The sequence below is a fragment of the Myotis myotis genome, unplaced genomic scaffold, assembly GCF_014108235.1.
Source record: "Myotis myotis isolate mMyoMyo1 unplaced genomic scaffold, mMyoMyo1.p scaffold_m19_p_22, whole genome shotgun sequence".
Taxonomy (NCBI): Eukaryota; Metazoa; Chordata; class Mammalia; order Chiroptera; family Vespertilionidae; genus Myotis; species Myotis myotis.
Genome location: NW_023416327.1, coordinates 1,196,145 through 1,406,378, shown reverse-complemented (window position 1 = coordinate 1,406,378; position 210,234 = coordinate 1,196,145). Strand labels below are relative to the sequence as shown.

The following is a 210,234-nucleotide window of genomic DNA, read 5'->3' as shown; positions in this document are numbered from 1 at the left end:
GCTCGCCCCTCGCCCCGCCCCTCTCCCCGCCCCCAACGCAAGGCCTCGTCCCGCCCCCCGACGCAAGCCCGGCTCCGCCCACACCTCAAGCCCCGCCCACGCCACCAGCAGAGGCCGCTCACCGCGCGCCCCGCCCGTCGCTCCGCCCCCACCGCAAACCCGCCACCGCCCACGTCTCGAGCCCCGCCCACGCCGCCACCAGCAGAGGCCGCTCGCCCCGCCCCCGACGCAAGGCCTCGTCCCGTCCCCGGACGCAAACCTGGCTCCGCCCCCGCATCAAGACCCGCCCCCACGCGTGCACGCGGCCCTCGCGCCCCGCCCCCTCGCCGCCGGGTTCTGTCGCTCCCTCTACTGGGTCACGCTCCCCGCATCGGCGGCCCAGCTCGCTCGGCGTCCATCCTCCCTCCTGTGCAGCCTTTGCCCCGGTTCCCACGCTGGCCGTGGCGCAATCACCCCCGTGGGGCCGGCTCCGAGGTCATCCCAGGTCAAAGTGCCACCACCGCACCGACACCCTGCCTCCCGCCCGCACCTGCCACCGCGCGACCTCTCCCCCGTCCCTTTGTTCACTGTCTTCTTCCAAAGCCCATGGAGGCCCATCCCCACGACCCAGGACAAGGCCTTGGCCATGTCGACGCCCAATGTGACTCAGTGGATGCTCCTGGATCTGGCAGCCGCAGCTCGGACACAGCCCCGGACACATCCTGGGGGCCCCACAAATGGCCCCGGTCGGGTGGCTCCGGGCGTCGACCTGTGAACCAGGAGATCACGGTTCGATTCCCGGGCAGGCCACATGCCCGGGTTGCAGGCTCGGTCCCCATGGGGGGGCGTGCAGGAGGCAGCTGATCTATGATTCTCTCTCATCATTGATGTTTCTGTCTCTCTCTCCCTCTCCCTTCCTCTCTGCAAATCAATAAAAAATATATTAAAATAAAAAAGGCCACCCTAACCAGTTTGCTCAGTGGATAGAGCCTCGGCCTGCGGACTGAAGGGTCCCAGGTTCGATTCCGGTCAAGGGCACGTACCTGGGTTGCGGGCACATCCCCAGTGGGAGGTGTGCGGGAGGCAGCTGATCGGTGTTTCTCTCTCATCGATGTTTCTAACTCTCTATCCCTCTCCCTTCCTCTCTGTAAAGAATCAATAAAATATATATATATTTTTTTAAATATATTTTATTGATTTTTTTAGAGAGGAAGGGAAAGAGACAGAGAGTTAGAAACATCGATGAGAGAGAAACATCGATCAGCTGCCTCCCGCACACCTCCCACTGGGGATGTGCCCGCAACCCAGGTACGTGCCCTTGACCGGAATCGAACCTGGAACCTTTCAGTCCGCAGGCTGAGGCTCTATCCACTGAGCCAAACCGGTTTCGGCATCAATAAAATATATTTTTAAAAAATAAATAAAAATAAATTTAAAAGGCCCCACAAATGGATGAAGGGGTGAATGGAAGTGCAAAGCAACACAGCACACCTGGGATGCACCCCTGGTGTGTCCAGGAAGACATGCTGGAGGCGGGGCCTCGCTCAGAGAGGGCCTTGTGCTTGGTTCAGTGTTCTGCTGTACCATTCTGAAATTCTCCGTGATTTTCCAACCAGGGGCCCTGCGTTTTCCTCTTACCCTGGTCCTGACTGGAGCTCCCCAGCCCTCCCCAGCCCCTAAACGTCTCCCGCTGCAGTTACTGGTCCCTTAGCTGACAAAATGCAGCACAGCACAGGTGATATTAATTAATCCAGGGAGCGAGGGACATTTTAAACGCTCTCACTTGGCCGGGCCAGTGTGGCTCAGTGGATTGAACGTCGTCCCGTGCACCAAGAGGTTGCTGTTTCGATTCCTCCCTCAGGGCACAAGCCGGGGTTTGGGGCTCAATCCCCAGTGGGGGACGTGCAGGAGGCAGCCGATCCATGATTCTCTCTCATCATTGATGTTTTTCTCTCTCTCCCTCCCTCTTCCTTCCTCTCTGAAATCAATAAGAATATATTTTAAGAAAAGATCAGATCATTTTTTACAATGTATTTTTTAAAGCTTTTATTTGTATTTACTTCTTAGATATCCTGCTCTACAGCTTCTTAGAGCAGGGGCCACAGACCTTTGAGAATCTAATAAGAGCTATGACCTTTCTTCCCAGGAAAATACTTCTGCACACAAAGTTGTATTTACTGGGAGGAAGGGGGGTCACTAAAGACACCACTATGAACTGGGAGTGGGAAGGAAGGGAGGGGGTTCCAGGAACTTGATTGTGGAATAATTCCCAGGGATAGCACACTCCATGCTCAGCTGTTCCAGCATCTCAAAGGCCATCTCTTTCATCAAGCCTTCCCTGTACCCTAAGTTGAAATTTTTTAAAAATATATTTTTATTGATGTCAGAGAGGAAGGGAGAGGGAGAGAAACATCAATGATGAGAGAGAATCATGGACCGGCCGCCTCCTGCACGCCCCCCACTGGGGACCGAGCCCCCAACCTGGGCACGTGCCCTGACAGGGAATCAAACCCTGATCTCCTGGTTCATAGGTCGACGCCCAACCACTGAGCCACGCCGGCCTGGTGAGGGCCATTGGTTCTTTTCTGGCTCTTGCTCTCTCCTCCTGTTGGTAGCCTGGTGGTGATCGCTGGTCCAGGCGCGGCAATTCCGTTTGCAAGTACAGACACTCTCAGACCCACTTCCCGGGTCGTCCTCAGCGATCACAGGGCCCTTGCGCTTTGGTGCCTTCGAGACCAGGCTCTGAGATTCATTCCCTCAGTTCCGGGGTGCAGGGGGGACCGCTGTCTGTGCCGACTGCACGCCCCAATCTCGCCACCCAGTCAACACCCTGTCATCACCTCCAAACCAGCCCTGGACACGGATCTGCCTGGGAGATTAAGAAATAAGAAGCCCGGCCCAGCTGGTGTGAGCGTCGACCCGTGAACCAGGAGGTCAGGGTTCGATTCCTGGTCAGGGCACAGGTCCGGGTGGTGGGCTCCATCCCCAGTGTGGGGCGTGCAGGAGGCGGCCGGTCCATGATTCCTCCTCATTATTGGTGTTTCTCTCTCTCTCTCTCTCTCTCTCTCCCTCTCCCTTCCTCTCTGAAATCAGTAAAAATATAAAAATAAAATAAAAAGAAAAGAAATGAGAGGTCAAGATGGGTCGAGCGTCTAGCAAAGACAGGAAACGGGTCCTCCCAAAACTGCTTCCCTCCCAGGGCGCGAGAACCATGGAGTCCATTCAGTCAGTGTAAGTCTGACCTCTTCCCGTCCCCGAAGCTCTCAGCACCCCCGAGTGGCGCTGGGCGTACAAGTGGGCACAGTCCCCCCCCACCCCTTCCTTCACCACAGGCTGCGGGCGGGGCTGGGGCCTGCCCGAAAGTGGGCGTGTCAGCCATTCTGGGAATTCCTGTCGAACAAAATCCTTTACAACAGGAAGGTCTGAATCACGCGCAGGGACAAGCCATCTGGTCTCCCCACCCTGCTCCTCGCACGATGCCCTCCCCGCTCCCCAACGCACCCCGGGGACCGGTGCGCCCTCCCTGTGAGTGGCGCCCAGCTGCCCACGGGCGCCCTGGGTCCCAGGCCCCGCGGCTTGGGGTCTGACGGGCTTGTGGGGGAGAGCACAAGTATGCCCAGAACTGCAAGAAGGATCTGCGATCCCGTGGCCAGAATACGACCTGTGGTTGTGTCGTCTCTGCCGCATCCCCTCCGCGTGGGTGTTGCGATGACGGGTGGCAACTGGCCTATGATGTTGCTGGTCTCTGAGGCCGTTTGCTTTCTCGGTTGATCTGCGTCACCTACGGACCCAGGGTGGTTTCTGGGTTCCTGGGGGTGGCACGGGCCAGCACCTTGGGGGTATATGTGTGTGTATATGTGTGTGTGTGTGTCTAGGGAACAGGGCACTGCTGAATTCAGGCTGATGATTAGCGGATGGTCTGTTAGCAAAATAGGTTAACACACACACGCGCGCGCGCGCACACACACACACATGCACGCACACACATGCACACACGCACGCACACACACGCGCACACACACGCACACACGCACACGCGCACACGCACACACGCACGCACGCACAAAGCAACACGCTCTGATGGCTCCTGTTTTCCAAAGTTCATTAGCTTTCATGTGTCCTCAGTTAATATCTAACTCAATGGCTTTTGTATGTGGGATGTCGTCGTCCCCTCACACACACACAAAGGCACCCTCTTCAAATGCAATTGCACGTGTGTGCGCGTGAATTCTGTGCTGCTGACACGGGGTATGATGGTGGCTGGGGGCCAGGACCCTGGAGCGAGGTGGCCTGGACTCATTGGGGTTCTGACTTGGGCCACGCTGCGCCTGTGGAATAATTAACCGTGCTGAGCCTCAGCTTCTTGATCTGAAAAAAAATAAAAATTCCTAGAGGAGGCCGTCGGTGAGAAACCTTTACCGACTCAGGGTACGCACATCCCCAGACATAACGAAGACGGTGGGAGAGCCCCAACCGGCGTGGCTCCGCGGTTGAGCGTCGACTTATGAACCAGGAAGTCAGGGTTCGAATCCTGGTCAGGACACATGCCCGTGTTGCGGGCTCGGGGTCATGCAGGAGGCAGCTGACCCATGATTCTCTCTCACCATGGATGCTTCTATCCCTTCCTCTCTGAAATCAATAAAAATGTATTTTTTTAAAAGAAAAAATATTAGATTTCCATGGGGTGCTTTGCATTTTGCAAACATTTCCCAAGTCAGACACCCCGAAACAGCGCCACATTTGGAATCAAAGACCCTCGGGTTCGAGCCCCAGCAAGACTAGCCCCCACTCTGCTCCTACATCCCTACCTCTCACCCTATTCAGGAGGCTGGAGATAAGGTATGGGAAGTGCCTACTGTGCGCCCCTGCGCATAGTAGGAGCTTAGTAACTTTACGCTCCCTGCCTTCTCCACTATCCAAATGCATGTGTTCCAGACGGGGGAAGACAGGCATGGGGGTGAGGGTCCCAGGGAGGTTGCAGCCCTGTGCTTCCCAATCCCACCCGTTCAGGTCCAAATGGGGCCTCGGTTTCCCATTTACCCCATTAGGCAGGACGGGATGCGGGGAGGGGAGGAGCTTGGCTCTGTCGGTCCCAGCTGGGCCCATGTGGTTCTGTAACCATAACCCCAGCTTCACTACCGGTTCCAGTCTGCACCATCACCCCAGGGCGTCCAGCTTCAGGGCCCTGGACGTCTTTGGCCAAGTTCAAGGCCATAGGCAGCGATTCTCAACCTTCCTAATGCCGCGACCCTTTCATACAGTTCCTCATGCTGTGGTGACCCCCAATTTCATTGTGACAAATTGCACACAATTAAAGCATAGTGATTCAATCACAAAAACAATCTGTAATTATAGAGGTGTTTTCCGATGGTCTTAGGCGACCCCTGTGAAAGGGTCGTTCGACTCCCAAAGGGGTCGCGACCCACAGGTTGAGAACCGATGGGGAGAAGGGTGGAGGGAGCGGAAGGGAGAGGCATTTCCCCAGACGGCCTGTAGGTGGCACCAGAGACCCGTGGAGCTGAGCCTGCGGGTGCAGCCTTCCTCCCGCAGGGGCAGGCGGCCCATCCACACCTGTGGGGGTCGGGGTGCCCCTGGGTCATCTCCTCTTTGGAAGGATGGTCATGGGGTTTATCACTCACATTCAGACCCTTCCAGACACTTTCCTGAGCGTGAAGGGGCCACTGGTAACACTCGTGCAGGGCAGCCCGGCCGGCGTGGCTCAGTGGTTGAGCATCGACCTAGGAACCAGGGGTCATGGGTTCGATTCCCGGTCAGGACACAGGCCCGGGTTGTGGGCTTGATCCCCAGCGTGGGGCGTGCAGGAGGCAGCCGGTCCGTGATTCTCGCTCATCATGGATGTTTCTCTCTCTCTTCCTCTCTGAAGGGTCCCGGGTTCAATTCCGGTCAAGGGCATGTCCCTTGGTTGCGGGCACATCCCCAGTGGGGGGCGTGCAGGAGGCAGCTGATCGATGTTTCTCTCTCATCGATGTTTCTAACTCTCTATCCCTCTCCGTTCCTCTCTGTAAAAAAATCAATAAAATATATTTTAAAATAAATAAATAAATAAATAAAATAAAATACTGTGTGTGTCTCTGCCACACCAGAGCCTGCTGTCACCTTACCCCCAGGTCACTTTTCCCTCCTTCTTTCCACTCTTTCTTTTCATTTTTTTTTTTTAATATATTTTATTGATTTTTTACAGAAAGGAAGGGAGAGAGATAGAGAGTTAGAAACATCGATGAGAGAGAAACATCGATCAGCTGCCTCCTGCACATCTCCCACTGGGGATGTGCCCGCAACCCAGGTACATGCCCTTGACCGGAATCGAACCTGGGACCTTTCAGTCCGCAGGCCGACGCTCTATCCACTGAGCCAAACCGGTTTCGGCTCTTTTCATTTTTTTAAAATACTTTTTTATTGATGTCAGAGAGGAAGGGTGAGGGAGAGAGAGAAAAGCATCCGTGATGAGAGAGAATCACAGATCGGCTGCCTCCTGCACGCCCCCCACTGGGAATCGAGCCCACAACCCGGGCCTGTGCCCTGACCGGGAATCGAACCCTGACCTCCTGGTTCCTAGGTCGATGCTCAACCCCTGAGCCACGCCGGCCGGGCTGCCCTCTATCTCTTTGAATTTAAATATTCTGGTTTATGGAACCGCAAACAGAAAAGTCCCATGAAGCAGATTCTTCTATTTCCAAGAGCACCCATTACTCCATTCATCCCCCACACAGCCTGACCCTGGCCCCTTGCTTCCCTGAACCACCGCGTAAACGTCCATCCATCGCGAGAAGGACTCAGACCTTCTCGCTTTTGTTTCGCTGCCTGATGGACACGCAAGTAGCGAATGCATCCGGGGAGTCGTTACCGGAGAGCCGGGCTCTTAAGTGTGTTTTTACAGCCATTAGCGCGTCTCTCCGTCTTCCCGTGGCTGCGGAGCTCCGTCTCTGCCGAAAACCCACGCTGGAACCTGGCTCTACCTGAATGAAGCAGATGAGGTGGCAAAGAAAAACACTTCTTTTGACGGAAAACTTTCTCGGAGACACTTGTGTGTAAGCAAAGAGGAAAAGAGGGCTCTCCGTAGATAGAACCTTACACTGTCGTTTTCAGAGCCAAGACGGGCTGTTGATTGTTTTTTCTGTACTAGTGAAGGATATATATATATATATATTTATTATATTTTTTATTGATTTCGGAGAGGAAGGGAGAGGGATAGAGAGATAGAAACATCCATGATGAGAGAAAATCATGGGTCGGCTGCCTCCTGCACGCCCCCTGCTGGGGATCGAACCCACAACCCGGGCATGTGCCCCTGACCGGAAATCGAACCCGGGACCCTTCAGTCCGCAGGCCGACGCTCTATCCACTGAGCCACACCGGGCAGGGCAGGATATGTATTTTTTAAAATATATTTTTATTGATTCCAGAGGAGAAGGGAGAGGGAGAGGGAGAACAACATCAATGATGAGAGGGAATCATGGACTGGCTGCCTCCTGAACGCCAGGGGCAGGGGAGCTTGTATTTCTACCTCCTCCCCTGCCCGTGGGGTGCTCCACACTGGAATTTGGGGGGAAATGGCCTCTTTGCTCAGCCTGCAGCCTGCACTCTGGGCCCTATGTCCCCTCCCCACCCATCACTGACACCAGACCCCCCCATGCCCCTCCCTCCCCGCACAGGAAATGTCTCCAACTCCAGTACTTGCGGTTAGAGCCGGAAAACTGCGCTGAGGTTTCCGTGAGAAGGGTTGGGGGCGGGGGGAGGCCTGGCCTAGGAGAGGCAGTAAGCACCCCCTGGATGCTTTAATGGACAGACGGACGGATGGACGGGAGGATGAAGCAGGGCCTTGCTAGGGAGTGGCCCAGAGAAGCGTCTCCTGGCTGGTGAGGACCAGAAGGGTGTGGGGCAAACCCTCCCCATTGCTCAGAAGGCCGGGGCTTGGCCCCCCGGGTGAGGGTGCAGGAGACAGAGACGGAGGGGGGGGACCCCTCCCAGCGGACGAGGGAGGGGTCCGGGGCCCGTCCCGGCACCAGGCGGGCGGGAGAAGAGGGATCAGGGCGGGAGGAGCCCATCCCTGATCCGAATGAGTCATCACCAATTGAATTCCAGGCGCCCTGTTGTCAGGGTACGTTGGAAAGAGTGGGCACAACGTTGGTTTTTAAGACGCCATTTAGCCCGGAGCTGGGAGACAGAGATAGATGTGAATGCCTGGTCTAGATTCGTTCCCCCCCAAAAAGGGTCCCAACCCCCCAGAAGTAGATGTGTTTTTTTGTTTGTTTTTTAATATATTTTTATTGGTTTCAGAGCGGGAGAGGGAGAGAGAGATGGAAACATCCGCGATGAGAGAGAATCACGGACCGGCTGCCTCCTGCACGCCCGACACTGGGGATCGAGCCCACAACCCGGGCCTGTGCCCTTGACCGGGAATCGAACCCTGACCTCCTGGTTCCTAGGTCAACGCTCAACCATTGAGCCACGCTGGCTGAGCATCTCTTCCAAAGGGGCCATCGGGTAGCACCAAGGAACCCTTGGCCATCGTCACCAAAACCCGAGTCCACCGTCCTCGGCGGCGAGAAATGAGCCGAAGATGCCCTGGCCGGTGTGGCTCGGTGGATAGAGCGTCGGCCTGCGGACGGAAGGGTCCCGGGTTCGATTGATGCTTCTCTCGGTCTCTCCCTCTCCCTTCCTCTCTCTCTGGAAATCAATGGAAAGATATCCTCGGGGGAGGATTCACAAGAAGAAAAAGAAAAAAGGTAAATGAGCCAGGGAAAGAGGGGCCGCCGCTCCCGGAGCCACGGCGGCCTCCACGCCCCACGCCAGCCAGATGTGGGGGCCGAGCGGGGGCCGGGCAGCCTCCTGGGGTCGCCGGCCGGTCAGGCCCTACGCGCTCATCTTCCCCTGGGAGGAAGATTGGGGCAGGCGGGAGTGTTAATAGTTCCCTCGCGCAGAATGTCAGGTCGGACTTAATCTGTATAAATGGCAACTGCGCTGATGGCGAAGGGCGATGCGCGTCCCTGGGGGAAGGCGGTCTGCAGGGGGAGGCGCAGGCGTGCCTCTGATTTATGGCTCGACCCAGAGCCCCGCCCGGCCTGCCTCTGCCGACGGAGCCAACGCACAGCTTCCGGAGCCTTCTCCCCGCTGCCCGCCGGCGCCCGGCTGCAGCTCACGGCCTCGCCTCCTTTTTTAATTTTATTTTCAAAACAATCTTCTTAAGTATTTCTTTTTAATTCACTTTTAGAGAGAGAGGAAGGGCGAGGGAGAGAGAGAAACAGCCATGATGAGCGAGAATCACGGATCGGCTGCCTCCTGCAGGCCCCACACTGGGGATGGAGCCCGCCACCCCGGCCTGTGCCCTGACCGGGAATCGAACCCTGACCTCCTGGTTCCTAGGTCGACGCTCCACCACTGAGCCACCTGGTCAGGTTGCCGGCCTCTCCCCCTGATGCCTTTGGCTTTTGTCAACGCAGCCAAGCACGTGACCCGCTCTCGGGCGCAAGTCAAGTTCTTGTCTTTGAGAACCACCTGGGGCTTCTTTCTCTGGCTGTTTTGTTTTGGGGTTTTTGTGTGTGTTTTTTGGAACCAGAGACGGGGAAAAAGGGTTTTACCCCCATCTCACAGCCAGGAACCTGCAGCTCTGAAGGGAGTGGCCGGTTCCGTTCTGCGTCTCCCAGCTCCGAGCCCAGGGCACCCTCTCCATAAGATGCACGGGGACCCCCTCAGGAAACACATTTCTGCTCCACATAAGGGCCCATGGTGTCGGGGGCCAGCGGACCGGACTCTCCCAGGTGATGGCTGATGCGCACCTGCCCTCCCGGCCACCCCTGCCCTCCCCACGCCCTGGAACCAGGACCCCCAGGCCCAGCATCCAGCGAGCCAGCAAGAGCCGGAGTTCATTTCCTGAATGTCAACAGGCACATCTGTCCTCCCCGAGCTCCCGCACGCCTCTCTGGGTGCACCCCGAGGCCCGAGCCATATGGCCGGGGAGCCCCACGGGGACACCCCCCCGGCTCCCAGCTGACTGGCTGCAGAGATGAAAGGTCATGGGAGAAGGGCCCCGGGCCTGTCCCCGGGGGCCTCTGAGCCTCTGAGCGCTTCCTGGTTTCCCACCCACCGGGCTCATCGCCTCCTCCCTCCACGGCCCAGCCCCCCCTGGGGCAGTAGCACAGAGCAGGGACACGTTTACCTCCGGACACAGGTCATGGGAACGGGAGCCAGTTCTGGCTCATTGGGTCCTGTGTTCCTCTCCTCCCTGCCCTTCCCCTCCGCCCAGCGGGCGGCCGGCTCTGGCCCCCCCACCACACACAGCCTCGAACGCATCATTGCCTGCAACCGCCACCATCTTCCCTCAAACGGTGGGGGCCTCAGCTTCTCCGACTCTGCGTCTCAACCCCTCTCCCTTCAAGGCGCTATGATTTCCAGGAGCCCATGGATGACGGCCCCTCCCTTTTTAAAAATATGTATATTTTTTATTGATTTCAGAGAGGAAAGGGGGGCGAGAGAGAGAGAGAGAGAAACATCCATGATGAGAGAGAATCATGGATCGGCCGCCTCCTGCACGCCCCACACTGGGGATGGTGTCCACAACCCGGGCATGTGCCCTTGGCCGGAATCGAACCTGGGACCTTCAGTCCTCAGGCCGACGCTCTATCCACTGAGCCAAGCCGGCTAGGGGTGCCCGGCTGTGGCACCAAACTGCCACCCACCACAGAGCCAGGGGCCAGGCCCAGGATTGGGGGGGAGGGGGAGGCGCGGTGGGAGGCTTAGCTGCCCCCCTCCTCGACCCCCGCGCCCCCCCATCCATACACACACACACACACACACACACACACACACGCACACACACAGGGCCGGCCCCTCCCGGCCCACAGGCCCTCCACACCTTGTTTCTGGGCAGCCAGATTGAATTAGCTGCTGGGCCCATCTGGCCAGGCCTTGGCCTAATACCATCTGGCAGCTCCTGGCCTCGTGGCCAGAAATCCGATTTGCCGCGGAGTAATTGAGGCCCGGGCTCCCCGGGGCCTTGGCCCGGGGCCCTCCTGCCCGGCCGGCAGCTGATTTTCCGGTGATTAGGACGAGGCAGGGATGACGGGAGCCGAGTTAATTTCAATTACCCTCGTTCTCTCCCCGAGCTGGGCGCGCCCGGGCGTTGATCCGCGGCGGGGGACACGGAGAGGTAAGAGGCCCGCAGAGCACTTGGGGTGCCCCCGACACCTCGCACTTACCTGCTGACTCTGCGCTCCCACCTGTTGGGCCTCAGCGTCCCATCCTGTTTCACAGAAAGGCCGGGGACGCCGGCCGTGCCCACGCAGCTCGAACCCGGGTCTGCCCCCTGGACTCAGAGCCTGGGCTGCAGGAAGGTTTTTGTTTGTTTTTAAAAATTTTTTTAAATATATTTTTAGCCCGGCCCTGGCCGGTGTGGCTCAGTGGGTAGAGCGTCGGCCTGCAGACTGAAGGGTCCCGGGTTCGATTCTGGTCAAGGGCACATGCCCAGGTTGCGGGCTTGGTCCCCAGTTGGGACGTGCAGGAGGCAGCTGATCCATGATTCTCTGTCATCATGGATGTTTCTCTCTCTCTCGTCCTCTCTGAAATCAATAAAAATGTTTTCAATAAATATATATATATTTTAGCCCAGCTGGTGCGACTCAGTGGTTGAGCGAAAACCTATGAACCAGGAGGTCATGGTTCAATTCCCAATCAGGGCACGTGCCAGGGTGGCAGGCTCCATCCCCAGTGTGGGGCGTGCCAATCAATGATTCTCATCATTGATGTTTCTCTCTCTCTCTCTCTCTCTCTCTCCCTCCCTCCCTCCCTCCCTCCCTCCCTTCTTCTTTCTCTAAAAATCAATAGAAGGGCATATCCTCAGGTGATGATTTACAAAGAAAAAAGTGCCCGGCCAGTGTGGCTCAGTGGTTGAGCATCGACCCATGAACCAGGAGGTCAGGGTTCGATTCCCGGTCAGGGCACAGGCCCGGGTGGCGGGCTCCATCCCCAGTGGGGGGCGTGCAGGAGGCGGTCGATCCATGATTCTCTCTCATCATGGACGTTCCTCTCTCCCTCCCCCTTCCTCTCTGAAATCAACAAAAATAAAGAGAAAGCAAGAAACCCCGGGGGATGTGGGACTTGCCAGCTGCCTCCGTGGAGTGTGCGGGGATGAGCAGCTCAGCTGGGAGGAAGCTGGGGTGCAGGGGATGGTGGAGGACGGCGGGGCGGGCACGTCAGCCTGGCGGTCACCAGAGGCTTTCTGGGCGAGGTGACCCCGGACACGGGATGAGTCGTGAGGAGACGGAGCCCGGGACTCACATGGGGGCCCCTCGCGTGGGAGGAAGCCCCCAGTGGGGGCACAGCTGTCCCTCCCAGACAGGTGCCTTCGCACCCTCCAGGGAGCGAGGGCCCAGCAGGGCCCCGGGTGGCTCGGCGAGAACCACAGAGGCCGGGGGAGACGCAGGCCGAGCCCATCTTTCAAAGGCCCCGAGCGTCATGCAGATCCGATCCCGCTGACTCCAAAGGCCCCTGGAGGAGCTCACGCAGGGAAGCGCTCGGATCTGAGCTCTGGAAGGTCACGGGCTGTGGCCAGAGCTGGGGGTTGGGGGGCGGGGCAGGGCCATGCGGAACGGGGGCAGGAGACACCCTGTAAAGAGCCCTGGAGAAGCTGCCAGCCAGCCGGCTGGGGCATGCGTGTGGGCCCGTGTGGGTGCGTGTGTGCGTGTGTGTGTGTGTGTGCACGGGTGTGGAGGGTGAGGGCGGGGACAGACCACCAGGCTTGGAGGCCCAACAGCAATGAGAGGCTGGTCTGAGAAATGAGAGGGGGGTCCCCTCAGGAGACAGGAAATGCTTTGTTTTTCAAAAAAACTTATTAGTTATTGATTTTAAAGAGAGGAAGGGAGGGACGGAGGGAGGGAGGAAGAGAGAGAGAGAGAGAGAGAAGCATCAATGTGTTGTTCCACTCATTCATGCATTCATTGGTTGTTTTTTCTTTTCTTTTTCTTTAAAATATGTTTTATTGATTTTTTACAGAAAGGAAGGGAGAGGGATAGAGGGTTAGAAACATCGACGGGAGAGAAACATCGATCAGCTGCCTCCTGCACGCCCCCCACTGGGGATGTGCCCGCAACCAAGGTACATGCCCCCGACCGGCATCGAACCCGGGACCCTTCAGTCCGCAGGCCGGGGCTCTATCCACTGAGCCACACCGGTCAGGGCTGTTTTTTCTTTTTTTAAATTTTTTGGGCCAAGCATCGGACCAGCCCAGAGCCGTGTTAGCGGAGGGATCCCGGGGCCTCGCCTCCAGACGAACGGTGTGAATGCCCAGGGGGACCCTGGAATCTTTACGTGGGGGCCAAGCTCTGGCTCAGGTCAGGACCGAAGGAAAAAGGACTTTTTTTTTTTTCCCCCCCAGAATCTTGTGGCTGATTGCGTGTGTTCTCAAGAGAGCATTTTAATAGCTTGATCCGATCTTGATTCATCCGGCTATCAAGGCCTGGCACGCAGGGAGCACTCAGGGACCAGGAGTTGGTTATCCTGTGCCCAGAGAGATAAGTCAGACGGAGACAAGTGCGGCATAAGATGACTGATATGTGGGACCTAAAGAAGCTAAACCGGGCCCGGCTGGCGCGGCTCGGTGGCTGAGCGTCGCCCTAGGAACCAGGAGGTCAGGGTTCGATTCCCGGTCAAGGGCACAGGCCCGGGTTGTGGGCTCGGTCCCCAGTGTGGGGCGTGCAGGAGGCAGCCGATCCGTGATTCTCTCTCATCATGGATGTTTCTCTCTCCCTCTCCTTTCCTCTCTGAAATCAATAAAAGTATTTTTAAGCCCTGGCTGGTTTGGCTCAGTGGACAGAGCGCCGGCCTGCGGGCCAAGGGGTCCCGGGTTCGATTCCGGTCAGGGGCATGTGCCTTGGTTGCAGGCTCGGCCCTGGTCGGGGCTTGTGCAGGGAGGCGGGGGGCGGGGGGGACCGACCGCAGCAGAGGGGCCGGGCTGCTCTTTGTTCAGACCCCTCGGGTCTGCACTCACAGGGTCTCTGGTCCAAGCCAGCCCTGACCCAGGTCCCCGAGCCCCAGCTGCAGAGCCACAACGCTGCTGCTGCTGCCGGCTCTGGGGCCTCAGCTGCTGCGGCCCACACTCTGATGAGCACTTAGCAAGCGAGCTGTGCCCGCAGCAGAGGGAGCAGGTGGGGGAGAAGGAGCAGGGAGCCAGCAGGTCAGGGAGCAAGGACCCACTGGGACCCACCAGGGGCCAGACCCAGCCGGGGATGGAAACAGCAGCGCCACCTCCTGCCCCAGCTGCCCGCTGCCTGGTGGTCCAGGGTTCAAACCCCAGCTCCACCTTCCTCCCTCCCCATCGGTTTTCTGTACTAAAAAGTAGGGGCGTGGCTCAGGGGTTCAGCGTTGACCTAAGAACCAGGAGGTCAGAGTTCGATTCCTGGTCAGGGCACAGGCCCGGGTTGAGGGCTCCATCCCAGGGTGGAGGCGTGCAGGAGGCAGCTGATCCATGATTCTCTCTCGTCATGGATGTTTCTCTCTCTCTCCCTTCCTCTCTGAAATCAATACAAATATATATTTTTTTAAAGTGGGGGCAATAAATTCTTTTGAGGACAAAAAAGAGAATTAATTGTGAAGTAGCTAGCACACAGTAGGGGGCCGGACACACTGTGGCTTCCTCCCCACCTGCCTTGAGATAGGGGAATCAGGCCCTGAAGTGTCGGAGAGCCCTTTCAGGCTGGTACAGGGACAGACCTAACCCTCTCATTTTATTTATTTCATCTATTTAGCTATTATTTATTTACCAATCTATCTCAACCGGATCGAGAGGGCCTCAGAGCCAGGAACCACTTGTTTAAGATAATGGGTCTGGTCCTGACCGGTGTGGCTCAGTGGATAGAGCGTCGGCCTGTGAACTCAAGGGTCCCGGGTTTGATTCTGATCAGGGGCATGTACCTTGGTTGCGGGCACATCCCCAGTGGGGGGTGTGCAGGAGGCAGCTGATCGATGTTTCTCACTCTCTCTCCCTCTCCCTTCCTCTCTGTAAAAAAAAAAAAAAACACAATAAAAATATACTTTTTAAAAAAAGATAATAGATTTGTTGTTGTTTTGCTGGAGGTGACATTCACCTGACATGGAATGAACCGAGGTCAGCCCGATCCATCGGATCCAGGCAGAGCTGCGTGGCCACCAGCTCCGCTTGCAGACCCTGTCCTCCCTCCAGGAGGAGCCGCGGGCCCATTAAGCGCCCCGCCCGTCATAAAGCATCTCAGAGGAGAGAGGCGATGCCGATGCCGCGGGCGTCCAGTGTGTTTATATCTTTATTTCTCAACCAGGGCCTCTTTCCCCAACCTCTACGCCTCTGTGTTGTTTCCCGAGGAACTGCCACACGGCATTCTTAAAAGGACTGATTTTAAAAAGGAAAAAGGAAAAAAGAGCTGATTGACAAGCTTGGCCTGAGGTCTCCAAACCCCCCACCCCAGAGGCCACAGCTTCCTTAAGCGCCCCCGCCCCTGACGTCTGCAGACGGCTGCGCGCAGTCCGCCGGGCTCACGACCCCACCCCTGCCCGGCTGCTGGCTCCCCCCAAACCCCAGGGATCCCGACTTCAGATCTTTCCTCTCCGGGATGGAATGCAGCCACTTCCCCGACATCAGAGGGTTCTGCGCAGGCACCTGCCTCAGTCTTCCCGTCTGCACAATGGGCACAGGCGCTGTCCCCCGGGTTAGGACCCCAGAGTCCGTCCCGCGGCCCCGCCCCCTCCCCGAGCCGGCCACGCCCCGAGAGAGTTGGCCCCTCCCCTCCCCTGAGTCGGCCTCGCCCAGAGCGAGTTGGCCCCGCCCCCTCCCCTGAGCCGGCCTCGCCCAGAGCGAGTTGGCCCCGCCCCCTCCCCTGAGCCGGTCGCGCCCCGAGCGAGTTGGCCCCTCCCCTCCCCTGAGCCGGTCGCGCCCCGAGAGAGTTGGCCCCGCCCCCTCCCCTGAGCCGGCCTCGCCCAGAGCTTGTTGGCCCCTCCCCTCCCTGAGCCGGCCTCGCCCAGAGCGAGTTGGCCCCGCCCCCTCCCTGAGCCGGTCGTGCCCCGAGCGAGTTGGCCCCGCCCCCTCCCCTGAGTCGGCCACGCCCTGAGAGAGTCGGCCCCGCCCCCGGACCTGGGCGGCTGGGCGGGTCCTGGCGGGGCCCCAGCGCCCACGCGCGCTCTTTCTCCGCGGACACCCCTGCCCGGTCCCCCACTCGCGGCCGCCGCTGGCTAGTGGTCCCGCCCGTGGTCCGACAGGAGCCCGCGGTGCCGCCTCCCGGCCCCGCCCGCCATGAGGAGCGCGCACCCCCTGGTCCTCTTCTTGGCGGCCCTTTGCGCGCGCGGTGAGTCCCCGGGGGAAGGTGGGGTGGGGGGCGGGAGGTGGGGGCGCGGGGCGCCGAGCCCGCGGGACCGGCCGCAGGTGGGCGAGTGTGGCCGAGGCTGTCCTGGTCGCGCAGGAGGGGCGGGTCTGCGAGGTTGGGGTGCAGACCGACCCTCCCCGCGGGGCCGGGGCCCTGGGGATGGATGCCCGCCCGGGGGAGGCAGGTCGGGGCGCGCGCTCCAAGTCCGTCCGTCCGTCCATCCGTCCGCGGGAGGGTCCCTCGGCCCCGCGCGAGGGGAGGCTGCGGGCGCCGGACACCGGCTCCGGCTCCCACGGGTGCCTCCCCGCGACTTGTGGACCCCGCACCCCGGGAGCAAGCCCCCCGCACCCCGGGAGCTCAGCGCTGATGGGAGGAACCCCGCCCAACCGGTCAGTCCTGGACCCGGGACGGGTGCAGTTTGGGGTGAATCTCCTAGAAACATCCCCTCCTCCGGGCACACCCCCCCCGGGGGCGGGTCTGGGCAGCGGCGGGGCTGAGGGCCACCCCGGAGGGCACCCCCAATCAGCCCCAACTTGCAGGCAGAGTCCGGGTGTGGCGAGGGCTGCCTCGCCGGGCCTCAGTTTCCCCGCTGGAGCGCAAAGGACCCCGTGGGCTCCCCCTCGGGCCCCAGCTGGTCCTCTGTGCCCGGTCAGCCTGGAGGACCACGGTTTTATCTCCGGGGGCGAGGACACCCCGCAGGGCGCTGGAGGCAGGACAGGGTGGGGCTCTCCCGGGGACCGTGGCTGCACCGCCACCTGCTGGCGACCCCCCGGTGCCATTCCCTTCCCCTCCCCGGGCCTCAGTTTCCCCCTTTGTTCCATGGGGAGGTCCCCCCCCTACCCCGTGGGACTCACCCAGCAGATTCCCGCCCCGCCCCGGGGCCTACAGGTGGGAATCCCTGGCCATGCAGCCTGGATCTGCGTTTATTTATTTTTTATTTTTTAAAAATATATTTTATTGATTTTTCACAGAAAGGAAGGGAGAGGGATAGAGTTAGAAACATCGATGAGAGAGAAACATCGATCGGCTGCCTCCTGCACACCCCCCACTGGGGATGGAGCCCACAACCCAGGTACATGCCCTTGACCGGAATCGAACCCGGGACCCTTCAGTCCGCAGGCCGAGGCTCTATCCACTGGGCCACACCGGTCAGGGCTGGATCTGCGTTTAGGTAGCTTCCCCCCGGAGTCATGGTTGGAGGAGTGACTGGTCCTAAAGGTGAGCTTTTTGCAACAGGTGAAAACGCCCGACTTTTTAAAAAAACCCATCGCTGCCGTTTCATAGATACAGGCGCCCGTTATGGGCCTCGGAGAAGGACACGCACGCACACACGCACGCACACACACGCGCACACACACACACACACGCACACACTCGCGCACACGCACGCACACACGCACACACACGCACGCACACACATGCGCACACACACGCGCACACACACGTACACACACCCCAGCTGAGAACCGCGGCCTCGGGGGCCCACGTGCGGACAACACCCGTGACCTTTCCCTTCTGCGGTTTCATTCAAGACGGGGATTATCTTCCCGTGTTTCCGACACAGATTTCCCCACGGGCCCTGCTTTTCCGAGCCGCGTGCTCGCTCACCCGGGTTAGAATTCTGGGATATGAACCCTGGTTCTGGTTCTGTTGGGGGGCCCGGTTTCCTGGACAGAGAGGCAGGTGGCCCGCATCCCCAGCACCCCTGGCTCGTGACTGGCCCCCGGTGGGGGGCTCTCTGACTCAGTGTCAGCCCCCGGGGCTGGGGTGTGAGACTGCGCCCTGTTCTGGGCACCCCCCACCCTGGCATCTGGGGTGAGGGGCCCGTCCCCTCTCTTTGGGACCCACGGATTAGAAAGCCCAAGTATGCATTGTTGGGGGCTCCGTTCTGGGGCGTGGGTGTGGGTTCCAGCCCACGGCAGCCCTGCGGGCACCCCACCCCAGCCCCCAGGCTCACAGGCAAGTGCGGACACAGACGCTGAGCACAGGCTGGGCGCGGGGGCGGCGTCCTTACCCGGAGTCAGCAACTCAGGGAAGAGGCCCTAGGGCTATGGGGGGGACAGGAGGGGGGCAGCTGGGTCTGAGAGAGGCCCTGGGGCTATGGGGGGGACAGGAGGGAGCAGCTGGGTCTGGGAGAGGCCCTGGGGCTATGGGGGGGGACGGAGGGGGAAGCTGGGTCTGAGAGAGGCCCTGGGGCTGTGGGGGGGACGGAGGGGGAAGCTGGTTCTGAGAGAGGCCCTGGGGCTATGGGGGGTCAGGGGGGCGCTGGGTCTGAGAGAGGCCCGGGGGCTATGGGGGGGACAGGAGGGGGGCAGCTGGGTCTGAGAGAGGCCCTGGGGCTATGGGGGGGACAGGGGGGCAGCTGGGTCTGAGAGAGGCCCTGGGGCTATGGGGGGGACGGGAGGGAGCAGCTGGGTCTGAGAGAGGCCCTGGGGCTATGGGGGGGACAGGAGGGGGGCAGCTGGGCCTGGGAGAGGCCCCGCTTTGGCTCTGCCTTTGTTCGCCAGGGGACTGGAGGACGTGCCTCCCCTTTGGGCTGAGAAGCAGAGAGTGGGGCTGAATGGGGTTTGGAGCATCTGACCCAGGAGCCCAGAGCTGGTCCTCAGGGTGGGGTGGGTCCCTGGGGGCCGGCCGAATGCCTGAGGCAGGACAGGCCCGAAGGCGCCCCACCTGAGCCTCCCAGTTGGGCTGGGCGGGAGTCCCCAGGGCAGCCACGGCCCCTCGGAACCCGGGTGGACCAGCCCCTGGGAGATGGGGGACCCGCCTTCCCCGGAACCTCGGGACTCGGGGTCCAGGAGCTGCAGGTCCTGACCCAGAGCCGCCCCAGACATGGCAGACGGGCGTGGGCAAGTTATACCCCTCTTTATAAAATGACCGGTCAGGCCCTGGCCAGGGTGGCTCAGTGGATAGAGCGCCGGCCTGCAGACTGAAGGGTCCCAGGTTCGATTCCGGTCAAGGGCACGTTCCTTGGTCGCAGGTTCTCTCTGTCTCTCCCTCTCCCTGCCACTCTCTCTAAAAACCAGTGGACAAATATCCTCGGGTGAGGATTTAAAAAAACAAAATAAAATGACCGGTCAGCCCAAATGTATATACTCGAGAGGGCCCGTGGGAGGGACCCGCTGGGGCTGGGGCTCCCCGGCCTCCGGCAGGGGTTCGGGCGTGAGAGGCGGGGCTCAGAATCTAGGCCAAGCACCCAGGCCGGCTGGACAGCCCCAGGCGGAGTGGGGGAGGGGAGCGAAGGTGCTGGGAGCCTCTTTCACGGGCACTAAACGTAGCATCTGCTCCAGATGGGCAGCAGGTCGGAAACGGCCGGCGGGGGTGTCGGGGGTGTCGGCAGCTCCTGTGGCCGGGAGTCACCCCCCGGGGAGTCGGCCTCACACTCGCTCACTTGGAACAATGCACACTGACCCCCCCCACACCCCCCGCACCCCGTCCCCACCCAGAGAGAGAGTCTGGTAAGACAGGTGAGCTGGCGGCCCCACGGGCACCCCCGCCTCCTCAGCCCCCCTTACTCCCCATCCTCTCCCGCCTGCTCTCCGACGCCCATGCTATCCCCCCTGCCCCCCCCCACACTCTCACCTCTCTCCCCCCGTCTCCTGGGCTGCCCTGCTCAGCTCTGTCCCAGATTTTTAAAAATATTTTTATTGACTTCAGCGAGGAAGGGAGAGGGAAACAGAGAGAGGAACATCCGTGATGAGAGAGCATCATGGACCGGCCGCCTCCTGCACGCCCCACGCTGGGGATGGAGCCCGCGACCCGGGCCTGTGCCCTGACCGGGACTCGAACCCTGACCTCCTGGTGCAGAGGCCGACGCCCAACCGCCGAGCCTCGCGGGCCGGGCTGTTCTGCATATTTAATTGAACATATCAGTGGCTATCTTCTTAGCTCGGCGGCGGGCTCCCCGGCCCGCGAGGCACCCCCCTCACGCCCCCTTTTCCCCAGGGGACTGCCGCGTGGCCAACGCCGAAGAGCGGCTCATGGACGACCTCCTGAACAGGACGCGCTACAACAACCTGATCCGCCCGGCCACCAGCTCCTCCCAGCTCATCTCCATCCGGCTGCAGCTCTCGCTGGCCCAGCTCATCAGCGTGGTGGGTGCAGGGCCGGGGCCGGGGCGCAGGGCGGGAGCGGGTGACCCGGCTCTCCCTCGGGCACGGCCGGGACTCGGGGACAAGGCCCTGCCTGGCCTCTTCATCGGATCACCTCTCTGTGCATCCATGAAGGGGGAAGGGGGTGAGGGAGAGGACTGAGGCATGGGACCCCGTTCTCATAGGGGTGTCCTACCTCTCGAAGGGAGGTGGGTTCCGTGGGTCACACCTTTGTTAAACGGGTCGAACGGTGCCCAGGAGACCTGTGCGTCCCACTGTGTAGAAGTTACGCCTCAACTTTAAAAGATCATGTTTTTTTAAATATAGTTTTAATGACTTCAGAGAGGAAGGGAGAAGGAGAGAGAGAGAAACATCAATGATGAGAGAGGATCAAGGATCGGCTGCCTCCTGCACGCCCCCCAGTGGGGATCGAGCCCGCAACCCCGGCCTGTGCCCCGACCGGGAATCGAACCCTGACCTCCTGGTTTGTATACACCCCGACTTTAAAAGATCTTTTAAAGACACATGAAGTTCCCCCCCTTTCAGTGTGGGCAGAGTAACCTGCTCCAGGTCACCCAACTTTCCACAAGAACAATTAGAAAAGCTGCCGCCCCCCCCCCAAAAAAAATGGCCCAGCTGAGTGCGTGCACGCCCACGGCCTGGGGCAGGGGGCGCATGTTGGAGTCTGAGCTTCAGTAAGGAGGTGGGGCCTTGCTGGAGACATTCAAAGGGCACTCCTGAGGGTCGGCCTATGAACCAGGAGGTCCCGGTTCGATCCCCGGCCAGGGCACATGCCCCGGTTGTGGGCTCCATCCCCAGCAGGGGGCGTGCAGGAGGCGGCCGATCCATGGTTCTCTCTCATCAGTGATGTTTCCATCTCTCTCTCTCTCTCTTCCTTGAAATCAATAAGATCCATAAAAATATTTTTTTTTAAAGAGAAAGAAAATAGCCACTAGTGTGTTCAAGAAAATGATAGTGACGGAGAATGTAAAGCCGCCAGGGGAGGGATTAACGGCGGACGGGTCAGCGGAAGGGGAGGTTAAGGGACTGGGAGACAGGTCAGTGGAAACCATCCTATAGAATAAAAGCTTAATATGCTAAGTGTGTGGTTGTCTGGTCGGCTGTTCAACCAATCAAAGCGTAATATGCTAATGATATGCTAAGGCTGCTCAACCACTCGCTATGACGTGCACTGACCACCAGGGGGCAGACAGTCGACCGGTAGGTTAGCTTGCTGCTGGGGTCCAGCCAATCGGGGACTGAGTGAGATGGACAGGACATGCCCTGGAGCCCTCCCGCGTCCCTCCCCGGCTGGCCAACCTCCCGCGTCCCTCCCCGGCCTGATCATGCACCAGTGGGGTCCCTCGGCCTGGCCTGCGCCCTCTCGCAATCCGGGACCCCTCGGGGGATGTCAGAGAGCCCGTTTCAGCCCAATCCTACAGGCCAGGCAGAGGGACACCTCCCCACTGGTGTACGAATTCGTGCACCGGGCCACTAGCCGAAGAGGATGAAAAATAGAGAAGATAGTAGGGGGCCTGTCTGGGGTGCGAGTCCCTGAGAAGGCACTGCCATGGAGGACGGGGGCACCCCGGGGAGGGGGGAGAGCAGGAGTCCGTCTCTGACTCCCTGGGTCTGGACGGCCCTGGAGGCCTCCGAGGGCTGCCGGGTGGGGGGCGGGGTGGGCTCAGAGCCTCTGTGTGGGGGCTCCTCCCACCCATGGCCTGACCGCCCCCCTCTCTCCCCAGAACGAGCGCGAGCAGATCATGACCACCAACGTCTGGCTGAAACAGGTAAGTGCCCCAAGGGTGCCTACCCGGGGGGCCTCGCTCCAGGGCTGCCGTGGGTGGCAGGGGCCTGGGGGTGACCGGGCCCCGCCCGCCCGCCCGCCCAGGAATGGACAGACTACCGCCTGGCCTGGAACAGCTCCCGCTACGAGGGCGTGAAGGTCCTGCGCATCCCCGCCAAGCGCCTCTGGCTGCCGGACATTGTGCTCTACAACAAGTGAGTGGTGGGGGCGGGGGTGGGGGCAGGGGCGGGGGCGGGAGCCTGAACCCCGTCTGGGCTCCACCCCAACTCCCTCACTGTCACGCTGGAGGAGGAGTCAGACAGGAGCAGAGCCAGTGCCCTCAGCTACAGACGGGGAACTGGAGGCCCAGCTGGGAAAGCCCGGCCTCGGTTTTCCCATCTGTACAATGGGTATAACAACAAGTCTTCCCGCCGCCGTTCCAAATGACGGTGACGGAGAATGTAAAAGCCGCCAGGGGAGGGATTAACGGCTGACGGGTCATAGCAGAAGGGAAGGTTAAGGGACTGGGAGAGAGGTCAGTGGAAACCATCCTATAGAATAAAAGCCTAATATGCTAAGTGCCCAGTTGTCCAGTCAGCCGCTCAACCAATCAAAGCGTAATATGCTAATGATATGCTAAGGCCGCCATGGGAGGGACTTAAGGGCAGAAGGGTTAAGTCAAGGAGGCCCAGCTGTGACCAGGCCTATAGCCCTGTGACCCCCAGGCCAGGGCTCTTTCTTTTTTTGATCCTCACCCAAAGGATATGCTCCCACTGATTTTTAGGGCGAGTGGGAGAGAGAGGGCGAGACAGAGAGAAACATCGATGTGAGAGAGACACATCGATGGGTTGCCTCCCGCACGCGCCCTGACCAGGGCCCGGGCCGGGGAGGAGCCTGCCACCGAGGTCCGTGCCCTTGACCAGGAATCGAACCCGGGACCCTTCCGTCCTCAGGCCGATGCTCTATCCCCTGAGCCACACTGGCCGGGGCCACGGCTCTTTCTGACCCTCCGCTGCTTGGCCGGTGTTGGGTGTCGGTGGTAGCGCTGACTTCCTGTGTGTGTCAGTGTCTCCGGCAGGCGGAGGGATGGGAGGGACACCGGTAGAAGCATGAAACGGTTAGGAGTGCATGGTCTAGGGCAGTGGTCAGCAAACCGCGGCTCGCGAGCCACATGCGGCTCTTTGGCCCCTTGAGTGTGGCTCTTCCACAAAATACCGACTTCTGCGCATGGGCCACGAAGTTTCCATTGTGCTGTACGTGCGCGCCCGCCCGCACGTGGTATTTTGTGGCAGAGCCGCACTCAAGGGGCCAAAGAGCCGCATGTGGCTCGCGAGCCGCGGTTTGCCGACCGCGGGTCAGGGACGGCTGACCTCAGCTGTTCTGCATGCCTGGTTCCCGACCTTGAAGCAGTCACTTAAGGTCCCCGGGGCCTCGGTTTTCCCACCTGTACAATGGGTACAACAAGTCTTCCCGCCGTTCCAAGTACCAGTGAAGCAGGCTTCCCAGGGAGGGTATGGGGGTGAGGGGGGGCGAGGTGCCCCGTGAGAATCATCCCGCCGGGTTTGGGGTGCGCTCTAACGGCTGCTCCCCTCCCTCCGGGCCCTGCGCCCGCCGCAGCGCGGACGGGACCTACGAGGTGTCCCTCTACACCAACGCGGTGGTGCAGGCCAACGGCAGCATCATGTGGCTGCCGCCCGCCATCTGCAAGAGCGCCTGCAAGATCGAGGTGAAGCACTTCCCCTTCGACCAGCAGAACTGCAGCCTCAAGTTCCGCTCCTGGACCTACGACCACACGGAGATCGACATGGTCCTCATGACGCCCACCGCCAACAAGGACGACTTCACCCCCAGCGGCGAGTGGGACATCCTGGCGCTGCCGGGGCGCCGGACGGTGAACCCGCGGGACCCCCGCTACGTGGACGTGACCTACGACTTCATCCTCCGCCGCAAGCCCCTCTTCTACACCATCAACATCATCATCCCCTGCGTCCTCATCACCTCGCTGGCCATCCTGGTCTTCTACCTGCCGTCCGACTGCGGCGAGAAGATGACGCTGTGCATCTCGGTGCTGCTGGCGCTCACCGTCTTCCTGCTGCTCATCTCCAAGATCGTGCCGCCCACCTCCCTGGACGTGCCGCTCATCGGCAAGTACCTCATGTTCACCATGGTGCTCGTCACCTTCTCCATCGTCACCAGCGTCTGCGTGCTCAACGTGCACCACCGCGCGCCCGGCACCCACACCATGGCGCCCTGGGTGCAGCGCTGCTTCCTGCACCAGCTGCCCGCCTTCCTCTTCATGAAGCGCCCGGGGGGCGGCCCCGCCAGGGTCTCCCAGCCCGGCAGGCGTCGCCCGGCCCGGCCGGAGGCCTCGGCCGCGGGTCCCGCCGGCTCCCCCGGCGTCTACGGGAGCTCCTCCGCGTACTTTGTGAACCCTGAAGCCGTGGCCCCCAAGGCCCCGGCCGCTTCGGGGAGGTTCCCGCGGGACGTGCAGGAGGCGCTGGAGGGCGTCAGCTTCATCGCCCGGCACATGAGGAGCGACGACAAGGACCAGAGCGTAAGTTGCTGGCCCGGCCGGCCGTCCGCCCGCCGTCCGCCCGGTGGATGGAGCTCGGATCATTCTCCCGGGGGGTCCCCGGTCCGCACAGGAGAGACCAGGGCCCCCAAACGCTTGGCTGGAATAAGGAATCCAAAGTGGGGATGAGTTCCAGGATAGCTTCACGCATCTGGGGGGAGGCAGGGGCGGCCCGCGGTCCCTTTTGTCTGTTCTGGGCTCCCCGAGAGCAGACGCTGAGATGAGGACCTGGGCCGCCCTGGCCGGTGGTGCTCAGTGGATGGAGCCTCGGCCCGCGGACTGAAGGGTCCCGGGTTCGATTCTGGTCAAGGGCACGGACCTCAGTGGCAGGCTCGATCCCTGGCCCTGGTCAGGCAACCAATCGATGTGTCTCGCTCACATCAATGCCTCTCTCTCTCTCTCTCTCTCTCTGTCTTTCCATTTGAGGGGCCGGCACTCTAACCACTGAGCAAACTGGCTAGGGCTCCAGTTGCAGGGTTTTCAGGGTGTGTGGTGTTTTTTTTAGTTTTTGTGTTTGTTTTTTAATATATATATATATTTTTAGTTTTGCCTTTTTATTTTTTTAAATTGATTTCAGAGAGGAAGGGAGAGAGACAGAGAGACAGAAACATCAACGATGAGAGAGATTCATTGATTGGCTGCCTCCTGCCCGTCCCTCCCTGGGGCTGGGGGGGAATCAAGCCCGCAACCCAGGCATGTGCCCTTGGCTGGAATCGAACCCGGGACCCTTTAGTCCACAGGCCGACGCTCTATCCACTGAGCCACACCAGCGAGGGCTGATATACTTTTGTTGGCTCCAGAGAGGAAGGGAGAGGGAGAGAGAGATAGAAACATCATGATGAGAGAGAATCATCGATTGGCTGCCGCAACCCGGGCATGTGCCCCGACCGGGAATCGAACCGGCCGGGCCCCAGTTACAGATTTTTAAAAGGAGGTTACGGAAACTCTCAGCCGTAAGCACTAGCGTGTAGCTGTCCCCACCGACTCCTCTGAACTGGGGGCCCCGCGAAGGAGGGGTCAGCGACCGCACACGGAATACCATGGTCGCTAGACACGTCCACACACATGTCCAAGTTCTCACCGTCCCGGGCACGGCGTGTCCGTCCTGGGAAAGTTCCCACCGTCCCGGGCACGGCGTGTCCGTCCCGGGAAAGGTCTCGCCGTCCCGGGCACGGCGTGTCCATCCCGGGAAAGGTCTCGCCGTCCCGGGCACAGCGTGTCCGTCCCGGGGAACGTTCTCACCGTCCCGGGCACGGCGTGTCCGTCCCGGGAAAGGTCTCACCGTCCCGGGCACGGCGTGTCCGTCCCGGGAAAGGTCTCGCCGTCCCGGGCACGGCGTGTCCGTCCAGGGAACGTTCTCACGTGGACAGCGTGTCAGAGCAGGTGTCGACCTGACAGCCCGCAGCTGCAGGGGGCGGGGGAGAGGGGTGAGGAGAGCGCATCGCCTCCTTCCTACCTTCCTCCGGGGAGAGCAGGGAGAGCGCTGGGCGTCCATGAGTCAGCTCGCAGGGGAGGAGCCGGCGGGCAGGGCTCCGGGATGACACTGAGGAGAGGGAAGGGGAGCGTCCATCTCAGACGGAGTGGGACCGAGCTCTCCCCCGGGGGTTCCCTCCCGCGCCTGGGAGCCGTGGGAAAGCAGCGGCCTCGGCCCCTCTCACCCGCTGGCTCCAGGGGGTTCCTGGGCGCCGCCCGCAGTGAGAAACACGGCTTCCACACGGCTTCCAGGCCTCGCTTTTTATTTTTAATTTTAATTTTTTGTATTTTTATTGAAGGGAAAGGAGAGAGAGAAACATCCATGATGAGAGAGAACCATGGATCGGCTGCCTCCTGCACGCCCCCCACTGGGGATGGAGCCCGCAACCCGGGCCGGTGCCCTTGGCCGGAATCGAACCCGGGACCCTTCAGTCCGCAGGCCGACGCTCTATCCACTGAGCCACACCAGCCAGGGCTTCCATTGATTGGTTTTTTAGAGGTAGTGGAAGGGAGGGGGGGAGAGAGAGATCGATGGGAGAGACAACACATTGATTGGTTGCCTCCTGCACATGCCCTCACTGAGGCTGGGGAACCTGCAGCCAAGGTACGTGCCCAGGACCAGGAATCAAACCCGCCAGCCTTTGGTCTACGTGCCGACGCTCTAACCATTGAGCTAAGCTGCCAGAGCTCTTTTTTTTTTTTACAAAATATGTTCTTATTGGTTTTAAAGAGAGCAGGAGGGAGAGACCGAAACATCGATGAGAGAGAACATCGACAGGCTGCCTCCTGCACGCCCCCACTGGGGATCCGGCCCGCAACCCGGGCCTGTGCCCTGACCGGAATCGAACCTGGCGACCTCTGGGTTCATGAGTCGACGCTCAACCGCTGAGCCAGGCCGGCCGGGCAGGGAGCCACGTTTCTAGCTGGATCCCGGGGGTTCCTGGGCGCGCGCGGGCCGAGAACCTCTGTCTCCCATCGCCCTGCCCGAGCTGGCACCCTCCTGAGCTCTCCGCTAACGGGCTCCCCGCCCGCTTGGCACTCCCCGGCCTCCTGCTGTTCCTCAGCCCCTTCCCTGAGAGCCTCTCCAGGGAGGAAGCCAGGCGGACCCCCGGCTGTCATACCCACCCGTGCTCCCCGGGCTCCGGCCACACGCGTGGGGGGGACTCCGCGGGGCCCTGGCTACGTCACCGCCGACCCTCCCAGGAGCCTGTGCCAGGCATTTCCTCAAAGCCTCCTTTTCCGACGGGAAGGCTGGGCCCAGAGAGGGCCGGCGACCGGCTCAGGGCCACACGGCCGGCCCAGAGCAGAGCCAGCTCCGTCCCCAGAGCGTTCGGACGTCCCTCGACCCGCTTGCCCTGCGCTGAGCACGGGATGGGTTTGGTTGGTCCCCTGTCCCGCGTCCAGCTGCCTGCCCTTCGGCCCCTGAGCAGCCGGCTGTTTGCCATCCTCAGCTCTCACCCTCCTGTGACTAACCGGTCGCTATAAATAGTGCAACGTTTTTTATTTTTAAAAGAGGGAAAGGCGCGGACACGCACACACCACATAAAAGCCGTCTGAGATTAGGGCTGCCCAAAAGCAACCCCAGAAAGCCAGGAGGGTGCGCGTGCCTGGAGAGCCGCGGGGTGCCTGCTGGTCTCGGGGGGGGCTGGGGGGCGGGGCTGGCTGCCGTGGACGGGGCCCTGAAAACTGGGGCACTGACTCCAGCTGGCCCATCGCTGCCCGCACGTCCAGCTCGAGCCTCGCTCCCCCTCCTCCCGGGGAAAGGATGCAGAGGGACGCAGAGGGACCAGGGTGTGAGCACAGGTGTGCGGGAGGGAGGCCAGGAGGCCGGAGCTTTCTGGGGGCATCTACCCCCCTCACCCCATTCCCGGCAAAGGAGGCACATTTGTGGGGGCCAGCCAGATGCCTGCCGACTCCACACCTGGCTGAGAGAGAGCGAGAGAGAGAGAGAGAGGCCCAGATGATGCACTAGAGGAGGCTGGGTCTTGGTTACAGGAACTTACAGACGTTGCTATTTTTTATCTTTTTTTAAAATATATATTTTTATTGATTTCAGAGAGGAAGGGAGAGGGAGAGAGAGAAACATCCATGATGACAGAGAATCATGGACCGGCTGCCTCCTGCACGCCCCCACTGGGGATGGAGCCCGCAACCCGGGCCTGTGGCCCTAGACAGGAATCGAACCCGGGACCTTTCAGTCCGCAGGCCGGCGCTCTATCCACTGAGCCAGACCAGCCAGGGCACAGACACTGCTGTTCCCAGAACCGAGCGAATCAAACACCAGTATTTCCAAGTGTCCCGCATGCCCCCGTGCGCACCCCACTCAGCAAGGGGGCCCCAAATCTAGCTGGGGTGGCGCCAGCTCGGGAGGCTTGGGGTGGCAATAAGGGAGAGGCCGTGTCCCCCTGTTTACAGTCAGGTTTGGTCTCCGACCACATTCCTAATCTCCTATCGGTGACGGCAATGCCGCAGGGCAGGTGGGATGGACAGCCTCCTGCTCAGAGCGGCGCCCCCCCCACGTCCTCAGCGGCCTGTGGGGTCCTGACGGGATAGTGCGGGCCCAGCGTGGGCGGGGGCGGGGGAGGGCAGGGGGGACGCCGCGCCCGCCCGCCCCCGTGACCCGCCTCTCGTCTGCCCGCAGGTGGTGGAGGACTGGAAGTACGTGGCCATGGTGGTCGACCGGCTGTTCCTGTGGGTGTTCGTGGTCGTGTGCGTGCTGGGCACTGTGGGGCTCTTCCTGCCCCCCCTCTTCCAGAACCACACGCCCTCGGGGGGGCCCTAGGCTGCCCTGCATGTCCCAGGCCCCCCGCCCCCGCCCCCAATTTGTAGGGTGAGATGATGGGAGCGGCCCAGTGGGCAGTCTGCTGTATCTTCAGGGTGAGCCCCGCGGGGCCCCCAAAAGGAACATGACACCATCACCCGTCAACCAGCCACAGCGTGGGAGGGGCCAGGACTGAGGCCTGCGCTGGCCTCTCTGAAGGCCGAGCTGGGACCCAGGAAAGCCCAGCTGGAGGGGCTTGGGGAGGTTTGGTTCTGGCCGGTCTTCCCTGCATCGGGACCAGGACGGGCACCATAGCAGCACCCACTGTGTGCCAGTCCCCGTACCTCGCACCCTCCCTGCCCCGGTCTCCCTCCGGGTCCCCCAGGCCCACTGGCCCTCTCTGTCCCTCACACACTTCAGGATCCTTCCCAGCTCTGAGCCTGTGCCTTTATAGGACCTTCGACCCAAACCCTCCCGCCCCCAGGGCCTCCCAGGCTCTGCCCCGGCTGCATCCTCCCCGAGAGGTCTTGCCCGGTCCCCCACTTCGCAGCCTTCTCCCCCGGGGCCACAGTACCCACCACCTTCCTCAAGTGCCCCTCAGCTCCCGGGGTTCTTGTCTGCAGGCGTGTGTATGGGCCACGTCCGCCCGCTAGAGGGGCAGCTCCGTGAGAGCAGAGACCCGTTCCTTTGTGTTCGCGGCGGTATCCCCGGGGCCCGGGACAGAGCTGGGCACAATAAACGCGTGTTGAATGAATGAACGAAAGGCTCCTGTTCCTCCTTCAGGCCGCCCCTGGTTCCCCACATGAAAGCCTGGCCCTCTCCTCCCTCGCCCTCCACAGCCCAGTCCCTCCGCCCTGTACCGTCTCCGGGTTCAGCTGTCTCCCTCAGATGCTCACGGCCCGCCTTATCTTTTCCCAGTACCTGATGCACAGTAGGCGCTCAGAATATTTGTAGAAGGAAAGATACCTTTTTGTAAATTCTATTTTTTTGAATGATACAGTTCTAGCCCAGCCGGTGTGGCTCAGTGGTCGACCTCTGAACCAGGAGGTCACGGTTCGATTCCCAGGCAGGGCACATGCCCGGGTTATGGGCTCCATCCCCAGTGTGGGGTGTGCAGGAGGCAGCTGATCCATGATTCTCTCACATCATTGATGTTTCTGTCTCTCTCTCACTCTCTGAATTAAAAAATGGAAATGACAGTTTTAGACACACACAAAAATCTCCTCTTGGCCAGGAAAAGTACATTTTTGACATGTGTCTAGGTTCGTGTAATCAGAATATATGAGACCCATTATAAAAACTAGAGGCCTGGTGCACAAATTCGTGCACCAGTGGGGTCCCTCAGCCTGGCCTGTGGGATTGGGCCAAAACCAGCTCTTTGACATCCCCCGAAGGGTCCCAGATTGCAAGAGGGTGCAAGCCAGGCTGAGGGACCCCCCTGGTGCACAATTGGGGCCGGAAGGGACTGTGGGAGGGCTCCAGGGCGAGTTCGGCCCATCTCGCTCAGTCCCGATCAGCCAGACCCCAGCAGCAAGCTCACCTATGGGTCGGAACGTCTGCCCCCTGGTGGTCAGTGCATGTCATAGCAACTGGTTGAGCGGCCTTAGCATATCATTAGCATATTACGCTTTGATTGGTTGACAGACGACCGGACACTTAGCATATTAGGCTTTTATTATATAGGACTAGAGGCCCAGTGCACAAAATTCGTGCACTGGGAGGGAAGTGTCCCCAGCCCAGGCTGCACCCTCTCCAATCCTGGACCCCTTAGGGGATGTCCGACTGCTGGTTTAGGCCCGATCGGTATCGGGCCTAAACCTGCAGTCGGACATCCCTCTCACAATCCGGGACCACTGGCTCCTAACTGCCCACCTGCCTGCCTGCCTGATCTCCCCTAACTGCCCCTCCCGCTGGCCTGGTCACCCCCACGCAGCCTGCTGCTCAGTCCTTTGGTCGCCCCTCAGGGGCACTCCTGTGGGGCTGGTCGCCCTTCACTGACCCCCCTGCAGGCCTGGTTGCCCCATACAGCCTGTCCAGCCGTCCGTTCGGTGGCGATGGTCACTTAGGCTTTTATATATAGAGATAACTCCTTTGTGCTACCGCGGTGGTCCTGCCTCCCTCCACCCCCAGCCCCAGCAGCCACCCATCTTTCCCGATCCCTCGGTCTAGTCTAGCCGGGAACACCGTTCACACGCATCGCACGGCATGGGGCCTCCGCTCGCTCACGTGATGCCTTTGAGACTTGGATCCAAGTCGCTGAGGCCACCGACCGATTGCTCCTCGGTCACGTGGGTGTCGGACACGTTTAGGCTGGGACCCGTTTGGGGCAATTGTGCACAGAGCTGCTCCGTGAACAGCAGTTTTCGTGTCTCCGGATGGAGACTCGGGAGCCGGGTTCGCGGGGAGTGTACGTGTAACTGAGGTGAGACCGTCAGCCTGCTCGCAGGAGGGGCTGTGCCGTCTCGCCCTCCCACCGGCCAGGTAGGAGGGCCCCGGTGCTCTGTGTCCTCGCCGGCACTTGGGACTGGCTGTGCTTTCTGCTTTAGCCAGCACCGTGCCTGTGAAGGCGAACCTTTGCCTGGTTCCAGTTTGCTTTTCTCTAGTCTCGTGGCTACTGACGTGGAACATCTTTTTCCTGTGATTTTTTTTATTTTTTATTTTTTTCCCTTCTGAATATCCTCTTTGGTGGAGTATCTATTTGACTGTTTTGCTCATTTAATAATTATTTTTTAAAATATATTTTTATTGATTTTAGAGAGGAAGAGAGATAGACAGAAACATCCATGATGAGAGAGAATCACTGATCAGCTGCCTCCGGCAGGCCCCACACTGGGGATCGAGCCCGCAACCCAGGCATGTGCCCTTGGCCAGAATCGAAGCCGGGACCCTTCAGTCCGCTAGGCAACGCTCTATGCACTGAGCCACACCAGCCAGGGCTTAATTATTGTTTTAAAATACATTTTTGTTGATTTCAGAGAGGAAGGGAGAAGGAGAGACATTGATCAGCTGCCTCCTGCACGCCCCCTACTGGAAATTGAGCGCGCAACCCGGGCATGTGCATGGGTCCGTGCTCAACCAGTGAGCAACGCCGGTATTTTTCCTTCTTTCGTCTCACTTCCTAAGAGCAGGCATTTCAAACATCCTCAACCGCATAGCAAACCTCCAGGGACCCCTGGCGGAGCCGCAACCATTCCGCTCCCCACGAACCCGAGCTCGGCTGCCTCGGATCCCCCGCCTCCCGCGCGCGAAGGGATCCCCAAAACCAAGTAGCCCATCAGCGGTTCTCAACCTTCCTGATGCCGTGACCCTTTCATACAGTCCCTCATGTTGTGGTGACCCCCAACTATAAAATTATTTTCGTGGCTACTTCTTCGCTGTCATGTTGCTACTGTTATGAATCGTCATGGAAATACCTGAAATGCAGGATAGATTTAAAGGGGTCGCGACCCACAGGTTGAGAACCGCTGAGCGGGATCGCACCTCCAATGCCCAACAGTGGCTTTATCGCGCCAAGACCCCGCGGCCTCCTTCCGAGGCGCGTGAGGGGCCCTGGGGGGCGGGGGAGGACGGGGGGCAGCCACCCGAGGCGGGGACGCGCGCGGCGCGCCGGGGCACAGGATCCCACGTGGCGCGCCCTCCCAGGCCGGCTGCCCAGCTCCCCGCGGGCGGGGCGGGGCGGGGCGGGGCGGGGCGGTCGGGTCCGCGCTCTGATTGGCTGGCGCGGCCGCCTCCCGCACCAGCCCCAGCGCATCCCCCCCCCCCCACCCAGCGCCCGACCCGACTCCCCGGCGCGCGGCGGGCGGGGCGGGCGGGAGGCTGGGAACCACCCGAGCCCCGCGCTCCCCGCCCCCTTTGTCTCCGAGCGGCCGGCGCGCGGGGAGCCCACGGACCTCGGCTGCCTCCTCCCCCCGAATCCGCTCCCGGTCGCTCGCTCGGGGCCTCCGGGCAGCCGGACGCACGGCCATGGGCGCACCCTCGCGCGGGGCGCACCCACTTGTGCTGCTGCTGCTGCTGCTGCTCCCGGGTGAGCGCGGGGGAGGCCGCGGGACGGGCGCCCCGAGAGGCGACGCGGAGTCCGAGTGGGGGAGCGGGGCGAGGAGGGGGTCGGGGACGCGCGGGGTGGGGACGCGCCTTCCCCGTGGGCGCTGCCTCCTCGGCCTCCGCCGGGAGCGCTGGGTCGGCAGTGGCGTCGGCTCCACCGTCTGCATCGCGGCCCCTAAACATGGAGAAACCGAGGCAGAGAGGGGACGACTGGAGGGCTCCGTGGGGAGGGGGCAGGCGGTTCGGGCCGGGGGTAGGGAGGGGGTGCTGGGGGGAAAGCTTGCGCGCCGGCCCCCCCTCCTGCCTTCTCCCCGCTGCGCCCGAGCGCGCGCCCCGCCTCTGCCGGGTCGCGGGGAAACGGCCCCGACCCGTCGCCAGGAGTCTCTGGCCTGCGGGGGGCGGTGGTAGGAGGGGGCGAGGGTTTGGCAGGGTCGCGGGGTGGGGGGTGGGGGTGGATGGGGAAGAGGGGGGACGCGAGGTGGCCGTGCGCTCAGAGCCGCCGCTCCTGCCACCTCCATGCTGAGGCCCCCGCCGCTCAGAGCGCCTGGCACCCCCCCCCCCAGCTCCTGGAGCCCCTCCTTCATGGGGGGGACAGGGGGGACGGGACGGGGGCAGGCACGATCGCATTTCTAGACCCGGAGAAACTGGGACTTCACCAGGGCTTCCCCTCCCCGCTCCCCAAATTCTAAGTGGGAAGCGGCAGGCAGCGGACTCGAGGTGCCTGGGGTGGTCCTGGCCGGTTTGGTTCGGTGGACAGAGCATCAGGCCGTGGACCAAAGGGTCCCGGGTTCAACTCCGGTCAAGGGCGCGCGTACCTCAGTTGCAGGCTTGATCCTCCCCACCCTCCCCCCCCAGTCTGGGTCCATGCCGGAGGCAACCAATCCATCTCTCTCTCTTCTCTCTCTCTCTCTCTCTCTCTCTCTCTCTCTCTCTCTCTCTCTCTCTCCCCTCTCCCTTCCTCTCTCTCTAAAAGTCAATGGGAAAATACCCTGGGATGCGAAGGGGTCCCCGAGGGTTTCAGAGAGTTTAGGGGGGTCTCCGACCAGGGTGTGAAGGCGGCATCCGCAGGAACCCTGGCTCACAGTCTAAGACCCACGGGGCCATGTAGGCGCCCAACTTCTACATAAGAGGGTTGGGGGCCAGACCCTGACAGGGTCCCGCGTGGGACAGAGGGGAGCCCCGGGCCTGGGCTGCAGCGCCCCCACCCCCCGGGAGGCTGGGAGGCGGCACACCTGGCGGGGGGTGGGGGTGGTGGCCCGGGGGCCCCTGGGTTATCTCCGTCCGGAAGCAGCCAGCGGCTGTACCTGTGTGGACCCTGCACCTGCCCCATCACAGCAGGGAGGACGAGGAGCGCACCTGGGTCCCACGGAACGCTGGCCCGAGCTGAGCCCCTCCCTGTAACAACCCTACTGCGCGGACACATTCACAGCCTTTGTTTTCACAGAGAAAGCAGCTGGGGTTCAGAGAGGTGGAGCCACCTGCCTAAGGTCACACAGCCCACAGGGAGTTTGTCAGCACACGCACCAGAGCTCTCCACACCCAGAACCCCGGCTCGGCCAAACGTTCCGGAGCCACCCCCCCCCCACCCCGGGGTGCAAAGGGGGCTGTTTTTTTTGGGGGGGGAGGGTCCCGGCGAGGGGACACGGGTCTGACGGGCGCCTCCCTCAGGGGCCCGCGGCTCGGAGGCCGAGCACCGCCTGTTCGAGCGGCTGTTCCAGGACTACAACGAGATCATCCGGCCCGTGGCCAACGTGTCCGACGCCGTCATCATCCAGTTCGAGGTGTCCATGTCCCAGCTGGTGAAGGTGGTGAGTGCTGGCCGTGGCCGTGGCCGTGGGGCGCGGGGCCGCGGGGGAGGCCTCCCCAGGGCCCGCTGTGGCCCTGCACCCACCCCCGCTCGTCTACCTTTCCAGGATGAAGTCAACCAGATCATGGAGACCAACCTGTGGCTCAAGCAAGTAAGTGGCCGGGCCCTGCGCGTGCTGCCCCCTGGTGGCGACTGCCCTGCTCGCTTCCTTTCTGCAGACCGGCCTGGGGCCCATTGAGTGTTGGGCCTGGGGCCCAAGGTGTACCCCCCGCTCCCCGCCCCAAGCACTGCAGGGCCTGGTCCCGCAAGCCCAGATGGGACAGACCGGGGCCTGCAGGCCTGGCCCCCAACTCTAGGGTGGGCTAAGACCACCTCCTTCCCTTCCTCTTGCCAAAAACTCCTCCTGAAGTCGGAATCAGACGCTGGGGTCCTTGTTGGCTGGGAGGTGGGGGCCCCCAGCTCCGATGGAGGACAAAGACCTCGTCTCCCCTGTGCCCTCCCCAGGGAGGCCCGGCCGAGACCTGGGCCGATAACGCTCTGGCCTGGCCGCGACCTTCCACCCGCCGGCTGGCGAGCCTCTTCCAGGCGCCTGGGACGCCGGGAGGGCCCAGTGCCCACGCGGGGCCCCCACGGCACACGCTCTCCCCTCAGGGGCTCAGGACCAGGTCTCCCAGCCTCTGCACCCGGCACTTCTTGGGCCGCGAGGGGGTCGTGGGTGCTCTCCCCAAACCCTTCAGACACCAGCCCTGCTCAACCTGGGTGCTGTGTGTGTCTGGCACCCTGTTTGGGGACCTGGTGGGGAAGGTCGTCAACTTACGAGCTCAGCCCGGCTGGTGTGGCTCAGTGGTTGAGCCTTGACCTAGGAACCAGGAGGTCAGGGTTCGATTCCCGGTCAGGGCACAGGCGGGGGTTGTGGACTCGATCCCCAGTGTGGGGCGTGCCGGAGGCGGCGGATCCATGACCCTCTCTCATCACGGATGTTTCTATCTCTCTCTCCCTCTCCCTTCCTGTCTGAAAGCAATAATTTTTTAAAAATATATTTTATTGATTTTTTACAGAGGGGAAGGGAGAGGGATAGAGAGTTAGAAACATCGATGAGAGAGAAACATCGATCGGCTGCCTCCTGCACGCCCCCCACTGGGGATGTGCCTGCAACCAAGGTCCATGCCCTTGACCGGAATCGAACCCGGGACCCTTCAGTCCACAGGCCGACGCTCTATCCACTGAGCCACACTGGTCAGGGCTAAAAATATATTTTTTAAAAACAGCACACGGACCAGACCTGGTGAGAGTCAGCGCTGGAGGTCCTCACACGATTGGCAGGGGGCGGCCCGCGCCCGCAGCCCAGGGCTCTCCCCGGTGTCACGGGGCTGGGTGGGGAGTCGCCAGGGAGGGGGGCACCAGAGAAATAAACCACACGGTCCCCCCCCCCCCCAGATCTGGAACGACTACAAGCTGAAGTGGGACCCCGCGGACTACGACGGGGCGGAGTTCCTGCGCGTCCCCGCCCAGAAGATCTGGAAGCCGGACATCGTGCTCTACAACAAGTAAGGGGGCGCCCGCCTTCCCGGCCCTTCCCTTCCCTCTCCGATGGGCACCATCCCCTGGCTCCCCCACAGGCGTTCGCTGAGCACCCACTGCGCCTGCCTCGGGAGATGGCTGTGCCTCCGGGCAGACAGGCCTGGGCTGTAATATCCAATCCTGCAACTGCAGGTCAGAGCGAGGGCAGGGAGGGGACAGAGAGAGGAGGGCAGGGAGGGGGCAGAGCGAGGAGAGCAAAGGCGGGGAGGGGGCAGAGCGAGGGCTGGGAGGGGGCAGAGCGAGGGCCGGGAGGGGGACTCCATGGGGGGTGGCACCTGCCACCACCGCCCTCCCCGGGACAGACCGTTCCTGCAGGTCAGGAAGGAGGAGATCTGCTCGCCTGATGACCAGTCCTGCCCCCTGACCCTCCCTCCCCACGCACCTCCCCACCCGCTTCAGGGAGCCTCTGAGGTCCCTCCCCTGCCGTTCTTTGTTCGTTTGTTTTAAATATATTTTTATTGATGTCAGAGAGGAAGGGAGAGGGGGAGAGAGAGAGAGAAACATCCATGATGAGAGAGAATCATGGATCAGCTGCCTCCCGCATGCCCCCCACTGGGGATCGAGCCCACAACCCAGGCCTGTGCCCTTGACCAGAATCGAACCCGGGACCCTTCAGTCCGCAGGCCGGCGCTCTATCCACTGAGCCACACAGGCTAGGGCCCGCCTCTGCCGTTCTGAACCTGCCAGTGGTGGCGCCTGTCTTTCCTAAAAAGCGGACAGTCCCCACACGTAGGCCCCACGAGGCAGACATAGGTGCTCACTGATCACTGACAGTATGTGCTGGTCCGTTCCTGGGTGTGGGAAACATCACTTTTCCACCTGTACCTTATCTCTAGTCGTACTGTTCAGCGTTTTTCCTATAGATATGGTCCAATCTGATCTTAATGAGTAAAAAAAAAAAGCATTTTGTGTTTACGTCGTATTCGTACACACGGATATATTTCACTGTTCCTATCAGGGCTGGGGAAGCTATGTTTTTGGCTGCATCCCACTTTCTGGTCAATGGCTAAAAGGAGGGGGATCTTTACCCACTTCAAGAACTGGTCCGTGTTTTATTTCCTGTTTTCTCAAGAAAAAAACAAACACACCATTCAAAATTGCATGATTCTGCCCGGTTGGTGTGGGTGGCTCAGTGGTTGAGCGTTGACCTATGAACCAGGAGGTCTGGGTTCGATTCCCGCTCAGGGCACAGGCCTGGGTTGCGGGCTCGATCCCCAGTGGGGGGCATGCAGGAGGCAGCCGATCCCTGATTCTCTCTCATCATGGATGTTTCTCTCTCTCTCTCCCTCTCCCTCCCCTTCCTCTCTGAAATCAATTTTTAAAAAATTAAAAAACAAATAAAGAACACAGGCAGAATTTTTAATCTCACGATTTAAATGTCACAGCGGTTTTCTTCCCGGAAATCTCGGGCGAATGGGGACCTTCAGGATGTGTGCTCACAGCGGCACCGAGAGAGTGGTGGGCGCTTCAGACTGGGTTTGGGAGAAGCAAAGAGCAGAAGCCATTTCCTTAGACTCTGAGGCCGGAAGTAACATTTAGAGAAAAGCATCCAGCTCGTCTCTTCCCGTCAGAACTCGGGCTTCTCGGGGCTGGGCCTCCCTGGAGGGTTTCTCTGTGTTTACCTTCTTTTTTAAAAAAAATATTTTTTTAATTGATTTTTTACAGAGAGGAAAGGAGAGGGATAGAGAGTTAGAAACATCGATGAGAGAGAAACACTGATCAGCCGCCTCCTGCACGCCCCCCACTGGGGATGTGCCCGCAACCCAGGTACATGCCCTTGACCGGAATCGAACCCGGGACCCTTCAGTCCGCAGGCCGGCGCTCTATCCACTGAGCCACACCGGTCAGGGCAGCATTTACCTTCTTATGCCAACGTTTCTCGATCACCTTTGTTTTCTGAAATCCACTCTCTGACGCAATCCTCAGGGGGTGCCCAGAACGCGCCCTGAGTTCTCACCCGTTCGTCACTCGGGGCGGCCTTTTTAGATAACGCTTTGTGGCCATTCACCTGACACGACACCCTTGGTTCCTCTTCTTCCCTCCGGTGGACGCCTTTCAGACGCTGACTCAGGTCCTGGTGCAAAGTGCGGACGTCAAAGCCTGAGGCCCGTCCGATTCTCTTGTTCTTGTAACACCGGGCGACTCTGGGGCGAGAAAGTGGCCACTGTTCGTCGGTGTCCCAGGACCAAGAGGCAGCCAGGGCTGCCCTAGACGCGCTGGGATGTGTCGTCAGCTTACGTGTCAGGGGGCTGTTCTTTTCGCTTGGGTCACCAAGAGATATTTTTCCTTTGTCTTTTTTTTTTTTTTTTTTTAAGATATATCTTGCCCTGACTGGTGTGGCTCAGTGGATAGAGCGTCAGCCTGCGGACTGAAGGGTCCCAGGTTCGATTCCGGTCAAGGGCATGTACCTTGGTTGCGGGCACATCCCCAGTGGGGAGTTTGCAGGAGGCAGCTGATCGATGTTTCTAACTCTCTATTCCTCTCCCTTCCTCTCTGTAAAAAACCAATAAAATATATTTAAAAAAAAAAGATATATCTTATACTAGAGGCCCAGTGCATGAAATTCATGCACAGGTAGGGTCCCTAGGCCTGGCCAGTGATCAGGGCCGATTAGGGCCTTTTGGCTGCCAGCAGGGGCCTTCCTTTGTTCCGCACCACCTCCTGGTGGTCAGTGCACATCATAGCAAGCGATCGAACTCCCAGTCTCCTGGTCAAACTCCCAAGGGACACTTTGCATATTAGCCTTTTATATATATAGATATAATTTTTAAAAATATACCTTTTAAAAATATATATCTTTTTTAAAAATATCTATTTCAGAGAGGAAGGGAGAGAGAAACATCCATGATGAGAATCGTGGATCGGCTGCCTCCTGCACGCCCCCCGCTGGGGATCGAGCCTGCAACCCGGGCCTGTGCCCTTGACTGGGAATTGAACCCTGACCTCCTGGTTCATAAGTTGATGCTGGACCACTGAGCCACACCCCGCCAGGCCCCACCGCCTCTGTTCCCTCCCACAAACTGCCCTCTTTGTTTCATGTGCTGAAGATTCATTGCAGAGTAGGGTCCACTTTTTGAGGGGCAGAAACTTCTCGGTGATTTCCACCTGGGGCCCCCAGGACAGGAGAACCCCCTTTTCTCTGCCCCCTGCGACCTCCACCCGCAGCTAACCCCACATGTTCCAATGCAGGTCCTGATGGCGGTGGGGGTTCAGCCCCACACACTCATCATAGTCTGAGGTTCAGGGGGTTCCGTGTCACCTTCGTGGACGATGCGGGCGGGAGGTTTTGCCTGTTGCTATCCCAGTTGCCCTGCATTGCTGAGGGAATCTGGAGGGAGTGAAACACGAATGCTGCCCTGGCTGGTGTTTCCCAGTAGTTAGAGCACCGGACCTCGGACTAGAGGGTCCTGGGTTCGATTCCTGGTCAAGGGGACGTACCTTGGTTGCAGGTTCAATCCCTGGCCCCAGTTGGGGCTCCAGCAGGAGGCAACAATCGATGTATTTCTCTCGTGTCCATGTTTCTTTCTCTCTCTCTCTCCTCCCTCCCTTCCACTCTGTTTAAACAAAATCAATGGATCCCTGGCTGGTGTGGCTCAGTGGATAGAGCGTCAGCCTGCGGACTCAAAGGTCCCAGGTTCGATTCCAGTCAAGGGCACAGGCCCAGGTTGAGGACTCCATCCCCAGTGGGGGGCGTGCAGGAGGCAGCCGATCAATAATTCCCTCTCATCATGGATGTTTCTCTCTCGCTCTCCCTCTCCCTTCATCTCTGAAATCAATAAAAAAATATATTTTTTAAAAATCAATGGAGCCCGGCCAGCATGGCTCAGGGGTTGAAGGTCGACCTATGAACCAGGAGGTCACGGTTTGATTCCAGCTCAGGACACAGGCCTGGGTTGCGGGCTCCATCCCCAGTGTGGGGCCTGCAGGAGGCAGCTGGTCCATGATTCTCTCTCCTCATGGATGTTTCTCTCTCTCTCTCTCTCTCTCCCTTCCTCTCTGACATCAATAATAAATATACTTTTAAAAAATCAATAGGAAACATCCTCCGCTGAGGATTACAAGAACACGAATGCCGCCACGCTCTCCCCGTTGGCGCCCTCAGCTCCTACAGCTGCTCACTTGCAGCCTGTCTGCCCTTCCTTCCTCTAATCGACCCCCCTGCTCAGAGCCCAGTGGCTCAGAGGCACCCCCACCCCCGTCCCCGCCCGCTGTCCTCGCCGTCAGCCAGCTCCTGGTCGCCCTGTGACCGGAGATCGGAGATCGTCCTTTATTTCCTGGTCATTCGCTCAGTCAGCGGATGCTTACCCAGTGCCCCTCTGTGGCTGGCGCTGAGCCCGATCCCAGGCCCAGGCCGGGTCCTCTCTGCCCCCTGGTGGCAGAGACGGGCTGCTGACCCTGCCGGTCGGCACACAGGCCTCCGGTGACCGGGATCCCTGGAAAACAGCGGGGACGTGCATCAGCCACCGAGACCGGCTTCTCGCCAACACCTGGCCTCGGAGCCCACGGGGTTAGGCGCCTCCTCACCTGGGGACCCGAGTCCTGGGTGGTCACGGCTCTGCCACCAGCTCTGCAGCTCGATCCTGTTCCCTGGGCTTCCATTTCCTCTTCAGTAAAACGAGGGGGTCAGCCCGGCCGGCGTGGCTCCGTGGTTGAGCGTTGGTTGACCCATGAACCGGGAGGTCACGGTTCGATTCCCGGTCAGGGCAGAGGCCCGGGTTGCAGGCTCCATCCCCAGTGTAGGGCCTGCAGGAGGCAGTCAGTAAATGATTCTCATCATTGGTGTTTCTCTCTCTCTGTCTGTCTCTCTCTCTCTCCCTTCCTCTCTGAAATCAGTAAAAACATATATTTTTTAACAGTAGCCATAGACAGCCCTAGCCGGTTTGGCTCAGTGGACAGAGCGTCGGCCCCCGGACTAAAGGGTCCGGGTTCGATTCCAGTCCAGGGCACGTACCTTGGTTGCAGGCTCCATCCCCGGCCGTGGTCGGGGGCGTGTGGGGGAGGCAACCCATCGATGTGTCTCTCTCTGTGTCTCTCCCCCTCCCTTCCACTCTCTCTAAAAATCAATGGGAGAATATCCTCGGGTGAGGATTAACAAACAAACAAACAAGTAGCCATAGGCCGTAGGCGCGTGGGGATGGCTGTGTGCTCCGGTAAGAATTTACTTACAGGCCGGCTGGTGTGGCTCAGGGGTTGAGCGTCCACTTAGGAACCTGCCTCCGGGCCGACAACGTTCATCCTGTTTCTCTCCTTCAAGAGAAGGGGCACTTGGGGTGTCTCGATGCAACAGGCGTTGTGTGTGGTGGGATGAGCCAGCGACCTCCTCGAGGCGCGGTGAGGGTGTCAGACGGTGTGTGAGGCCGGGGCGGGGGGCCAGGGGGGGTGTCCTGGGCTCCAGGGTCCCCCTCGGTGTGTGGGTGGACATCCCGGCGCTCTGAGCTCGACCGTCCCGTGAGCTGGCCGGCCCGCGTGTGCCGTGACCGGGCCCCGCCTCTCTCCCCGCAGCGCCATGGGGGACTTCCAGGTGGACGACAAGACCAAAGCCCTGGTCAAGCACACGGGCGAGGTGACCTGGATCCCCCCGGCCATCTTCAAGAGCTCCTGCAAGATCGACGTCACCTACTTCCCCTTCGACTACCAGAACTGCACCATGAAGTTCGGCTCCTGGTCCTACGACAAGGCCAAGATCGAGCTGGTCCTGGTCGGCTCCTCCATGAACCTCAAGGACTACTGGGAGAGCGGCGAGTGGGCCATCATCCACGCCCCCGGCTACAAGCACGACATCAAGTACAACTGCTGCGAGGAGATCTACCAGGACGTCACCTACTCGCTGTACATCCGGCGCCTGCCCCTCTTCTACACCATCAACCTCATCATCCCCTGCCTGCTCATCTCCTTCCTCACGGTGCTCGTCTTCTACCTGCCCTCCGACTGCGGCGAGAAGGTGACGCTGTGCATCTCCGTGCTGCTCTCCCTCACCGTCTTCCTGCTGGTCATCACCGAGACCATCCCGTCCACCTCGCTGGTCATCCCGCTCATCGGCGAGTACCTGCTGTTCACCATGATCTTCGTCACCCTGTCCATCGTCATCACGGTCTTCGTGCTCAACGTGCACTACCGGACGCCCGCCACGCACACCATGCCCGCCTGGGTGAAGGCCGTGTTCCTGCAGGCGCTGCCCCGGGTCATGTTCATGGCCAGGCCGGCGGGCGGCGAGGGCGGCGGCGGCGGCGGCGGTGCCCCAGGGCCGAGGCCCGCCGCCAGCGCCAGCGCCGAGTTCGCCAACCTCAACTGCTTCCGCCGTCGCCCGGGGTCCAAGGACGGCAAGGAGGGCGGCCCCTGCCAGGAGGGGCTGTGCGGTGCCAGCCGCCACCGCCGCTCGGTGAAGATCTCCAACTTCACCGCCAACCTCACGCGGAGCTCCAGCACCGACTCCGTGGACGCCGTGCTCTCGCTGTCGGCCCTGTCGCCGGAAATCAAGGAGGCCATCCAGAGCGTCAGGTACATCGCGGAGAATATGAAGGCGCAGAATGAGGCCAAAGAGGTAAGGGCGTGTTAGGGCATCTGTCATTACGGCGGTCGGTCATCCGCTCAGCAGACGTGTATGGGCTCCTGTGGGGCAAGGCGTAGGGCTGGGTTAAGAAATTAGACTCTGGCCCGGCCGGTGTGGCTCAGTGGTTGAGCATCAACTTAGGAACCAGGAGGTCCCGGTTCGATTCCCGGTCAGGGCCCGGGCCCGGGTTTCGGGCTCCATCCCCAATGTGGGGCGTGCAGGAGGCCGCCGATCCAGGATTCTCTCTCATCATGGATGTTTCTCTCTCTCACTCCCTTTCCCTTCTTCTCCGAAATCAATAAAAATATATATTTAAAAAAAAAAAGAAAAGAAATTGGGCCCTAGCTGGTTTGGCTCAGTGGATAGAGCATCGGCCTGCGGACTGAAAGGTCCCAGGTTCGATTCCAGTCAAGGTCATGTACCTTGGTTTCGGGCACATCCCCAGTAGGAGGTGTGCTGGAGGCAGCTGATGGATGTTTCTCATCAATGTTTCTGACTCTCTGTCCCTCTCCCTTCCTCTCTGTGAAAAATCAATAAAATATATTAGAAAAAGAAAAGAAAAGAAATTAGACTTTGGCCTGGCTGGTGTGGCTCAGTGGTCGAGCCTCAACCTCAAAACCAGGAGGTCACGGTTCAATTCCCGGTCAGGGCACATGCCTGGGGTTTCAGGCCTGAATCCCAGTAGGGGGCGTGCAGGAGGCAGCTAACCAATGATTCTCTCTCATCATCGATGTTTCTCTCTCTCTCTCCCTCTCCCTTCTTCTCTGAAATCAATAGAAACATATATTTTTTTTAAATGAAAGAAAGTCACGTAACTTACCCAGACTCTCCGGACTAGAAAGGAGCGGAACTGGGACTGTACCCAAAGCTGCCTCCAGGCCTCTGCCTCCCGCCCCCGTCTCCCAGGCCTGAGGGGTCTCAGCCAGCAGAACAGGAGGGAGCCCCTGTACAGGGTCCATTTGGTACTGGAAGCACATACAAACCCCGCTCTTCGGACCGCAAATAAAGCACCTGGTGGCAAATGCAGCCTAATCCCGGCCTTGCCCAGGACTCCTCAGTGTCACCAGCAGGACACGTTCATGGCCGCTCATGAATCCCGTCTCCCAGCCCCATTTCGGCCCCTTAACGAGATTACCGCGTCCATGCTGCCTCATTGTTATGCGATTATTTCTTCCAAATCAGTTGATTCATGGATTCTCTCTTCTTCCAATTCAATTACGGTTTCCTTGCGTTCTGCGCCGTCTGGGCGCTTAATGGACGGACGTACCACCCCCCTTTCTCGTTCCAGCCTCCGTGGAAGCCATAGCGTAGACAAGGAGCCTTGCTCTGTCTTCCATCTTTTCACTTGATTATCAGGCAGTTGTTTCGGAACGCCAGCCTGTTCTGTTGACCGTACAGAATGTCATGATACCCTGGACTTAGGACTGAAGATGGTATCTGATTATTTGGGTATTGCTGGGGGGCGGGGGGTGGGGGGGAGTGGTGGGCGAGGGAGAGAGAGAGTGATGAGGGACTTGCCCTGATATGGATGTTAAGAGGAAATTACATCTAAAACTGGGCAAGAACTGTGAGCCAAAGGTGATGTTGGATTGTATCTGCGATTCTAACAGGGGCCCGGAATCCTCCACGGAGGCGGAAGTCAGTTAACTGTCTTTACAAACTGTAAGCTGGGATCCAACTTAGAAGAAATCGGTCACGGCCTGGCCCGTGTGCTCAGTGGTTAGCATCAACCTATGAACCAGGAGGTCACGGTTCGATTGCCCGTCAGGGCACAGGCCCGGGTTGCGGGCTCGACCCCCCAGTGCGGGGCGTGCAGGAGGCAGCCGGTCCATGATTCTCTCTCATCATGGATGTTTCTCCCTCTCCGTCTTCCTTTCTCTCTGAAATCAATAAAAAATATTTTTTTAAAAAAGAAGGAAGACAAAATAGGTGATGTACACATGGAGAAAGTTCTCACTTAAAGGAGATTTAACATGACAGATGCTTTGTACGGCTTCTCTGGTGCCTAAAGGGACACCTGAGAACGGTACGCCTCCTCGGACTGCCGACCAACGATTCTCTCTCCTTGTTGATGTTCCTCTCTCTCTCCCGCTCTCCCTTGCTCTGGGGGGGGAGAGGGGGAGGGTCCTGCGTTTCGGTGGGAACAGCGGCTTCTGCTGCTGCAATGTATCTATCACGTGCTCAGGATTGAAAATGTATTCACGCCGCCTTCTCCTGCGGGCTGTTTTTCCCCTCTTTCGATTATTGATTATTGATTATTGGTGTTGTTTTTTTCCAGATTCAAGACGACTGGAAGTATGTGGCCATGGTGATCGACCGCATTTTCCTGTGGGTTTTCATCCTGGTGTGCATCCTGGGGACAGCCGGGCTGTTCCTGCAGCCGCTGATGGCCAGGGATGACCCCTGATGGCCAGGGACGACCCCTGATGGCCCGGGATGACCCCTGATGGCCCGGGATGACCCCTGATGGCCCGGGACGACCCCTGATGGCCAGGGACGACCCCTGGGCGCCGACCTGTGCACCTGCATGAGGGGTACTGGGTGTTGGGGGGGGGAGGCGGGGAGCTGGGGAGAAGCCCTTTTTTTTATTGTGATAAAACACACTTAGCATACAATTTACCATCGTAACCTTTTCACATGCACAGCTCAGTGGTATCCAATGGTCACACTGCTATGCAATGGTCATCACCATCGATCCCCATAACCCTTTCCATCCTGTGAAACTGAAACCACATATATGTCCCATTACACAGTGACTGCCTTCCCCCTCCCCCGGCCCCTGCCAACCACCATTCTACTTCCTTTCTTTCTTTTTGACCCAAAATGTTAAGATTTAATTTACAAAGCCTTCCTTGCTGCACAGAAAGGAACAATGCTATTCCAGTCTTGGTGCAGCTGGTAGCCACAGCCGGCGGACTCACCCGTCACAGCGATCCACGCGACAGCAGGAGTCTTACAGGGAAACCTAACAACGCTGACGATTTTGTCGGGGTGCACTCCCGAGCTCGGGAGTGAGTTTCCAAAAGGGACTAAATGGGCAGAGGTGGGATGTCACAGGAGCTATTCTCTGGCTCTTGGGTGGGTGGGTGGGTGCGTGTCCTGGGGTTTGTATGACAGCTACCTTAAAAAAAAAAGAAAGAAAGAAAGAAAGAAACAGCTACGAAATCCATACGAGCAGTCCAGCCAATCCTGAAGTTTTTTTCTTTTCTTTCTTTTAAATATATTTTTATTGAATTCAGAGAGGAAGAGAGAGGGATAGAGAGAGAGAAACATCAGTGATGACTAGGTTACCTCCCAGAGTCCTTGCAACTCCCAGATTCTAACTGGAATGAAAGAGATAAAACTGAAACAGTACGTGGATGTAAAATGTGGGATGTGCTCACACAGAATCAGACCGCCGCCTTCTGTTTCAGAAGATGATTTTCTCACAGAACAATTCAGGAGTACCCACCGACATGTTTTTTAAAATGGGATTCGCTTAATCATCATGGACGCATCTAAGGTCAAGGGTAAAGAGATGAGGCCCAGGGGTTGAGCGTCGACCTATGAACCAGGAGGTCAGGGTTCGATTCCCCGTCAGGGCACATGCCCGGGTTGCAGGCTCGATCCCCAGTGTGGGGCGTGCGGGAGGCAGCCGGTCCATGATTCTCTCTCATCATGGATGTTTCTATCTCTCCCTCTCCTGTCCTCTCTCTGAAATCAATAAAAACATAATTAAAAAAAGATAAAGAGATGTTACTACAATTTATATAGAAGATGGTTCTACTGGTGGTGGAACACGTGGCCAAGGGGACTGAAATGAATAGGAGTTGTCTTGTATGATTTCACAGCGGAAGGTAAAATCCTATAAAATAAAGAGCTAATATGCTAGTGGTCGTGACGCCCTCTGCCCAAAAGGGACTAAATGGGCAGAGGTGGGATGTCACAGGAGGCTGCGTGCGTGGTGGGACGGAGCCGCCTCGTTGCTACGGAGATGGGGCGGAAGTGGGGAGGCGCCCGGAGGAGGCGGGACCAGCCCAGGGTGACTCGGGGGGGGGGGGGGACCGAGGGCGGGGCTTGAAGCGGCCAGAGACGGCCGAAGGGGGCGGGGACGGGGCCAGGCGCGCTGGAGCTCTGGGTGGAGAGGGTAGGGTGTCAAGGTGGGGCGGCGGGTGGGCAGGTGGGCGGGACGAGTGCGGGTGGGCAGGGCTGCACTATTTCACACGCCGGGTCACTAGTCCTATATAATTAAAGCCTAATATGCTAAGTGTCTGGTTGTCTGTTCAACCAATCAAAGTATAATATGCTAATGAGATGCTAAGGCCACTCAACCACTCACTATGACGTGCACTGACCACCAGGGGGCAGACAGTCGACCGGTCGTCAAGTCGCTATGACATGCACTGAACACCAGGGGGCAGACTCTCCAACTGGTAGGTTAGCTTGTTGCCAGGGTCTGGCCAATCGGGACTGAGCGAGACGGGCCGGACATGCCCTGGAGCCCTCTCTTGGTCCCTCCCTGGCTGGCCAACCTCCTGTGTCTCTCCCCGGCCCCGATCGTGCACCGGTGAGGTCCCTCAGCCTGGCCTGCACCCTCTCACAATCCAGGCTGAGGGACGCCCCCCTCCCTGAGTGCGCGAATTTCATGCACCGAGCCTCTAGTAACATAACAATTGTTCAGTTTAAGCATCTAAAGAATAAAGAAGGCCTTAAAGGAGGGCCCAACTCCCATTTTTCATTTTTTTAAAACTGTTGGGTATAGAAACTCTGCATCGTATTCCATCGTCATCGTCCCCAGTAGCCAGCTCACTGAGTGTAGTCCTGTGATACGGCGCTGACGGCTAGCTGCTGGCGCAGTAGACACGGCGCAGAGAGAGTTAAAAGCGTGTGCCGTCACCAAGCGCAGACCCAGTTCTGAAGTCCGTCTTTCGAATACCACAGGAATTTTCCGGCGCATCACAATAGGGACCTCACTGTGGATTACAGACTACAGTGGGGCCTTGACTGACGAGTTTCATTCGTTCCGTGACGGAGCTCGTAACTCAAATCACTCGCATGTCAAATCAAAATGTGAACGAGTGAGACACGTGATGCTGGGCTGATGTGGCGTTCACTGTGACGTTCGCTGCGCCAACTAGCGGTGGGGTATCTGAAGCTGGCTCGTAACCCGAATTTTAGCTCACAACTCAAAGCAAATAACCGGCCGAGACGGCTCGTATCTCGAAAAACTCGTTAGTCAGGACACTCGTGAGTCAAGGCCCCACTGTATTACGAATTTCAAAACTGTTATCAACCAGGATACAAACGTCACATGTTTGCTAGGACAGGCCAGATACTGCCGTGCTGCTATTTTAAGGAGATCAGGTGTGATTCAATCAGTTACCGTGTTAGTCGTGCAGATAGATTTTTCTAGTGGGCAAGTCTGTTACGATAAATGGACGCTAGCAACTGTTCATCTGTTTGGGCTTGCGGGACATTTAAACACAGCTGGCTTTTTCATCATTCTATGGGTGCCCTAAGGTACATACGTACAGTGGAACCTCGTTTCCCGAACGCCTCCCATCTCGACAACTCGCTTCTCACCCTGACAACCCTTTCAGGCTGGTACCTGTAGGGTCAGTCACAATCCCTCAGGTGACAGAGGCGAGGATGTACGAATATGAGTCCGTTTCCCACCGTTACAATCTCAGGATACTGTGCTGTGAGTACTTTCGCGTTGTTTTTTGTTGTTTTGCTTTTGTGGCTGCTTATACTTATTGTTACATTTTCATTTTTGAAAAATATATTTTATTGATTTTTTACAGAGGGGACGGGGGAGGGCTAGAGAGTTAGAAACATCGATGAGAGAGAAACATCCATCAGCCGCCTCCTGCACACCCCCCACTGGGGATGTGCCCGCAACCAAGGTAAAGGCCCTTGACCGGAATCGAACCCGGGACCCTTGAGTCCACAGGCTGACGCTCTATCCACTGAGCCACACCAGTCAGGGCTACATTTTCATTTTTAACTGTACATTTCCTTTCCTTTTCGTTAAACTTCCATTTATATTTCATGTCCTTTTTGCTGTTAAAGTGTTTATTTCTAGATGAAACAGTACAAGAGACATGTACTGTGTATAAGAAAGGTTAAGCCCTGGCCGGTGTTGCTCAGTGGATAGAGCGTCGGCCTGTGGACTGAAGGGTCCTGGGTTCGATTCTTGTCAAGGGCACATGCCCGGGTTGTGGGCTCGATCCCCAGTGGGGGGCGTGCAGGAGGCGGCCGATCCATGATTCTCTCTCATCACTGATGTCTCTCTTTTTCGCCCCCTCCCTTCCTCTCTGAAATCAATAAAAGTAATTTTTAAAAAATTTAAAACAGGGGCCAAAACCAGTTTGGCTCAGTGGATAGAGCGTCGGCCTGTGGACTGAAGGGTCCCAGGTTCGATTCCGGTCAGGGGCATGTGCCTGGGTTGCGGGCACATCCCCAGGGGGTGTGCAGGAGGCAGCTGATCGATGTTTCTCTCTCATCGATGTTTCTAACTATCTCTCTCCCTTCCTCTCTGTAAAAAATCAATAAAATATATTTTTTAAAAAAATTTAAAACGGAATCATTTGGGGGTGTGGAACGGATTAATTCAACTTGCATGATTTCTAATGGGGGAAATGATTCGGTTTTCAGACAGCCTCGCGGAAGGCATCAAGCTCGAGAAGCGAGGTTCCGCTCACTGTGCGTGCCTTTTGGTGACTGGAACCCCTGCTCCCGCCCTAGGGAGGCGTCACGTGTTGGCGGTTCCGACGGGAGCTGGAGCCAGGACCGCGGCCCATTTATAAATCACAGGAATGAAGAGCCCCAGGGAGCCGACCACCGAGACCACAAGGAACGTCCACAGGAAGAGCCGGTCGAGGACCCGGGCTATGAACTTCCAGTCTTCAACCACCTGTGGCCAAAAAAAAAAAAGAGGCCCACATTCAATACAGAATTCAACACTGTGTACTTATTTTCAGATATGATCTGCTGCCCTGGCCGGTGTGGCTCAGTGGATAGAGCGTCAGCCTGCAAACTGAAGGGTCCCGGGATCGATTCCGGTCAAGGGCACATGCCCGGGTTGCAGGCTCGATCCCCAGTGGGGGGCGTGCAGGAGGCAGCCGATCCATGATTCTCTCTCATCATGGATGTTTCTCTCTCTCTCCTTCTCCCTTCCTCTCTGAAATCAGTAAAAATATATTTTTTAAAAAGATATAATCTGCTGAATTAAGGCCAAAGTAGTTTCTTCCACCTCAACACTGTAAGTGTGTTGTCGTCGTCCCCTCCCCACCCCACCCCCCGCCCCCCATGCTCAGTGCTCAGGGACAGATGCTGTGGTAACAGAGCCTCAAGGACATGGCACAATGTCATTCACACATCGACTGGTAATATTTTACAGCTGGCTTATTTTGACGATTTATAATAAAAGTTAGAATATTTATACTATTTGGATATTTGGTAATAAACCCCCAAATATCTCTTTCATTCGCTTTTTCCCCCATCAAATATATCTGTACTGATTTCAGAGAGGAGGGGAGAGGGAGAGAGAGAGAAACACCCATGAGGAGAGAGAATCATGGATCTGCTGCCTCCTGCACGCCCCCCACTGGGGATCGATCCCGTAACCCAGGCCTGTGCCTCTGACCTGAATCAAACCTGGCACTCTATCCACTGAGCCACGCCGGCCGGGGCCAGAACCGGATTTAACAAAGATCTTTTCGAGGACGTGCGTCCACGTTTCTGGCCCTGGCCGGCGCTTGGCCGCGGAGGGCCCTGACCCGCCTCTGCGACGCCCGGGGCACAGACCTCTCCGACGGCGTTCTCCTTCGCCACGTGCCTCGCGATGTAGCGGATGGAGTCCAGTGCGGCTCCCAGCGCGTCCCGGGAGGGGCTCGGTCCCCCGCGGGCCCCGGCCTCCTCTCTCGGGGCGGAGTACCGGTCGGCGTGGCCCCGCATGCACAGCAGCCGGGGGAGCCGGTGCAGGAACACCTGGCGGACCCAGGGCGCCATGGCGTGGTGCGTGGAGGGCGCGCGGTGGTGGATGTTGATGGCGAAGACGGTCACGGTGATGGACAGCGTCACGAAGATCATGGTGAGCACCAGGTACTCCCCGATGAGGGGGATGACCTTGGAGGACGAGGGGATGATCTCCTCGATGACCAGCAGGAAGACCGTCAGCGAGACCAGCACCGAGGTGCAGAGGCAGATCTTCTCGCCCTCGTGCGATGGCAGGTAGAAGACCAGCGCCGTGAGCAGCGAGAGCCCGATGCAGGGGACGATGAGGAACAGGGTGTAGAAGAGGGGCAGGCGCTTGATGACGAAGGAGTAGGTGACGTGGGGGTACCAGCGGCGGCCGTCCGTCCGGTTCCCCCGGCTGCCCGTGGCGCTCACGATCTCCCACTCCCCGTTGTCGAAGAAGTCCCTCTTGTCCACGTCTCGGTCCTCCAGCAGGAGGTCCACCTGGGAGCCGTCGTAGGTCCAGGAGCCGAACTTCATGGAGCAGTTCTGGAGGTCGAAGGGGAAGAAGGTGACGTCGATGGTGCAGGAGCTCTTGTAGTTGGCCGGGGGCGTCCAGGTGACGGTGCCGTCGAACCTGACCACGGTCTTCGTGCGGGCCCCTTCGAAACGCCCGTCGGCACTGAAACACACACGCAGACACACACGCACAGTAACACTGCAGGCGGGGCTCAGGGGTTGGGCGTCGGCCTATGAACCAGGAGGTCAGGGTTCGATTCCCGGTCAGGGCACAGGCCCGGGCTGCGGGCTCCATCCCCAGTGGGGGGCGTGCAGGAGGCAGCCGATCCATGATTCTCTCTCATCATGGATGTTTCTCTCTCTCCCTCCCTCCCTCTTCCTCTCTGAGATAAAAAAATATATATTTTAAAGAATAAGTCCCAAGCCCTACAACTGGCTTATATTGAACTTTCACATTATAATTAAAGATTGTTAAACATGAGTAATATATATGTACATATATACACATACATATATATATACATATATGTGTATATATATACATATGTATATGTATATATATATATGAAATATTAGCCTGCTCTATTTGGTCAAACATTTTTCTTTAAATATGTTTTTATTCATTTCAGAGAGGAAGGGAGAGATAGAAACATCAATGATGAGAGGGAATCATGGATTGGCTGCCTCCTGCACGTTGGACCAAGCCTGTAACCCAGGCATGTGCCCTTGACCAGAATCAAACCCAGGACCCTGAGGTCCACAGGCTGACGCTCCATCCACTGAGCCGAACCGGCCAGGGCTGGTCGAACATTTAATTAACTCACCCACTGCCCTGGCCGGGCCAGCCGCCCCCCACCCCTGCTCCACGTGCTGGACGGTGGGACTGACCACTGGTGACCCCCCTACCTCCTCACACCTTCCTGAGGTTCCCAAATGTGTCACAAACGTCAGAAACCAAAGAACACTTTTATGATCAGAAAACAACACGCACACGCACACGCACACACACGCACAAAAGGAGGGCATCCACAGGACCGACTTGAACCCAAAGAATGTGAAATCGGGCCCTGACCAGTGTGGCTCACTGGATAGAGCGCCGGCCTGTGGACTGAAGGGTCCCAGGTTCGATTCCCGTCAAGGGCATGTACCTGGGTTGCGGGCACATCCCCAGTGGGAGGCGTGCAGGAGGCAGCAGATCGATGTTTCTCTCCCATCGATGTTTCTAACTCTCTATCCCTCTCCTTTCCTCTCTGTAAAAATCAATAAAATATATTTTAAAAAAAGAATGTGAAGTCGGGTCATTCGACCGGACAGCCACCCACTTCTCAGAAGGAAGGCGACGTCACCAGTGCCCAATCGCCACGCAAGGGTGCCCTTCGGAAACACAGCGGAAGGTGGACTGTAACTTACTTGTCGAACAGGACGATGTCTGGGGTCCAGAGAGAGTCTGATGGGACCCGGATCGCTCTGATCCCCCCGTAGTCCTCGGGGTTCCACCGGAGTTTTACGTCTCTCCACTCCTTTGAAACAAAGACAACGGCGTCGATTTCAATGGACTCAACCCTCAAAGGGACTGGAAACCGTCAGACAGGAAAGCGTGGCCACTCCGGACGGAGAGAGCGCCGGGCGCGCCTTCCCCGTGGGCGCTGGTCAGCCTCGTCCCTGCGGCCGCGGCTCTGAGCTTGGTCCCTGCGGGACAGGGAGTGCCAGGCTGCGTGTGCTCACGGTTCTGCCTGTCACCCCTTTGTCAACCACCAGCCAGGCCCAGGAGGTGCAGCCTTGGGCATCTAGGGTCTGGGTTCGAGGGAAACATTCCTTTTCCAACTGTGTCGACACGGACTGGCCAGACTGCTTCATGCAAAGACCATCTGGACGCATTCCACATTCCGCACACGCAATCAATCACCTTGTCCAGCCTCCACGCAGGAACGACGCTGGGATCATGTCAAGACTCGCACCCCAAGGAAAGCACGCGTGCCTTTTAGGAGTTCAGGGTTGGGGAAGTGGTGGTCGGTACTAAAAAGTAGGGACAGCCCGGCCAGTGTTGCTCAGTTGTTGGGCGTCGACCTATGAGCCAGGAGGTCAGGGTTCGATTCCCGGTCAGGGCACAGGCCCGGGTTGCGGGCTCGATCCCCAGTGTGGGGCGTGCAGGAGGCACCGATCCATGATTCCCTCTCATCATGGATGTTTCTCTCTCTCTCCCTCTCCCTTCTTCTCTGAAATCAATAAAAATATATATTTTTTTAAAAATAGGGACAATGAAGAAAGAACGAAGGGGAGCACTCAGCAGCAGGTGAGGACATATGTCTGATGGCCCAGAGAGAGTAAGAAGTCCTTCATATGAAGGGATTTTTGCCCATAAAAGAAATGCCTCAGCCCTGGCCGGTGTGGCTCAGTGGATAGAGGGTCGGCCTACGGACTGAAGGGTCCCGGGTTCGATTCCGGTCAAGGGCATGTACCTTGGTTGTGGGCGCATCCCCAGTAGGGGGTGTGCAGGAGGCAGCTGATGGATGTTTCTCTCTCATCGATGTTTCTAACTCTCTATCCCTCTCCCTTCCTCTCTGTAAAAAATCAATTAAATATATTAAAAAAATAAAATGAAGTAACGCCTCATTGCCTGTTCCCGTCCCACTGAGAGTACTGCAAAGCCAGCATCTCAATGAGCTGCCACACCACCAGCCTCCCATGGCTCTGACCTCATCTGCTCCCCTCCTCCCGGGGCTCCCTCCCCTCCAGCCACACTGGCCGCCTTGCTGCTCCTTAAACACCCCAGGCAAACCCCAGGCTCGGGGCCGTTGCACTTGTGAGTCCCCCTGCCCCAGATGTTGGCCTGGCTTGCTTCTCCTCCTCCTTCGAGACCTTGTTCAAACATGATCTTCTCAGCGAGGCTTTCCTATTTAAAATACCATCCTACTAAAAAATACAGGCCCCACCCACCCGGCCGGCGTGGCTCAGCAGTTCAGCATCATCAACCTGGGAACCGAGAGGTCTCCGGTTCGATTCCCGGTCAGGGCACAGGCCCGGGTTGCGGGCTCGATCCCCAGTGTGGGGCGTGCAGGAGGCAGCTGATCCGTGATTCTCTCTCATTGATGCTTCTATCCCTCTATCCCTCTAGCTTCCTCTCTCTTTCTCTAAAAATCAATAAAAACATATTTTTAAAAAATAAATAAAAAATAAAGCCCTGGCTGGTTTTGCTCAGTGGGTAGAGCGTCGGCCTGCGGACTAAAGGGTCCCGGGTTCAATTCCAGTCAAGGGCATGTACCTAGGTTGCAGGCTCCCCGGCCCTGGTCAGTGTGCATGCAGGAGGCAACCAATTGACATGTCTCTCTCATCGATGTTTCTCTCTGTCTCTCCCTCTTCCTTCCATTCTCTTTAAAATTCAATGAAAAAATATCCTCGGGGAGGATTAACAAAAACAAACAAACAAACAAAATATAGGTCCTAACCAGTGTGGCTCAGTGGATAGAGCATTGGCCTGCAGACTGAAGGGTCCCAGGTTCGATTCCGGCCAAGGGCATGTACCTTGGTTGCGGGCACATCCCCAGTAGGAGGCGTGCAGGAGGCAGCTGATGGATGTTTCTCTCTCATCGATGTTTCAAACTCTCTATCCCTCTCCCTTTTTCTCTATAATAATCAATAAAATATATTTAAAATATATATATATACAGATCCCAACACAGCCTTTCCTATTTCCCAGCGTATTTTCCCCGAGCTGATCAGTGTTGTTCACTGCTGCTCCCCAGCACCTGGCACTCAGATAACACCAACCGGGTAAACACGAGAGCTCCACCTACCTGGTCCGCCCGCCTCCCGCCAACCCACCCAGCCCAGCCCCCCCTCACGCCCTCCGTGCCGCACAGCCTGTAGTAACAGGGTCGCCGGTCGCCAGGGCGGCGGCCTTTTGCGTTTGATACATACCTGCTTCAACCAGACATTCGTGGTCATTAGCTGGTTTTTCTCATCCTAAAAAACAAAGGTTTACATGAGGCCGATGGTTCCAATTCCGGACACCATGATTCCTTAAGTACGAGTTCTCTCATTTTATGCCAACGCTCCTCCCGGGTAGGACCTGCGTTCTGTTCGTCCGTCCAGAAAGGCAGGGCCCTTTTTCCAGCCTCGTGTCACATGATTCCTCCCAACGCACGCTGCATTTCAGACAAACTGCCCTCACGCTCACCATCGGCATTTTTATTTATTTTTATTTTTATTTTAAATATATTTTATTGATTTTTTACAGAGAGGAAGGGAGAGAGATAGAGAGTTAGAAACATCGATGCGAGAGAAACATCAATCAGCTGCCTCCTGCACGCCCCCTACTGGGGATGTGCCCGCAACCCAGGTACATGCCCTTGACCGGAATCGAACCCGGGGCCTTTCAGTCCGCAGGCCAACACTCTATCCACTGAGCCAAACCAGTTTCGGCAATCGGCATTTTTAGATTTAACACTCGTCGTCTCAACCACCGTATTTCCTCAGATCTGACTAAGATACAACCTAAGAGATGAGCACAGTGGAACTTCATGCACTCAGCGCTAAGAAAGAGCATGGGCCCTGGCTGGTGTGGCTCAGTGGACAGAGTGTCGGCCTGCGGACTGAAAGGTCCCGTGTTCAATTCTGGTCAAGGGCACAGGCCCGGGTTGTGAGCTCAATCCCCAGTGGGGGGCGTGCAGGAGGCAGCCGATCAATGATTCTCTCATCATGGATGTTTCCATCTCTCTCCCCCTCTCTCTTCCTCTCCAAGATCAATAAAATAGATATTAAAAGAAAAAAAAGATCACCCTCACTGGTTTGGCCCAGTGGATAGAGCGTCAGCCTGCGGACTGAAGGGTCCCGGGTTCGATTCCAGTCAAGAGCATGTACCTGGGTTGCGGGCACATCCCCAGTAGGGGGCGTGCAGGAGGCAGCTGATTGATGTTTCTCTCTCATCAATGTTTCTAACTCTCTATCTCTCTCCCTTCCTCTCTGTAAAAAATCAATAAAATATATATTTAAAAAAGAAAAAAAGAAAAGTTCATAGTCACCAACCATAGCACACTGTGTAAGTTACAACACTCAGCACAGAGCCCTGGCTGGTGTTGCTCAGTGGCTAGAGCGTCGACCTGAGGACTGAAGGATCCCGGGTTTGATTCTGGCCGAGGGCACATGCCCGGGTTGCAGGCTGGGGTTGCGTGCAGGAGGCAGCAGGTCCATGACTCTCTTTCATCATTGATGTTTCTATCTCTCTCTCCCCCTCTCCCTTCCTCTCTGAAATCAATAAAAAAATATTTTTTTAAAAAATAAAATGAAAAACAACCCCCCCCCAAAAAAGAAACCCCAAAAAACAGCAGTAAGTGCAGAGACCACGGAAGTACAAGTGGTCCTGACAGGAGGGGAGAGGACAGAAGGTAAATAGCTTAGCGGACGGGAGGGCACTCCATGCCCTGGCCCGTCCCTAAGACAGGAGAACGACCCGGAAGGGAGGAGGAGGCCCCAAGGAAGCGCGTCCCAGAGGCGAAGGCGGCTGTGGGGTCCTCGCCTGGGAAGCAGGGGCCCTGGGGGGCACCGCCTGGCCACCCCTCTTAGGCCGAGGCTCCGAAGAGCAATTTCAACCACACAGAGCGTGACGCCGGATCGGGAAGGACACGCACACCTACCACATCCACCAGCTGAGATATGGCGAGGCCAAACTTTATTCTGATCTTGTCGTTCAGGTGCTCCACGGGGCGGACCCACCTCTCGTAGTCTTGAAATAGATCCTTAAACAAACTGTCTTCGTGTTTGGCCACAAAGAACGGTTCAGCCAGTCCTGTGTAACAGATTTTCAAAAGTTAGTATGCTGGCTTCTCTCCTACCAAATACTTCGACTTAAAACACACACACACACACACACACACACACACACACACACACACACAAGTTTGTCATTGTCCTGGCCGGTGTGGCTCAGTGGATAGAGCGCCGGCCTGTGGACTGAAAGGTCCTGGGTTCGATTCTGGTCAAGGGCACGTGCCCGGGTTGTGGGCTCGATCCCCAGTAGAAGACTTGCAGGAGGCAGCTGATCAATGATTCTCTCTCATCATGGATGTTTCTAGCTCTTCCTTCCTCTCTGAAATCAATAAAAATGTATTTTCAAAAAAAGTTTGTCATCATTCATAACCCAAAACTATCACTTAGGCTATGACTAATAGTCCTTTTCAAGTGCAATATTAATCCAAACGCCTGCGATCAATGAGGACCACTCTGTTCAGATACATTTCTTAGTTAATCCGATTGCTCACGTGGGAACAGGCTGAGTTCCTTGAGAAGCACTCAACTCAATACAGAGGCACTTAGCCTCTAAGGAACCGCCCGGCCGGCGTGGCTCAGTGATTGAGTGGCACCCCGGGAAGTCACGGCTCGTTTCCCAGTCGGGACACATGCCCAGGTCACGGGCTCGATCCCTGGTAGGGGGCGTGCGTGAAGGCAGCTGATCCATGATACTCTCTCATCATTGATGCTTCTGTGTCTTTCTCCCTCTCCCTTCCTCTCTGAAATCAATCCTATATAACAAAAGGCTAATATGCAAATCGACCAAACGGCGGAACGACCGGTCGCTATGACGCACACTGGCCACCAGGGGGCAGACGCTCAACACAGGCGCTGCCCCCTGGTGGTCAGTGTGCTCCCACAGGGGTGCGTCGCTTAGCTGGCTCACGGCTGGCGAGCGCAGCAGTAGTGGCGGGAGCCTCTCCTGTCTCCACTGCAGGCAGGTGGTAAGGAGCGAGGGGTCCCGGACTGCGAGAGCCCCGGACTGTGAGAGGGATGTCTGACTGCTGGCTTAGGATCGGGCCTAAGCTGGCAGGTGGACATCCCCTGAGGGGGTCCCAGACTGCGAGAGGGCACAGGCCGGGCTGAGGGATGCCCCACCCCCCAGTGCACAAATATCGTTCACCGGGCCTCTAGTAAAGATACTTTTAAAAACAAACAGACACAGTTCTGATGTTATGCCCCCCATCTCCCTTCCGCTAGGGCCGTGGTCGGCAAACCGCGGCTCACAAGCCACATGCGGCTCTTTGGTCCCTTGGGTGTGGCTCTTCCTAAGCCTTAGGAGTACCCTAATGAAGTTAATAACAATGTACCTACCTATATAGTTTAAGTTTAAAAAATTTGGCTCTCAAAAGAAATTTCAATCGTTGTACTGTTGACATTTGGCTCTGTTGACTAATGAGTTTGCCGACCACTGCCCTAGGGTAACTACCGCTTAGTTTGATGTACAGACATTTTAAAAAACGCAGGCACAGAGGAATAACAAAAGTCTTCTCTTTACGTTCTGAGACTTGCTCTTTTTTTTTTTTCGTTCAGTGCTCGATGTCGGTACACGTCTATCCATCTCCAGTCTTTCTTCACAGGTGGCAAGGGGGTCCGGGCTACGGGTGTGCTGTCATTTACCTAAGCTTTCCCCACCGATGGGCGTGTCTATTATAGTCCCCGGTTTGGGGTTATTTCTGGCAACGCCACAGTGGGGAAATGCTGTCCTTACCATCCCTGTACGTCTTTTCTTTCCACACTTACACAAGAATTTATGGCACTGACTCTAGAACTGCTGAGTCAAGGATACACACATTTCAAATCTTGCTAGTTGCTGCCAATGGCGTGCCCGTTCGTCTTCACCAGCCGTCATAAGAATAAAATAAGATAATATATCTGAAAAGCTTTGTGAGAGGGTAAAAGCTATGTGTCCCCAACTCATAAGCCAGGCATTCCCCTCTAAGTCTCCTTGGATCTTTTTTTTTTTAAGTTAACAAAAAGTGACTTATATCCTTCTCTTTTTTTAATCCTTTTGTAACAGTCCCAGGAGGGCTATTTTAAGCAATGGCGAGATAATACAGCAGGGAACATAATCAGCCATTTTGTCAGTGAGGAGAAAGGTGTGCAATAGCCAACACTTTCAAAGTGACAGATAAGTGCTTACCAGTCACTATTTTAAGTATTACAGGTGAAATGCAGAGGGTGTGTGGTCCCCCCCCGCCCCCCCATTCTAGGATTTTCATTAATTTTCTACTAGAGGCTCGGTGCATGGAAATTCATGCACTGTAGGGGTGGCCCCTCAGCCCGGCCTGCCCCCTCTCACAGTTGGGGAGCCCTCAGGGGCAGGAGGCAACCTGGCGATCAGGGGAAGGCGACACAGCCATCACACCTCTGCTGCTGCCACTGCTGGCAGCGCAAGCCTCGGCCGGCCCTGGTTACCTGTGCCTCGGGTGGCCCTGGGCGGCTGGGGGGCTGAGTGAACTGGGCACCGCCATCTTTGAGGGCGTGATAGTCAATTAGCATATTCCCTCCTTATTGACTGTGGGTGCCCTGGTGGTCAGTGCATGTCATAGTGAGCGGTTGAGCGGCCTTAGCATATCAGTAGCGTACTGCACTTTGATTGGTTGAACAGACGACCAGAAGACCGGATACTTCGAATATCAGGCTTTTATTATATAGGATGTGGTTATAACCCATGGACACAGACAATAGGGTGGTGAAGGCCTGGGGCAAGGACAGGATGGGCTAGAAGCAACCAATGGTGGAAAAAGGGGATATTTGTAATACTTTCAACAATAAAGATTTTTTAAAAATGTATATTTCTTTATTGATTTCAGAGAGGGAGAGATAGAAACATCAATGTTGAGAGAGAATCATTGATTGGCTGCCTCCTACACGCCCCACACTGGGGATCGAGCCGCAATCCGGGCATGTGCCCTTGGCCAGAATCGAACCCAGGACCCCTCAGTCCGCAGGCTGACACTCTATCCACTGAGCCAAACCAGCCAGGGCTAAAGTTTTTTTTTTTAAATCAAGGTGCCTGGGTTGGTGGTGACAGAGAGGGGTGGGGGAGATGAGGGGAATAATTTTGTTCCCTAAGGCACATTTGATAACATCTGGAGACGTTTTTGGGCGGACGCTACTGGCATCTTGTGAACAGAGGCCAGGGATGCCGCCACACAACCTACAAAGCCCAGGACAGTCTTCAAAACAAACACCCACCCAGCCCCAGAGGAGAAACCCTGAGCTAGAGGGAAAACAGGTTTCCCCAATTCCACATATACCCCGTGGACCGTAAAATAAAAAGAAACAAAAATAATATCAAAAGTTCAGCCCGGCCTGTGTGGCTCAGTGGTTGGGCGTCAACCCACAGGAACCAGGAGGTCACAGGTTTGATTCCCAGCCGGTCGGGGCACAAGCCAGGTTGTGGACTCGATCCCCAGGCGGGGGCGTGCAGGAGGCAGATGACAATGTTTCTATCTCTATCCCTCTCCCTCTCCCTCTAAAAATCAATAAAAACACATATATACTTTATAAAATTCACGTTGTCTTTTTTGTCAGAATTCAAATATTTATACTTAATTCCTACTTTTTACCGATAAAAGGTTATATTTTACAATTCTACGTTAGAAGAAAGAGTATAAGGTCACTGAATTAAACACAGGAGAGACAATATCATGCTCCCCAAAATAGAAGCAGAACATTTAAATTACAATTTTAGTCACCGAGCAGAAAAGGACCATTAAAAATAATGGGCTGGCCCTGGCCGGTTTGGCTCAGTGGATAGAGCGTCCGCCTGCAGACTGAAAGGTCCCAGGTTCGATTCCAGTCAAGGGCATGTACCTTGGCTGCGGGCACATCCCCAATAGGGGGCGTGCAGGAGGCAGCCGATCGATGTTTCTCTCTCATTGATGTTTCTAACTCTCTACCCCTCTCTATTCCTCTCTGTAAAAAAATCAATAAAGTATATTTAAAAAATAATGATAATAATGGCTGGGTGGAGGTGGGCAAAGCAGGTGGGAGGGTGGTAACGGAGACATCTGTAATAGTGTCAACAATAAAAATAAAGAGAAAAAACCTCTCTGTCCTAGTTAGTGTCATTAAAAAACTATACCTATGCTTTTCTGGAGGGCAAATTCCTTAAAAAAAAAAAAAAAGTAAACTTTTTCAAAAAACCATCCAATATTTACTAACTCTCATTGCCAAGACATGCTTATTTCATATTAAATTTAAAAATTTCATCTTGCCGAACCGGTTTGGCTCAGTGGATAGAGCGTCGGCCTGCGGACTCAAGGGTCCCAGGTTCGATTCAGGTCAAGGGCATGTATGTTGATTGCGGGCACATCCCCAGTGGGGGGTGTGCAGGAGGCAGCTGATCGATCTCTCTCATCGATGTTTCTGACTTTCTATCCCTCTCCCTTCTTCTCTGTAAAAAATCAATAAAAAAATAAAAATAAATAAAAAAATTTCATCTGAAAGAATTTAATTCCAATTTTTAGGGGAAAAGAATAATGCTATTAGAAGAAAAAAAATGTCCTGTACTGAAATCACAGTACTAAACACTCATATACTAATTATAAAAATGACTTACTAGATCTAATTTATAGATTATAGTTTGAAAAAAAAAACCTTTTCTGAAAATGACTGTAAACTTCCATTAACTGGCTATATTCATAAACTCTGGTCTAAAATGTATCCAGAGATACACAGATCAATAAAACCCTTCAAGCCCTAGCGGTGTGGCTCAGTGGATAGAGCGTCGGCCTGCAGACTGAAGGGTCCCGGGTTTGATTTCCAGTCAAGGGCACAGGCCCGGGCTGCGGGCTTGATCCCCAGTGCGGGGCGTTCAGGAGGCAGCCAATCAATGCTTATCTATCATCACGGATATTTCTATCTCTCTCTCCCTTCCCTTTCCTCTCTGAAATCAATTAAAAATATATTTTAAAAAATAATTTTAAAAAATAAAACCCTTCAGATGCTCGGTCTAGCTCTAGCTCATACAGCAGACTTAGTATCTGCCAGGAAGCCAAAATAATTGTTCGTTGCAGATTAAATTGCGTGAAAAAGTTATTTCCTTACACGAGGCACTTAGATAGGTACCCTTTTGGATGTAATCCTAACGAAAGTAGAGGTGACAGCCCTGACCGGGTAGGTAGCTAGTTGGTTGAGCGTGGTCCCATGAACCAAGAAGTCAAAGGTTCCATTCCTGGTCAGGACCCGTACAAGAATCAACCAGTGAACGCATAAATAAATGGAACAGCAAACTGATGCTACGCTCTCTCTCTTTCTACCTCTCTATCTCTCTCTCTCTCTACCTCTCTCTCTCTCTCTCAAATCAATCAATAAATTTTAAAAAAAAATTTAAGTAGAGGTGACAGCTACTTTGTGTGAGTCTGTTAACTTCTGAAAATGACTAAAGGTGAGAAGGAAAAAACCTTCCATAGTTTTCATTTTTTAAAAAATATATATATTTTATTGATTTTTTTATAGAGAGGAAGGGAGAGGGATAGAGAGCCAGAAACATCAATCAGCTGCCTCCTGCAAATCCCCCACTGGGGATGTACCCGCAACCAAGGTACATGCCCTTGACTGGAATCGAACCCGGGACCCTTCAGTCCACAGGCCGACGCTCTATCCACTGAGCCACACAGGCTAGGGCCTCATTTCCTACTAATTATTTTATTTTCCTTTCAATGAAACGGAACGCAGCCGACTCCATGCACTAAAAATAAAGCTTCGACCATTTAACATGTCACACAACTGCACTGCGGAGAAATATAACTGACTAGTAACCATCTCTTCTCCACAAATCACTCTCCCAGTCACAGCCACGTCGGTTTAAAAGACCCGTCTTATCTTTTTTTTTAAAATATATATATATATATTTTAATTGATTTCAGAGAGGAAGGGCAAGGGAGAGAGAAATAGAAACATCCATGTGAGAGAGACACATTGATAGGTTGCCTCCTGCACGTGCCCCGACCAGGGCCGGGGATCGAGCCTGCAACCAAGTTCCGTGCCCTTAACGGAAATCGAACCCAGGACACTTCAGTCTGTGGGTCGATGCTCTACCCATTGGCATATTGCTTTTCTGGAGGGCAAATTCCTTTAAAAAAAAAATGGTAAACTCTTTTCAAAAACCATTCCAGTGTTTACCAACTCTCATTGCCAAGACATGCTTATTTCATATTAAATTTAAAGATTTCATCGGAAAGAATTTAATTCCAATTTTTAGGGGAGAATAATGCTATCAGAAGATAAATAATGTTCTGTACTGAAATCACAGTACTAAACACTCATGTACTAATTATCAAAAATGACTTCCTAGATCTAATTTATAGATTATGGAAAAAAAAAAACAAAACCTTTTCTGAAAATGACTATAAAACGAGAGGGGCAGTCCTAGCTGATTTGAGCCAAATCAGGGCTACCCCTCTCATTTCGTTTAATTAATTTTTAAAATATATTTTTATTGATTTCAGAGAGGAAGGGAGAGGGAGGGAGAGACAGAAACATCCATGATGAGAGAGGATCATGGATCGGCCGCCTCCTGCACGTCCCACACGGGGGATGGAGCCCACAACCGGGCATGTGCCCTGACCGGGAATCGAATCTGGGACCTCCTGGCTCCTAGGTTGACCCTCAACCCCTGAGCCCCGCCGGCCGGGCTGCCCTCTCCTTTTAAAGAGGGAGAAAGAAAGGATCAGCGAGGCCGAGCAACACGCCAAAGGAAACGCAATGACAGGCCCCCTCCCGCCGACAGCGCCGTCCAGCCCCCCTACTTCCAAGGGAACTGTACCCCAAAGCACGCCGACACGTAGAAGCCCCTGTGCCCTTCCTCCCCCCACTCACTGTGCGCGTGTGTGTGCGGTCACTTCCCACGAGCTCGGATCTGGGCGGGTGAGCGCCGGGGTGGGAGCAGGACAGGCTGTGCCATGTGTTCCCCCACCAACACCGGCCGGACTCCCACCGCCCGCAAGGCCTTCTGGGCCCGGAGCCAGCAGGGTCAGGGCGCCGGCCCCGGGGCTCGTGTGGGACGGAGGAAGGGCACACAGAACAGCACCGCAGCGTGACGGTCAGCGAGAGGGAAGCGAGCGGCTCTCCTGGTTCGGATGTAACACCGAACACACACGCACGCACGCACACACACACATGCACACACACACGCACGCATGAGCACACATACGCACACAGAGACACACAGGCACGCTCACAGACACGCACACATACGTACATGCACGCGCACGTATGTACCTGTGCACACACGCATGCGCACATGTGCGAATATGTACACACATGTGTGCGCGTGCACAGAGACGCACATGCGTGTGCGCGTGCACACGTGCGTGCATGCACACCCGCACACACATGCATATGCACACACCCGTGTGCACGTGCACATACATGCACACACCCGAGTCCACGCACATGCACATGCACGTGCACATGCGAACATGCACGTCCGCGCGCGCACACACGGGTGCACACATGCGCAAACGCGCACATATGTACATGCACATCCGCACGCATGCGCGCACAAACATGCACATGCACATGCACACAACCGTGTGCGTGCACACGTACATGCACACACACACGCTCGTGCACACGCACATGCACGCACGCTTCCACACACACGCGCGCGCGCACACACACGCACACACAGGATCGCTATTGACACCGTGGAACACTCAGCTGTGACGTGTTATATTAACACGGAGGGAAAAAGAACGTCAGCCACGGCGCCTGGCAGTTCATCCGCATTATTTCACCCTGCAAACAACTCGGAGGAGAGGAGTATGAATCCAGTTTGGTTTTGTTTGTTTTGTGTGTGTGTTTTAAAGAAAGAAGCCAGCGGAGACGAGCCACATTATGAGTCATGACGTGAGCCCAAGGTTTGTCCGGCTCCGAAACCCCATTCCTACCCCCATTTCCCCCCTGTCACCCCCACCCCCCGTTAAACCAGGACTCTCTCCCTGAGCAGGACTTTTTTCTTTTTTTAATTGATTTTTTAGAGAGGAAAGGAGAGGGAGAAAGAGATGAAAACATCAATGGTGAGAGAGAATCATGGATCGGCTGCCTCCTGCACGCCCCCCACTGGGGATGGAGCCTGCAACCCGGGCATGTGCCCTGACCGGAATCGAACCCAGGACCTTTCAGTCCACAGGGCGACGCTCTATCCATTGAGCCAAACCAGCCAGGGCCAGGACTTTCTTTTTAAAAATATATTTTTATTGGTTTCAGAGAGGAAGGGAAAAGGGGAGAGAGAAACATCCATGATGAGAGAGAACCATGGATCGGCTGCCCCCTGCACGCCCCTCACTGGGGATCGAATCTGCAACCCTGGGCATGTGCCCTGACCGGCAATCGAACCCGGACCCTTTGGTCCGCAGGCCGGCGCTCTATTCACGGAGCCCCACCGGCCGGGGCAGGACTCTCTTTCTTTGTTTAAAACGGCCTCCACGTCGCCCCTCTCCCGTCCCCATTAAGCAGCACGTTCTGCAGCGCGTCCTTCTGTTCCGGACCGGACTGCTTCCTGCCATCGGAAACCACCGTTTAAAAGCCGGAGGGCCGGAACCGGTTTGGCTCAGTGGATAGAGCGGCGGCCTGCGGACTGAAAGGTCCCAGGTTCGATCCCGGTCAAGGGCACATCCCCAGTGGGAGATGTGCAGGAGGCAGCTGATCGATGTTTCTCTCTCATCGATGTTTCTAACTCTCTATCTCTCTCCCTTCCTCTCTGTAAAAAATCAATAAAATATTAAAAAAAAAAAAAAAAAAAAAAGCCGGAGGGAGGGAGAGGCAGGAAGAGGTTCTCCTTATGCCCAAGTGCGGCCTCCCCTTTCTAAGAACCAGGCTCACAGCCCTGGCCCGGCTCCTGAGCCGCACCGAAAGGTCAAAACGTCACGGGTTCAACTCCAGGTCAAGGGCAGGTACCTGGGTTGCAAGGGCAACCAATCGATGGATGTTTCTCTCTCTCTTTTCTCCCTCCCTTCCGATCTCTCTTTTAAAAAAACAATGGAAAAAATACCCTCAGGTGAGAATTAACAACCAAAAAAAAAAAATCAATTAAAAAAAAAAATTCTCGGGTGAGGATTAAAAAAAACTTTTTTTAAAAAAAGAACAACGCTTAGAAAAACAGAGCCAGAGCCCTGGCCGGTGTGGCTCAATGGATAGAGCGTGGGCCTGCGGACTGAGGGGTCCTGGGTTCGGTTCCGGTCAAGGGCATGTACCTTGGTTGTGGGCGATGTTTCTAACTCTCTATGCCTTTCCTTTCCTCTCTGCAAAAAATCAATAAAATATATATTTTTTTAAAAAAAGAACAACGCTTAGAAAAACAGAGCTAGAGCCCTGGCCGGTGTTGCTCAGTGGATAGAGCCTCGGCCTGCGGACTAAAGGGTCCCGGGTTGGGTTCCCACTCAGGGCACAGGCCCGGGTTGTGGGCTCGATCCCCAGTGGGAGGCGTGCAGGAGGCGGCCGGTCCATGATTCTCTGTCATGGATGTTTCCACCTCTCACTCCCTCTCCCTTCCTCTCTGAAATCAATAAGAATACATTTTTTTAAAAAGAACAAAACGATTCTCTAAGAAAATAAAATCAATGGGAAAATATCCTCGGGTGAGGATTAAAAAAAAAGTGAAATAAAATAAAATCAGAAAATAAAGTAAAGTAACACGAATAAAATAAAATAAATAGAATAAAATAAAATCATAAATAAAACAAATAGAATAAAATAAAATCAGAAAGTAAAATAACATGAATAAAATAAAATAAATATAGAATAAAATCACAAATAAAATAAATAAAGTAAAATCAGAAAATAAAATAAAGTAACATGAATAAAATAAAACAAATAGAATAGAATAAAGTCATAAATAAAATAATAAAATAAAATAAAGCTATTGACGGAACCCGGCGCGTCTCCCGCTGAGCGGACCGTCGGGGTGCGGGTCCCCCCGCCGGACTCCCCGCGATCGGCGTCGGAAACTTCCGGGGGAACCGAAGCCTTTTCCATCCCCGTCGGGTCGCCTGACCTGCGGGGGGCGGACGGGCTCCGCGCCGGGGGCCCGGGGGACTCGGGGTGCCTCCGGCCGCACCCCGCGACGGATACAGGCTCCTGGGGCACCAGGGCGGGCTCCCCAACGCCACGGAGCCCGGCGGCCCCCGCGAGGCCGTCAGGGGACCCGCGGGGCGGCCTCTCCCCGAGCTCAGTGCCCACACGCGCATCTCCACGGCCCGCCCGCTCCCGGCCCCGCGCCCCCCGCCGCCCACAGGCTCACCTCCGGCCCCGCGCCCCCCACCCCCCGCCGCCCACAGGCTCACCTCCGGCCCCGCGCCCCCCGCCGCCCACAGGCTCACCTCCGGGCGCGTCGCCCCCCGCGCCGGCCGGACCCCGGCGCCCGGCGACCAGCGGGATGAGGAGCAGGAGGCGGAGGACCGCGGGCCGGGACCCCCGCGCCGCCATCGCCCCGGGAGTCGCCTCAGGACGGCCGCGCGGGGCCGCGGACTCGGGGCGAAGCCGCCAGTGGGTCCGGGCGAAGCGGAGCGACGCGGCCCTCAGTTCCCGCCGGGCTCGCGGCGCCTGAGGAGCCACCGCGCCCGCCACAGCCAAGCCCCGCCCCCCGCGCTGGCCCCGCCCCTCCCCGCCCCGTCTGGTTGTAGTGAATGCTTTTTCGGCTCCGCCTCATTTGCATCTAGCCCGCCCCGCCCGCCACAGCCAAGCCCCGCCCCCCGCGCTGGCCCCGCCCCTCCCCGCCCCGTCTGGTTGTAGTGAATGCTTTTTCGGCTCCGCCTCATTTGCATCTAGCCCGCCCCGCCCGCCACAGGCAAGCCCCGCCCCCAGCGCTGGCCCCTCCCCTCCCCGTCCCGTCTGGTTGTAGTGAATGCTTTTTCGGCTCCGCCTCATTTGCATCTAGCCCGCCCCGTCCGCTATAGCCCCGCCCTGTCCCTTTTAGCCCCGCCCTCAGGCCGCGCTCAGTCTCAGTTCAGCCCGCCTCATCTACTAGTAGTTAATGCTTTTTCAGCTCTGCTCATTTGCATCTAACCCGCCCCACCCGCTAAAACCCCGCCCTGCCTTCTATAGCCCCGCCCTCCTTCGACTTAGTCTACCTACAGCCCCGCCCCCGTCCCGCCCAGCTAGATCCCGGCCCCGCCTTTGGTCCCAGCCTGTCTGCTTCCAGCCCTGGCCCCGCCTCCAGACCAGGCAGGCGGCAAATGCGACCCTGGCGTTAGGGGAGGTCCAGAGGCCAGCGTGGCAACGGGTGCCAGTGTGCCCTCAGCTAACCCTGGGCAAGGCCTTGCACACCCCTAGGGATACCTGCCATTCATTAACGCGCGCACCCAGAGGCAGGCGACAGACGGACAGAGAGAAAACTGTGACATGAAGCCTGGCAGGTGTGGCTCAGTGGTTGAGCCTGGACCTATGACCCAGGAAAATAAAAATATCTTTTTTAAAAAAAGAAAGAAAACTGTGACATGACCACATAGTCACTAGGGGTGGGATGTGCCCCTGGCTCAGCCCCCGCCAAGGATACCTCCCAGCAGCCTGCAGCCTCCTGGGGTGATGGGGTGAAGTGACCCCACAGGAGGCCTGGTCCCAGGTCAGCCAGGCCACTGGGCAAGTACCCTCCCTCTGGGCCAGTTTCCTCATTCATCTATCTATCTATCTATCTACACTAATAAAAGAGAAACATGGTAATTGGCGTACGACCGCTACCCTTTTCATTGGCTATTCAGCGAGATATGCAAATTAGCTGTCAGCCAAGATGGCCTCCGGCAGCCAGGCAGCTTGAAACTAACATGAGGCTTGCTTGCCTCAGTGAGGGAGGAAACCAACGTTCCCCGCCTGCGGCTGCAGGCCTCTGAGCCTGCAGTTTGAAACATTTTAACAAATACCGCTGGACTTCAGCCAGCAGATTCGCAACATTGTATGCAAAGGCCAGAAACCTACTTTCAGGAGCGGAGCCTAAGAGCTGGAGCCAAGCCTCAGAGCTAAAGCTGGCCCAGAATAAAAAAAAAAAAAAAAACAAAGGAAAAAAGGAGCGTTTGGGAGTTCAGTCACCCCCAGCCTGAAAACAGCCCTCAGCCCCTCACCCAGACTGGCCAGGCACCCCAGTGGGGACCCCCACCCAGATCCAGGACACCCTTCAGGGCAAACCAGCCGGCACCCACCCATGCACCAGGCCTCTACCCTATATAGTAAAAGGGTAATATGCCCCCCAGCACCGGGATCAGCGTGACAGGGGGCAGCGCCCCAACCCCCTGATCAGCCCTGCTCTGTGCGTGACAGGGGGTCGCGCCGCAACCTCCCCATCGACCCTGCCTTGAGTGTGACAGGGGGTGGTGCCCCAATCCCCCAATCGGCCCTGCTCTGAGCCCGACCAGGTGCTGCACCTAGGGATTGGGCCTGCCCTCTGCCACCCGGGAGCAGGCCTAAGCCAGCAGGTCGTTATCTCCCGAGGGGTCCCAGACTGAGAGAGGGCACAGGATGGGCTGAGGGACCCCCCCTTCCCCCTGAGTGCACAAATTTTTGTGCACCGGGCCTCTAGTCTATATATAAGGGTAATATGCAAAGTGTCCCCTCGGGAGTTTGACCAGGAGTTTGATCACTTGCTATGACGTGTGCTGACCACCAGGGGGCAGTGCGGAATGAAGGAAGGCCCAGGCCGGCAGCCAGCAGCCAGGGAAGGAAGGCCCCAGCCGGCAGCTGGAAGGCCCACATTGGCCCTGATCACTGGCCAGGCCTAATGACTCTACCCATGCACGAATTTCATGCACCGGGCCTCTAGTTTATATATAATTGATTTCAGAGAGGAAGGGAGAGGGAGAGAGAGAGACAGAAACATCCATGATGAGAGAGAATCAGGGATCGGCTGCCTCCTGCACGCCCCACACTGGGGATGGAGCCCACAACCTGGGCCTGTGCCCTGACCAGGAATCGAACCGTGGCCTCCTGGTTCAGAGGTCGACGCTCAATCACTGAGCCGCACCGGCCGGGCCAGTTTCCTCCTTCTTAAACCAAGCAGGTCACCGGGAGGACTCACCCTCATCCCGGCCGTCCACTGAGATGACATGAATGGCCTCAGATGCCACCAGTTAACACCTGGAAACACCAGTGACTCCATCTGCCACAGACGCTGTGACTCCCACGCTGACCGACTCGGCCAGCGGCAGGCCCACGGCACAGTCTGCCTGGCCCTCCCTTCCATCCCTTCCGTCCATAATCGACTAGGAAGCTTCGTTTGGCTGCAGAGGTTCTGCGGCATCACCCTTAAGCCGCGGTGACAGAGCATGTCGCGATCTTTCACAGAGAGCTTCATGGAGGTGATCCCCTCAGACTCCCCGTGCGCAGAAATGTCACGCCAAGTGCCACATTGCAAATCGGTTTAGAATCTAAACCTGGTTGCAAAGAATCTAAACGGAAAATTTTGACTTTCTTTCCTAGGTCTAAGTACCACCAGGAAAATGGGAGCAAAAACCCACTGAAGTGAGTCTTCTTAACTGGATTTAAAGAAAAGGGACACAAGATGACTTATGAACCAGGAGGTCACGGTCGATTCCGGTCAAGGGCACATGCCTGGGTTGTGGGCTCGATCCCCAGTGTGGGGTGTGCAGGAGGCAGCTGATCAGTGATTCTCTTTCATCGTGGGTGCTTCTACCTCTCTGTCCCCCTCTCCCGTCCTCTCTGAAATCAATAAAAATATATATATTTTTAAAAGGGACAAGTTGATGACTGGGTGAGTCATTCATGACACCTCTGCACAGGGAGGCAAGAGCATTTATCGCCCCTGCCCTGCAAGTTTCTATTTTGCCCTAAAGAATTGATGGGGCACACAGACACTTATGCAATCCCCCCTTAACAGTGTTGGCAGAACAGCGTGGAGTGTTAATGCATTTCTACGGAGAGGAGCCTTGGTACCGGGTGGCTGAAGGTCACGGTACCTCTCAGTGGGAACACCGGAATTAAATGGTTGTCAGCTCTGCCACAGCGAGAGCCACTGTAGTCTCAGACCTCCCAGAGTTTACATCACTAACCACAGAGGCTGGCTTCCGCGGCACATCTCCTAAAATTGGACTGATACAGGGATTGGCACAGCCCCTGGGCAAGGATGACACGCAAATTCATGAGGCATTAAAAAAAATAACTAAGATGCCCGGCCGGCGTGGCTCAGTGGTCAGGCATCAACCTATGAACCAAGAGGTCACAGTTTGATTCCCGGTCAGGGCACAGGCCCGGGTTGTGGGCTCGATTCCCAGTAGGGAGTGTGCAGGAGGCAGCCGATGCCTGATTCTCTCTCATCATGGATGTTTCTATCTCTCTCTCCCTCTCCCTTCCTCTCTGAAATCGATGAAGATGTATTACAATCCTAGAGGCCCGGTGCATGGATTTGTGCACTGGTGGGGTCCCTCAGCCTGGCCGGCACCTCTCACCATCTGGGGGATGTCAGAGAGCCGGTTTCAGCCTGATCCCCCAGGCCAGGGAGGGACCCCACCCATGCACAAATCCGTGCACCGTGCCTCTAGTTTGCATATAAGATCTTTGGTTAATCTCTTCCCGCCCTCCCCATCCCCTTTTTCCTCTGAGATTCATCAGTCTGTTCCATGTTTTCATGACTATGCATTGAGCGTCTGCCCCCTGGTGGTCAGTGCGCATCATAGGTAACGGTCAAATGGTGGGATGGTGGCTTAGGCTTTTATATATATAGATATACTAGAGGCCCAGTGCACAACATTCGTGCACTATAGGGGAGGGGGTCCCTCAGCCCGGCCTGCACCCTCCTGCAGGCTGGGAGCCCTTGGGGGATGTCCACCTGCCAGCTTAGGCCCACTCCCCTTGGAGATCGGGCCTAAGCCTCCTTAGTGCTGCTGAGGAGGCAGGAGAGGCTCCCACCACCGCCACTGCACTCGCAGCCATCAGCTGGACATGAGGCTGAGCAGCGCTCCCCCTGTAGGAGCGCACTGACCACCAGGGGGAAGCTCCTGTGTTGAGCGCCAGCCCCCTGGTGGTCAGTGCATGTCATAGCAACTGGTCATTCTGCCATTAGGGTCAATTTGCTTATTACCCTTTTATTATATAGGATATATTTTATAGGATATATATATATAGCTCTAAAATAAATAAGAGAACCATGATTATGTACATATCCTGTGAGAAACACTAAGTTGTTACTGTTTTTAAGTGAAAGGCCAGGTGTGTAATTTGTTGGGCTCATTAAAATCCAAGCTAATAAGTATAGAATATAACAGGTACATCGTGGACAGCTCTTTCTGCGATTCACCAACTCCTCTCCTTTCCAATGGCACTAGCCCACCCGCTGCAGCCTTCTCTGAACTCCCAGGACACTTCAGTTTTGTTGTGATCACAGCACCAAGTTGGGTCGAGGTTGGGTGCTCCACTCCCTCTGCCTGGCTCTGTCCTGGCTTCTTCCCCTCCGTTCCCCTCCCCTCCCCTCCCTTCCCCACCCCACGCTTGTCACGATTTGTAATTGCCTACCCTGCAGTGTGTCTAATTCCCCCCATAAAAATTAGCTCCAGCAGCTGTGTCTGTTATTCCCGGGTGTGCGCCCAGTACACTGAGCACGCAGGAGATGTGCAAAATGACTGTTGGATGAATAAATGAATGTTAAATAGCTCACCCGGGATCTCTAGCGAGCTGGGAAATAAATGGTGAGCAGGGGTGCGAACCCAAGTGTCCTGCCTTCACAAACTAAGTCTCACCCGGCCGGCGTGGCTCCGTGGTTGAGCGTGGACCTATGAACCAGGAGGCCACGGTTCGATTCCCGGTCAAGGGCACAGGCCCGGGTTGCGGGCTCCATCCCCAGTGTGGGGCGTGCAGGAGGCAGCTGATCCATGATTCTCTCTCATCATGGATGTCTCTCTCTCTCTCTCCCTTCCTCTCTGAAATCAATAAAAACATATTTAAAGAAATAAAAAATAGTTGTTGGTGGTGATTACTTGTGTGGCAATTACTCGTGGATGTGCTTTTGCAGATACAAAACCCTTCACCAAAGCGCTGTTGATGCTTCTATATTAAAAGTAAGGGGGGCCCTGAGCAGGTGGTGCAGTGGGTTGGAGCGTCATTCTTGTACACCAAAAGGTTGTGGGTTCGAGTCCCCGTAGGGGCCTGTATGGGGGACAACTGATTGATGTCTCTCTCACATAGATGTTTCTCTCTCTCTTTCTAAAAAGAGATATATCCTCGGGTGAGGATTAAAAAAAAGAGAGAGAGCCCTGACCTGTTTGGCTCAGTGGATAGAGCATCGGCCTGTGGACTGAAGGGTCCCGGGTTCAATTCCGGTCAAGGGCATGTGCCTTGGTTGCGGGCACATCCCCGGTGGGGGGTGTGCAGGAGGCAGCTGATCGATGTTCCTCTCTCATCGATGTTTCTAACTCTATCCCTCTCCCTTCCTCGCTGTACAAAAATCAATAAAATATATTTAAAAAGAGAGAGAGAGTGGGAAGGGGATTCGGAGGCCAAATAAACAGCAGAAATAAAAAATGAACATTGTCATCTGCGAGTGGAGTGACCGAATGAGTTGTCTTTCACATCGATGTAGTTGTTGCCTCCTCTTTTTTTATAACGGGGTCAACTGAGCTAAATTCAGGGCTGGGCAGAGCCTGCAAATCTCCCCTTCAGCGCTTCCATTACGGCTCGGTGATAAATTCCGCGGTGAGCCTTTAGGATGCGAGCAAAGTGACAAGTTCATTAACGATAAAAACGGACGTTGTCCACTTTACTGCTGACATCAGATGCATCTTCCGAGATGAAAGGACAAAAGCGAGTATTGATAGGATATTAAATTCCATCCTTCAGAAGGAAGAAGAGCAGAAGGTCTCCTGCAGGAGCTATTTCTTGAGCTGCTGTCACATGTAGAAGTGCAGACATTCTCATGTAGAGCTTTAAGAAAGCTGGGGCTGCAAGGGAAGCGGGGTCCCGGGTGCCAGAGGGAAGCCGGTACCGGCAGCTGGTGGGGAGGGAGGAAGGCCTACTCTTGCACGAATTTCATGCACCGGGCCTCTAGTCAATGATAAGAGAGAATCATTGATTGGCTGCCTCCTGCACGGCCCCCATCAGGGATCAAGCCCGCAACTCGGGCATGTGCCCTTGACCGGAATCAAACCCTGGACTTAATGTGCACTATTTATTTATTTATCTATTTTTAATCCTCACCCCAGGATATTTTTCCACTGATTTTCAGGGAGAGAGAGGGAAAGACAGAGAGAAACATCGATGTCAGGGAAACACATCGATTGCTTGCCTCCTGCATGTGTCTGGGCCAGGGAGGAGCCTGCAACCCAGGTACATGCCCTTGACCAGAATCGAACCCGGGACCCTTTGGTCCGCAGGCAGGCACTTCTCCACTGACCCAAACCAGCTAGGGCTAGAGCATTGTGCTATCTTTGTGGTTATTAAATTCTATTGGGACAGCTCAGTGTTATAAATGGTTGATATTTTCGTGATATGATTTTTATGCACTACTATTTCCTTATTACAATCTAATAAAAGATGGCCCATTAATTTCCTTTCTCTCTCATCACTGATGTTTCTCTCTCTCTCTCTCCCTCTCCCTCCCTCTCTGAGATCAATAAAAAAATATTTAAAAAAAAGAAACATATCGTTATTTTAACATCTGCAAGGCACAATAGCAAATGTTTGATTCTGTGGAAAGGTAGAATTTATTCACTTCCTAGTCCAGAAATGAGAGGTATTTATAGTCACTGCTACATAGGCCAAAAATAAGTTAAAAGCAAAACAAAACACAAATTATAGACTAAAACGCTCCCGAAATTTGTGGCTATGCACCAAGAGAATGGCTATCTTAGAATTTAATCAATCAATCACCCGTTTAATTGTTCCCAGCTCGTTCCCACTTCAATCAAGGGATATTTTGACATTCTTGGGTCCTCAAAAGCACACAAGAAAATTCAAAATTAAACAGATTTCGAGCCCTAGCTGGTTTGGCTCAGTAGATAGAGTGTCGGCCTACAGACTGAAGGGTCCCAGGTTCGATTCCAGCCAAGGGCACAGGCCTGGGTTGTGGGCTCGATCTCCAGTAGGGGGCGTGCAGGAGGCAGCCGATCCATGATTCTCTCTCATCATGGATGTTTCTCTCTCTCTCTCTCTCTCTCTCTCTCTCTCTCTCTCTCTCTCTCTCCTTCTGAACCCTTCTGCTCTGAAATCAATAAAAATATATTTTAAAAAATTAAACAGATTTCGCTTTCACTTGTCATTTGTAAACGGCCATATAACACTTTTTGGGAAGTAAGGATCCTAGGAAAGTAAGGATCAAATAAAATCCAGATGGGGCTGCTTGGGAGACGGCTCTGAATCCACCCCTTTCATTGATCCGGCCAGGGCCCACCCCACGGGCCCACCCCGCCCCGTGGAAGGCGAAGTCATGCCCAGTTTCCCGTGGGGTCAGAGGGAAGACCAGGCCCACAGCCCCCGCTGAAGTTAGAGTGATGGGCGGCATTGACTCTCTTGCACTCTAAGCTGCCGGAGCCAAGCCCCTCAGGATCAGAAATCGTTTGCTAATTCCCTGCCCCACGGCTGCCCCACGTCTATGACGTGCCCGACTCATTCTGGGTCTTTTCCGTGTTGTTGTTTTTGAAAACGCAACAACATGTGAGGTCACCGGAGGGAGAGGGTATGTGGCTTCTCGGTGGCCTGTGATCCGCTCAGTGGCGGTGAGCCGGAGAACTCTCTCCAGTGCTCGGCGGGGAAGACAGAAGGTTCTGGAATCCCAGGAAGCGCCCAGCCTTGAATTGTCCCGTGTCGGTTCCTAGCCATTCATTCAGCAAGTATTTCAGCATCAACTCTGCCACAAGTCCTCCAGCGGTGCGGCCAACAGGGTAATGTGATTCCTGATTCCGTGGAACTTACTTAGAGAGGAAGGCAGAAAATGAACAGGGAGCTTTCAGAATCCGATCAACATTCTCGAGGAAATGAATAGAAAACGGAGAGTTGGGGGGACAGTGAGCCCGGGAGGGGCAGGACCCCAGGAGAAGGGCTCGGTGGGGACTGAGCCAGGCCAGGCTGCTGGGGCTCAGTAAGAAGTCAGAGAAGCGGGGTCCTCAAGGAAAGGTCCCGGGGTTGGTCCTGTGCTGCCGGTTGGGGTTGCTGGCTGGGACCTGGGTTCTTCTCGTCAATTAGAACAGATTTTAAGGCCAATGGGAATGAAATCCAAGTCAAGTGGGGTTTATTGAAGATTCACTCCGAGCCAGGAGCGGGCCAGGCGAGAGAGACCGTGGCCCCGAACTCCTGAATTATGTTTTTTTCGGGGATTCTATTTTTTTTTTTTTTTTTTTTATTTTATTGATTTTCTACAGAGAGGAAGGGAGAGAGATAGAGAGTTAGAAACATCGATGAGAGAGAAACATCGATCAGCTGCCTCCTGCACACCCCCCACTGGGGATGTGCCCGCAACCCAGGCACATGCCCTTGACCGGAATTGAACCTGGGACCTTTCAGTCCGCAGGCCGACGCTCTATCCACTGAGCCAAACCGGTTTCGGCGGGGATTCTATTTTTTAAAAAATTTCCTTTATTGATTTGAGAGAGAAACATTTATTTGTTTTTTCACTTACTGATGCAGCCATTGGGTGATTCTTATATGTGCCCTGACCGGGATCGAGCCCGAAACCTTGGCGTATGGGGACAGTGCCCCTAACGACCGAGCTACCTGGCTAGGATGGCGGGGGGCGGGAGGGGGGGCGGGGCGGCTTCTACTTTAGGAGGGGGGGGGGCAGAAAATGCCTGTCTTTTTCATTGTTAGTTCTCACCTAAGGATATTTCCCCATTGATATTTAGGGTGGAAGGGAGAGAGAAACATCGATGTGAGACGTGCCCACTGGGCCCTCCCGCACACACCCCAATTAGAGCCGGGATCAAGCCTGTAACTGAGGCACGTGCCCTGGACCGGAACCAAACCCGAGACCCTCAGTCCACAGGCCGAGGCTCTATCCACTGAGCAAACCGGCCAGGGCAGGAAAGGCCAAAGGGGCTTGGAAATACCGTGGCCTGAGTGAGCCCCACGGAAAACTGCAGGAACCCCTGCTCCTCTGAGCGCCTGAGGGTCAGCTGGGAGGGCTCCGCTGTGGCTCAGGGCTGCGTCCTGTCCCTGCCCGCCCGCCCGCAGGTCACCCGGGGAGGCCTGAAGGGATGCTGCTGCCAGGGCACCGCCCCAGAGGCTGACTGAGCTGTTGGGGAGCACAGCCTGAGGGCAGAGGTAAAAGCTCTCGCCTGGACGTGTGGCTCCGTGGTTGTGTCGACCTGTGAACCGGAGGTCATGGTTCACTTCCTGGTCGGGGCACAGGCCCGGGTTGCGGGCTCGATCCCCAGTAGATGTTTCTCTCTCCTTCTCCCTCTCCCTTCCTCTCTCCCAAAACATGTTTACAATAAGTAAAGCCCTTGGGTGACTCTAACACGCAGCAAATCTCCAATGTCAGAGCCTGTGAGCACGGACGGCTGGGCTCCACGCCACGTCTACTCTTATCCGGTGGGTGGGGGATGGGACCCCAGAATCTGCAGGGCCAGCCAGTCCCTGGGGGGAGCTGGAGGTGGACCTGCCATCCCAACAGCAGCAACTCCGAGAACTCTGGGGCAGAACTCCAGGGCGGGGGTGAGCTTGGCAGGGGGCTCCCTGTGGCGGGGCTGGTCCCCTTTCCGCTGCAGCCCCCACCCCCTGCACCTGCCACCTGCCTGCGGGGGGCCTGTCCTGGCTGCGGGATCCTCACGCGCACACAGCCCTGGCCTGGCTCAGCCCGGGTTCACTCCCCAGCCCGTCCCTGGAGACAGACAGGTCAGCGGGCCAGCCTGAGGCTGTGCCCACCTGGGGTCGAGGGACAGAAAAGCAGGCTGCAGGAGCCGTAGCTAAGAGGAGGGGTAACCGAGGGAGAATCCCCCCCCCCCCCCTCTCTCTCTCTCTCTCTCTCTCTCTCTCTCTCTCTCTCGGGCGGAGGGGAGGAGAGAATGAGGCCTGAAAGGGACACAGGGGGCTTGAAGCACTGGCTGTTGGTGCTGAGGGAGGGAGGGGGCACCGGGCTTTCGCCGTCATTGGGCCTGTCATGCTGTACGTGTGATCCGTGTGCACATGTATGTGTATGTGTTGTGTGCACGTCGAGTCCAGGAGGAAGAGCCATCAGCACCCAAGGCTGGCGACCCCGAGGAGTGACTCTGACCCACTGGACGGGCCCCCGACATTCCCGCCAGGGGCCTGGGCAGGGTCCTACCCGACGGCAGGGGACGCGGCAGACACCTCCAGGGCACAGCCCGGTCTCTCCCTCCTCGTGACGCTCATCCTGTCCGTTCTGACGCCGTGCGTGCCAGTACACAGCGCACGAACGCACGGAGACCACAGACCTCCTCACCCTGTGCCCACAATCACTGCCAGACAGTGTGTCCTGCAGCATTTCCATTCTTTCCAAGTTTTATTCCCAAAAAAGGGGGAGGGAGGTTAAAAGGTCCATGAAGAGCGATTATCATTCGACTGGACGAGTTCCGCGGGCCCATCGACGGCTCCCCCTCTTCCCTCCGTCTGGGAGGCCAGCGCTTCCGACGGGAAGGGGAACGGGAAGGGGCCGCTCCCGCTGCGGGCCCGGAGTCGGCGACGCCCGCCCCGTCTCACTTGTCCTTCTCCTTCTGCTCCTTCTCCTTCTTCTCACGTTCCGCCCTGGCTTCCTCCTCCTCGTGCTTCTTGATCAGCTGCTCCACCTCCTTCTGCTTGAGGACCCTGATGACCGTCTTCCCATTCTCTCTGGTCAGCGTGGCAATCTCCACTGCAGCAAACACAGCGTTACAGCCGCACACGCGCGGCAGCCCAGCTGGGCGTCTCCGCCAGCTCCCTCCGCACAGCCTCACGCCTTCGCCCACCACCTTCCAGGATTGACGCTGATACGACTCACGGGCACTTTTATGGGGACAAAACACCTCCCATCTCAGCACTTTCGTGATCATTTTTACTTAAATGCCTTCCTCCTACCCATTCCAACCTGAGCTGCTGCGCTGTCACCCTGGACACAGGACAACCAGCCAGTTGCTGGCGCTAACCAGCCTCAGCTGGTGGCCGAGGGAGCCCCGTTTCCTGCTGGGACCTCTGCAGGCTCAGCTGGAACCTTTGACCAGTAATTACCCTGATTCTCACGGCCTTTACAAAACAAAGGCATGAAGCGCAGGTTCCCCGACTGTGGACAAAAAAGCAGACTGACATCTAAAAGGAGAAGGAATTTCTGAGCCGGGAGGATGGAGTGGAAAGTGGGAATGGGCAGAAGCATGCATCCTCTGAGGGCAGGAGAGACGTTCTCCTAAACTAACTCATCTGCTGACTTACCATTCCTGAAAAACATTACTGTGAAATACTGCTTTATACAGCGACATAACAAGCTAGATAAAGCATTTAAAATTGCAGACGGGGCCCTGACCGGTTTGGCTCAGTGGATAGAGCATCGGCCTGCAGACTGAAGGGTCCCAGGTTCCATTCCGGTCAAGGGCACAAAAAAAAAAAAAAAAAAAAAAAAAAAAAAAAAAAAAAAAGGCAGGCGGGGACTTCACATACGAGATCAGTAGACTCAGGACAGATACCACAACACACACGTTACGCCTCCGGTAAAGTCCACCACCCACACGTACATATAAACACGTAACTACACACATGCTCATAGGGACACACGAACACAGACACCACGGTCACGAAGTCGGTAAGACAATCACCGACGGGAAGCAGCACTGCCCAGATCTCCAGCTCTGGCCATGAGGACAGCAGGCTCGAGTCCTCACGCCTGGACGTCCTGTGGCTGGTGGCCCCACAGCGTATGGCCGCTGACCTGGTCACGCCACTCCCCCTCCCAGGCCTCGAGGCTCCATTGAGGAAATGGGTGTGAGGCCACCTGACCCACAGGTCAGGCCCACACGCGACAGGCCGAGTGCAGCGGCCGCTCAATCCCTCCCTCGCGGAAGCACGTCAGGGGCCCCAGCTACCTTTCTCCGCTGAGAGCTTGCTGACGTCCATGGTCTTATTGAGGACTTTGACGGCCAACGCAAGTGCCGACTTCAGCGTCATCTCCCCTTCTTTGTAGTCTTGTTTCAGCATGGACACCGCTGCCTGGGAAACAGGACATCGACAGAGAGGGTTCCCTTTAAGCGTTTGGGTAGGGGTGGGGGTGCTGACGCTCTGTGAATGGAGTCTTTAACCTGGGGCCTCAGACCTGCAAGGTTCCATGAAAAATTCAGGGAGGGGTCTGTGAACCAGGAGGTAAAAAAAGCTGCATCTTATTTTCACCACTTCTCATTGAAATTAGCATTTTGCCCTGGCTGGTGTGGCTCAGTGGACAGAGCATCGGCCTGCGGATTGAAGGGTCCCGGGTTCAATTCCGGCCAAGGGCACAGGCCCGGGCTGCGGGCTCCATCCTCAGCAGGGGGCGTGCTGGAGGCAGCTCATCCATGATTCTCTCTCGTCATGGATGTTTCTCTCTCTCCCTCTCGCTTCCTCTCTGAAATCAATAAAGATTTATTTTGTAAAAGTTAGCATCTCCTTTCATTACACACGCAGGCGATGGACCCAGTGGGACTGGCAGGGCCTGTGGCTTCACTGCCAACAGCAACTACAGGTACCAGGGGCGCTGCAGCTCTGCACACACTGTTCACATTCACCACGATTTCAAACGACGGCCGCTCCCAGGCCCCGGCCGCTCCCAGGCCCCGGCCGCGGACACTCACGGCCGCAGACACTCACGGCCGCTCCCGGACCCCCGGCCGCGGACACTCACGGCCACTCCCGGACCCCCGGCCGCGGACACTCACGGCGCTGTTGTTGCCGATGCAGGTGGCCTTCCAGCCGCCGTAGTTCCCGCTCGGGTCGCTCTGGTAGAGCTGGAAGCCGTAGTGCTTGTCCCAGCCGATGTACAGCAGCGACACCCCGAAGGGACGCTTCCCTGCCACACAGAAAACGCCGTCAGGGATCGACAACCAGACGCAGCGTCACCATGTGACTGAGCTCCCGGCGGCAGCTGAGGCCCTGTGCCGTGGGGCCACGTGTTCGTCGCTGCTTTGGGTTCCGGCCACCAGGCCAGCTCCATCCAAACGTCCACTTTTGTTCCCAGGATTGGGACGCAGCCCGGAGTCGGCCTGGACGCAGGCCCCGCGCCGAATCCATTATTATGCAAAAAGCAATGTTTCCAGATCGGAAACCGTTATTTTGGTCTCTCACTGGCCTATTAATAAAACATGATCATCTACACCGTGGAAGCCGGCTATCTCATGAAGCAGAAAGCATGGAACGTATTTACTCGTTTAGTTTTCAATGTCTTTCACCATCTCAAAGCTACCGTTCCCCAGAAAACGCTTCCCTTTCTGGAATAAAACCTGCCCCAGACGTCCTACCTCCGAACTGCGTGTAGGCCTGTTTGATGTCGCACAGCGCCGTCACCAGCTGCTCACAGGGGATCGGCTCCTGGTACTGCAGTAAGTACCTGGGACGAGAAAAGGCAGGTTACTTTTTCCTAAAACACATTACGTTCTAAGCCAAGTGCCCTCTGAGAGGAAGTCTGTGCCACGGGAACACGGCAACAGCCACTTGTCACGTGAAAGGGGAGGGGCGGGGGGATGCCAACACCCCGACGTTCCCGCGGAAGTAACTTTACGAGTAGATGTTTTTGAAATCACACGATCATTTTCAGTGAGTAGATCTGCAGTGACCCCGTCTCTGCGTTCACGATCGTGACCGTGCCCCTCAGGCCGTACCTCTGTGCAATGAGCCTCAGCTCGTTCGTCAGCACGTTGGCGTCGGAGGTGATGCCCGCCACGCTGCACGCCATGTCCCTGGGGGAGAAGGAACACGTCGGTGTGTGAGCGGGCGACGTCCGAGAGCGTCCCTGACCACGCTTGCTTCCAGCCACAGAAGCTTCTGTCTGAACAGTTACCATCGTAGGATAAACCGGATGTCACGTGACAGGAGACCCCGCCCCCTTCAGCTCTTTAACAGACGGACCTGTCACCCCCACACCGTGAACCGCGGCAGAGAATGAACACCAGGAAGCAGCGGAAATCCCGAGGAGATTCGGAAAAGGCTCTGCTAGACAGGAGGAGGCCCCCTGCTTCCACTGCCAAGGCCTGGTCAGGGTGCAGGGAGGGGACCAGGGCTCGGCTCCAAGGGTGCACTTCCTGTCCCTGCCCCGTTCCCTGAGGGCTGCCCGGCTCCCGGCAGCCCACACCCGCTGTCACTGCGCCTGTGCGAGCCTGCGAGCCTCCCAGGGGGCCCAGCAGTGACTTCGGAGGGTGACGCCTCCCTGGGCGAGTTATCACCAGGCCCTAGAACCGGCTCTCAGCCGGCCCGCCACTCGGGAAGTCTCTCCTGGGCAGATCCAGCCCCGCCAGCCAGGCAGTCCTGCTCGCCCATCATCCGAAACTAACGGGCTCATCTGACCTGCTCCCAGACCTCCAGGAGGTGGGACTCTGCGGGCCTGCTTCTTGTCCGACACTGGGCTAGCGTTTCATTCACTTTATTCCATTTCATTAAACTGCCACCACCACTAGGAGGCGCTGAGGCCCAGAGAAGTTAAACAGCTGCTGCAAAGCCACACCGCCTGCATCAGCAGAGCATGGACTGAACCCAAACCTGTCACCACCACACGGTAATCTTTCAACACCAAGCACGTTCCTCCACCAAGTGCTAGTCCCTGCACTCAGAAAGAATTGCACGCCTGGACCGCGCGGCTCAGGGGCTGAGCGTCCACCTCGGAACCAGGAGGACACGGTTCGATTCCCGGTCAGGGCACAGGCCCCGGTTGTGGGCTCCATCCCGTGTGGGGCCTGCAGGAGGCAGCCAATCCATGATTCTCTCTCATCGTGGATGTTTCTATCTCCCTCTCCCTTCCTCTCTGAAATCAATAAAAATATATATTAAAAAAAATTACACGTGGTCCTAAGCCTCAAAGAGGTTTCAAATTAAATAAAACTCAAACATTTCCGCCAGTAAAAACGCCACAACCTGTTCACTTCCGTTTTCCTGTCGCCGGGAACGCCCCTCCCCAAGCGGTGAGGCCCTGCTATGTGGGCACGGGAGCTACGGGACGCCCCCCCCCCCCCCCCCCCCCGCCCGGCACCCACGCACTCGTTGAGCTTGTAAATCTTCTCGGAGAAGAAGACTTCGTCCAGAAGCTTGTGGATGTTGCGCCGCTCGGCTGCCAGCAACACACCGTCGTTCGCCAAGATCCCCAGACAGGTGCCGGCGTGGCCGATCGCCTCCATGGCGTACTCCACCTGGTACAGGCGGCCTGCAGGACACGACGGTGAGATGCCAAGACGCCAGCTCTGGTGCCCACAGCACTGGCCCCAGAGAGTCCGCGGGACACGCAGCCACACACACACGCGTCCCGCCTCCACGCTCCCGTGGGCAGGGAATCACCCTGGTGACCAGTGACTTCAGGCAGAGACTGAGCCACGACAAAAAAGTGCCTAGGCCCCGCGCCCGCCCCCTCCAAAAAAGTCAAACACTGAGAACATTGTGAGCCGATCAGACAAGACGACTTTTACCTTCTGGGGAGAAGATGGTGGTCCGGGAGTCATATCTGCGAGACTGCAAAGGAAGCACACGGTGAGTCCGGCCACGGGAGCAGCTCGGACAAGCCCGCAGGACGCCGCCTCCACGTCCTGGCACACAGCCCGGTGTGTCCGTGTGTCCGCGGGAACCGGTGGGCGAGGCCCCTCCGCCTTCTTCCCCTCCCCCCCGCCCCGAGTCCCCATCCACCATCCACGCCTGAGCTGCTACCAGCAGGACGTCCTGCCAGGCGACAGCTTAGGGTAGGTGTACAACTTACCATGTTTCCTGAACTTCACGGCTCCTGCGAAGGGAAAACAGGATCCTTATTAAAATGAAACTCACAATTTAAGAAGCATTCCCACTGACTCTAAAAAATGTTTTGTCGCTGTAGCCGGCTCAATGGATAGAACGTCGGTCTGCGGGCTGAAGGGTCCCGGGTTCGATTCCCGCTCAGGGCACAGGCCCGGGTTTCGGGCTCCATCCCCAGTGCGGGGCGTGTAGGAGGCGGCCGATCCACGATTCTCTCTCTGGATTCTCTCCCTCTCCCTTCCTCTCTCTGACGTCAATAAAGAAACATATTTAAGAAAAATGTTTTGTCCACTCCCCTCATTTGGTTTTTTTTTTTAAATCACGGTCAAGTCCAATCTCTTATTTTGCTGTTGGTCCTCACCCGAGGATATTTTCCATTGATTTTTCTTTTCTTTTTTTAATTTTTAGAGAGAGTAGAAGCGACAGAGAGAGAAAAACAGCGATGTGAGAGAGACACATCGACGGGTTGCCTCCGGCAGGCGCCCTGACCCGGACCGGGGACCAAGCCCGCAGCCGAGGCCCATGCCCCTGACCCGAATAGAAACGGGGACCTGTAGCCCCGGGGCTGGCACTCTGCCCACTGAGCCACACTGGCCAGGGCTCATCTGGCTGGCTGCCCGGGGCAGCGGCTGCCCAGTGCGGCAGGTGGTGCCGGGCGCTGGAGCCCCGGGAGGGGTCAGACCGTCCCTGTCCACAGGCGGGAGGTCGGGGGACACAGCAACATGGCGATGGAGGCACCAGGGTGGGGAGTGGGGAAGAGGGATGGAGGAAGCCAACAAAGTGCTTTTCTGAAAAAAAGAAAGAAAACCAGCACAACACAGACAACGAGCCCACGTGAGTCCTGGCAGAGGCGGCGCGAACCCCCGGGTCTAAGAGGAAGAAGGGGTGTGCGTGGGGGGGGAAGGGGGGGAGTCAGGCCCCGGCCGGTGTTGCTCAATGGTTGGCGCGCCGTCCCGCACACCGAGAGGCGGCGGCGGGTGCCACCCCGGGTCCGGGCAGCGGCCGGCGCGAGACATCGAGCCATCGGACCGACGCTTCTCTCTGGCGTCCACGCTTTTCTCTTTCCCTTTCTGTTTCCCTCTCTCCGCCCCGTCCTCTCTCCAAAAATCAGTTTAAAAAAGGAAAAAGAGGGTCAGGCTGGCGTCAGCCCGGGGACCATGATTCCTTCGGAGCACAAAGCGGATGAACAACGATTTAAAAAGCAAAATAAGCGTCTGAACTTTTTACCTGGCCCCGCGGGAGGGCGGGCGGCGGGCGGCGAGCTCGGCGTCACCGGTAACGGGCCCGGCCAGCGCCGCCCCGGGGCTCAGACCTCGGACCCCGACGCCCCTCGCCCCAAGCGGGGCACGCGGCGTGGTCTCTGCGGGGCCCGCGCCCCGGGAGACGCGGGGACTTTCTCTCCCAAGAAACGGGGCTCCGCGGGGCGGCGGCCTCCGGGCCCGGCTGGCACGTTAGGGCGACCTCCCCCGCGGGCCCCGACGGACCGGGTCGCTTCCCCGTGCGCGGCTCTTCCCGGGACGGAAGCCACGCTCCCCGGGGCCGCCCACCTCGGCCTCAGCTCCGCGAGCCCGCTCCGCGCCGGGCCGGGCCGACGGCGGCCGCCAGGGGCCAGCCAGCCCGTCGCCCAGGAGCGCCGCACAGTCATCGCGCGGCGGCTCCAGGCCGGACCCGCTCTGCCGCGGCGCCCACGACCCTCGCCCGCCCGCCCGCGGGGACGGCGGCCACGCTGCAGCGGTGCCGGGAGACGCGGACTCACCGGAGAGAAGGCACTGAGTTAAGGTCTCCACGGAGAGCTTCACCCGCGGGAGAAAACCACCGGTGTTAGCGAGTGGCCGCCAATATGGCCCCCGCGCGTGCGCAGAACCGCCGGGGGCGGGACCGAGGACGCGGAAGTCCTTCAGGGGCGGGGCGAGAACGCGGAAGTCCTCCAGGGGCGGGGCTGAGGAAACGAAAGTCCTTCTGGGGCGGGGCGAGGGCACGGAAGTCCTCCAGGGGCGGGGCGAGGAGAGGGAAGTCCTTCTGGGGCGGGGCCGAGGGTGCGGAAGTCCTCCAGGGGCGGGGCCGAGGGTGCGGAAGGCCTCCGGGGGCGGGGCCGAGGGTGCGAAAGGCCTCCGGGGGCGGGGACAAGGACAAGAAAGACCCTCGGGGGCGGGGCCTAGAACGCGGAAGTCCTCCGGAGCAGGGGCTGCTTGCTACCTTATGGGACCAGGGAGGTGGGGTCCGGCGGCCCGGCGGGGTCCTCAGCTGAGGGGGCGACACAGGGTGGGGGGAGCACCCGAAAACCCCCGCGGAGGAGAACGTGGGGTCAATGGCTAATCGTGCTCTGCACCTTCTCGCTGTGCCCGCTTCCCCTTCAGCACTGCCGGCTCGGACAGCGCCTGCGGGACCCCCAAACCTCGCTCCCTGCTTCTCCGCCTCGCCCTCTGCCTTCCACCTTGCGGGTCCCGACGGGCTGGACTCCCCGCGCCGACCATCACACTCAAGCACCATTTCTGTACTGAAACTCGGCTTTCAAATGTGTTCACCATCCACCGCTCCTTTCTGGGTTCCACCCCTATGCGAACTATTTACTATTCATGTTTTAAGGTTTGGGGGTTTTGTTTTTTGTTGGGGGGGGGTGAGGCTAGAAGGCTGACCAGGTCTGGAAGAGATGGTGAGAGACTATCTGATTCGAAATATCATTGTGTGTTTCATGGACAGGGCACGCGAGACCGACAGGAAAACATGACTGTTCACGTGTTTCTTAGTTTAAAATATCATCATGAGATTGAAGACCTCGGTGGCTTCACACGCACGGATCCGTTCCATCGATTCACTTTTTTTTTTTTTAAATATATCTTCATTGATTTCAGAGAGGAAGGGAGAGAAACATCAATGATGAGAGAGAATCATAGATCGGCTGCCTCCTGCACGCCCCCCACTGGGAATCGAGCCCACAGCCCAGGCATGTGCCCTTGACCGGAATCGAACCCGGGACCCTTCAGTCCCCAGGCCAATGCTCTATCCACTGACCCAAACTGGTTAGGGCTCCATCGATTCCCTTTTAACTGCGCAGGAAAATCCCTCGTCGACTGCGATTGGGTCCCATTGGGTTAACCACCCAGGTTCGTGTGAACGTTTACGCAGGTCACACGGGGACCCCGGACCCGTAGGACCTGGCCGTGTCGAACCAGAGGTCTTCGACGGCTCTCCGGCCCATGGCAAACATCTGCTGCAGGTGCTTCCACCCCGTCTTCGCCGTGATCATGAGGTACTCGGCGTTCTCCGGGTGCAGCCGGCAGGAGTGCGCGGCCATGACCAGCGACTGGCAGAAACGCCCGCACACCAGCAGGAACAGGGCGCCCCGCTCCGCCGGCGTCAGCGGGATGACGCTCTCGAACCCCGCGAGGACGTGGCCGCCGACCCCCATGGGGTCCCGGCTCTCAATCATCATGTACATGATGGCGATCGCCACCTCAAACACGTAGTAGCCACAGCTCATGTCGTCAAAGTCCAAGATCCCGGACACGCGAAAGGCGGCCTCCCCGGAGGCGGGCTCGCTGGGCTCCACTAAAATGTTGTGGTCGTTGAGGTCGCCGTGATTGACACCTGCGAGGAGAGAAAAGCCAGCCGTGCGACAGCCATCCTTCAGAACCCAGTTCATTCTCTTTCCATTTCTCCGTCTCAGGCACGGCCATTCCGGTCATTTGATGAGCAGTCAGAGATTTAAAAAAAAAAAAAAAAAAAAAAAAAAGCCAAACCCTGCCCTGGCTGGTGTTGCTCAGTGGTTAGAGCGACAGTCCCCATACCAAAGGGTCATGGGTTCGATTCCCAGTCATGGGCATGTACCTGGGTTTCAGATTTGCTCCCCACCCCGTGGGGGCGAGTGCAGGAGGCAACCAGTTGACGTGTGTCTCTCACATGCCTGTCTGTCTGCCTGTCCGTCTCTCTCTCTCTCCCCCTGCCTCCTTCCCTTCCACTCTCTCTGAAAAGCAATGGAGAAAATATCCTCAGGTGAGGGTTAAAAAATAATAAGTAAATAAGCCAAACCAAACTCTATTTTTCTTAAAGCAAAATAACTTCCTCTGCAAAAGGACAAAAGCAGTTAATTTTGGTGGTGTTTTTGCTTCTCATCAATACAAAGCCAGCAGATGGAGAATGTAGCTGCTGCAAACACTTAATTTTCACAAACCAGAGGAGTAAAGGGAAACGGAGAATGGCTCCAGTCAGAAATGTTAAAAATATACATGCCTTCAGATTATAAGCAGCAAAGGGTCCTAGGATGGGCCAGTTGTGTTCTTTATATTTAACCTCAGATTTCCAAAAAAATTTGTTCTGATGACAATTCGGTAAAGCTACGTTGTAACTCCACACTTTTCCTGATGATTTAAAATCTGACAATTTAAAATGTATTTTTATTGATTTCACAGAGGAAGGGAGAGGGAGAGAGAGACAGAACACCAATGATGAGAACCATGGATCGGCTGCCTCCTGCACGCCCCACACTGGGAGTGGAGCCCATAACCCGGGCCTGTGCCCTCACCGGGAATCGAACCGTGACCTCCTGGTTCACAGGTCGATGCTCAGCCACTGAGCCACACCGGCCGGCGGGCTGAAATTTGACAATTTAAATATCGAGATGAATACTCACACTCTCGGAAATGACTTAACTTGGGCAAGACTTCGTCCTTGAAGAGCCGGAGGACCTCTTCCACCATCTCCCGGTTCCGATTCTGGCCCAAGGCGCTCAGGTATTTTTCCAGAAGAGGGACGTTTCTCAGGTTCCAGATGAAGTCCTCCCGGCGAAGACATCTTAACTTTGGGTGATGGAACTCCTAAACCGAAAGCAAGAAACGCTCAGACTCTTGGCGGCCAGAGCAACCACGACGGAGGGGTCTGTGATAGGAGGCCGCACCCGCCCGCGGCAGGCCTGGGGACAGGGCTGGCGTTCTCTCCTGGACGCTGACTCGCCCAGGGACACACATCCACGAATGGTGCCCCTTCATGTGGCTCAGGCTCACAGTCCTCAGAGCAAGCACATTCCCGTCTCGCACATCCTAAGAGGATGAAGACAGGTGTGATTCCCTTTGAAAGTGTGCATCTGGCCCTGGCCGGTGTGGGTCAGTGGATAGAGCCTGTGGAATGAAGGATCCCGGGTTCAATTCCAGACAAGGGCACAGGCCTGGGTTGTAAGGGCTCCATCCCCAGTGGGAGGCGTGCAGGAGGCAGTTGATCCATGATTCTCTCTCATCATGGATGTTTCTATCTCTCTCCCCCCACATCTCCCTTCCTCTCTGAAATCAATAAAAATATATTTTAAAAAAATAAAGTGTGCATCTGTCCCCTTGGGACACGCTCCTCTCGGACAGGGGACTCCTTCCCTTTCCCCCGGTGCCCAGCATGTAACAGGCACTCGGTGGGTACGCGTCGTACGTGATAGCGTTTCTATAGGACAGACATTCTTTTTTCTTTTTTTTGTTTATAATATATTTTATTGATTTTTTACAGAGAGGAAGGGAGAGGGATGGAGAGTTAGAAACATCGATGAGAGAGAATCATGGACCAGCTGCCTCCCGCACACCCCCCACTGGGGACGTGCCCGAAACCCAGGCACATGCCCTTGGCCGGAATCGAACCCGGGACCCCTGAGTCCGCAGGCCGACGCTCTATCCCCTGAGCCACACCGGCCAGGGCGAGGACAGACAGTCTTAACGCAAGTCATTCCCACCCACTCGTCACACAGAGGTTGCGTCACACAGCGCTCGGCTGGCCGCGCCTCCTCCGGATGGGAACTGTGGGTTTGGTCTGCGGACGCAGGCCGTGCTCAGCGAGCAGCGTAGAGACCACCGTGAATTTCCGACCACGCCGGGATCTTGCGAGGAAACCAGGGAAGCACAGACGGGCGGGAAAGAAGCCTTCCAGTCATAAAGTCACACATCCAGGGTCCCGCTGCCTTTGTAAGACGTCAGGGGGCACCACCCGTAAGGCGAGAGCCTGACTCGGGCTTATGTTAAAAATAATATAGCCCGGCCGGCGTGGCTCAGTGGTTGAGTTGACCAGGAGGTCAGGGTTCGATTCCCAGTCAGGGCACATGTCCGTGTTTTGGGCTCGATCCCCATTGTGGGGCGTGCAGGAGGCAGCCGATTCATGATTCTCTCTCATCATTGATGTTCCTCCCTCCCTCCCTCCTCCCTCTCTCCCTCCCTCCCTTCCTCTCTCCCTCTCTCTCCCCCCCCCCCCCACCTCTCTCCCTCTCTCTCTCTCTCCCCGCCCCCCCCCTTCCTCTCTGAAACCAATAAAAATAGCCCTGGCCTGTTTGGCTCAGTGGATAAAGCGTCGGCCTGGGGACTGAAGGGTCCCGGGTTCGATTCCGGTCAAGGGCATGGACCTTGGTTGCGGGCACTTCCCCAGTGGGGGGCGTGCAGGAGGCAGCTGATCGATGTTTCTCTCTCATCAATGTTTCTAACTCTCTATCCCTCTCCCTTCTTCTCTGTAAAAAATCAATAAAATATATTTTAAAAAACTTTAAAAAATAATATAAAATCACACCCAGACAAATAACAAATGCTCACACGTGAAACAAAACCCCAAGTCTTACCTCCAGCGTCTTATCCAAGGTGGCGGCCAGCCTCCCGATCTCATACAGCAGCTGGGGGCCGACGGGCACCTCCGCGATGGGCCGCCCTGGGAGGTACGTCAGCAGCCTCACCAAGTGGCTCTTGGTTTGGGAACCACTGTCTAGATGGACAGAAGGATATGTCCTGTCAAGTCGTCTCAGGAAAATCAGAGGCCATTCCGCCTTTGTGATTATTATTGCCAATAAGACAGAACTCACAGAACAAGAGAGAGAAAAAAAGTGCTAACCTAAAACCATCAGCAGGGTTCTCTGAGGCAGGGCTGAGAGGACGAAGCAAGAAGGTAGAACAGCCCGGCCAGCGTGGCTGAGTGGTTGAGGTCGACGTGTAAACCAGGAGGTGAGGGTTCGATTCCCAGTCAGGGCACAGGCCCGGGTTGCGGGCTCAATCCCCAGTGGGGGGCGTGCAGGAGGCAGCTGGTCCATGATTCTCTCTCATCATGGATGTTTCTCTCTCTCCCCCTCTCCCTTCCTGTCTGAAATCAATGAAAAATATATTGGGAAAAAAAAAAAAAAAGGAGAACAAATGAACCTTAGAACATGGGAATCAGCCATTTACATCCCAGCAAAAGGACAGCCCAACTCTGCCGGTCCCCGCCCGCACACCCATGAGCTACTCTGGTAAATGGATGCCGGGATCACCTTCTCCTGGGGCTACAACTAAGGGAGGTGTGACATGAAGAAATGACTGTTCTGCCCTAACCGGTGTGGCTCAGTGGATAGAGCGTCGGCCTGCGGACTGAAGGGTCCCGGGTTCGATTCCAGTCAAGGGCATGTACCTTGGCTGCAGGCACATCCCCAGTGGGGGGTGTGCAGGAGGCAGCTGATCGATGTTTCTCTCTCATAGATGTTTCTAACTCTTTATTCCTCTCCCTTCCTCTCTGCAAAAAATCAATAACAATATATTTAAAAAAAGAAATCACAGGTTCTGCCGGAGCCAACCAAGGAACAGGCTGCTAGCCACCCAGGACGAACACTAACCCTCAGGGACCGGAAAGGCTCACGGGTTCGGAGGAAAGCATGGTAAGACGGAATGGGAGCACAGTCAGGAGAGAAACAGGCAACATTTCCAACCGAAAAAAATTCCTGGGGCCCGGCCGGCGTGGCTCAGTGGTTGAGCGTCGACCTGTGAACCAGGAGGTCACGGTTCGATTCCCGGTCGAGGCACAGGCCTGGGTTGCAGGCTCCATCCCCAGTGGGGGGCGTGCAGGAGGCAGTTGGTCCATGATTCTCTCTCATCACGGATGTTTCTTTCTCTCCCTCTCCCTTCCTCTCTGAAATCAATAAAAATATATTTAAAATAAATTCCTGGGAACTGATTTCCAGGTGCACCCGAAGCATGTTGGCATCGAGGGGGTGAAAGGCCCCGATTCCCACAGACGAGGGTGTGTGGGACATGACAGTGCTGGGACCTGAAGTTCCTGATTCTGGTTCTGCCTTCTTTTCTGTGACACCACAGCACCGACATATACAGCTGGTCTGAGGAATGAAAGTATTTTTTTTAAATATGTTTTTATTGACTTTCAGAGAGAGAGAGGAAGGGAGAGGGAGAGAGAGAGGAACTTCAATGAGAGAGAATCACGGACCGGCTGCCTCCTGCACGCCCCCCACTGGGGATGGAGCCTGCCACCCGGGCACATGCCCTGACCGGGAATCGAACCCTGACCTCCTGGTTCACAGGACGACACTCAACCACTGGGCCACGCTGGCCGGCCGGGCTGACGAGCCTGTTGTTGATATTTCTACTTGGAACCAAAACCCACTCCTGTACACGGACCGGCGGTGACCGGCCCGTCGGGGGCCTCTTACCCACGGACACGAGCGAGGTGACGCCGCCGTCTCGGGTGCGACACACAGAGGCCGTAGGGAACCCCGCCTCGTACAGGAACACGGCGACGTGGCTCTGCACCTCGATCAGGTCGGGGTTCTTGCTGGACTCGGTGTTGCTGATTTTGAGGACGTACTCCGTCGGGCCACCCGCAGCGTCCCCGGGCCTTGAGACGCGCACGCGGAAGTTCTGGTCGTCGTAGCTCGGGAGTGGCTGGATCTCGGACACCTGGAACCCGAACTCGGACTCCACCACGGCACAGGCCTGCGCCTCGCTGAGCGCGGGTTTGGCCAGAGCCTGCGACCGCCGGTCATCTCCACTTGACATTATGTCGGGGGGACACAAGCTAGAGAGGGGAGTGAGAAATGTAACGGACATACTTACTTATTTATTTTACAACATGTATTTTTATTGATTTCAGAGGGGAAGGGAGAAGGAGAGAGAAACATCAGTGATGAGAGAGAATCATGGACCGGCTGCCCCCTGCACGCCCCGCACTGGGGATCGAGCCCACAACCTGGTCCTGTGCCCTGAGCGGGAATCAAACCCTGACCTCCTGGTTCCTAGGTCGACGCTCAACCACGGAGCCACGCCGGCCGGGCTGAACATATTTATTAAAATGATTTTCCTTAAGACAGGCCCATGCTTCTCAGCACTGATTCTGTACTTCTGATGATCAGTTTTCACACGTAAAGTTAAGAAATGACATCATTGAGGTAAAGTAGTAGATGTTTTGCAGGTGAATAAATATCCTTGTGCCATAAGTTATTTTTTTTAATTTATTTTTATTGATTCCGGAGAGGAAGGGAGAGGGAGAGAGAGAAGCATCCACAATGAGAATCATGGATTGGCTGCCTCCTGCACGCCCCGCACTGGGGATCGAGCCCGCAACCCGGGCCTGTGCCCTGACCGAGAATCGAACCCTGACCTCCTGGTTCCTAGGTCGATGCACAACCACCAGCCACACTGACCAGGCCCATAGATTATTTTAAACCCACTTCCCATACTGAAGGGATGTTTCCAGGGATAGAACGCAGACCGAGAAAGCACCTTGGTATCAGCTAGTCTAACTCCTCCCCTGACCCACCCCCATCAACTTCACTGACAGGGAAATTTAGGTCCTGAGAGGTTATGGGCTTTGCCCGAAAGTACAGACCAACTTAGAGCAAGAACTCAGCTCCCAAGATCCCTAATCCATGATGTCCTTTGGACTATGTTACCATTCATTTGAGTTAAAATATAAATTCATTTGAGTTAAAATATAATTTCAAGCTTGGCCAGCAGGGCTCAGTGGTTGAGCTTTGACCTATGAACCAGGAGGTCAGGGTTCGATTCCCGGTCAAGGGCACATGCCCAGGTTGCGGGCTCCATCCCCAGTGTGGGGCGTGCAGGAGGCAGCCGATCCATGATTCTCTCTCATCATGGATGCTTCTATTTCTTTCTCCCACTTCCTTCCTCTCTGAAATCAATAAAAACATATTTTTAAAAAGAAAAGTATAACCCTCACTGCCACTCCCCCCATAGCCACCTTCGCTGACGTTCCCATCCAAAGTGATTCCTCTGGCTCCAAACTGGCATACCCCTGGCCCTGGCCTGTCCCCACCACCTGTTATAGCCATCGCATTCTTTTTGGTTTTTTAAAAATATGTCTTTATTTCAGAGAGGAAGGGAGAGGGATAGAGAGATAGAAACATCAATGATGAGAGAGAATCATGGATTGGCTGCTTCCCGCACGTCCCCCACTGGGGATTAAGCCCGCCACCCAGGCCCGTGCCCTTGGCTGGAATCGAACCTGGGACCCTTCAGTCCGCAGGCCAACGCTCTATCCACTGAGCCACACCGGCTAGGGCAGCCGTCGCATTCCTGCCAACCACTCCTCATGTTGACTCTCTGACCAGGCCATTTGCTTTCAGGAGCAAATTAAGTCGATCGGATCTTGTGACAAAGCCCAAATGGGGTTTCAAAACCATTCTTGCGCCTGAAACCTCTGGGAACCAAATTTGGGCTTAAGACTTGACATGGGATTTTAACATTATTCCTTCTGGGGGTTTATACACTGGTGTAAGCCAATATTCAGAATGTGGTGTGTAACACGTTACAAAGTCCAGGGTTTTACTTTTAACTCTTTAACTAAAGAGGTAAAGCTTTAACTAAAGCTTTAAAGTTTTAAGGGACAAAAAATTCTTTTAAGTGTTAAGGGTTTCAGGAGAATTCTGAATGTGTTATGAATTATAAATCCCTAGCGTTGGAAAGAACCTTAGCGGAAATTGGTGAAGGCCAATCTCCCTCCCTCTACAAAATCCTATGTAATAAAAGCCTAATATGCTAAGTGTCCAGTCCATTCAACCAAAGTGTAATATGCTATTGATATGCTAAGGCGCTATGACCTGTACTGACCACCACGGGGCAGACAGTTGATCGGTTGACCAGTCGCTATGACGTGCATTGACCACCAGGGGGCAGGTGCTTCTTCTGGTGGGTTAGCTTGCTGCTGGGGTCCGACGGATTGGGACTGAGTGAGACGGGCCGGACACGCCCTGGAGCCCTCCCACAGTCCCTCCCCGGCTGGCCAACCTCCTGTGTCCCTTCCCGGCCCCTATCGTGCACCGGTGGGTTCCCTTGGCCTGGCCTGTGCCCTCTAGCAATCCGGGACCCCTCGGGGGATGTCTGAGAGCCAGTTTCGGCCCCATCCCGCAGGCCAGGCCAAGGGACCCCACTGGTGCACGAATTCGTGCACCGGGCCTCCAGTGTTCCTATAACACCCTTGAATGGGGCTTGTTAAATAAGCCTCCGCTTGAACAGTCCTGTTTTCTAAATGAGTGTAAAGCAATGCAATGTTTCTCTCTCATCGATGTTTCTAACTCTCTATCCCTCTGCCTTCCTCTCTGTAAAAAATCAATAAAATATAAAAAAGTAAAAAATAAATAAAAATAAAGAGAAACTAAAAAAAAAAGAATCATTAGAGCATTCAAAATAAAGACAGACTAGTGTCATAAAAGTTGTCGCGCTGGTTAAGTGTATTTTATCACAATGGAAAAAAATGGCCCTGGCTGGTTTGGCTCAGTGGATAGAGTGACGGCCTATGGACTGAAGGGTCCTGGGTTCGATTCTGGTCAAGGGCATATGCCTGAGTTGTGGGCTGGATCCCCAGTGGGGGGTGTGCAGGAGGCAACCCATCCATGATCCTCTCTCATCATTGTTGTTTCTCTCTCTCTTCCCCCGCCTCTCCCTTCCTCTCTGAAATCAATAAAAATAGATTTTAAAAAATGGAACCAAAAAAAAAAAGTTGTTACACTGTGAGAAATAAAACATAATTTAGTCCCTGCTTTGCTACCTCATCTCTTCGGGGAGTTGGACTCGATCACCCCTTGTAGCTCTACCATTCATTCTATGCTTCTAAAATTCTTTCTTTTTTAACTTAAATTTGCATTTAAAAATATATTTTATTGATTTTTCACAGAGGAAAGGAGAGGGATAGAGAGTTAGAAACATCAATCAGCTGCCTCCTGCACGCCCCCTATTGGGGATGTGTCTGCAACCAAGGTACATGCCCTTGACCGGAATGGAACCCGGGACCCTTCAGTCCGCAGGCCGAGGCTCTATCCACTGAGCGACACCGGCCAGGGCAAATTTGCTTTATTATTTATTTATTTATTTATTTATTTATTTATTTATTATTTATTTATTTATTTATTTATTTATTATTTATTTATTTATTTATTTATTTATTTATTTATTTATTTATTTATTTATTTTTGCTCTGTATAGAAGGACCCCAAACTATGGAACTAACCGCCCAGATCAAGCCAGTTCCGGAAAGTAAATAAATACAAAGACAGGCGTTTAACCAAATGTCTCCTGAGTGTGTGGAGGAGGCGGAGAAGGGACTCCGAATCCCACAGGCAGCTGGTCTGCGCCCCCCGCCAACCGGGTCTTACCCAGCCCCCCGAGAAGGTGCCAGCGCCAGGCCTCCTGCCAGAACCTCACCACCTTTGCCCTGCAACCCGGGGGCCGGCCCTTACACTCCACACTCTGCGCGGGGGACGCCGGACTCACCCTTCCCTCCCCTTCGCTCCCCGCGCGTCACAAAGTCCAGGAAGCTCTACCCCGGCACCTGCCATTTCTCCCAGGTGGAACCCGGGAAAGAAGGGGCTGCCTTCTCGCCAGGGGCGCCCCGAGCCCGGCCAGGCGGGGCTCAGGGGTTGAGCGTCGACCTAGGAACCAGGAGGTCAGGGTTCGATTCCCGGTCGGGGCACAGGCCCGGGTGGTGGGCTCCATCCCCAGTGCGGGGCGTGCAGGAGGCGGCCGGTCCGTGATTCTCTCTCATCGAGGATGTCTCTCTCTCTCTCCCTCTCTCTTCCCGTCTGAAATCAATAAAAATTTATTAAAAAATATAAATAAATTAAAAAACCCAGAGGCTCCCCGGCCTTTACCCCAAAGGGGGTCGGGGCACAGAAAGGCAGGGCAAGTCCAGTCTGGTTTTCCAGGACAGCGATGCACTCACTGCTGGGCGCTCCGAGGGGCTCCCGCTGGGCTGAGTGGGGCGTCGGGGCGCAGCGGGTTGCAGGGGGCACCCGGGTCCAGCGGACCGCACCCCCGTGGGGTGTCCGCGCTCCAGCTCTGGGGTCAGGGAGGAGGGGGCAGCGCTCACGCACCGGCGGCCTCTGAGTCCGAAGCACCGACCCCCCGGCCCGCGGGGAGCCTCTCTGCGCTCGGGGCGGCCCCCCTACCCCGGCCGCTCCCCCGCCCGCCCGCTCACCGTGCACGACCCGCGGTCCGAGGCGGCGTCCGCTGCCCAGCAGCCCGGGATGGGGGCGGACGGTCGCGCCGTGAGGTCTCGCGCGGTCAGGTCTCGCGCGGCGTGGCAGCGACTGACCTGCAGCACCTCGGCCCGCCCCAGCTCCGAGCCCGCGACCCTTGACTTCTGATTGGTTGCTTGAGAGAACGCCACCGCCAATCAGCGCGGGCGAAGGGAAGGCAAGGCCCCGCCCCGCGCTATCTAGAATATTCAGGATGAGATTAGGCTTCTGATTAGCTCTCTGCAATCTGACCCCGCCTCCTCTCGGGGCTCACGTCAGTCAAAATCTGGATGCCTCGCCGCGTAACGGGGCTCCTTGTTTCTGATTGGCTCGTCGGTACCCTGCCCCGCCCCCCGGCGAGCAGCTCTAAGCTGGCTGCTTCCGGCTATTGAGTTGCACTGCGCGGTGTGCACAGTCCCGGTAGGAGGTTTCCAAGGGCCGTTTTTTCTAGGGATCGTCGGTGTCTGGGCGCGACTCGCACCCTTTCTGCTCCTCCCCTTCCTGCGGGCAGCACGCACCCCGGAGGCCGCCTTCGGACCCACGTCCCCGGAGCTGCAGGTCCGATGGGAGGTCCCGGCGGACGGGCTGGCTGCGTTCTGCACAGACCCAGCTCCCAGGATCGCGGGTGGAGCAATCCTGGTAGGTGTGCACACTCCGAGTGCCGATGGGGAGCTGCAGGGGCCAGACACACAGCACCCCGTTTCCTGCTCTCTTCCCAAGCCACTGACTTCAGTATAACGAATGGAAAGGAGGCGGATCAGTAGTTGGGTCAGAAGCTGTAGGACTTCCGAGGGGGGATCTCGCCACCCGCCCACGCAGGCAGCTGGGGCCTTGTTTTTTGTGAATGCACAGCCCCATCTCATGTTTTTATTCTTTTTTTCCATCAGCGTGTAGCGCCCTCGGTTATCTGCAGCCCCGTGATTGCCTCGGATGTGTCCCAAACCTCTGCTGAGGGCTGGCCTTTCCCGTTAGATTTGGTTCTTATCTCCAAGTAGCAGCTTCCTACAGCCCCAGTCTCGACACATCTCATCCCTTTAGGCTGTGAAACACCAGCTCTGATTCGGTTTTCTGTGGCCAGAATCTGACTCCTGTTGGCCCATTAGGGCACCTGCATACCTGTCCCTCAGGCAGCTCATGAATTCTCCCCCCTCACTATGTTCATTTTGTCCTATTCTTTTTAAAAATATATTTTATTGAATTTTTACAGAGAGGAAGGGAGAGGGATAGAGAGTTAGAAACATCCATCAGCTGCCACCTGCATGCCCCCTACTGGGGATGTGCCCGCAACCAAGGTACATGCCCTTGACCGGAATCAAACCTGGGACCCTTCAGTCCACAGGCCGAGGCTCTATCCACTGAGCCAAACTGGTCAGGGCCCTATTCTTTTTTTAAGTATATTTTTATTGATTTCAAAGAGGAAGGGAGAGAGAAACATCAATGATGAGAATCATCGATCAGCTGCCTCCTGCACGCCCCACTGTTTGAAAATTCTAGATGCCACCCTATTTCTCTTTGTTAGGTGTTTTGTTTGCAATCACCACAAAATATTTTATTAGAAGAGTCAAACAGGTGATAATACAATTTTCTTTATTAAAAATAATTTACAGCATCAATAACATATACACAATTGTCATCAACTGAACTTTGCCTCCAATATATTTCTATACAATACTTAACATCATTGAACTTAAAACTGCTACACTGTGTTGTTGGCTTAAGTGATTGACAATCGGTAGTTGCTGAAGGAGATAAGGTGTTCATGGTCGGGTGCTGTGTGAATGGATGGGACACGGGCACTGTCACACTCCAGGAGAAGGCCCCGAGGAAGCCCAAGTCCATCTCCTCCCCTCCCTCTTCATTCCCCAGCACCCAGCACCTTAGTACCGTCTCCTCAACCCAAAGGCGGGAGAAAGGTGTCTCTTAATTCAGCCGCGGAGACATGCCAGTCGGCTCATCTCTCCCCGCCCGCCTCTCCTCCCCGCGCGGGCGACGCACACGGTGCGCGCGGAGGCAGAGGCCACGGCCCTGCCAGCCCGAGCTGTACTTTCCCTTCAGAGCCACTGCAGTGTGACCACCAGTGAGACACTAAGCACCTGGCTGCAGGGTCCCGACACTGCTCTCAGGTGCCACCCGGACATCGGAGACAAAACAAGAAATGCGACAGCTGCCGGCCTGGGAACCTTCAGCGTAACCATGGCAGCACGGTGCTGGATGCGTTCTCACCGATTCACTTTGCAGGAGTCACACAACCCAAGGCATGGAACAGGCAACGCTGTGCAGCGTCATGTGCTTTAACTCTCCAACACCGACTTCCGTCTCTTATGTAACCACGTGTCCTCTCCACGGTATTCTTTAACACGTCACTGCCCAGACAGCGCTAACAAAGGAGGGAAGTCAAACAAAAACCAGCCGAGGCCGCGTTTCTGCAAACAGCGTTTGGCTGGAGGCAGCTGTAAGGGACACACTGGGACATACAGCAGTTTCCTCCCCGACCGATAACCATGCTCATCCAGCTTTTTGGTTCATTGTATATAAGCAAGAGATGAAGAGGCCCTCGATTCTGTTCCTGAAATGCGAGGTTTGCTTGTACTATTGCTCGGCGAGGCCGATGGGAATTTCAGTGCTTCATTCATAGCTTGCTTTATGGTCTGCATCTCCTGGGCCAGCTGTTTATGCCGACACCCAGGCCTCTGCCACGGGCGATACATTATAACATCCTTAAACCCGACACTGATGCCTGCCCCAGCCCAATCCGGAATGACCATTTCTTCAAATCCTATCACAGGCATTTCAACATTCAACTGGGAATTTCTCCATCCCTAACTCATAGCTTCATGTAAATTAGGAACACACATGCATGGACAAAGACAGAGAATAAAATAATCAAGAACACCATTGGATCTGTAAGTACCACGTAACATTTTTAAATAAAGGGAATTGTCAAGCTCCAGCCCGGCTAACTGTCTGAGCACGTATCTGCAGGACGGTGAAGAGACGGCAGGACTGTGTGCAAAGGCCTCAGTGGTCTTCACCCACTGGGTGAGCTCCAGCATTTGAGCCAGGAACCCTCTTCCTGTGCCGTGTGAACTGATGCTCAAATGCAGCAACTGAATCGGGTCACACTCAAGACCTTCTGTGAGAAAATTTGCCATGTAAGTTACTTTCTTGATTTAAAAAGGGGCGTAGGACTTTCTGAAATTCATTATCCAAACTTTTTCTTAAAAGCTGCCCCGCTTCTTGGAGACAGCACTCGAGGTGGGAGCAGACGCGTCCGGAGAGAACTCAGTGTTCTAGCCTGAGGGTCAGCTTTGGTTACAACAAAAACAGTGACAGCACCCACAGATCATCCAAACCAAGTAAAACACGGATTCAAAATGACAGGACATCAACCAAAGTCATTAAGAAACAGCCAACACTGACAATGCCTCGGACTGAGCACCCACATTCTGGTCGGCGGTCCCTAGCCATCAGGTGCCGGGGGGTGACAGCACCACGTCAGGTGAGCAAACCCCTCACCCCCCTCAGATGGGCCAGCCCCGTCCTCCCAGAGGCTCGGCCGCGAGTGCCTGACGTTAGGGCTGCACACGACGCCTTGTCGCTGGCACGTGGCGGGGCCTCGCTCAGGGTGTCCCGTCCAGCCTCACGGGGGAGGGACGAGCGGAGCTGGACAGGGCCGTGCGGGCAGGTCCTCCCCTTGCAGGTGGCGCTGAGGCTGAGGGTACCTGGCCCATGTCTCCACGAAGCAAGCCGCTGCCCCCAGCACCGTCTGAAGAGGAACTCGTCCACCTGGAGTCCATCAGATCCCACCTCCCACACGAGTCTCATCTGGCTTCTGACGTGTCCCTCTCCTGCCTTCACACCAACAACAGCGCACGCAGTTCTCAGGATGCAAACTGAACAGACCACTCAGGAAGCTCCGCACGGGGCCAGCTCCAGCACAAGCCAAGTCCCGCCTTTATTTACAATCGGTGGCGGGCCTCATACTCACCTCTCGTCCACCACACACTCCACGCTGACGAGCAATGTGAATAGCACCATTCGTGTAGGATTAAAATCGGGAAGAGTTCGTTCTGCCGCTGCGTGATTCGGAGCCGACCACCCCCGCGGTGAGACAGGGAGGGCGGGTCTGCAGCGCCACGGCGGGTCCCGGTCCGGCACCGGGGGCATGGCTCGCAGTGACCAGTCTGGAAAGGGGTCCGTGGGGAGTGGGTACTATGAGAATTTCCGTGCCACAAAGTTCAACAATCCTCCGTGTTGGTACAAGGTTATCTCCACGTCGTTCTCAAACAAAGCGATCACGCGGAACGCTTTCCCAGTGCTTGTCTGCAAACAAACAGAAACATCGCGTGAGTGTCCCTGAGTGGCCACAACCGCTGACCTACACAAGGACTGCTCCCCCACACTTTCGTCCACCCCGGGCCTCGCAGCTAAGGAGACCTCGTCATCCCTGACTCTGAAGGGTCACATGATCTCACCTAGAACGTGAACCCCGTCCTGTGGATTCTGACTTGCTGACCAGGAAAGCTGCACCCGCTACTCACGTCCATTTACATCAAACATCATCGCACAGAACACCTGTCCCCCCTTTTCTTTTCCTTAAAGCCTGTGGCCCTAACTTGACGTTCAGCTCTGCCTTCCTGTGGAGAGGCCCCTCAGCCGATGAACGTGAGGTCGGGACAGAGCCGCGAGCAGGAAAGGCGGCCGGCACGTGCGCACGCCCCTCCTCCGGGGTCGCGTGCCCTGCTGCCCGCCTTCCCTCGGAGATCTCACCCCTGCAAGGCCACCCGGCCACCTGCCCGGCTCACGCTCCCACCTGACGTCAGAGCAAGCCCCCGGGACGGCGGGGCCTCACGCGCAGCGTCTCCCCACACACGGCGCAGGCCCTACGTCCGAGCTGAGGGGTACCTTCATGGTCAGCGTGATGCCGGGAGACAGCTCTTCAGGAAAGGCCAGGGAGAAGGTCTCTCTGCCCGTCAGGCCCAGGGTCTCGGCGTTCTCCCCGGGGAGGAACTGCAGGGGGGCGATGCCAATGCCGACCAGGTGGTCCTTGTGGATTTTCTCGTAACTTTCTGCCAGCACAGCCCGCACGCCCTGCAACACACGCACACTTACTTCCTTCCCTCCTCTGGAAGCCCCTTCACTGCACATCTTAAAGGAGAAAGAAACATCCCGCTTTTGGCCTTTCTGTAAAACCGTCCAGCGCCCAGTCCACACTAAGGGCGAGGCATCCGAGCATCAGAGCCTTTCACAGGCGGGTCTGTGCCCCTGCCCCTCCCGGGCGCGGGCCTGCACACAGCACGAGCTCTGACGGGCGCGGGGGCCTGGGCCCGGGGGCTTCTGTCGGGCTGTCCCTGAGGCTCTCACATGTGTGTGCACTCCCTCCGGAGATGCCACTGCGACCAGGGAACAGAAGGGAGCAGCTGAGTGAACTCTGTGCCACGCAGGGGAGGACACGGGGACAGCCGAGCAGACAACGCTGAGAACAGTATAAACCACGACGGGGGGCCAGCAAGGCCCGGTCCACCCACAGACAACAAGGCACGGGCACAGGCGGGGCTAGGGCCGAGACTGGTGCTGTCCGAGTCGGAGCAGCAGGAAGCTGTGCGACCAGTCCTGCTCCCGAAGAGGAGGGGTTCTCTCTGGATAAAACAGGCAGAGCAGCTCCAGACCCGGCTCCTCCACTTTTACAATCACTTCCCCTCAGGGGCCTTTTTACACATCCCCCCGTCACGCCTTCCTCACCGTCACCCCCAGGAATTTACCACAGACACACGTGCATCTGTGTGTGTGCAGACCTGGGCCTGCACCGGTTTAACCTGAGAATGGGTCTGCGCCCCCTGGAGGGCACCACCCTGTCGGTGGGTCTGAGACGAGGACCCGGCCCAGGGCAGGCGGGGGACCCCCTCTGGAGCAAGGGCGATGCTGAGCCGTGTCCCCAAGGGTCTCCATCCCTGAAGACACTGAACGGCTCAGAGACATGTAGCTTCTGCCATCCCCATCGTCACCCGAGCAAGGCCCACGCTGCCGGAGCCCAGCCCAGCCGTGCCGTCTGCGTGTTAGTGTCCAACTGAACCGACAGTCAGGACCACCTGAGGCCCAGAACGTGAACCAAAGACTAAGGAGATTTCAGAAGAAAGGCTGCACCGATCATTAGTGTTCACAGTCCTTGTAGAACCTCAGAAAGAGAAGCTTCATGCGCCCACAGCCCCAGGCTGTGTCCACTCAGGGCGTCAGGACTGAGAAGACCGGAGCCTCACGCACACGAGGGCGAGAGGGGCGTGACCAGCCTCCCACCACACCTGCAGGGACCCACTCGCGCCTGACGTCTGAGCTGGCGGGGGACACGCATCACGCAAGCCACGGGACTGTGCTCGCCCGCCGTCTAGCTGCTTCCCCCCCACACCCCCCCGAGGAGCAGCCACAGGAGACGGAGCCCCGTCAGCGCCTCATGGGGAAACAGAGTAAAACTGGGCCCACACCTCTGAGTGTTCACCTCCCGGGAGCCTGGCACATAGCGCCACCAGTGGGGACACATGATTACTGATTTCCTCAAGTAAGAAAAGGTGATGCAGGCTCAGACTCAGGATATCAACGCAACTAGCTCCCAGAAGAGCCCTTCAAAAACCCCACACATAAAGATCAGGACAAGCCAGAAAGTCCAAATGAGTACGATAAACCTTGACAGGACGTTGCGGGTAAACAGTTAAACCTGAGGCTTAAGGGGTGAAACGTAAGACTCGGTACCAGCAGATACGGCCCCTTGGCCGCCCAGTCCCTGGAGCTCCCGGAGCCGTACTTCTTTCCCGCCAAGATGATCAGTGGGATGCCTTCCTTCTGGTACAGCTCTGCAGCCTCAAACACATCCAGCTGCGGAAGAAAACAAACAACGACCCTTCACACGAGGCCTGCCTCCGTCAGCACAGGTCTCAACGCTTCGCACGCATCCTCACCGTCTGTCCCGACGGGAAGTGAATGGTTTTGGGAGCCGGTTTTCCAATAAACTTATTCAAAAGCTTGATGTTTGCGAAAGTGCCTCTTGTCATCACAGCGTCGTTGCCTCTCCGGGCTCCGTAGGAGTTGAATTCTCGAGGGGTAAGGCTGCAAGAAAGCCACGCATCGGAAAAGTTACTCGAAAGCACTTTATTACAGAAAATTTCCAGCATCTAGGAAAGCAGGGAAAAGGGAACAGCGAATGCCCACAGAACTCGGCGTATCTGAACTGTACACATTCCAGGTCCTTTCTCTAGGAGATATGGACCCTTAAAAAGATCAATAACAAAATAGAAAGAAAAAAGACAACAAAAGCAGCTATGATTTCTTACTGTCGCGTAGCCAGTTAACACTCGATGGCCCGTCTCCAGGCCTTTCTGATGGTTTGTTCAAATCAGGGTGCACATATGGCTCATAAATTCATCCCGTCATTGCGCTCCCTTAACGTCTCTGTCCCCTTGTACTTCAGGGCAGGTTTTCTGCACCCAGGCTGTGCCGACCGCCTCTCTATGCTGTCATCGCACACGTCTCCGCCCCCGTATCCTCATACCCGACGTGGGGTCCCGTGGCGGGGTAAGACCTGTCTTGCCCCGGTTGGTGTGGCTCAGGTGGTGGGAGTGGTGCCCCACACGCAGAAAGGTGGCGGGTTCGATTCTCGGTCAGGGCACAGACCCAGGCCGCGGGTTCGAGCTCCGGCCGGGCGTATACGCGTGGCAACCAACCAATGTTTCTCTCTCCCATCAACGTTTCTCCCTTCCTCTCTCTAGAATCAATGAAAAACTTACCCGTGAGTGAGGATTAAAAACACACCTGGCTTTTGATTTGATACAAGCCCAGCTCAGCCTCAGGAATGGGCACTCGCTCTCCAGCTCACCAAGCACATGGACAGTCTGCGCTCCCACGCAGGAGCGTGGCCAGAGCCAACCACCAGCCTTTATGTGGAAGGGCAGGCCAAGCTCCACCCACTGAGCCACACCGGCCAGGGCCACACTGACCTTCCAACAAAGTAGCACCAGGAAAAAATCTCATTTCCGATTGGTTTCTCGTGTAGACCACAGGGGCTCTATTGAAATCAATTTCCACCTCCAAAGCTCTCAGCAAAGGCAGGTGCGAGAGGCCCGTTACGGCGTGCCCATGCCCCGCACCGGCCGCCAGGCAGCGTGTGCTCCCTGCAGACACGCCGAGGAAGGAGTGACCGCGGCGGCACCCACCCTCTGTTCGTCAGGTACTTGGCGGCGGCACTGCTGCGGGAGATGCTTCCCGCGGGGGAGATGTGGTCGGTGGTGACGGCGTCCCCCAGGTGCAGCAGGACGTGCGCGTTCTCGATGGGCTGCGGGGCGGCCGGCTCTTTGGTCTAAAGGTGAAGGAAGGGGAAGGCGCTGAACTCCATGGGGTGTTCCTTCACAACCACCCCTCAGAGAGGAAAACTACAACCGTGCTTACCAGCTTGTCGAAAAACGAGGGACACCTGATGTACGTGGACTTGGAGTCCCACGGAAACAAGATGGAATCTGGTGCGTCCAGGGAATTCCAGCGCTTGTCGCCCGTCTGTGGAAGGAGACGCGGAGTCAGGACGAGGCTTATGGAAATGGTTGCGGGGATAAAGTAGCACTTAGGTTAGGATAATAAGAAAGGTCTTATCCATTTCCTAAGAAAGGCGACACAGCGCATTCTAAACCATCATGGCGCCCTGGCCAGTGTGGCACAGTGGACAGAGCATCGGCCTGTGGACTGAAGGGTCCCGAGTTTGATTCCAGTCAGGGCACAAGCCCAGGTTGCGGGCTCCATCCCCAGTGCGGGGTGTGTGCGAGGCAGCCGATCCATGATTCTCTCTTATCATTGATGTTTCTATCTCCCTCTCCCTTCCTCTCTGAAATCAATAAAAATATATTAAAAAATAAATAAACCATCATGGTATTCCTCGGAGGAATAATCTCAGCACGCCGAATTCTCAGGAACACCTCCAGAGTTAATTTTTATTATAAACTGAATATAAAAGGCTATAGAATCCACCCTGACCAGGTGGCTCAGTTGGTTGGAGCGTCAGCCCGTGCACCAACAGGTTGCAGGTTCAATCCCCAGTCAAGGCACCTACCTAGGTTTCGGTCCCATGCCCAGTTGGGGTGAGAAAGGGAGACAACTGATTGCGTCGCTCTCTCCCCCCCCCTAAAAATCAATGAACATATCCTCAGGTGATTATAAAAAGCCCACCAAAAACCAAAAACCTTAATGAATCCAGAGGAAGCTGGAGAATTTAGAAAGGTCCGCACACGCTGCTGAAGAGTGAGTGTGCTGTGTATGCTATTTGTGTGTGTGTGTGTGTGAGAGTGTGCTGTGTTGTGTGCTATATGTGTGTGTGTGTGTGAGTGTGCATGCTGTTTGTGTGCTGTGTGTGGTGTGTGTGCTGTGTGTATGCTGTTTGTGTGCTGTGTGTGTCTGAGTGTGTGTGTGTGAGTGTGCTGTGTGTTGTGTGTGTGCTCTGTGTGTATGCTGTTTGTGTGCTGTGTTTCTGAGTGTGCTGTGTGCTGTGTGTGTCTGAGTGTGCTGTGTTTCTGAGTATGCTGTGTGCTGTGTGTGTGTGGGGGGTGCTGCTGCTCACCTTGAAGAACAGGACAGAAAAGCCTCTGCTTTGCGACCCGTCCCACCCCCGCCCCGTGTATCGTCCTCCCCAACCACATGCCCGTGTCCACTGCTCAGCACCGAGGGCCCTGCATCGCCCGGGCTGGGCCACGACTGTCCCTGCTCCGGCCTCAGCGCCCCCAGCACGGCTCATAGACACAGGGCCGGCCTCTGATGGTGACGCCTCCCTTCACTCCACTCAGAGCAAAGACCACAGTTACAGCAGCTCCAACCAACTCCCCACAGGCCGGCCCCTCCCCCGGCTGCATCACTTCCTCCCGCCACCCTCACGTCCTGTGGAGCCAGCAGGCCTCCTCCAGGTCCCCTCCTGAGGCCGGGAAAGCCTCGCTCTCGGCCCAGGTATGTGACTGACCTGTTCGCCTCTTTAACCTTAGCTCAAGGCCATGTTCTCAACCCTCCCACATAAAACTGCAGCTTACTCCCACATTTTGCCCAACTGGTCCTCTTTGTCCTATATTTTGTATCTGTATTTTTCCATAGCATGCATCCCTTTTTAATATACTGTATAACTTCCCTAATCATTCTGAGCACTACTCACTGTCTGTTCTCCCCATGAGAATTCTGTTTTATTCACAGACACAGGCTAACCAGAGCAGGTGCTCAGTAAACATTTAAGTGAATAAATGCCTTTCTGACTTGTATTTATGTGTTTTGTGCTTGTATGTGCAAAAAACCCTCTGGAAGATGCTTAGGAATCTGACACCTCTCAGGAGAGTGAGTGGGAGATTTCACTGTTTGCACTCAATTCTTGCCCCTCCACGCTGGGGAGCGAGCAACCCGGCATGCGCCCTGACCAGGAACCACCCAGTGACCTCCTGGCTCCTGGGCCGACGCTCAACGGCTGAGCCCCGCCAGCCGCTACACTTCTGTGAGCAATGACACAAACTCCAGTCCTCCCAGCTGTTCTCCTAGATATCAGAGCCCAGACTTAAAGCGACCCTCACGCATTCACACTGCGCATGCAAATCACGTCACTTCAACGTCTCTCCCTTCAGAGAGCACGCGGAGTGCCGCCCACACGGCCACGCGGTGAGCCACCAGGAAGCCCGGAGCTCTGACCTCCATCTTCTCCGTCAGCGCCTTGAACACGGAGCACAGGACCCGCTCCTCCTCCACCCGCTGGACTTCCTCTCGGCTCGGCCAGATGTCCTGCAGGTAGACGTCCTTGCCCGCGGGGTCCGTGCCTGGTAAAAAATGAATACAAACTGTCACTCCCTCAAGACAGTTCCAAAGTCACACCAGAGAACCAAGTGCATTATCAACAACCAGTGGTAATGGTTCACCGGCTTAAGCCGCTGGAAGAACTGATGACTCGCACATTCTGTGCTCTTCCTTCAAATGCAGAAGTTCATCACTACGCCTATGGGACAAGTCCCCGGAATAATCCACAGAACGAACGGTGTGAGCACACGTACGCGGACGTACCGAGAGGCTCTGTCTGGAAGTCTATGTTCACGGTGCCGGCGATGGCGTACGCGACCACCAGGGGCGGAGAGGCAAGGTAAGTGGCACGGACACAGTCACAAAGACGGCCCTCAAAATTTTTGTTTCCAGATAAAACTCCACAGGTAACCAGGTCACCCTGAAACACACACACAGATCTAGTCAGTTCAAGAGATGGTACGAATTTGGAGAATCATAAAGCAACCTCAAATGTGACATTTCTTAGGGCAAGATAACCAAAAAGCACATTTCCAATTATGAAGCACAAATAAGCTCAAATAACTCCTTACATTTTAAAGAAATTATTTCGAGAATCAAAACATGATTCTAATTATTTTAAGACGGACGGTGTGAGGACTAGAGAAACATAAGCACATCAGCGTACACTTTCTGTAACTGAATGACAAAGCCCAGTGCAGGGGCAGCGTGGAGCCGCCTCGCCGAGCCGTTACCTGTTTCACTGCACTCAGAACGGCTTCTGACAGGGGCCCTGTGTTCCCCACGCACGTCGAGCAGCCATAGCCGACGACTTCAAATCTGCGGCAGAAAAGCACCAGGTTGGCCAGAGCAGCACACGTGTGCGCGTGAGAAAGGGCAGGCGGCTTCCTCTCCTCGCTGGACCAGCTACCTGAGGAGTCGTGGAGCACAGACCGGCCATGCCCGTCCGTTCACCTCCCAGCCCTGGGCCCAGGCTGCCCTCGGGCTGGCTGCCCACCGCGCCCACACGCACCCTCGGAGGAGGAGGGGCACACCCGGGGGAGGAGGGGCACACCCGGAGGGGCCGGGGCGGAGGCTGCCCAGGGGGATGTGATGAACTGTCCCTGACACTGCACAAGCAAGCCCTCAGACTCCTGCTGGGAACACAACGACTCAAAACCGTCCTGTACTTCCTTCCAAAGGGTTTACACTGTGAAGTATCAGAGGGCCTGGCTGTCACCTGACGAAGGCCCGAGAGGCTCTGTGGCTGGGACTGACAGCAGTCAGTCCTTCCCCTCTCGACCAATTAAGCCCAGAAGAAAGAGTCCCTGACAAAGATATCCAGATGATATAACTAAAAACTTATACATAAAATCCACAAAGTTATTTTCAGATGCTCTTATAAAAAAAAAAACAAACACCATCCCACAAAAACATAAAATTATCCGGCCTGCAAGGAATTGACGATTTAGGTAAGATAGTATGATTGAGCCCGGCTGTCGTGGCTCAGGGGCTGAGCATCGACCCAGGAACTGGGAGGCCATGGTTCCATTCCCGTCAGGGCACACACCTGAGTGTGGGCTTCATCCCCAATGGGGGCGTGCAGGAGGCAGCTGATCAATAATCCCCCTCATCACTGATATTCCTTTCTATCCCTCTCCCTTCCTCTCTGAAATCAATAAAAATACTTTTAAAAAAAGCAGCTTACTCAGTTCATAGTGCAACCTGCAGAACTGCATTCCTTTCTGAGAACTGACCTCCGGGCGCGGGAGAGCAGCACTGGCTGGCACCATCCCTGCCTGTCACTGTCACCCGGTCTGACCTGCTCGTCTTCCCGTCACATCTCCTCTCGCCAGCGCCCTGCCTGACGCGGCTGCCCCCGTGCTGCTCGGTGAGGCCTCGGGCGGCGCGTGGCCGTGGCCTGGGGACTGCGGGGACTAAGCCTTTCTCCTCTCCTCGCACAGGACAGGCCCGGACGCGCAGCCCCGGCTCTGCTGAGCCCACGTCGACGCGGCCGAGAGGACGACGCGGCCGGGAGGACGACGCGGCCGAGGACGTGGCTTACCCGAGCGTGCGCAGGTAGGGCAGCACGCCGCTGGAGCTGAGGTAATGCGTGACCATCCCGCTGCCGGGCGCCAGGCTGGTCCGGATGTACGGCTGCACCCGCAGACCCGCCTCCACCGCCTTCTTCGCCAGGAGACCTGCCCGGGGACAAACCAGGTGACCATGGCGCTGGCTGCCGACACGAAAGTGGACAAGACAGGCCCATTCACCGGCTGGGTCTCCAGTTCACAGGTGGGTGAAGGTCCACATTCATACGTTTATTTTATCATTTTTTCCACTGATTTGGTTCATTTGACACCAACGCTGCCGTCGGCACAGCACCTCTGCACTGAGTGTGGTGCAGCCCGAGGGCACAGCCTCACACACGACACAGACTGAGCTGTTTCAGTCGCCACCATCACAACAAACTAAGCCACTTAGTAACGTGACAGGAGCTCCCACAGGAACCAGGTGTCCCGTACACACACTGATGGCGTGGCAGCCTGGCCAGTGTCGCCTCTCACACGCTCAGTGGACCCCGCACAGCCATGGCCACGCCCACAGACACCAGATCTGCTAGTCACAGTCCTCCTGGGTTAGCAGAGGCAGACACGACCTAAACTAATAGATAAATAAGTTATAAGAAAAATGTACCTCCTGCGTCATAAAAAGAACACTGATGACGTAAGTCAACCTTAGGCCCGTAAAGACCTACCTAAAACCTCAGAGCGCCCTCACCGTCCGACCTGTTCGACACAACCCCTACCCCCACCTGCGGGACAGACTGACAGACAGAAAGGCACAGTGACTGAGGAAAAGACGACGATGGCCTTGAACCGCCACCTACCGGCCGCGAGCATGACGGACGGGTTGCAGTTGTTGGTGCAGCTGGTGACAGCGGCTACGACCACGGCCCCGTGCGACAGGCGGTAGTCGCTTCCTTCATAGTGAAGGGAGATGGTGTCGCTCTGCTTCTCGGCCGCAACCTGGAAGCCTCTGAATCCAACCTGGAGAGAGTCCCACACAAACGTGAACTGCATGCTCTGGACACGCAGAGAAAACACGGCCCTGGCCAGGGTGGCTCAGTGGATAGAGCATTGGCCGGTGGACGGAAGGGTCCCGGGTTCGATTCCCGATCCAGGGCACATGCCCGGGTTGCGGGCTTGATCCCCAGTGGGGCCGTGCAGGAGGCAGCCAATCAGTGATTCTCTCTCATCACTGATGTTTGTTATCTCTCCCTCTACCTTCCTCTCTGACATCAATAAAAACAAAGAGAAAAAAAGGAAAAAGAAAACACACGCGGGGGTTGAACACGTGACGTCAGACACACGTGAGAGGTGCCAACGGCCAGACGGGCAGCAGCCGTGACTCAGCTGGACCCTGCATGTGCCGCCAGGAGGCGTCCACTGTCCAGTTCTCTCTGCTGCGAGCCCAGCCTCGCCGGGGCCGGCTCACCCTCGGCTCTGGTCCTCAACCGTCCCTGCTCACAGCAGAGCTCAGGAGGCGGGACCAGCTTTTGTTAAAATGGCCCCGAGGATTTGCTCCCAATGACTGTGCGTGTGCGTGTGTGCGCGTGCGTGAGTGCGTGTGCAGAATCTGCAAGGCCCATGGGATTCACAACAGTTTTACTCCTGTACAAGCCTGACATCTCCCACAAGAAAATCAACAAGTGATAAAGATGTAAGTTAGGAAGGAAGCGCAGGACCAGCCTTCAGAACCGAGGAGGAAAGCCACGGGGCTCAGACAGGCGGCGTCTCCCTTGGTGTCTGGGAGTCACAGAGTCTAGAGATCGCACAGAAACGGCTGTGACCGTGGGAACACGCCCGTGCTCTGCACGTGAAATAGGGTGTTGTGACCAGGAAACCAACATTTTAACTGAGAACTGAAGGACCCCCGTGTGGACGACCGCCCGAGACCCGCCCGCTCTCCCCTGCGCCCACATACACAGCGAGGCCCACCTTCTCACTCAGGCAAGCGCGGAAGTCACTCTTCATCTCCGTCACAGCGACTCTGTCCTGCGGCCTCTTGGGACCACTGACAGTTGCCACTATGGAGTTCAGGTTGATCCGGATCACCTGGGACAGGCGAGAAGGGAAGGGGGGGAATGAGGGTTCATAGGGACGGATTCCAACTCAAGCACTACTTTCTGGGAAAGAATAAGTATATTTATGTTGTTGTTTTTTTAAAATATATTTTATTGATTTTTTACAGAAAGGAAGGGAGAATAGAGAGTTAGAAACATCGATGAGAGAGAAACATCGATCAGCTGCCTCCTGCACACCCGCCACTGGGGATGTGCCTGCAACCAAGGTACATGCCCTTGACTGGAATTGAACCTGGGATCTTTCAGTCCGCAGGCCGACGCTCTATCCACTGAGCCACACCGGTCAGGGCATATTTATGTTTTTTTAACGCAACTTGTTATCATGGGGAAACACACCCACCAAAGATATTTAAAAACCCCATTTAACTTATGAAAATTTGCTAAAAGACTAGCAGATGCGTATGCAAACTATCGCACCAACACTGGACACTCTACATGAACTTTTATTCCCACGGTCCTCCCGCCCACAGGAACGCTGTCTCTACAGGCGCCTGGGCCAGCTGTGCACTCCCTGCCTCTGGGCTCGGACCCCTCTCTGCCTGTGGGTGAGGGAGAGGCGGCCGAGTGAACCTTCCTTCCTCCTCAGCCTCACTGCAGTAAAACTGTGTAACTGTGAGTGAGGTCCGAGCAGGGTCACAGAGCACATCTGTCAGTAGCAATGATGATGACAACAGCTGTCAGCACTGAGCACTCACTAGGCATCTGAGACTGTCCTGACGAATGTGTATGCATCTCTCAAGAACCCTGTTGGTAGACAGCACCTTCGCACTGAGAGATGAGGACACTGAGGCAGGAAGGCTACCTGGCTGTCCAGGCCGCGCAGCGAACAAATCTGAGCTGGGACGAAGCCCGGTGGCCAGGCTCCGCGCTGACCGGCCCAGGGTGACCGCACGCACCTGGGAGTACTCCGGCTCCCCCGAATCACTCTGGTCACTCCGGAACAGCCTCACAGCCTTCAGGTAGGTCTCCATTGATTCGAGTTTGGCTTTGTCAAAACCTGAAAGATAAACAACAGAAATCCAGTGAGGAACTCTGAAACCCTCTGGGGCGTGCTGAATTCCAACGATGAGCAAGAAACAAATACTGCAGATTACTAGGCTCTCAGAACCGAGGTCTTTGCGAATTAGCACTTGACAGCATTGAAGAGCCTTTCTGATCAGCTGTCGGCTCCACAGCAGCCCTCTCAGGGTGATCGGTCACAGCAGGACCAGGAGCGCTGAACAGGGCGGGCACCTCACCGCGGGGACGGGGGACGGGGGACGGGGGGTGCCGACCTGTGCTCTGCTTCTTTCTTTAAGCTGCGTGTCGATGGGTCAGAGGAGACTAGGGTTTGAGGCCCAACACTACAGTCACCTGATGGTTTATGTGGAAGCCACTGTCCCAAAGTAACGTAACGCCACGAGCATTAAAAACACACCAGACACACACACGGGAAGGCGGCGTGTTTATCCGCAGGACCTCTGTCTTCTTACCTGTATGTTCTAAGTGTTTCAACGTCACATTGTCAACAGGGAAGAAGCTGAGGGTAGCACCATATTCTGGACACATGTTTGCTATTGTCGTCCGATCCACTATTGATAACTGTGAGACTCCGCTTCCAAAGAACTCGACGAACTTGCCGGCCACTCCTGCCTGCCGGAGGTGCTGGATGGAGGGACACAGACGCAGTTAGCAACGAGACGGGCACGGACTCTCCGAGAACCCTGCCCTCCAATCGCCACCCGGCGCCAGGGACAGGGAGCAGAGGACTTCGCTGTTCCCAGGACGCGCGCTCGCTGGGGCGCAGCAGGCACTTAGAGATGAACAGTCCGTCAGGAGGGAGAGGTCGGCGTCGCTGTCAGTCGGGGTGGGAAAGGGCGTGATGCTCATGGCTGGGATCCCATGTTCCCGTTCTGAGACTGGGGTCAGCGTGGACTCCTGTGCGCGTGTCTTTTCCTTGCTGAGCAGGACATAAAATAACCGCGCTTCTAGCCATCAAGGGCATCTGGGACTTAGACTGAAACACTGATCGAACTGCGTATATGAACACAGTTATATACTCTTCAAATTCCACCTCCCGTCCAAACATTTACAGCGATATTTGTTATAGGTGAGTTCCATTTTGATAGGGTTTAGCAGGTGGCTTCAAGCTTAGTTCCTTCTACCAGCCTTTTTTAGTTACTCCCAACCGAAACGGCTGCTCACCCTTCCTCACTGCACAAGGGGCTCAGCTGGTGCAGGGAGAGAGCCTGGGGACCAGAGCGAGACCACCTCCGACCGATGGAGACTGTTAGTCCCACCGGGTGGAGGGCTGGGGGTCAGTTCATAGATGTACAAACTCAAGCCTAAGAGAAGACGTCTCCTTCGATTCATGGGGTTTTTTTTGCAAACGAGGGGAAGACAGATGAAATACACCCAGCTGCTGCTTCCGCCAAAAGAATGAGGCGCCACGCTGAGCGCTGAAGAACACGGGATTAATCCTGCAAAGACCATGAACAGAACAGGACCTCCACCAAATGCCATCTTCCACAATAAACTTCTGTATCCATGAGTCACAATGCCAAACCAGGCTCAGGACGCTATTAGGATGCAGCCAGAGGGTCCGAGAGGCCCCGTTAATTTCAGGATGTCCGCAGGGAAGCATCGATTTCTACAGACACATAATGGGATGCTCCTGTTCCTCTAGGAATAGGCTGTAATTCTCAATTTAGCTTCTGGGTCTGTGGTCCACACACCAAATCAATCCTTTCTGTAAGATGTCAAACGCTTTCCAAATTAGGGAAGATCAATACTGCATGCCGGGAGGGAGGCAGCACCGCCTCTCCCCCCGCGGAGTGTCCTGAAGGCCTCCCCCCTACAACCGACCGGCCGAAGTGCTGGGGCCTGGCCCCCGGGGAGCACAGCGAGCCCCAGGTGCACGCGCCTTAATCACGTAAACGAGTCAGCAGATGATCACAACTGTCTGACGCAGTCCGAGCTTGTGCAGCAACAAAGCCTAACCTGCTGCAGGGCTCTCCTCCGTGACGCAGCCGTCCTATGGACTCAGTGTCAAAATAATAACACAACAAAACCCAGTCAGAGAGCACGGGACTCCGAGGGGGAGCGAGACAGCGGCTCACTGGAAACCCTAGAGCACTTGTACGAACGCACGCGCAGTGCTGAGAAGCAACGCTAGAACGGCCCACAGGAAAGCCTGGCGCGCCCTGGCCGGTGTGGCTCAGTGGATAGAGCGTCAGCCTGTGGACTGAGGGGTCCTGGGTTCGATTCCGGTCAAGGGCACGTTCCCGGGTTGCGGGCTTGATCCCCGGTAGGGGGCGTGCGGGAGGCAGCCGACCCATGATTCTCTCTCCTCATGGCTGTTTCTCTCTCCCCCTCTGACATCAATAGACACACACACAGAAAGAGAAAGGCTGCCGCCACCACAGTCCCAGGCGCTGTTTCGGAAAGGATCTCCTAGGCAGCGGTTCTCAACCTGTGGGTCACGACCCCTTTGGCGGTCGAACGACCCTTTCACAGGGGTCGCCTAAGACCATCTTGCATATCAGGTATTTACATGACGATTCATAACAGTAGCAACATGACAGTGATGAAGTAGCAACGAAAATAACTTTATGGTTGGGTCCCAACATGAGGAACTGTATTTAAAGGGCCAGAAGGTTGAGAACCACTGTGAGAGCAACGGTTCCTGAAGGGCAGGTGACTCAGTGACGTGTTAAGGAGACCAGACTTTCTCCAACACCACGGAGCCCCCAGCTGCTGCCGAGGCCGGAAGGCAGGGCAGGAGGCCCCAGGACCCGTGCTGGGAGGGAGTGCGGGCCCACGTCCTGGTCAGCCGGCCTCACGGTGCCGCTCTCTCAGAGTGAAGGTGGGAAATGGCCCAGTGACAGCACCATCCTCCCCGCTCGTAAGGAGGACGAGTGGACAGGTCAGTGAGCAGCGACACACGTCTGGACGTCCGGGACGAAGGAGTTCCGCCAGCAGCACCTGCACGTACCTTTGTGATGCCAAGAACAACGTCTATGGACGTGACGAAAGGGTTGGAGGAGCCAGTCAGCTCACACCCCACCACCTCGGGCAACGTGAGGGACACGGGCAGCCCCAGCATCACGGCTTCGGTCTCGATGCCTCCGACCCCTGCAGCGAGACGCACGTCTGAGCACAGGACGCGGGGGACATAGGGCGTTTCCTGAGCTCCTCAGCTGCTTCCCTGGGACCATGTGGGTTCGGAACCCGTGTCCTCTCGCTCACACGCTGCAAACCCGATTTTACCTTCATGCTAAGCTCAGTAAACACTGAGTCCCTGTTAGGCTACGTAGGGCGCTACGCTCAAGATACGGTACCAACAGAACCCAGCCCAGGTCAGGCTCAAGCAGCTTGGCCTAACGGCGCAGACAAAAAAAAAAAAAAGGAAGTTGGTAGTCATCCCAGGCTGAGAGAGGAAGTGCGCTCAGCCGGAGGGAGCAGCGCATGTGAAGCTCGGGGAGTACCGACCGTCTCTAAGGCATGGGGGGGGACGGGGACGGCCCGAGCACCAGGCTGTGCAGGGCCTGGTGTAGCTGCAAAGGAGCCTGGGAGTATAAAGAGGCAGGGGAGCCACGGAAGCTCTTTACACAAGAATGACCACATCATCTTCACAGATGTGGTCGTGGCCACGCTAACCACTCACTGGGCACTGTGCGAGTTTCATAAATCCCCTCTGACCACACACTGACCCGCACACCTCATCAAGCCTTCCTTTCCTGCTGCCAGGATAGAGAACGGTCTCCAGGCCACAGCGACCTGCTGCTGGTGCCCTTTCATGCCCGACGTCCCCCGCCCAAGAGAACAGGGTGCAGGCTGTGTACTCACCCCAGCCCAGGATCCCCAGGCCGTTCACCATGGTAATGTGGGAGTCTGTGCCCACCACGCTGTCGGGGAAGAGGAGGGCCTCCTCCTCGAAGACCACCCGGGACAAGTACTCCAGGCTCACTTGGTGGGCCATGCCCGTGCCGGGGGGGATCAGAGCCACGTTCCGGAACACTCTCGAACACCACTGGGTCGTGTGTAAAGAAACGCAGTGTTAGTGCATCGTACGAATGTGTGCTCGCCACTGACACTAAAACATCTTACCAATGGCCCCTAGGGCCCAAGTCTACAGACTAAACCTAAACACACCCATTCGGCAGACGATTAAAGCACAATGAAGTCAAAGAAAAACATTCCAGAGCCCAGGTACATGGTCGCTTCCCACTGTGTCCCCAGGACTCGGGTGGGAGAGGGAGCCCACCCAGCTCACTGCTAGAAGTTCAAAAACTATTGGTCTCAAGACATAAGATCCATTACCTGCCAATATTTCATAAATTGCAATTAGAAAAGTTCCCCCAAACATTTATACCTTGAAAAATTGAAGCCTCTCTCGATTTCTGCCGAATTCCACTTCTTGATTTTTTAACACTGTTTCAGGTCTGAAAGGAGGAAGAGCCACATTAGAGCGTGTGTTATAGGACGAGCTGCCTTGTTTCCGGGTCTTCATTCTTAGACACACTTTCAACAGCATTCTGGGAACGGCCACGCCCTGACTCCTGACCGCCCGTCAGGTGCGGCCCCTGCAGCACACAGGAAGGACTGCGGGATCAGGGCTGTACCGGCACAGTAAGGCCACGCCCACGTGTCCCAACCGCACTTCATGGCATCGCTGTGAGACGCGGCTAAAGCGTATTAACCATCAGGGTAAGTTCTGCTGGATTCCTCATGACAAGAAAGGAGCAGCAGGCAGCTTACACACGGTTAGCGTGAGCATGCCACCACCGGCCTCGTGCCAGGGCGCTGTCACCGCGGAGCAGTGGCCGGCGGTCAGCACCATCTTCTACTTTACAAAGAGCTTTTGGCCCAAACCCTGCACTCCTCTCATCCGGAGCAGAAGGGCTAGTTTGCCTGCAGGTAGCAGCTTGCCTGCAGGGGCTGGAGGTTTGCTCAGGAATCATGTGACTCAGAGAGAAAACATTTCCCTCCTAGCAGGACAGAGCCCGCCCTCAGGGACCTCACTGCATCTAATGACGTTTTAAAGACCGTGACAGCGTGACAGCCAGTCCTACCTGCTCATTTCCCTGCCAGCCAGCTGGTGATTAAGGTCTGATTGAACATCAATACAACGTAAATTACACACGCCCTCCAGGGTCCGGATAATTACAGCTGTTCAATCGGAAGGTTTTCAGTACAAAGGCCACGTGAATAATTCACTGCTGAGTGGTCTCGGGAGACTTCCAGGCCTGGGAGCAGCTTCTGCAGCCTCCACGACCCAGCACCTGTGGCCATCAGTGCTGTCCACCCTCTATCAGCCAGGCAGGGACTTCCGCTCCTGCCCTCAGCCCTCGCCTGAGCCTGCAGTGAACACGTCACTGACACACCACGGCACACACACAGTTATTACACAGCCCGGGACTGCATATAACCCACCTGACTGCTTTATAACTCAGACTCAAAACGGAAGGGAAATGTTACACCACATTGGATTTTTAGAAATAAAAATACAGCATCTTAGCACTTCACACTCTGCCAGTTATAGAAAGACACCCAAAAAAATCAGTGATGTTTGAATCAATAAACCCTCCTTTTCAAGAATTTGTGTGTGAGGAGATGCTGACCAGCCAGCACACCAGGCAGCAGGAGCGAGGGCGAGGACGTAAGATGCCGTAACTGAGGGGAAGGACCCACAGAGCATCCTGAGCTCTCGGGAAGGAGGAACATGAGGTCCCTTTAACCCCCATGGACCCAATACCGCCGGAATTAAAAGAAAACTTAATGTTAACAAACTACCTACTAGGAAACGAACCGACTCCTATGAATAGTCTTTTCCCTGCTATCATTCAGGCCCTCAGGTCTCTGGAACGGCTCAGTCAGGTTATAACACACATAACGACAACAGTATTACGGAACAAGGAAAATAAAACTCTCCTGGTAGGGAAAAAAGCTAGAAATATAAATAGGGAATTCACAGAAGGAAGATGAGTGAATGATGAGCATGTGAGTGGCACACATTCACTAGAATAAAAGCTCTCCGTTTAAGACGCAGCAAACTTCTCTGCCTGCACGAGTCAGGAGATTAAACATATTTACAGGGAAACCTTAGGGTCGCTTCCTGAGGAACAGAAGCAGACCTAACGGCTTTGCTCTGCTGGGACAGAGGACGCACACGGCAGCATCTCCCGCACAGGCAGTACGAGGCCGGGGAGCAGGCAGGGGTGTGGGGGGCAGAGGGGGGATGCTACATGGGTTCCCTGAGAAACAAGCGGCAGTGATAAGGAGGAAGAAGACGCCGTACTCAGGCACCGGCTGCAGATGGAAAGGGCACAGCAGGGGGGTGTTCTCGATCTGCGTGGACGGCCTCCCGGCGCCGCGGCCCAGGCCCGGCTCCCCCGGATCGCAGGGCCCCCGGCAGGCGGCTGGGCCTCGGCACGGCAGCCTCCTGGGCGGCGCTTTGAGTGGCGAGAGCTTGGCGGCTTTCGGCAGGTCCCCGCCTCCAGGGTTGGGCGCGTTCTGTATCGCACTGTCATTCCAAACAAGGGAACAAAAGCCAGTTAGAAGTGACAGACACTTAGCTCTTCAAAACACACACCAGCAACGCCAATGTCAGGTCCCAGAAGCACACAGGAGGGAACCGGGTAACTTCAACGTATGGAGGAAACGGAACCTAAGTGCCCGGTAAAGCCATGCTCACAGCTCCTGTCACAGGGGGCGACTGGGCAAGCACGGAGGTGCTGTCACCCCCCACAGAGCCGCTGCCGAGGACGCCCGAGAGTGTGAGAACCACATCTTCTCTCGTCTGACTATGGTCAAGGGCCCTCTGAATATAATGTTTTCAGTGGAGGAAACCAGAGCTGTAGGGAGTGAGCCCGGTGTTTCCAATCACCAGCTAATGAACGACATTCATGGCTCACGTCTTACTATTCTCTCTGGAAGGAGTGGAGATGAAGCCTGCAGTCGTAGCCAGAAAATCAGGCTCTAGGCTCCCTACATATTTCCACCAAAAGTGGCAGCAGAAACAAGCAAACAGGATAATAATTCAGACCCAGCAAAAAAAAAAATCACAACTGAACTTGTCACCAGCTTCTCTCGCTACATGTCAGTCAACACTACACGTAGGACACCGGCGTGAATTCCCCCCCTTCCCGCTACACCACACGCCAGCAGGTGGGGCGCCCGCCTGCAGCTGCCGTCACAGCCTCTGCATCACGGTACCATTTACTGAAGTCGATCTGTAGAGAGTGGTCGACCGTGAGGTCTGTGGGGCAGGCGGGGTGGACTTTCTTAGGGTCCCCTCCCAGCGTCTTCACCGCCTCCCGCATCGCAGCGAGGTCCACCATGGCCGGGATGCCCCTGAAAGCAGAAGGAGCACATGAGCTCTAACGGTTCCTTCACACAGGCTCCCGCTAGGAGGATGCACTCACTCATTTCTGTATTTAAGAAGTACCCCTGCCCTGGCCGCTTTGGCTCAGTGGATAGAGCGTTGGCCTGTGGACTGAGGGTCCCGGGTTTGATCCCGGTCAAGGGCATATGCCCAGGTTGCGGGCTTGTCCCCAGTGTGGGGCGTGCAGGAAGCAGCCAATCAATGATTCTCTCTCCTCACTGATGTTTCTCTCTCTCTCTCTCTCCCTTTCTCTTCCTCTACAAAATCAATAAAAAGTATTTTAAAACGATAAAAAAATAAGAAGTACCCCTTTTTCATCTGCATTCGTGCTTGACAATGGACTTGTAACCCAAAGCTGGAAGCACCCTGGGTTAATGAGAGTTCACATAAGATATTATCTGAGACCTTCAGTGCTCAGAGGTGGATGTGCCGAAAGCAACACACGAGGTGAGCTTCAGACAGAAGAGAACTTCGGGGACGGCCTGCGATGTTAGGCGGCCCCCGCCTTCTCCCTGGCCCCAGGCCCTTCCCAGCCCAGTGCCCTCCTGCTGGTCCTCATTTATCCACGACAGACACAGGCACCTCCCGAGCCACCCGGCAACAGCATCTACCAAAGGCCTTCGGGGTGCGAGGCCCTACAAGACGGTTGCTGCTCTCGAGGACTTCGCAGGGAAGATAAAGCAGTGGCTGCCGTGACAGCAGCAACGACAGAGCCCAGAGCAGCGCAGGAGACCCGTCCCCGTGGGGCTGAGGGCGTGCTCTCCGCCTGCTAACTCCTGCACCTCCACTGACACCATCGAAAGGGCACCTCTTCTAGCGACGGATCCCTGACACCAGGGCAGGCAGGCCGTTCAAGAGGACATGGGACTTTAGTGTGATGGAGGCAGTGGGTCTACAAGGACTGGATCACATACGAAGGAAGCAGGAAGCAGGGGCAGGCCTCGATTCTGCCTGGACAGTCGGAGACCACCCTGCAGTCACTACGATGGGCAAGGCCTGGAAGGAAGGGAAGGGCCGGCCATCACGTGGGATGTGAAGTCTGAAAAGCCTGAGCTGGTGGAGACGACAAGTGCGCAGCTGAACAGAAGCAGTTTTGAAATAAGTAACAGGAAACAAGCGCCTAATTTTTAAAGAGTTGCTTCAGTTTAGAAAGGGCAATTTTTAAAAAAATAACGCTCTGTCCACTGAGCCAAACCAGCTAGGGCTAGAAAGGGCAATCTTTAAAAATTTACAAACTAATATTCAAAATTAAAGTCAGGGAGCTTTATAAAGGAAACACTGGAAACGCGCATGAGGAGGGCTGCCGCTCACGTGAAGTCCTGGAGGAGAACGCGGGCGGGGAAGAAGGGCACTTCAACATGGCTCTGCTTGGCTCTCCAGTCCAGGATGTTCAAGACGTCTTCCTTTTTCAGCAAAAAGCCATCACAGTTCCTCACAGCAGCTTCCAGCAGGACCCGTATGGAGTAAGGCAGGACATCTGATTCAGGAGAAAATATTAAGAAAAGTCATAACTAGGTATTATATTAGTAAAAGAGCTAATATGCTAATTAGGCCAGATGGCAGACCGACCTTCCAGACGAAGCCGGGGCTGTGAGGGCAGAGCCCCTTGCATGAATTTCACGCATAGGGCCTCTAGTGTATTATAAAGATTTAAATAACAAAAAGGTAAAGATACAGATGCACTGCCAGCCAGTGCCCAGTGGCTGAGCACCGTCCCATGCACCAGGAGGTCACGGTTCGATTCCCGGTCAGGGCACAGGCCCGGGTTGCAGGAGGCAGCCCGTTGATATTTCTCTCATCGATGTTTCCATCTTCCTCTCCCCTCCTCTTTCTAACATCAATAAAAACATCCATATTTTTTAAAAAGACACAGATGCAATATTTTCTCAACTTAAAAATAGTTTAGTGAACACAGAACAAAGCACCATCCGTGTGAGCACCAGGACGTCTATCAATCAGAGGCTCCCACGGGTCGGCCAGGCCCTGAAAAAGCAGACAAGACCTTCCCACAAGCAGGCTGACCTGGGCACGTGAGACTGATGAGTGTGAACGCACATTCAGGGAAGACAAAGAAACACTGAAAACCACAGAAAATGTGAATTAAGCACAATAACAAAGACATTCGTTTAAGACAAATACAGGTTAAACCGCGTAAAAGTGTGTAATAGATTTAAAAGGTTCCCATCAAAAATGGCTAAAGTTTAAAAGTGAATTGGGGTGCTTAGATGAGTAAATTCTCTTCATGAAAACCATCTTTCATTCTTGATGACGGGGGTTGGGCACCACAGAATCAGTCAGTACTCAACGTCTTCAGCCGTGTTACACTCTCACAGGGGAAAGGCTGACCCAGAGCGGGCTGGTGGGTAGATGTCACCACTCGATGGGCGACGTGCAGCTGTTTAAAGGCACGAGGCCTGTGCCCCATGAGGCCAGGACAGATGCTTCCCAGGAAAGCAGCGTCATCAACGCTCCCAGGAGAGTATAACACACAGCTACCTAGCAAGTACGTAATGTGAAATGTATTATTACTTAACATCCGAAAGAACAATGGGAGGACAGACGGAAAATCTTAGCATCTATTCCGCACTGTGTGGCCGTACCTCCCCAGCAGGACACGCACTAAGGACGATACGGGCATTGACACGGACACTGTAATTTTCAAACTGTCACATATACAGGGTGAGGCAAAAGTAGGTTTACAGTTGCGAGTAGGCAAAAGACAGCCTCTTCCTGTGACTCTGGACCAATCACTGTGCTGTTTCCATGTGGACAACGGCGGCCCCACCTGCACAACGAGGAGAAAGCAGAAGGCCCTTCTGCTCCTGAGGCCTGGGTCCAAGGCTCCCGTGTCAGGGCGGTCAGGGCACCATCCGAGGGGCCAAGTTAGAGAAACATAACAGTGACATTTCAGTTGGAATCCTGGCTACAAACTTAGGATTTATTTATCTCTTTCTTAAAAATGTGCTTCCTAGCCGCTCAGTGAAAGCGCCTAAAACAAGGACCGTCCACTCCTCGTAACCCCTAAGGGCCCAGCGGCTGTTTCTGCAGCCTCCCCTTTGGGGGCGTGTAGGAGAGGGCGCCCAGGACGAGCCCGGCCACCTCGTCAGAGAGCAAACAGGTCACGGAGACGAATGGGGACACTGCGGGTCAGGGTGAGCATCGGGAGGAGTAATGACCGTCACTCACTGAGCGATGTCGCGTCTGTGACGGCCCTGAGCTCAGAATGACCGAACGCCCTGCACCCACCACCACGGCGGCGGCCAGAGCAGCTCAGGACCCTGAAACTGACAAGGGGGAGTCGGTCCTTAATCCTGTCTTCCTGACTTCAGTCATGCAATAGTCATCGAAGAACCACAGCTACTAAATGCAGAGAAAGGATAGTTAGAAACCTCACCAGGCACCGGACCAAGTCCTGGAGGGGAACCGATGGTCAGCGGGGCTGAATCAGCAGGTGACATGTGGACGCCTCGGAAGGCGGGGCCAGGTGATGACTGACACCCACACCCACGTGGCGTCACGGCTAGGGGGACTCTGGGGACATCACCTGCCTGTGGACGGAGCGGGAAGCACAGCACCCACTGCAAAGCATTCGTGTAACAACAAGCAAACCTGAACGAATCACACACCAGCTCTAACGGCCTGTCCGCAGGAAACACGGGGACAGGGCGACAGTGAAGGGAAGCCACGGATCAGCAACCCCACAAACTCAGGACGAGGAGCCCAGTGCCCCCCACGGATCAGCAACCCCACAAACCCAGGAGGAGGCGCCGGTGCCCCCCACGGAGCAGCAACCCCACAAACCCAGGAGGAGGCGCCGGTGCCCCCCACGGAGCAGCAACCCCACAAACCCAGGACAAGGAGCCGGTGCCCCCCACGGAGCAGCAACCCCACAACCCAGGACAAGGAGCCAGTGCCCCCCACGGAGCAGCAACCCCACAAACTCAGGAGGAGGAGCCAGTGCCCCCCACGGATCAGCAACCCCACAAACTCAGGACAAGGAGCCGGTGCCCCCCACGGAGCAGCAACCCCACAAACTCAGGACGAGGAGCCCAGTGCCCCCCACGGATCAGCAACCCCACAAACCCAGGAGGAGGCGCCGGTGCCCCCCACGGAGCAGCAACCCCACAAACCCAGGACAAGGAGCCAGTGCCCCCCACGGAGCAGCAACCCCACAAACTCAGGACAAGGAGCCAGTGCCCCCCACGGAGCAGCAACCCCACAAACCCAGGAGGAGGCGCCGGTGCCCCCCCACAGGTGGCAGGGGAAGGGGAGGAGGGACCGTGCCGACGTGAGCCTTGCAAGACGTAGCAGCCAAACGCTATGCACTCATGTTTGGATATGTCAACACCCCCCTGTAGAAATAGGAATACGGACGGACTGGGTTTTATGCCATGGTAAGGAGTCATTTTTAATTTTACTAATACAGTCAAGGCACTAAGATTACGCGTGTTTTTTAAGCCCTTTCAAACACCAGAAATGCAGTCTGGCCGATGTGGCTCAGTGGCTGAGCGGCGACCTATGAGCCAGGAGGTCACGGTTTGATTCCCGGTCAGGGCACGTGCCTGGGTTTCGGGTTCGATCCCCAGTGGGGGGCGTGCAGGAGGCAGCCGATCCATGATTCTCTCTCATCGTGGATGTTTCTCTTTCCCTCTCTCTTCCTCTCTGAAAACAATAAAAATGTTTTGAAAAATGTATACTAAGGCATATTTACAGGTTTAAGAATGGAATATGTGGAACAAAAGACTGGCACAACGTTGGTAACCGATAAGTACATGGTGGGTTACTGTACTACTGCCTCCCCACTTTTATGCGTGGAAATTCTCACGCCCGTTACCCATGAACGGAGCTGCGAGCGAAGAGAGTGCGGAGCCTCAGCGGAGCCCGCACCGAGGCCTGCGCTGCTGCTCACTGTGGGGGGCCTTCCCCTTGGAGACGGGACCCCAGCACCCACGGAGGGAAGCGTCTACCCCCTCACTCACGGGCGCATTAAAGCCCCCCCATCCTCTGACAAAGAGCAGGCGCCTAAACATTAGCTTCCACCCTGACCTCCATCCGAAACAGAACGAAGTCCCCAAACCAAGAGGAATTATACAGGTAAATTTTTTTAAATAAATAGACCATTTGGAAACAATGAGAAGAAAAATAACACAGAAGCAAATACACAAGGTTAACTCTGTATCTGATTAATTATTCTGGAAACAACATTCAGGAATGCTTTTGTTAAGAATATCTTCATAAAAAGCATTTCATCAGATTTCTAGTAAAATATGCAACGTAAACACCAGCAATGATCTCTACTCCCTCCTGAAACCCACTAAAGTAATAGGAAAGGAATAAAAAAGTTATAAACCCACAGGGACAGGGAGAAGCGAAACAAGCCTGCTGGGTGAGCGCGGGGCTGACAGGACAAAAAGGCGACGGGAACCAAGCCGAGGCCAGGACGCGGAGAGACGCAGGGGTGCAGACGGAGGGGTGCAGACGGAGGGGGTGCAGACGGAGGGGGTGCAGACGGAGGGGGTGCAGACGGAGGGCTGCAGATGGAGGGGGTGCAGATGGAGGGGTGCAGAGGGGGTGCAGACAGAGGGGGTGCAGACGGAGGGGGTGCAGATGGAGGGCTGCAGATAGAGGGGGTGCAGATGGAGGGGTGCAGAGGGGGTGCAGACGGAGGGGTGCAGACGGAGGGGGTGCAGACGGAGGGGTGCAGATGGAGGGGCTGGAAATGGGGGAGCTGGAGACGGAGGAGCTGGGCGGGAAGGGGACAACCCCTCGAGTTCTAAGCGACAACAGGTCCAACCTAAAGTGGTGGCCAGGACGACAACCCGTCAGCCACAGGGGCTACTGGAGGACCTGTCCTATGAGGCAGGTGACCGAGCCCAGGAGAGCGCGGAGCCCCGGAGAGCGCGGAGCCCAGGCTCACCTCGCCCAGGACAACAGGCCCAGGGCCCAGGCCCGTCCAGATGGGGCGGCGCCAGGAGGGAAACGCTGATTGACAGGTCACCTGACTACACCCGAGGGGTTCGTTCTTTCAGGGATGAATTATTGATAAGGACACAGCAAACTAAGCAAATGAAAAAAGACAATTAATCCCAGGAAAAAACACAAAGCTGTAAGAGAAACGAGGTGTAGCCACCTGCTCCACGGATTAGCTGAGAACACTTACTCATAACAGCCTAAGCACCGAATCCTGGTTTAACCAAAATCACGGGAACTGTACCAGAAAGAGGTTCACAGGGTCTAGGTGAGAGAGAAGAAAAACACCAAATTCCCACTTTCCACAGAAGAAAGTATTGTCAGAAACTGAAGACTCTAGACACATCCCTGGCTGGTGTGGCTCAGTGGATAGAGCGTCGGCCTGCAGACTGAAGGGTCCCGGGTTCGATTCTGGTCCAGGGCACTTGCCCGGGTTGTGGGCTCCATGCCCAGTGGGGGCCGTGCAGGAGGCGGCCGATCCACGATTCACTCTCATCATGGATGTTCCTCTCTCCCCCCCCTCTGAAATAAAAAATATACATATTTATAAAAACCCTCAAGAAACAGCTGTATAAGTGAGGCTCTCTCCTAATAGAGAGGAGATTACCACAAGAAACAGCCGGCAGACTGGAAACAGCGCTCCCCGCAGAGCCTGTGCGGCGTGGTTCTAACTCTATCTGTGAAAAGTACACGCTAAGTTAGGAAGCAATCCCGAGGAACGGAGTCGCAGACGGGAACAGGGCCGTGTTTGACGCACTCACTCACCAGGCCTCACGGCCGCGGGAGAGGCAAATCCTAAGACCCTCTCCTCCCCTCCAACAGGAGGAAGGAGGGAGCTGTCCCTTCTCTGTGCCGCCTCCAGGGCACAGGCAACCCCGCTCCCCGCAGTCGTGCCCGGGGCATCCACCTGCACATGCGCTGCGTGGCCGATGGCGGTGGCAGGCCGTGTGTGATGCTCAGAGGGTGTGAGCGTCCTCAGCAGGAGCCTGTCCGCCAGCGAGCACCATGCCAGCCCGGGAGGGGCAGAGCCCGCAGCCCGGCCCTCGGTGCCCCCCCCCCACCCTGCGCCCCAGCCCAGCTCGTCGGGCCACACAGCCCACGTCTCCGCGATCTAGAGGCTGAGCCGCACCTTCTCCGGAGGCCGGAGCTCGGAGAGCGTGCCGTCAGCCCCCGCACGGCACCCCTCACCTCACCAGGAGGCCCTTCCCCCGCAGGGTCACGGCCAGGACGGCACCAGCCCTCGGATGGACTGTTTGTCCAGTGGGCACCAGTACACACCGGTGGTAAAGGTCAACTAATAAACCGGGCAGTTTCACAGAGGAGTCATTCAGCCCCCAGCTCAGCAGCCTCAACGTACGACGGCTTTAACCCTTTGCAGTCATTTGTCTACTCTCAGCCACCAAAGCTTTTGTACCGTTCCGGTCGTATGTCTGCTCTCAGCCACCACAGCAAGGAACCGTACGAATCTTAACTCTATTCATTCATGGATCAGTTCATAATTTCTCTGAAAGCTCTTAAGTGTCTAAGCGACCTTGTCACGAACCAAAACACTGCCCCGACAAATCAGAGATATCGAAACAATATCAACAAACGCGGTCGTTCCACACTCGCCATGCGAAACACCGTGGCGAGCCAGTCGCCTTTTGAGAGTGAAGAAATCGACAAGCATCGGAGATACTTCGCAAAATTTCAAATAAAGCTTTACAAATTACGTTTAACTGTAATTAGGCATTCTCGCTTGTTAAGATATTTCAAAATAATACTCCAAAATGGCAAAAAGAAGTTACCGAAAGAAGTGGACTGCGAATCTGAAAGTAACGGTGAAGAGTTTTATTTTGGCCCCTTGAATGCTGACTCTGACGTAGAAAGTGATAACGTCTGTAGTGATTCTACTAGTAGTGACGTAGTTACAGAAAAGAATTAATAAATCTTGTTTATCCTTCATAATCTTGCATGTTATGTATCACTGCTTTCAATGGAAATTAATTCTGACCAGTGCGACACCCATGTCCAAATTTAATACGACCGCAAAGGGTTAAGTTGAACACGTTCCCTTTCCACAGAAAGGAAGCGCCTTAAGGTTCTCTCTGGCCTGTCCGCATCGCCAGCACCACCAGCAGGTGACACGCCATCGGTGGCCGGACGGCTGCTCAGCGGCGAACAGTGGGAGCATGTACAGCGTGGAGACAGGGAACATTCATGTTCCGGGAGGAACGGAGCGGGAGGGCCCAAAATCTCCCCGCTCCTCCCAGCGCACAGCCTAAGGCTTAGGGACTGTCTATTTCTGGAACCGCGTTCACACGGGGCGCGGTGGGGGGACGGCTGTCCTTGCACCGTCAGGAACCATTTACACGGAACGTCCCGCTGCAGCCGGTGATGGAACCGCGCCTGCTACACGGGGCACTGTCCTGTACTGCCCGCTCGTGCCCCATTGCCACCTGCTTCTTCAGCACAAGGACGCAGCCGGAGCCGTCGTGCATTTGCCGCCCACGGAGCACCCACCAATGTGACGGGCTGAATCCCACAGTGCTGGGGGGGGACCCAGGGCCCAGCAGAAACTGACGGGGTTAACCCCGCCCTCCCACCCAGGAATCTCCAGGATCCCGAGTCCGGCAAGCTAAGCCTGTAACCACGGCTCAGACAGACCCGGGGGGACAGGACAAGCTGGGGGCTGAGGCTGGAGCAGTGACGTTTGTGCTGTCACTTCTGAAATGAGCGGACAACAGGCTCGCTTTGGTCAGGCGCTGGGGGGAGGGGGGGCGTGGGGCAGGCCCAGCGGCCCCTAGGGGGCAGACCTGGCTCATCAGGACTGACGGCCGCTCAGGGCAGAGGTCACAGCTGCCGCCTGGTGACATTTAACGTGTAAAATCCAGGAATCCCTCACGAGAACATTCTTCACCACCGACATCACCTGCTGGAACGAGTCTGCCAGTTCGAACAGGGCCGGCTCCCGCGTGCGCTCCCGTGTGCGGTGCCGCGTGCACTGCTGCGTGCGCTCCCGTGTGCGGTGCCGCGTGCACTGCTGCGTGCGCTCCCGTGTGCGGTGCCGTGTGCGGTGCCGTGTGCACTGCTGCGTGTGGTGCCGTGTGCACCACCGTGTGTGCTGTCGCGTGCGGTGCCGTGTGCGCTCCCGTGTCCCTGTGGGCACGGCCTGCAGCCCGGACGGCAGGTCTTCCGAGCAGAGGCTCCCCCAGTCCTGTTCACGGGCCCCTCCACCACCGAGGAGGAACGGAGCCCATGACCCATAACAGCAGCTGTTGCTGCCGGACCAACCGGGAACATGGTGCGGAGGGGACAGCACACCTGGAAGTAGAAGACGGCCTAAGGCCAGCTCTTCACTGGAAGGTGTGCGACTGCAGGCCAATCACTCAGTTCCCAGACGCCATTCCTCATCGCCGTGAAGTGGAGACAGGCCGTCGTCCCTGCCCATCCCCCAGGAGGGAGTGAGACGGGCAGGTGATGCCCACGGCCTGTGAGATCCCTGTGGACGGAGGAACCACCCACGGCAACATCAGCACTAACAGGGGCTGGTCAGCAGACGGAAGGGCAGGCGCGCTCACTGAGGCCTCGGCCGGGAGCAGCAGCACCAGAGTAGCTCCAGGCAAACCTCAGAAGCGGCTCAAGGCCAGGAGCCTGGAGAAATGGTCCTGGGGGAGCCCTGGCAGATGTGCTCAGTGGTTAGGCGTCAAGTCCAATTCCTGGTCAAGGTTCAATTCCTGGGCTGCAGGTTCGATCCCCAGCCCAAGGTCTCTCACATCCATGTCTCTCTCTCTCTTCCCTGCCCTTCCACTATCTCTAAAGAACATAATCAATGGGAAAAAGATCCTGGGATGAGGCTTAACAAAACAAAACAAGACGCTGGGTGAGCGCATACCGCGCCTGAGTGCTTGTCTCCAGCCCGCTCCCGGCTGGACGGCACCAATTCCCAGTTAAGAACCAGCCTTTGTTCATGGACTGCCAGAGAGAGAGAGAGTCTAAGAAGGCAGAAGAGCACACAGATTCCTGCTTAAGATTATCCTGTCACTCACTGACAAACAGAAGAAACAAGAAAAACTCTCTATTACAGACGAAGGTGCAGACACTCTCCTCATCCACCTGGCAGCAGGCAGCGGCCTGTGCTCCCAGGGGCCGCCCCCACTACTCCAGGCACGCGGTCCCGAGTCCCCTCCTCCCTGGCCACGGCCCTGAAGCAAGACCAGCCCTTGGAGGCCAACGACCACCAGCCTGTGAGGAAAAACACTGCAGCACTGGGTCCCTCACTCAGGGACCTGCCGTCAGCACAGACCAGAGAAGGGTCAGAGCTAAGCCAGGGCTGAGCTGCCGTCAGGGCTGAGCTGCCACAGGGGCCGAGCTGCCGCAGGGGCCGAGCTGCCACAGGAGCCGAGCTGCCACAGGAGCCGAGCCGCCACAGGGGCTGAGCTGCCACAGGAGCCGAGCTGCCGTCAGGGGCCGAGCTGCCACAGGAGCCGAGCTGCCACAGGAGCCGAGCTGCCGTCAGGGGCCGAGCTGCCACAGGAGCCGAGCTGCCACAGGGGCCGAGCTGCCACAGGGGCCGAGCTGCCACAGGGGCCGAGCTGCCACAGGGGCCGAGCTGCCACAGGGGCCGAGCTGCCGTCAGGAGCCGAGCTGCCGTCAGGGGCCGAGCTGCCGTCAGGGGCCGAGCTGCCACAGGGGCCGAGCTGCCACAGGGGCCGAGCTGCCACAGGGGCCGAGCTGCCACAGGGGCCGAGCTGCCACAGGGGTTGAGCTGCCACAGGGGCCGAGCTGCCACAGGGGCCGAGCTGCCACAGGGGCCGAGCTGCCGTCAGGGGCCGAGCTGCCGTCAGGGGCTGAGCTGCCTCAGGGGCTGAGCTGCCACAGGGGCTGAGCTGCCACAGGGGCTGAGGTGCCGTCAGGGGCTGAGCTGCCACAGGGGCCGAGCTGCCACAGGGGCCGAGCTGCCACAGGGGCCGAGCTGCCACAGGGGCTGAGCTGCCGTCAGGGGCTGAGCTGCCGCAGGGGCCGCCAGGGCCATGTGCAAAGCTCACAGGCAGAGGCTTGTCTGCAGTGGAGCAGAGGAGCGGGAATCTGAAACCCGAGAGAATAAACAAGGAGCGTCCTGGCCCTCGGCCACCTTCTGAAGAGGCAGCCACGTGTCGGCCTGGGAGCTTTGTCCCCACAGTGAGTCTTCCTTCACCTGACCCAGTGGTGTCTGCTCTTTACCACCAAAGGCCTAACCCACAACAGAGACTGTCAGCAGAAGCAGTTACCACCAACAGACCTTGGACACAAGGCAGAGGGTTGGCGAGGGGAATCGGGCGGGTAAAGGCCATCCTTGCCAAGGGATGGGCTGTGTGAACAGCCCCAGCAAACGGCTTCACGGCCTACCCGGCTCACAGGCCTCTCCAGAGCCCACGGAGACAAGACAGAAAACTCGGACCCGGACCCCTGTCCCAGCCACAGGCACCTGGCAAGCCCAGCCTAAGCAGGCGAGCACGGTGGGTGGAAAAGTCCTCAGAGGTACTGTCTTCACTGGCGGGTGAGCCGGTCGCCACATACACAGAGTGGCCGCAGTGGCTGTGGAGGGCGCTACCCAGAGTCAGGGGCTGTAGAGAAGCCTGGAGAGATCTTCGCGGACTCAGGGACAAAGGGCCCAGCAGCGACAGCGACGAGCAGAACAGACTCTGGCTGAGAAGCGCGGGTTCCCACGAGGCTGGGCTTGCTGGGCTTGCTGTCCTGCTGTCCTTGGACGTCAGCAAACGGCAACTTCTGCCTTGAGCGCTGAGCTAAGGGAGTTTTTGTTCCTTATATGCAGGAGTGAAGACTGGAACAGAGGATGTGCAGTGAAAGCGCGAGAGGAAGAGCATTTGCTGAGGGCGGAGAGAACACCGCCTTTCGACCCAACCGTCTATATAACAAGCATCAAACTCACATCACACCTGCACAGCAGCTTCACTTGTGAACAGGAAGAAGCTGGCACCGACCTCCCCACGCAAGGGCCTGCGAACTGAGGGATGCGATCCCACAGGCACCCCCCCGCAGCCCCGGCTCCCTGGCCCCGGGGATCCCGACACCGAGGACAGAACGGCGTTTCGGGGACAGAAGAGGCCCACGATACGATGTGTTACGGAAACAAGGTCACAAACAGCATTTCCTGCCTCTTTGTAAAAAGCAGCACATTTGCATCAAAACAAGCCAGTCTCTGCCGTCTGGAATGGTCCTGTCTTTGTGTGATTCTCAGCCCCAATCTAATTTCTTCTAAACCACAGAAACTCTCCCAAAAAATTAAAGATTTTCTTTCAGTTTGGGAACGCCAAGTCCTGCCTCTACTGCAGGACTAGCCAGTCCTGTGGTTAAAAAAACCGGCAGAAAAGGAAAAAAGAAAGGGTGAGCGAGACAACGGAAAGGAAGGGGGGCTGTCGGGCCGGCTGAAGGCCTCCTGCGCAGCTGCTCCAGGGTCCCGACCGCAGGCCAGCCTCCCGTGTCTGCCCGTGTTCCCACCATGCTGTGCAGTCTCACCGCGGCGCTGACGGTCCTGTGACCCGTTCCACATCGACTCGAGTCCCAGTTCCTTCGGAAAAGGCCAGGCCCTCTTACAGCGGAAAGAGAGATCGTCCCAAACTCAAAGATCTCCTTCAGAGAATCACGCAGACTCCCCGAGGTGCAGCCACCGCACTGGAATGCCAGGCAGCCCGTCACTAAAAAGGCAATCGCGGCGGAGCTGTCTGCTGCTGAATGGCAACAGCATTCTAAGACAGGCTCTTCCAAGATACTCCAGGACATCTAAGTCTTCTCATAACGTGCGCGATAACACTGCTAGTGGCAATCTAGAACATTCAAGTCCATCAATGTCCACAGATAAAGCTCTGGCCCGTGTGCTCAATGGTTAGAGCACCGAAGGGTCACAGGTTGGATTCCTGGTCAAGGGCACGTACCTGGGCTGTGGGTTTGCTCCCCACCCCTGGTCGGGGCGCGTGCGGGAGGCGACCAACCACTGGGTCTCCTCTCTCACATCGATGCTTCCCTCTCTCTCTCTCACACACACAAAAGCAATCTTCTTAATTAAATGACGCAAGGGAAAAAAAAAAGACAAGGTAAAGAAAAGCTCTCTCCAAAACTGATGTCAATATATTTGACATTTATCTTTCCAAGGAGTTTTTACTAAAAAGTGTGACAACAACAATCCCTCCTCCAAACAGGTCTTCTCGTCATTGACCTGGTTGAGAAAGTCCCTCAACTGTCACGAAAGCCAAGACTTCCATCCAGTGCCCTGGGGCTCAGCCAAGTTCACGCTCCGGGAACCTCAGTGAAAGGTTGGACCGCGATCAAGTGCCTGCAAAGGTCTGGCAAAGTGTCGGTGCACAGGCACAAAGGACAGGCGACAAAGAATTATGGGCATTATTCACTTGAAAAATTAAAATATACAATAAATAGCTATAGAATATCACCAGTCAGGTTTTTTTAAATTGTATTAGTAGTTTACACGGGTTAAAAAAAAAATAAATCACTGCTTAATTAACGTAGATTTTTAAATGAGAAGTTAAAGCAGGGGCTTACATCTTTCTCAAACAAAAGTGGTCCCAAAAGTTTTAAAAATGTTAGAGCTACGTGTAGTTGTACTTTTGACAACACGGTGGGCATAGATTTATTTTTTTTCCCCAGCTCAACTTGACAAACGCATTTTTATTAGAAACAAAAGAAGCCCAGGAAAACTGAAGCAACATTACCATACTTGGCGCCTCCAAGTTTAGGTACATTGAAGAACTTCTTGCGTGAACTGTCATTTAACGTTTCAATAAGGTACTCAAAGGTGTATCCTGAAAAAAAAACAAAAAAAAACAATAAAATATACGTTAATTAAACAGTTACAAAGGACCGTCCTCAAAGGGAAAATACCTGGAAATCAACTTGATCCAACAGAACCTCCTGCAATGATAAGAATGTTATATTTACTCCCTGTGCAACGAGCCACATGTGGCTACTGACCTACTCGAAATGCGGCTACAGCCACCGATGAACTCACATTTTTTATTTTGAATTCATCTATACTAATAAAAGGGTAATATGCCAATTAGACTGGGAGACCTTCCGGATGTCCTTCCGGACAAAGCCATGGTGGCAGGGCCGAGGCAGTTGGGGGCAATCAGGCCAGCTGGAGGGGGGCGACGGGGGGACAGTTGTGAGGGCGAGCAGGCAGGCAGGCAGGCAGGCGAGCGGTTAGGAGCTAGCGGGCCCGGATTGCCAGAGGTATCGGGCCTAAACCGGCAGTCAGACATCCCCCGAGGGGTCCCAGATTGGAGAGGGTGCGGGCCGGGCTGAGGGACCCCCCCCCCCACGAATTTCGTGCACCGGGCCTCTCATTTAAACATAAAAAGTCACATGCAGCTGCCGTCCACTGCATTGCACAGTCCACCTCTCAACCCCGATTCTTATCAAGTAAAAACCGTAACAGAATTAAGTGTTGAAATGTGGTAACAAAGAACCCAGAAAGGGACAATGAGAGTGACTTAAAGGATGGACGGGCATGTTTGGGGAAGGCATATCCCGAATGTTTCATAAACAGGCGGCAATTTGAGAACGCCCCAATTAGGATACAAGGATTGACTTTTCTTAGAAAATAAAAAAGCGCCCTAGCTGGTGTGGCTCAGTGGATGGAGCGTCGGCCTGCAGACTGAAAAGTCCCAGGTTCGATTCTGGTCAAGGGCATGTACCTGGGTTGCGGGCACATCCCCAGTTGGGGGTGTGCAGGAGGCGGCTGATCGCTGTTTCTCTCTCATCGATGTTTCTAACTCTCCCTCTCCCTTCCTCTCTGTAAAAAACCAATAAAATATATTTTAAAAAATAAAAAAAAATAAAATAAATAAATAAGCATCAGAGGACAAGATGATAACAATGTGCCCTAGCTGGCTGGGCTCAGTGGACAGAGCAGTGGTTCTCAACCTTCCTAAGGCCGCGGCCCTTTAATACGGCTCCTCATGCTGTGGTGACCCCCAACCATAACATTATTTCCGTGGCGACTTCATCACTGTCATGTTGCTGCTGTGATGAATCGTCATGTAAATACCTGATATGCAGGATGCATTTTCATTGTGACAAATTGAACATAATTAAAGCATCGTGATGAATCACAAAAACAAATGTCATTATAGATGTGTTTCTCGATGGTCTTAGGCCACCCCTGTGAAAGGGTCGTTCGACCCCCACCCAACGGGATCGCGACCCACAGGTTGAGAACCGCTGGGATAGAGCATCAGCCTGCGGACTGAAGGGTCCCGGGTTCGATTCCCGGTCAAGGGCACATGCCGGGTTGTCGGCTCCATGCCCAGCAGGGGGGCGTGCAGGAGGCAGCCGGTCCAGGATTCTCTCTCATCACTGATGTTTCTAACTCTCTCTCCTTCTCCCTTCCTCTCTGACATCAATGAAAATATATTTTAAAATAAAAGATGATGAGAATGCATTCGACAACATGGACAAAATCAAAACCCAACACGTAACGGGTAAGAGAGACCCCCAACAGGCCTGGAGAGTGAAAGCAAAAGTGCAACAACTCCTTCGGGTGAATGGGCCGCTTCTCCCTAAAGGAGGACGCGCTCTTCCCGGTTTTGCACGAACGGAGACTGAACCACGAAGGCTGGGGCCTCGGGGGTCCGGACGTCCCGGGGGGTGTGGGGGCGGCGGGGGACGGCCTCGCGGCAGGCACGATGCGCTCCCGGCGGTGGGTGCGCAGCCCCCGAGGCCTGGCCGGGCGCCCTCGGCCCGAGGAGGAGACCAGCCCGGGGGACCCGCCTGCAGCGCCGTCCGAGCCTCACGGACCCGACGAAGCGGGGACCGCGAGGAGCAGGCCCAGCGCCGCCGTGCGTGGCCCGCCCGGGGGCCTGGCCCACCGACGCCCGGCCTGGGCCGCCTCCCACTCCGCTTCGAGGGGCGAGGACGCGGGGAGGAGCCTGGAGATCCTGCCCCCGCCCTTCCCCGACCCTAACGGGACGAGGACCGGCGGGACCTGGGCGCGAGTGGGCCCGGGGCGGACCGGGCCCCGCAGGGAGGCCTCGGGGAGCGACCCGAGCCCGAGGCCCGCGCGCTGGCCGGGCGACTCCGGACGGAAAAACCACACCGGGACCCGGCGGCGGACCCCAGGCGGCGGACGGCACTGACCTGCACTTGGGGCGTCCATCGCCGGAGACCATATTAGCCCGCGGGGACGGGCCACGGGGAAGGAAGGAGGGGACGCCGGGAGGGGAAGGGGAGAAGGCGGCCGAGCGGCCAGGAGGAAGGAAGGGCGCAGTCTCGCCCTAAACACCGCGAGAGCAGCAGCCCAGCCGGCCCGAGTCCGCGCTCGCGAGATTTGCTGCGCCGTTCTCGCGATATCTCCAGTTGGAGGAAACAAAGGAAGAGGCGGGGCGGGGCTAGAGGGAGGCGTGTCCTCGCGCGATCTCCAGCCGGGAGGGTAGGCAGCGGGCGTCGCCGGTTTGGCGGCCCGTTACTTAGTGCGGCCCCACGTGTCCCGCTAGGGCTGGGCGCTCCGCTGGGTGGGCGGGGCGGAGCGGGGCGGAAGTCCGCGTTTCCCTAGGGATGGATAGCCCGGGTTCGCCTGTGCGTTGTGGCATCCACGTGCGCGCCCGGGACGCGGTGGCCGGCGCCGCCTGCTCCTTCCCTCCCGGCGGCGGGTCCCCGGGCTCCGGCTCCGTCCCTCCGCTGGCTCCCCGCACCCGCCGCCTTATCTACCGCTGGCAGCTGCCCGTGCGGTGCTCGCCATGCCGCGGCCACCCTCCCCTCCGCGCACACGCCCGCCTCCCCTCACCTGCGCGTCCTTACTCTCGCTCTGTCCCCTCGTTTGTTTATTTTTTTAAATATTTTGTATTGATTTCGGAGAGGAAGGGAGAAGGGGAGATAGAGATAGTGATTGAGCGTTGACCTATGAACCAGGAGGTCAGGGCACCTGCCCGGGTTGCAGGCTCGATCCCCAGGGTGGGGCGTGCAGAAGGCAGGCGATGCATGATTCTCTCTCATCATGGATGTTTCTATCTCTCTCTCCCTTCTTATCTGAAGTCAATAAATATACATTTAAAAAATAATAGTAAGCCCTAACTGGTGTGGCTCAGTGGATAGTGCGTTGGCCTGCGGACTGAGAGGTCCCGGGTTCGATTCCTGTCAAGGGCATGTACCTTGGTTGCGGGCACATCCCAGTAGGGAGTGTGCAGGAGGCAGATGATCAATGTTTCTCTCTCATCGATGTTTCTAACTCTCTATCCCTCACCCTTCTTCTCTGTAAAAAATCAATAAAATCTATTTTTTTAAATAAAAAATAATAATAGCAACCACGGCCATCCAGCTCCCAGGTGGATGAGAAACCAATGAATGGGAAACCCGTTTTGCACAGTTTGCAGAATCGTTCACCAGAGGGCGTTCAGCTATAACGGGATCTGAAACCGGCTTGTGTTTGCAGAACTTCTCCTCCTCCTCACATGCCAAGTGCCTGAGGCACCTTGCACCCCCGGAACAGGCAGGTGGCCGCTCCCCTGATCCCACTTTTATTTAAAATACATATTTTATTTTATTGTTTAAAGCAGTTCTCAACCTGTGGGTCACAACCCCTTTGGGGGTCGAACCACCCTTTCACAGGGGTCGACTAAGACCATCGGAAAACACATATATAATTACGTATTGTTTTTGTGATTCATCACTATGCTTTTATTATGTTCAATTTGTAACCATGAAAATACATCCTGCATATCAGATATTTACATGACGATTCATAACAGTAGCAACATTACAGTGATGAAGCAGCAACGAAAATAATGTTATAGTTAGGGGGTCACCACAACATGAGGAACTGTATTAAAGGGTCTAAAGGTCGCAGCATTAGGAAGGTTGAGAACCACTGGTTTAAAGTATTACAAATAATAGTACATATGTCTCGTTTTTTTTCCCATTAACCTTTCCCTGCCCCCCCCCCATATGCCCTCACCCCCCTCCCAGTGCCTTGCGTCCATTGGTTATGCTTATATGCATGCATACAAGTCCTTCGGTTGATCTCTTACCTCCCCCCAACCCTCCCCAGCCTTCCCGCTGTAATTTGACAGTCTGTTCCATGCTTCTGTGCCTCTGTATCTATCTTTTTGTTCATCAGGTTTCTATCGATTTCAGAGAGGAAGGGAGAGGAACATCAAAGAGGAGAATCATGGGTCAGCTGCCTCCTTGCACACCCCCTTACTGGGGATCCAGCCCACAACCCAGGCACATGTGCCCCTGGCTCGGAATCGAACCCAGGATCCTTCCCTCCGCAGGCCGAGGCTCTATCCACTGAGCCACACCGGGTAGGGCCTGATTCCATGTTTTCAAGAAGGGCACCTCTAGGTCAAGTGCCTTTTTAATTTTTTTGCTTCATGCTGATGACAACCTTCTGTAGCTGTTACTTGCAAGTTCATAGGCTCCATAAAAGTGCGGTCGAGTGATTGTAAAAAGCCCAACTCACTCCCTGGCTGCTCTGACACGCCCACTCAGCAGAGGAGCTGAAAATGTTTAAAATAAGTGGTTTTCCCCCCTCATGTGGGTGATGCAAAACATCAAAGAACTGGGCAAAATAAATGAACCGCCGCTGGCACCAGAATTGACTTGTTCATAACCCTGCTTGGTTTCCTATGTTGAGTCACTATTATGGACGATACAGACCTGAGAATTTGACACACACACACACCCAGGAAACAAACTCCATCTGGGAAGTGCTGTCCCTTGGGGCCAGAGGAAGAGAAAGCCATTCTAGCTGTGAGATGTGGAAAAGCTTCACGGAGGGATGACAAAGGACAGGAAAACGAAACGACACAAAAAGCACCGGGGCCCCGGCCGGTGTGGCTCAGCTGGTGGAGCATCGTCCCATGCACCCGTAGGTCCCCGGTTCGATTCCCGGTCAGGGCACATGCCCCGGGGGTGCAGGCTCCATCCCCAGTAGGGGGGCATCCATGAGGCAGCCGGTCCATGATTCTTGCTCATCATTGATGTTTCTCTCACCAATGTTTCTCTCCCTCTCCCTCTCTCAAATCAATAAAAAACATTTAAAAGAAAAAAAAAAAGAACAATGGGTTCCTAACCAGGGCAGCACCCTTCCCTCGGGGCTGGCCAAGGATTCTAATTGTCCTGATCCTTGTCCTGGCTCTCCCTCTGTTCCCCAGCCTTCCCTCGGATGTGGGTGCAGCCCAGTCCCCCCGCCCCCCGCCTCCCCAGTAAATCGCATGTGGCTAGGCTAGGGCCAGCCCGAGTCCCTGGCTGAGGAAGACTGCTTGCTGGAGCGATGCGTGAGCCAAGTCCCAGGAAAAGGAGAGACCAGACGTCTCAAGGAGCCGCGGCAGAAGTTTCCGTGCGATGACAGGGTTGGAGCTCCAACTCCCTTTACGCTAGATCCCGGCCCACGTGTCCACAAGGACCGGACACGCATTTGGGAAGTGCGCTGCTGTTACGTAAAAGGTCCCCACAGGAGGAAGCTGGGCACAAAGAACCTCTCTGTATTGTTTTTGCAAGTTTCCGTGAGTCTATAATTATTTTAAAATAAAAGGTTTTTGAGCCCGGCCGGCGTGGCTCAGTGGTTGCGTTTCAACCTAGGAACCAGGAGGTCACGGTTCGATTCCTGGTCAGGGCACAGGCCCGGGGTTGTGGGCTGGATCCCCAGTGGGGGGCGTGCAGGAGGCAGGCGATCCATGATTCTCCCTCATCATTGATGTTTCTCTCTCCCTCTCCTTCTCTGAAATATATATATATATATAATATATATATAATTTTTTTTAAAGACTGGGCTTTTTTAAAAATATATTTTATTGATTTTTTACAGAGAGGAAGGGTGAGGGATAGAGAGTTAGAAACATCGATGAGAGAGAAACATCGATCAGCTGCCTCCTGCACACCCCCCTTCGGGGTTGTGCCCGCAACCAAGGTACATGCCCTTGACCGGAATCGAACCCGGGACCCTTCAGTCCGCAGGCCGACGCTCTATCCACTGAGCCACACCGGTTAGGGCTAAAAGAAATATATACATTTTTTAAAAAAATGGTTTTTGAGGAAAAAAGCACATTGCTGTTGAAAGGACTAGTGGGACGCTGTCTGAATTTCCCCCTCCCCTCTGCTAAGGTGTGTGGTCAGGGCGGCTGCAAGGCCAGACCTAGAGGTGTGAGCTAAACCAAAACCACACTGAGAGGCGGCTGGGCCGCTGGGGCAGGAAGTGGGGGGAATCCAGGGGGCTGAGGCGGGATCAAGTCCACCTGGATCTGGGCATTGAGACCAGGTCTGGCTGGGGGGGGGGAGACGGGGGGGGGGGGGGGGGAAGGCCTGGCTGTCAGACAGGTCGGGGCCTCAAGGGAAGATGTGAGCGATTCCCTCCCAGGTCCCCGTCGCTCTGAATTTCGCTCCTACAAGCTGCTGGGGTGGGATGGGGGTGTCGGCGCCCCCCACAAAGGGCCAGGCGGGCGATGAAGGGGACCCAGACAGGAAGAGCAATCACAGTGAATAAAGGGGAGACGCAAGCCCTCGCTGGCCTGGCTCAGTGGATAGAGCGTCGGCCGGTGGACTGACAGGTCCCGGGTTCGATTCCAGTCCAGGGCACGGGAAGAAGGCAACCGACGGATGTGTCTCTCCCACATCGACGTTGATCTCTCTGTCTCTCCCCCTCCTTTCCACTCTCTCTTAAAAACCAATGGGAAGCCCTGGCCGGTGTGGCACAGTGGATAGAGCATCAGCCTGCGGACCGAAGGGTCCCAGGTTCGATTCCGGTCAGGGGCGCGTACCTTGGTTGTGAGCTCCTGCCCTGATTGGGGGCATGCGGGGGGGGGGGGGCGGGGAGGAGTCGGGGGGGGGGACTGATCAATCGATGTCTCCCTCTCACATTGGTGTCTCTCTCTGTCTCTCCCTTCCACTCTCTCTAAAAATCAATGGAAAAAATATCCTTGGGTGAGGATTTAAAAAAAATTGATAAACTTTTTTTTTTTAATATATTTTATTGCTTTTTTACAGAGAGGAAGGGAGAGAGACAGAGAGTCAGAAACATCGATGAGAGAGAAACATGGATCAGCCGCCTCCTGCACATCTCCCACCGGGGATGTGCCCGCAACCCAGGTACATGCCCTTGACCGGAATCGAACCCGGGACCTTTCAGTCCGCAGGCCGACGCTCTATCCACTGAGCCACACCGGTTCGGGCAAACTTTTCTTTTTTTAAAATAGATTTTTATTGATTGCAGAGGAAGGGAGAGGGAGAGAGAGACATCATTGACAGCAGTACAGTTCACCACAGCTAAGATCCGGAAACAGCCTCAGAGCCCATCAGTAGATGAATGGACTAGAAAACTGTGGTCCATCTACACGGTGGAATACTATGCTGCTGTGAAAAAGAAGGAACTCTTTTTTAAAAAATATTTTTTATTGATTTTTTACAGAGAGGAGGGGAGAGGAATAGAGAGTTGGAAACATCAATGAGACAGAAACATCGATCAGCTGCCTCCTGCACATCCCCTACTGGGGATGTGCTCACAACCCAGGTACATGCCCTTGACGGGAATCGAACCCGGGACCCTTCAGTCCGCAGGCCAACGCTCTATCCACTGAGCCACACCGGTTATGGCAAAAGAAGGAACTCTTACCATTTGCAACGGCATGGATGGAACTGGAGAGCATTATGCTAAGTGAAATAAGCCAGTCAATGAAGGAAAAATACCACATGATCTCACTCACTCATGGATAATAAAGACCATTATAAACTTATGAACAAAAATAGATACAGAGGCAGAGCTGCCTCGAACAGACTGTCCAACTACAGCAGGAAGGCCAGGGAGGGTTGGGGGGCAGAAGGGGGGCGGGTAAGAGATCAACCAAAGGATTTGTATGCATGCATATAAGCATAACCAATGGACACAAGACACTGGGGGGTAGGGGAGGCCGGGGGATTGTCAAGGGCGGGGAAAAAGGAGACATATATAGTACCCTTTGTAATACTTTAAGCAATAAAACAATTAAAAAAATAAAGTTAAAAAAAAAAAAGAAACATCAGTGATGAGAGAGAATCATGGACCGGCTGCCTCCTGCACGCCCCCCACTAGGGATCCAGCCCCCAACCCGGGCCTGTGCCCTGACCGGGAATCGAACCGTGACCTCCTGGTTCCTAGGTGGATGCTCAGCCCCTGAGCCACGCTGGCCCCGGGTCCTAGAGGTGGGATTCCAGGCCTCAAGCCCAGGCCCGCATGAGCCTTGCGTGCATTGTCCTGCCTGATGCTGTGAGGTGCCTCTGGTCTCCGCCCAGAGGGTGGGGACGCAGAGCACAGGACTGAGCCTGGTCGGCCGGAGCCCACAGCCGCCCTCCTGGGCCTGCCTTCATCAGACTTGCTGGGCGAGGTCTCAGACCTTCGGGACTCTCGCCCCAGCCCTGCCCCTGCCCGCCAGCCGCTCTGGGACTCGGATGAACTCTCCCACCTCAGGGCCCTGTGCAAAGAGCCGGTGCTGGCTTCGTGGCCTGAGTCGGAGCCGGGGCAGGAAATAGCCCAATGGGGTCTGGACCCCGGTCCACTGCTCATCAGAGGCAGCGAGCTGCACCATGGGGAGGGCACCCCCTGGCCACGTGGCACTGGGAGCATCCAGCCCTGAGCCTGGGGAGGTGGTGGGGTGGGGGAGCAGGGGGAGGAGGAGGAGGACCAGGCGGAGGTGAGGGAGGAGAGAGAGGGTGGTGAGGAGGGAAGAGGCCCACATTGCAAGCTATTCCCCAGCATGTGCTAGGCGGCCAGGCCCTGCAGGGGGGAGGGGAACGGGACTGGGGGGGCGGGGGGAGGCTTGCCCCGTCCCATGTCCCGGGAACGCATAGCTGAGGCAGGTGGAAGTACTTATCCCTGTTGAGCGGGCGCCGGAACTCACTCGGAGGCCCCGAAAGATGACGGCAATGAGAACCAGATTCCGCAGAGTGAGTGGCGGGAGGGCCGGGGCCAGCCGCCGCCTGTTCCTCCCAGACACTGGGAGGGGAGGGGGCACGCCTATCAGGGCCGGAGAAGGAGGCAGCCAGTCCAGCATCTTGCTCAAGGTCACACAAGGTCACATACGCATTAAGGCTCCAACATGGTCCGGCCGGCGTGGCTCAGGGGTTGAGCACCAAACTATGAACCAGGAGGTCAGGGTTCGATCCCCGGTCGGGGCACAGGCCCGGGTGGCGGGCTCCATCCCAAGTCGGGGGCGTGCAGGAGGCAGCCAATCCATGATTCTCTCTCATCATGGATGTTTCTATCTCCCTCCCTCTCCCTTTCTCTCTGGAATCAATAAAAATAGATATTTTTTAAAAGGCACCAGCAAGAAGCCCTCCCTCCCCACCTCTCTGTCTTGATGTGTGAGCTTCTATCAGACCAGCCTCTCCATCCCTTTGGTGAGAGCTGCTGATTCATATTTAGTGAAGGTTTATGTGTGACGGACTCTGGGCTATGTACCTTGTAGGTACTTTTTAAAAATATATATATTTTTATTGATTTCAGAGAGGAAGGGAGAGTGGGAAAGAGAGAGAGAAACATCCATGATGAGAGAGCATCACGGATCGGCTGCCTCCTGCACGCCCCGAACTGGGGATCGAGCCCCCAACCCGGGCCTGTGCCCCGACCGGGAATCGAACCGTGACCTCCTGGCTCAAGGTCGACGCTCAACCACTGAGCCATGCCGGTGTGTTCTTAACGTCCTGAAAGCTGGGACTCAGGCGGGAGCAGGTGCAAGACTGGGACAGAGCAGGTGAGCACGGGGCCTCCCTCTGAGAGGCTGGGGAGCAGGAGGTGGTCCCAGCACAGATGGCTCCCCCAGACATGCTGATCTCATCACCTGCCGTGACCTTGCTGGGCCGAGCCTGGCTCCTCCCCAGGTGGACAGAGACGCAGACCATCTCGCCTGGGCCCTGCCCACCTGGACAAGCGGGGGGCGGGGGCGAGGTTGGGGGGGACTGGGAGGTGGGAGGGGGGCACGGGGGAGGTCCCAGAGCTGCTGCTCCGGCCCCTGCTTCACACCTGCCCACACGCACGGAGCCTTCTGGAAGGAGGGCGACCTCCGGGCTCAGCGTGATTCCTTTGCCAAGACACCTCCACGGGGACCCGGGGGCCGCTTCAGGCCACACGTGCACGGCCTCCCCTCCCCTTCCCTCCCCTCCCCTCCCCTCCCCTCCCCGGTGGCTCCTTCTTCGTGGCCGTGACTGTGATGACGGCTTGGTTTTAAGAGTGGCTGGTGTTTCTTTATTTTTTTAATATATTTCATTGATTTTTTACAGAGAGGAAGGGAGAGGGATAGAGAGTCAGAAACATCGATGAGAGAGAAACATGCATCAGCTGCCTCCTGCACGCCCCCCACTGGGGATGTGCCCGCAACCGAGGTACATGCCCTTGACCGAAATCGAACCCGGGACCCTTGAGTCCACAGGCCGACGCTCTATCCACTGAGCCACACCGGTCAGGGCCGTCTCGTTGCCTTTAAATCTGCTTTATGCACCGCGTCCAGGTCGGCCCTGCGTGTGTGCAGGCTCCTCCTCTGGGTGACGTTTTCTGAGAAGAGCCTGGATTCCTCAAAAGGACAGCCCTCGCCGGCGTCGGGAAACCGGAACCACGGGGCCCACATGTCAATGGGCATCTGCGTCTGTGTGTCCTGCAGACCCGCCCCCACTCAGGCCAGGGCGGGGGCTCAGGTGCGTGTGAGCCAACCACCCCTGGGATCTTGCTGAACTGCAGAGTCTGTGACGAAGGGTCTTTGGCCTCGAAGACGCAATGTTCTCTCTCTTCCGGGCCCTCGTTTCCAAAGTTCCCCCAAACCGGGAGAGACAGCTCCTCCTGCCTCCACTGTCTCCCCAAGCCCCCACGCTGTCAGTTCGCGGCTGTGTGACCTCGGGCATGTGGCTCAACCTCTCTGAGCCATAGTTGCCTCCACTGTCGGTGAAAAACACGGGTCCCCCAGACGGCGCGGCTCAGGGTGGCTGAGCGTCAACCTATGAACCAGGAGGTCACGGTTTCACTCCCGGTCAAGGGCACGTGCCTGGGTTGCAGGCTCCTCCTCAGCCCGGGCCCTGGTCAGGGCAGGTGCAGGAGGCAACCCATCGAGGTGTTTTTCTCACATCGATGTTTCTCTCTGTCTCTCCCTCTCTCTAAAAAATTCAATGGAAAAATACCCTTGGGGGATGACTAACAAAATCCTATATAATAAAAGCCTAATATGCTAAGCGTCTGGTCGACTGGTTGGGCCATTCAACCAATCAAAGCGTAATATGCTAATGATATGCAAAGTTCACTCAACCGCTCGCTATGACGTGCACTGACCCCCAGGGGGAAGATGCTCCCACCGGAAAGGTAGCTTGCTGCTGGGGTCCGGCCGATCGCAACTGAGGGAGACGGCCGGACACGCCCTGGAGCCCTCCGGAGCGTGCACCGGTGGGGTCCCTCGGCCTGGCCTGCGCCCTCTCGCAATCCGGGACCCCTCGGGGGATGTCGGAGAGCTGGTTTCAGCCCGATCCCCGCAGGCCAGGCCGAGGGACCCCCCTGGTGCACGGATTCGTGCACCGGGCCTCTAGTCAATAAATAAATAATTTAGAAAATAAAATAAAAACCAGCCTGCTACACGCGCTGAAACATCTCATCAACTCACCCCTCACGCCGTGGCAGGGCCAGGCCCAACCATGTCTCGGGTTCTGTGCGGCCCGCGGGCCGGAGGTTCCCCACCCCTGCCCTAGGGTCACCCTCCACTGTGCCCACCTCCATCCCAGAATTCTCCAGCCCTGCCCTTGCGAATGGTGCCGCGGGGGACCCCGTGTGTCTCCTCTTTCCTCATCTCAGCGCGGCTGCCTGGTGGGCCCGACATCCACGGAGCAGCCACGAAAGCTTCCAGAACCGGTAGGTGGTCCCCCACCCCCACCCCCGTGGGCTCATAACCACAGTCCCGGATTCCAGAGGCTCATTATGCAAGAATCAGGCTGTGAGGCTCAGCCGGGTGCCGCCCTTCCCAGCTGTCAGCCAGCAGGCGGGCGTGGGGGGGCGGCGGGCAGGCGGGAGGCAGGAGCCTGAACTGCTCTCTGCTGCTCTGGGGGAGGTGACTCAGCCCAGGAAGGTCTGTGGCAGCCCCTCCCATCCTCTCCTGCGGATGTGGGCCCTGCCCTCTGGGGGCACCTGCTCTGGGTCCCCCAGGCTTAGGGGTGGAGGCTGGGGGTGCAGCGGGGGATTGGGCAGGAACGAGCGAGGTGACAGCTTTGAGCTGGACATGGAGCTGGTCAGCTCTTACAAACCAGAGGCAGGTACTAGGGGGCGGAGGGCGGTGGTCACGCTGCAAGGAATTAGCGCGTACGGATGCTGCCTGTGAGGAATGTGTAACCAGAGAGAGGCCGGGGAGGCTCACCCTCCGTTCACGCTTTTGTTGTTGTTGTTTTAAATATATAGTTTATTGATTTCAGAGAGGAAGGGAGGGGGATAGAGAGCTAGAAACATCGATGAGAGAGGAACATCGATCAGCTGCCTCCTGCACACTCCCCACCGGGGATGTGCCCACAACCAAGGCACGTGCCCCTGACTGGAACCGAACCTGGGACCCTTCAGTCCGCAGGCTGACGCTCTATCCACTGAGCACACCGGCCAGGGCTGTTTGTTTGTTTTTAATCCTCACCCGAGGATATCTTTCCATTGATTTTTAGAGAGAGTGGAAGAGAGAGGGAAAGACAGAGGAACATCGATGTGAGAGAAACACATTTTAAAAAATATATTTTTATTGACTTCAGAGAGGAAGAGAGAGAGAGAGAGAGAGACATCAATCATGAGAGAATCATGGATCGGCTGCTCCTCCTGCTGACCCCCACTGGGGGTCAAGCCCACAACCAGGGCATGTGCCCTTGACTGTAATCGAACCCGGGACCCTTCAATCCGCAGGCTGACGCTCTGTCCACTGAGCCACACCCGGAAGGGTGAGGGTTAGCAATTTAAAACATGGTGGTGATCAGGGGAGGCCTCCCTGGTAAGATCCCAAGTGATCAAAGACCTGACGGAGGTGAGGAGCCGGCCATTGGGGATCTGGGGAAAAGCTGTCTGGACACAGCGGGGACAGCACGTGCAAAGGCCCTGGGGTGGCTGCGAGCTTGGTGTGGACAGGGTCCAGCGAGAGGACAGTGAGGCTGGAAGAGCAGTGGGTCTCCATGGAAACTGGCTGCAGAGGGTGTCGAAAGCCGGTCCCCTTCCTGCCGTGTAATCAGAAACAGCTGGAGTGGCTGCGGCAGGAAGTACTCGCACCAGCAGCTGGCAGGAGGCCAGGGGTGCCTCGTGCACCCGGGGGCACGCTTGGCGGCGCCCACTGAGTGAGCCAAGGAACCCTTCCTCGCCCATGGACAGACGGACGGCGGGATTCTCAGGCTCCCGCCTCTGAGCTGAGGGCTTGGCCGGCCCCGTGGCTGCGGGTCAGGGTCCAGCACCCCTGGTCGCCACCACTGCGGCCGTTCCCGCGGCCAGACGCTGGCCCGGAGCCGCGTCCCCTCCCCCCCATCCCCCGAAGGTGGTGGCTCAGCGTGGGGAGAACACACTGCATCTTCACGGGGCTCTGGTTCCCCCATCTCCGTCCGACCTTTCCTTCTGCCCCAGACCCGTCCCCCCAGCCACCAGTCAAAGATCCCCCCTCTGCCACTTGGTGGAAGAAATGACACAGCAGTGCCCTGAGGACAAAAGAGTCCTTTGAGCTTTTGAGCCACAGATGCCAAGGCCCTGGAGGTAGGAATGGAACGGAGGCTGGGAGCCAGGCGTGAGAATGACGGGGTGCAAGGAGGGGGGTGTCTCTGCTCCCAAAGGAGGGCAGAGGGACATGAAGACTGGGGGCTGGGCCGGGCCAGCGTGGCTCAGGGGCTGAGCGTCGACCTATGAGAGTCGACCTGTGAGCCAGGAGGTCACGGTTCGATTCCTGGTCAGGGGCACATGCCCAGGTTGTGGGCTCAATCCCCAGTGGGGGGCGTGCAGGAGGCAGCCGATCCGTGATTCTCTCTCATCATTGACTAGAGGCCTGGTGCATGAACTCATGCACGGGTGGGGTCCCTCGGGGTGGCCTTCGGGAATCGGGCCCCAGCTCCTGCCCCCACCTTGTAGCCCCGCCCGGCACCCCGCTGTGGCCTGGCACTGCCCCCACACCTGCTCCACCATCCTGCCGGGGTCCCACTCTCATCAAAGCCCATCGGGGCCCACAGCACCTCCACTGCCGCCCGCTGCCAGTGCCTCGTCACCGACGCCCGCCATGGTCCCCGCCGCCCCCTGGTGGTCAGCACACGTCATAGCGAGCGGTCGAACTCCTGGTCCAACTCCCAGTCGAACAATTTGCATTGAGGCTATTATTATATAGGATGTCTCTCTCTCTCTCTCTCTGCCTCTCCCTTCCTCTCTGAGATGAATACAAATTAAAAATAAAAAGGGTTCGTGCACGAAGATTCATTCCTGAAGATTCCACACCTGGGGTGAGGACGAAGGCACCCCCACAGCTGGGCGCTGGGCGCTGGGCTTCCCCCTCCCCATCGGGGGCTTTCCGGGCCCCGGGGGGGCGGAGGGGGGTCAGTCTCTCCCAGTGGGAAGCTCCGTGGGGCTGACAGGAGGCCCCTGATCGCCACACTCACTCATCCAATTAGGCCCGGCCTTCCTCCCTCATCTGGAAAGAATGAAGGCAGCCGAACGCCCTGGTCACTAATGCAAACCATTTGTGCAGTCGGAGGGACCGGATGTGACTCACGGGGACATTCCAGCTCCCCGTGCGAGAGAGAGAGAGAGAGAGAGAGAGAGAGAGAGAGAGAGAGAGAGAGAGGCCGGCGGGTGGCACCGGGAGAGCGGGCGGGCGCTTGCAGAGCAAGGGACATCTCGGGTCAGGCTGGATTCCGCCTCCCATAGCCGGGCCGGGGGCCGGGTCCCAGGCAGTCTCGGTTCCCCGCACACGTGGGGCTACGTGCACGCGAGGGAGGCCGTGGTTGCAGGAGTCCCAGCTGGACCGGTTGGACGCCATCTCACTTTCTTTTTATTTATTTATTTTTTAATATTTTTATTGATTTCAGAGAGGAAGGGAGAGAGATAGACAGAAACATCCATGATGAGAGAGAATCATGGACCGGCTGCCTCCTGCACGCCCCACACTGGGGATCGAGCCTCAACCCGGGCCTGTGCCCTGAGCGGGAATCGCACCCTGACCTCCTGGTTCATGGGTCGACGCTCAACCCCTGAGCCACTCCGGCCGGGGCACCATCTCACTTCTGACAGGGCCTGGCCCAAGATGCCGTAACAGATTCGATGCAGCGAAGATATTGAAATAAAAACGTCAGGCCCGGCCGGCGTGGCTCAGGGATTGAGCGTCCACCCATGAACCAGGAGGTCAGGGTGCGATTCCCGGTCAGGGCACAGGCCTGGGTTGCAGGCTCGATCCCCAGTGCGGGGCGTGCAGGAGGCAGCCGGTCCATGATTCTCTCTCATCATGGATGTTTCTGTCTCTCCCCCCCTCTCCCTTTCTCTCAATAAAAATATATTTTAAAAGAGCAAAACTCCTCTCCAGTGCAGCCCTCCCACCAGCCCCACCGGCGCTATCAGCCTCCGCCGAGGTCGGACAGTGAGCCAAACCCACACCCCCGGCAGGTTTATGAATCCTTGGCCCCCTGCTCCCCGCCCCTCGGCTGCCTGGCTCCCCGGGAAGCCATGGGGGAGCGGCGAGGGCTCCCGCACTGAGCTATCTCCCCGCGGGGAGATGTAAAAACCTGCCCATAAATAAACCCTTTTACGATGCAGCCTGAACATTACATTTCATCGGCATCGAGCATGTGTTTCATTATCCCAGACGCTAGCGGGGGCTTAACGAGGAAATGCTGGAATGCTGCCCCGGTCGGCCGGCCGGGGGGGGGTTCGGACAGCCCCGGGGAGGGGTCCACCGACCGCACCCTCCATCACGGGCCATGCGGCCTGGGCGCCCATGGAACGGGTGCGTCCGAGGGGGGCAGAGGGTCTGGGGTGCCTCTGGTCGCTTCGATCTCTGCCGCTGGAGGGTCAAGTCCCGCAGACAAAGCTGGTATATGCCCTGACTGGTGTGGCTCAATGGGTAGCATGTCCACCTGTGGACTGAAGGGTCCCGGGTTCGATTCCGGTCAAGGGCATGTACCTGGTTGCGGGCACATCCCCAGTGGGGGGCGTGCAGGAGGCAGCTGATCGATGTTTCTCTCTCATCGATGTTTCTAACTCTCTATCCCTCTCCCTTCTTCTCTGTAAAAATCAATGAAAAAAAAATTTTTTTTTCTAAAATGCTGCCCCAAGGGACCCCTCGTGGGTGCTGAGCGAATTCTGTGCCGAAGAGGCAGAGATGGGTGGTGGTAGTTTTTTTTTGTTTGTTTTTGTTGTTGTTTTTCATATAGGTTTATTTTTATTTTATTGATTTTTATTTTATTTTATTTTTAAATATATTTGTATTGATTTCAGAGAAGAAGGGAGAGGGAGAGAGAGATAGAAACATCCATGATGAGAGAGAACCGTGGATCGGCTGCCTCCTGCACGTCCCCGACCGGGGATTGAGCCCGAAACCCGGGTATGTGCCCTTGACCGGGAATCGAACCCAGGACCCTTCAGTCCACAGGCTGATGCTCTATCCACTGAGCCAAACCAGCCAGGGCTATAGGTTTATTTTTTATTTTATTGATTTTTAGAGAGGAAGGGAGAGGGAGAGAGAGAGAAACATTGATGAGAGAGGAACATCATTGGTGGGCTGCCTCCTGCACACCCCCTACTGGGGACGGAGCCCAAAATCTGTGCACGTGCCCTGACCGGGAATCTAACCGTGACCTCCTGGTTCCTAGGTCGACGCTCAGCCCCTGAGCCACGCCGGCCGGCAGTGACGGCTGTTCTTTAGGTCCAGGAGCCTTTTCCTCCCCTTCTTCCTGGTTCGTTCTTCCCCCTGTGTTCTTGGCTGCGCTCCAGAGAAACACCTCTCAAATCTTCCTGTGCAGGGAGCCACCTGGGACCTTGTTAAAATGCGAGTCTGAGTCCATTGGCCGGGAGGGGGGCTTCGGGCTCATGAGCGCGGGCATGGTGCTGACGCTGCCCAGGGAGAGCCCACACTTCGCGCGGCCGAACTGCAGCGCTGCACTCGCGGACACGGGAGCCACTGGCCACACGCGGTGGTTTAAATTCATTAAAATGTGCCGGCCCGGCCGGCGTGGCTCAGTGGTTGAGCGTCGACCTAGGAACCAGGAGGTCTCGGTTTGATTCACGGTCAGGGGCACAGCCCGGGTTGCGGGCTCGATCTCCAGTGTGGGGCGTGCAGGAGGCAGCCGATCCGTGATTCTCTCTCATCATGGATGTCTCTCTCTTTCACTCTTTCTCCCTTCCTCTCTGATATTAATAAAAACAAACAATATTTTAGCCCTAGCGGGTTTGGCTCAGTGGATAGATCATCGGCCTGTGGACTGAAAGGTCCCGGGTTCGATTCCAGTCAAGGGCACAGGCCCGGGTTGTGAGCTCAATTCCCAGTGTGGGGCGTGCAGGAGGCAGCCGATCCATGATTCTCTCTCATCATGGATGTCTCTCTCTCTCACTCTTTCTTCCTTCCTCTCTGAAATCAATAAAAACAAACAATATTTTAAAAATAAAGTAATTGATTAAAATGAAATGACATCAAGAACTTAGTTCTTCAGTGGGCGAAGCCATGGTTCAAGTGCTCAGGTACGACCAGGGGCGACCCTCCCAGATCGCATAGACAGAGAACATTTCCTAGTCACGGGGAGTTCCCTAGGGCAGAGCTGCTTTCTTCAGAGCTGAAGGTAACAGTGAAGCCCCCACTGATCCCTGCACCCTGCCCCCCCACCTCCCGCAAGTGGCCAAGGGCAGACAGAAATCTCCCTGGGACCAAACGTGTAAGCACGAGGTATCGGTTCAGTCCAGAGGAGACCCTCAAGTCACCCTGCACTTTTCCTCTCCACTGGAACCGAGAAGGGCTGTAAAGAAGATAAAAACGAATCGATGGGTGTGGAGGTAGTCAGGGAGGGCCTCCTGGAGGAAGTGGCATTCGCATTGAGTCCTTCCTGGTAGTGACAAGGCGGTAGCCCCTGAGGATTGAGGGATGGGCATTCCACCGTGGGTTCATCTTGGTCCGCAATGACCATGCCTGTCCTTTCTGGGAAGTTTCTGAGAAGAAGGGGAGACGTGAAACAATGATTCGGTGCAGGGGGGTGGGGTACCATGTGGATCCCTCAGCCCCCTCCCCTCCCCTTCCTGTCTGGACTTGTTAGAGGTTCTGGAGGGTGCAGGCAGCTTTCTAGAGAACCCAAGGCCCTGTGTCTGCTTCTCCGAGCGTCTTCTTTCCATGAGGAGGTGGAGGGAAGAGAAATTGCCAGAGAGCTGAGTTGATGTGCACACATTTGGGGGCAATAAAGCAATGAGACCTGTGTGTGTGGGGGGGGGGGGGGCGGGGGGGTGGCTCTCAGACGGATCCTGACAGGCAAGAGCTGCCATGATTCTCAGCACACACTCCTCCAGCAGGCGAGGGAGAGGAGGGGGACGGGGAGGGAGGGAAGGAGGGGGGAGACATTCCCCAGGAATGCCTTTCATGTGGACCCAGAGCAATTCCGAGAGCCAGGAGGCATTTTCCCAGAGCCCAGTTGGGGAACAAGTCGCCCAACGGAGCGTCTCCCTGAGAGGCACAGAGCCGGAGGCCCAGAAAGGCCCTGCTTCTCTCCAAGTTCACGACCCAGCGGGGCTGGAAGTGGCCGGAGAGGACTGGCCACCTTGCTGTCCGGCTGGGGACGATGGCCCCCAGCTAAGCCATGAGGGGCTGGCCTGGTCCGTCCTTCCTTCCTTCCTTCCTTCCTTCCTTCCTTCCTTCCTTCCTTCCTTTTTTTTTTTTTCATTGAATTCAGAGAGGAAGGGAGAGGGAGAGAGAGATGGAAACATCAATGATGAAAGGGCATCATTGATGGGCTGCCTCCTGCACACCCCACACTGGGAGTCGAGCCCGCAACCTGGGCGTGTGCCTTGACCAGGAATCGAACCGTGACCTCCTGGTTCCTAGGTCGACGCTTAACCACTGAGCCACGCTGGCCGGGCCTCGGCTGCCTCTTCATTGAGGTCACAGGGTAATTTTCAAGGAGCAGGGGGGCCCTGGATTTGCTCATCAGCTCATCTTTCTAAAAAATATTTACTTTATTATGATAATTTTTATTTTTTGTTCATCCTCATCTGAGGATATTGTTCAATTGAATCAGGGGGTGGGGGGGCATCGGAGAGAAACATCTGATGTGAGGGAGACACATGGATTTATTGCCTCCCACATGACCCCCGACCTGGGCCCGGGATAGAGCTCAACCCAGATCCTTGGCCTTGTCTGGAATCGAACCCGGGGCCCTTCAGCCACATGCCGACACTCAGCCGCGGAGCCAAATCAGCCAGGGGCCTGTGCTCCTATTGATGGAGCCTTGACTCCAGGGCGGGGCCAAGAGGAGCCCTGGGGCGGGGCCAAGAGGAACCCAGGGCGGGACCAAGAGGTGCCTGGGGCGGAGCCAAGAGGATCCAGGGCGGAGCCAAGAGGATCCAGGGCGTGGCCAAGAGGTGCCTAGGGCGGGGCTAATAGGAGCGAGGGCGTGGCCAAGAGGAGCCAGGGTGAGGCCAATAGTAACTGGGGCGTGGCTAAGAGGGCCAGGGCGTGGCCAAGAGGAGCCTGGGGCGGGGCCAAGAGGAGCCAGGGTCTGGACCGATAGTAGTCGGGGCGGGGCTAAGAAGGGCCCGGGGCGGGGCCAATAGGATTCTGGGGCGGGGCCAAGTGGGGCACGGGGCGGGGCTAAGAGGAACCAGGGGAGTGGCCAAGAGGGGCCTGGGGCGGGGCCTAGAGGGGCCCAGGAGCCAGGTCCCTCCCTGCAAGCACCAGGGCCCCTGACGGGTGGCCGCCTGCGTGTCCTGTTCCCCGGGGGTGAGGCGGGGGTAAGCGCCCCGGTGAGGGCAGCACCCCTGCAGGGAGGCGGCGAGCCAGCGCCTGGCGGGCGGGCGGGCGGCTCCGGCTGCGAGGGCGGCCTCCCCCGCCGACCGCTCCGGGCCTCTAAGTGGTTGCAGATGTGCGGTGAGCCGCCCCGCAGGCCAGCTGCTGCCGCGAGGAGCGCCCCCGCCCCCCTCGCTCGCCCCCCGCCGCCCCGATCAGGGGAGGGCTGTGCGCGGAGGCGGGAGCAGAGGACACTTGCACGGGGAAAGCGCTGAGCTGTCTGGGGGGGGTGGGGGGGGAGGGCTGTAATTACGGGCAGTTTGGGAGGAGATTTCGCTGGCATTTTTTCCCCCCAGGAGGATGTTTTGCAATGAAAAGATGGAACAGCTTGGCCCTCTCCGATGTGCCCAACAGGCATGCCAGGCGGGCGTCTAGCTCCAAGGAGGCAAGACAGGCTCACGGGGCGACATTTAAAAGGACGAAGGAAGGGGCACCTCCTACAGACAGGTCTCCCTCCCCGTCCCCGACTCCTGGAGGCAAACACCGTGACTCTTTTAAAAAATATATATATGTATTTTGCCCCGGCCGGTGTGGGTCAGTGGATAGAGCCGTCAGCCTGCAGACTGAAGGGTCCCAGGTTCGATTCTGGTCAAGGGCACAGGCCTGGGTTGTGGGCTCCATCCCAGTCGGAGGCGTGCAGGAGGCAGCCGATCCATGATTCTCTCGCATCGTTGCTGTTTCTATCTCTCTCTCCCCTCTCCTTTCCTCTCTAAAATCAATAAAAAAATATTTTAAAAAATATGTATTTTATTGCTTTCAGAGAGGAAGGGAGAGGGAAAGAGAGACAGAAACATCCATGATGACTGCCCGCCTCCTGCACACCCCACACTGGGGACGGAGCCTACACCCTGAGCATGCGTCCGGTGGGCTGTGTCCCCCACCAAGCAGGAATCTAACCGCTGACCTCCTCCTTCATAGGTGGACACTCAACCACTGAGCCACACGGCCGACGCGACCATCACAGGCTACTGCTTCCCCAGGTCCTGGGGCAGCTGGCTCGGGCGGGGTCAGCCCAGGGCAGGTACCTGGCCGCCTTGGGGGACAGCCCCCTCTCCAGGGCCCGCAGCCAGTGCGCTGGCCTGTCACAGGAAGGGCAAGCTCCATGGAGGGCCGATGAACTCCCTCACTTTCTGAATTAAATGATTGTGATTGATGTGCCCCGAAGCCTTTACTGTGGCAGCTGATGAAATTATGCTTCGGGGACGGGGTGGTACTGGCTGCGTGTCTCAGAGGTAGCGTTAGAGGAAAAGAAGAAAGTGCGGCCTGGCCAGCGTGGCTCAGTGGTTGAGTGTCGACCTATGAACCAGGAGGTCAGGGTTCGATTCCTCATCAGGACACAGGCCCGGGGTGTGGGCTCGATCCCCAGTGTGAGGCGTGCAGGAGGCAGCCGATCCATCATCCTCTCTCATCATGGATGTTTTTCTTTCTTTTTTATAGGTTTTTTTAAAATAAATATTTTTATGATTGAAACAAAGTTTCATGTATCAAGGTTTACGCACACTATATCTGGCACACTCTGGTATTTTGCATTGTATTCAGTTTGTTTTTATTTTAAATATTTTTTTATTGATGTCAGAGAGGAAGGGAGAGGGTGAGGAGGGTGAGAGAGATAGAAACATCAATGATGAGAGAGAATCATGGATTGGCTGCCTCCTGCATGACCCTAATAGGGATTGAGTCTGCAACCCGGGCATGTGCCCTTGACTGGAATCAAACCTGGGACCCTTCAGCCTGCAGGCTGACGCTCTATCCACTGAGCCAAACTGGCCAGGGCAGGGATTTTTAAAAATATATATATTTTATTGATTTTTTACACAGAGGAAGGGAGAGGGATAGAGAGTTAGAAACATCGATGAGAGAGAAACATCGGACAGCTGCCTCCTGCACACCCCCCACTGGGGATGTGCCCACAACTGAGGTACATGCCCTTTACTGGAATTGAACCCAGGACCCTCCAGTCCGCAGGCCGACGCTCTATCCACTGAGCCAAACCGGTTCGGGCTCATCATTGATGTTTCTATCTCTCTTTCCCTCTCCCTTCCTCTCTGAAATCATTAAAAAATATTTTTAAACAACAAAAAAATTTTCCCTGACTGGTTTGGCTCAGTGGATAGAGCATCGGCCTGTGGACTGAAGGGTCCCGGGTTCGATTCCAGTCAAGGGCATGTACCTTGGTTGTGGGCACATCCCCAGTAGGGAGTGTGCAGGGGGCAGCTGATCGATGTTTCTCTCTCATTGATGTTTCTAACTCTCTATCCCTCTCCCTTCCTCTCCGTAAAAAATCAATAAAATATATTTTAAAAAAATTAAAAAAAATAAATCAGCGACCAGGCCCACGACCGAACGGGGCAGCTGTCTCTCTGTTCCCAAGACTCCCTGGCACAGGGCTCCGGCCTGGCTCCTGACCTCAGCGCTCTCCTCTCTGGAGACCACGTCCCCCTCGCTGTGGCCTCAGCCCCTCTCCTGCCTCCGATGGATGGCGGTGCGGACGGAGGAGCCCGAGGCTGTCACTCACCTCCATGGCCCAGCTGCAGGTCACCCTTGCTGGGGGCCCCGCTGGGACTCCAGCCTGGAGGGTCACCTGCCTTGTGTCAGCTGCCCTTGGAGCAGCAGGCGGCTGCTCACCTGACCGGACTTCTCTCCGTGCCTGAGACAGCCCTTCTCCTGCTGGGCTTCTCATCAGCGAAGATCCCCTAGGGCAGCTCCTGGGCTTGGAAACGCGTAGGTGAAGGAGACACAGCCTGGTCCCCGGTCTCCATAGGGCTTCTATTTTATTTTATTTTATTAATTTAATTTTATTTTATTTATTTATTTTATTTATTTTACTAGAAGCCCGTTGCACGAAGATTCGCACAATAGGCCTTCCTTCCCCTGGCTGCCGGCATCGGTTTTCCTCCGGCACCCAGGACCCAGGCCTTTGGTCCGGCCGCAGCGGGGAAGCCAAGCCTCTTCAGTCTTCAGTCTTCACTCTGCACCTGTGTATGCAAATTAACTGCCATCTTTGTTGGGTTAATTTGCATAGTGCCTCTGATTGGCCGGTGGGCATAACGTAGTGACACCAATTTGCATGCTGCTCTTTTATTAGTGTAGATTTTATTTTATTATTTTGTTTTATTTTATTTTTTTTAAATATATATTTTTATTGATTTCAGAGAGGAAAGGAGAGGGAGAAAGAGATAGAAACATCCATGGTGAGAGATCATGGATCGGCTGCCTCCTGCACGCCCCCCACTGGGGATCAAGCCCACAACCCGGGCTTGTGCCCTTGACCAGAATCGAACCCAGGACCCTTCCATCTGCAGGCCAACACTCTATCCACGGAGCCAAACCAGCCAGGGCTATTTTACTTTATTAATTAATTAATTAAATTGATTTCAGAGAGGCAGGGAGAGGGAGAGAGAGAGAAACATCCATGAGGAGAGAGAATCATGGATCGGCCGCCTCCGGCAGGTCCCACACTGAGGGGGTGAGTCCACAACCCGGGCCTGTGCCCTTGACCAGGAATCGAACCGTGACCTCCTTTCGCCGCTCAACCATGGAGCCACGCCGGCTGGGCCTTGTGGGACGTTTTCCAGGGTGTCTCGGGGGTTCCACAGGGAGTGGCCCAGGGAACCAGGCGGAAACAGTGTGACCTTTTATGACTCAGCGCGACCTTTTATGACTCAGCCTCTGAAGATTTCCAACACACTCTGAGGCCAAAGCAGACAAGGCACAGAATCTACCTCTTTTCATTTATTTATTTTTTAATTTCATTTTAGTGCGGAGGGGAAGGAGAGAGACAGCAAGAGAAACATCGATGTGAGGAGAGACACATTGACCGGTCGCCTCCTGCTCATGCCCCAGACTGGGGCTGGGAATCGAGTCTGCCACCAAGGTACATGCCCTTGATCGGATTCGAACCCAGGGCCCCATCAAACCAAGGGCTGACGCTCTATCCACTGCGCCAAACCGGCCAGGGCAGAACCCACCTCTTGATGGGCAAAGAAGCAAAAAAAAAAAAAAAAAAAAAAAAAGGCAGCCATGCCTTAAAGCGACCACAGAAGGTTTTCTGGAAGGCGGAGGCACCCCTTGAGCTGAATTTGGAAGGCAGAGTAGACGTTTGCCAGATGGACCAAGCCGGGAGGCCTCCCGGGCTGAGGGACCAGCATATGCAAAGGCCCTGGGGCACCAGCGGAGATTGCATCGCATGAAATAAATCCCATCAGATGTGCTAGGATCCCGCCCAAGACATCCTTCCTGCCAGCTCGCCTGGCAGCCACCCCCTGCTGGTCCAGGCCAGACTGCCAAGGCCCTGCTGTGCCCCGAAGCTGACCCAGTCCCTCCCCGGAGGGCTCCCCCTGGTCAGGGCCCCAGTGGCCAGTCCGTACCCCAGCGGCCTGGCCCCACCTGGTCCCCGGGCTGCAGCGAGCTCACGGGAGATGCCACCGGGGGAGGGTTGCAGGGCGTTGAGCAGTGGAGATGAGGCCCACGTTCTCAGCTCCAGCTCTTGCTGTAGAACCCCCGGGGCCCGGCCAAAACTCTCTCGGTTTTGGTTTTTCAAAGAACTGACGGCTCTGTGTGTCCATTGGCTCCAACCGCAACAATTCTTTCCATAGTGGTTCGTTCCTTTGACTGTAGGCATAAAAGCTCAGACGAGGTCCAACCAATCATAAAAGGGAAATTGGTGGTTCCTGTAACGAGGCTGTTATAGGAGGGAATCCTGGAGTTTCACCAGGACCCGGACTCTCTCTCTTTCTCACCATTTCTCAGCTGTGCATTGTTCTGTGCTGGCTCCTTTTTCTTTGTAAAAAAAATTAAAAATATATATTTGTATTGATTTCATTTTTTTATTATTTTTTTAAAATATATTTTATTGACTTTTCACAGAGAGGAAGGGAGAGGGATAGAGAGTTAGATACATCGATGAGAGAGAAACATCGATCGGCTGCCTCCTGCACGCCCCCCACTGGGCATGTGCCCGCAACCAAGGTGCATGCCCTTGACCGGAATCGAACCCGGGACCCTTCAGTCCGCAGGCCGACACTCTACCCACTGAGCCAAACCGGCCAGGGCTATTTGTATTGATTTTAGAGAAAAAGGGAGAGGGACAGAGAGATAGCAACAGCAATGATGAGAAAGAATCATGGATCGGCTGCCTCCTGCACGCCCCCCCTCACACCCCCACTGGGGACCGAGCCCACAACCCAGGCATGTGCCCTGACTGGGAATGGAATGAACTCTGACCTCCTGATTCATAGGTCGATGCTCAACCACTGAGCCACCCTTTTTAAAAACAATCATCTTTTTTGTTGTTGTTGTGAATCCTGACCTGAGGCTATTTTTGAGTTGATTTTATTTAAAAAAAATATATTTTTATTTATTGATTTCAGAGAGGAAGGGAGAGGGAGAGATAGAAACATCCATGATGAGAGAGAATCACGGATCGGCTGCCTCCTGCACGTCCCCCACTGGGGATCAAGCCTGCAACCCGGGCCTGTGCCCTGACCGGAATCAAACCTGGGACCCTTCAGTCTGCAGGCTGACGCTCTAACCACTGAGCCAAACCAGCTCGGGCTGCGTTGATTTTTAGAGTGGAAGGGAGGGGGAGAGACAGGTGGGAATCTTTGTTTGCCTCCTCACCTGGCCTGCGACAGGCTCTGTGAGGTGACTGTGGGGGGCAGGGTGTCTGAGAGGCCCTCCCCGGCTGGGAGGCAGAGGGGCGCAGGTAGGATCTGCCCCGTGGACGGGAGGAGACAAGCTCAGAGGGAATGAGACTCTGCTGGCCTGATCCAAGCATCTGCCTCGCCTCGCCCAGCCTCTGCAGACTTTGCCCGTGGGAAGGGGCCTTGAATGGTGCACCCACAGGGCCACCAATCACCCCGGCGCCCCGGACGGACGGACGGACGGATGGAGAAGGTACTGGGCTCCCGGGGCCCTCCCCGAGGAAGGATTGCCAAGCCTGGGCTCCTGGGCTCAGGGCTTCATTCCTGATTAAAACCAGACCCAGGCGCCTGGAGCCCTCGGTGAAACTAGATACCTATCGACATGGGCAAGGGAAATAGAGTGCGAGAGGGAGGCAGGCTGGCCGGCAGCCCGCAGGCCGGGCAGGGAGGCGAGCTCTCCGTCCCAAAGGCCCCCAGGAGCCCTCGCTGCAGGGAGCGATGACAGCCCCAGACCCAGGGGCCCCGAGGAACCACCCCCTTCCCCTTGGCCTTCTTCCCGTAGCAGACTTGCCTCTAATCCCATTACCAACTGTTATTAATTGGGGGGCGGGATGATTTCGCCTCTCTGAGCCTCCGTTTTTGTTTTTTTGTTTGTGTGTTTTTTTTTAAATATACATTTTTACTGATCTCAGAGAGGAAGGGAGAGGGAGAGAGAGAGAGAGAAACATCCATGATGAGAGAGAATCACGGATCGGCCGCCTCCTGCACGCCCCACACTGGGGATGGAGCCCAAAACCCTGGCCTGTGCCCTGACCGGGAATCGAACCCTGACCTCCTGGTTCCTGGGTCGATGAAACCCAACCGCTGGGCCACACGGGCTGGGCTGAGCCTCAGTTTTGTCATCTGTACAATGGGGGTGAGACCAGCACCTGCTCGCTTGGCGTGTGGTCGGATTCCCAGGGGTGCGGTGTGAAAAGCGCTCCGTGCAGGGCCTGGAGCATAGTCAGCCCTCATTAACGGTCCCTCCCTCCCTCCTTTCCATGAAAAGCCATTTGATGCCATTAAACCACAAGCAGAACCCCCCATGGTCACGGTCAGGAAACTATGTCACGTCCGACAGCCGGGGGTGCGGTCCCAGCTCTGCCATTCGCACATTCACTCCGACTTCCCTCTCTGAGCCTCAGTGTCCTGTTTTTTGTTTTTTTAAATATATTTTTTTATTGATCTCAGAGAGGAAAGGAGAGGGAGCGAGAGAGAGGAACATCCATGAGGAGGGAGAATCACGGATCGGCTGCCTCCTGCACGCCCCGCACTGGGGGTGGAGCCCACAACCCGGGCCTGTGCCCTGACCGGGAATCGAACCCTGACCTCCTGGTTCACAGGTCGATGCTCAACCACGGAGCCACGCCGGCCGGGCCTCAGTGTGCTGTTTGGACAACGGGGACACGGATGGTACCTGCCCCGCCTGTGCCCAGCCCCGGGGCACGAGGGAACTGCACGGAGCATGCACCTTGGCGGTTAGGATTCTCGCTTCCTCCCGCTGCCTTCTTTCTCCTGTTTGATCCTCTTTTTCCAAAGTCATGAGTCAGACTCCCCGGGGTCACAGAGGGTGGGGGCGGGAAGAGACCCCTGGGACACTTGGCTCAGCTGTGCTCGTAGAAATCCCTCGGGGACACAGAAAGTGAGACTTCCAGGCTCTGGCCCAAACCCAGAGACGCAGAAGCTCTGACTTTTTAAAACGAAACGATGTTTTAGCCCTGGCCGGTGTGGCTCAGTGGATAGAGCGTCGGCCCGCGGACTGACGGGTCCGGGTTCGATTCCGGTCAAGGGCACGTGCGTCGGTTGCGGGCTCGATGATCCCGGCCTCGGTGGGTTGGAGCCTGTGCGGGAGGCAGCCCATCGATGGGTCTCTCTCACGTCGATGTTTCTCTCTCTGCGTCTCTCCCCCTCCCTTCCACTCTCCCTAAAAATGAATGGGAAAAATATCCTCGGGTGAGGATCAACAACAGCAACCACAACAAATAGAAATTTTGTCTTAAATGACTAAAGGAATAGGTGCTCATTCTAAAGGAATCCCAACGACGCAGAAATGAGGGCGGGCAACACCAGCCAACCCTCAGAGGTCAGAGGTCACTGCTGCAAACAGCTTGGTGCTTGTTGGCTAGGGCAGTGGTTCTCAACCTTCCTGATGCCGCGGCCCTTTAATGCAGCTCCTCATGCTGTGGGGACCCCCGACCATAACATTATTTCCGCTGCTGCTTCATCGCTGTCATGTGGCTGCTGTGATGAATCGTCATGTAAATACCTGATGTGCAGGATGGATTTTCATGGTGACACATTGAACATAATGAAAGCATAGTGATCAATCACAAAATCAATATGTAATTATAGATGTGTTTTCCGATGGTCTTAGGCGACCCCTGTGAAAGGGTCGTTCGACCCCCAAAGGGGTCGCGACCCACAGGTTGAGAACCGCTGGGCTAGGTTTTGTGTTTTTCCTGGGAAAACTTAACTGTATCGTTTTTCTTTTTCCCTATTAAACTCGATCATCACTCATTAAAAAAATATAACATAGCTTAGACATCTTTCTTTTTAAAAAATATATATTTTTATTGATTTTAGAGAGGAAGGGAGGAGAAAGAGAGATAGAAACATCAATGATGAGAGAGAATCATGGATACGGATGGACTGCCTCCTCCTGCACGCCCCCCACTGGGGATCGACCCCGAAACCCCGGGCATGTGCCCTCGACCAAGGGAATCGAACCCTGACCTCCTGGGTCGATGCTCAACCGCTGGGCCACACCGGCTGGGCTCAATGTTCCATTCTTTGGGAGGAATACATTCGGCATAATTCCTGGGCCAAGAGGATTCTGCAAACATGATGTGCGATATTCGCTGCAAGTGGATAATTTGTCTTTCTGGGAAAGTTTCCTACAGACTTGGAGACGTGTACTTAATAAGCCAAAAAATAGATGACAGTCACCGTTTTTATAATTCCATTTGTTTCCTCGAGGGAGGAAAGCTCATCAGTTATGGTGAGTGAGGGGAGGGGTTCGGGGTCCCTCGGGGGGGATTCGATCAAGATCTCCCTGAATAGCCCCGCTCAGGGCGAGTGGGATTTCGGGAATTCCAGCGTAAGAAAGCGTTGGCTTCGGAAACAACGTGTAGGGAAAACATATTGAGTCATAAACTCTCACAAGGAACATAATGAATAGTGAAAACTGTGAGAAACTTTGGGAAAAAATCCAATTCCCAGGAACACACGGAATCAAATGAGCCTTAGTGGTTTTTCCCCCTCTTCCCTATCAGAAGTAGGTTCAGAGAAGGAGCAGTAAGTTCTCTTTGACCACCTTTTACAAAAAATAAAATAAAAAGGTGAGAGACACATCTCTCATCGTTGATGTGTCTATCTCTCTCTTCCTCTCCCTTCCTCTCTCTGAAATAAAATTTAAAAAAACATCTATACTAATAAAAGCGTAATATGCTAATTGGGCCGGACGTCCTTCCGGACGTCCTTCCAGATGACCTTCCGGACGAAGCCGGGGCTTCGAGGAAATCCTGGGTCCCGGGTGCCAGAGGGAAGCCGGTGCCGGCAGCCAGCCGGGGGAAGGAAGGCCTACTCTTGCACGAATTTCATGCATCCGGCCTCTCGTTTTAAATAAAACCAAACCCCGAGTGGGAAACTTGACGGGACAGACAACCAGTTTTTCCAACAAATATGCAATAAAAATTAAAACGAGCCCTGGCCGGTGTGGCCCAGTGGGTAGAGCATCAGCCCTGGGGACCGAAGGGTCCCGGGTTCGATCCCGGCCAAGGGCACGTACCTGGTCGGGGTGCGTGTGAGAGGCAGCCAATCGATGTCTCTCTCTCTCTCTCTCTCTCTCCCTCCCTCCCCTTCCACTCTCTCTGAAACAGGAAAACACAAAAAAATAAAATAAATGAGCCGGAGGGGAACTTGTAGATCAGCGGGCTCTGTGCCGGGGCCAGGACAGGTCACATGACTCGGGCCGCCAATCACCGTGCCCTAACCGTGTGCCCTAACCCAGCTGTGATTGGTCCAGAAGGGTCACCTGACCCAGAGCAGTTGCCTAAGGAAAGCAGAATGGGCGGTCCGGCCCCTTGTCCGGGGGCCCCGATCGCTTCCCCGGCATTCCTCCCCATCACGGGAGATCAGCACATTCCTTAAAAAAAAAAAAAAAGGCTTTGTTTTTCTTTTGAATTTTTTACGAGTTTATTGGAGCCAAACGGACGACATACAGCCGGGCGGGCAGCATCTCAAATGCTCTTAAAAACCAGCTTCGTGAGGAAGGTATAATTTCGGGGGCTCCTTGCCCCTCCCCACGTGGGAGTCTGTCCTTGTTCCGCAGTAAATTTCCACCTTTGCCATCCAAAGCGAAATAAAATAAAAAATAATAGGTAAAATTCACACGGCACGCAATCCGCCCGTTTTAAACGCCCGGCTCTGTGGTTTTCTGCGTGTTTATTTGCCCAGCTCTTCAGCCAGCACCCCATCAATTGCGGAGGCTTTTCATCACCCCGAGAGGAACCCCCGTCACGGTCCCTCCCGCCCCCTGCTCCCCTCCCACCACCTCCGGCCGCGGGCAGCCAGCGCGGTGCTCTCTGCCGCTGGATCCGTCTGTTAGGGCGTTTCCTGTCAAAAGAAGCGTACAGAGTCCGTGGTCCGCGTGGAGCAGGGGGGTGGGGAACGTCCGGCCCGCGGGCCGAGGGAGGCCCTGGAAACCATTTGGTCTGGCCCTGCCAGGCGTGAGGGGTGAGTTGATTTAAGTATTTGACCAAAGATAGCAGGCTAATTTTTTTTTTAATATACTTTTTATTGATCTTTTACAGAGAGGAAGGAAGAGGGATAGAGAGTTAGAAACATCGATGAGAGAGAAACATCGATCAGCTGCCTCCTGCGCAACCCCCACTGGGGACCACCAAGGTCCATGCCCTTGACCGGAATCGAACCCGGGACCCTTCAGTCGGCAGGTGGAAGTGCTACCCATTGAGCCACACCGGTCAGGGCTCCCTACGTCATACGCCATGTGTGACGTGTGCACACACACCTGTGTTAAGGCTGAAGATGACAGCAGCGATTCCCGGACTGGGTTCCCTGGGACACTCACGTGCCCTGAGAGGTGTAGCTTTTTGGAAAATGACGAAGAAACGGGATTCAAGGGAACCCCTGACGCTAGGGTCCCCTGCTCCTGAGAGCACCCCCTCCAGCCTCCTTCCTCCAAGAAGCCATCTGGCAGCCCGGCTGGCATGGCTCAGTGGTTGGGGGTCGACCTACGAACCAGGAGAGGAGGTCAGGGTTCGATTCCGGTCAAGGGCACAGGCCCAGGTTGCGGGCTCGACCCCAATAGGGGGCGTGCAGGAGGCAGCCGGTCCGTGATTCTCTCTCATCGTGGATGCTTCTCCCTCTCTCTCTCTTCCTCTCTGAAATCAATAAAAACGTATTGATTAAAAGTAAAAGAAATCCAGATCGTTATGTCGCATCTCCTATCTTTCAAAAATGAACGCTGGCAACTGCTCGGTCTACGTGCATGTGGGGACCCGTTCTCTGCCTGGCTGTGTCCTAGGGGGTGACTCCTGTGGCCGGCACCTCCCCCCTCTCCTCTTCCCCCCCTGCCCCCCCCTTCTTCCCTCCCCCCCTCCCCCCACCTCTCCTGCCTCTAGACTCCAGGTGGGCTTGGCCAGTGAGCACAACAGATAGACAGACTGAAAGGTGGGAGGTCAGAGGTCAGGACCCTTAACACCCCAGTTCCAAGCAACATCAGAGACCCCCCTGCTGTCCCCTCACCCCCGCGCCTCCTCCCACCAGCATACACGGGGGCGTGGGGTCAGTGGCTGTTTCTCCGTGAGCGACCACGGCTCCTACTCGTTGCCCTCTTTCAGGCTATAGCGCCAGGCACGGCCCTGGGCAGCCGGCTGAGGCTGAGCGCAAGGCCCAGGCCAGCGGAGGGCTGGGGGCAGACACCAGGCACAGTACAAAGAAGGCAGACACCTTGTGCGGCCGGCGTGGCTCCGTGGCTGAGCGTGGACCTAGGAACCAGGAGGTCACGGTTCGATTCCCGGTCGGGGCACAGGCCCAGGTGGCGGGCTCCATCCCCAGTGGGAGGCGTGCAGGAGGCGGCCGATCCGTGATTCTCTCTCATCATTGGTGTTTCTTTCTCCCTTCCTCTCTGAAATCAATTAAAAAAAATGTTTTTTATCTTCACCTGAGGATATTTTCCCATTGGTTTTTAGAGAGAGCGGAAGAGAGAGGGAAAGACAGAGAGAAACATCGATGAGAGAGACACATCGATGGGTTGCCTCCTGCACTCGCCCTGACCCAGGCCGGGGCCAGGGAGGATCCTGCCACTGAGGTACATGCCCTTAACGGGAATCAAACCCAGGACCCTTCAGTCCGCAGGCTGATGCTCTATCCACTCAGCCACACAGGCCAACGCTGAAATCAATCCTGTATCATAAAAGGCTAATATGCAAATTGTTCGATCCACCAGGAGTTTGACCAGCCCCGCCCCCAACTGACCCCTCCCACCCTGATCAGGCGGGTTGGCCGAACCCCACCCGTGCACGAATTTGTGCACCAGGCCTCTAGTAAAAATATTTTTTAAAAATTAGGAGGAGACGCCTGGAGATGTGTGCAACCAGTTTAATGATGATGAAACCGTGCAGATGCCAAACTATGGAGCGCCAGGGACAGGCCCGGCGGAGGCCTGGGGGGACCACTACAGCTCGGGCAGGGGGAGAGGGGGCCGCCGAACGCTGACACGGGGAGGGGACGGCGGCTCAGACCTATGACATTCCTCGGATGGGGGTGGGGGGCGGGGAGAGGGGACATGCATCGCGCTGTCCACGCAGGAGGCAGGAGCGGGCGGCCGCCTTCACTCCCGAACGTAAATCCTCGTGCAGACCACGTCATCGGCGCCGAAGGTCTGCGAAGGGAAGGGAACGGTTACCGCGGGTCCCGAATGAGGCCGCTTACTGCCCCGTTAAAAACGCTGCGAAACAGACGTTCAATTTCCGAAGCCACGTGCTCTTGTTCAGCACCAAGTAGGGGTTTTTTTGTTGTTGTTTTTTTCCTCCCTTAAGCCCTGTATTGGCAGCGAGGCCGCCAGGGTAGAGGGTTATGTGACGGGCCGTTCTCCTTTGCGTCTGGAACCGGCGCGTGCGGACACCAGCAATCCCTGCTCCCTGGATTCGGTTTTGCAATTACATGGAAAGTGCCTGGCTGGTGTGGCTCAGTGGTTGAGCACCGACCTGGGAACCAGGAGGGTCACGGTTCGATTCTGCCAGGGGTTGTGGGCTCCATCCCCAGTGGGGGGCGTGCAGGAGGCAGGCAACCCATGATTCTCTCTCATCATGGATGTTTCTCTCTCTCTCCCTCTCCTTCCCCCTCTGACATCAATGAACATATATTTATTATCATTATTTTAAAAATAACACTCTTGTATTTTTTGATAACCCTCACCCAAGGATATTTTTCCATTGATTTTTAGAGAGAGTGGAAGGAAGGGGGAGAGACAGAGAGAGAGAATGTGAGAGAGGCACATTGATGGGCTGCTTCCCACACACCCCAACTGGGGCCGGGGATCAAGCCTGCAACCGAGGTCTGTGCCCTTTACCGGAGTTGAACCCGGGACCCTTCAGTCCGAAGGCTGATCCTCTACCCACTGAGCCGAACCAGCTAGGGCCTCTCCTCTTTCTAAAAAATAAAATATGTTTATAGCCCGACCTGGTTTGGCTCAGTGGATAGAGCTTGCGGACTGAAGGGTCCCAGGTTCGATTCCCGGTCAGGGCACAGGCCCGGGTTGTGGACTCCATCCCCAGTGCGGGGCGTGCAGGAGGCAGCCGATCCGTGATTCTCTCTCATCATGGATGTTTCTCTCTCTCTCCTTCCCTCTCCCTTCCTCTCTGGAATCAATAAAAATATGTTTTTAAAAAGCATTTTCATGGGAATAGTTTTAGGATAGAGCCCCCGCTCTCCAGTTCTGAGGCCCCCCCCACCCTCCACGCTGTGTCACCCCAAGACACTTCCCACATCAGCCCGACGTCCGGCCCTCCGAGGCCACAGGGGTCTGTCAGTGCCGGTGGGGGAGAGGGATGGATGTGAAGTGTCTCTAACCCCCCCCACCCCGCCCGCCCAGCGCTGACCAATACATTTCTGAATTCTTTCCCAGGCAGGAAAGCGGGCAGTGAGAAGGGGAAACAGTGAAGGCTGGGCCCTCAGGGAGCCAGAGGCTCCGGAGCTGGGGGTGGGCAGCCTCTGAGAGTCAGCGCAGGGGTGGGGCGGGCCGGGTGCTGACCACAGCCACCTCCAGCCCCTGCCCGGCCCCACGGCTCTGCAACGTCCTCTGGGCTGTCTGCCCGCGTGTTAACCCGGGGCAGACAGTGTCTCTGAGCCCCGATCGGTGAGGTGTTCGGGCGCGCGGGGGGGGGGGGGGGAAGAGGGCACCGTCCGGGGATCTGGGCCAGGACTCACCAGGATGAGCTCGTCGTTGGCCAGCTCTCGGGTCCAGTAGGTTTTGGGGCCGTCGCCCTCCAGGAGGGTCTGTGTGCAGTGGATCTTGTTCTCGTTCTCCCAGGTGGGTAAACTCTAGGGGCGGGAAAGGCAGGGGCGACACGCATCACATCCGACCGTGGCAGCCGGAGCCCAGACAACGAGGGGCCGGGCAGGGCCGGCCGAGCAGCCAAGCAACACAGGGTCCCCGTCAGCAGGGCTGCGGCCCCTCCAAGGCACCCGAGTCCACATAGGGGCGCTGGCTGCCGATTGATGGGGTGTCTATATACCTATTACACGCACACGCACACGCACACACGCACCGAGGCAGTAAAGCCTCCGGCAGGCTCGGCAGCTCCAGGAATAAAATTGAGAGCGCGCCATGCTTTGTTCATGGACCCCCTTCCTGGCGATTTTTTGTTTTTTTAAATATATTTTTATTGATTTCAGAGAGGAAGGGAGAAGAAAAGAGAGATAGAAACATCCATGATGAGAGAGAACCACTGATCGGCTGCCTCTTGCACGCCCCCCACTGGGGACCGAGCCTGCAACCCGGGCATGTGCCCTTGACCGGAATCGAACCCGGGACCCTTCAGTTCACAGGCCGACGCTCTATCCACTGAGCCACACCGGCCAGGGCCCGGCGATTCGGGTTTTAAAGGTGAGAACCTCCACACGTCCGAGCTGCAAAATTTTCCGACGGCTGAGACACCACGTTCGTGACCACATCCGCGGGCAGAGCAGGAGCTCTGCTCCCCGCACAGATTCGGGGAGAACCCCTCCGTTTCTGGGCGCCCTTGTCTGATAAAACGGGGTGTCTCTGGCTCTGAGGATAAAAACTTGGGGGTGCTCAGCCGGCGTGAGCTGAGCGTCGACCTGTGAACCAGGAGGTCAGGGTTCGATTCCCGGTTAGGGTACAGGCCCAGGTTTGCGGGCTCCATCCCCAGCGTGGGGCGTGCAGGAGGCGGCCGATCCGTGATCCTCTCCCATCATGAATGTTTCTCTCTCTCTCTCCCTTTCTCTGACATCAATAAAAATCTATTATAAAAACAAAACAAAACTTGGCCACTTTCCAGGTTACCTCCCTCCAGAAAAAAAAAAAAAGTAAAAATTCAACAAAACAGCCCTCTAAGCAGCGGTTCTCAACCTCTGGGTCGCGACCCCTTTGGGGGTCGAACGACCCTTTCACAGGGGTCGCCTAAGACCATCAGAAAACACATATATAATTACAGATTGTCTTTGTGATTAATCACGATGCTTTCATGGTGTTCCATTTGTCACAATGAAATTGGGGGTCACCACAACTTGAGGAGCTGTATTAAAGGGTCGCGGCATTAGGAAGGTTGAGAACCACTGCTTTAAAGGGTCCTCCTGCTGCAGGAGGTGGGAAGCAAAAGAGGGGGACCCCCTGCCGTCTCCCCTGCATTTGCACAAAGCAGAGCTGCCCAGGGGGATGGGGACCCAGGACACCCCGGCCTTTTTTTTTAACTGACACACGGGCAGGTCAGGCAGGATGGGGGACAAAGCCCCACTCTCCAGGCTTAAATCGGAATGACCGTCTCAGGCGGTAGCCACTGTCCGGTCCCCCCCGGCGAGCCCTGCCTGCAGTTTTTCCAGGCGGAGTGGCGACAGCGGCTCCCACCCCCCACCCCCAAGCCTGGCCATCATTTTCAGGCCGTGCCAGCTCCAGGGGCCCAGCGTTGCCCTGGGGGTTGGTGAGCTCCTGGGGCCGCGTCTCCTCTGGGTGTCCAGGTCCCAAGCCCTGTGCCCAGCGATCCCGCCCCGCACGTCAGACTCAGGGAAGGCGAAAACACCGCCTCGCTCTCTGGAATGTAACCAGCTTTTCTTTAAAAAAAAAACCACAAAAATACCAGGGGCGGCCCTGACTGGCTTGGCTCAGTGGATAGAGCGTCGGCCTGCAGACTGAAGGGTCCCAGGTTCGATTCTGGTCAAGGGTACCTTTGAAATGTTATGTACTGGAAAGCCCACTTATATTTCTAGAACAGGTTGGATTTTATGCAACCTTTTTTCCTTGAATTAACAGCAATAAAAAAATGAAAAAAAAATACCAGGGGCAGGAAGGCATTTAAATGTCACTTTTGAAGGAAGTGGCCATCGGCCCTGGAAAGACTGGCATGAACAACCCTCCTGGTACTCCGGGGACCATCCCAATGCAAACCTGCCCACCTGCAACCGGAAGGGGCACCCCCTGGCTTACCCCCCTCCCCACCCCCGCGTGCATCTGGGCCGATAGACAGAGAAATGCTAAACTCTTGCCCTGGATGCTTGAGAGAGAGAGAGAGAGAGAGAAAGAGAGAGCGCGCGCGCCAGCCCTTCGTCCATCCCCAGCCAGAATCCCCTTTCGATTCCACCTTTCCTTTAAGAAACCGGAGAAGGTGTGCGGGAGAGGTGCGGGGGGCAGGGAAGGGCCCCCCAAGACCTGCCCAAACTGGCCCCGAGCGTCTCCAGGGGCACAGGGACGTGGGGGCGGGACCCCAGAGCTGCGAATCCACCTGCGACAGAAAACGTGGCGGCCCCGCCACCTCCTCCTGCTCCTGCGCCGCCACCCGCACCCGGGTCGCCCGCGCGCGCGCGCGCGCGCACCACGCGCTGCAGGAACCCCCGCGGGAACACGGCGCGCGCGCGGCTCTCCGCACCCGGGAAGGCAGCTTAAGGGGCCGGCTCGGAGGCGAAGGGGCAGGGCTTTTGGGCTTTTTCCCTCCCCAAGCCGAGGACTCCCGGCTGCACCGAGGTCTGCAAATCGCCGGTGCACACGCCCGGCGGGGCTGCGCGCGCCACAGGCTGCAAAGCGGGGGTGGCGGGCGGGTGGGGGGTGCGCGCCGCCCGCCCTGAGCTCACCCTGCACTTGCGTCCGTCCACCGTCTCCTCCTCGAAGCCCTCGCCGACCTTGAAGTTGATCTCGGTGGTGCGCACGGTGGTGGACGTCTTGATGTAGAACCGGTCCCCGTCCTGGCGGATCTCCACGTGCGGCTTGGACGCGGCGGCCACGGCCACCTTCCGCAGCATGGCGTTCACACCTGCGGGGCAGCGCGCGCGCCGCGGGCTGGGGGTGGCGGGGTGGCGGGGCCGGGGGCGCCTCCCACACCCTCCGCCTGCGGGTGGGCGCCTCCGCAGGGGGCCGCTCCGCATCCTGCAAGCCCTCCCCCCGCCTCCCAGGCACCTCCCCGCTCCCCCCATCTCCATCTTCCAGCGGAGAAACTCAGAGAGAGAGCGAGCGAGCGAGTGAGTGGCTGTCCCCGGGAGACGCATCGAATTCGCGGCGGGGCCTGGGGCTCCACACCGAGGCCCCACATTTCAAGCCCCCGACCCTCCTCGGACCCCAGGAATCAGCTCTCCCCCGGGTGCGCCAGGCACAGGCGCGAAGGTGGAGCCGTCGGGGAAGACGCCCCGCAGACACCCAGCCTGGACGCGCGCGGGCGCGGGCTCCACTCCCCGCGCCTCGGATCTCAGCTCCGCGACACTCTCCTGCGGGGGGTGTCGGTCCCCAAAACGCAGCCTCTGCGAACTCGGGGCACCTCGCCGGGGGAGCAGGCGCGCCCGCTTACCCAGAGCCTTCAGGAGCTCGTCGAAGTTCTCGCTGCTTCGCATCTTCCAGGTGCCGGCGAAGTTGGGCATCGTGGCGGCGGCGGCGGCGGCGGCGGCGGGCGGACTCGGAGCTGCTCGGCGGAGACTGCGCTCTGCGCCCGGCGCGCGCCCCGAGTCTATGGAGAGCGCCCCCACCCCGCCCCCTGCGCCCCGCCCCCGGCCCCGCCCCTGGCCCGCGGCCCCTGTGAGCCCGGAGACCCCAGCCCCTGCGCCCTCGCTGCGCCCCGCCCCGGGCGTCGGGATCTCCAGGGTGCGAGCCTGGCACCAGCGCTCTGAGATGCACCTGGGAGAAGGGGCGCCCTGCCAGCCGCTCCCCAGGCTCCGTTCTTGGGGTGTTGGATGGGACAGGACGGGGGCACGGAGGGATCATTGTGGAAGCTGGGCGGTGAGCACGTGGGGGGGGGGGCATTACACCATCCTCTCCACTTAAGAAAATAAATATTTTTTTTATTGCTCTGGCCGGTGTTGCTCAGTGGATAGAGCCTCCGCCTGGGGACTGAAGGGTCTCCTCCGCCTGGGGACTGAAGGGCAGGTGGCTGAGTTGCAGGCTCCCCGTCCTGGTCGGGGGTGTGGGGAAGGCAAGGGGGGGGGGGCAACCAATCCATGTGTCTCTCCCTCTCCCTTTTATTCTCTAAAAATCAATGGAAAAAATGTCCTCGGGTGAGGATTAAAAAATAATAGCAAAATATATGGGTTTTTAAAAAACTGATTTCAGAGAGGAAGGGAGAGGGAGAGAAACATCCAAGATGAGAGAGAATCACGGACCGGCTGCCTCCTGCGCGCCCCGGACTGGGGATGGAGCATGCAACCCAGCACGTGCCCCGACCCCGTGACCTCTTGGTTCAGAGGTCAAGGTTCACCCACTGAGCCAAGCATGTTGGGCCATGCTCGCCACTTCGGTGTGTGCTTGAGAACATCCATGATATGAAGGAGCGGACCCGCCAGGGACTGGGAGCTATGGTGTCGGGGTTCTCACTCCGCATCCCCATCCTCCACGTGCGTGCGGAGACCAAGGGGGCCGAGAGGGGAAGCCTGACCCCGCCCGTCAGCACCCTCCTGTGCGCAGCGGAGCCAACCCAGCGTCCCGCGAGATTTGGGCCTTTACCCCGAGTTCAACCCAGCATCCCGCGAGATTTGGGCCCCCCCCCCAACCCCGTTCGAACCCAGCATCCCATGAGATTGTGGGCCTGTACCCCATGTTCGAACCCAACATCCCGCGAGATTGTGGGCCTGTACCCCGTGTTCGAACCCAGCATCCCGCGAGATTGTGGGCCTGTACCCCGTGTTCGAACCCAACATCCCGCGAGATTGTAGGCCTTCATCCCATGTTCGAACCCAGCATCCCGCGAGATTGTGGGCCTGTACCCCGTGTTCGAACCCAACATCCCGCGAGATTGTAGGCCTTCATCCCATGTTCGAACCCAGCATCCCGCGAGATTGTGGGCCTGTACCCCGTGTTCGAACCCAACATCCCGCGAGATTGTAGGCCTTCATCCCATGTTCGAACCCAGCATCCCGCGAGATTGTGGGCCTGTACCCCGTGTTCGAACCCAGCATCCCGCGAGACTGTGGGCCGGGGAAAGGACAGGCTGTGGCGAGACGGAGCTGTGAGTTTGGGGGGCGCCTGGTGAGAAGGGGAGGCTTGGGCACAGGGCGCCCTGGTCCCGTTTGTGTTTGTGTCAAGTGGCGGTGGCTTCCGCGTTAGGCGGGGTGGGGGGGGGCAGAAGCAAGGGGGGCCCTGGCCGGGCATCCTAGGCCAGGGTGGCGCAGTGGGCAGTGGCCATGCGAAGCGGCTGGGTGAGAGAAGGGAGGTGGTTTCCGGCTGCCCATCTGTGATCCAAGCCGGGCATCGCAGCAACCCGGGCGGGCTCTCTCCACATGGAGACCCACAGGCCCAGCCCTAGAGACGTGGGGTCAGGGGTCAGGGGTCAGGGGTGGGGCCCAGGAAGCTGTGTTTCGCAAGCTTTCTGCCGGGGACCCACGTTGGCCCTGCAAGCTTCAGGGACCTGCTGTGCCTGCAGGGGGGCCGAGAGACAGAGGCCGGCTTAGTAGGTGGGGAGACAATGAAAGGGCTTGAGGCGGCCCTTGTCAGTGTGGCTCAGTGGATAGAGCCTCAGCCTGGGGACGGCAGGGTCCTGGGTTCGATTCCGGGTCAAGGGCACATGCCCCGGGGTTGCGGGCTCGATCCCCAGTAGGGGGCGTGCGGGAGGCAGCTGACCAGTGATTCTCATCATCACGGATGTTTCTCTCTCCCCTTCCCTTCTTCTCTCCGAAATTAAAAAAAAATATCCTATATAAGAAAAGCCAAATATGCAAATTGACTGAACAGGGGAGCAACCGGTCGCTATGATGCGCACTGACCACCAGGGGGCAGACGCTCAAGGCAGGAGCTGCCCCCAGGCTCCAGGCCGCCAAGACGGGTGCCAGTGGGCGGGGGCCCCACTATGGCCCCACCGGTCGCCCCACAGATCGGTCCTGATTGCCAGCCAGGCCTAAGGACCCTACCTGTGCATGAATTTTGTGCACCAGGCGTCTAGTATATATATATGAAAGGCTAAGTGACTGACCGACCGTCCATCCAACCGTCCCACCGACCGGCCGGTACATCTGAGGGTCACTGGCAATTTAAAAATAAACGTTGGCTTGCTCATGCGCCATACACAGAAAGCTCTCGCAGGCGCCAATCACATTATAGAGAAAGGGCGAATAGCGACGTTAAAATATTTCTTCTAATTAATTTCCTTTCAATGTGCACGCATCCGTGCACCGGACCACTCGTCTATATCTATATGTATAAAAGCCTAAGCAACCAAGGGACGCGCTGACCACTAGGAAGCAGATGCTGAAAGCAGGAGCTGCCCCCTGGTGGTCAGTGCGCTCCCACGGCCACCCTCCCGCGGCCCCTCCCCCTGGCCAGCCAGCCCGATTGGGGCTGGGCGAGATGGCCCCCATTGGCTCCCATCGTCAACCAGGCCGAGGGACCCCACCTGTGCATGAATTCATGCACTGGGCCCCTAGTATAAAAAGAGAGGGCTTGAGGCCGGGACATCCTGTGAGGTTGAAGGGTGCCGGGTGCCCAGATCCCTCTGGTGGCCAGAATGGAGGGCAAATTGAAGGATGTCGAGGTCGGATGCCTGGAGACCAAGGAAGTGTATGCTGCAGTGGCCCAAGCAGAAGATAAACAGGGCTGGCCCGGCCGGCGTGGCTCAGTGGCTGAGCATCGACATGAACCAGGAGGTCACGGTTCGATTCCCAGTCAGGGCACAGGCCCGGGTTGTGGGCTGGATCCCCAGTGGGGGGCGTGCAGGAGGCAGCCGGTCCATGATTCTCTATCATCACTGATGTTTCTCTCCCTCTCCCTTCCTCCCTGAAATCAATAATATATACACACACACACACACACACACACACACACATATATATATATTTAAATATGTTTTATTGATTTTTTACAGAGGGAGAGGGATAGAGAGTCAGAAACATCGATGAGAGAGAAACATCGATCAGCTGCCTCCTGCACACCTCCCACTGGGGATGTGCCCGCAACCAAGGTACATGCCCTTGACCGGAATCGAACCTGGGACCTTTCAGTCCGCAGGCCGACACTCTATCTACTGAGCCACACCGATTCGGGCGATCAATATTTTTAAAAAAGACGCCTGGCACATCAGATCCATGAGTGGATTCCCTGACTCGCACGGTGTTTCTGGAAGGAGCTCTCCAGGCCAGGCTTGGGGGTCAGCGGTGAAGGGCCATGGCTGGGACCTGGCGGGCCGCCCCGGCTGCACCAGGTCAAGTGTGGGGCGCTGTGTCAGTGCTATGAATGGGGGCGGGGAGGGCACCTCACTTCTGGGGTGTCGGACCTTCCCGGAGAAGGTGGCCCTGAGCTCACGCAGGGCTCTGCAGGTGGCTGGGCTCTCCACAGGCAGAGAAGGGGCAGGGCCTCCTGGACAGGAGCCAGCAGAGCCCCTGGGACACCTCTCTGCAAAGGGCTTCCCCCCAACCCCCCGGCATCAGGTGGTCCACCTTAGCATCCGGGGAGCCCAGAGCCCAGGCCAGCATCGGGGTGTCCGCAGGCTGCAGTTGCAGCCAATTCCTGGTGCCCCGCCCCCCCCCCCCCCCCCCCCCCCCCGGGTGTGGATTTGAGACGGGGGAGCGGGCCGGGGCCTTCGGGGCCTTCTTTCCAAGGCCCCTTTGTTCTCCGCAGGCAGCTCCCGCCTTGGCGTCCCAGACCCCTTGTAGCCGGCTCCTCCCGGGCCACCAACCTGCTTCCCGTTGTCCCCCCATCGTCGGGACATTTCTGCTGAGGTTTGCTGCTTCCGCCTGGAGGCACGCCAGGGCCCCAGCCTCCCAGGGCCTCTGGCCTGGCCCCGTGCCCTCCGGCAGGCTGAATTCAGGCTGGAAGAATGGGGGTCAGAGTTCAGTCCCCAAAGCCGGGGGCGCTGAAGAGGGGCCCAGGAGGGGGTCTCCCGGGCACAGTCATGGGGGCTGGGGCCGCTGCGCGGGGACTCTGGGAGTCAGCAGAGCAGGACAAAGAAGTGCCGGTTCCGGGAAAGACTTGGGGGGGTGTACCTGCCCTGGGGGGGTGCTTCATGAGGTTAATGGAGTGGAAGATGCAGTGGAGGGGGAGTCGGGGGGGCCCTGGGGGCAGGGACCCCACCAGAGAAATACATGTAGCCGACATGTACTGAGCTCTGACTACTCCAGGTCCGTCCATCCACCTGTCCGTCCATCCTTCCATCCTTCCATCCATCCATCCATCCGTCTGTCTGTTCATCCTTTACCTCCCCCCTGGGAGCGATACTCATCACAGATAAGGGCACAGCTCGCTGGTTAAGACAGAGCTGGGGGTGCACGTCTGGCCCCAGATCTTTTTTTTTTTTTTTTTTTTTTAAATATATTTTTATTGATTTTTCACAGAGAAGAAGGGAGAGAGATAGAGAGTTAGAAACATCGATGAGAGAGAAACATCGATCAGCTGCCTCCTGCACGTCTCCCACTGGGGATGTGCACGCAACCCAAGTACATGCCCTTGACCGGAATCGAACCCGGGACCTCTCAGTCCACAGGCCGACGCTCTATCCACTGAGCCAAACCAGTCTCGGTGAGATCTTTATTCTTTTAAAAAACACACATTTTTTATTGATTTCAGAGAGGAAGGAAGAGGGAGAGAGAGAGAAACATCCATGAGAGAGAACCATGGACTGGCTGCCTCCTGCACGCCCCCTGCTGGGGATCGAGCCCACCACCCGGGCCTGTGCCCTGACCAGGAATCGAACCCGGGACCCTTCAGTCTGCAGGCCGACGCTCTATCGACTTAGCCACACCAGCCGGGGCTGTCATTTACTTGTTACAAGCGTCCTGTGAAAGGGACCTGTTAACTCAGAGAGGCTGAGACACTGGCCCAAGGCCACACAGCTAGGAGGTGGTGGAGCGGGTTCCTCCCGCGAGGCTGCCTGGCCACCGCCTCTTCCCCCTCGGGCCCGTGGCCCTCCTTATTGAGGCCACCCCCGATTTGCGTCTGCGCCCCCAGAACTCAGCCCAGGCCCGGGCACCTCGCGGGCACTGCACGGAGGTTTCCGGCACGCACGCCTGCTCTTGCAAACGACAGCCTGGGCTTTCATTAGTCTGATTTACACGCGCGCCGGGATCCCGGGGCGCAGGGCTGGGGGACGGCGGCCGTCATTCATCAGAGAACAGGGCTGCGGCAGCCGCTCCCGCTCCCTCTCGGTGCAGAAGGAGCCGCTGGATTGATGGCCGACAGCCCGGGAAGGCCCGTCCTCTGCTCATGGCGCAGAGCATGTGACCGGCCTCCTGCCGGCCCCACGTGGCCCGTCCACCTGCCGCCCGGAGGTGGCCGCAGGGGGGGCAGCTGCCTCTCATGGATCGATCGCCCGCTCAGGATGCCACCTGGCGCCTCTGAGAGTCCGTGAAGAGAGGGACCCCATCGGCGGTGCCTGATCAATCACCTCTCAGCGCGGTCCCTTGCGTGGCGCGTGCGGCCGGCACAATGCCCGCCGGTCAGGGCGCCGTCACCGCGGCAGATGAATGGCCTTTTGCACAAGAGCAGCCCCCGGCGGCTGGGCTCCCTGCAGCCTCCCTAATCGAGGTTGATGGATGTGGGGCGTGGGGCCTCGTGGCCACAGGCAGACAGCTGCTCTGCCTCCCAGATGTCCAGGGGAGCCCCCTCCCCCATAGCGAGGCAGCTGGGTGAGCCCCAACCTGAGGGCCTGGAGGGTGAGGAGGGCTGGGGCGCGCGGCTTCCCCCGCACCGAGCTCCCCTCTCCCCCTGGGCGGGTGAGGACGGTTTCTGGCCCTGGATGGGGTTGTATTAGCGCCGTGATAACATAACGTGAAAATCCATCATCTTAACCGGACGTGCGCTGCATTCCAGGGGCCTGGGTCGCAGGAGGCAAGTATTTAATTATCGCTTCTCTCCGCTCACTGGGGTGTTTGCAAATGTGATTCATGGGCAGACTGTTACCTCAGCTGAGCGCTGGGGAGGGGGGAGCCCTCAGCCTGCCAGCCCCTCTCCCAACAGCCGGCTCCGGGCAGCTGGCCCCCTCGGGGCCCCCCAGAGCCACCCACACCCGGTGTCCCTGCGGGACCAGGCGCCATCCTGGGGGCCCTGGGCCTGGTCACGGCCCCCCTTCCCGTCCGGGCCCAGGGTGGGAATCAGAGTCCCCGTTTCACGGAGAACTTGGGCCACAGAGAGTTAAAGGGCCTGTTAGGAGGGACCCCAGGGGCAGAGAATCGCGGGGGCCAGGGGATGAAACCCAAGAAAGAAGGACTCCCCCTGGCCCCCACTTGGGTGTCCGCCTTCACCGTGGTGGAGGGTCCCTGTGTGGGGCAGCGCCTCGCTTTGCAAGGTGAGGGAGGCGGCGAGGATGGGGTGCTGCCTTCAATCGGCCGGAGGTTCTTGGGGGGCTGGTAGTCCCAGCCTATAGGCTGGGGAGGCCTTGAAATGCCCCCTGGCTGGTTCTGCCCTTGTCTTGTCCCTGACGGAGCTCCGAGGCCTCCGTGCCTACCTGGTGTGGGTGCCTCAGAGACGGGCGGCCGGATCGTGCGGAGGGCGGGGGGGCTCCCTGCCACTGTCCTGGGGGGCCGTCAACGAGGACAGCAGTGGGGGCCAGCCCAGTGGTCATTACGGCCATCGGTCCCCAGCCCCGAGGGGGATGGGCTCACGGACTCATTAGCGGGGACCCATCCATCCTCGCTCGGCCTGACACGTCCCGGCCCGGACAGCTGACACGGACGGACGGACAGCGTCCCAGGGGCATCGCCCGCATGTGGGGCGGGGCAGGCTGGCAGGCGGCAGAGGGAGCGGCCTGCCTGGGAAGTCCGTCCTGGTCCCACCACGTCCGACCCACAGGATGCGCCCGCCGGCCGGCGTGGCTCAGGTTGGGCATCGGCCCAGGAACCAAGAGGCCACCGATCCGTTCCCGGTCAGGGCGCACGCTGGGTGAGGGCGCCATCCCCTGCGGGGGCGTGCCGATCGCTGATGTTTCTCTCTCATCGGTGTTTCTCTCTCTCTATGCCTCGCCCTTCCCCTTTCCCTAAAACCAATAAAAACAGAGACAGAGAGAGAGGGAGAGCGAGCAGGGGGCCGCTCCTGTGAGTCAAGCAGACTCCCCGCCCGACCGACTCCCGCCTTCTCTGGGCCCCTCGCCCCTCCTGCCTGTTCGCTCTCGGGGGGCGGGGGAGCCCGTCAGATCTGGTTCTGCCCAGGTTCCCCCCAACACCCAGCCCAGGTCCTTCTGGGGCCCCATGTCCCCAAGCAGCCAGGCCTCGTGACAGCCCCTGGTCATTCACTCACTCATCACCTGCCCGGCGGAGACAAAGGGCCTCGCGTGTGCAGATGGGCCGCCCTCACTCCCGTTCCCGCGGCCACCTGCTGACTGGGGTGGCCGGGCAGTGACGCATGCAAACACGGGGACCCCGGGACAAAGCCGGCCTCGGGGAGGGGGACGGGGAGGCCCGGCGGGCCCATCGCTCATGCCTGACAGGGAGACATTATGGCTCTGAAACCCCGCTTGCCAGCACACCGAGCCCCAAGTTAATTGACGGGGGCAGCCAGGAGGGAGCAGGACCCGTCCCCCCAGCCCCAGAGGCCGGCAGAACGATCCCCCTCCCGGGCAGGGCTCCAGGCCCTTCTGGGCTGATTGAGACCGTGGCCCCTCACCCCGGCCCCGTGTGTGTACCCATGTGCATGTGTGTGTACCCATGTGCATGCGTGTGCATGTGTGTGTGCCCATGTGCACGCGTGTGTGCATGTGGAGGGAAGCTGGTCCCAGGCACAGCTCCACGGGCTCCAGGTCTCAGCAGGCTGGTGTGGAGCTGAGGCGGCACCCAGGTCCTGACCACCCTCACACCCTGTGTGGGGCTCTGGGTGCAGCGGGCCTCCCAGCCTCTGGAGCCGTAAGCCCTTCTTCTTACTGGACCAGCACAAGCCTGGCCCTCCCTGGGACCGGGGCCTGGCGTCCTCCCTCAGCGAAGACCCAGGAGGCACGGCCCCACCGAAAGCAGATACAGCACCGGCCTGTGTGGCTCAGTGGATAGAGCGTCAGCCTGCAGACTGAAGGGTCCCGGGTTCGACTCCCGCTCAGGGCACAGGCCCGGGTTGCAGGCTCGATCCCCAGTAGGGGGCGTGCAGGGGGCAGTCGATTCATATTCTCTCTCATCATGGATGTTTCTGTCTCTCCCTCTCCCTTCTTCTCTGAAATAAAAATACATTTTTTTAAAAAAGGAAAGAAATGGCCCACGGGAGCCGTGCGAACACCATAGCCACCAGCCTGGGCTGTGAACTGGGTCAGCTCTTTCCCTGAAGAGCCTGTTTTGAGCGTTTACGAGGCACGGCTCCTCCGCCCGCGGCTCCTGTGGGACCCCCATCACCCAGTGGGCCCCTGCACCTTCCTCACCCCCTCACCACGGCCTCTCCTGTCTCGTTCTCCGCAGCCTAGGCGCTGGCTCACAGCTTGCCCACCCGCCCACCCGATTCTGCCTCCGTCCAGGGCCCACAGCCTCCTCCTCCTCCTCCTCCTGGCAGCCCACCTGGCTTCCGTGGCTCCCCTGCCTGACTTCGCTGCTTCCCAAGTCAGCAGGTAAGTGATGCCAGAGGGGCGGGGAGTCATGCACTGCCGGGCCTGATCCTGCCCCCTTTCCCAGTGCACACAGCCTGTTCCCTCCAGCCTCACCTTGGCTGCCCTGGGCTGTGACTCAGTCTACCAGTGTAGGGTAGCTCCTGCCCATTTTCTTGCTTTTCAAAAAATATCTTTTAATATTGATTTCAGAGAGGAAGGGAGAGGGAGAGAGAGACAGAAACATCAGTGATGAGAGAGAACCCTTGATCGGCTGCCTCCTGCACGCCCCACACCAGGGATCGAGCCCACAACCCGGGCATGTGCCCTGAATGGGAATCCAACCCTGACCTCCTGGTTCATAGGTTGACGCTCAACCCCGGAGCCATCCGGGCAGGTTGCTCCTAACCATTTTCTAGGGGTGAAGTTCTCCATTTTAGGGGTGTTTTGGTCTCCAGTTTCTGCAGGAGGAAACTGAGGCCCGGGAGGCCCTTGTTTGGAGGGCCCACTGCCTGTGGGTCTGGGGTAGCTGCAGAGGGCGGGCAAGCAGGTGCCAGCTGCTCCATCCCCCTCAGCAAGTGCTGGGAAGTGGCCCACAGCAGGCAGGGACTGCCACCCAGTGGCCATCCGTGGTCAGGCCCCAGGCTGGTGTGATCTCCTGCCTCCTGCACGCCTCACGTCGGGGATGGAGCCCACAACCAGGACCTGTGCCCTGACGGGGGTGGAACCGTGACCCCCCCCCCACTCTTCTCCCTGCTGGCCGAGTGACCCTGCAGACGTCCCCACTGCCCTGGGGGTCGGGTTCCCTCTCTGTGTGTAAAACGGGGTCCACCCTTCGCCCCGCCTCATCACAGTGTTCAGTGCCGCTGGGTTCGCCGTGTGCGGCTCAGTCTGTACGGCCACCGATGTGGCTCCCAAATGTTTATAACCCAGACAACCTTAGGAGGTACCGGGGTCTCCAAAGTGGGGCTGTGTACCCCAGCTGGTGAGCAAATGAGCAAAACCATCCGCTGGGGTGTGGGAAGAAAATATTAGACCCTCTGAGTATATATTCTTTAATCTCATCCTCTTAAAATCCTATTTCTGTATTTGTTTTTTTTTTTTTTAAGTTCTACATTAATATTGTCTCATTTATTTATTTATTTATTTTTATTTTTTTTTAATTAAATCTTTATTGTTCAGATTATTACATTTGTTCCTCTTTTTTTTCCCCCCCATAACTCCCCTCCTCCCAGTTCCCGCCCCACCCTCCGCCCTCACTCCCCACCCACTGTCCTCATCCATAGGTGCACGAGTTTTGTCCAGTCTCTTCCCGAATCTCCCACACCCCTTTCCCCCCCAGGAATAGTCAGTCCATTCCCTTTCTATGTCCCTGATTCTATTATAATCAACAGTTCATTCTGTTCATCAGATTATTTATTCACTTGATTCTTAGATTCACTTGTTGATAGATGCATGTTTGTTGTTCATAATTTGTATCTTTACCTTTTTCTTCCTCTTCCTCTTCTTAAAGAATACCTTTCAGCATTTCATATAATCCTGGTTTGGTGGTGATGAACTCCTTTAGCTTTTCCTTATCTGTGAAGCTCTTTATCTGACCTTCAGTTCTGAATGATAGCTTTGCTGGATAAAGTAATCTTGGTTGTAGGTTCTTGGTATTCATCACTTTGAATATTTCTTGCCACTCCCTTCTGGCCTGCAAAGTTTCTGTTGAGAAATCAGCTGACAGTCGTATGGGTATTCCCTTGTAGGTAACTGAGTTTCTTTCTCTTGCTGTTTTTAAGATTCTCTCTTTATCTTTTGCTCTTGGCATTTTAATTATGATGTGTCTTGGTGTGGTCCTCTTTGGATTCCTTTTGTTTGGGGTTCTCCGCGCTTCTTGCACCTGTAAGTCCATTTCTTTCACCAGGTGGGGGAAGTTTTCTGTCATTATTTCTTCAAATAGGTTTTCAATATCTTGCTCTCTCTCATCTTCTGGCACCCCTATAATTCTGATGTTGGTACGCTTGAAGCTGTCCCAGAGGCTCCTTACACTATCCTCGCATTTTTGGATTCTTTTTTCATTTTGCTTTTCCGGTTGGGTGTTTTTTGCTTCCTCGCATTTCAAATCATTGACTTGATTCTTGCGCTCCTCTGGTCTGCTGTCGGGAGTCTGTATAATATTCGTTATTTCAGTCCGTGTATGCTTAATTTCTAGTTGGTTCCCCAATATAAGATCGAGGGTCTCATTAGTTTTCTTGTAGATCTCATTAAGTTTATCGGCGGCTTCTAAACAGTTCTTGAGAGACCTTAAAAGTGTGGTTCTGAACTCTATATCTTCCATTGACAATTTTGTCCTGTTTCTTTGTCTCCGCATTTTGTTATGCTTCCTTGGTGCACCCCCTAGTGGTCTTTGTTCACAGTCTTATAGTTAAATCTTGATTGTTGTAGTTAATTCCAGGGAGGGTTTGACCTCCAGGCCAAGTGGCTATGAGAATCAGCTGTGTCAGCAGTGAGAGAACTTCTGTCCTCTAGGGAGGTGCTAATCTAGCCTTTGCCTGAGGCTGTCCGGCAAATGCCTCTGTGCAGGGCTTGGGCGGGGCGGGTCGCACAGAATCAACAGGGTGGGCTGGAGAGAGCAGTTATGGCGGCTCTCAGTCCTGTCCCCAGGGGCTCTGCCTCTCTGAGTCCCAGCACCCGCTGCAAAGCTCAGAGAGAAAGCTGCACTCGCTCTGACCGAAGCCAGACAGTCCCGCTTCTCCCGTTTGAGTCTGGGTCCCTAAAGACTCGCCCGGATCTGGAGCTCAGAGTCTGCGACTCCCTCCCGATTGAAAACGCCAACCGCGCCCTCCGCCGCCAGCCCGCTCCGCGCACTCCGCACCTCAGAATTTGACTTCAGCACTGCGCCTCCTCTGAGTGTCCGTATGCGTTTCTCTTTCCTCCTAGTTGTAGGACTTCCACTCAGCCAGCGTTCCTGTGGTTCTGGGTGATGTCCCTTCCGTTTTTTGGTTTCACTTTTGAAGTAGTTGTTCAAAGCAGCAAACTCCGGCGTTAACCTATGCCGCCATCTTGGTTCTCCTGTATTTGCTTTATTATACCTTCAAACGTATTAGCAGAGTAGCACACACATGATTTATAAGTAACATACACATACAGGGGCGCATGGTAAAAAAATTAACAATATGAATGTGTGGTCACTGCTTTTGGAGGGGGGTCCTATAACATTTTTTCACATACTGGTATGTAGATGTGAAATAGGGTGTTTTGTGTGTTTTTTTTTAAATACAAGATTACCTTAACTATGCATGCTACCCACTCTTACATCTATTTTTCTTAATCTAACATTTCTTTTTTGGGAGACGATTACATTTTGGGCTGACAAAAATCTCACTTGATACTCAAAACAATTTGCTTCGTTTGGAAATTCAGAGAGGAAGGGAGAGGGAGAGAGAAACATCAGTGAGGAGAGAGAAGCACGGATGGGCTGCCTCCTGCACGCCCCCCACACCGCGGATCGAGCCCCAAACGCAGGCATGTACCCTGACCTGGTTCATAGGTCGGGGCTCAACCGCTGAGCCACACCAGGTGGGCACGATTTGCAGCTTTTAAAACAAAGCTCTGCCCTGACCGGTGTGGCTCAGTGGATAGAGGGCCGGCCTGTGGACTGAAGGGTCCCAGGTTCGATTCCGGTCAAGGGCATGTACCTGGGTTGCGGGCACATCCCCAGTAGGAGGTGTGCAGGAGGCAGCTGATGGATGTTTCTCATATGTTTCTCTCTATCCCTCTCCCTCTCCCTTTCTGTAAGAAAATCAATAAAACATATTAAAAATAAATATTTCACTGAAAAGTGTTGACGCAACAGAACTCGAGAAGCCACCAGTCGAACAGCAGAGCGGAAACGGAGAACTCGGGCCCCACGCGCGAACCTGCAGCTGCAGGAACCCGAACCCGCGCGCCTCCGGGAGCCCATCACCGAGGCCCCGCCCCCTAGGGGAGTAGGGCGTGGCCTTCCGGCCCCAGAGCGAGACGGGGTGTGGCCTCGGCCTCCCAGACCCAGGCTTAGGGGGGCGTGGCCTCCGCGCCTATCCCCGCCCACTCCCGCCGGGGGCGTGGCTTAGGCAGGGAGTGCGCGTGCGCGGTGGCCCTGGGCGAGGCCCCGCCCCTTCGCGAGCTCCCAGCGTCGCGGTCGCGTGGTGCTGTCGTCAGAGGCGCGCCGGGACCGAGCGACGGGGCCGAGCCGGTGAGTCGGGCCCTTGGGCCGGTGCGGGTGGCCGTCGCTGGGGCCGCTGACGGCCCGGGCGGGAGGGCGGGGGAGCCAGGCCTCCGTGACCCCGGTCGCCCTGCTGCCCGTCGGGGCGCGTCCTGGGCGGGCTCCGTGCAGCCCCGAGCTGGGAGCTGACGTCCCCGACCCCGCAGACTGGAGGCCGGTCCCGACCGAGCTTCCCCGAGAAGCGCCGCCGCCTCCGTAGGCAGCGAGCCTCCCGCCCATCACCCGACGCACCTGGGTTCTGGGGTCCCGGCACCGGGTGGTCTTGGGGGTCAGCCCTGCCCGATCGCGCTGAGGGGCACGTGGGGTGTTTTGGTTTTGTTTTGGGAAACGCAGAGGAGCGAGCAGTGAGTTCCGCGTGGGAAGTTGTGGGGGGAAGGCGGGGGCTTGGGGTCCTCTCGGCTCTGACGTGAGTTGGTATCGGGGGGAGGTGAGAGTGAGGACGCCCGCTGAGCGCGTGGAGCGAGCTAGTCCAATTGTATAAACTTATAACTGGGCCACTCAGCACATCCGAGAATGGTTACTTTTTTATTGTCTAGCAGCGGTTCTCAGCCTGTGGGTCGCGACCCCTTTGGCTCAGTGGAAAGCGCGTCAGCCTGGGGACCGGAGGGTCCTGGGTTCGACTGCGGGCAAGGGCAGGTACCTCGGTTGCAGGCTCATCCCCAGCCCCGGGTGGGGCCTGTGCAAAGGCAGCCCATCGATGTGTCTCTCACATCAGTGTTTCTCTGTCTCTCCCCCTCCCTTCCACGCTCCCTAAAAACCAATGGAAAAATAGCCTCTGGTGAGGATTAAAACAATAAATAAATGAAGGGGCCCGTGGTTCTCTCCCTCTGAAGAGTGGCAGGTGGCGGAGACCGGTCCCCCTGTGGTCAGGCTGGGGGAGAAGAAAACATGGGCTGGGACAGGGCGTTAGTTGATGCCGTGGGCTCCAAGGGCCGTGTGAGGGGAGCTCCTGGGACTGACCCAGGGCAAGTGTCCGGGCCACTCTGTGGTCAAGGGAAACCTCCGGGGCCCCCGTCCTGATGACACCCCCTGACTGAGACCCCTGCTGGTGCTGTTCCCACAGAGCTGCCTGGCCTGTAGCCCTTCGCCCCTGCCGAGGAGATGACCAACCAGGTAAGGCTGTGGAGGGAGGCGCAGCAGGGGGCCCTGGCAGGTGTCGGGGTGTCCAGGCACCGGCTCCCGGCTCCTGACCACGCAGGCGGCGTCCGCCCGTGCACAGCGCCAGGAGGAGCGTGCTCCCCGCGTCTCCCCATGCACAGAGGGGGCGAGGGGCTGAAAGACTGCACAAAAGCAGCAGAGAAACGAAGATCAGCAGAGAAGAGACCGTGTTTACCATAAGATCAGGGACAAGGCTAACGGGTCCTTCTCTGGGCTGTGCCCTCAGATGCAGCTGCACAAATGAAGCTGCAGAGTGCGCCCTGAGCTTCCCGGGAGCCGAGCAGGAAAAGCACGTTATTAGTCTCAGGGGAATGGAGAAGCTACACTTCCTTCTCTTTTTTTAAAATATATTTTACTGATTTCAGAGAGGAAGGGAGAGGGAGAGAGAAACATCCATGATGAGAGAGGATCATGGATCGGCTGCCTCCTGCACGCCCCACCCTGGGGATCGAGCCCACAACCAGGGCATGTGCCCCGATGGGGAATCGAACCCTGACCTCCTGGTTCATAGGTCGACCCTCAACTAGTGAGCCATGCCGGCCGGGCCAGTTTCTTTAGGAACTAATTGTTCCTAAAGATCTTGCACGAGCAGGAGTCAGGAGCGTGCAGGTCAGGGTGACAGGAAGTAGCTGCCACCGTGGTGACCGTATCTCTGGGGGCGCGGCGGTGAGGTGGGAGCCAGCAGGTGCTTCAGGGAGGGGATGCGGCACGTCTGAACTCTGACCTTGGTTTAATGTGGCTCCTGTTCTTTTCAGTACAGCATCCTCTTCAAGCAAGAGCAAGGTGAGCCGCCTGCCTGGGAAAACGGGTCGTCTCTGGTTCCTGTAGGAATTGTTGTCATGCCAACCAGACATGCCATCCCCAGTTTACTCCCTGCAGGAAAGTCAGCAGAGGCGGCCGGACACAGACACCCTGAAAAGCAAACAACAGGAAGGCAGATGGCAGGCCGGAGGGCTTCCCCGCTGCCGGGTGGCCCCCATGAGGGGGTGGCCCCCGGAGGCCGCTGCACACGGGGCCCGAGGGCGACTCCCGTTAACAGAGGGGTCGGCTTTGAGTCCAGCTCTGCCCCTTCTTAGCTTTGGAGTTCCAGGGAGCTACTAGTGTCTCTTTTTTAAAAAAATATTTTAAAAATTGATTGGAGAGAGAGAGTGAGAGAGGAGACAGAGAGAGAAAGGGAGGATAGAGAAGCCTCCACTGGCTGCCTCCTGCACGTCCCTACGCAGGACGAGTCCTCAGTCCAGGAATCCATCCAGTGACCTGGATCATGGACTGACACGCACCCCCTGAGCCCCCAGCCGGCACTGCAGGCTCCTCTGGGCCTCTGACTCCTTGTCTGTAACGTGAGGTGCCGCTCACAGCGCCTGCTCCATAGGGTTGTGGTGGCGACCAATGGAGGTGACACTCCAGGGGGATTAATGCGTCGCCAGCCCCTGACGCAGAGCACACGCGCGGCCAGGCAGCTTGTGGGGCCGCATCGGGCACGCGCTCTGGGGCCTGCGCTGTTGGCAGTCACTGCCCGCCGGCTCCCAGAGGTGCCGGGAGGGAGCGCTCGCCCAGCTGAGGGCTCTCGGGCGGTGGGCGGTGGGGAGGCTCATCTCCATCGGGTGGTGGTAGCGCCTCCCCCTGGCCGGCCTGTGCTTGGGCGGGGCTTCCTGGGAGCCTCCAGTTCCCAGTCGTCATAAGAGCTCCCTGGGAAAGCGCCTCGCAGAGCAGAGCAGGGCGGGGGCGGGGGTGTCCGCGGGAGGCGGGGACGGTGCTCGGCCCGTTCTGTGGGCGCCTTCAGCGTGGAGGCCGCCCAGGCCTTCTTAACCGGCAGCTTCCGTTCCAGCCCACGATGACGCCATCTGGTCGGTGGCCTGGGGGACCAACAAGAAGGAGAACTCGGAGACGGTGGTCACAGGGTCCCTGGACGACCTGGTGAAGGTCTGGAAGTGGTGAGCACCTCCCGGGGGACGGTTCAGGGGTGCACGTCCCGGCCCGCAGGTCGCGGTCGGGAAAGTGCTCCCTGTTTTCTAGGAAAGTGGGGCCGGGGGGTGGGGTGGGGGCAGGTGGTCTCCCAGGGACCCTGGTCTCCCCCTTCCTCCCTGTACTCGGGTGAGGCCCAAGGTGACCCTTGGCTGCCTTTGGTGCCTGGGGCTCCTCACGCCCCGGAGGCTCCATCCGCAGACACTGGTCACGCGTGGCCACGGCCCGATGCCGTGAGGAAACCGTTTCCCTGTCTCCCTTGCAGGCGTGACGAGAAGCTGGACCTGCAGTGGAGCCTGGAGGGGCACCAGCTGGGCGTGGTGTCCGTGGACATCAGCCACACGCTGCCCATCGCCGCTTCCAGCTCCCTGGACGCCCACATCCGGCTCTGGGACCTGGAGAACGGCAAGCAGATCAAGTCCATCGACGCGGGACCGGGTGAGAGTCCACTGCGGGCAGACGCGGTTCTCGGCAGGTGGCCTGGACCCAGGGCACCCCGAGGCCAGGCTCCGGGTCTGCGACTCCTGCGCTGGAGCTTGAGAGTCACGCCAGGCCCGGGGTGCAGCTGGGCTGTGAGACAGGCCAGGCCGGGGTGCAGCTGGGCTGAGAGTCATGCCAGGCTGGGGTGCAGCTGGGCTGAGAGACAGGCCAGGCCGGGGTGCAGCTGCGCTGTAAGAGTGGCCAGGCCCTGGGTGCAGCTGGGCTGAGAGACAGGCCAGGGCCGGGGTGCGGCTGGGCTGTGAGAGAGGCCAGGGCCGGGGTGCAGCTGGGCTGAGAGACAGGCCAGGCCGGGGTGCAGCTGTGCTGAGAGACAGGCCCGTCCAGGGTGCAGCTGGGCTGTGAGAGTGGCCAGGGCTGGGGTGCAGCTGGGCTGAGAGACAGGCCAGGTCCGGGGTGCAAGCTGGGCTGAGAGACAGGCCAGGGCCCGGGGTGCAGCTGGGCTGAGAGACAGGCCGGCCCGGGTGCAGCTGGGCTGAGAGACAGGCCAGGTCCCGGGGTGCAGCTGGGCTGAGAGACAGGCCAGGTCCCGGGTGCAGCTGGGCTGAGAGACAGGCCAGGCCCGGGGTGCAGCTGGGCTGAGAGACAGGCCAGGCCGGGGTGCGGCTGGGCTGAGAGACAGGCCAGGTCCGGGGTGCGGCTGGGCTGTGAGAGAGGCCAGGCCGGGGTGCGGCTGGGCTTTGAGACAGGCCAGGGCCGGGGTGCAGCTGGGCTGAGAGACAGGCCAGGCCGGGGTGCAGGCTGGGCTGAGAGACAGGCCAGGGCCCGGGGTGCAGCTGGGCTGAGAGACCAGGCCAGGCCTGTGAGACAGGCCAGGGCTGGGGTGCAGCTGGGCTGAGAGACAGGCCGGGCCCGGGGTGCAGCTGGGCTGAGAGACAGGCCGGGCCCGGGGTGCGGCTGGGCTGTGAGAGAGGCCAGGCCGGGGTGCAGCTGGGCTGTGAGAGAGGCCAGGCCGGGGTGCAGCTGGGCTGTGAGAGAGGCCAGGCCGGGGTGCAGCTGGGCTGAGAGACAGGCCAGTCCGGGGTGCAGCTGGGCTGAGAGACAGGCCAGGCCCGGGGTGCAGCTGGGCTGAGAGACAGGCCAGTCCGGGGTGCAGCTGGGCTGAGAGACAGGCCAGGCCCGGGGTGCAGCTGGGCTGAGAGACAGGCCAGGGCCGGGGTGCAGCTGGGCTGAGAGACAGGCCAGGGCCGGGGTGCAGCTGGGCTGAGAGACAGGCCAGGGCCGGGGTGCAGCTGGGCTGAGAGACAGGCCAGGCCCGGGGTGCAGCTGGGCTGAGAGACAGGCCAGGGCCGGGGGTGCGGCTGGAGGGGGAGCTTCCCCGCAGGAGGGGGCGGGGGGGCCTCCCCTCCCCTCGGGCTGCACAGCGTTCCCAGCGGCTGCTCCTGGGCCTGTCGGGCAGGACTGAGGGCGCCCCGTACGTGGTGTGGGGTGTCGTGTAGCAGCGTCGCCCCGTCCTGGTCCCTGTAAACCTGCCACATGGGGTTCCACGTACGAGTGTTCCCGGGACACCTCCCTCTGGTCACCGTCGTGCTGAGGTGACGGGTCCCTCTGCGGCACCTCCGTGTGGACTTAGGTGCCCGGTGCCGCCCTCGCCCAGTCCGCTCCCCCGGCCTCGGCCGCCACTGCTCTGCCCTGTCCTGTCATGTTGCCTTTTGGGAAACTTCACGCACGTGGAATCGCGTTCCCACACGTCCTCGCTCTTTCCTGCGTGACGGGCGAGGCGCCCGGGTGCCGAGTGACACGTGGTTTGTCCCTTGTTGTCGCTCGGCCTCCTCCCCGGGGAGGAGGGGCCACACCCGCCCATCGAGCCGCCGGGACGGGCGTCGGGCATTTCCCGGTTTCACGCTCGTTTGTTCGCGTGGAAGTCGCTTCTGGGGGCGCCTGGCGTTGGGGGGGGCGCCTGCTTTCCCTGGAGAAGCTGTGACTGGAGTGGCCGCGTTTCACATGGTGCAGCATCAGGCTCCCTCCCGCTCACCGTCCTTTCCCTTCTCTTCCTGGGCAGTGGACGCCTGGACGCTGGCCTTCTCTCCCGACTCCCAGTACCTGGCCACAGGCACGCACGTGGGGAAGGTGAACATCTTCGGGGTGGAGAGCGGGAAGAAGGAGTATTCCCTGGACACGCGCGGGAAGTTCATCCTCAGCATCGCCTACGTAAGGGGCCGCGCTCTCCTCCCTCCGACCTCGCGCCCGGATCTGTTGGGCTGCTGTGTCTCCCCGGGGGGTGGCCGGGCATCCCGCGGGACCTGCGGCCGCAGAGGCACCATGCGTGCGGGCTGCCCGTGGTCTCACGCGTCCTCGTGTCTGTGCGCAGAGCCCCGACGGGAAGTACCTGGCCAGCGGAGCCATCGACGGCATCATCAACATCTTCGACATTGCGACCGGGAAGCTGCTGCACACGCTGGAAGGTACGGCTGCTCGGCTCCCGCAGGCGGCTCTGCCGCCAGAGCCGGGGGTGGGGGTGGGGGGGTGGGGGTGGGGTGGTACCGGCCTCGCTGGTTCTCGCGGCTGCACGGGTCTCGTTCCTGTCGTGTCCGCTCTACGCCCTTGAGTAGAGGGTTCTTAGTGATGAGAGAGCAACTCCTGTTCGATGGTGGGTGCTGGGGGAGCCCTGGGCCAGGGCTGGGCCTGGAGGGAGATGGCCGCTCTGAGCCGCGTGACGAGGTCACTGGTTGAGGGGAGCTGAGGCGAAACCCTCGGGGGCAGGGCCTGGGGGACGGGACGTTTCTGGCCACGGGAGGCGGGGCCGTCTGCCCCTCTGACGGGCACTGGGGAAGGGCACTCGGCCTCGTCCAAGGGCAGGGCCGGGCGGCCGCGGGAGGACGGACGTGATCCCGGCTCACGTGACTGTGGTTCCAGGCCACGCCATGCCCATCCGCTCCCTGACCTTCTCCCCGGACTCCCAGCTCCTCGTCACGGCCTCAGATGATGGCTACATCAAGATCTACGATGTGTGAGTCGCCGCTGAGCTGGGCTCTTGTTGCTAAAGACACGTCGGGTCCCAGGGGGCGGGGAGTGTGGGGTGTCTGGAGGCTGTTCTCCTGCCGGAGGTGATTTCATTCACGCTTTACACCGTGACCGGCTGCAGCGATTAAACTTGCCTGTCTGAGGTCAGGTTAGAGACGGTCCCTCCATCCCGGCCGGCGTGGCTCAGGGGTGAGCGTCGGCCTAGAAACCAGGAGGTCATGGTTCGATTCCCAGTCAGGGCACCTGCCCGGGTAGCAGGCTCCATCCCAGTGGGGGGCGTGCAGGAGGCAGCGGTCCATGATTCTCTCTCATCATGGATGTTTCTCTCTCTCTCTCCCTTCCTCTCTGATATCAATAAATATATATATGTATATATATATTTATCTTTTTTAATATATAAGAATTGGCTGCCTCCTACACACCCCCCACTGGGGATGGAGCCTGCAACCCGGGCCTGTGCCCTTGACCGGAATCGAACCTGGGACCCTTCAGTCCACAGGCCGACGCTCTATCCACTGAGCCACACCAGCCAGGGCAGTGTGTGTGTGCGTGCACGCGCGCGTGTCTCTGTGTGTGTCTGTGTGTGTGTGTCAGTGTGTGTGTGTGTGTGTGTGTGTGTGTGTTCTCTCCAAGCCACGTGGGCGGTCAGGGCACCCGCAGGGAGGCACAGCCCGGGGGCCCCACACCCCGTCCTTGGTCTCTCCGCCTGGGAGCGGCTGCCGAGCGTGGCTCCTCCTGGGGGAGCGTCTGCGTTCTGCCCGTCACGCCCTGTGCCCGCTCTGGGCGGCATCATTAGGCTCTGGGGCGGGGCCGTGGGGCACTTGTTGTTGTGGGGGACGTGCCTCCCTGGGGCGTGTGATGGGCGCGTGCTGCCGTCGTCCGGGAGCAGGGGGGCCCGGGTAAGCGGGCAGCTGGTCACGCGCCTCCGGGACCTGTCCGAGCTGACGCCTCCGAGTCGGACCCGTCTCGTTTCAGACAACACGCCAACCTGGCGGGCACCCTGAGCGGCCACGCGTCCTGGGTGCTGAACGTGGCCTTCTGTCCGGACAACACGCACTTCGTCTCCAGGTACGCGAGTCGCCTGGCACGCGGGTGGCCTCTGCTCGCCGCGGCGTTGCCCCTTCAGGTGGTGAAGTTCGCCGCCCTTCGCGGGAGCAGGCGTGGGTTCTTCTGAACACGTAGCCCCAGCCCGTCGTTTTCCTTGTGAATCTGGGGCTCCGCCTGCAGTTGGTGAAGGGCCGGGGGCTCCTGGCGAGAACCCTGCTGGGCGGGCCGGGCAGGTCAGGGTCGGTGCCAGAGTCCGGGCTCTTTAGTCAGATTCCTCCCGTCGGACCAGCCTGAACATGTTTTCTGATACCAGCGTTCCCTCTTTTACAAAGTTCGTCGGACAAAAGCGTGAAAGTCTGGGACGTCGGAACGAGAACCTGTGTTCACACCTTCTTCGACCACCAGGATCAGGTACGGCGCCCGGAACGCTGCGATACTCGGGTTCGCTGCGTCGTCTGCCCCGTGCTGACCCCTCCTGACCTTGCTGCTGCCGCTGGTCAGGACGGGAGGCCTGCTCTGAGCTCGGACGCCGTCCAGCCCGTGTCCTGTGTGCAGGCTGAGCACGTGGAGGCCAGGAAACACGTGCTGGTCGCACCACCTTCAGCGCCTGGTGTCCACTGCTCCCACCCGTGCCCGCCCTGGCTGGGTGCACCTGGCGGGAGGCCCTCTCGGCCGTGGCTCACGCACAGCCCCGTGTCCTGTGGGTGCTCGCAAGGACGGGATCTAGTGCTTTAACTTGAAGCCGGAGGTTCTTGCAGGGCCTGGCTCCTGTGACATGGATCACTGCGTTTGGGTCTTTACGTCGGGAGAGCAGGCTCTGTGCTCACGGGGGACGCACCTTTGCCAGTAACTGAAACGGGGAAGGGGTTCCACACGGGAGCCCCCGGGATCCGGCAGCCGTGCAGGTGTCGTTCGGGGGCCTGGGCCCAGCGTCTGCATTTCTAGCGGCTCCAGCGGCCGGTGCTGCTGGTCCAGCCGCTGCGAGGGCCGGGGTCTTAGGAGCCGGTCGGCGTAAGCACAAGCGCCGGCCGTGCGCGTGGCTTCCGTGGCCCCAGGTTGTGAGGATGATCCCCTCCCACCTGGGAAGCCAGGAGAGTGGATGAAATTGTGCTTTTTTGCCTTTAATTGTAACCCGGCCAGTAACGTGGAGGGGGTTTGACCTCGGCATCCCACTCCGTGTCAGTCCTGGCTGGTGTGGGGTTGGTGTGGGGCGTCCCGGGAGGTGGCGGGCGTGGAGGTGCGTGTGGCCCAATCACACACGAGTCGGCGCCAGACGCCCAGCTCGGGGTTCTGGTGACAGGCTGACCTGGTGAAACTGCCCGTGAGGGAGGCAGACTGTCCACTCAGCACGGAGCAGTGAGCTCGGTGGCCAGGATGCCAACCGTCCAGCTCCCAGGACAGGCGGGCGCCACGGGCTCTGAGAACAGAAGTACTGACGGGCAGGCACGGGGCAAGGTGGGGCGGGCACGGGGCGAGGTGGGGCACGGGGCGAGGTGGGGCGGGCACGGGGCGAGGTGGGGCGGGCACGGGGCGAGGTGGGGCGGGCACGGGGCGAGGTGGGGGGGCACGGGGCGAGGTGGGGCGGGCACGGGGCGAGGTGGAGGGGCACGGGGCGAGGTGGGGTGGGCACGGGGCGAGGTGGGGCGGGCACGGGTGCGTGAGCCGGTGCACGTCCCTGGGGGAGGGAGCTCGGGGGTCAGGGCCTTTCTCTGCCGGAGCCCTGGGCGCCCGCGTGCTGGGGGCTGTCTCCTGGCACGAGGCTGTCCTGGGCCCTGGGTCGGAAAGGTGTGTGGACGTCGTTTTGCTTAGAAAAGACATTTCCTCGTGGGGAGGCGAGGGGCGTGGTCACAAGAGGCCTCCCTCCCTCGGTTTCTCGAGTGAGGACGTTTGCTCGTGAAGAACAAGGGCACCAGGACCTCTCTCTACTGTATTTGCAGGTCTGGGGAGTGAAATACAATGGAAACGGCTCCAAGATCGTGTCCGTTGGAGACGATCAGGAAATTCACGTCTATGACTGCCCCATTTGACCGTCTTCCGCGAAGGACTGAACTTCACATTCCTGCCTTTTAGCTTAAAGGCACAGCCTCTGTGCTGGCAGAGCCCTGCGCTGTGTAGATACGACATAAATATTTTCACGTTTTATTGGAGGTGCTGTTCGTGCCTTAACGTAAAGCGTTGTTCGTACCCACGCCCGCCTCTGGGACACGCTCCTTCTCCGGGGGCCCGCAGTGGGCAGAGACGGGAGGTGGCAGCGTCTGCCTGAGGCAGGCCCGGGATCCTCCTCCCTGAGGCCCAGGTCGGGTCTGCAGGAGCTGGGGGGGGAGCGGATCCACCCAGAAGGGGCCCTGGAGGAAATGGGTGTCGGCTGGGGGGACGCCCTGCAGGCCTGCCCATGGGGCAGCCTTCTGCTTGCTGTGAGGGCCCGGCCACTGCCTCACCCGCTAATCGCAGGAGCCTCCGCTGCTGGGCACTGCTGCCTCCATGTCCGGGCCCCGCCCGCCTCCCGGGGCACCTGTCCCCGATGTCTGCAAGCGAACGCAGGCAGGCGCAGCCGACACTGAGCTTGTCCTCATTGATCGTAACCTGATGTCCTGAGTCAGTCCTGTGCCCCACCTCCTCCTGCTTGCTCCCCCTGTGACCCCCCAGCCCCTCTCCCGCCCACTCGCCCTGTGACCCCCCAGCCCCCTCTCCCGCCCACTCGCCCTGTGACCCCCCAGCCCCCTCTCCCGCCCACTCGCCCTGTGACCCCCCCAGCCCCCCTCCCGCCCACTCGCCCTGTGACCCCCCCCAGCCCCTCTCCCGCCCACTCGCCCTGTGACCCCCCAGCCCCTCTCCCGCCCACTCGCCCTGTGACCCCGCAGCCCCTCTCCGGCCCACTCGCCCTGTGACCCCCAGCCCCCTCTCCCGCCCACTTGCCCTGTGGCCATGCAGGCCCCTCTCCTCGGCCCGGAGGCTCCTCCGATGCGTCCAGGGAGCTGCTCGGTGCCCGAGGCTGGGACAATGCTTGCCTGCTCCCGCCCTCCAGTGACCCCCCTTCCGGGGGCGTTGCCCCCCAGATAGAGGCGCCGTGAGTGGAACTCACTCCGTTGCACCCACCGGGGAGGCCAGCTGCACCGAACGCCGCTCCCGAGGCCCAGAAAGGAAAGCCACAGCCACGCGGCCCCTGCAGCCCAACTTTAATGGTGACGCGACAGGTACAGGTGGGACAGTCCCAGCAACACCCTCCAATCCCATCTCCACGACCGGGCCTGTCGCCGGCCACGCGCCTCCCGCGGCGATGCCCTCGGAGGTGACGCCGTGGCCCTCGGCGACGGGTGTCCACTGGCTGGTGTGGAAGACCAGGTCCCATGTCCGTCCTGACAGCGACCACAGGGCTCAGGGGCCCTTCTGTGTCCACTGCCAGCAAACTGCTCCGCCTGCCGACCTCCCGGAGGGCCCTGGCCGGAGCCACTCGCGGTGCCCAACCAGGTGAGGGTGGGGGCGCCCAGTGGCCTCTGCTGACGCAGCGGCTTAGAAGGTGGTGTTTCTAGGGACTTTGGGGAGGGAGCGGGTCAGTACAGCTAAAGGCGTGGTGACCCTCAGTGTAAGCCTCGTCTACCTGCCACGAATGGGTTAACGCCCGACAGCCCCCCACAGGCCGCCCCTCGCAGCGGCGCCCACAGGGCAGCGGTCAGTGTGGGCCCCAGACGTCGGCGAGCAGGAGCCCTTCATGGCTACGGGGGGAGAGGCTGAGTCTGGGAGGATGAGGTGGGAACCCGGCCGCTCTGGACCCTCGGGCCATCCAGGGAGCAGCCGAGCCCTGGGCCAGCCCCGCGTTCTCCCCGGCCTCCCCAGACCCTCGGGCCATCCAGGGAGCGGCCGAGCCCTGGGCCCCGGGAGGTTTCACCTTCTGACAAGGAAGCACTTTGGTGGGAGAGCATTGCAAACGTCAACAGAAAATCGTCAAAACCACAAACAACAAGGAGCAAGGGCACGGCCAGCGCTGCACCCGGTCCCCCGCACACGGGTGTCCCCGCGAGGCTGGAGGCCCGGGCAGCTCCCCGGAGGGACGGACGCACACGCCATCCGTGCCCTCAGGTGCGGAGCAGCGGGAGCCACGCCGGCCCGCAGCCCCCGCTGCCCACAGGTGTGCTTTTGTTCCCGAGGATCAGCCAGAACCTAGACTCACACGGCCGTTCGCAGCTGGAGAGCAGGGAGGGGGCGGAGGCCGGGCCGGGCCGGGCCGGGCCGTACGTGGGACCAGTTACGGCAAAGCCACTGCGAGCAGAGGCCGGCGTGGTCACCGGCACCCCCGGGGGGCCCTGAACATGTGAACACAGCTTCCATGTGCAGACTAGAGGAGGTTTACACGTAGAACATTTAAATATAAATTAAGCTATAACTTAGGTCACAACCAAAAGAAAACCCAAAAAGACACTCAGCCGTGGGGAATGCTGAACACGCACACAGGACGCCGCGGCTGCGGGCCGCCGTCAGGCCGTCTGGCACTGCACCCCGCCCCGGGGCCCGTCCTCGTCCTCCTCGTAGGCCTCGCGGTGCTGGCGCCAGCTCTGGTCGCTGGGGCTGAACTCCTGCAGCTCCACCTGCTCCATGTCATCCGTGACGGTCACCTTCTGCCGCGGGGGGAGCAGGGCCTCCAGCTGGGGCAGCTTGTCCAGGGGCAGCCAGAGCTTCTCGGGGAAGACGACCTGGACGGGAGGGAGACGGGGGTGTGGCTTCCATCCGGCTCAGCCCCTGCCGTGTCCCAGAGGGCGGGGCGCCGGCCCGGGCACTTACTAGGAACTGGACCACCAGGCTGCCTCTCTCCAGGGGCGCCTTGTAGATGGGCATCCCCTCGTTGTGCACGCACTTCAGGTCCCCGTGTTTGATCACCTCACCTGCGGGAAAGGCTCGTCAGGAAACGGGTGGCAGAGCTTTTAAACGCATCAATTTTCAAGTCCATGGTGACTCTCAACTTCGATGAATCGAGTCACTAACTCGTGTAGCACAAGCAGCCTTAAGGGCGAAAGCAGCCACGCGGCCAGGGGTCTGGACCACGCCCGGGCCCGCGGCGGCGGCGGGCGCGCTGGCGGCATTACCTGACTTGGACGTAATAACCAGGACGCGGCCGTCCAGGGTGGTTACCGTCTTCTTGAAGCCACAGAGGGCCTCGGAGAGCTGGACTTTCATTTTCAGGACCAGGTCATGGCCTCGCCTCTGAAAGACACTATGATCCTTCTGATCAAGCACAATTATGACATCACCAGGCTCCAGCTCGGGCTCCTGATCGCCTTCTCCATGAAACAGAATCTTTTGCCCATCCTTCATGCCTAGGGAACAGCACCCTTGCTGGTTAGGCATGCTCCCCTGAGCCGCGCCCGCTCAGCCCCTCAGGCAGCGCGCCCAGGAGAGCCGCCCGCCCAGGAGAGCCGCCTGCGGGCGGGGCGGGCGGGGCTGCGGCCTCACCTCTCTCCACATGCACCTCAATGGTCTTCTTCTCCAGGACCACCTTGGCGCCCCCGCAGCCCTCGCAGCGGTCCTTGGGGCTGATGCGCTCGCCCTGGCCCTTGCACTCGATGCACATGGTCTGGATCTGCTGCACCATGCCCGGCCCGATCTGCTGGATGTGCACCTGCATGCCGCGGCCCTTGCACAGCGGGCACTTCTCCACGGAGCCCTTCTTCCCCCCGATCCCTAGGGGACAGGACACAGGTGTGAGCGGCGCTCCTCCTGGGGTCTGAGTTCTGACCACAAACGTGATGAGCCATGTGGGCGTGACGGGGGTGCCGGCCAAGCAGATGGCGGCCGGATGTTAACATCTGCGTCTCAGGCCGACTTCGTCACTGAAGCTCCATCGCCTGTGCTTCCTCCCACCCCACGGAGGACACGGCCCGTCCACGGGCGGCTGCCCAGCTCAGCCAGTGCGTGGGGGACGGTATGGGTCTGACTGCTCTTGACAAACCAGATTTTAAAAAATTACGTTAACTGCATTTACATTCAAGTCGAGGGCCGGGAAACGATGGCCAGGCGCTGGTTTTGTAAATAAACTGCTGGAACACACGCATGGCCCCTCGCTCATGTCCGGTCTGAGGCTGTGTTTGCACTAAGAGCTGGAACAGTCAGGACGGGGCCCACATGGCCCTCAAGGCCGCAACCCTTTACTGTCTGACCCCTGCGTTGGGTGAACTGCCGTGATTTTTGTGCAGACGAGACCCGTGTCCCTCGGGCCACCCGTCTGCCACCTCTGCCTGGCCTCCCATCTGAGAAGATGGAATCGCCCTCCTCTGAACTATAACAGTCACCACGGCTTGCAGATCTAAGGGATCAGAATTAGAGAAGCATTCAAAAGCTTTTACCTTCACATTTCTCACAAATTACGTTTTTCTGGAGGGCCAGCTTCTTTGTGACTCCGTTATATAAGTCTTCAAGAGTCACAGACAACTGGTGCACAACATTCTTGCCTGGCGGGGGAGAGAAAGGACCACGGTTAGTCAGGCCGCAGTCACAGGTCCCGTGTGAGGTCCCACCCTGACGACAAGACAACGGGAGGCTGTCTCAGGCCCCCCTCCCCCTCCCCCTGCCCCTGGGGAGCAGCTGCTCTCACACCTGCCCGTCCCCGTCCCCTGGCTCTCTGCCCGGGAGACACAATACCCCTGCGGCCATGAGCTCATTAGTCATTTATGGGTGTCAGCAGAGAGTTTCCAGCTGTGTTTCCAAAACAAATCTGAGGGCAGGTCCCTGCAGGACCTGAAGCGACCTGGGCCCCGAAGGAGCCCTTTCCTCGCTGACGGACACGCAGCCGTGCCCGGACCCGCGTGGAGACTCCCTGAGCCTGACGCCCTCCACCCCACCCTCCTGCCGCCTGTGGCCAAGCGGGAGCTCTTTCATCTGCTGACAGACACCGTGTCTGTCTGCTCTGGCCTGTGCCGGCCCCTCAGGCCCAGGGCACGCACCTCTCCTCTCCCGGGCCATCCGCCCTCCCCCGCCGAAGAACATGTCGAAGATGTCCATGGGGGAGGAGAAGTTGGGGCTGCCCAGGCCCCCCTCCTTGATGGCCTGCTCGCCGCCCTGGTCATAGATGTCCCTTTTCTTCGCATCGGAGAGCACTTCATAGGCCTGGGAGATGAGCTTGAACTTTAGAAAGAGAGAGCGATGGTTTGAGGTGGGTCATGAGCAAACCCACCCGGGAAGGCAGCATCCCCTGTGCTGCCCCCACCCACACCAGCTGGTCCGTCCGTCATCTGGACCCCGAGTTGTCCTCTTGCTCCCCCGCCAGGTGGGACACGGGCCACTGCAGAGAATGAGGGAGAGCAGCGGGCAGGGAATCCCTCCTCACGCCGGCGGCCCCGACAGGAAAATCGGGTGAACTGGGGCACAGGGAGCCCAGGCAGGCCAGCCACAGCGGGAGGAGGCCCCAGACTCCGGAGGGCACTGCGCCTGGCTCCCCAGCTGGGGACGGACTGACATCTACTCGCAGGAAATCAGCCTCAGACACAGTGTGAGCGCCTCCCCCCTACAGGCTGCAGACGCTGTGCATAAACCTCGATCGCAGGTATGGCCAGGCCGAGCCTCCCTCCCTCCCTCCCTCCCATCTCACCGGTCAGCGCAGCCCCTCGCCGCTGCTGCCCTCAGAGACGCACCCCAGGGCTCTCAGGCCCCAGCCCCACACGTCGCCTTCCCACCAGAAGTGCCTCGTTGGAACCCAAGTGTAAGGAAGGAACGAACCAGAAAACCCACGGGCAAGGACATCCTGCGAGACGGAAGACGGGACGAGCCGAGGTCCTGGACTGGGGCTCGCAGGGGGTGGGGGTGGGGGGCGAGGGGACTGATCTGGAGCCTCACCAGCTTCCTGCCTGACCAGCTCGCCGTTCAGGGGGGATCATTGGCCACAGGCCCGTCATGAAGTGACTGTGCTGCTGGGAGGGAAGGAGAACGGCGAGGGGACTGCAGCAGCTGGGACAGTGTCTGCGATAAAACATCAGCGAGAACCAGGATGGTCCCTGATGACACCTGTGCTCGTCCTGGGAGAAGCACGGGAAGAGGCAGAGCGGGGCCTCTATAGTCTCAACTTCTCTGCACTATCATGCTTTCTTTTTTAAAAAATATATTTTATTGATGTCAGAGAGGAAGGGAGAGGGGGAGAGAGAGAGAGGGAGAGGGAGAGGGAGAAACATCCATGATGAGAGAGAATCATGGATCGGCTGCCTCCTGCACGCCCCACACTGGGGATGGAGCCCGCAACCCGGGCCTGTGCCCTTGGCCAGAATCGAACCCGGGACCCTTCAGCCCGTAGGATGAGGCCCTATCCACTGAGCAACACCAGCCAGGGCACTCTTAGGCTCTCTTATGATTTTTTTAAACTTCCATGAAAATCTATTCTTCAACCTGAAAGTTACAGTGAAATCGTCGCAAAGACCTAAGTTACCTCAAGAGCCAGTTGGGGTAACAGCCAAGGCTGCGCCCCATCATGGGGGGAGGCACGCTCCCTGACACGCCGCCGAGGCAGGGACTCCACACGGAGCGCCTGGCGACACACGCTGCCCGGTGCCTAGCAACACGGACAACAGGCCCAAACAGAGACCAGCACCCCCACGGCTGGCTCGCGGGACAGGCCTGCCTTCATCTATTTTTGAAGAGACATTAATAATACAGTGACGGGCTGAGCAGGAAGAAGATAAAAACGTTCCCCCCGCGGCAGGCAGAGCGGACGAGACCTACACACAGAGCAGAAAAGGTCTGCGCAGTGTGCCCGCACACAGTAGGACAACACACACAGAAGGCACCTACCGAACGGGTGAATGAGTGAGTGAGTGAGTGAGTGAATGAATGAATGAGTGCGTTCTCCTTAGGGACCTCACAGCAGAGTTTCCATCGTCCCTTTGGTTTCCAACCCGAATTCCCACGGCCTCCCCCGCCCCTTCACTACAGTAATTTCCCTGGAAGCTGCTCCTCCCCCCACAGAACCCGCCACACCGTCCTCCCTTCTGCACCGACACCGCACCCCAGGCGCCAGGCCCACGTGGGGGGGGGGGGCACGCAGCCCCCACGGAACCCGAACTGAAGGAGGAGGAGGCCGGGGTCCAGGTTCAGACTCCGGTCCGCGCCAGCCTCCCGGGGTGGGCACATCCCCACCAGAGCCTCAGGGGCGACGCAGACGCGAGGCCACAACCCACCCCGGCTCGGGTGGTGTGACGGGGACACGTGCGGAAACGCAGTGCAGGTCACGTCCGCGTTAGAGCGGCTGTCCGCCCGGCCCGCGTGGCTCCGTGGCTGAGCGGCGACCTACGAACCAGGAGGTCAGCGTTCGATCCCCAGGGTGGGGCACATGCCCGGGGTGCAGGCTCCATCCCCAGGGTCCATGATCCTCTCTCACCGTTGATGTTTCTCTCCCTCTCCCTCCCTCTCTGGAATCAATGAGAACATACCAAAAATAAAAATAAATAAGAAGCGGCTTTCCCACGCGCCGCCTCCTGAGACGTGAAATCGGACACCTGGACTCGCTCTGCTCCAAGGAGCTTGCTTCCCAGAAACGGGCGACTGTGAATGAATGGGACGGGGATCGGGACGGGGGGGGGGGGCACCCCTAGAGCGGAGCCAGTCACCCTAAAAGCTACAGTAAGCCGCCTAAATATAGACGGGAGAGTCCTCCAGCCCCCTGCGAGCCGCCGTCCAGGAAAGCACCCAGCGTGTGACCGCCACCCAGGGCACCGGGGCTAAATATAAACCCGCCGTCACTCTTGCCGCCCTCCCGCAGGACCGCCCACCCGCCGCCTCCAGCCGCAGGAGCCCAGGCAGACAGGTACCTGGGTCCCAGCATCCGCACCCCCACCCCCACCCCCCCGACCAACTGCTGGGGGGAGGTGGGGGGCGTCACCTGCGACTTCAACTGTGGTCCAGGCGCCTGGCCAGGTGGCTCAGTGGTTGGAGCACCGGCCTGTGACCCAGGAGGTCACGGGGGTCAGGGCACAGGCCCCGCTACGGGCTCGATTCCCAGTGTAGGGCGTGCAGGAGGCAGCTGATCCATCATGGATGTTTCTCTCTCTCCCTTAGTCTGAAATCAACAAAAATATCTATTTTTTTAAAAAGTGGGCGACCGGGGTGCGCACATTTTACAAGGAAGCGGGCAAGACGGGAAGGAGCGGGGGGGAGGGGGGGGCCACAGGGGACAGTGCCCGAGCCGCCCGTCACTCAGCTCTGTGGGCGGCGTGGGGCCTCCACGGGTGACAGCAGGCCCCGCGCGTGCGCAGGTGAGCACGGAACCGGGGCCTCCCCGTTTCCTGGCGTGGCTGGATCCGGCCCGAGAGGGGCGCCACCACCCCAGGAAGGGCCCTCGTCCTGGGCGCAGGCATCACCGGGGGCTCAGAGCCCAAAGGCGTTCCCGCCGTGGTCCCGCCGCAGGAGTCCCGCATCGAACTCCGTGTCTGCCGCGTCCCAGTCCACCGCGCCCCTCACGTCCCCTTCCGCTCCTCACGTCCCCCCCCACGCTCCCTACGCCCCGCGCGTCGCTCCACGTCCCCTCACGCCCTCCCATGCCCCCTCACGCCCCCTTACGCTCTTCACGCCCCCACGCCCTCTGACGCCCCCCTCAAGCCCAGGTCCCCTTACGCTCTTCACGCCTCCTCACGTTCCCTGACGCCCCCTCACGTCCCCTCACGCTCTTCACGCCTCCTCACGTTCCCTGACGCCCCCTCACGTCCCCTCACGCCCCCTCCGCGCCCCCTCACGTCCTCACGCCCCCCACGCCCCCCCCTCCGCGCCCCCTCACGCTCCCCAGGCCCCTCGCCCCCCCCCCGCGCCCTCTCACGCCCCCTCACGTCCCCTCACGCCCCCTCACGTCCCCTCACGCCCCCCCCCCGCGCCCTCTCACGCCCCCTCACGTCCCCTCACGCCCCCCCCTCCGCGCCCTCTCACGCTCCCCAGGCCCCTCGCGCCCACGGCCGGCCGCTGCGCCCCGACGACCCGCGCCCCCGCGCCCACCTTCTCGCCCTCGTTGGGGTTCTTGTCGGGGTGGTACTTGAGCGCCAGCTTCCGGTAGGCCTTCTTGATCTCCTCGGGCGTCGCGCTGGGCTTCACCCCCAGGATGTCGTAGTACTGCGTCTCCTTCACCATCTTGTCCCCGCGCCGCGGCGGGCGACGCCGCTCAGGAGCCGCTCCGCGCCCCGCCGCCGCCCGCCCGGCCGGTCACCTCCCGCCGCGTCCGCGTCCCGTCAGGCTCGGCCCGGCGCGTCACGGCCACGTCACGGCGCGGCCGCGTCACGTCACAATCCCGTCACGGCCGCGGCCCGTCCGGCTCGCACTGGGGCGCCCGGCGGCGGCGGCTTTTATGAGGCGCGGGCGGCCGTTTCCGCGGGGACGGTGACGCCACAGACGCCCGGAACTTTCTGGAAGCTGGGCGGCCGCTTCCCCGCACCCCCCCGACCTCCCGCTGGGGCGCGGGCGGGCGAATCGGCGGGCCGGTCGGCGGGGTCCGCGGAGCCGGGTGGGCGCGGGGCGTCTGTGCGGACACGGTCACGGGCGCCTCCGGTGCCGCCGCCTCGGAGCCCGAGTGGCTGTGGCCCTGCGATAGCGCCCGGCGCCCCACGCCCAGTTCTGGGCGCCTCCGGAGGCGGGAGGGGGGACGGGGAGGGGGGGCGGGTGTCTGTGGGGCGCAGCCTGGGGAGGGGCGCCTGGGATCCCAACACTCTGGGACCCCAACCTTCCGGGACCCCAGGCCCCTAGGACCCCAACCTTCCGGGACCCCAGGCCCCTGAGACCACAACCCACTGACACCCCAGGCCCCTAGGACCCCAACCCACTGACACCCCAGACCCCTGAGACCCCAACACACTGACACCCCAGGCCCCTGAGACCCCAACCTACTGACACCCCAGGCCCCTGAGACCCCAACACACTGACACCCCAGGCCCCTGAGACCCCAACCCACTGACACCCCAGGCTCCTAGGACCCCAACCAACTGACACCCCAGGCCCCTGAGACTCCAACCCACTGACACCCCAGGCCCCTGAGACCCCAACCCACTGACACCCCAGGCCCCTAGGACCCCAACCCACTGACACCCCAGGCCCCTAGAACCCCAGGCCCCTGAGACCCCAACCTACTGACACGCCAGGCCCCTGGGACCCCAACCCACTGACACCCCAGGCCCCTAGGACCCCAGGCCCCTGAGACCCCAACCCACTGACACCCCAGGCCCCTGTGACCCCAACCCACTGACACCCCCGGCCACTGAGACCGCAACCCACTGACACCCAGGCCCCTGAGACTCCAACCCACTGACACCCAGGCTCCTAGGACCCCAACACACTGACACCCCAGGCTCCTAGGACCCCAACCCACTAACACCCCAGGCCCCTGAGACCCCAACCTTCCGGGACCCCAGGCCCCTGAGACCACAACCCACTGACACCCCAGGCCCCTAGACCCCAACCCACTGACACCCCAGGCCCCTAGGACCCCAACCAACTGACACCCCAGGCCCCTGAGACTCCAACCCACTGACACCCCAGGCCCCTGAGACCCCAACCCACTGACACCCCAGGCCCCTAGGACCCCAACCCACTGACACCCCCGGCCCCTAGAACCCCAGGCCCCTGAGACCCCAACCTACTGACACGCCAGGCCCCTAGGATCCCGACCCACTGACACCCCAGGCCCCTAGGACCCCAGGCCCCTGAGACCCCAACCCACTGACACCCCAGGCCCCTGAGACCCCAACCCACTGACACCCCAGGCCACTGAGACCCCAACCCACTGACACCCCAGGCCCCTAGGACCCCAACCCACTGACACCCTAGGCCCCTAGGACCCCGACCCAATGACACCCCCGGCTCCTGAGACCCCGACCTACTGACATCCCCGGCTCCTGAGACCGCAACCCACTGACACCCAGGCCCCTAGGACCTCAACCCACTGACACCCCAGGCCCCTGAGACCCCGACCCACTGACACCCAGGCCCCTAGGACCTCAACCCACTGACACCCCAGGCCCCTGAGACCCCAACCCACTGACACCCAGGCCCCTAGGACCTCAACCCACTGACACCCCAGGCCCCTGAGACCCCGACCCACTGACACCCAGGCCCCTAGGACCCCAACCCACTGACACCCCAGGCCCCTGAGACTCCGACCTACTGACACGCCAGGCCCCTAGGACCCTAACCCACTGACACCCCAAGCCCCTGAGACCGCAACCCACTGACACCCCCGGCTCCTGAGACCCTGACCTACTGACACGCCAGGCCACTGAGACCCCAACCCACTGACACCCCAGGCCCCTAGACCCCAGCCCACTGACACCCCAGGCCCCTGAGCCCCCAACCCACTGACACCCCAGGCCCCTGAGACCCCAACCCACTGACACCCCAGGTCCCTAGGACCCCAACCCACTGACACCCCAGGCCCCTGAGACCCCAACCCACTGACACCCCAGGTCCCTAGGACCCCAACCCACTGACATCCCAGGCCCCTGAGACCCCAACCCACTGATAGCCCTGGCCCCTGAGACCTTAAACCACTGACACCCTAGGCCCCTAGACCTGTGCCTACCTAGATCCCAACCCATGGGGACCCCAGTGTCCTGAGACCCCAACTCACTGGGACCCACACACACCAGGCCCCTGGGACCCTGGCCCACCAAGACCCCAACCCACCATGACCCAATCCCCTTAGAGCCAGTGGTTCTCAACCTTCCTAATGCCGTGACCCTTAAATAGAGTTCCTCATGTGGTGACCCCCAATTTCATTGTTACAAACTGAACATAATTAAAGCATCGTGATTATTCACAAAAACGATATGTAATTATGTTTTCCGATGGTTTTAGGCGACCCCTGTGAAAGGGTCGCGACCCACAGGTTGAGAACCGCTGCTTAGACCCTGGCCCCTGAGGGTGACCCGGGCCTGGAGCCCAGCCCCGCCCAGCCTTGCTGGTGCGAAGGGTTCGGGGTCCCCCCTCCAGGGGAGGCACTGCTGTCCTGGGCACACGCGGGGACAGGCTGGGCACCTGCTGCTCCGGGTGATGAAAGGATGGGGCGTGTAGATTTCCCGAGTTTGCTTTTCTTCGTGTTTCCGTTTGTGTTGGCAGGAACGTACGTGCGTGTGGGTGCGTGTGTCAGCCTAATAATAAAAGGGTAACGTGCAAATTGACCGAACCCGGAACGTCCCCAGGCTGCCGTGCCCACGCAGTCGTGTCCCCAGCCGTCCCTCCTCATCATGATCCCCCCATCCCCTTCCCCGGGACCCCTCCCCAGAGTCCTCGCAGAGCGGGGCGCAGGTCCCACACGGGACAGAGGCGTGACCTGGCACCCCGTTAGCAGGTCCACGAGGCACTGGGAGGGCCACCCCAGAGGGAAGACAGGCCCCCAAGACGCTGACCCCTCGCCAGGCCCCAGCCCCCCGAGGCCTCTGGGGCACGGAGGCCCTTACAGGGGTCTCGGCTCCCCCTGGAGCAGAAGGCTCTCCTCTGTTTAGCTTAGATCACCAGACGGAATACTAGATGTCTTCTGCTTGGTCCCGGCAGACGACCTGCCCAACGCAGGGGCCTCACTGGGTATCGGGCAAGCGCCGTGCCCACCGCGGGCCGGACACTTTCCACAGCATCTCCACCACCCCCTCCCAGCAGAGGGCACCGTCACCCTCGTGTTTCCTGTGGGGAAACCGAGGCTGGAGAGGCGCAGCAGCTTGCCGGAGGTCACGGGTGACGGAGGTGGGGATCGTGCCGGAACCCTGACCCAGACCGAATGCTCCCGGAGCCCAGTCTCTCCAGCCCACCCCACACCTGCCCTGCGCCAGGGCCAGGGAGCCGGGCTGCTGGGCACGGAGCCAGGTCCGCGCACGGGAGCATCCAGTTCCCGCGCCGTCTCGGTCCTTTGATTTGTTTATACGTGAGGAGGCAGGTGGACACTTTTTGTAGGGTTTCTGCATAAACCACGTCATCCATGCACCCTCCCAGTTTGGGGGACAAGGAAACTGACGTCCAGAAAGGCTCACGCAGCACCTTCGTCCAGGCAGGCTGAGGCCGGAACCCGGGCCTTCTGACTCCCGGGCAGCGCCCCCCACGTCTCATCGCCCCCAGAACACGCAGCCCTGTCCTGTGCCCGGGGACACTCTCCACGTGAACTCGCTGCGATACAGCGAACAGGCGGGAAGCACACATCGTCGGTGTACGACGGAGAGCCCCACAGTGCACCCCTTCCTACCCCCATGCAGGGTCAGAGCATCGCCCGCCTCCAAAGCCACCCCCACCCACATGCGCCCCCAGGGGAGCCCCCCCTCTGGCTTCTAAAATGGTTTCTTGTGCCTCTCGGTGGACGTATCCATCCAGTCGCCCAGGCGGTGCTCCTTGGCGTTGGGCCTCTTCTGTTACGTGCATGGGGACCGTTCAGGTCGCTGCTCTGACAGGTTCCTTCTCGCTGTGGGTTCGTGCCCGGCTGCATGCCCGTATCACCCGTCAGCGCCCAGCTGGCCATCGGGGGCCCTGGCGTGTCCTGCAGCGCGGACGTCCACACGGACGTCCACATGGACGCTGCCGCTGGGCGGACTCCCGGTGAGGTTCTGGCTCGGGTGGGCGACTGGCCCTCGCAGGAAGGGCAGTGGTGCCGCCCGCTGGCTGCCCGCTGGGAAGCGCCGCCCTGAGCCGTCCGGTCACTCCCTTTCCAGCCGAGCCACGGGCCTGGCGCTGGGCGGGCTGCCGGCGAGAGATAACCGGCTCTTGGGGCGCCCGCCTCGGCCCCGGGTGGGGTGGGGTGGCTCCGAGGACACCGTGGCCCCACCCAGGGCCGGGCTGCGCTCTCCGGGGCCACTATCTCCCCGGGCCCAGCACGTGCCTGGTGCAGGCAGGGGGTCCCCCGAAAAGGCAGCTCACGCTGGGTAATTGTAAAGGCCGTGTTTGCTGGACTACGTTCCATTTTCACAGTGTAATAGATCCGACTGCTAAAGGGCGTGTGTCTTTGGGGGGACACCCTGTGTGTGGGATCGAATCCGGCTTTCTGAGAGGCCCCTGAGGTGGGGCGGCCGGGAGTCCCCGAGCCCCACACCGTGTCCGCCCCGAGCCCCACACCGTGCCCGCCCCGTGCCCCACACCGTGTCCGCCCCGAGCCCCACACTGGCCCTGCCCCAAGCCCCACACCGTGTCCGCCCCGAGCCCCACACCGTGCTCGCCCCGAGCCCCACACCATGTCCGCCCCAAGCCCCACACTGGCCCTGCCCCAAGCCCCACACTGGCCCTGCCCCAAGCCCCACACTGTCCCTGCCCCGAGCCCCACACCGTGTCCGCCCCGAGCCCCACACTGTCCCTGCCCTGAGCCCCACACTGTCCCTGCCCCGAGCCCCACACCGTGTCCGCCCCGAGCCCCACACTGTCCCTGCCCTGAGCCCCACACTGTCCCTGCCCCGAGCCCCACACCGTGTCCGCCCCAAGCCCCACACTGTCCCTGCCCCGAGCCCCACACCGTGTCCGCCCCAAGCCCCACACCGTGTCCGCCCTGAGCCCCACACTGTCCCTGCCCCCAGCCCCACACCGTGTCCGCCCCAAGCCCCACACTGGCCCTGCCCCAAGCCCCACACCGTGTCCGCCCTGAGCCCCACACTGTCCCTGCCCCGAGCCCCACACTGGCCCTGCCCCAAGCCCCACACCGTGTCCGCCCCAAGCCCCACACTGGCCCTGCCCCGTGCCCCACACCGTGTCCGCCCCGAGCCCCACACTGTCCCTGCCCCGTGCCCCACACTGTCCCTGCCCCGAGCCCCACACTGTCCCTGCCCCGTGCCCCACACTGTCCCTGCCCCGTGCCCCACACTGTCCCTGCCCCGTGCCCCATACTGTCCCTGCCCCGTGCCCCACACCGTGCCCACCCCAAGCCCCACACCGTGCCCCATACCGAGCCCCACACCGTGCCCGCCCCGAGCCCCACACTGTGCCCGCCCCGAGCCCCACACCGTGTCCGCCCGGAGCCCCACACTGTCCCTGCCCCAAGCCCCACATTGTGCCCGCCCCGTACCCCACAAGGTGCCTGCCCCGTGCCCCACCCCGTGCCCGCCCCGAGCCCTGGATCATTT

At 57.7% G+C, this 210,234-nt stretch overlaps 9 protein-coding genes, 1 long non-coding RNA gene and 1 pseudogene across 19 annotated transcripts; 4 read left to right on the top strand and 7 right to left on the bottom strand.

Moving 5' to 3' along the window:
- The first annotated feature begins 16,122 nt into the window (after positions 1–16,122).
- Positions 16,123–29,805, top strand: CHRNB4 (cholinergic receptor nicotinic beta 4 subunit). Its single transcript, XM_036355533.1, has 6 exons — positions 16,123–16,304; positions 20,265–20,413; positions 22,156–22,200; positions 22,302–22,411; positions 23,814–24,750; positions 28,883–29,805. The coding sequence occupies exons 1-6, from the start codon at positions 16,253–16,255 to the stop codon at positions 29,021–29,023; spliced, it is 1,434 nt and encodes a 477-aa protein (XP_036211426.1). The 5' UTR covers positions 16,123–16,252; the 3' UTR covers positions 29,024–29,805.
- Positions 29,806–32,785: 2,980 nt separating this feature from the next.
- Positions 32,786–46,045, top strand: CHRNA3 (cholinergic receptor nicotinic alpha 3 subunit). 2 transcript variants are annotated; one of them, XM_036355512.1, is made up of 7 exons: positions 32,786–33,026; positions 34,712–34,851; positions 34,957–35,001; positions 36,288–36,397; positions 41,934–42,972; positions 45,260–45,415; positions 45,476–46,045. In XM_036355512.1, the coding sequence occupies exons 1-6, from the start codon at positions 32,966–32,968 to the stop codon at positions 45,386–45,388; spliced, it is 1,524 nt and encodes a 507-aa protein (XP_036211405.1). In that variant the 5' UTR covers positions 32,786–32,965; the 3' UTR covers positions 45,389–45,415; positions 45,476–46,045. The 2 variants fall into 2 exon arrangements, with proteins under 2 accessions (XP_036211405.1, XP_036211403.1); XM_036355510.1 differs by having other exon boundaries at positions 45,260–46,045.
- A 3,452-nt stretch (positions 46,046–49,497) lies between these two features.
- Positions 49,498–67,770, bottom strand: CHRNA5 (cholinergic receptor nicotinic alpha 5 subunit). Its single transcript, XM_036355513.1, has 6 exons — positions 67,560–67,770; positions 57,072–57,223; positions 55,357–55,401; positions 52,849–52,958; positions 50,770–51,601; positions 49,498–49,876 (listed from the first exon to the last, which is right to left on the bottom strand). The coding sequence occupies exons 1-6, from the start codon at positions 67,663–67,665 to the stop codon at positions 49,715–49,717; spliced, it is 1,407 nt and encodes a 468-aa protein (XP_036211406.1). The 5' UTR covers positions 67,666–67,770; the 3' UTR covers positions 49,498–49,714.
- A 3,472-nt stretch (positions 67,771–71,242) lies between these two features.
- LOC118679153 lies at positions 71,243–71,343 on the top strand (annotated as a pseudogene).
- Positions 71,344–78,605: 7,262 nt separating this feature from the next.
- PSMA4 (proteasome 20S subunit alpha 4) lies at positions 78,606–85,936 on the bottom strand. Of its 2 annotated transcripts, none has more exons than XM_036355469.1 (9): positions 85,799–85,936; positions 84,011–84,034; positions 83,727–83,769; positions 83,305–83,467; positions 81,936–82,013; positions 81,576–81,664; positions 80,997–81,127; positions 80,175–80,298; positions 78,606–78,976 (listed from the first exon to the last, which is right to left on the bottom strand). In XM_036355469.1, the coding sequence occupies exons 2-9, from the start codon at positions 84,011–84,013 to the stop codon at positions 78,822–78,824; spliced, it is 786 nt and encodes a 261-aa protein (XP_036211362.1). In that variant the 5' UTR covers positions 84,014–84,034; positions 85,799–85,936; the 3' UTR covers positions 78,606–78,821. The 2 variants fall into 2 exon arrangements, with proteins under 2 accessions (XP_036211362.1, XP_036211363.1); XM_036355470.1 differs by lacking the exon at positions 85,799–85,936 and adding an exon at positions 85,270–85,557 and having other exon boundaries at positions 78,822–78,976.
- A 285-nt stretch (positions 85,937–86,221) lies between these two features.
- HYKK (hydroxylysine kinase) lies at positions 86,222–97,385 on the bottom strand. Its single transcript, XM_036355257.1, has 5 exons — positions 97,243–97,385; positions 92,465–92,829; positions 90,620–90,759; positions 88,673–88,856; positions 86,222–87,630 (listed from the first exon to the last, which is right to left on the bottom strand). The coding sequence occupies exons 2-5, from the start codon at positions 92,808–92,810 to the stop codon at positions 87,170–87,172; spliced, it is 1,131 nt and encodes a 376-aa protein (XP_036211150.1). The 5' UTR covers positions 92,811–92,829; positions 97,243–97,385; the 3' UTR covers positions 86,222–87,169.
- A 1,465-nt stretch (positions 97,386–98,850) lies between these two features.
- IREB2 (iron responsive element binding protein 2) lies at positions 98,851–136,844 on the bottom strand. 5 transcript variants are annotated; one of them, XR_004975094.1, is made up of 22 exons: positions 136,666–136,843; positions 134,241–134,330; positions 121,876–122,041; positions 120,396–120,533; positions 119,479–119,703; positions 117,553–117,622; positions 117,027–117,210; positions 116,173–116,312; positions 113,672–113,843; positions 113,096–113,196; positions 112,054–112,170; positions 110,943–111,102; positions 110,118–110,253; positions 108,808–108,892; positions 108,338–108,494; positions 107,972–108,096; positions 105,716–105,820; positions 105,484–105,626; positions 104,233–104,380; positions 104,079–104,149; positions 102,188–102,373; positions 98,851–101,605 (listed from the first exon to the last, which is right to left on the bottom strand). XR_004975094.1 is itself a non-coding variant. In XM_036355253.1 (22 exons), the coding sequence occupies exons 1-22, from the start codon at positions 136,682–136,684 to the stop codon at positions 101,495–101,497; spliced, it is 2,901 nt and encodes a 966-aa protein (XP_036211146.1). In that variant the 5' UTR covers positions 136,685–136,842; the 3' UTR covers positions 98,851–101,494. The 5 variants fall into 5 exon arrangements, 4 of the variants coding, with proteins under 4 accessions (XP_036211146.1, XP_036211147.1, XP_036211149.1 ...); XM_036355253.1 differs by having other exon boundaries at positions 104,027–104,149; positions 136,666–136,842; XM_036355254.1 differs by lacking the exon at positions 102,188–102,373 and having other exon boundaries at positions 104,027–104,149; positions 136,666–136,844.
- Positions 136,845–166,778: 29,934 nt separating this feature from the next.
- CRABP1 (cellular retinoic acid binding protein 1) lies at positions 166,779–172,332 on the bottom strand. Its single transcript, XM_036355237.1, has 4 exons — positions 172,207–172,332; positions 171,500–171,678; positions 168,623–168,736; positions 166,779–167,075 (listed from the first exon to the last, which is right to left on the bottom strand). Exons 1-4 carry the CDS (start codon positions 172,274–172,276, stop codon positions 167,025–167,027), a joined length of 414 nt encoding a protein of 137 aa, XP_036211130.1. The 5' UTR covers positions 172,277–172,332; the 3' UTR covers positions 166,779–167,024.
- A 13,113-nt stretch (positions 172,333–185,445) lies between these two features.
- On the top strand, positions 185,446–195,351 carry WDR61 (WD repeat domain 61). Of its 3 annotated transcripts, none has more exons than XM_036355438.1 (11): positions 185,446–185,542; positions 186,636–186,685; positions 187,486–187,513; positions 188,559–188,664; positions 188,961–189,133; positions 191,196–191,344; positions 191,505–191,598; positions 192,050–192,143; positions 193,133–193,225; positions 193,537–193,615; positions 195,142–195,351. In XM_036355438.1, the coding sequence occupies exons 2-11, from the start codon at positions 186,674–186,676 to the stop codon at positions 195,229–195,231; spliced, it is 918 nt and encodes a 305-aa protein (XP_036211331.1). In that variant the 5' UTR covers positions 185,446–185,542; positions 186,636–186,673; the 3' UTR covers positions 195,232–195,351. The 3 variants fall into 3 exon arrangements, with proteins under 3 accessions (XP_036211331.1, XP_036211333.1, XP_036211332.1); XM_036355440.1 differs by lacking the exon at positions 185,446–185,542 and adding an exon at positions 185,647–185,840; XM_036355439.1 differs by lacking the exon at positions 185,446–185,542 and adding an exon at positions 185,647–185,916.
- On the bottom strand, positions 186,081–188,563 carry LOC118679079. The gene is made up of 2 exons (XR_004975118.1): positions 187,455–188,563; positions 186,081–186,322 (listed from the first exon to the last, which is right to left on the bottom strand). It is a non-coding gene; the product is annotated as an uncharacterized LOC118679079 (long non-coding RNA).
- Positions 195,352–196,363: 1,012 nt separating the features above from the next.
- On the bottom strand, positions 196,364–204,567 carry DNAJA4 (DnaJ heat shock protein family (Hsp40) member A4). 2 transcript variants are annotated; one of them, XM_036355452.1, is made up of 7 exons: positions 204,161–204,567; positions 200,137–200,317; positions 199,540–199,644; positions 198,650–198,877; positions 198,283–198,513; positions 197,981–198,081; positions 196,364–197,892 (listed from the first exon to the last, which is right to left on the bottom strand). In XM_036355452.1, exons 1-7 carry the CDS (start codon positions 204,290–204,292, stop codon positions 197,677–197,679), a joined length of 1,194 nt encoding a protein of 397 aa, XP_036211345.1. In that variant the 5' UTR covers positions 204,293–204,567; the 3' UTR covers positions 196,364–197,676. The 2 variants fall into 2 exon arrangements, with proteins under 2 accessions (XP_036211345.1, XP_036211346.1); XM_036355453.1 differs by lacking the exon at positions 200,137–200,317 and having other exon boundaries at positions 204,161–204,293.
- Between the last annotated feature and the right edge of the window lie 5,667 nt (positions 204,568–210,234).

What these genes read in the sequence shown, in the direction of transcription:
- PSMA4 (XM_036355469.1), bottom strand. An exon ending in CACCATCTTCTCCCCAGAAG is followed by an intron (nt 83,468 to 83,726) that starts GTAAAAGTCGTC and finishes CGTGTCCTGCAG; the next exon opens with GCCGCCTGTACCAGGTGGAG. An exon ending in CAAGCTCTCAGCGGAGAAAG is followed by an intron (nt 78,977 to 80,174) that starts GTAGCTGGGGCC and finishes TGTTTGCTGCAG; the next exon opens with TGGAGATTGCCACGCTGACC.
- CRABP1 (XM_036355237.1), bottom strand. Translation starts at nt 172,276, where the DNA reads ATGCCCAACTTCGCCGGCACCTGGAAGATGCGAAGCAGCGAGAACTTC. An exon ending in TGGACGGACGCAAGTGCAGG is followed by an intron (nt 168,737 to 171,499) that starts GTGAGCTCAGGG and finishes TCCCGCCCCTAG; the next exon opens with AGTTTACCCACCTGGGAGAA. An exon ending in CCAACGACGAGCTCATCCTG is followed by an intron (nt 167,076 to 168,622) that starts GTGAGTCCTGGC and finishes TTCCCTTCGCAG; the next exon opens with ACCTTCGGCGCCGATGACGT.
- CHRNA3 (XM_036355512.1), top strand. Translation starts at nt 32,966, where the DNA reads ATGGGCGCACCCTCGCGCGGGGCGCACCCACTTGTGCTGCTGCTGCTG. An exon ending in GCTGCTGCTGCTGCTCCCGG is followed by an intron (nt 33,027 to 34,711) that starts GTGAGCGCGGGG and finishes CGCCTCCCTCAG; the next exon opens with GGGCCCGCGGCTCGGAGGCC. An exon ending in TGTCCCAGCTGGTGAAGGTG is followed by an intron (nt 34,852 to 34,956) that starts GTGAGTGCTGGC and finishes CTACCTTTCCAG; the next exon opens with GATGAAGTCAACCAGATCAT.
- WDR61 (XM_036355438.1), top strand. An exon ending in GTCCATCGACGCGGGACCGG is followed by an intron (nt 189,134 to 191,195) that starts GTGAGAGTCCAC and finishes CTTCCTGGGCAG; the next exon opens with TGGACGCCTGGACGCTGGCC. An exon ending in AACACGCACTTCGTCTCCAG is followed by an intron (nt 193,226 to 193,536) that starts GTACGCGAGTCG and finishes TCTTTTACAAAG; the next exon opens with TTCGTCGGACAAAAGCGTGA.
- DNAJA4 (XM_036355452.1), bottom strand. Translation starts at nt 204,292, where the DNA reads ATGGTGAAGGAGACGCAGTACTACGACATCCTGGGGGTGAAGCCCAGC. An exon ending in AATTTGTGAGAAATGTGAAG is followed by an intron (nt 198,878 to 199,539) that starts GTAAAAGCTTTT and finishes CCTGTCCCCTAG; the next exon opens with GGATCGGGGGGAAGAAGGGC. An exon ending in TGAGGTGCATGTGGAGAGAG is followed by an intron (nt 198,514 to 198,649) that starts GTGAGGCCGCAG and finishes GCTGTTCCCTAG; the next exon opens with GCATGAAGGATGGGCAAAAG.
- IREB2 (XM_036355253.1), bottom strand. An exon ending in CTTCCAGACAGAGCCTCTCG is followed by an intron (nt 108,097 to 108,337) that starts GTACGTCCGCGT and finishes ATTTTTTACCAG; the next exon opens with GCACGGACCCCGCGGGCAAG. An exon ending in GCATCACGCTGACCATGAAG is followed by an intron (nt 101,606 to 102,187) that starts GTACCCCTCAGC and finishes GTTTGTTTGCAG; the next exon opens with ACAAGCACTGGGAAAGCGTT.
- HYKK (XM_036355257.1), bottom strand. Translation starts at nt 92,810, where the DNA reads ATGTCAAGTGGAGATGACCGGCGGTCGCAGGCTCTGGCCAAACCCGCG. An exon ending in CACCTCGCTCGTGTCCGTGG is followed by an intron (nt 90,760 to 92,464) that starts GTAAGAGGCCCC and finishes CTGTCCATCTAG; the next exon opens with ACAGTGGTTCCCAAACCAAG. An exon ending in GTTAAGTCATTTCCGAGAGT is followed by an intron (nt 87,631 to 88,672) that starts GTGAGTATTCAT and finishes CTCTCCTCGCAG; the next exon opens with GTGTCAATCACGGCGACCTC.
- CHRNB4 (XM_036355533.1), top strand. Translation starts at nt 16,253, where the DNA reads ATGAGGAGCGCGCACCCCCTGGTCCTCTTCTTGGCGGCCCTTTGCGCG. An exon ending in TGGCCCAGCTCATCAGCGTG is followed by an intron (nt 20,414 to 22,155) that starts GTGGGTGCAGGG and finishes CTCTCTCCCCAG; the next exon opens with AACGAGCGCGAGCAGATCAT. An exon ending in CCAACGTCTGGCTGAAACAG is followed by an intron (nt 22,201 to 22,301) that starts GTAAGTGCCCCA and finishes CCGCCCGCCCAG; the next exon opens with GAATGGACAGACTACCGCCT.
- CHRNA5 (XM_036355513.1), bottom strand. Translation starts at nt 67,665, where the DNA reads ATGGCGGCGCGGGGGTCCCGGCCCGCGGTCCTCCGCCTCCTGCTCCTC. An exon ending in CGAATGTCTGGTTGAAGCAG is followed by an intron (nt 52,959 to 55,356) that starts GTATGTATCAAA and finishes TTTGTTTCAAAG; the next exon opens with GAGTGGAGAGACGTAAAACT. An exon ending in GACATCGTCCTGTTCGACAA is followed by an intron (nt 51,602 to 52,848) that starts GTAAGTTACAGT and finishes TGTGTGTTTCAG; the next exon opens with TGCCGACGGGCGTTTCGAAG.